At 46.0% G+C, this 288,358-nt stretch overlaps 1 protein-coding gene across 2 annotated transcripts; it reads left to right on the top strand.

The window, feature by feature from the left end:
• Positions 1–93,988: 93,988 nt before the first annotated feature.
• Positions 93,989–227,193, top strand: SEPTIN3 (septin 3). Of its 2 annotated transcripts, none has more exons than XM_069654393.1 (10): positions 93,989–94,461; positions 112,690–112,884; positions 120,249–120,377; positions 121,428–121,509; positions 159,254–159,391; positions 159,998–160,115; positions 203,091–203,186; positions 221,059–221,155; positions 223,362–223,413; positions 226,086–227,193. In XM_069654393.1, the coding sequence occupies exons 1-10, from the start codon at positions 94,452–94,454 to the stop codon at positions 226,210–226,212; spliced, it is 1,044 nt and encodes a 347-aa protein (XP_069510494.1). In that variant the 5' UTR covers positions 93,989–94,451; the 3' UTR covers positions 226,213–227,193. The 2 variants fall into 2 exon arrangements, with proteins under 2 accessions (XP_069510494.1, XP_069510493.1); XM_069654392.1 differs by having other exon boundaries at positions 93,990–94,461; positions 221,056–221,155.
• The last annotated feature ends 61,165 nt before the right edge of the window (positions 227,194–288,358 follow it).

Raw genomic sequence — 288,358 nt, 5'->3', positions numbered from 1 at the left:
GCGAGGCCCCGCCTGCTCACCTCGCTCGTATTTCGGAGCTAGGCCACCTACGTTCCAAAGCAGCCCTCTGACGGTCCAGACACCAACTGCACCGACCACACAGTGCTTCTCCTTGTATCCCGGCCTCCAGCTCCACAAGCAGGGACGTGGGGCCGCAGCTGCCCGCTGGGAGGTCCCGCCAGCCCACTTCACTCGTGTTCCAATGGCAAGTCACCAGCATCCCGGATCTTCCCTCAGCAGCCCAGATGCCGACTGCCCGACCGCTCGGTGCTACTTCTCGCAGCCCGGCCACCGACAGCACAAGCAAGACTCCTTCTGCAGGGAGCACCCCAGCCGGGAATGGCTGGTCTCCCGGTACCACCACACTCTGCTTCCTAAAGGGCCGTCTCTCCTACCACACCATGCCGACTCTGCTCTGACTGCAATCCGCAGGGAGCTGCTGCTGCAGGGGACCTCCGTATGCTGCCAAGACTCAAATTTAACGTAGAAGTCAGTCGGATAACGGACCAAATATTTTCAGGTGCTGGAGAGCTTCACAGACCCATGGCCATCTCGGTCGGGCTCTCTAGCACCCTCAACGGCACCGGCATCCTTACCGGTGCCGTTAACCCCCTACCGCCGTACTCGTAATGAAGCCCTCTCTCTATTGGAGAGAAGTGTCAAACTATGTAGCCAATCATCCAAAGTAGGATGCACGTCACACTTCCACAACCTCAGAATGTGTTTTTTAGCCAACAAGAGAGCTCTGTACACCCAAAGGAACATACTAGCAGACAAATCAATAGTGGGAGGGAACAGACCCAGCACGCAGATTAGCAGTGTACGGGGGAGACACCAGGTCCATGCGCTGATGTATTGCCAAAATATGTGGACGGTAGTTCCCATAGCCCCCTGCAGTTCCAGCAAGTGTGGCCTTGGGACAACAGAAATCTAAAACATTAGAGGCATAAGCTAATGTTTTGTTCTCTTAGGGGGTACAATTCCAGCAGCCCCAGGTTGTAAGGCATCAAAAAAAGAATGGGCTTTTAAGTCATCTGTGAATGATTGGGTATCCCCATCCACACCACTAAAAGTAGCCAACCACACCATATAATAGGAAATGTGCCTTTCCCTCGCCAATCACTTTGAGTCCATATGCAGCTTCCTCTGACAACAATTTATTTATTGTAGCCGTTGAAGAGCACAATCTTGCAGTTATCACCCTATTTTAGATCACCCAGTTCTCTGGCTTTCCTGATCAGTAACTCTTTCATTGGAAATCTCAAAAACGTCATGAGGAAAGCACAGGAAGGCACACCAATTGCAGGTTTTGGGGCCAGGGTACGGTGAGCTCTCTCAATCTCCAATGGCTTCCCTGGGGGAGGCCCAGTATTTTTGGAAGAACCTTCTGCAGAATTTTCATAGGCCAACCGTTTTCTACTCCTTCAGGAAAACCTGTTATTCTGATGTTAGATCTCCTGGAGTAATGCGCCTGTTCTGAGATCCTTTTGTGGGCAGCATCTAAGAGATCTGTAAGGTCTGACACTTTCTTTTCCAGAGTTTGAAACTGGTCTTCTGAACTGGAAACCCTAGCTTCCAAATCCTCTGTGCGTTTCCTCACTAGGACTTGGCCCTTTTTAATCTCCAAAACAGTCTTCTTAATCTTAACAATGGAGAATACGACTCCGTCTATGATTTCAGTCAAACTGTCCTCAGCAGACTGTCCTTCAGCACAGGAGATAACCAGACCATCTTCTCTAATTCTTTAAGATGGTTGGGGTTCTCTCTTTCTGGCTTCAGTAACCCCTTCTTCATCATCATACCAAAGTATGGATCTTCTTGAAGTTGGAGGGTCCACCATATCAACAGATTCTGCCATATTATGTAGTCTCAAAAGGATTTCAGGGTAGGGAGCTGAGCCCACAAGCTGCCATCACTTCAACCACCAGTTCTAGAATCTCCGCCACACACAATCTTAAATGATCTGATTGTCTTGTGAAAACAAGAGGGGAAATCCACACCAAAGCAGAGATTCTTTCTATACCATCCTGTTCATTTAATCTTGCTGCATGTGCTCTGGTGTGTGCTTCAGCAAAACACATGCCGAACGCATGGGCTATCAAAATGGCTGCACATTTCCCCCTAATGCTAATGCTGTCTGCCCCCTGCATCGGCTACAACAGGCGTTCCCGCCTGTCGGAACTGACCTATTCTGCCTCCTCCCTGGGCAGCCACAATGACAGCATCAAAGCTCAAATGTCTGCAGCACTGCCGCAAAAAACTACGTTTCGCAGCCACAACCAGATGACATCGTGCCCATTGCACCCCAAACCCGTCCCACGGTTCTCTTAGAAACTCACAACCTTCCACCTTGCATTCACGACCACCCAGCCAATTGCTCTCAGCCCTACTCCACTGAACCCGGCCCCCACCACTGAACTTGATTTAACCAAGCCTACCACTAGGCTTGCCGCTCTGACCGCCAGCCCCATGCCACCACAATCCCACACCAGTGGCCACCTCTGCCCACCATAGGAAAGTGACCCATTTGCCCTCCTCACAAGGAGCTCAAATGGCACCTGCACCTCCAGTGCTAACTACCTCTCCCGACCCACCACACAATGGCAGGACATCATTAGCTCAAGCAAAGCTCACTAGTACCACTCCCACTACCGCAGACCCTGACAGGGACTCGCATTCCATCAAGGGAGTCCTAATTAATGCTAGATCGGTGGCTGCCCATGCACTGGACATTGCTGACCTAATTACTGCCAACAATCTAGACTTACTTGACATTTTGGAAACTTGGCTCCATGCAGCCTCAGGCCCTGCTCTCTCTCACTCTTCCCCAAAACTATGCCATCTTCCACAAAGATAGATCAGAGGGAAGAGGAGGTGGTGTAGCCATTATAGCTAAGGACCCACTAACCATCAGAGACACCAAAACCCAGATACTCGGAGAATTACTATCTGTCAAACTTACCTTCTCACATACAGCCACAGTAACCATTCACATCATATACTGACCTCCTGGCCCTCTACTTTCATTTGAAGATGACATATCGCTATCCTCTCTGCCAATTCCAAACCCACCTCTAAAAGTTTAATCCTCGGATACCTAAACATAGGCCTCTACGACACCACCGACTCTAACGCCCCCTCTTTGACTAACACCCTGGGCACCCCTGGATTCATACAGTGCATCACACATCCTACTCACCACAAAGGCTGAATCTTAGACTGGCTTGCTGGCTTAAAATGCAGCATCACCATCCTCTCTAATGTATCCTGCCTCTGATCCGATCACAACATCATCACCTTCCAAATACCCATGCAGATATAGCATTCTAAACCTCCCCCACTGCTCGACATACAAAACAGAAATTCTAGGAACATCACACATGCAAGCATTCTACCCTTCCTAAATCCTCTGCTAGAGCAAGTCACACACATTAGTGATCCCACAATCCTGGTTGATAGATTCAATCAAACCCTGACCACCGCCATCAACGCAGTCACCCCACTGACCAATCGGAAAGCCAAACCCTGTGCCCATGTCAACACATGGTTCACCCCAGACCTGAAAACTCTCCATACAGCAAAACGCAAAGCTGAAACATCATGGAGAAACAACCCTAATCAACCAAACAAAACCCAATTTGCATCGAAACCTAAAGCCTACATGATTGCCATACTCGAAGCAAAAAACTCCACATACAACACCAGAATTGAAAAAGGTAACTCCAGCACTAGAGAGATCTGCAGCATACTCTGTGATCTTGAATCCCCAACCCCACCTAATGCCAACTGCACAAAAGACACAGGGGGTCATTACGAGTATGGAGGTAGCCATGGTGCTAATAGCACCATGGCTGCCTCCAAACCCGTGTCCGGGTCTGTGGTGTCGGAATGGGGATTTACCGGGACATTCTGACCCTTGCGGACCCGGTAAGTCCCCATTTAGAAAACCATTCCCCATTCCCATTCGAGCCCCCATTGGGCTCAATGAGAATGGGGAAGGATTCGCTTGGTTTCCACGACCGTGCTTAATGTGGTGATTGCATAAGCAGCTGTGGATGTACCATCCGGAAGTTTGAAGCAGGAGCCATCACAGAACAGCTCTCCTTGCGGATTATCCGAAGGAGTGTCTTTCAAATCAATTTGACTCTTTGTTTCTTGTTCGGTAGTGTACAGTCATGTGACTCTTCATCGCCGCAAGTAGTATCTTGCGGGAAAGGTAGGAGTTCAGCCGGATTAAGAACACAACACCTCTTAATTTTAATGTGAGGAGCAAACAAGATCAATTCATATCTTGTCAACCGTGCAGAAGTGAGGCATTGCGTTTGGGTTTGGTTCAGTAGAACATCTACAGAGTGACGCACCATCAGGGTTAGATCATGGCCTAGGACCATTCCCTCACTCTGTTTTACAGACGCAGCAGCAGCAGCGACAGCTCGCAAACATCTTGGCAAAGCACATGCTACAGGATCAAGGGCGGCAGAAAAGTAACCGCACGGCCAATTCTTCCCTGCATGTTCCTGCGTTAATACAGCCAAATCACATCCATCACATTCATGCACAAACAACACAAAGGCCTTTTCATAGTTTGGTGTTCCCAAAACTGGTGCAGAGCATAATGCAGTCTTAAGCAAGTCAAACGATTGCTGGTGTTCCGCGTTCCACGGCAATGGCGAAGAAATGCCCTTCTTTGTCAAAGCCAACTTCGCTTTGATCACTAGTGAAAAATGTGAGATCCACAACCAACAGTAGGAAGCCATACCTATCAAAGCTCTAACTTTCTTCTGTGTATTTGGGACAGACATGCCAGAAATGTGTTTTATTCTTTCAGGTGTCAATCGTCTTCCCTCCTTTGACAGGAGATTGCCTAAATAGGTGACCTCCTGGCAACAATATTGAAACTTTTTAAGCGAAGCTTTGTGACCATGCTTACCTAGATGGATAAGCAATAACACAGCGCCCTCTTTACAGCCGCTCTCAGAGTCAGCAGCTAAAAGCAAGTCATCAACATACTGAAGCAATGTACAAGTAGAGGGCAATTCAAGGGTATCAAGCTGTTCTTTCAAAGCCCTACTATAGATGCTAGGGCTCTCTGTGTACCCTTGAGGTGCACAAGTAAATGTAAACGAGCGTCCACCTAAGGTGAACGCGAACAAGTATCTACTATCCTTGTGTATAGGAATACTAAAGAAAGCATTCTTTAGATCCACAACACTAAAGTAAGTAGCTGTAGCTGGAATCATGGTTAGGATTGTTGTCACATCAGGCACAATTGGAAATTACGGAGCGACAACCTTATTAATGGCACGTAAATCAATTATGAAACGGAATGGAATTGCATTATCGCCTTTCTTTTACACGGGTAAAATCGGACTATTACACAAACTTCCTGAAATTTCTTCAATCACCCTGCGATGCACAAAATCGGAAACAATGCATTTCAGAGCTTGCTCGCCCTCAACTGAAATCTTATACTGGGGAATGCGTGGCAGCTCAATTCCGTGTTTCAAAACTATTTTAACAGGCTCAATCTGTAAAACATCAACATCATTGTCGTCAACAGCCCATAAGCTCTCTGGTACATCAATGAATTCTGGCGGCAAAGGTCTAGTCAAGAATTGCGAGACAGAGTATTGCTGTGGTGAAATCGTCAGGCGCACTCCATCAGAAGAACAATAAATCACTGCATTTAATTCTTTTAACAAATTCAACCCCAGCAAGTTCTCTCCACAATTCGAAGTCAACAGAAATGGACAGTGGTCCGTAAAGGGACCCAAAGAAATGGGTACCGGCGAAGAAACCGGACAAACAACTGGTGTGCCAGAAAACCCTACAGAAACATTGGTTTGCCCTGACAGTGGAATGTTTGGAACCCATGAATGATCAATGGAACACTTCTGTGCTCCAGTGTCTATCAAAAACTGATGTTTCCTATTTCCCACCAATATTTCAACGTAGGGACCTTTCTGATTGACGGGAATAGGTGTAGGTTCCAAACCCTGCTTCGGGCAATCCTAATGAAACAAAATGTCATCAAAAGGAAGCTCTTCAGATAAATATGCAGCAGAAGGATGATCAAATATGTTCCTGGTATCCACACTCGGCGTCTGATTATCCTGTGAAAAAGGTTTCTGAGGATCCTGTGTAAACTGACCTCTACCAGGGCACCCTACACCCGGGTGACCTCTGGATTGTCTACCCATATTTCCAAATGTGTTATTCGACCTTTGTTGAAGGACGGGGCATTGTGCACGCCAATGACCCTCTTGACGACAATAGGCGCACTGGTTAATGTTTACAGGACCCAAGGGTACATTCCCTTGCGGGACATACTGACCTCTAATCTGAGAACTACCCCCTCTGAGGCCTCTAACAATTTGCTGTAATAGCACTTTAGTCTTCAAATCACCTTTTTGTTTTTCAACTCTATCTTTTTCATTATTGACACGGTTCTCGTAGTACTGAGCCATGTGCAGTACTTCTGATTGGGACTTCGCCTGCCAAGCGCTCTCAGAAGACACAATTTGTGACTGGATGTCAGGCAGCAATCCACACACAAATTTGTCCACAAATAACCTTTTCCCAGACTCTGTGCCTAGGTCTTGTCCGCTGAAATCCGAGAATACCTGTTCGAACCAATTAAAAAACTCGGTAGCACCCTCAGACTTCCCTTGGACACAAGCCGTAGGTTTGTCCCAAATAATTATTTTCTCTGGAATTATAGTTATCAATTTTGCAATGATTCTATCAGGCAAAGTTAGTATCACCTGAGGCGGTCTTTCACCAGCTGGCCTTTCTCCATCAAGTCTAGTTATATTCACCCATGTATCTCCCAACCCTGGCATCTCGTCTATAGTTCTAACTTGTTTCCATAAATCTACGGGCAGGAGTACAGGAAATAACAAATCAATATCGCCTAAGGTGAACACTGAGGACTGCAAGACAGACTCTATTTCTTTATAGAATCCTGTCGGATTTTTCCTAATATCAGGAATGGATTGCCTAATAGTATTCACTTCCTGTCTTGAGAACGGGACGTGAACAAACTGCGATACATAATGTGCAGGAATGTCCACAGCGACTATACCTCGTGCAGCATCGGCCGCAATCTCAAGTTTAGGGACAAATGTCGGAGGAACCTCTCTCATAGGAAACTGAGAAGTAGGTGACTCCGAACGCTTACCTAGCAACAGAGCTAAATTGAGTGCTAAAGCAGTCGAAGAAGTGTCAAGTGAAAAAGCTCTCTTATAAATACTCAATAACTCTGTGGGACAACTAATATTTCTTTTTACACAATCTTCCTGTAGGTACTCTATCATTACCTGTATCACTTTCCTCTGCATTTCTGGGGTATACTGACTATATGTGTTATATACCTCAACTGGAGTTATCGACATATCTGAAATCCATCTAAGTGCGTCCTTCGTACAAATTTGTGCTTCCTCAGATATCGATTTACAACAAGGAAGGAACCGTTTCTGCACATACATACTTCCCCCCCTCGTCATCCTCATTCTGCAACTTTTCTAACTCTTTTCTATACCCAAATAACCTCTCGACATGCTCATTTACTTTCTCCACAGTGTCTCTAGAAAACGCGAAAGTATTTAGATCCCTTAACCCTTGCGGGAGATCTGTATTATTTAATTTTCCCCACATTACACATAAATGAATCCCTAAACCTTCAATAAAAACATTTTTCTCAGGAAATTATCCATATTACAAAGTGTGGCAAAAACATTAGCTTGATCATCCCTCTCCATACAATGCTTAGCCTATGCAATCAAATCTCGTTTCTTCTCTGGTGGTACAGTATTGCGAGTGACAACCTTTGACCCTGTACCTCGATCAAGCAGCTCAACCATTTGGAAGAGAGGGAGCAGGCAAATTCAATGGAGGTAATGTAACTGGTGCGATAAGAAGAGGTGGAGGAGCTGGAGGAAGGGCAACATTAGGAGGAGCAGGAACAACTGGAACAACAGGAGGTAGAGCAGGAATAGCAGGAGGAAGAGGCGAAGCAGCATGAAGAGGAACATACGGAGGTGACGCAGAGGCACCACGCCTTCGTTCATTTAACAATTTGTCTATGAATTCATCGGAAGCATGGAGGTCTTTGGAACGATAGATTTTCTGAATTCCAAGTGAGAAAGCCCTGTACATATTCCTAGTCGATTCAGAATGTTTATCTTGGTCATACAATAATGCTTTTTTGGCGTTCGTCTTATGACGGCGTGCATGTTTTTCTCTACTTTTAAGTTGCTGCAACGCTTCTTTTTTCCAATTCTGCAAAACATCAAATGCTGCAGGTCTAGCCTTTTTATTTAATAGAATTGACTCTAAATACTCAATACGAGGGATTTCAAAACTACCATTGATTGGCCACTGAAGTCCAGAGGCATGTCTGGTTTGTCTGTGCCAAATATCATTAAATACTATACTTCCAATGCTATGCTTACGGTACATAGTACATGCCGGTGACCCCTCCTGTGGTGCGGGATGGCTAAATTCCAAAGATTGTCTATCGCTGCGGAACAACGTCCTGAAGCAGGTAGACAATTTCCCAAGCATATAAAATGATTGGTGTTACCTGGTCAATAATTGTGTCTGCAGATACAATGCGCCATATTCAAATGATCAGGGTTGAATTAAGAGTCGGTCACGACTCACCTGAACAAACCTAAGGACGTCCGATGGGATTTCAAAGAATCTTACCTAACTAATCTTACCTCGTGTATGGTGATTTCAGCAAATCTGCCCGCCTCGATAAGTGGACCCTCGTCAAGATGCTGTCTCGGACCACAAGCTAATCGTCCAGAGATCGGGTCGTGCAGCGCTGCTGAGGTGTCGCGTCTCGTTCAGTGGGGCCCCTTTTTGTCACACCGCCCGATCCCGGTCCGATAGCCTGCGTCAACCTTCAACAATCCGGCATCAATCTTGAGGGTCCCTATTCGGGCGCCAACTGTGAAAACAAAATCAAAATATCGAGGCTGAGTACCCCAAAAGCAAATACACCGAACACGGGTTACAAAGGAACATACAAAGTACTTTATTTTATACTGAATCCAGTTACAAAGAACAGAGCAAAATCAGATAGCTATCGGCCCTCAGTGCAACACAACGAACTCCAGCATGGTTCAGTGTGTTCAGTGAGAGACGCTGTACATTAGAATGCATTGGTCTTTTATACACTTTGTAAGCACGATGTCCAGCCCTACTTTGGGTTAATATTCCACTAATGCATCATCGATCTAGGGTTCATGCCAAGTCTCGCACATCCGAATATAACTGGTTTGATTTTAATACATATATCAACAAGCCTATACGGCAACTGTGTATTCTGGGATTTCCCATGCAGGTCTTCTCAAACATTAATACAATGTAGTTAAACAAGTGTTCTATGTTCAGTATTTGAATACATTGTTCTCAACATATGCTCGTGGATTAGTTACATTGCACGAGTAATCCTTTACACACAGGTCAACGAAGGACAAGGTCTCAGTTCACGACCTCAACACCTGGCCTGCAGGCAAGTTACATATTAGCTACATACAGAGGTCAAGACAGCCATGTTGTATTTCGGAATGACATCGTCCACCATTTTAACTCACAGGGTGACTTTACAAAGCGAACCTAAAATGGCGGATTGACCTAAAATGGCGGCTTACATTGATTTTAAGGTCAGGACCTTGCAACGCGGATTTCTTCATAAGCGACTTATAAGCAGCTTGGCGTAGGCCAAGATACATATGTTTATTGAGATAGGAGGCACAATATAATTTCTCATTTAACAAATGGGTAAAACCAGCCGGCCCTAATGAGGCCCACTAAGGGACCTCAGAATGTGGCGGTAGGGGGTTAACGTCACCGGCATCCTTACCGGTGCCGTTAACCCCCTACCGCCGTACTCGTAATGACCCCCACAGTCTGGTGCACAAACATCCAACTTGCCTTAACAGGTAAGATTTTTATGCTGCAATGTAAAATCCTGTAAAAGAAAAATACACTGCCTGCCCCCAAAAACCCTTCTGACCTGGAACCTAAAGTCACCAAACCTAACACCCCTCTATTTCAGTTCAAACATGCCTCAGACTATGATGTCAGAACAATAATAAAGGGACTCAAGCCCTCCAGATGTCAAGGCGACATCTGTCCTGACCCAGTCATTAAACACTGTGCAGAAGCTCTAGCACCATTAATTTCCTCCCTCATCAATGCATCCTTCTCCACAGACAATGTGCCAGCCAACTGAAAAAACGCTGGAGTATTGACGATCTTGAAAAATCCCACACTAGACCCTGACATCCCAACAAACTACTGCCCCATTACCACGGTACCATTCCTTCTGAAAATTCAGGATAGAGCAGCATATCTACAGATCCAACAACACCTGGAATCCAACAACCTTCTAGGCCTGTGACAATCTGGTTTCAGACCAGGCCATGGGATGGAAACAGCCCTACTGGACCTAAAAATCAGCTGGACAAATCTAGAGATGGAGGCAAACTTGCCCTCCTCCTACTGTTTGATCTCTCACCTGCCTTTGATTTAGTGGATCATCAAATACTATGCCAGTACGTGCGCGTTTTGGCAAGTGTGTTTTTCAAGTGTGCCGCTGTCTCCGCTGGGCCTGCTGCTTGTTTCGCTAATCTACGTGGATTCCAACATTGGACTATATTGGAACTTATTAATGGGGGTATGAATGCTCCTAAAGAGGACTTTAGATAATTATACACTCATATAATACTCAATTAGTGATTGTAATCCACTTTTCAATTTGTTTTAGCTATTGCACCAGTTAACCACGCCCACCTTCCCAGCAACCTTTAAAACGACGGATGCGCGCGCATTTTGCACGTGCGCATTTTGCGCTCGTGCGTTTTGGCAAGTGCTTTTTTCAAGTGTGCCACTGTCTGGCTGTCTTGATGGAAGCTGAGGCTGGGGCTGGCGATTATGCTAATTTTTAACAATTCTTGATAATTTGGCTCTCGGGTGTAATATAAGCTACACCCTAATAGTAGGAGATCTAAATCTTCATATACTGGCAGATAATGATAATCATAGAAACACTGATGAAATCAGATGGAGTAACCTAATGGCAGAGAGGCAATATGTGATGCTTAATGGCACAATTCAGGGCGATATACCAGCGCAATATTCATGGTGTAGGGGGCCTCAACAGGTGACGATCGATTTTATATATATATATATATTGATCGTAGATTTATGGATTTAGTTAAAACCATGGTCATAACGTCAAGCGAGCTAAGCGATGATAGTCCACTATGTCTCACATGGTCATGGGCTTTAAATCAGGGCAAAAAAATAACTGCAAACTACAAAGGCCTCCTCACCATTAATAATGGGAGGAATCGTCTAAAATGGACAGATAGATCCTTAGCAGTATTTGAAAGATCCTTAGCAGGCCAAATTTATAGCCCAATCCATTATAAAGAAGGATGTTATGTGACGTCCATGCAAAAAAACATGCAGGTGAAAACAAGTGACCGACAATATGGCTATAAACATACCCATGTATTTGATCAGATCCTAAAAGAAAGGAAAGGACTTTTGAGACGGAGCATACGTAACCTGAAATATCTCCCCCTTCCAGCAAGAATAGACCAGTCGAAACATCTTAAGACGGTTTATAAAAATTGGACTAGAGGAAGAAAGTCTTTACAGTATCAAAGGGATGGTGAAGAAATGATCAAACAAATCACAGCAAAAATGACTGCAGAAATATGGCAAATAAATGAGGCAACACATAAATCCCAAGCGCCAATGCAACTAAACACCAGTACTGAATGCTCTTGGAGTGAATATTACCAACAGGTTTATCACACACCTTTGCCAGAATGTAACACAAACATACATGTGATTAACTGGGATTATACAATACCTTTCGACCGAGCCGACATACTATTTTATATCTCAAGACAGAGTTCCTCTAGAGCCCCTGGGCGGGATGGACTCAATAATAGTATGATGAAGAAAAATCCCCAGGCCTGGGATCAATCCATGTATATGGGGTCGGTCCCACCCTCATGGAGAAGATCGATTATAATTCTGATCTTCAAAAAGGGGGATAGAACCGATCCGATCTCGTATAGACCCATAGCATTACTTGATTGCCCTGGTAAAATCTTGGCCCACTTGGTATTAAAAGAATTCAATGTATGGTTCACGAAAGAAATGTACGAGATTCATTCCAGATGGGTTTTATTCTCAGGCTGGGTACAGGTATAACTCTACTTACACTTAATGCGATTATAGCCCATGAACGCCAAAGGGAGCAGCCAATGTACATGGCCTTCATGGATTTTCATACAGCATTTGACTCAGTCTCGGGAGAACATCTGTTTAGAAAATTAATGGAATGCAGGTGCCTTTGACCCATCCTCAAGTGGCTGTACGAATTCCACGAGGGAACAACTATACAAATACGATTGAATTTGTATGGCTATTTGTCAGTGCCAATAAGAACTAAATGAGAGCTGAAGCATGGCTGTATACTTGCGTCAGCTCTCTTCAATGTTTTCATTCTAGACCTGGGCAAATGCTTTGTAGGTCTAGTGACTGATTCACCCAGATTGGATGGACATACAATTAAATGGTTGTTCTACGCAGCCAACCTTCTCCTCATCTCTAAAACGCTGAAAGGCTTGAGATGCATGCGAGAGGCATTAGACAAGTTTGCAAAGAGCAATTACATCTCCACAAATACCAAAAAAACACAAATAGTGCAATTTGGGAATCGGAAAGAACGTAATGGAAATAGTTGTTGGCGACTTGAAAGTGTAAAATTACAGGTGGTCTCTACATACACCTATTTAGGAGTAAATGTTAATAATCATCCTTCAGACCTACCCCACCATGCAAATCTAAAAGCAAAACTAGCTACGGCTAGATCACAGGCGTGCATTATCAATAATCGATATTGTAAATTTTGAATCAGTCAACTCCTGACATATTACAAACAAAAAGTAATTCTCATCTTACTGTACGGAGCAGATATGAAACAATGGCAACCCTACACCGTCTGAATAAAAATGGAAGGGAAGTACTGGAAAACTGCATTGAAATTACCTTCCTCTGTACCCATTGCCCTAGTCAGATATGAATTGGGACTAATATCGTTCAATTCTGCTTACCAATGGAAATTGTGTTTGCTATTTCGTAAATGTGTACTTGCAGGCAGCAGCAATGGGCTCCTATCAATATTATCTGATTATGTTGCAAATTCTAATGATGCCTTCATTAAGATGTGGAGATCAAAAGTGCAAGAGATATTATACGATTCAGACATTATGCATGACCTTCGCTTAACTAATCCCAATAAAGCAAAAGCAAAGTTACGGCAACATGAATGGATTAAGACAAGGGAACAATGTATGCTATATAAAGACTTCAGCCAAAATCCTTTCTTACTAAAACAATGTGGAGTCACAGCGACATATTTGATTAAATTTGATAATCCGCAGTATCGTGTGAAACTCATGCGCTTTAGATTCAAATTGTGGCATACCTAGTAAATTATAGCAAGATGGCAGTTAACTGCAGATGAATTCAGAGTGCTGTTTCTGTAACTGAGTGAGTGAAACCTTAAAACACCTTATGGTTGAATGTACTGAACTAACATTTTTGAGAAGTCTGTATTTTAAAAATTATTTTGTAAACTATACTAATCTGAATGTACATAGCCTATGCTAAGCTATTTTTCATACAGAGTCCAAAGCAGTGAGATATGAAACTTTACATTTCTTGCAAGCATTGGATTTGGATCAACATATACCATAAAATGGTAATAGGTCTGATACTAACAAGTTGTGATAAATGCAAGCTTGAATAGCGAAGAATTTTATTGTTTTATTACTTATTCTAATTGACCACTTTTTTGTTAATATCTATTTTATTGAAAGGATTGATATTATTTGAGATGAATAGAAAGTAATTTGTTTTATTTGTTATAATATATAATTGTTTTCATCTGTTGGAAAGAGAAACATGTTGAAAGGTTGATATCAATTCTCAGCCAAATAAATAAAATAAATAAAATTTAAAAAAACAAACAAAATACTATGCCAGCACCTTCTCACCTCAGCCCATTTCTCTACCAAAGCCACCTCTTGGATCACCTCATTTTTTATCAAACAGAACAATGAGAATCTTCTCCACCACTGCCGCATCCCCCCCGTCACCTGTCACATGTGCTGTCCCACAAGGCTCCTGCGTGTCACCAACACTATACAATATCTTCACAAAGCCACTTTTCTACCTTCTTGATGCCCAGGGAATCTCATATAACTACGCTGATGACACCCAGCTACTCCTACTCATGACCAGCGACTATGCCACCGACTCTGTCTCATTGCAACAAGTGTACCAAACCATCCAAGCAGCCTGCATGGCATCACACAAGCTCTGTCTCAATAATGACAAAACGGAGCTGCTCATATTCGGCTCTCGAACCTTACTAAATAAACTTGACCCACCATACAAATCCTTTGATATCGACAGCATCACTATCCAAGTTGCCAATCATGTCAAAACCCTTGGCTTTTACCTAGACTCTACATTATCATTATCCGGGCAAGTCAACGCCATCGCCTAGTCTGCAGCATGCATCACTAAACTCATCTGTGCCTGTCGTCCATTGCTCTCCTCAGAAAGTTTCCTCACCATTGCAAGGGTGCTGATAGGGTCGAGGTTGGATTAGTGTCATGATGCCCGCTCCCGGGGAGCCGGTTCAAGCCCTGCGTCCCCGAAAGCGGACATCCAGTCCCCAAGGAAGGATCCAGCAACCACATATAGGGGCCCTTTGGACAGTGTCCTGGCACCTATGGCGCCAGGCTCATAAAAGACATCAGTCCTGGCGCCATAGGCGCCAGGCTCATTATGGAAGTGCTTGGGTGCACTTACCTGATGCAGACCATGCTGCAGGATCCCGGCCTCCTTGAGGCCTGAAAGGAACTACTTTACCTGTGGGACTAATTTACCATGCGGGCGTGGTCGGGGAAGGATACATACCTGATTGGAGGAAGGATACATACCTGGAACTTCTTCCAAGGCTATTTAAACCCCACCCGAACAGCCACACGTGCTTCGCGTTGTTCTGCATCTAGCAGCTGGACGCTCACCGTGTCTGCTCCTGCATCCTGACTTCTGCCACGCTTGCCAGCATCCTGGATCACCTGCAAAGGAAGAGAAGAAGAGAACAGAAGAAGGAAAAGTCCTTACCTGCTAAATCCGCATCCCGGAGACATCTCGCCGACAATCCTGAAAAGGAAGACTTTTATTTAAAAGCTCATCGCGTCGATCGCTGCAGCGCCGCATTCCACTCACATTTACTGGGCGCCTGCATGTTCAGCAGCGATCATGCGGATTCGCAGTCACGCCCCAGCGCCTAGGGAGAAAAAGACCAGAACAAAAGGTGAGAGAGAGAAGGGAATAAGGAAAGCTAAATCTCCATGTTAAGACTTACCTGTTGATTCATTCCCTCTTCATTTCGGGTCCGCGCCGCATCCTGGCATTTCCGGACCCCGGCCCCTAAGGGGAAAAAGAGACATCAGCGTTAATGAACGAATGAAAAGACATAACCAAAAAAAAGACTTACCTGATTTCTACAAGGATTTCACCTCTCATCTCGGGTCGGTGCCTGTTCCCCAGCATTCCGTACCCTGGCCCCTATGGGGAAAAAGACATTAGTACATTAATGCATGGACACAAGGGGAACCTCTTATCAAAAAACGTACCTGGAAGCCAAGCAAGTTTGGTTCTCACCAATCCGAAAATCCAGTGAAGTAACTGGATACCAACGCGCCCCTGCATCAGAAGCAGGATGGAGAGCTTGTCCTTCCAGACCCTAAGGTGAGACGCTACGAGGAATCACAGAAGGGTTTCGAGGAGGGTGAGAGGGGAAAGTGGGAGGCTGATTGCATTACCCCGCAGACAGTTAATCCCCTATTTTCGCCTACAGAAGGATACTTCTGCGAGCCAGACAAGCCAGATTTGGGGGCCCGGTCCAGTCCATCTTCTGAACCCTGCGCATCACCTTAGAAGAGATCACAGCAGCGCGAACCAGGCCAGCGCCTCCGTGGGAGTCAGGTGAGCGTCACAGAACGCGAAGCCTTCCTACAAATTCCCACCCAGGCGCTATGGAAAGTTCTGAGACTGATCAGTTGGCCCAATTACTGGGGGAATTACGGGCCGAAGTACATGCCGCTCGTCAAGAGACTAATCCCCTCAGGAGGGAATTAATAATATCAAAGGAAAGAACTGATGACCTGGCCAGACAGCTTTTGCAAGGTCAAGCTGGGCAAACTCCTCTACCTGGTTCCGGAGGGAACCCCGCTCCTGTGGTTTCCAGTAACCCTGTGCAGATGAATATACCTGGAAACATGCCGCTGCCCCACCCGAATGCTTTGCTCGGGACCCCAAACGATTCTCCGTATTCATGAATCAGTGTCGTTTGCACTTCCTATGCAGACAAGGGGCCTTCCCTAATGATCAGACCAAGGTAGCCTTTGTATTGTCATATCTCAGCGGCTGCGCTGCCGATTGGTCAGTTCCACTGGTTACTCAAGATGACCCGATTCTCTGTGATTTTCAAAGGTTTCAAGCAAGCATGGAAAGGTTATTTGCTCGACACTCTCAGGGGCAGGCTCTGGATGACGAACTTCTATCCCTGCGACAGGGCAATCAGGACCTCCTATCCTATATTGCAACCTTTAATAGACTAATTGTGCAAACGGGATGGCCAGAGGATAAAAGAGTCACGTTGTTTTATCGAGGCCTACGCAGAGAACTTAAAGATGTCTTGGCCCAAGTTGTAAATCCGCCCCAAGAATGCACAGAATATATAGACTTAGTGGTCCAATTGGATCACAGACTTCAAAACAGAAAAGCAGATCGGTCCAGGTTTGAGACCCGGGTGTTGGTCAAGGCCCATGCTAATCCCAAGGGAATTGATGTCTCTGAGCCTATGCAAATTGGAGGGGTTAAAGGACCCTTAACTCAAAAGGAACGTGAAAGGAGGCGGCAGTTAAAATTATGTCTTTATTGTGGGAATTCTGGACACTTTCTACGAGATTGCCCGGCAAAACCGCCCCGAAAGGCGGTAGGAGCCGCTGATAAAAACCATGAAGACTCTGTTTCGGGAAATGACTCCGCCCGACAAGTGTAGGGGTCCGCTTGCCGAGCTTGAAAACTAACTCTCAGACCTCGCATTTCATTGTGCCAATGGTTCTCGTAGATCCAGAACAGCCTAAGCGGTTGCATGCAATAAAGGCATACATCGATAGTGGGGCTATTGGAAACTATGTGGATCGTGAATTGGTCTCTAGGATTTACCTCCCTCTCCGTCCTAAAACCAGCAAAGATGTCATCACCACAGTCGATGGAACTGAAATTGCCTCTGGGCCGGTAACACATTCCACTACTGAGGTGACTCTTATTGGTCCCGACGGCCATCGGGAGGGTGTTGTGTTTGATGTAATCAAGGCTCCACAGTTTCAGGTTATTCTTGGAATCCCTTGGTTAGAGACACATAATCCTGGAATTGATTGGCGAGCTAAGAGAATAACCTTCCCGGATTGTACACAAACCTGCTACCCAGAAAACCTGAAGATTAATCTAGCATCTGTAACCTCTGCCTCCATGCAACTACCTCCGGAATACCAAGACTTTCAGGACGTCTTCCAAAAGGAACAGGCCAACACGTTACCTCCTCACAGATCGTACGATTGCCAAATCGATCTGGTGCCCGGTGCACAACCCCCTTGTAGCAGGATTTATGCCCTTACCGAACCTGAGAATCTGCATTTGAGACAATATTTGGATCAATACCTAGCTAATGGTTTTATTCGCCTGTCAATGGCCCCGGCATCCTCGGCTTTGTTCTTCGTGCCCAAAAAAGAAGGCGACCTTAGAACTTGTATCGATTACCGCGCATTGATCCAGATAACGGTTAAAAACCGTTATCCTCTGCCTCTGATCCCTGAACTCCTTGACCAAGTGAAGGACGCTTGCATATACACCAAGTTAGATCTCCGGGGGGCTTATCATCTGGTACGAGTTAAAGAAGGCGACGAATGGAAAACTGCCTTCCGTACTAAATACGGATTATTCGAGTACCAGGTGATGCCTTTCGGATTGTGTAACGTGCCGGCTGCCTTCCAATACTTCATGAATGATGTCCTTCGGGAACTCATCGATGTTTGTGTTGTCGTATATATCGAAGACATTCTGGTGTACTCCTCTTCGGAATCTGATCACAGAAAACACGTCAGGGCAGTACTTGAAAAACTGCGCCAACACAAAATATTTGCTAAATTGGAGAAATGTGTTTTCCATACCACAGAAGTCGAGTTTCTAGGTTTCATCCTGACACCCAAAGGAGTCCGAATGGACTCAAGAAAAGTGGATGCCATCCTCAAATGGCCATCACCTAGCTCTGTAAAAGGGGTTCAAAGCATGCTCGGCTTTGCCAATTTCTATCGCAGGTTTATCCCGGAATTTTCACGCGTGGTACAACCCATTACTGCACTCTTGAGGAAAAATAAACGTTTTGAATGTTCTGAAGAAGCCGAGCAGGCCTTTCAGGATTTAAAAGCTAAGTTTACCTCTGCACCTATATTGAAACACCCGCGTCCAGATCTCCCTTATGTCGTCGAGACTGACGCATCCAGCCTAGCCATGGGAGCTGTCCTGTCCCAAAGAGATCCCAAAACCAACCAACTGCATCCCGTAGCATTTTGGTCCAGAAAATTCTCGGCACCCGAGGTTAATTATGCAATCACGGACAAAGAACTGTTAGCCATTAAGTCCGCTTTTAAAGCCTGGCGGCATTATCTGCTTGGCGCTCGACATACCATCACAGTGATCACTGATCACCGGAATTTGCAGTATTTGAAAACCGCCAAGGCTCAGTCATCACGGCAGCTCCGATGGGCTTTGTTTTTCGCTGAATTTGATTTTGTGATTACCTATCGACCTGGCTGCAAGAATGGCAAAGCAGACGCCTTATCCCGAATTGGAATGGGAGAATCTGATACAAACTCAGAACCAGTACCAATAATTCCCGAACAGAGGATTCTAGGCATGACTTCGTTACAGACGCTTGAAGACATTCAAGCCAGAGTGAAACAACTCCTGGACCCTACAACCTTTCAGGATTGGATACAAAAGGGATCAGACTTTACCATAGATAATGGTTTACCTTATTTCCAAGGATGCTTATTCCTGCCACATAAGGAATTACATGAAGTAGTTATTTCCGGTTATCATGATGCATTAATAGAGGGACACCCCGGTATTGCCAACACAGAGGAAAAGGTGAAACGACAATTTTGGTGGCCCTCTTGGCAAAAAGATGTTAAATCTTTTGTGATGTCCTGTGGTGTTTGCACCCAAAATAAAAGTCAAAAGAAAAAACCAGCCGGTCTCCTTCAACCTCTAGACATACCGCCAGCACCCTGGCACACCCTATCAATGGATTTTATTACGGACCTGCCTCCTTGTTCGGGGTACAATACTATTCTGGTAATTGTGGATTTGTTTTCCAAAATGGCCCACTTTATTCCTTTGAAAGGTTTACCTTCAGCTTCTGTCCTAGCCAAAGAATTCCTCGAAAATATTGTTCGGCTACATGGATTCCCATCTATACTAATCTCTGACCGGGGAAGCCAAATCATTTCCCACTTCTGGCGCAAATGTTGTCAAATGGCGCAGATTGACGTAAGATTATCGACCAGTCACCACCCTCAGACCGATGGTCAGACCGAGAGGACAAATCAGACCCTTGAGCAATACTTATGGTGTATGTTACAGCAATCTGAAAGCAACTGGAAAGACATTCTTTGGATAGCCGAATACGCATAGAATAATTCGGTACACTCTGGAACTGGCCACAGTCCTTTTTATACTTTGTTTGGGCATCACCCTCGAACCTCAAACCTTGACTCACCTCAGAACCTCGGAATGCCTGCAGTAGAACATCTGCATTCTACAATTACCCAAGCCTTCAAAGAGGCAACTACGCATTTACAACAAGCCAAGAGAAAATACAAGGAGAATGCTGATCTACATCGGAGTGAAGCACCTCCGTATCAGATTGGGGATCAAGTGTGGTTAGCTACCAGACATTCACCACTCAAAGGGCCTCGAACTTTTAACCCAAAATATCTGGGACCTTATTCTATTACGGCAATAATTAACCCAGTGGCTGTTAAACTTGATTTACCAGGTAGTATGCGAATTCACCCTGTTTTTCATGTGTCACTTCTGAAACCAGTGGTACCCAGAACCCGACTACTCAAACCTCCAGAACCTATTCTAATAGATGGGGAGCCCGAATTCGAAGTGAAGAACATTTTAGACTCAAAAATGTTTAGGTCAAAACTGTTCTACCTAATTGATTGGAAGGGGTAGGGACCTCAGGAGAGGTCGTGGGAACCCAGCGACCATGTGCATGCACCTCGATTAGTCAGGAAATTCCACCGACTCTTCCCAGACAAACCAAAACCCCCGGAGGGTACAACCTTGGGAGGGGCCTTGGGGGGGAGTGCTATCATGATGCCCGCTCCCGGGGAGCCAGTTCAAGCCCTGCGTCCCCGAAAGCGGACATCCAGTCCCCAAGGAAGGAATCAGGAACCCCATATAGGGGCCTTTTGGACAGTGTCCTGGCGCCTATGGTGCCAGGCTCATAAAAGACATCAGTCCTGGCGGTGCTTGGGTGCACTTATATGATGCAGACCATGCTGCAGGATCCCAGCCTCCTTGAGGGGCCTGAAAGGAACTACTTTACCTGTGGGACTAATTTACCATCCGGGCGTGGTCGGGGAAGGATACATACCTGATTGGAGGAAGGATACATACCTGGAACTTCTTCCAAGGCTATTTAAACCCCACCCGAACAGCCACACGTACTTCGCGTTGTTCTGCATCTAGCAGCTGGACGCTCACCGTGTCTGCTCCTGCATCCTGACTTCTGCCACGCCTGCCAGCATCCTGGATCACCTGCAAAGGAAGAGAAGAAGAGAACAGAAGAAGGAAAAGTCCTTACCTGCTAAATCTGCATCCCGGAGACATCTCGCCGACAATCCTGAAAAGGAAGACTTTTATTTAAAAGCTCATCGCGTCAATCACTGCAGCGCCGCATTCCACTCACCTTTACTGGGCGCCTCCATGTTCAGCAGAGATCATCCGGATTCGCAGTCACACCACAGCGCCTAGGGAGAAAAAGACCAGAACAAAAGGTGAGAGAGAGAAGGGAATAAGGAAAGCTAAATCTCCATGTTAAGACTTACCTGTTGATTCATTCCCTCTTCATTTCGGGTCCGCGCCGCATCCTGGCCTTTCCGGACCCCGGACCCTAAGGGGAAAAAGAGACATCAGCGTTAATGAGCGAATGAAAAGACATTACCAAAAAAACGCTCATTAAAGACTTACCTGATTTCTACAAGGATTTCACCTCTCATCTCGGGTCGGTGCCTGTTCCCGGGCATTCCGTACCCCGGCCCCTATGGGGAAAAAGACACTAGCATTAGTACATTAATGCATGGACACAAGGGGAACCTCTTATCAAAAAACTTACCTGGAAGCCAAGCAAGTTTGGTTCTCACCAATCCGAAAATACAGTGAAGTAACTGGATACCAACGCGCCCCTGCATCAGAAGCAGGATGGAGAGCTCGTCCTTCCAGACCCTAAGGTGAGACGCTACGAGGAATCAGAAGGGTTTCAAGGAGGGTGAGAGGGGAAAGTGGGAGGCTGATTGCATTACCCCGCAGACAGTTAATCCCCTATTTTTGCCTACAGAAGGATACTTCTGCGAGCCGGACAAGCCAGATTTGGGGGCCCGGTCCAGTCCGTCTTCCGAACCCTGCGCATCACCTTAGAAGAGGTCACAGCAGCGCGAACCAGGCCAGCGCCTCCGTGGGAGTCAGGTGAGCGTCACAATTAGTGCAACGCCTTTTTGCAAGTACTTCATCTGTGAACATAACCAAGTTACAAGTCATACAATACAATGCCCTAAGGGCTGCCTTGAACATTGCAAAAAAAGAGCACATCTCGCCGGCTAGAAGAAATGCTCATTGGCTCCCCATCAAAGAGCAAATCCGTTTTAAACCTCTAGCCATAAGCCACAAATGTATGTCAAATTCTGCTCCAAGATATCTCAATTCCAGATTCTCAAAAGCCTCAAACTCCTGACTTACTTGCTCAACTTACACAAATCGACTCAACACTCCCAGATTCCATTTCCGAAGAACTGGAGGAGTGAGCTTCGCGGTCATCCCCACCAAGACCTGGAATGATCGCCTGTCATCGTTGAGACTTGAACACTCCGACTGGTAACACTCCGACTGGTCTCTCCGCAAGCAGCTTAAAACCCTGTTCTTCTCCCAAGATACATAGGGACGACTCTCCTCTTGCAGACCAGACCAATCTCCTCAATCCTGCATGTTACACCACCTAAGACTGTTTATGATTTTGTTTTGTATGAGAAACTGTCTTATTGCTTGTCTCAATGCTCCTTGATGCCCTCGGCCTAGTGCGCTTTATCAATGCTAAAATAAATAAATAATACCCTCTTGGCACAACTCAGCCAACATTCTCCTTAAAATGTATGGGAGCTTTCCTAATTTTAAATGCAACAGGTATGCATCCTTATTCAGTTTAATGGCATGCTGATAACCGCTCAAACAGCCATGTTCACTCTTAACACACTCACATGCCTCGCTAACAAGTCAGTCATCTAGTATTAGCCACAGCCCATACCGGATCTGTTTCCCCTGGAAGCAACCTCTTGCCTAAATCACTCTGTTAAACCCACCCCACAATAATTACACCCTGTTCATGGCAGTACAGCTTTGTCTACCTTGGTACTCACACCTGCTGTAGACATATCCTTTAATAGTCATTCTTTCACCACCATAACTCCCAAGTGCAATATTTGGTGGATGCATCCAGGCTAAAGGTCAAAGCTTCAGAAATAATGAAACTAGTAAAATTGGATGTTCAGATCCAGTATCAGCTTTGACTCGTACCTCTTGCTCATCAAAACGCGTAGCACACCATGGGGGTGCAATTTAACTCTCTGCACAGTCAACACTCACCACCAGTAGCACATCATGCACCACCACACCATCTACATTATCATCTTCAGATTTAATTCACACCCCTTCCTTTTCTAACACGACATACTTTAGCAAATTGAAGTTAGCTAAGTGCCCATTGTTCCCACATTGGAAACACTCCATTTAGTCCTCAGAATAACTAAAAGATGTATCTTTACCTTAGGTCTTGGCTATTTGCCCACCATTCACATTTCTCTTTTCTTTGCTCACAGCAGTGCATGCATTCTCAACAGATTCTTCTCTTAGTTCTTTCAAATCACTCTTAGACATTTCAATACTTCTTGCAAATTCCAAAGTTTCTGCTAGAGCAGGATTGCTCCCCGACAATCCTCTCTTTAATTTGCTTGTTGAAGGTAAGCATTAAAATGTGGTCCCACAACACTTGGACTGCGTTCATGTCTTTGAATTCACAGTTAGCTGATAAACACGGCAAGTCTGCATACTTGTCGATACTTTACGCACTGCTTTGTTTGTGGTAGTTGAATTAAAATGTCTGCATGAACACATTGGCCTTCTCTTTAGGCCCTTATTCTACTCTTGCAGTGGAGATCTCATAGTTATCTAAACCTGCCTCTGCATTACCTGGTGGAAGATATTTCATAGGTCTGACACCTTCTGGCCCCAAACAATTTTTTTACACTGCCAATTTCTGTATGCCCTGCATTCCCCCCTCATCTTGGACAACTTGTTCCATAGCCAAGGAAGAGTGGGGTTCCATGTTCTCGAGTGACACCCGAGATCAGGCTCAAGTTAACATCAGTTAAGTGACGAGGCATGCACAGAGTAGACACCGTACCGCAAACATGATGTGCCGGCGGTGCTAACAGAACACTTGGTTCCTATCCACTGGAAAACCCAGCACATATAATGGTGACATGCTTTGCACATAAAATGCTTGCAGCACACAAAAGGATTAGGCCTATAACGGTCACCCCAGATGGCCAGTTAAACGTCCCCAGCCTTTACAGGGTGATGTGGGATCGCACACACATGTAACACAGCAACTCACAGCACAGCTCGGTAGAAGCGTAACACCATCCATGTCTGTAGTACTTCAGGAAAACTCCCCATGACAAACACGGACAGGTACCACCGGGTACAGTGGCAAGAGGTAGCCGCTGGTTGGTAGAAGTCAACAGACACTGGTAAGACTGATCCTGATCCACATCACCAGAAAATTGTAGTATTCTGGAGGAAATAAAAAGCAATAAGCTGCAAAGGGAAACTATGGTGCTTATTCTGTGAAGTGGGCAACAACCGCACGGTAAGGATCCCAGGATAAGAATGTCTTAGGAATTGTTAACCATTTAGAACACTCATTACAGAGTTAACTCAGAGAACATCAGAAGACTTCAAACCCAGAAACCATGAGTCTGGAGCAGAGTGTGTGTTTTGGTGTATTGTTAGAAACCTGAAGGAGTCTGACCCGCTAGTCCCCGGGGATCTGTCATCCAGGTGGCCAGGACACAGCCATTGCTTTTGGATCCAGCTCCTGGGGTTGGACCAGTGCGGGAGGATCACCTGGGTGAGGGGTCCTTAGGGAGTGGAAGTGGGACACCGGATGGCGAGACACGGTATTCCCTTCCCTGTATCACCTGTACCCCGTATCACCTGTACCTTGTTCCTACCAGGTAGGATACTTAGGAATTCAACCCCCTGAGCACTTTCTCACAGACAGCTCACTTTGAGAGAAAACAGACTAACACCGAGCTGTATGCATGACATGTCCCAATACAATGGTCAGGCAAGGTCAGGCAATTACTGATCATTACACGCACCTGACTGCCATCACACTTTCCCTTGAACACTTTCTCACAGACAGCTCACTGTGAGAGAAAACGGACTAACACCCGAGCCGTATGCCTGACATGTCCCAATACAATGGTCAGGCAGGGTAAGGCAATTACTGATCATTACACGCACCTGACTGCCATCACACTTCCCCACACGGATAAAAGGAGGAGCACAAAAGCACACTCTGAGCACGGCAAAGCACACAAGGAAGCGACAGTTCCAAGATGGCAGTTTAACACGTGGCTAAAGACGGCAAAACATAAGAGGATTGCAAGGACGGAAGTGCCGTTGACCTTTTCAATGAAAGGCTGTTACTTTCAGGAAACCTCTGTACTAGGAAACGTAAGAACAGGAATTGGGGTTGAAGAAAGCTGCATTGTATGTCAGAGGTACCCAGGCTCTCCTGCATCGATAGTCAAGGCGGGGAGAATCGCTTGCCGCTGTGGTACTGTCCTTGGCTCTTACAATAAAACATTGCCAGTGAAATCAGCACAGTCGGTGAGTTGGGGAGACTGATACCAGACCGGTCTGTGTTAAAGCCAATGTGGCAAGCAGCAACATTGTATAATCCCAAACTGAAGAGAACAGTGCATGAAGTGTATGTGGCAAGCAGCGCAAACACAATTAATCAGCGGATGAGTGATTGAACGTTGAAGCCAAGATACAATACCATAGACAGACTGGTCCGGCAACATGTGGATGCTCATTCGAAAGTCTCTGTTTGGTATCCAGCTGAAAGGTGGCAAATGGGAAGAGTGATGGAGAATTGTGAAATCGAAGTGGTCCTGCAACGGGTCAAGCGAAACCCTGTGCACATTTGAAAGTCTTTGATAGTTGATGAAATCGTAAAGGAAGTTGGTCTGAGCCCAGCAGAGGGAGATCAGCTAAAAGCTTTTTGGGTAAAGCAAGTTTGTTTAAAGTTATGAATAATGTGTTAAAAGGAACCTGAGCCCGACCGAGGGGGATATGAGATCTGAGCCTGACTATAGTAGATCCGGGGTGAACCGTGAGTCACCTGAGAAAGAGTAACCTACAAGGAATTAAATGCTTAAACAATGTGGTCACATTTCATGAAAGGCTCTGAGTCCGGCTGATGGGGATCCGAGGTTAGTGAATCACTTAAGAACTTGAGTATTTGTGATAATCTGAAAGAGAAAAGAACATACTGTTTTTTTTGTCACATCAGGCCCTCTGAATGAAGAGACTTTTAAAGGCAAGGAGACTTGGGCACGGAAGGCCCTGATGCTAATGATTGAACTGTATCACCATGCTAGAGAAGCCAGAGGCTGTTCTAACCTCTAGTGTACCACCTTGTCCCATGCTGAAAACGTGCCTGATCATCCTGACATATCATTTTGTGAACACTTCTTTCGTTTTTGTATTTAGAGGTAGGGATTGGCAATAGGTTTATTAGTATAGGCCCTTTTATTTTGACAAGACACTATGAGGACTGCGTTATTATTATTTGATGGTCGTAGCTTTCTCTGTGAGACACCTGAAGGTGTCTCCCTAGATATGCCCTGGGGAACTGTCATCCAGGTGGCCAGGACACAGCCATCGCTGTTGGATCCAGTTCCTGGGGGGTGGACCAGTGACGGGAGATCACCTGGATGGGGGCTCCTCGGGGAGTGGGAGTGGGACACTGACGGGTGAGATGCGGTATTCCCCTTCCTTCAACACCTTTTCCCCATCCTACCACATAGGACATTCAAAACCACTGCCCCCCTTTCCTGACACAAACACTTTCACACGGCACACCAGAGAACGGACCTGTAATAAAACTGTTTACTTGACATGTCCCAAACCCAGCTTCAGGCAAAGTCAGGCAATTAACCTGAACCACACACACCTGACGGCCCTTTCCTTTCCCCACAGGGATAAAAGGTTGAGTAAATGAGCACAGGACGAGTGAGGTGAGCACGGCAGACAGCACTACATGATGGCTAACCCGATGCGGCAGTTCAAGCGAAGGAGAAAGGCGCCAGGAATCGAGAGGGTGGCAAGGAGAGAAGTGACCTTGCTCTTTTCATCCCAGGCTTGCGGAAACTTTGAGGAAGAAAGCCTAAGACGGCAAACAATAGCACAAGTGTCTTGCAGCAGATGTCAACGGTACCTTAAAGAGGTGTTGTCCTCTCAGTTACATATTCCCTCTAGTCAACAGGATCTGTTCTTTAAGACTCAAGTCCTACTAAATAGTCCCCCACCCTCTCATTATAACATCCAACCATGGGACCAAATAATTCTACAAATCAGGCCGGTCTTTTCTTTCATCAGATCCAGTGCTTTAAATCCTCCTCCACCCGAGCCTTTTTCTTCCCATGGTATTCAGTCTCAATCGGTAGCAGGACCATCAAGGTTTAGACCTAGTACCTCCCAGTCCACTCCTTCAACAGACTCAGAATCAGACGACTCCAAGGATTTTGAAACTTCATTTGACGGGGCTGAGAGTTGTTCTCTTTCTGATTCAGACAACACAGGGGGAACCATTACACCTCTGGAAGAAATGGCCGACCTAGCCAACACGATTGCCCAATTGGCAGCTCATCAAATACAAGTCAATAACAAGGCTCCAGGAAAATCTAACTAGGCTAACTGAGTTGCAAGCAAGGCCGTTACTACCACAAGGCATTCTTCAACCATATTTGGAAGGTGAAGATCTGAGAAATGTTTTCCTCAACTTCGAACGCCTGGCCAAAAAACATGGGTGGGGAGAGAACCTTAAGAAATGCTATTTGGGACCCTTGTTAAAAGGGGAACTCTAAACTTCTTATCAACTACTCAATCTTGCACAGGAAGCCTCCTTCCTATCCATCAAGGAAGGCTTGCTGAAAAGAGTAGGGCAAACCTGCAATTTTTATCGACAGAAATTACGAACCATTAGGTTGAACCGGGGAGAAACTCCCTTAGAAAATAGGGAACGGATTAAAAACACAGTGACCGTATGTATTTATAATAAAACCCTAGAAGAACTGATCGAAATGATTACCCTAGAGCAATTTATAAATTCCTTACCCCCTTTTTTGCAGAAATCCGTCCTTGAATTAAATCAACCCATCCTGGCCATGGCCATTGAGACAGCACAAAACCACTTAGATGCGGCTAAGTACTTCCATCCAGCCCATAAATGGGAAGATCGAAGAGATAATAAACCCATCCATCGCCCTCCATGCCAACGAATAGATAAATCGGGGGGGTCATACAGGGCCAAGGAAGGGATGCCTTGAGAAAGACTAGAGATCAAGAAGCCTGATGCAAGACCTAAAGATGAGGTCAGAAGGGAGGAAGTAAAAGGAGGCAAACCCCCTCCCCTGATCTGTTTTTCCCTTAGAGAAATAGGTCATCTAGCTAGACATTGTCCAAAGAGCATAAAAGATGAGCCTATGGAAATAGGTTGTAAGAAGGGTAAAGAGTGGGAGGAAGCCGAAGAAGACTTAGAAACCGTTAGCATCTGTTTATGTCAAACCCCTACCAAATTCATATATGAAAAGGCTTTGGTAAAAGCAAAATAGGTAAAGACTTGGGTTGTAAGCAAACCACTATATGGCCCGATTTAGTTACCACAAAAGATCTAGAACACACTGCCCTGGTCTGAGTAACTTGTGTACATAGAGACAACGAAATATACCCAAATATTCCAGTACACATTGAAATCCGGGGTGAATACTGTTAAGTACCATCAGCCATGGGGGCGTGGCTACAGAGCCATGTGAAGGGACGTGTCTTCGAGAGAGCTCCTGATGATCCTGAATGCCACGTACACCTACGGGCAAGAAATGCTGCAAACGGTGCTTGAAAAGTAGGAGCAGCTGTGTAAAGACCCACCGCACACACACGGAACGAATCGTACGGAATGAAGCTGGCACGCAGGAGTTAAAGGCGGAAAACGTCAGCCCGTGTCTCGCCGAATTGGGAATCAACATGGCGGTCCGCCCAGAACAAAGGAACGGGTAGGCGTCGCGGAGGTCTGCTGCCCGCTCGCCACTGATGCAGATGCCGGCGCCGTCAGCTGAGTAGGACCTGACAAGCTGAGGGATAGATGCGCGGATGGACGAGAGGACCGGCACGTAAGGTATGCTGAGCGGACCCAGGATCAAACAAAGGGGCCTGCAACGGAGCGCCACGCGCAAACGAAAAGTGCCCCCTGGGTGAAGACGGCTTGCAGCGGATGCGGGCTATGTAAATGAGGAAGATCGCGTACGCTGAAATAGGTACACTGTTGCAAGCGCCGGCGGGCCTCAGCCGGAGGACACATTACGCATCCAGATCTACGGGGAGCAGCAACATTGTGGCCACGAACTAACGAAGAAGTGCGGAGTGAGGCCGTGCCCCAGGAGTTCTGAAGGGTTTTCAGTGGGGCACACACGACTTTCGTGTGCACCCGCACTACGGTGGAAAACACTGTTGTGGCAGAGGCGGGGGGGGCCGTGTGAACAGAGAACTGAGAGAGGTGACAGCAGAGGGATGCCCTGTGCCCCTTCTGAGCCATCTGCCTGAAGCCAGAAAAGCGGGGGGCCCTCACCGGAGCCTATCTGAAACATCGGGCCCTGGCCTGCTGACAATCCTATGTTCCCCCAACAGGAATAGCCGCATTTGGACAGGCAAAGGGGCCCAGAGGATAGGCCATGCAGATGCCACAACATAGTGGGCCATGCCACCCCCTGAGACACATCTCCTAAAGCAGCTGCAGCAGGGCAATAACTCATTATAATAGCACCCATCAAGAGAGGTAACTTGTACTGTTGGCACTGGAAGACACTCGCCCCAGAAGGGTTGAAAGAAGGCAGTGGAAGCCACGGCCCGAGAAGACCACAGAAGTGGACTGCAGTGTGGTCAGTTAAGAGCCAAGCTCCACGGAAGATAACAGGCCACGGTGAGCGGGGACACGCTTGGGCACATCACTGGGAAACAGCGCTGTCGGGGGTGTGGTGCACAGTCCGATTGGGTCGCATAAGGCAGACCGCCCCTGGAGTTACAAGTGTGGATGACAAGCTTTTCCTAACCAAAGGAATGTCCAGCAAGCCCCTGAGAGCGAAGGCTAAGCAGCCTACGCTGGACGAATATACCAGAACGCCGACTGGCCTCGAGGGAGCCAGGAGCAAGGATAAGACCTCAGGGGGAATGGCCGCTGTGAGTACTAACCAGGAAGTCCTGGAGGCAATCACAGATTTGAAGGCGGCCTGGGAGTCCAAGCTTCAATTGGCTGTGACGGAATTGAAAACGGCGGTGGAGCTTCAAGTGAGGGCGGTACAGGAAGATGTGAACCTTCTCAGGCAGGATGTTAGGACTTTGGCGGAGCACACAGAGACCCTGGAGAAGGAGATGAGCCCAACTGATGCGGACTGTGCTGCACACAAACGGGAGCTACATGCCCTTGTGCAACAAGTGGGCAATCGGGAGAGTAGGGTGGAGGAGGCAGAAGGGTGCGCTCGAAGGAATAACATTCGTATCGTCGGACTGCCGGAAGGGGCTGAGGGCCACAACCCGACGGAGTATGTGGAAAACATGCTGCTGCAGGAAATCACCGGGGGAACCTCTCTCAGGGATTTGCTGTGGAAAGGGCGCACAGGGCCTTGACAAGGAAGCCACCGCCAGGTAACCCGCCCAGGCCAATGATTGCCAAGATTCTCAGTTATCGGGATCGCGAGCGAATTCTTGAACACTTCCGTAAGGGAGGAACTATATAACGTGGCGCGGCGAATATAACTGCCTACCCGGACTATACCCTGCAGGTACAGCGAAGCCGCATGAACTTTGGATCGGTCAAGAGGAGATTGCGGGAAGCTGGCCACAAATATATGCTGCTCTATCCGGCCAAGCTAAAGGTGTTTTATAAAAACAAGACGCTGTTCTTCGAAACTCCAGAAGACGCCATGGGGTGGCTAGACATGCAGAGCTGCCCCCAAGAGCCAGATGTTCAGAAGGAAGATGGAGCTGGACGAGACAAGTAAAGTGGTGAACTGGTGGGATTGAGGAATGTGGGACTTGATCATAGTCATTGATGCAGCTAGACGGCTGGAACGCCCTGGCTGGTGGGAAACATGAGCTGTGTGCACGGAGATTGTTGCGTGAGGTAGGAGCCTCCCGGGGCCGAGCTTTATACCCTCATTTAGAGTTTAGTTAGGTCACTGTTAGTGCGGTCACATCCTGTCGGGTTCTCAATTGGGGTCGCCAAGAGAGAGCCAAACGCGGGGATGCCTGAGATCCAGGGATGGAGCTGGGCTGTTAGTTGGGTTGGAGTGTTGGGGTGTTTAAGTTTATATATGAGCCTTTGTGGAAGTTCTATTATTGAGAGTCTGTTTGGTGTGGTGGGGAGGGATGCGTGGGGAGGGGAAGGGGAACCATCGATAGACCATGGGGGACCTTAAGATATTAACATGGAATGTTAGAGGGCTCAACAGTTACCTGAAGCGTAATAAGGTTATGTTGTACTTGAAGCGACAGAAGATAGACATCACCTTGTTGCAGGAGACACATCTGACGAGGGAGAGGATGGAGATGGTGGGGAGGAAATGGAAAGGGATAGCGGTGGGTTCGTCGTAATGCTTATCTGGGTGGCGCCGCATGTCCCATTTAAGTTAACAGAAGAAATTGTGGATGCAGAGGGGAGGTTGGCGATAATTAGGGGGCTGTTAGAGAACAAAGAAGTATGCATAGTAAATACCTACGCTCCTAACCAAAACACGGCGGCATACTTTAGGACACTGTGTACCAAGCTGAGTGTGGGTGTGGCGGCTGGGGTGATTTGGGGAGGGGACTTTAATTGTGTCTTGAATCCAGGAGTAGACAGGTTGGATGGGGGGGCGGCCAGGCCCAGCCCAGCAGCCAAGGTGTTGCAGAGGTTGCTAGCAGACTTTGGCTTGGCAGATGTGTGGAGAGTGAAACACCCTGAGGGGAGGCAGTACTCACACTACTCGGCCCCGCATAAGCTACACGAGGCTTGATTATATCTTTGCCACCCCGGACGTGGTTGCTGAGAGTACTCATATAGAATACAAAGCAAGGGTTCTCTCGGATCACTCGCCCCTGGTCCTGGGGTGGCAGTATTGCCCCCCCAGGGCGCGAATACCGAGGTGGCGCCTCCGGGCAGAGGCGCTCAAAGACCCCGTTTTCAGGGAGGATCTAAGAGATGAGATCAATGCTTACTTCGAAGTGAATACTGGCAGTGTGCAGTCGGCAGGCATTTTATGGGAGGCCTTTAAGGTGGTGATGCGGGGGGTTGCCATTGCGAAGTCAAAGGGGTTGCTGGGTGGGGTTCTGGCTGAACTACAGGCGGCTGAGATTGAACTGGAGAAAGAGCTGGAGGGAGGTGGGGCAGATACGGAGGAGACATTCAGATTACAGCGGAAGTGCGCGGAACACTGGGACAGGCTCTGTAACTTAAACTACAAAAAATACATACAAAGGCAACATGCGGGAGGAGATAAAACGGGCCGGCTCCTAGCGTGACTATATAAGAGTGAAGCCCCTAGGTCCCCGATTCGGACTGTAACCAGTGAGGAGGGCGAGACGGTGGACACTCAAGAAGGAGTAAACAGGGCATTTGCAGAATATCATACTGCTTTATATGAGGATGATGGGGGGAGCAGCCAAGAGGAGATTGATGAGGTACTGGAGGACATAGGCCTGCCCAAGGTGAGTGACGAGGAGAGGGAGGAGCTTGATGCACCGATCACGCTCGAGGAACTGAAAGAGACGGTGCGGCAGTTGCCCACCAGCAAGGCTCCGGGGGCGGATGGGTTCCCTAGCGAATTCTATAAAATGTATGAGGAGGAGGTGCTCCCACCCATGCTATAAAATGCTCAACGAGGTGTTTGAAGTAGGACGGTTGCCGGAGTTGCTTAGGGAGGCGATTATTATACCGCTCCCCAAACCCAATGAACCGGGACATAGCTGTGGCTCCTACAGGCCCCTGTCAATGTTGAATCAGGACAATAAGATCCTGACAGCTGTTTTGGCCAACAGAATGCGGAGAGTGATCGGTAAGCTGATTCACCCAGACCAGACGGGCTATGTCCCGAATAGGAACATCACTCACAACCATAGACGACTCCAGCGAATGGTTGAATGGGGGTGTAGTCAGGACAGTGAAATGGCGATTGTGGCATTGGACGCAGTCAAAGTGTTTGATTCTGTTAAATGGCTGTGGTTGCTAGCGGCCATGCGTGGGTATGGCATGGGGCCAGGCTATGTTAAATGGGCTGGAATGCTATATAGCGAACCGCTAGCCAGGGTCCTTACGGGTGCAGTGGTGTCGGAGAGATGGCAGCTGGGCAGAGGCACTAGACAGGGGTGCCCATGGTCCCCGATGTTATACATTTTGGCCCTGGAGCCCCTAGCAATATACCTCAGGCAACAATATGAGCCGATCGGCATCGAAGTAGGAGGGGAGAGGCATCTCATATCCTTGTACGCAGATGATCTGTTATTGTATCTAATGTACCTGGAAGAGAATCTTCAGTAATGTGTTGGAGGTGATGGAGTGGTATGCCAGGCTGTCCGGTATAGCGGTGAACCCTCAAAAATCTTGTCTATTCCCGCTGGGGAGGTACGTGGGAAAGCCTGCAGAGAGGTTACCTGTGTTGCAGATTCTGTGGGCGACGGGTTCCTTCCGCTACTTGGGGATAGACGTGTATCACTCTATTGAAGAAGAACACAAGCACAACACTGAAATCGCTATAGGAAAAATTGGGAAATGCATGAGGTTTTGGGAAAGGTTGCCCCTAGCGATGATGGGTCGAGGGGCTATGCTTAAAATGGTGGTCCTGCCCCGACATTTGCATTATTTCAACAATATCCCTTATATGATCCCTAGGAAGTTTTTTGTTAAGCTGCACAGTATGTGCAGAGACTTTTTGTGGCATGGTACCCGACACAGAGTTGCATTGTGGAAGCTGCAGAACTTCTATGAGAAAGGCGGTATTAAACTGCCTAATTTCGCGGCGTATTATGTATCGGCACAACTGCAGTATGTGGCTAGGTGGCTCTCTGATGAGGAGACCCCTGAACACAGATTGTTCGGGAGGGACTGTGCTCCTTTTTACTTGCGGGAAATGATCTGGGTGGCTAGCTCGGATATGAGGGAGCGCCCTAAAATGCTGTTGTTGGGATGGAACATGTGGCGCCGAGCCTGCCGCATGATGGGGGGCCCTTTCCTGTGTGTCCCGCAGATACCGCTGGTCGCGCTGACGAAGGGGGACAGGCAACTGAGGGTAATCATTAGGACTTATTGGGAGTCGGTGGGTCTAGTCACCTTGGGAGACATCTGGCAGGAATGGGCTATTGTGGAGTTTGGGGAACTTGGGACAACGTCAGGACTGCACGGTGGCCAATATGTCACTTATCACAGGGTAGTACAGGAGATTCGGAGTAGGTGGCCTGAAGCCATTTTGGCGGAGGAGCCGGACACCGCCGTCGAGGTGATATACCATACATCAGAGGGTGGGCATGAGGTGTCCAGGTTGTATGAGATGTTGATGACTAAGATCGGGAGGGATCTGGTGCATTTGAGATCAGAATGGGAAACAGAGATGGGAGCCCCGATGGAGGATGGGATGTGGGAACAGGCTTTGGGATATCACAAGAAGGTGTCGAGAAATGCCAGGTTTAAACAACTGCAGCTGTACATAACGCACAGGGCGTACATGACCCCTTGGAGAATATCAAGGTTCAGAAATGTTGGGCGCCAGGCTTGCCCCAAGTGTGACGAAGAGAACGCAGACATGATACACATGTTCTGGGCGTGCCCGGTAATTGAAGTCTATTGGGGGGAGGTTGCACAGAAGCTAGCGGAGAAGGGGGTCACGCTCATAATAGACTCGGCCTGGGCCTGCCTGCTGGGGGGGTATCCCAGAGCGCGGAAACGCAAACATGTTGGGAAATTGAAAGATCTGGCATACGTGCTCGCGAAACGTAGGCTCGCCATGGGATGGAAGGAGTGTCACAGGCCGCGGGTGGAGGTGTGGTGGAAGGGCCTAAAAAAATGGGCGGAGGCTGAAACAGTTGTGTGGCAAGAGGCTAGTAGCACGGGGGGGATGAGGAAATGGGCTCCCTCACGGCATGGAAACTGCTGATAGCTGAAATGTTTGGAGTAGTATTGGCCCCAGCAGAATCCGGAAGCAGCGAAGCCGTGACACACGGAACAGATACAGAGGGAGAGGAACAAATAGGCTCATAAGGGGAGGGGCAGTGCAGTGGTTATGTTGTTAAAAGTTTTTATTTATGTTTTGTTGTATTGTTGTTTTGTTTGAATAAAAAATAAAAAATTAAAAAAATAAAATTAAAAAAAAGTACCATCAGCCATTATTCCAGGGCTCCTGGAAGAAGTTATTCTGGGACGGAACTTCCCCATCTTCTCTACTCTCTTACAGGAATCTCCACCTCTATTTGGAGATTTTCTACCTCAGAGATCCTGGCAAGAGACATACCACTCACAAAACTTGCCCGTATGGAACTGGGAAAACCTAGAACCAACACAATCCAAAACAACCCTGGAAACCCAGTTCATGGGTTATTGTAGAGAGAGCGATGAAACTACTCTACCTCTAACTCCTAAAACCGATCAACGGAACATGCGAGAGTTCATGGACATCTCTCATCCCTGTCCTCTTCTCAGCCTTGAACACAAAAGACCTGACCAAAGAACAGGCATATCTACTTCGCATAGCGGAATGGTATGTGAGAAACCTGAAGGTGTCTCCCTAGCTAATCCTCGGGGCTCTGTCATCCAGGTGGCCAGGACACGGCCATTGCTATTGGATCCAAGTCCTGGGGGGTGGACCAGTGAGGGAGGATCACCTGGATGGGTAGTCACCAGGGAGTGGGAGTGGGACACTGACAGATGAGACACGGTATCCCCCTTCCTTTAACACCTTTTCCCCATTCTACATCGTAGGACATTCAAAACCACTGCCCCCGCCTTTCCCAACACGAAAACTTTCACACTTCACACCAGAGAACTGGCTTGTAATAAAACCGTTTACTTTTGGATATCCCAAACCCAGCGTCAGTCGAAGTCAGGCAATTAGCCTGAACCACCCACACCTGACGGTCCTTTCCTTCCCCCACAGGGATAAAAGGTGGAGTAAAAAGAGCACAGGAAGAGCGAGGCGAGCACAGCAGACAGCACAACATGATGGCTAACCCGACGCAGCAATTCAAGCGAAGGAGAAAGGCGGCAGGAATCGAGAGGGTGGCGAGGAGAGAAGTGACCTTGCCCTTTTCATCCCAGCCCTATGGAACCTTTGAGGAAGAAAGGCTAAAACCGCAAACAATAGCTCAAGTGTCTTGTAGCAGATGTCAACGATACATGGGGCAAGCCTATGCAGATAAGGAGGAGCGAGGGATGCTCCCGCGCCGTGGTACCAGCCTTGACTCCAGAAAAGCCAAAAGAGCAAGCGGTTCATCACAACCGGTGAGTCGAGGGGAGAATCAATAAGAACAGGGCTGTGTTGAGTGATAGAATTGCAAAGTGGTAAGTTTGAACCAAGTTCAAGGAACTGTGAATGAACTGTAAAAGTGTTAAGGGGAGACCAGCTGCACAGGGAAGCTGGCACCACATGGGTGCTAACTCAAGAGACACTGGTCGATCCCCATCTGAAGTGTAACTACAATTACCAGAAGGCCGTAGAAGGGCCAGAAAAATAAGTCAAAGTGGTCATACAGAGGGTCGAGCAAAGTCCCTGTACAATCCAAATACATTGATCTAGAAGAGCACTGTGAAAGAAAGAAAAGTGAATCCTACAAACATTTGAACTGTGTAAAAAGGGAACATTGAAAGTAAGGTGGGGCCAGTGCCTAGAATAGGGGCACCCAGGTGTGAGCCACTATCACCCTGATCGTGATCCACAGTAAACCCGCTGAAGGGAGACTGAGAATCAAGAGGGGTCGGAGCCCAGCAGAGGGGGATCCAAGGGTGAAATGTTGTCACCCCAAGATTGAGAAAAGTGAAAGCAAAGTTAAGAGACGGCAAGAGTGAACACAAAGGAGTGATGCCAAAGAATAAGGGTCTGAGCCCGGCAGAGGGAGATCCAGAGATGAAGCTATCACTCAAGGACTAGTTGTCAATAGAGATTCAAGCCCAACGGAGGCAGATCCAGGGGTGAAGCCATCACCCGAGTACTGACAGTCAAGAGGGGTCCGAGCCCGATGGAGGGAGTTCCAGCAGTGAATCTATTATCCAAACTTCAAGTCAGAAGAGAATTGACTTGTAAATTGAGGAATACGATACGTGAAGGGTCAGCGCCCAGAAGAGGGGCACCCAGGGGTGAAATCCTCACCCTATCTGAACTGTCGATACGTGAACAGTGGTTGAAAATTGAGAAGGGCCAGCACCCAGAAGAGGGGGATCCAGTTGTGAACCCATCACCCAGCGAACATTGGAAATATTGGAAACAAAGGCAAGAGACTTTCAAAGGAAATAAGACTTGGCCATCAACGGTCCTGAGAACTGCCATTGGAACTGTTGTCTCGTGCTGGAGAAGCCCGAGACTGTACTGTGCTCTAAGCTCCCATTCTACCGCGTGTGCAAAACGTGTGGAAGGGTGACCCAGACCACAGCATCCTGACATATCATTTGAGAATGCTTCTTTCTTTTCTTGAAAACTATCCCACACCCCTTCTTGTATTAGTCGTAAGGTTTGGCAATAGGTTTCTTAGTATAGGCCTTTTTATTTGACACAACGCAACTAGGACTGCCTTATTTTTCATTTGATGGTCGACGCTTGCTCCCATCTTAGATTTAGGTTTAGAGTAGGCATTTTTCCAACCTGCATACAGAGTTAATTGTTCAATAAACACCCCTGAACTGTGGTCACTTGTGTCTGTCTTACTGTTGATACCATGCCTTCTTTACAGTGTGTGCACATTTATGTGCATGTGTGTGCTTGTTTCTGTGTGTGTGACACGCTATCTTTAAAGTGCTATTTCTGCTGGGATGCATCATTTTTTGTTTGGGATGCCTAGAAATGTTATGTTTTGCTATGTGCCTGCATTGTGCTATATTAGTACCCGGTCGAGGGTCAATCAGAATGTAACAAACAATCTGATTGGAGCTCACCGGGATTCCTTTTCTTTGTTCCCGGCGGGTGGCGTTGCAGCCCCTCAGCCAATGAGGAAGCTCGAAATGGGACAATCCCCGCTTCGAGCCTCCACGCGGCTGGAGGCTTCCATCCTCCCCCGCTGGGGATTCAGGTAAGTGTTTTTTTTCTTCCTCCCCCTTCCCCTTCAAACAATCCCCCCCTCCCTCTCAACCCCACTTACCTTTTTTTTCTGCTTTTCGGGAGTGAATGCACTGGGAACACTTCTGTCCCAGCGCGTCTGCTCCCGATGGCAGCCATGGAAAGGGAAAGTGGATTTGGAACAGAAAAAGAATGCTATTAGTACCCCGGTTTTGCAGGCTGGGGTACTAATAGCAATAAGCCCCTCGCTGCAGGGGCATTACTGAGTCAGGTAATGCCCCGGGGCCTTCGTTAAGTATAACTATGGGCCCCGGGGTATTACCTGACTCGGTAATGCCCCCGCGGCTCGGGGCTTATTGCTTAATTATCTATACCATGCTCGGTTTTAAAGTGCTACACTCAGTTAGATGTGGAATGCTACACTGTGTTATGCTATACTATGCCATGTCATTTTTAAGCTAGCTGTAGAAACATGTTGCGTAAAATGTCTTCTTCTGCTGGGATCAAAGTGTTCTTTTCATTTTCACAAACGAAATGCATGTTAACTAGAATATACCTGAGTGCTACTCTGTGCACTCATTCACTCCTTAGGGAGAGGGAGGGGGATATGATGTTTTTTAATTAAAAAAAAAATATATTATTATTTTTTTAACAACACACCAAACTTAACCGACATGTCAAACATTTCCGTTTGCTGATTTCTTAGCTTCCGTTTACGTTACACATTACAATCCTCCCTTCTCCCTCCCCATTAACTCAAGCTCCTACTTCAATGCCTCGGGTTCAATTTCTCTTGGGTTAATCCCCTTCACTGTTCTCAGACATATAATATTCAGTGGGTTCGACATGGGAGAGTCCCGACACCATTTGTCTCCATGCTATCAGGGGTCCCGCTTCCTCCTCCCCTCCCTTACTTACTGCTTCGTACCATGCCGCCGTCTCAGCATCTGCCCATTTCAGAAGATCATTCGACCACATCTCTAATCTAGGTGTTTGGGCTGCTTTCCAGCCCATAGCAATTCTCCGTTTGGCCAAGATATAGGCCAGGTCCTTCAGTTTACTGTTATTCTTCAGGTTGCGTGGTCTGGTGAATCCCCCCAACATGCATGCCCATATTGCCATATTGATTCCACCTCTAGCTTAATCCCCTTTTGGGACAGGCGTTGTTTGACTTCCTCCCAGAATCTTCCCACCTCCGGGCACGCCCAGAACATGTGAATCATCCCGGCGCCCAGCCCCCCTGCACTTGGGGCATTTCTGTACTTCTGTGCTTCCGAACTTGGTGATTTTACCGGGGGTCATGTATGCCCTGTGGGTAACATATAACTGAATTTGCTGCAGCCTCGCATTCCTGGACACCTTCCTCTGGTATCTCTGGGCTCTTTCCCAGTGCCCATCCTGCATAGGTTCTCCTGCCTCCTCCTCCTCCCAATCCCGCCTCAGTCGGAGCAACTCCCTACCCACTCTAGACATCAATAGTTCGTAAATTCAGGATATTTTGTGCGCACTCGCTGAGATATCATACATCGTTTCAATGACGGTATCGGGTTGTTCTTCTAATACTGCTTTGGGCATCGAGTCTCCCCCTCGTTTAATGATTCTAGTATACGTAATGTATTGTCCCTTGTGTACTCCCGTTTCTTCCCTTATCTTTTGGAAGTCCAGTGCCTTCCCCTCTTGCCATATATCTCCTAGGGTCGCGAGGCCCACTGGTTCCCAGAATTTACGGATCCCTTTCATCAATTGCTCATCTATTCCGCATAGCGCCACGAGTGGCACCTGCGGGGAGGATGGGGTCGGGTTTCCCACTACTTAACACGCTTTGCGCCATGTTTTCCAGCCTAGTTCCAGCAATCTCGCTCGCCCTTGCAGCTCTACATTAGGTAACCATGTCAGTTCTTTTAAGAAGAATGGGTCACAGTCCCTCCTCAGCAATCTAGCTTCTGCCGTCTCGTCTTCGGACAACCATCTGGCCACATACTGTAGCTGCCCCACCAGGTGGTATATCTCAAAATTTGGCAGGTTTATCCCTCCTCTATCATACGTGTTCTGCAATTTCCAAAGAGCCACCCTGTTTCTAGTATTATGCCATATGAAGCCCCTGCATAAACTCTGGAGTTTTGTGAAGAAGCGTTTGGGGAGCATGTATGGGATATTCGTGAAGAAGTGTAGTAGCCTTGGCAGGACCACCATCTTCAGCAAGGCCACCCTGCCCACCATGGTCAGGGGGAGTTTCGTCCAGAACCCCATGCTGTTCTTGATGCCTTCCACAGCTCTGTCCGTATTATATTTATATTCGTCTTCAATCGTGTGGTATATATTGATCCCCAAGTATCTGAATATACTGGTCTACCAGGGTATCTCCAGGATAGGTAGGTTCCCCTGTTGGACTCCCCTATATCTCCCCAGGGGGAACATGCATGACTTCTTAGGATTTAAGAAGAATGGGTCACAGTCCCTCATCAGCAATCTAGCTTCTGCCGTCCCGTCTTCGGACAACCATCTGGCCACATACTGTAGCTGCCCCACCAGGTGGTATATCTCAAAATTCGGCAGGTTTATGCCTCCTCTGTCATACGTGTTCTACAATTTCCAAAGAGCCACCCTGTTTCTAGTATTATGCCCTATGAAGCCCCTGCATAAGCTCTGGAGTTTCGTGAAGAAGCGTTTGGGAAGCATGTATGGGATATTCGTGAAGAAGTGTAGTAGCCTAGGCAGGACCACCATCTCGAGCAAGGCCACCCTGCCCACCATGGCCAGGGGGAGTTTCGCCCAGAACCCCATGCTGTTCTTGATGCCTTCCACTGCTCTTTCCGTATTATATTTATATTCGTCTTCAATCGTGCGATATATATTGATCCCCAAGTATCTGAATATACTGGTCTGACAGGGTATCTGCAGGATAGGTAGGTTCCCCTGTGGGACTCCTCTATATCTCCCCAGGGGGAACATGCATGACTTCTTAGGATTTACTGCTATGCATGAAAGGGTCGTATAATGCTCCATCACTTCCAGGACATACTGCATGTGGACCCCTATCTCTCCGTATTGCTGTGTCAGACATATCACTAGTGGTTCTAATGTAAGGATATACAGCATGGGGGACCAGAGGCAGCCCTGTCTCGTGCCCCTGCTAAGTTGCCATTTATCTGAGATTATCGCTCCCGTTTTGACCCTAGGTGTTGGAGAGCTATACACCATCTTCACCCACCTCAGGTACCCTGGTCCCATCCCGTATTCTTTTAAGGCCACCATCATCCAAGGCCACCTCACAGAGTCAAAGGCTTTTACTGCATCCAGTGAGACTATTGCCATTTTGCTAGGATCGCCCTCTGTCTGTTCCATGATATGGTGGAGTCTCCTGTGGTTATCGGATATGTTCCTGCCTGGGACATAACCAGTTTGGTCAGGGTGTATGAGTTTGTTTATTACCCTTTTGAGTCGGTTCGCCAACACTGCAGTGAGAATTTTGCTGTCCTGGTTTAACATGGATAGGGGTCTGTACGACCCGCATTCCGTGCTTGGTTTATCAGGTTTACAAAGCAGAATAATTACTGCCTCCCTAAGGGATGGGGATATGATGGTTTCCTTTTATACTTGCTGGATAGATTATGTTATACCATGATGAGGTTTCATTATAATGTTTTTGCTTTAAATGTCTAATTTTCAAGCACCTTTAAAGCTGCCATAAAACAGCAGTTAGCAACCCCCTAAACACACACAAAAAACCCACAAGGGTAGACTAGGAAATCTAATCTGCTAACTAGACCATACACCCTTGTTTTGACATAACGTTTGTATGATGCCATCTATTAACTTGAACAGTAAATGCAGGCCAGGGTGAGAAGGCCAGTCAAAGTTGGGATTATGTGAATTAACTCCCATAAGTGCCCAGCATCAGCCTAAAAGGATTTCCACCTCGCACACCAATATAACCTCTGCCTTAAAGGCCCTAGCAGGACTAAGGAACCTCCAGGAAGGCCTCCCTGGGGCTTCTGCTCCTAAGGAAGCTGTGGTTAAATTACCAATCTCAGTTAAATGTGCCTATGTTTCCTTCCAGTTTTCCTATCTATAGAACCTGCCTGTTTGTGGCTTCTCGGGGCTCAGGGGAGTGAATAGATGGGCTTTCTCTGCTGTGGTTTCTACATGCCTTGGCTTACCTTGACACTGTGGAAGGCTCAGAAGTTTGACCATAGCTAGTCACTTTGCACACACCCACAAGCCTAGGGTTTTAGTAAGCATGTCATAAATAACTGAGGAAATGTGAGTTTGCTTGCTTGCTTTCCAGTGAGCTGTTGCAAAATTGGCAAATTCGGATTTCTGACATACAACCCCTCCCAAATGTTGTTGGGCACCGTAGAGAAGTAAGTAGAAGGGCATTGCCACCTGTGCTTTCCTGTGCATGGCTTCAACATGTGCCAGCTCACCATTCAGTGAGTTCATTCCAAACATACCCCCTGGTGCAGCAAATGTCTCCTCTCCAGTTATCTTTCCTTCCGGCACAGCGCCCCATAGAATACAGTTGAGTCCCACAATAAGTTTGGTCCAATTGTACACATACCTCTTCCACCTTTTCCTTCTCATGCCTTTGTGAGCACCTTATCAATTCCGTGCCCTCATCGCAACTATCTACCCGACTTCTTTCCTCCCTACCACTACTGAATGCTCTATCATGCTCCTCCTTTGCCTCTCTGGCATACAAAAGTGCTTCAACGCCATAAACTATGGCAGTAGGCTCTATACAAATGCAAGATAACATAACACGGCACTGTGGATCATACATTGCATGAACTACACAGTGATAACATAAACATAGAAAGGGGTTGCAATAATTAGTCATTATTATATCAGCACTGTTTGGTGTTGTTTCGGTATCATACTGTTTCATCCCCAGGTGTTTTTTTGATGTAATGGCATTGAAAAAATGAATTGAAATATATAGTGGGGTTAAGGGGCTAAAAGGGGCGGGGGAGAGTTGGGATAGGGTTACTAATATAGGGAAAGAGGGTGTTGGGGGACCCCAAACGAAAACAAATGTCAATGAGTTTTTTAAAAATAACTTCTTCTACGACCGGAACTACCCGGCCCTAACTTTCAAACCACGTTTGATCGCCCGGGCCCTCTCCCCGTCAGAGGGGGGCTCCCAGCTTGCTCAGGCCGAATGAGATATCCTCTGCCACTGATGCGGGAACTTTGGGGGGAGGGGACTCGAGTATATATATTTTCTTTTTTTTTTCTTTGCTTGACCTACCTGTGAGACTCAATTACTGTTCATTTCTTGTTTCCTCTGTGCTGTGTTATAAATAAACAAATTAAAAATAAATAAATAAATAACTTCTTCGACAACAATTATTTCAAAAAAACTCATGTTGGTAAAACGACATAGAACCATTGTTTCATACATTTCAGGTAACTTTAGGGTCACATGTTTAATTCCAGGAAGACTTTGTGTCATTTATATTAATATGAGAAAGACTTCTTGGGACATTTGTCCTAAGAGAGTGGGGCCTAGGATCGTGACGTCTGGTTAGGGTGTCACTCCATGCGAAACTGAAACATCAGTTGCATAACCAGACATCAGAGCGTCTTCCATGTGTATCCATGCACAAAGAGGAAAACATGGCCACTTGCAGCTACATTAACACACTAATGCAACTACTCAGGAAACAGTATAAAGAGAACAGAGCAACAGACACAGCTGCTGCTTCAACAAACACATACATTGAAGGACATTTGCTTTCTGTTGAGAACATTTTTGAAAACAATAAGTGACATGCATGTACATAAGTAAACATAACAGCCACAAAAATATGTTGGCAACATTATAAAACAAATCTATATAGCAAATTCAGCAGCGTTTAATCCAGCCTATACTTAAAGTTGTGGATACATATATTATATAAAAATCTGTTGCCTAGGCTCCCAGTTGCTTCATTGAACATTTGATCCAAAAAAGTCTATTCATGCATTATGGAGCCTCCACTGATTGCTTTCCAGGCAACCAGTGGAGGCCCTGCAATGGTAATTTGTTCCATTTTAGGGCTGCCTGGCAGGCGAACGCTCTACCACCAGTTCTAGATTTGAGAATTCTGGGTACATTAAGGAGGTGCAGAAACTAAGACCTTAGAAGTCTCCCCATTTCATACCACTATAGTCTGGTGCACAGAATGGAACTTTCTTTGACCAAATATTGTGAGGGTCAAGTCTTCTTCAGGACCAGCCTCGTTAGTAATCCCGGTGATCCAGAGACTTTACTGCCAAACTCCTTTACCGTTACACAGATTACAAGTGGGTAACAGTGGAACTAGTCCCCATGTTTGAGGCCAATAGGGCTCCCTGGGGAATGTGGAGGATTTAACACTTGCAATAATTCTGGTGTGATAAATCCTCCATTAGTTGGAGATTAAGTGGAAGATTTCCCTTCAGGTACATGCCGGTGGAAAATCCTACACTTGACCTCTAAAGGTGGAATTCTCTAGTGTGGGAAACTGTCAGTCAAGTGGTGGTGAATCTTTTACTGCTAGTTTATCACCAATTTATCCACCACTGCCGAATTCATTATAAGGCCAACATCACAAGGTGAATTGGATTTGTTATTCTGCGTGGTCAATAAATAAACCCAACTCGATATACATCCTGCTTTGGTAAACACACACCTGCCAGTGTGAGCGGAGAATGAATAACGCATTAAGAGGACAGTGTTTTAAAACAAAGTTTTCAAACTATTTCAAGAACACAGTTGGTCTGACAGGAAGACCCCAAAGAACACAGTAAGCATACCTGATCGAGGTGTGGAGGGGCTATACGCTGAAAGCCACCAGAGACAAATCTCCAAAAGTCTAGGAGAAGTCCGCCATATTCCTTGCTCCTCAATTTGGGGACAGCAGCAGCCAGTATGTTCTGTGTACTGTCAATGGGAGCATTTTCCTGGCAGTGTGAAAGCTGCACAATGCATACAACAAATGCATGAATTGATTTACACAGGGGTTTTTACTCACCTTGCGAGTTGGAGGGATTTGTGAGACAGAGCAGGGGCACTGATCATAATTGCCGTATGCGCCTTCCCCATCCACTCTGTCTCCCAAATCTGACAGCATCTCCGCCTTCATTGGTAATCCAAAGTTAGTAGGGCAACGCCTTCAGTACCGATTCCTGAAACAGAGGAGCCATGGTCGAAGGTGGCCATGGATATGCTGGGGCCAGTACAAGCTATAGGATTGGGAATTCACTTTATTTTTATCATGGTGGTTTGGAGTGGCAGAAAATGCGCGAGGCATCCGCAGGTGAGATGATCTCATTTCTGGAGGAGGTATTTTCTATAGCAGGTTTACCCCGAGAAATTGCAATAGATAATGCTGTGCAGTTCACCTCAGCAGCAGTGCGGACATTTTTGGAATCAATGCTATTAGGCACTTTAAGGCAACCTTATAACATCAACGCAACGGGTAGGTTGAGAGGGTAAATCACGCCACTAAGGGGGTGGGGGGCTGCAGTTGAATTTCAAGTAAGGTTTGTAGAGGAAGGAGGTTATCAGGCAGATAGTTTGGGCCTATTGCACCACACCTCATTCTGTTACTTGGGTATCCCATGCATATCACTTAAAGGAAGGGAGCCGGAGTCTGTTCTTTCTCCCAGTTGGATGGGGCTGGTTAAATCAGAAGTGGTGGATCGTGACATCATTACCCGAGCAATAGAGGAGGCAAAACAATTGTACAAGGAGCAGTTTGATGAGACGAATAAGGTCACGGATCGCAGTTGGTCAGTGTGAGAATCAGTGTTAGTGAAGATCCCCTGCATTAATGCCAGGTGTCAGGGAGAAAGGTTCTTGAGACCCCAATAAATAAATGCTGTAAGAGAATCAGTGGTCATTATGGAAGGGAGGGAAGTGTGGTCCAAGGGGCAACTACTCACGTGCGACCAAAGGAGTACAGGACCAGAGATTGTGGTGGTCTGACAAGGGAGAAGGTGTATTGTAATTGTGTTGTACGAAGGAACAATGAGAAGGTTGGAGAATAAGGGGACGGATCACTCAGGGGGAATGCCTGGAGAAGGACTTTTCCGCAGTTGACAAAAGATTTTGTGTGTGAATATGTTTGAGTAAGGTATTGTATCTATCCCATAGTCACATGTGCATAGTTCAGTGCTACATGATTTCTCTGGGTGATAATGTGTGTAGTTTACATATGAAATGTTTTGCCTTGTTTTTTGGTTTTTGTTTTATATAAGGAAGGGGGGGTGTTTTGTCTTATTTCTCGTAGGTCAATGTGGTGGAATGAGGAATGGAACAGGGGGATTGAATGGGGAGGATGGTGTGTGTGTGTAAAGTGGTACTTTAAATGAATAAAGGAATTCTTACCTGAAGATGCTTAGATTCACAATGCGATCCTTTGGGTTGGTTCCAGAACGAATGAGCTTTCTTTAGCACCACTTCCAGGGATACCGTCCTCTATGTGGAGTGGTGGGGGGAGGGCAACATGCACTGTATAGATGCATTTTCCGATTTTGATGGTTTACAGTTGTTCTGATCTACCTCTCAAGAGGTAGATTGGTTGGTGCTTTTCCATGCATAGCCCATGACCATTCCTGGGACAAGGAAACTGTGATTAAGACAGAACAGATTTACTGAGTCAATAACAGTGCAATTTAGCAACATGTCAGGTAGGTGGTAAGGGTCTCTTGACAACTTTGTATGGCCAGTTTTAGGGAAAGGTTAGGAACTTTCACAGAGGGTGTTGGTTTTGGCTGACCCTTTTTGCATCCCATAGTGAATGCAACTTCTCAGAGGGTGAGAGTGTCAGCAGACACTCGAAGCATTCCCTAGATTATGCATCTTCTCATTGGGTGTGAGATTCAGCAGACCCCCCTAAGCATCCACTAGATTATGCAGCTTCTCAATGTGTGTGAGTTTCAGTAGACCCCATAAGATTATGCATCTGCTCATTGGGTGTGAGATTCAGCACACCAAATAAGCACCCACTAGATTATGCAGCTTCTGAGACTCCAAGCATCCTGAAGATTATGCATCTTCTCAGTGGGTGTGAGTTTCAATGGATCCCACTAAGTACCCCCAACATTATGCAGCTTCTCAGAGTGTGTGATTTCCAGCATACCCCATAAACATCAACTCGATTATGCATCTTCTCAGTGGGTATGAGTTTCGCCGGCCATCTAAGCATCCCCTAGATTATGCATCTTCTCATTGGGTGTGAGTTTCAGTAGACCCTCTAAGCATCCCCTAGATTATGCAGCTTCTGAGACTCCAAGCATCCTGAAGATTATGCATCTTCTCAGTGGGTGTGAGTTTCAATGGACCCCACTAAGTACCCCCAACATTATGCAGCTTCTCAGAGTGTGTGCTTTCCAGCATACCCCATAAACATCAACTCGATTATGCATCTTCTCAGTGGGTATGAGTTTCGCCGGCCATCTAAGCATCCCCTAGATTATGCATCGTCTCATTGGGTGTGAGTTTCAGTAGACCCTCTAAGCATCCCCTAGATTATGCATCTTCTCTTTGGGTGTGAGATTCAGCAGACCCTCTAACCCCCCATAAACCCTCACTATATTTACAAATAGGACAGCAGGAAATAGTTTGTGGCTAGATAATAAGCAGTGGGTAAAATATTGTTAGTAAAGAAATTGTTTTCCGCTCCCTGCCTCCCCCGCCCCCATTAACAATGTAGCAAAGCCACTGCATACATTTCACCCCTGGCTCTACAGACGTCTCCCGTCTCATCAGTAGAAGTTAGACCTGTGTTCATGATATGTGTTAAACCCCCACCTCAAATTAAAGTCTACAAAGGACAAAGATGAGTTAAACCTTTATAGACCCCATAATATACTAAAACAGAATGCATTCAAACGTCTCAGTAAGTGTACAGATACACACTCTATTTTTCACTATGATTACTTGCATCTCAAGACCCTCAGAGACATTGGGGCTCATTACGACCCTGGTGGTAACCATGGTGCTATTAGCGCCATGGTTGCCTCCAAAACCTTACCGATTCCGCCATGGTGAATGGAGCAATTACCGCCCCATTCCAAGGTTGGCAGGGCGGTAATTCCCCATTCACCATGCCCCTTCCCCATTCCCATTTTATCCCCCATAGGGCTCAATGGGAATGGGGAAGGCGGTAATAACGGTACCACAAATTGCGGTACCGTTATTACCTCTAAAGTCCCTTTGCGGGTCCCATCCTAAACGGCTGGTTCTACCAGCCGTTAAGGGAGGACCCGCAAAGGGACCTCGTAGTAGGGTTGTAGGGGATTACGGCACCGGTGCCCTTACCGGTACTGGTAATCCCTTACAGCCCGGGTCGTAATGAGGACCATTGTTCGTTATCGGAAGTTCCTAAGACTGCGTAGAAAGAGTAATTTAATTATTTTTATTTTTTTTATTTACTTGTATTTAGCCAAACTTAGGCTTTTACAAGATCGAGAATTGCAGCTTCGAGAGTAAGTTTTGAATTGGGCGTTGTTCGCTTCACCTGCGCTCCAACTTCACAGAGAGTTTATTTTCTCGAAAGCGGCATTTACATTTTTTACTCTTGCAATTGTCTATCTAGTATTTTCTCCGGAGATGAGGCGGGCCCATCAAACTTCTTCACGTAGGTCGCTGGCGGAAAACAAAGGTAGAAAGTAGACACTCCTCACTCCTCGTGTTGCTGGGCATGATAACATCAAGAGTCTTATGGATTCCAGCCGATGAGCCTCCGGGCAAAGTCTACATTTGTTAGAATTGGACTGGCATCTTCTTTCCAAAATTTCCCGGGTCGGCAGCAGATTGAGCCGGGCTCTCATAAATGTTCCTCTTCGCTTTTTATCAGGACATTTTTTGATATACTCCAGTACGGCTTTTCCTTTTCTTATTGTAGGTGGGAGGTGGGCCAAAGATTTGCTGCTTGCTGTTTTGTCGTGAGCCATTAATCAATCCTGGTCTTCTAGCTTCTGTTTTAATCTCATCGGATTTGATATCAAAACTTCCTCTGAACATGTAATCGTCTCAGGGAGAGATTTTTTCCCCTTCACCCGGGTGTTTAACATGCAGCAGGAACCTTTTGAAATTTCTTTGGCAATGAATCTGTAGACTTGGGGACTTTCCGGCACCAGCGTCTTCCTATAAAGCTGCATTCCAATGTGGTCTACCATTGCCGATAATGAGAGCAGCCCTAACTCATTTCGGATTGCTTCGATGTGAGTAGATTTAGGTACATTGAATACAGATCACAAGAGAAAACCTTCTATCTTGTTCCATATTGTCTGAGGAATGGCCAGGGTTGCATCCATTACATATATCATTGCCGGAATCACTTTGGATTTATAGTATTGGATTGCGGGCACCAGTGAAAATCTGCCAAATTTTCTGTCAATTAGTCGAGTTTGTGCTGTTAAATTACGAACTTTGTCTCAGAGAGCTTGCTGCATTTGTGCGCCGACTTTTGAGCAATCAATTGTAGCACCAAGATATTTGAAGAGGGAGACTTCCTCGATTTTAGATCCTTCCAAGAACCAGCACGGCTTCAAGATTTTCTTTGACGCTTTCTCCAAGATCAAGATTTTGGTTGTGTCTGTTTATTTGTAAGATGTTCTGTTCAATGTACTGGACCAAATTATTTCGCTGTCTCTGAAGACTCACTGGTGTCTGGTCCAACAGAATAAGATCATCAGCGTAGAGTAGGTGTGAGACTTCGGTGTTCCCAAGATTAGGAGGGAAAGCTCATCCCGTTAAGGTGGTCTCTTGATAGTTGCCCAGGAATGTGATAAACAGTGCTGGAGCCAGCGGGCAGCCCTGCTTCACTCCTCGGTACGAGGGGATTTACACTGAAAGAATACCTTGCTAAATTAAGCCGAACTCTCATACTTGTGCCTGAGTGAAGGGCGATGAGAGGGCCCAATATTGATGCTGGACAGTTCCACGCTCGAAGTTTTTTCCATAGCTGCACTCAGTCAACACGGTCAAAGGCCTGGGTGAAGTCATCGAAAGCCAGGTACACTCTTGGGGCACCAATCATGATCTTACTCTTGATGATGTTCAGTACCATTATGTTGACCGAGGTGCTCATGTTTTTTTTAAATGCTGTTTGGAAGGGGTCTATGCACGGCGCAGACCTGGCCCAGTCTTGGAATCTTCCGAGGAGTAGGGTCGCGCAGATCTTGCCAATAATATCCAAGAGGGCTATCGGGCGATAGTTGGTCGGATTGTCTTGGACGCCTTTCTTGAAAAGAGTAATTATACAGCAGGCTACGAGGGACAAGCTCTAAGTCTGACCAATCGTGTAAGCTACGTATTCAGTCGGGCTCCATGGAGGATTGAATGTCCTGGACCTCCTGGGGAGCAGCATGAAGATCACCCGCATACTTGGAGGATTAATTTCCCTTTCGGGTGCCTAGAGCCGTGTAGTGGCCAGAGGAGTTGGTGACTCTACGGATTTATTTATGGAAAATATCAAGTAATAAATGAAGTGCAACACCAGTGAATAGCGCCCGAAGGCGGAGAAGCACAATTTCGGCTCCTCTACAGCTAGTCTAAAGGCAGAAGACAAAATGGTAGCTAGCCTGTGAGATCATCCTCCTGACCCTGTGTCCAAGCTTTGGGAAGTGGGGCTCTTTCCTGGGTGCACAGTACAACCTCCAACATGCCTGCTCTGTCCCTGTCTTCCTTGGGAGACCTCCCTTAAACATCTGCTCATCCATTCTAAGCTCTGCTGGAGTCATGTCTGATTCCGGTGCACGGCATTGCTCCTCAGGTTTGACAGCTTTGTCACACCAGGGACCTTCACTCTTCCACATCGGGTGTGGGTGGTGCCTCTTCAGACCTATATTACAGCGGCCATGGGCAAGACCTGTGTGGGTCTCTTCTGTGGCAGCACCCCTGCATTTTTAGTGTGGTTTCCTGTCGCTTGCGCTTTGAGGCTGTTTTGGCGACCCCCGCAACCCTGTGAGTCTGTTGCTGTAGATTATGCCTGATGTGGCATTGCACGGGAAGGCTTACGAGGTTTCAACCGACTATACTGCTGGCCGGAGGCACACCACTATGCCAGCTCTTTACCCTCCTTCAGTAAAGCACGGTTTCACTACATATTTGGAGTGTCCCACAATCTATAAGAAGATACCTTCCCCTTGATTTCTGCACAAGTTGAAGTGTCCGAAGCTTTGCAGTACTATCTTTGATGTATTTTCTCTGATCCAAAAAATACTATATTTACACCTCCTCATTAAGGGAGTTCAGCTACAATCTGAATTACACGTGGCTCCACCAACGACATGTGCTTACTGGTGTGCACCAATCACACAAAACTACAGTTGATTGGGACCACATTTAACCTGCACATACGACTGCATTATTTTTGGTGAGCCACTTATCTTTCCTGTGATGCTTTACAATCAACATGAAACCTACGAAAGGGAAAGGCACAAAATCCATGTCCATCAAAGATGTATTTCAGCCCTCTGGTGCAGACAAATGACTATTGACTTCCAGCTCCTAATCAAATGAAGGAGGCGATGAAGCGCCAATGACTAAAGGTGATCTTGCTACGTGCTTCAGGAATTCAAACAAGATACACAACAAGGCAAAAGTGAACTAGACACTGTGATATCCTTGCTGAACAAAACGTTCCTCAGATTGAAAAAAGGATGCAAGAAGTTGAAAATGTTCCCTTTGAACAATCATGTGAGCAATCAGAATTGGCTCAAAGAGCCCTTGCTTTAGAAACATGACTGCAAGTTCTGGCATTTAAGGGTGAGGTTTTAGAAAACCAGAGCAGAGACATCATCTGGTGCGATACCGTTTCCACGAGAAAAAGGGGAGAAGCATGGACTTGGATCTGACCTACTCCCCCACCCCCCTTTGGTACTTCTGATTTCTTTTATTTCATACACTATACATAATAATGCAATCTTTTCTGCTTCCTTCGGTTCTTGTGTGTCTCTGGTTTCAGACACCCTATTTGGGGTACAGTTTCATTTGCTCAGCCATGGTTGGTCTTCTTGCAACCCTGGGTTTCTTGTCTCTGAGCATCATCTCTGTGGCCTTTATGGTTCCTGTGCTTATTCTGTGGTGGGGCAGGCTTTATATCTAGGTCAATCTTAGAGTCATGATTTCAGCAATTGAATACGTTAAGATCTTGTGAGCGTGTTCTTAGGTCGGAGCGACTTGAAGGTTTTATGGAACTTTGTTGCTTTATTCTTTTGTTTTAATTAATTGTTTTTTTTATGGTTCTACCTCCTTTTAAAGTGGTTTCACTATTGACCAAGGTCTTAACTTCCAGAGTAAGCAGAACACTGTCGTAAATAAACATAGGTATCTGAATGCTAAGGTTTCTCTCCTGCAAGAGGCCCATTTAAAACATGTAGTCCAGAACCGCATGATAACTAAATGATTCCCAAAGCAGATTTTCAATTCTTCTGGAGAAAAGAAGCAGGATGTGCCAATTTTCAAGGGCAACAAACTAGACATATCTGTGGAAGGGATACTAAGAGACAGTCAAAGCTGCATGTTGAGCCTTAAGCCATGATAAGGCATGGAAATGTTTACAGAGGTTTCCCTACATGGTCCCAATGAGGATCATAATATATTTTCTAAGTACATTTTCGAAAATGGCTAAATTTTATTCTGTCAAATGGCTAATTGAGGGTATAGTTCTAACCCACACTGGAATACGACCAAACAGAATTGTCACATTGAACTCGTAACGAGATAGCAGATTTCGATATGACATTTGTTTGGTGCTAGCTTCAACATTAACTATATTTATTTACAAGTTCATAAAGACTATCCCAGAATTGATTTTTTTCTTGCTTCCAGATCTTTATTTCAGCATTTTGAATTTGCAGACATGGCATCGATTTTGGTTTCTGATCATGGCCCGATGACATCCAGTCTTTTTACCAAATTTCTTTTTTATCATCGTATTTTTTTGCTGCAAATTCTTCATTCCTAAATTTCTACAGTGAAACTGCAGGAGAGGTGTGTTTGGGTGAGACAATATGGTATAGGCAGAAGGTGTGGGGTAGTTAGGGTATGCCGGAGTGAGGGTGAGGTGAGGGGGAGGTGCAGGGGGGTTCCCCTGAATTTTCGTGGCAAAAGAAAATCAGCAAAAAAATAGATGGAAGACAATATTGTGGTGAAAAATCGTCAGTTAAAAAACAGAACTGTCCCAATTATTTTGTTTGAGGCCACTTTCAAAAGTAGAATTTGGAATGGCATTCTAATTTAAGTCCCAGCCATAACACATCATTAGTAGATAGTATCAATATACTTTTTGCTGAAAATGAGGGAAGCATATTTAGGTATGAAATGATTTGGGAAGACGTCAATCCCTCTAAGAGAGGGGTCATTACTAGCCTGAGCTGTGTAGGAGTCAAAGCGTGCAAAGTATTTGTGCTTCGGCTCGAGCAACAAATCAGAGAACTGGGGGGGAAACATCAATGTACAGTTTCCTCCAAAATGTACAGGCAGTTGTGAGCAATACGAGGCAAATTCAAAACACTGCAAGAAGAAGAAACTGCAAATGACATCCATTTTACCAAACAGCATTAATGTTCTCATTCTAACAAATCTAACAGACCTTCGACCTATTATTAGTTGAGGACTTTGCAGGCCTCAGGGGTGGTGCATCTTCAGACAAAAAACAAATCTGTCCCCTTTTTACAATTTTATTTTGCTTTATTTAAAGATTTGACACTTGATAAAGATAAAAAGAAGGAATATTTAGCTAATATCACCGTGCCAATTTGTTCTGAAGAAGAACACCAACCTCTTGTCAGTCCAATCAAATTGGAAGAAATACTTGCAATTATTAAAACGCGCCCGCAAACCAGGCTGTGGTGCCTCATGGCTTCTGAGCCTTGTTGTGGGGGAAATGTGCAAATTATCTCATTCCACATTTGATGGAGGTATTTAGCGCTTTCTTGCAACAGAAACAGGCGCTACTCTCCTTGCGTGAAGTAGCCACGTTAGAATCCTAATAAGGACCTTTTATTTGGTGCACCATAAGGTCCTATCACCATTTTCAACTGTCATGCAAACATCGATAGCAATGTTTTGGCTGGCCAGTTGGCCCCCATTTTATCATTAAGGCTAATTCATCTAGGCCAAACTGGCTGTATTCTGGGACAACGAAACCCATGACAATGTTTGCAAGGCACTTGATGTGGTAGATAACAGCAGGCACTCTAACATTCCTTATGCTGTACTTGCATCGGATGCCGACAAGGCTTTTGATTCAATGAACTGGGTCTATTTAAACACATTTTTGACAAAATGTAATTTGAGCTCAATCATTAAAACCTGGCTAATGATCAATTTCTCCACTATGATATGATATGATATGGCATTTGTAACGCGCCTATACACAAGTGTTTCAAGGCGCGACGAGGCAGGGGGGGGGCAAGGTGAGAATAGACAACGATCCTACTAGGCCAGGTGTCATTCAGATCGTGCAAGTGCAAGGGTAGGGGGACTGGGAAAAGTGCAAGGGGAAGGGGAGAGGGGAAGTGCAGTACATGGTTAGTAGAATACAAGATAAGTAATAGGGCCAGCTGGTGGCAAGTGCAAGGAGAGTGCACTACATGGTTAGTAGAATACAAGATAAATAATAGGGCCAGCTGGTGGCAAGTGCAAGGTAAGTGGCGGGAGAAGGGGCTGTGGGATAAAGAGACAGTCCCGTAGTGCAGTTAGGCAGTGCAGGGAAGAGTGGCAGGGCCAAGGACCGAGATCGGTGAGTGGCCAGATGCAGATTCAGTGCAGGTTCAGTGATTTTAGCAGGGGAGAGAGGGAGAGAAAGCGGAGGCAAAGAGGAAGGTTTTGAGGTGCTTCCGGAACCGGAGATGGTTCTCCTCAAGTTTCAGGGAGGCAGAAAGGCTATTCCAGAGAGAGGCCCCTGCTGCGGAGAGAGATCTACCCCCAGCTTGTTGCTTGGAGAAGCGGCTGACCCTGAGGTAGTTGGAGGTGGATGAGCGAAGAGCTCGAGAAGGAAGATATTTAGGAAGAGAGAGTTGAAGGTATTTTGGCCCAAAGCCCCAGAAGGCCTTGTGGACAATGCAGAGGGTTTTGAACTTAATCCTCGCGGCCACTGGGAGCCAGTGTAGCGATTTCAGTCCTGGAGAGATACGGTCCCTGGGCTTGAGGCCAAGGACAAGTCTCGCAGTCCTGTTCTGGATGAGTTGCAAAGGGCGGAGAGTAGAGGCAGGAAGATTTAGATAGAGGCTGTTACAGTAGTCCAGCTTCGAGAGAACCAGGGCTCTGGAGACAGTGAGCTTCTGGGGGAAGGAGATGAAAGGAAGGCGATGTAGCTGGCAGTGTGACTTCTTAGAGACGTCAGATATGTGAGGAGAGAAAGAGAGTGTGGAGTCGAAGATGACCCCGAGGTTATTTGCCTTGCAGGTAGGAGCAGGAAGAGGGCCAAGGGAGGCCGGCCAGAGAGCTGCAGGGAAGGAGGGAGTGGGTGTGCCGATAAGTAGAATCCCAGTCTTACTAGCATTAAGGCAGAGGTCGTTGGCGGCACACCATTCCTGGATAGCAGAAAGACAGTCGGAGATGAGGGAAGGGGAAGAGGAGGCCGAGGGTAGCCTGAAAATGAGCTGGGTATCATCCGCATAGCACTGAAAGTTGGGACAGAGAGCGGCGATGCGGTGAGCAAGAAGTGCCAGGTACTGGTTGAACAGCCAGGGGGAGAGGTTAGATCCCTGGGGGACACCACAGGTAGAGAAAAAGATGTCAGAGAGGAAGGAACCCAGTTGGACCTGGGAGGGTCGATTGGAGAGGAAGGAGGTCAGCCACGCCAGAGCCTGACCAGTGATACCCAGGTTATCACGGAGACGGTTGAGCAGGATGGTGTGGTTGACAGTGTCAAAGGCAGAAGAGATGTCGAGCAAAATGAGAACACAAGGGGTGTTAGAGTCAAGGTTTGAGAGCAGGTCCTCACGGATGTTCAGGAGAGCAGTTTCCGTGCTTCTGGCAGCTCTGAAGCCAGACTGATGGTCATGAAGACTACCAACAGATTCAGCATGGAGATTAAGCTGGGAGATGGCCAGTTTCTCCAGGAGCTTGCCCAGGAAGGGAGTGATAGAGATTGGGCGATAGTTAGCTGGGCAGGAGGGGTCGGAAGAGGGTTTCTTAAGAAGGGGGTGCACAAGGGAGTGCTTGAGGGGGGATGGGAAGACTCCAGAGGTGAAGGAGTGATTGCAGAAGTCAGCCAGGGCAGGCGCCAGGGAGTCGATGTGGTCCTTGATAGTTTTGGAGGAACAGGGGTGGACCTGTTTTGACGAGACTTTCATAGATCGGACTTGTCTCGAAACCTCGTCAGCAGAAAAAAGGGGAAAGGCAGAGAAGGAGGGAGGAGGGGTGGCTGCAGAAGGGCCAGAGGGAGAGCAGAGAATAGAGGAGGGGAGGTGATAGGAGGAGAGTGAGGACAGGATGTCCTGAGTTTTTGAAATGAAGTGAGAGGCCAGTGCCGTGCAGAGGGCCTGGGAGGGGACAGGAGAGGTGGAGACTGCAGCAGGGTTGGCCAGCTCCTTTCAGATTTTAAAGAGTTCGGCCGAATTGTTAGATGCCGCAGAGATGCGGGCCTGGATAAGGGCTCTCTTCTTAGTGAGAACGGAGAGCCGGTATTGCCTTTGGAGCAGGCGGCAGGCCAGTTTGTCAGAGGATGAACATGAAGCACGCCATTTCCTCTCTGCCACCCTGCACTTGCGTTTAAGGGTGACAAGATCCGAGTCGTACCAGGAGTTACATTTGGCTTTGGGCTTCAGGCAGATTCTCATGACAGGGGCAAGGATATCAAGGGTATCAGATATAGCAGAGTGGAGAGTGGAGAGGGCTGTGTCAGGGTGGGAGTCAGCCGAAGGGGGGAGGAGGGGAGAGAAGGTGGAAGCGAAAGCTTCAACTGACACGCGCTTCATGGGTCGGATGACCGCGAAGGTGGGTGGCAGTGATGAGGGTGGCTTTGCCAGTGGGGTAGGGAATGTGAGGTGGGAGGATAGGAGAAAGTGATCACTCCAGGAGAGAGGAGTGGAGAGAGGGACAGAGAGGGGAAGGTCAGAAGAGATCAGAGCATCAAGAGTGTGCCCTGCAGAATGGGCCGGCCCAGACGGGAGAATAGAGAGTGAGAGAGAGTCGCAGAGGTCGCGAAAGAGTCCAGAGGGAGGACAGGAGGCATCAAGGTGGATATTGAAGTCTCCAAGAAAGATGAGTTGAGTGGTTGAGGACAGGAGTGAGGAGGAGAGGTCAGCCCACTCAGAGAGGAAGGAGGAAATTTGACCAGGTGGCCGATAGATAGTAGCCACGGTAAGGGAATGGCTAGGAGAGAGAGAGAGTCGGCAGACAAGGCATTCAAAGGAGGAGTAGGTCTGCGTAGGGGTGACAGTGGCAGGAATCCACTCAGGGAAGATAAGGGCCACACCCCCCCAGCACGGTTGGGCCTGGGCAAGGAGAGGATCTTGTAACCGTCAGGTAGGAGTGTGTCAAAGCTGGTGACAGAGCTGGCCGTGAACCATGTCTCAGTGAGACCGAGGATACCAATGTCCAGTTCCTCAAGAAGGCGACAGATATCAGAGGAATGTTTGACGGCAGAGTGAGAGTTGAGAGTGGCAATGAGGAGAAGGTTGCCATCCTTAAAGGGGAACAGATCAGAGGTACGCCCTGAGGAGGTGAAGAGGAAGGAGCAAGAGAGAGGGTAGGGTGAGAGGGTGGAGGCAAGGTAGCCGAGGACAGAGAAGAGGGGACAGCAGGGGAGGAAAGGAAGTTGATGAGGCGCGGGAAGCGTCTATCAAAGAGGTGGAGGTTGGCCTGAGGGCCTTGGACCAAGACGGTCCACTATTCATGCAAAGATAAAGATTAACTCACCCTTATCCCCGAACATTGAAATTCACAGATGTACCAAACAAGGCTGCCCTTTTTGCCCCTTAATATTTGCATTATTCATAGAACCTTTTGCTCAATGTATTAGAGTTAATTCACAAATTGAAAGTATTATATATGGCCAAGAAAATCACAAACTAGTGCTTTATGTAGGCAATGGGCCTCATTACGATTATGGAGGTAGCCATGTCGCTTTTAGCGGTATGGCTACCCCCATACTGGGTACAGGGTACCGGGTACCGGTTCCGGGTTCCTGGATTGGGGAAATACTGGGCCATTCCGACCTTGGAGGGCCCGGTAATTCCCTTTCCTGGAACCCGGACCCAGTACATTGCCATTCCCATTTGAGCCCCCATAGGGCTCAATGGGAAGGGGGAGGATGCTAACAACGGGCCCGTTAATGACAGGGACAGGCCCATTGTTAGCATCCTGGTGTGCTTGTGGGTCCCGCTAAGGACGCTTGGTTTTACGAGACGTCCTTTGCGGGACCCGCGAGCAGATCTCGTAATGAGGTGGTAGAGGGATAACGGGGCCGGCAGCTCTACCAGCGCCGTTCTCCCTCTATCGCCTTCCTCGTAATGAGGCCCAATGTCATTTTATTAATGACACAACTTCCAAATACAATAGTCGCATCAGAGGAATTTCATATGATCACTGGCTACACAATTAACTATGATAAGTCATTAGTATCACGTTTCTGGGGATAATGGCTCTATTCCTCAGAAACAATCAGAGTTGGCCCTTCAAATGGTCCTCCACTAAGAATAAATATTTAGGGGTTACCTTCACTAAATCTTACCACTCACTTTAACACCATAGTGTCTGGGTTTTTCTTCTTGTTAATATCCAATTTTCAGACGTGAGGTAAACAAGTGACCCCTTTGAGAGGACGAGTGCTATCGTAATGTCACTTCTTCACGAACTTGTATACCCCTTTGAAGCCCTTTCTGTGAGGTTTCATAAGGAGGATGTGATGAAATGTCAACACAAGATCTCTAATTTTATTAGTGCCAATAACCCCTCGACCCCACTTGACCCCCCCCCCAGAAGTACCAAAACTAGATTGACTGCAGCTTTAACAAGAGGGACTTTTCACTTCTAGATGTTATGAATTATCTTGATATGGCTCAATTGAGCCTTGGCTTTGACTGGCCACATTCATCCCACTCACACTTATGGGTGTGATGGGACTAGACATTTGTTGGTCTCTTGTTACATAAACTACTTTGGCTGTTGCGTGCTATAACAGAATTTTTAAGAGCCCTAGAAACTACTAAAACTAGATTCTGGTACTGGGATAAAGTGGGTAACCAATTGGAAATTAAATAGTTCCACTCTGTACCTGCACCGTCGTTAAATAATCCAGATTTTTCTCCCAGTTTGCATTCATTGCAATTCTCAACTTGGAGTGCTGGAGTTCTTGAGAGGTTGGTGAAATTGTTTTCCAAAAGTTCTATCTTGCACTTCGTGGCTTGTAAATGAACCTTTGCAATGCCTGAAATGGAGAGCTTTTGTTATAGCCAACTTATGCATTGGATATGCCAACAAGAGATGAAGAAGGAAGGTGGAAGAGATACACTGAAATTTGAGGTTTTATGTTTGTGGTAAAGTCCATTTCATAGGATTTCTGTTCTTTATAAACACTTAGAGATGAACACTAGCTTGCCTAAACAGTCATACACATCCCAGTAGAAAGCTGACATTCAGATACAGATCCCAGAATTGTCATGGTTCAAAATCTGGACCAGAGCAACAAAATCTTCCATTGAACCCAAAAAAGAGAGGACGCATTCCACTGAGTTGCCATTTTGCTGGAGTTACATTTTAGCCAGTTAGACTCTGATTCGTATATGGTGGCTGTGCTGCATGTTTGATCCCTTCAGGAAAGAGGTACTCTCACACATGAAAATGATTAGCAATATTGACCTCTGATATGACCTATTGATTGTTATTCTGGGGGCTGTATATCAGGAGGAGACATACCAATTACATAGTGTAATTTCTAAACTAGTAACACGCTGCCTTGTAAGCACAAGACTCGCCATAGCTAAAAACTCAAGTTCCCCAAGATCTCTTCCTATAGTAGAATGGCGGAATGTCAGCTTTTTAAATTATGTTTTTACACAAATTATAGGAAAGGCTGGTCCTCCTTTATTGAATTTGTGGCTTCACATTTTTCTAAATGTAGATTTTAGATCATCAGAAATTCAACACTTCACTTTGTGTTCATTATGTGCTGTAGATTGTGAGCCATTGATTTTGCTCCTCTGAAATGTTTTATATTGTATGCTTCATGATCGAATTTTGGTTCCTGGTCTAACGCTACACAAGGCTCGAGTGATGGTTTCCTTTAATCAACTTTATTCTTATGATTATGCATATCCCCCTTCATATTACGCCTTACATATAATGTCTGCTTATATTTTCATTGACTACCAACACTGTTCATTTTCAAAACATACAATAAAATATATCTATAAAAAGCTATCAGAAAATTAAAGCAGAGATGCTACCCAATTATGATGATCAGAAGGGCTAAAAAGAGAGCCAGAATTAATCATAGAGGTGCAATTTTGGAAAATTAAAAGGCACTGAAAATAAGGATAGTCTAGTGTTTGCGAGTACTTTGATGGCGTAGCTATGGGGATATTTGGTGGGGTGGACCAAAGGACCAGAGGCCTCTCAAAGCTAGTGGATGATGGGCACCGGGGTAGTATGGGAAGCAGTCCCTTATCACTCCCACTTAGTCCAAGTCTGAGGGCAGGGGATTGTTTTAAGGAGGCTGTCCTATTAAGGGTAATGTCCCCTCACTCTGAGGATCTGAGGTTTTATACACACTGCTCTTTTATGAAACTATAACACTGCAAGCAAGGGAAACCATGTAGCGCAGGAAGTAAATCCCTTTGTGCGTAGTAAACACCTACTCAGACATCAGAGGCACATTTCATATTTCAATGGCGCTCACTCAGCAAGCACCCTTTGGCATGAGGGGCACACCAGATGTTCTCATGGAGCTCGCACAGCAAGTCTGTTGCAATGTCAGGAGTCTACCATGCTCACCTGTAATACTCACAACCAGAGGTGTAGACCCTTGCAGGAAGCCCAATCCTGGATGAGGGTATAATAGGGCTATATGGGCATTGGGAGTAAGAGCTGGTGGCAAGAGTTTGGAGGAGAGAGCAGGAGGTTGGTGAGCAAAGAAGAAGATTGGAGGAGGTTGGAGGGGGAGAGGAAAGTTTGGAAAAGGTTGAAGGCAGAGAAGGGGGTTGGAGACAAGTGGGGGAGAAAGGGCAGGTGGAGGTAGACTAGAGAGATCAGGATGGGGATTTTGGGAAATATCTGGAGATGGTTTGCTTGAGAGAGCCGGATGGGGGGGGATGTACCACCAGGAGAAGGTTTTTTAAGACATCTGGAGGAGGAGGGAAAACATCAGGTGGAAGGACAGGATGCTATCGAGACCCTAGCTAGCAATACCATGAAGGCACAAGAGACCACATTTGGTTTAATGGAGGGGATAGGGGTGAGACCCTGATCTGAAGGGTTCAGGCCCACAGTGGGAAGAGCAATGAGCATGTGGTGTGGTGCATGTAAGAATGGAGCAAGATTAGTGAGGTGCTGAAGATGGATGTAAGAAACCTCAGGGAGGGAGGTGATGGAACCCTCTTAAACTCATCTGTTCAAATTGGGAAGGGTTAACCCAGTTAGCTCTTTCTCAACATTGAAGAGAAACTCTTTTTGAGGTACGGGTCATGACATAGACCCAGAGACACCAACTGAAACTAACGGTGAAAAAGAAGGGGATTGTATCCCATCGGCAAACCCAGGACAAGAAGGAAGATCTCTAGAAGGAACATCCTTGTGATTGTGAGTGACAGGGAAGTTTCCCCAAAGATGTTCAACTTTATAAAGAGCCTCTGACCTTGCTGGAACCATCGAGAAGAGAATACTCTGCCCCTTTTGAGTTTGCCAAAGAGAGAAACTTTTTTGTGTGCTGAATATAAATCCAGTATTAATCCTAGATTTGTGTTGGACCCCTTTGCAGACTTCACTCAGCCATATTACAATATCTATTATGCTTTATCCAGGAAGATGAAAACAATTATCAACAAACATTGTAAAGCACTCATTTCTGGAAGTTCTAAACGAGTACCTCTGCCATTTGTGTTTAGGCATAGCACTTCTATCCATGATAAAATCATCAGAAGTGATATCAGACAGACTGACTGTGGAAAGAATACCACTTACACAAATGTGGCGCTTTCCGGCAATTACTGGACACCATCTATGCAGTACATGCATAGTTGGAAAATACACGCGAAAAACACAAAAGATAGACATAGGCCAACCACAGGCTTGGATACAATAGGCATTTACCAATTGTAACACATGAATGCCCATTTATGGAATGTGGTGCCTATGTAACAGCTATATATTGGCAGTTTCCCATTGGTTTGCCGACAGGCATTCCTTCAAAGTAATTTACATCAAAGGAATTATGCTGAAAAAACATATCGAATTATACTCTTGTGCTGCTGTCAAACACTCCTCTGACATTTGTCACCTCCTCGAAGAACTCGACCTAGATGTCCTTGCTCTCACCGAGACATGGTTTACGGCCAGTTCTGTCACAGGTTTTGACACTCTCCTCCCTGTGGGCTACAAGATCCTCTCTGAACCCAGAACCAACCGACCTGGAGGTGGAGTAGCCCTGATCTTACCAGAGTGGTTCCGGACCTCTGTCATCTCTACGCAGTCCTACTCCTCCTTCGAATGCCCGGTCTGCATGCTCTCTATCTCTACTGGCCTCTCTCTAACTGTGGCCACCCTCTACAGACCACCTGGCCTGGTCGTCCTCTTCCTCTCTGAATGCGCCGATCTCTCCTCTGCTCGCCTTGCCTCTAGTTCTGAACTTCTCCTCCTCCTTAGAGATCTCAACATCCAACTGCTTCTAATCCCTCCTTTGGGCTTTTCCGCAACGTCTGTGGCACTATCTCTCTTTCAATTCTGCCCTCTGGCCTTAAACACTCTACCGGGCATACTTTTCTCATCACCTCAGACATCCCCCTCTCTAACCCTATCACCATTCCTCTCTCTTGGAGTGACCACTTTCTACTCTCCTCTCATCTGAAACTCTGAATCCCTTGTGCAAAGCCCCCCAGCACTGCCACCTACCGTCTTGGTCATCCAACCCATGAAGCGCGGGTCATTGGATGCTGTTACCTCTACTTTTTCTACTCCTACTCCTGCTGCTGACTCACACCCTGACACAGCCCTTTCTAATCTGCAACTTTCTATTTCCAACACCCTGGACATCCTTGCCCCTCTCATGAGTATCCGGCTGAAGCCTACCTTCAAGTGCAACTCTTGGTATGATTCCAACCTCGCTGTCGTGAAAGGCAAGTGCAGGGTGGCTGGGAGGAAGTTGAGGGCTTCGGGCTTATCCTCTGACAAACTGGCCTGCTGCCTGCTCCAAAGGCAATACAGATGCTCTGTCCTGTCCAAGAAGAGAGCAAACATTCAAGCTTGCATCTCTGCAGCCTCTAACAACACAGCCAAACTCTTTAAAATCTGCAAGGAACTGGTCAATCCTGTTGCATTCTCTACCTCTCCTGTTCCCTCCCAAGCCCTCTGTACAGCTCTGGCCTCTCACTTCTCTGCTAAAACTCAGGACATCCTGTCCTCTATCTCCTCTTTCCCTCCCGCTTTCTCTCTTGGCCTCTCTCTCCTCCTCCTTGCTCCTCTTTCTCTATGACAACACCTTTTCTCTGCTTTCAACACGGTCAACCAGGCCATCCAGATCAATTTACTCTGTGAGAACCTGGGCATCATGGATCAGGCCCTGGAGTGACTGACTTCCTTCCTCTGGGACCACCCCTCACACGTCCAACTTGGCCCCTTTCTCTCTGCCACCTCTCTCTCTACCTGTGGCATTCCCTAGGGGTCTATCCCCTCACCCTGGTTTTTCAACCTCTACTTGGCCCCTTTTGCACACCTGATCTCTACCTTCTCCTCTAAGTTTCAGTGTTATGCGGTTGACACTCAGCTTTCCTTCAGGCTTCCTTTAGGCTCCCCTCATCCTCCTCTCTTCTCTTGCTCATTCCTGATGATTCAGGATTGGTGTGCCTCCAACAATCTCTGCCTTAATGCCAGTAAGATGGAGATCCTTCTCATTGGGACCCCTGCCACTGCTTTCCCTCTCTCACTCTGGCCACCCGCCTTGGGCCCTCTTCCTTCACCTTCCTGCGAGGCGAAAAACCTTGGTGTCATCCTCAACTCCACTCTCTCCTTCTCTCCTCACATTTCAGACGTCGCCAAGAAGTCCCACTACCAGCTGCACCTCCTCAAAGGCACTCTTCCCTTTCTCACTTTCTCCCAGAAGATCAATGTCTCCAGAGCCCTGGTTCTCTCTAGGCTGAACTACTGCAACATCCTCTTTCTCAATCTGCCTGCCTATGCTCCTCGCCCTCTGCAACTAATCCAGAACAGGACTGTGAGACTTGTCCTTGGCCTTAAGTCCAGGGATCGGATCGCTCCAGCCCTGAAATCTCTCCACAGGCTCCCAGTGGCTCCAAGGATCAAGTTCAAGACCCTCTGCGTTGTCCACAAGCCTTTCTGGGGTCGGGCCTGTTAGGGAGAATTCTCATTCTATGGCTAATTTCCCTTACCTATAGAGTCCCCCAGCAGCTTTGCTGGATTTGAAGGGTTATTTCCTGCTAAGAGAGTGACTCTTTTTCCCACTCTTAGGCATATTTGCTATGTGTGTTCTAGGCTATTTTTGTGTGTTTAATGTCTATGGTGTTTTTCTCACCTCCATAGGAACCATCTTTATCCACATGTGTTACACAGCACCCTCCGTGCAGTGACACAGGGGTGTTGTAGCGACCCCCAAATATAGACTCCATACCCTGGGACTGACTACTGTCTCCCAGGGCATGTAAAGTGCTCATTGACTTTACTAGTCAATCTCTGTGAACAAAACCAGTACAACCCATCTTACTATGGAGGTATTGGTAAGGGTTAATAGTTTTTCCCTTATGTTCATTTTCGAGAGGGTACCGTACAGTCCCTCTCTCAAAAGTTTCTGGCTGGTGGCAGTGGTTACTACCAAAAATATTCGACCGCAAATATTTCCCTATTGGATTTTCCCATTGTTCGAGGCTACCACATTTACTGACAGCCTCTAACATACCGCTGGTTTATTTTTATATTAACTTTACTCCGGTAGGTTTTGTTTGCCAGAACTTTTATATAAATTCTTTCTCGTGTCTTTCTGTAAACTCCTAACCCAGGTCGGGATCCTTTGTTCGTCCTTTTGGCGGGCTTCTGCCAAGAAGCCCTCCTTTCGGCGCCACTGAGTCTGGGATGGATCCATTTTGTGGGAGGAGGAGTAGGACCCCTGGACAGGGTTGCCTCAGCAACCCATGTTGCACTCTGTCCTGATAGGCTGGAGGGTCTCCCGCCAGGATGACCACTCCAATGTGTAAGTGACACCTGGGCTGTATGAATGGGGATCTTTTTGCATAAAAGCAGGGTCCTGAGGACTGGAAGAGCAAGACGTCGCCACTGGAACTAAGAAGCCATAGAGGAGAGAAGCCAAAGACATCTGCAACGACTGAACCACCGGGGAAGCCCTGCTGCAGCGTCTCACCACTTTTCTCCACACGACGAGGGAAGATCTTCATCTGCAAGAGCCTTCTTCTCTTGAGCTGGTGGGGCCAACCAGTTTGCCAATCGCCTTCCTGGACCTGCCTTGGTCGAATCGCCAGTGCCCTGCACTCAGAGACTGGATAGCCAGGCACCCGTCCACCCGGACCGCGATTTAAAGGAGCATCCCTTTTATTTTGTTTGGCAGCACCGTGGCTGGTTTCATCCCTGGGTATGTAAGTGGTTTCAACCCAGCACTCCAACTAGTCAATGCCTAGCGTGAGATGCCCATCTGGAGCCCTTAATTATATATTTTTAAAGTTCTTTTATTTCTGAACGATGTACCCTTATATCACGCCCCTCTCTTTGAATCCCCCCCGGTCTCACTGAACCAAGAAGTAGGTTGTTTTGCAAAGTCAAAAGATTTATTTGATGGATTTGAACAATATATATATATCACACTTTTATGAATTATGAACAATATCTGGATATCACACTATTAATATTTATACATTGATCAGCGTTGGGTAATATTACAATAATGAACGAACTCTTTAATCAATAGGAGTGTGGATGAAAAGAATAATGTAGCATAGAATAAACTTTGCGTGTGGGTTCAGTCAAATGCAATGATATGAGATTAATGCAGCACAGAAATAAAACGGTTATGTGTTCAATCAAATGCAATGCAATCACTCTTTCCCCTTGATACTACTCAATCCCCCCTAATATGCAGTATGAAGAGATGGAATGAGGGAACACAGGTTGCAGGAATATGCAATCAACAAATGCAGTTTCAATCCCAGTTCCCCCGAGCAAGCTTAGAGAAAACAGGAATGTTTTTAAAACAGGTCAATTGCTTTTGAATGTGGTTTTGTAATGAATGGAAAAATACTGAAAAATGACTTTAATTCTCTAAATAGGACTCAGAACTAGTGGTAGCTGCTTTGAATGGTTTCAGGAAAACACTAGCAATGATGGTTGAATGGCTGGTAGATGGGAAATTGAATTCAGAGGTTAAATGCAAGAAATAGCTATTTTATATTGGATGAAATTGAGCCAAATGCAGATTTGCGGCAACTTGTCAGCGTTCCTAGCATGTACGGTTCAAAAGTTACAGAGGTTTTAGTAAAGGTCAATTTTTTTTAAAAGAGTCAAGATTTCAAATGAAAAATGCGCTGTTGAAGATGACCAACAATGATTTCTTAAGACTAAAGGAGGCTATGAAGATGCAAGAGACCAACGGTACAGCCACTAGTCCAGAGGCGCCTCTGTCTGATCTTTGTCCGCTGCAACACTTGCCTTTCTTCAGCAACTACATTAGCGCAAAGATGATTTATCACAATTATCACAGAACTATATGGATTAGAGAAGGATTCAGGACAGACAAAAGAGATTCCACAATGCAGTCTGGATATGTTGGAATGAGTTGGATAGGATTACTTAAAGATAAGAGATTGACTATGGACAATTCTATGCTAGATACTCACAACTATGGTTTTGGAATATGAATAGGCCCGTCAGGATCTGGTCAAGGGTTTTGGACTGGAATCTGCTCGCCACCGGACAGGATTCAGGCGCTTGGTTCTGCTCTCAGCAAGGCACCCCAGTCTCTGCACGGCCGCTTGGACTGGATCTGACGGGTTGGTTCTGGGTTACAGCTCTGCTCTACCGGTTTGGCTCTCGGGGTTCTAGCAAGGGTTCTTGGCAAGAAGCAGAAAAACAGCACAGCCAGGCTGTTGAATTTTGATGTGCCCCTTGGAAGTCTGGGGTTAAAATCAGGTTGCAAGATTTTAAAGGCCAGCTGAGAAGGGTTCAGCTTTTTTGGATTGGGCCTTCTGCTTTCAGAGTTCTGGAGTCTGGATCTGGATTCTTCCGTCAGAGCGCTTCGCCAGTACATCAGTTAATGGGTGAATGTGTGTGTGTCTGTGCCCTCAACAGTCCCTATTTATGTATTTCGCAAAGGGGTTGATAGGCTGATTATACTATGCCCACCCTCTAGGAAACTGATTGGTCCAAGTATTCCCTCTCTCCTGATTTGAGAAGGAACAGTGTGTCATTATGTGTCATGATGTGTCATGTTTATGGTCCAGGGAGAAAACCCTCCCCTTTGTTTCTGTACAGTATATCTTATTTTTTCACAAAAAGCATATTCATAATATCACCAACTTACTAATACTACATATTTACATCCCAAATTACATAAAGCATGTATTTGTTAAAGTCCCATCCTCTTAAGAGTTTCGGTTCACAAATGACAGTTTTTCGTGCTTTTAGTCGGTTACCCAGTGTCAGATCTGTACACATTTTTTCACATATATGTACATAACATCTGGGTATATTCCTGTAAATATTCAAATTCCTAACATTATCACAATTGCTACAATCTTAACATTTTCGTGGTTCAGTCTCTGAACATCGCACCATTTCCAGAGTAGTTTCTACTTGTGAGCAACATTTTCATTTTAACAATCTATAAATTCCAGCACAGTTTTCTATAAGTCTTTTTCTTAAACATATATTTTCTTCAGTCCAGATACACATTTCAATCTAGCTCTGCCTCCCAGGCTTGGCTGAGCCAGAGATGCAACCTGTGCTTGTTCCTGCCAGCAGCTGGTTTCTATTGACGCCTGAATTAACATTTTCTTTCAGTCAAGGGAGTCCTTTGTTTCATGTCAGAGCAACAGGCCAAAGTCCCCCTCCCACTTCCTTTCACACCTCCCTGCCAGTTTCTCAGCAGAGAGCAGGGGGGGAAGATTCCTTTGTTTGGGGGGCAACTGTGGAATGTCTTGGAAGCTCAGTGTGGCTGGCTTTAACTTACTTTAGACACAATGTTTAAAATAGTCTTTCACTAAAATACAATTTACATTTTTACAAATATAGCCACAAATCTCTTACTTCCAGCCTTTTTAAAAAAAAAAACATAGAGATTGAATTGTCACCCTATATTGCTTTTGATGGGAAATCTCTTCTTTTACATACTTTGGTGGTTTTATTGTAGGAGTTTAAAATGACAGGTTAAATAAAAGCCAGCTTCTGACACAGGCGAGCGGTGGTATTATGCCCATTTCTGACATATTTTTCCCATGCAAGCACCTTTGAATGTAGATTTTTCTTATGATGAAATGTACTTCTGCTACATTGTGCTTAGGCGGATTCTTTCAACACAGTGATGTTTAACACCCAGCAAGGATGTTGGATCTTTTGTGATGTTTGAGAACCATGATTTTTGCACTTTTAACAGCTAAGGAAAAACAGATTTTTAAAACAGTTTGTGTTTCCCTTGCAAGGCAGCATTGCTTTTTCAAGTAGTTTCATGTTACTCTGTGGGTAGCCCAATGATAGGTTTTGGCAGTCGTCTTCTGTGTTACCAATGACATAGGCGAAAGTGGATTGGTGGCCTATTTTTCCAGGTTTTCCTGCGCACTTTCAGCGATCTCTGGCGCATATATCTTTTTGGTGGCCATTCTTATGTTTCTGATGCAAGCAGCGCACAGTAATGTTGCAGGGCATAGACTAGTGGGTTAAAACATCCCACGGGTAGTGCAGTGACTCGAACCTTCCTCCACGACAAGAGCCTCTCTTCCTCTGCTGGATCTCCCGAACTGCAGGAACTACCAGGAACAACTGCCACCGCAGGGGCCTCTTCTTCATTTTAAGGTACTTTGTTCCACCAGGCTGCCCTTTTTCGTTGGTAGCACTAAAGGTGTTTTAAATCCTTTACCTACCTGTTGGGTTGGCCGCCCCTATCTTCTAACATTGTCTTTCACCTTCTGCATCCACCTTTTCGAATTGTTTATCAAAGACTTGACTGCAGCTACAAGAACATTTTACTCTTAGGCCCTTTACCCTCTACCACTGACAGTGGCACAGGCCTATTAACTCTGCCTGAATTTGTTAGAACTGCCTTCTCTAGATTGCTTCTCAACTAGAACTGTGTTGGTGCACCTAATTCTTATAACCACCTTTTCCTTCCCACTTTTAAAACTTGTGAAGTGCCATTTTGCTCGGTTTTCATTTAAGTAATATACATGCTAAAGTACTGCCTTGCCTAAATGTGTTCACAAACTAATGGGAAGTGTTGCTAGGGTGTTTAAGAATATATTACTGTATAACTTGTGCTTTCCCTCCCTTGTGAGAAAATGCTAGAGTGCCATTTGGGTTTGGTTTTCACTGTGCCGTTTTGCTCAGTTTTCACTCTTGCTCAAACTTGTCTCCAATTTAACTAGGGAGTTGTGTATACTTTTCTTGACTGATTTCAACTTGCTTTTATAACTATGAATAATGTGTTAACTTAGAAGTTTGTAAAATATATATATTCTTTTTAATACAAAGCTTTGTTCAGTGTTTCCTTGTGCCATAGTATTATAGCCCTATTGTGTAAACCCTGAATACTGCTCATCTCCCTCTTGAGATAAGTTTGACTGCTTAGCCACAGCTACCAACTAAATATTTGTGGTACAGACTGATACCAAAGGGGATTTATTGCTCATACCTGTAGTCTTAATCTTCTGTAGTGCTCCCTAGGGGAACTGCATAGGATTCTGCCTAACAGGGACCACATTAGATTCCAACTCTCTCTTCCTAAGCACTTTCCTTCTCGAGCCTTTCGCTCATCCACCTCCAACTCTCTGAGGGTCAGGCGCTTCTCCAGGCAGAGAGTGGGGCGTGGATCTCTCTTCTCGGCAGTTGCCTCCCTCTGGAACAGCCTCCCTGGCTCTCTCAAACTTGAGCAGGGCCACCTAATGTTCTGGAAGCAACTCAAGACCTTCCTTTTTGCTTCTGCCTTCTCTCCCTCTCTCTCTCTCTCCCCTGCTGATGCACTTCTCTGCGGCGCTCACTGGTTACCTGGCCACCCTCGGAACCTTAATGAGCACCAGGCTACTACTCAACCAGTAACCCCTTGCACTGCTTCTGCACTTACTGCACACTTAGGGACTGTATCTGCAACCCTACAGTCCCCTGCCTCCTTGCACTTACTCAGAGCCTACCCTCCATGCGGCACTTACTTGAGCTTTGCTTATTGCACTTCCACCCTTCCTCCACCTGGCACTTCTCCTCTCCCTTCCTGCTTGCACTTGCACGATCTGAATGACACAAGGGCTAGTAAGATCGTTTGTTTTGCCCTCTCAAACAGTTGTATATGAGCGCGATACAAATAAAATATGAATTCAATTCCCTCCGTGGAGTGGTAAAGGAGGGTGGCGTTACTTAAAGAGCAGGGACATCATTTGGGTGTCACCAGGGGTTGTAACTGCGACCCCTGCGGTCTCCCTTGCTACCCCTAAACAAAATGAAAAAAGACAACAATTTTTTCTTTTTTTTAATTGGAAGCTCCTGGGCTGTGACCAGCACCATGTGGCTCTTTGTTTCTGGAGTGGCTGGCCTTCTTGTTCAGGCCTCTTAAAAAAACATAGGGGTCCACAAGTGTAACACTTTGAGCAGTGACCCTAAATAAGAAAGAATAGGAATAACAAATAGTCTTTCTGGAATCCTATACAATAATTGCTAGACTCATTAAAGGTTGTTTATTTTAGGCACACTTCAGAGGGTGAGTCACTGATTTTGTCTGATTTTGTCTGTTCTTAAACACCTCAAATTCACAATGCAGATTAAAAAAATATATATGTATTTAGCTTTCGCAAGTTGCAGTTATAGCATGTTTATTTCTGCAGTTGTCACTGTTACGATCATCACAAGACATTCCATCTCGGTATCCTCGGTCACTTGACAAAATCCTTGTGCCTAAAAGCTTGTGTACAATGGACAAATAAAAAAGAAAAGGTCAGGCGCACACTCTTCCAGTCATTTAATCATTAAACCAGTAATAACGGGGTTTTATCCCAGCAATGTTAAAAAATAACAGGGTTAAATCCCAAATGTGAATGGTAGCAGGGTTAAATCCCACAAAATGTTCAAAAAATATACCAGGGTTAAATCCCAACTTCCAGTTCAAATGCACAGTAGTTCTGCTCCTCCAAATACTTTCGAGTCTCCAACTCTCTTCAGGGAGGCTGTGTTTCTTTTCAGCTGTTGCCAATTACCTTTTTAATTACAGTCTCAAGGAATTCTGGTCAATGTAGTGATGGCACAATATTTTGTTCAGGAGACCAGGAACTAACTCCCCTCCAAACACACACATCTTACCCAAAATTGGGGGAGGGGGGAAAAACCATGATTATGACTCTCCAAAGTGAGGGCATGACAACCCCCGGTGCTGCTGCCTCCAGGACCCGGGCTTCCTGCAACATTAAGTAAAAAAGAAAAGGTCAGGCGCACACTCTAGTTCCCAGTCATTTAATCCTTAAACTAGTAATAACAGGATTTTATCCCCGCAATGTTAAACAATAACAGGTTTAAATCCCAAATGTGAATGGTAACAGGCTTAAATCCCACAAAATGTTCAAAAAATATACCAGGGTTAAATCCCAACTGCCAGAAGAGAGTTTGAGACTTGAAAGTAGGAGTAGAACTATTGTGCATTTGAACTGCAGCAGTTGGGATTTAACCCTGGTAATTTTTTACCATTGTTGGAACTTAACCCTGGTAATTTTTTAACATTGTTGGAACTTAACCCTGGTAATTTTTTAACATTGTTGGAACTTAACCCTATTATTATTTGCATCTGGGATTGAACCCTGTTATTTTTTTAACTTGTTGGGATTTAACCCTGTTATTATTCACATCAGGATTAAATGACTGGGAACTAGAGTGCGCGCCTGACCTTCTTTTTCTACTTAATGTTGCAGGAGACCCAGGCTCCAGAGGCAGCAGCACCGGGGCTATTATGCCCCCACTTTGGAGAGCCATAGTCATGGTTTTCCCTCCTCCCCCAATTTTGAGTATGATTTGTGTGTTTGGGGGGGAGTTGGTTCCTGGTCTCCTAAATGAAACACTTGTGCCATCACTACAATAACCAGAATCCCTTGAGACTGAAATTGAACAAGTAATTAGCAACACCTGAAAAGGAACACAGCCAACACAGCCTCCCTGAAGAGAGTTTGAGACTTGAAAGTACTTGGAGGAGTAGAACTATTGTGCATTTGAAATGCAGCAGTTGGGATTTAACCTTGGTAATTTTTGAACATTATTGGGACTTAACCCTGTTATTATTTTCATCTGGGATTCAACCCTGTTATTTTTTTTTGTACTTTGTTGGGATTTAACCCTGTTATTACTCACATCAGGATTAAATGACTGGGAACTAGAGTGCGCGCCTGACATTCTTTTTCTACAGTGACAAATGTTTGACCATAGCACATCAAGTGGCCTTTGATATCATTGTGCCACAATTAATGCTTTGTTGTAATGTGTCTCTTTCCTGTCTCCCTGGCATGCTGTTCAAGTAGTTTTTCTGCATGTATGAGGTAACAAGTGCCTAGAGTATAGGATGCTGTGTGAGTGCTCTGCTTTGCCTGTGCTACTCTAAATTCTTTAATACATAGTTATGAACCCTCCCAATGGTATGTATTTTGCCAACCTATGAGGCCTGAAAAGTAGATCCACGCAGGCTTCACGTGTGACCAACTTTGTACCAGACCTGCAGATGAACTGACCGGCTGTACAATCTCAGTTACCAGTTTATTGGTATCCACTACAGAGTGTAATTTGCTTTCTGACTTTGAGAACATTCAGACATGTAATTGCTCATTTTACTATAACAAGTAAAATGGCTATAGCTGGTAAGATAGCTCAGTGGGTTGAGTGCTCGCTGTTGTGATGTGTGTGATCTGCAGGTTGTAGGTTCGAATCCCGGCAAGGCCAACTCAGCCTTTCATCCTTCTGAGGTCTATAAATGAGTACCAACACAGGTTGGGTGATATTGAATGTATGTTTGTTCTATATAAAGCGTGTAAGTGCTATATAATAACCCATAATTATCATTTGGCCTTGCATGTCTGCTTGCATTCACAGTAGTTTGGATATATAGGCCTACACACACTGATATTAATGATACATATGGTGATTCATTCTTGTATGAAATGTATATCACATTACAGTGATATCGTAACCAAATTTATCATTGTGCACTTAGGAACAATGCTATGTGATGCCACTTCCTGTTTTGTCAAGGGGTGAAAGGCTGCGTTCATCACTTCCCATGTTGTCACTTTGGGGTGGGGCCAAATGACATCACTTCCTGTAATGCCATCAGAGGTCAAGGGTTGTGTGATGTCATTTCCGCTGCCCTTGCATTTTGGTGAAATTACGTCCCTGCTAAAGAGTGGAGCGAGAGCCGCATGTCACATGGGGTTCATTTTTGTGGAGGAGTGCCTCGGGCGCCAGGGCCCATTTGTTGGGAAGGTGTCAGGAATGTACCTGGAGATTACCAGCCCAACCAGGGGTCAGACGGCGCGGGCGCTGGAGCAGCAGTGCCCCTGCTCACCCGGCACAGTGGGTGGTCTTCCTCATCTAGCACCGCATAGATGTGCTGCGTGGGGATAGCGGGCCCCACTGTAGTATAATAGTCAGGTCACTGATTGTTTGAAGTAACACACTTTATTGCCTTAACATATGCAATGGCAAGCAACTCTGGATAAGGTCCAACAAGTGTTCATGAGCTGTTTGGAAGCAGGATACAGTCCCTGGAGCACCAGGTCTGCTCTCGTAGTTCTGTGACAGTCTTTACGTCCTTGATTAGGAGGAGCGCCAGGAGCACAACTGCTCTGTGCTACTGGAGCCATGCTGTGCCAGTTTGCTGCTTGGCACGAGTCTGCGCACTTCCGTACAGGATCACGCAAGACTATGGCAGTGCTGCGTCTCGCGCACTTCCTATACTCCTCCCTTTGGTAAAATAAAAATGTCTATTTCATAATAAAGCCATCATACTTCACTGGTCTTCTGTGCTCTCTTTTTGTATGGCCCTCCTTCTTACCCCCTGTGTCCTGCGCTTGCATCGCTTTCTGGGACACATCCGGGTTCTCGCTTTCTATCTTGCTTTCTATGACATCCCTCACCGATGCCTCTAGTCCTTGTTCTCTCATTGCATCATGGTCTTGGCGGTTGCAGGGATTGAACTCATCTTGCTTTCTTTCGGTTGTCTGATGCCTCTCAAACATTGCCACACGTTCCATGTTCCACGTATGGCCATCTTCTGTGCAGACGTGATGGGCCCTTCTCTGTATGACTTTTCTGGGCTTGCTGAACTTTGACCCTGTAATTTGATCTTTACAGGGTAGATGAATTTTGATCCAGTATCCTTCTCTGACTTCACGACCTTGGGTCACTCTTCTCTGGTCGTTCCATTTCTTCATTCGTGCTTTGCTATTTTCCAACCTCCACTCAAACTCTTCCATGTTCACTTCATCATCCTCCTTTAGTTTGGTCAACCATGGTGGTACCAGTGTGGACGCCGCACTTCTCCCCCTCAGCACGGAATGGCGACACTTGGGTGACACCATTGGGGGTTAATCTGTAAGCTGTTGCTAACTGAATCGCCCCTTTGTTAAACCTGTTCACCTTCTCAACTAGTCCATTCACCTGTGAGTGGTACAACGCAGCCTTCCTCTGCCTTACGTTATTTCTCTGCATGAATGATTCCATCTCCCGGGACACTAGTTGAACCCTGTTGTCTGTGACAATGTCTTTGGGGAGGCCTTCGCTCTGAAAAATTGATGTGAGGACTTATATAACTGTTGCAGTGGTAATGTTGGGGACTAATTCCGCTTCCACCCATTTTGACATATAGTCTACCATTACTATGCGGTACCGATTCTCGGGAGCCATCACTTCTAACGGACCAATGAAATCTAGTCCCACTTTATGCCAGACTGCTTCAGTGATCTCTGAGGAAATCATCAGGGCTTGTCTGATCTTCAAGCGTTTATCACTGTTCATGCACTCATGGCATCTCTCAATCATGGAGCGGATGTCCTGATCCATAGCTGGCCACCAGTACGCCTCTCTCACTCATCGGCACATCATGGCGTTCCTTAAAGGCCCTGAGTGGGCTCTGCGCAGGTTGACTCTTCTCATTCCCACTGGTGGTATTATCTGGTCACCCTTGATGATCAGTTCTTCCACCTCTGATATTTCTTCTGCCACCTTCCAGTAAGGCCTCATGCCTTCTGGGATGGCTTTTTCTGCTGGCCACCCACTCCTGACTCACTTTCTGAGACTCTCCATGGTGGGGTCTTTCTTGTCCTCCTCATTCCAGTGCCCTTTACTCATCGCTAAGAACTCCGGACCCCTCAGGTCTTGGATGGATGCGACAATGCATTCGTCCTGCAGAAATGTGGTGGCTCTTTCTTTGTTTCTTGGAAGCCTGGACATACAGTCCGCTTGTGCATTCCTCCACCCAGCTATGTGGGTTATCTCAAACGTGTATTCCTGAAGATTTGCAGCGATGCGCACCAGGCAGGGTGTTGACGACTTTGTCCCTCCTGGACTAAGCATGTGGATGAGGGGCTTCTGGTCCGTGACCAATTTAAATTTTGTGCCCCATACGTAGGACCTGAAATGCTCTACTGCCCATGTACAGACTAACATCTCCTTCTCCACAGTGGAGTAGTTCCTCTTGGCTTTGGATAGGGCTTTGAAGGCAAATGCCACCACATGTTCTGTATCCCCTTTCTTCTGGGTGAGCACGGCACCTAACATGCACATCATGGCATCCGTGGGGATGACTGTATCCCATGCGGGATTGAACGGCTGTAGGCACAGTGCTTCCACTATCCGTCCTTTAATGCTTTCCACAGCCTCCTTCTGGGCTTCGGACCAGGTGAAGTCTGCTCCCTTTTTTAGAAGGTCTCAGTGGTGCAGTGACTTCTGAAAAGTTTGGGATGAACTTGTCATAGTATTCGGCAAGTCTCTGAAATTATCTTACTTCATCTTTGTTGGCAGGCTCTGGAGCTTTGACTATGACCTGCATGAGGTTTTGTTTGAGGCTGATTCCTTGGGCGGGTATCTTGTACCTCAGTATTTGACTTCTTGTGCTTTCAAGACACACTTCTCATATCTCAGCTTTACCCCAGCATCCTGTAACTTGGTGAGCACTTTTCTCAATGTGACGTCATGCATGTGCTTTTCATCCTATATCTCGCAGTAATGAGTCCATCATCCGCTGGAATGCCAAGGCTGCTGATGAAAGGCCGAAAGGCATCTTGGTAAACTGGTACGTACCAACCGGGTGGTAAACGCTGTGAGGGGCCTGGAGTCTTTGTGAAGGTGAATTTGATGATACGCATCCTTTATGTCCAGCTTGGAAAACACCTTGGCTTCCTTCATCATGAGAATTAGTTTGTTTATGCTGGGGAGGTGATAGCTATCTGAAATGACCTCCAGGTTGAGGCTGCAAAGGTCTATGCATACTCTCAAGTCCTCTGAGTTTTGCTTTTTGCTGAGCACAACCGGGCTCAGCCACTCCCAGGCTTCCACTTCTTCGATGGTGCCCTCTTTCACCATTTTGTTGAGTTGGGTTTTGAGTACATCTCTGGCGGTCGCTGGTACCGGCCCTACTTTATGCTTGACAGGGACGTGTTGACCTTGAGCATTATTCTGTGTACAAAGTTCTTGATTGTCCCCAGCCCTTCTGAAAACAATTTGGGGAAGTCTTCTTTCACCAGGGGCACTCCTCTTGTATTCACTTCCAATACCTGATCTTCCGTGCTGGGATCTAAGAGTTTGGCTTGGTTATCCCATCCTAGCACCACCGGGCCTTCTTTGGACAAGTATACTCTTGTAGTGGTCTCTCTTCCTTTGAACTCCACAACACCCTTAATGTACCCTAACAGGTTCACTGACGCACCTCCAAATACGGTGGGTTTGAGGTGCGTGCTGAGTACTTCAACTCTGTCGGTTCCCATAATTTCCTTGTATGTGTGTAAGGGTGATATGGTCAAATTGGAGCCTGAGCCAGCCATCACTCTTGTCTCCATATCGTTCACTCTGATCATGCAATGGGGCTTCTCCCTTCTGGCTTTTGAGCCATTCACCATCAACACAGTAGTTTTCCCTTCTTCTTCCAAAGAGCATTCTGCTTCCACGTTGTGTTCTGCATTGACAGTCGTCAATTTTTTGTTTTGCGCCACTAGGACACCAGGTAAAATGTCTGATTTTCTTGCACACGAAGCACTCAGTGTTTTGTGCTGGTGCATCTGTTACACTTTAGTGGTTCCTTTCTTCCCCACTTCCCTTCTCTTGTGTCAGTCACTTGCTTCTCTTTTCTATTTCTAAATGTGATCGCTTGGACTTCTGCTGGGACGGATCTGCCGGCAAACTCTTTCCATCACCCCACAGTCTCTTCTACTGCCCTTGTGATCACCACAGCCTTATCAAGCTGGAGTTCTTTCTCCAAAATGAACTTATCCTGCACATTTCTGCTGTTGGTGTGGACCGTCAACATGTCGCAGATCATTCCTTCTGCATTATTTATGGACTAAAACCAGCCTCACTATACCAATGACTGGATGTAGCATGCAGTGGTATGCCATACGTAGCTGCCCCTTGACCAATTCTAAATAACGTGAATTCTATATAACGTGAATGCTCATTCTCTTCATATGCAAGAGAAAGCTCTCAGCAGCCTTTCCTAAATCCACACCACTGATGCACAATGATATCGAGAAAACTCAACTACCAGAAAAATGTGCGCAGATCACACATTATGTTTTCAATAATAGAAAACTCTGGATACACTCTAATCTGCTCAGACTAAATTACACTAAAAGGAGATCACAATGATAGCCACCAACAACCGACTTCCCAAAATGAACACCAAATACTAATTGCAGATTTATGTTAGGGGTTTCCTTATAATGGCAACTGTAGCTATAATTTGTATTGCATCTTCAATATTATACTAAAATGGAGACATTAATGGTGAAGCCACCAAGGTGTTGTAATGATCTGCAGTAGCTTGGCTTGTTTTACCATAAGAACTCCAGCATGGGGCGCATGCATGAAACTGGTTGCTTCTGCACAGTATAAATCAAACTAGCAAAACAGGTTTCTTCTTCAGATGTTCAAAAAATGAAGCAAAGGAATTTAGGCACTGTAGGCAAAAGTTGGGCATGTTGGGGTTTCCTGAAGAAAAGGAAGGAAGAACCTAGCTAGCGTGTCCAAATCCTTTGGAATTTACAAAGATCAAAGGCCCTGTCCAAACACATTCAATGTTGATTGTAACATGTATTTCTGATTAATTGTTTTTATTTTTTACAGGTACAGGACATGGAGGGGAATGAAAGTTCAGTACGGATGAGAAAAGCAGCAACTCTTCCTAGGACATTTTTCAGACCCACTCGCTTACCAAGTGCCTTCACGATTTCAGGGCGTGGGGGCACACTCCTTCCCACGCCACTGCTGAAAAGTAAAATTCATGTGGACTCCTTCCTCTCCACTCAGCTTGGGCTTACCAGCCAGATCTCTGTTGGCAGAGTCCGGGGTACAGTCCAGGGGCTGAACAGACGTGTACCGACTGGTGACATTGGCAAAAGCCGCCTGCCAACACCCTCCTGTACACCAGCAAAGGTTATTGGACTATCACAAACTCAGCTGTCTGATGCAGCACCAGGCACACAATTGGGCACAGAAGGAAGTAAGGTGAGTTCCATCACTGTGAACCTGAAGGTTTATTCTGGAATGGTGGGAAAGACACAGGGAAAGGAGAACTCTTCAGGCTGTGAATTAGATAGCCAAAAAGAAAGACAAGATGTGGGATGTGTGGCCCAAACTACCAACTTGAAACTTGGACAAAGGTCTTCAGCATTGGCAAAGTGTTTACCATTGCCATCTTCTTCAGCTTTGCCAAGGTCATCAAACACCAAAAGTCAACCGGGAAAAATGGAAACGGACGTGCCCACACCTCACCGTCGACCGTTTTATCCTGGACCCCAGAGTAGCTCAAATCCCAGAGTCACCCACCGCCGCTCTCCACTTCCTCCATGGTCCTCAGTAATGAACAACAACACAAGACAGGATGGGACTACTGTGCAGGGAGAGTGTAGCCCTGAGACATCCACGAGCCACAGGGGAAGTATCAAGACATCACCCCCAGCCAGTGAAGTGGGGGTAGGACTAGGGCTCTGCAGGACTCCTGCAGCAGCCAGCGAGGAGCTAATTGTGGGTTTTCCCAGGTCCAGCATCAGAGGATTGTATCAGGAAACTGTTGCTGAACATATTGCACCGCCAGTGGAAGTGGAAGTTCAGGGAAACGTCAAGAGCCTGATGGGTAAGTGCAAGAGATTGGTACACTGTTTGAATTATCCAATTGAAGCACCTAGGTGATCAGTTAGAAGGTAAACACTCCATATTAAACAACATAACCCAGACATGTGCAGGGCACATTCTCAGATTATTCAGCAGCTCAGAGGAACAAGCTCTACCCCTCGCTCATTATGTAGAGTACCACAGAGCATCAACAATATTCACCCATTCATCCTCCCAGAAAGGGAGTTGGGCTCTCCGATATTAGCACTATTGAGGAGGGCTAAGCTTAAATGTACCCATGCTCCAACATAAACTCAACCTCACAGTTTGCAGCAGAGGTCCCCATCAGGTTCTTCACACCTTCAACAAACTCCTTCCCTCCTCTCTCACGTCATACCTCAGCATAAAGCATGCATGATCCATGCCCATCCAAAACAAAACCACCTCTTCCTCTAACATTCATACAAATAACCCTTTCTGTGCCTATCTCGCATTGGAAACCAGCATTGATGACTATCGCTATACCACAAGAAACTCTTCTCTGCCTCTCTCACGGTGCAGACCAACTTTGATCCATCACCATTTCACAATCAACCCTTCACTGCCTACCTTGCAATTTAAGACCAGCATAATTTACCATCACCATTTCACAATAGCACCTTGTTGGTGTCCTACATTGTAGAGCAGCATCGATGACCAACACCATTCCACAATAGTGCTTTGTAGACCAGCATTGAGGACTATCACCATTCCATAAAAGCACCTTCCGTGCAAATGTAATGTTGTGGACGAAGCATCAATGACCATGGCCAATACATGATAACCCCTTCTAAGCCCGGTTCACATAGTAGACCAGCTTCAATAACAATCACGGTTCCACAATAACCCCTTCTCTTCCCATCTCGTATAGCAGACCAGCATTGATGACAATCAACATTCCACAATTGCGCCTTCTCTACCTACCTCACATTGCAGACCAGCATTGATGACCATCAACATTCGACAATAACCCCTTCTCTACCTATCTTGCATTGCAGACTACCATCAATGACTATATTCACGACTTGAAACATTTGTGCATAGGTGCGTTATAAATACCATATCATATGATAGCACCATTCCGAAATAACGCCTTCTCTGTCTGGATTGGAATTTTGGACTCACATTAAGGGGAAAGCCAACCTGATGAGTGTTCCTGCATGGGCAGGGCATGTTTTCTTACTGTAGCATGGTATTGTTTTATTGGGGTTAAGGTCAAAGGCAACATGACAAGTGTTCTTACATGGGGCAGGGAGCATTTGTGCAGCCAGCAAGGCATGGTTTTCTTACTGTGGTATGACTTTTTTTTACCGGCGCTATGCGGCAAATACAACATGAGGGTTCGTATATGGGGATTTGTGTAATGATAATGATTTTTTATAGTACTTTTGCCAAAGCACTGTTCAGAGAACATATTTATTTAAAATTATCAGTGGTTGGAACCCATTTATCTACCAGAGAAGGAGAAAAGGCTGAGCTGGCCTTGCATGGATTTGAACCTGCACACTGCAAATCACACTCAGAATGTAACAGCAAGTGTTCAACCCGCTGAGCTATGTTAATTGTTATCCAACATGGACACGTTTTCTTACTGTAGCATGTTTTTTTTTACTGGCAGTAAGGCAAGCTCAACAGGAATATATTCCTATGTGGGGATGCAGCATATATTGGCAGAGCCAGCATGAATATGTTTTGTTATATTATCAATACTGGCATTATGGAAGCACAAACATGAGTATGTTCTTAAGTGGGAATAGTGCTATATATAGGAGCACCAGAATGGACATGTTTGGGCACAATCAGTATGAGCATGTTTTTAGACTTGCATAGTACTGGCATTCAGTGGGCAAAGGCATCATGAAAATGTGTTTGAAAATACTCCTGTGCATTATTGGTGATGAGGCTTCCAATAGACTTTTTTATGTCTTACACTACAAAACCGATTGTAAACTTTGTGGCTCTTTACCTAATGTATGACAGCCAGTGTACTGTAAAATGTGCCATTTTAACCCCTTATTAATGTATTGTTCATAGGGGGCCTCCAACCCCCCTTCAGTTTTGCTTGCCCTTGCTACGTTCTGTGGCTCCTGCGTATTCAGCCGGGGGCAGAACAAGTCCAGTTGCCTCTTCAGTATCCTCTTAGGGTCAGCCCCAGTGGTGCCACCAAAGGGTGGCCAGGGGGCCACAGCCACCCTTATAAAAATGCTAGCCCCCCCACCAGCCCCCACCTACCTCTTGGAGTCAATGAATGTGCCATCGCAGGAACCTCATCAGGCCACCCCTATGAAACATGTCTGGGGGCGCCACTGGTCAGCCCTATTACATTAGCTCAAGGACATACTTGTTACACATTCCTGGCTGCACCCTTGGTGAGTTGGGGTTAAAGATGCATTTAATGGGCCAAAGGAAGGCTTAACATCTATTCATCCTCCTGGGCTCGGGGTGGGGATCAACAGCGAAATAGGTGTAATGGCCCCACCAGTGCTCAATTTGTGGGGGTGTTTGCCAGGCTCAGCCCTGGCACCTATTTCTGAGCCCCGGCACTTATTATCTCAGACTCATTTTGATTATGATGTGCTGTTTTGATAACTTTATTATTTTAACTGCTAGTCACATAATAAACACCTACAGAATCAGAGCAAAATGTAAATGATGATTGTGTTTAAAGACAGATTTAAACATTTGTCTCATGTCAAAACATAATGGGTCTCATTAGGGCTGTGCCAGTCTGGTAACAACAGTGCCGGTATGCCTACCCGCACCGTTGTTACCGGACTGGCACAGTACAACTCTGTGGGCGGGTGCCGTCCCGCCCGCCAGGGTCTGAACTCCCGGGCGGGACGGCACCCGCTTGCAGAGTTCTCACGCGAGCACCGGCACCATTGTTAATGGTGCCGGTGATCCCGTGTCCCCATTCCCATGGAGTCCTACTGGACTCCATGGGAATGGGGACTAACAAAATGACTGGCGCCTGACTTCCCGGCCACCGAACTTGGAATAGCCCGGTGGCACTGGGAAGTCAGGTGCCAGTAATTAATTACGGGTCTGGCGGCTACCTGCCGGTATTACTGCCATGGTTACTGCTGGACCCGTAATGAGACACAATGAGTATGTTATTTTATGTGTATGTTGATTGGTATTTGTAAATCACACATCTGCAGTAGTGAGTACATCCGTCATTCACAGTAAGGCAGTGAAAGTTGCAGATGTAACCCGATATATGTTGACAGCTTGGGGAGCAGACGTGGCTGGTGGCAACAGCAGGTGGGGAGCTGCCCATCCTGATGGGCAATGGGTGTTATAGGCAATTATTGAGCCCTGGCACTTCTTCTTTTTCTTTTTACAATTTAAGCACTGGATGCCACTCACTACCAGCTTTCAAAACTGCCATCCAGCCCCTCCAAAATTCTGTGCCTTTCTCCATCCCTGCTCACCTCTCTGCCTAACAAAAATCAAATACACACCTCAGCCCCCTCCCCATGGATGCGAGCGAACATATAACAACGTTATAGGTTCTTTTTCACATCCAAGGGGAAGGGGCTGATGAGCACACGCTTTTTCTTAGGCAGAGAGGCGAGGGAAGCCTTTACTGAAACTAGCAGTGTTAAAGGGTGTTGCATGTTATCTCATTATGTATGTGTGCATGTGTGCAAGGAGTGTGTATGTATGTGTGAATGAGTGAGTGTGTATGAATGAGTGTATGATGTATGGGGCTGGGTGCACATGTAAATGAGCGAGTGTATGGTGAATGGGATGTTTAAATGAATGAGTGGATGTGTAATTGTGTGCGTGTGTGTGTGGCGGGGGGTAGGGCTGTACTGAATAGCATATTTAGTATTCGGCCGAATACCGAATAGTTATTCGGCCGAAGCCGAATATGAAGCCGAATAGTTGCTTTATTTAATAAATCATTTTCAAACTTCAAAAACACACTTATTACAAAAACAAATAAAGCACCATTTTAAATGCATTCTATACTTTTATTTCTCTTCATTGTAATTAAAGTAGCATCTTTATTTAAAGTATAAAAGCCAGAAATAAAGCAGATTTAACCAAAATGAAGGGACCAAATGTACAGAAGATTGTTGCATATTCAGTGCCAGTTAAAGTAGGAGGTTTCACAAATGCAAAAAGACTGCCTTTGTGAATCAGATGCATTGCTTTCTCTATCCAGTTGCAAAGTCGATGTGGTCGAGTTTCGAAACTTCTTTGCCGCTCACATTGAAATGTATAAAATAGTTCATGTCGGCTCATGCAGGACACAAGTCAAGAGGAAATCTGAAATGCGTGAACTTCATCTCACAACTATTCACCCCACCCAAACAAATAATGCTCACGTTTCACTTATCCTAGCCACTCTTTCTCGCCAATACACAAACATATGCAACTTATAATTTCCTGATAAAATATCAGATAATGTTAAACTCAGCACTCAAGTCCTTAAAAAAAGAAAAGGGGGGACTATGACGTACGCAATGGGAAGTGACATGACGGGAACTGAAAGTATGCACATTTCTTTCAGTTTGTTTTTTCCAACTGGAAAAAGTGCAAATTGCATATAAACATTCACCAAAAGAAAAGCTGTTCCTGTATTGTTTCCGGCTAAGTATAAAAGATGAGCACCTTTTTTGTCTAAGAATCTGTAACAAAACATGCCCTAAAGAGCAGATTACAATATAAGATATTTTTCAGCTGTATGATAGGCATTTGTCTGGTCTAATTCTATTCAGTTTTGCAAACTGAAATCTATATTTGTCTTTCTGAGTTATGTTGCATTGTATGCAAATGAGAATGTCAAAGTATTCGGCAAGAGCCGAATAGCAAGAAACTATTCGGCCGGAGCCGAATAGCTTTTTTTCAGCCAGAATTCAGCTGAATACTTACTCGAAGCCGAAGTTTGTTACACCCCTAGTGGGGGTGGGGGGGCACGTGTGTGTGCTTACGTGTAATGCTAGGCTGCTACATGAAACTTGAGATGTGTTGGGAGGATAGCTGAGGGGCAACGCGCTCCTGTTAGGCAGAATCCTGTGCAGTTCCCTTAGGGAGCACTACAGAAGATTAGGACTACAAGTGAGAGCAATAAATCCTCTTTGGTATCAGTCTGTACCACAAAGATTTAGTTGGTAGCTGTGGCCAAGCAGTCAGACTTATCTCAAGAGGGAGATGAGCAGTATTCAGGGTTTACACAATAGGCCTTCAGTACTATGGAACAAGGAAACACTGAACAAAGCTTTGTAGTAAGAATATATATATATATTTTATACACTTCTAGTTAAACACATCTATCACAGTTCTTAAAGCAAGTTAAATTTGGTCAAAGAAAGTATACACAACTCCCTAGTTAAATTGTAGACAAGTTTGAGCAAGAGTGAAAACTGAGCAAAATGGCACAGTGTAAACCAAACACAAATGGCACTCTAGCAATTTCTCACAAGGGGGGGAAAGCACAAGTTATACAGAAATATCTTCTTATACACCCTAGCAACACTTTCCATAAGTTTGTGAACCAGTTTAAGCAAGGCAGTGCATCAGTATAGAAAATACTTAAATGAAAACTGAGCAAAATGGCATTTCACAAGGTTTAAAAGTGGGAAGGAAAGGGTGGTTATAAGAAGTAGGTGCACCAACACATTTCTAGTTGCGAAGCAATCTAGAGAATGCAGTTCTAACAAATTTAGCCAGAGTCAGTAGGCCCTTGCCCTGTGCCAGAGTCAGTGGTACAGGGCAAGGGCCCAGGAGCAAAATGTTCTTGTAGCTGCAGTCAAGTGTTTGGTTAACGAGTTTGAAAAGGTGGATGCAGAAGTTGAAAGGCAATGTTAAGAGATAGGGCGGCCAACCCAACAGGTAGGTAAAGGATCTAAAACACCTTTAGCACTACCACGCGAAAAGGGCGGACTGGCGGAACAATGTACCTTATAAATTAAGAAGTGGCTCCTGCGGTGGCGGTTGTTCCTGGTAGTTCCTGCAGTTTGGGGGATCCAGCAGAGGAAGAGAGGCTCTCGTCGTGGAGCAAGGTTCGAGTTACTGCACTAACCAGGGATGAAACCAGCCACGGTGCTGCCCGACAAATGCAAGGGACGCTCCTTTAAATCGGGGTCCGGGTGGACTGGTGCCTGGCTATCCGGTCTCCGAGTACAGGGTACTGGTGATTCGACCAAGGCAGGTCCGGGAAGGCGATAGGCAAACTGGTTGGCCCCACCAGCGCAAGGGAAGAAGGCTCTTGCAGATGAAGATCTTCTCTCGTTGTGTGGAGAAAAGTGGTGAGACGCTGCAGCAGGGCTTCACCGGGGGTTCGGTCGTTGCAGATGTCTTTGGCTTCTCTCCTCTTCGGCTTCTTAGTTCCAGTGGCAACGTCTTGCTCTTCCAGTCCTCAGGACCCTGCTTTTATGCAAAAATATCCCCATTCATACAGCCTAGTTATCACTCACAGAGTGGAGTGGTCATTTTGGCGGGGGAGTGCGACATGAGTTGCTGAGGCAACCCTGTCCAGGGGTCCTACTCACCCTGCCACACAATGGACCTACCCCAGACTCAGTGGCACCGAAAGGAGGGCTTCTCGGCAGAAGCCCGCCAAAAGGACGAACAAAGGATCCCCGACCTGGGTTAGGAGTTTAGAGAAAGAATACACCGGCGGTATGTTAGAGGCTGTCAGAAAATGTGGTAGCCTCGAACAATGGGAAAATCCCCTAGGAAAATATTTGCAGTCGAATATTTATGGTAGTATCCACTGCCACCAGCCAGAAACTTTTGAGAGAGGGACTGTACGACACTCTCTCGAAAATGGACATAAGGGAAAAAGTATTAACCCTTCCCAGTACCTCCATAGTAACATGGTTTGTACTGGTTTAGTTCACAAAAATTGACTAGTAAAGTCAATGGGGACTTTTTTTATATTCATTTATTTATAATATATACATGAATACAGAAACAACAAACAAGTCAGCAAACTACAATACAGAAATGCGTGAAAAAATAAAAACTGAAAAAAAAAACGAAATGAAATCGTTAAACACGTTCCAGATCTTCTCATATGCAGACAATTTACCTTTCAGTTTATATATCAATTTTTCTGTCCTCGACAGATAGTGCATTTCTTGGATCCATTCCTCGTAGGACGGAGGGACTCTACCTTTCCATCCACGGAGAATCAATCTCTTGGCCACAATGAATGCCCTATAGATCCACTTTTTCAGGGCAGAGCAGACATCATCCAAACCTGAATCATCACATCGGACAACCGTCCTAAAATCAAGAACTGACCCTCCACCAGTAATCCTTCCATACACCTCACAGACCTTATTCCAAAAATCTCTGACCCTCACACAGCTCCACAACATGTGTTCCAGTGGTCCTACTTCCTGAACACAACCCCAACAATCAGCACTGTCTGACATACCTCTTTTATGAAGTCTTTCAGGGCACCAGTACACTCGATTCAGAATCTTGACCTGGCGAGATCTCTCACTCAAGTTCAGTGAACACAGAGAGACATTACTACACATATTCTGCCAAGCATCAATATCTATTTCAGACCCAATTCTTTCACTCCATACTCTCTGCAGATTGTCATTCTTCTGATAATGTGACACGATTAACTTGTACAATCTACTGGACAGACCACCTCCCTTCCCATCTGATTCAGTCATAAAAACCTTCACATCCCAAGAGTCAGACCAGTCTACCTCACCTACCGCCCTCTTCAGGCGTCTGAATGCTGAGTCCGATAGTCCAACAAAATTCCATCTCTCTCTCATCTCAGCAGCAGTCAACCACCTATCCCCCATTCCCAAATCAGAAACCAGTTTAATACCCATCGAAAACCAATCAGGCCAAAAAACTGTCCTCGAATTATCTCTAATCCTAGGATTCAGCCAGATCGAGGCACTTCTGCACTTGCATGTGCGTCACGACCCAGCAATGACAAGACCTCAATCCACGAATTGTGCAAAAATGACATAGTCAAAAGACTACCACCAAGAATCTTCGTATTAGTGGTCAACAAGGCCCCCGGGCCCAGCGGCCCATATGCACCTGACTCTGTAACCGCCCAGCTATCCAGCTCACTTGTCAAAAATGGAATAAAAGAACGAGCAGAAAAGGCCAAATGATAGGCCCTAAAATTTGGAACACCTAAACCACCTAAATGAACTGGAAGCTGTAATTTCCAAAGACTGAGTCTCTGAGGTTTCTTGTCCCATAAAAATTCTTGAACCAGACGATCCAAATCTTTCCAATGACCACTCCTAATTTTCAACAGGAGCATGATAGATACAAAGTTAATTCTAGGCGTCAAATTCATTTTCAGGGCATTAACTTTACCCCACAGAGAATGATTAAGCAGTGACCATCTTTCCAAATCCATCTTGCAATCCTGAATTACGACACTCATGTTTTCATCAACCATAAGGGAGACCGGATATGTAAGCCATACCCCCAAGTAGCACAATCGCACATCACACCAGGTAAACCCTAGCCCCGTAACCAGAGTCTTATCGCACCTGTTAGACAGGGGTAGCACTTCTGATTTCAAGCGGTTAATCTTGTATCCAGAACAATCGTGATAATCAGACAAAATCCTCACCAGACAGGGCAGGGACACTTCCAAATTCTGTAGCACCAACAAGAGATCATCCGCATAAAGCCAAGCTTTTTGCATAACACCCCAACAATTAACACCTTGTAAATCCGGTTCATTTTTGATGCAAACTGCTAGAGGCTCAATCGCCAATATGAATAACAAAGGAGAAAAAGGACAACCCTGACGTGTGCCTCGATGCAAACAAAAAGGTTCCGACATCACCCCATTAGTCTTAACGGTGACCGTTGGATTGGCATAAAGAAGTGCAACCCAAGAAACAAAATCCTCACCCAGATTCATCCTCCTCAATACTGAAAACAAGTAATCCCAACTGACCCTGTCGAAAGCTTTCTCCGCATTGAGGGAAAAGACAGCGGCATCATAGTCCATTCTGTCCGCCATTTCCATGGTAATTAACAATTTCCTGATATTACTGGACGTACTCATATTTTTCATGAACCCCGATTGTTCCTCATCAATCAAAGCTGGTAGGAACTGTACCAGTCGCATAGCAAGAACTTTGGCTAGAATCTTATTATCCCTATTAATGAGGCTGATCGGATGGATGATAATTAGCAGGAAGATTACTGTCTTTACCTTTTTTCAAAAAGACTGAAATAGACGTGTGATTTGTACTTTTAGGCAATGTCCCTTCTAGTTTACTCGAAACAAACATGTCTCTCAAAAGCTCCAAGGCCGAGTTCGGGAGTATCCTATAAAACTCACACGGGAGGCCATCCGGGCCCGGGGATTTACCCACATTCAGCCCAGAAATCGCACTCTTAATCTCATCCACTGTAATCGTATCTCCAAGAAGATCACGTTCAGCATCCTGAACCTTAGGCAGGTTCAAATTGCCAAAAAAGTCCTCACCCCTACCAGTAACACCAGCCTCATTACTATACAGATTCTCGTAGAAATCACGAAAAATTGAGTTAATTTGTTTGGGATCAAATGTAATTCTAACCTCCCGGTCCACTATAGAAGCAATTGCAGACTCCGAAATCCTTTTCCTCAACCGGTATGCCAGCCATCGATCACAACGTTCTCCCTTCTCAAAATAAGTACATTTAGAATAGAACAGGCCGCGCTCTGCCCTTAGTGACAAAAAGTCTTCCATTTCTCTTTTAAGTTTTTTCAAAGTAGCCAATTTAAGAGAGTCAGTTGGATCAAGCATCAAATCCCGAGAGATCTCACCAATACGTAAATCAAGATCAATCCTGGTCCTCTGCTCCCTCTTCTGCTTATCACTAGATAACCCCAAGCATACTCCACGCATACAGCATTTAAAGGCTTCCCACGTGTTCGCCACACTGACTTCTTCTGAGCGGTTCTCCATGACAAAATAGTTTGCTTCTGAAACAATCTGCTCTAATATATCATCATCTAATAAGATAGAGGTGTTCAGTTTCCATGAGAAAGGTCCGTACACACCGAAATTTAAGGCTCAAATGCATCACTACAGGGGCATGATCACTCAATAAAATATTACCAATTTCACTTGAGACAACATTTTCTGACACCTGTCCACCTGAAAACAACATGTCCAGCCTTGAAAACACACCATGAGCACTAGAAAAGAAATTGTATTGACGTTTGTCTAAGTTCTTCAGACGCCATGTATCTTTTAAATCATGTTCATCCAAGAGCGATCTAAGTGCCCTGTGATGATGATCACAACGCAGCACACGCCTGACCTGACTTCTATCCAGTATAGGATCAACCACAGTATTAAAATCCCCTCCAAGAAGAACATTTGGATTATTCAAATCTAAAAGGGTCTGTGATACCATTCTAAAAAAGGAGCCGTCGTCCACCGTTGGAACATGCACATTGCAGAGCGTCAACAATTCCCCCTGAATCTCCACCAACAAGGCAATCATCCTACCATCCTTATCCGCACATTCTCTTAAAACTTTAACAGGCAATTTCTTCCGAAACAAAATGGCCACACCTCTCGACCTAGACAAAAAAGAAGATCCATAAGCAGAACCAACCCACTCGTTTTCCAATTTAGAGATTTCATCCGCCAAAATATGAGTCTCCTGTAAGAAACAGATGTCAGCATGCATGTCCTGTAACATGTGAAACACCTTCTTTTTCTTAAGCAAATTATTGACCCCATTCACACTCCAAAAGACCACACAGAGATCATTGTCCGCCCCACCTTTGTGTGAGGCCATCATTACAACATGGAGGTCTAAAACCTCAAAAGTAAAATTAGCGTAGAAAAAAACATAAAAAATGATGCACATATACATATGACCCAAAAACAAAAAGTAAAAAACAAAAAGAACAGATAAATCTACGAAGTCTGTTCAACCCAAAAAACAATTTAACAAACAACATTCCAAACCATCCCCAGGAACTTCCCAAGGAACCTTAAAACCGACAATAATACATCAAGAAATTATTTCCAAAAAAGCAGAATCAAAACCAAGTAAGAATATTTGCATATATACCCAACACCTCCAGCCCCCCGTCCCCCCAAAAAAACCTTATAAACAGTTTGAGAAATAAACAGGCACCAAACTGAACCATATAAGCAGTCAAATTACATAAATATACTGTATCATAACATGTCAAAAGAACATAAAGGCAAACCTAGCTCCATATACATAAATGCACAAAGAAGAACATGCAATTTATGAAACCCCATAGCCATCTTTGACATTGTACCAGACTACCCAAATCCCACAAAACCGCAACCACATCCTTTTTTTCATTGTTCCAATAAAAATATGGGTGTCGTAAAGACCATGCTGAGTGGTGGCCATGTATGCAGTTCCAGAAGTACCAGAAGCACATCCCCCATGAATTCTAAATTCATAAAACGTCATAAAAATGGTACTGTAAAGTTATCTCTCCATCTGTGCCCAATGCTCCACTTGAGCGTAGGCTATCCTGCTCCACCTTGTCCGTTATTGACGCAATGTCAGGCTACCAAAAATCTTTCACCATAGTTTGGGATCTGATGCTCGGGGGCCTTATGTAGGGCAGCAATGAATTGGTGCTTCCAACCCCTGTATGATAATATCCCATTGCTCATACCTTATCATACTGTGATGGGGCCAGAAATGCCAGAAACATCCATACGGGAGCGCCACAAGGCGCTGAAACCCTGCCGTGTAGAAATCCTGCCAAAAGATGTTGCCAAACAAATGCTCATCCCCCACGCAGCATACTCCACAGACAGATCCCCGGGCCTGGATCCATGGATCCTGTGCATTGGTGCATTGTCCCTGCGCAACCTTGCTGACGTTAGCAAAGTCACACGGAACCCGGCTGAGGCAGCATGACATCAGCCTTGTAAACGCCGGCATCAATATCTTCCATGTCCCTCGAGGGGCACCAGTCATTTCTACGGAGACAGTCACATACCTCTCTGTGTCCGGTGACACGCTCCACGACACCAACCACTCGCGGATCCTCCGTGAATCAGGCAGCCTTGCTCATCCACCATCTTTACAGCCAATGAATGCTCCACGGCAAGTTCCCATTGACGTGTGGTCCGCCCAGGAATGATACGCCGAACAGCTGACTGGGTACGCACGTACACGGCAGCATCATGTGACACGGAAGGTCCTTTACTCAATAAGGCCCAAGCAGCAAGAAGCACATACAGAGGCCGCGAGATGAAAACACGAGCTGGCAGCAATCCACATGGCGAATGAAGGCAAGCTAAAGTTCCATATCCTAATTTAAACGTTAACTGTCATCTAAACACGGCGACATTTTAAAATTGACAAACTCATAACAAACTTGTAAAAATTAACAAAACATAGAACAAAGTTCCCAAATACATGAGGGGAATGTGGAGGGGGGCGTGTGCCAACCTAAATTACTCCATGTTTAGGGCAGATGCAAGAAGGCCCCTCTTATATGTCTCCAGCCACTCAAGACATTATTTTTACTTAGAAAAGCATTCAGTGTAATCTGTCTGGCCAGTTCCTTAGCCCCCCGAAAGGATCTCCTCAGAATCAGGATTTCTTTAGGGAAGTCAGGATAAACAAAGACAGCTTTACCTTTGTATGTCGCATTCCCCACTTGCCTGGCAGCTTTCATCAAGCACTCCTTAGACCTGAGATTCAGAAAGGATACCAAGATATGCCTTGCTTTGTCACTCAGGTGTTTACCAATCCGAAAGATGTTATCAATGTCCTCCAACCTGACAGTAGAGCAATGAAAAGTGTCCCTAAAAACTTGAATAACCAAGGAAGGCAAGTCGTCATCATCCCCAGCAGAGTCCTCCACACCAACCAATCTGATGTTTCTTGCCCTGATCCTTAATTCCAAATCCAAGCGCTGTTCTTTTTCTTTCTTCAAGTCAGACTTCAATTTATTGTAAGCCTGGAAGCTGCCTGCAATCTCAAAGCTCATAGTCAGAGAGGTCTTTTCCAAATCAGTGACCCTGCCATCCAGCTGTCCAGTTTTCAAATTAAGCTCAGCCATAGTCAGCTTAATATCACTAACATCTTGCGCCACCTGAAGAATAGTCTTGTAGACATCTGAGAGGCTTGGGGTATCCTCCATCTCAGGAACCTGCTTGGGTTTCTTTGAGGCAGGGTTTTCCGCTTCACCAATCTTTTTCTTGGAACTCATTATAATTTCATTTATAAATATCTTCAGGGAGAGGTCCAGAGCAGTTGAGTTAAGCTGCTACTCCGCTGCCAGCCATTCTAGAATCTCCAAGCCAATGGGGACTTTACATGCCCTGGGAGACAGTAGTCAGTCCCAGGGTATGGAGTCTATGTTTGGGGTCGCTACGACACCCCTGTGTCACTGCACAGAGGGTGCTGTGTAACACATGTGAATAAAGATGGTTCCTATGGAGGTGAGAATGCTATATAAAACTCCATAGACATTAAACACAAAAATAGCCCAGAACACACATAGCAAAAAATCCCTAAGAGTGGGAAAAAGAGTCTCAATCTTAGCAGGAGAAAAAAACAAACCCTTCAGATCCAGCAAAGCTGCTGGCGGACTCTATAGGTAAAGGAAATTTGCCATAAGATGAGAATTCTCCCTAACAGCTCGCCTTGGAAGCAAGTCGACGCGGAGCAACACAGGTTCGATCCCGTGTCCGCGCTTAGAAACCTCTTGGAATTAAGCGCATTATAAATAACCTATCATGCCAGACAACCCCTGGGGTAGAAGCGCGTGTGCACTTACATGTAATGCTGGGCTGCTGAGTGATACTTGGGCACGCCAGATAGCCCGAGAGGTATAATAGAGGGGGTGGCGCCTCCATGTTTGCCCCGCCCACTTTTTGTAGTGCCCCCTCCCATCACCAGTTAGTCCCCTCTCCAGCCCCCCTACCCAAGTGTAGGTTTCGTTGTTTCCTGATGACCAACGATCATCCACAATAGCTGGTTTCCCAGCAGCACTCATCATGACACGCTCTCGAATCTCTCGCATTATGTGCCAGCGCAGCGCTGACTCTCCCAAAGAAAATTTAAAAAAAAACTCTCATTGCACTCGTGCTCATGATATAGTTGCTCTGAGCATCCATGAGTCACGCCCTCCGAAGCCCCGCCCTCCCACAATTACCGGCCCCTCCTCTTTCCCGTTATACAGCAGCGCTCTTCCTCTTTCACAGTATCCACCCAGCACTCTAGCACTCTGAGCGTAGCAAAAAATGACGATCCACCCTCCTCTCTCGCTTTGTTCACTTATGCCCCCTGCGGCATATACGGCCCCCCTCCCATAAAAGCAACTCCTCCACCCTCATCTCATAGAGCAGCTCACGGCGTCGAACGCTCCCTCTCTCTCTCTCACCCCTCTCTGAAAGATAACAGAAGGTGGAGACGTGGATGGTTATTGCTCGTGTCACATGACCTGCGGTCCTACCATCCGCAGCATCTCCATCCCTCGAGTCTCCTAGCAACCAAGGAGGAGGTGGAGAGGGAGAAGGTGGAGAGGAGCGGGCAGGGCAAGAGAAAGGAGGGACCAGAGTGGCTGCACAATAAACCCATCACCTGCGAGAGATACCGAATAGATGGATGCTAGGCGGATGGATAGATAGATTGACAGACACATATAGACCATCCGCTTGATCGAGTGACGGAAAGACGAGGGATCCATGATCAAAGGTAAGGAGGGCGCCGCTATGGCGGGCTTGTCTGTGGGGAGGGTACATTGGCCGATACAAACAATCGCAGCTGCTCACGTGGAAGGTGTCACTGTGTGCGGATGGGCATTGTGTGTTCCCTAGCTCACATGGGGGCGGACTCCAACTGCGCACAGCTCGGACATGGAGGGGTGTGCAATCAAGCAAACGGCCGAGGGTGGGGCGCGGTCTTTGTTCCATATTGCCGGATCCCCTCGGGCGCGCACCTAGTGTCAGGGAGTAATTGCCGGCCAGGCCCATACAGGCTTGCAGCACAGCCATTCACCTGGGCCTGGCGCATACTGAGGCGGCCTGGCTGCCTGACAGGCTGGCGTGAATTATGAGCAGATGGATACTGACACGAGGAAGAGCATAGAGGCTGCCTGGCAGTCAAGCTCGCGTCTCACACACAGAGCAAGGGTGCCTTCCGATGACGGACACCGATAGGACAGCTTCTGCCTATCCAGCATCCGGCGCCTGCACACACGCACGCATCCCGATGTCAGATAGAGAGCTGATGGATATACCGCGAGCCTGCGCCTTCCTGCCAGCAAGACTCAGGTCACCTGGGAGCGGATAGAAGCACACAGAGACAGAGGGTGTCTGTTAGCAAGGCCCAGGTCACGTGGGGAGGGTAGTTGAGCACAGAGACAGATCCTGCCTGTCAGCAAGACTCAGGTCACCTGAGGGCAGGAAGATCCACATACAGTCCTTGACTGTCAGCAGGCATCAGGTAATCTGGGGGCAGGTAGATCCAGACAGGAACAGGGCCTGCCTGTCAGCAAGACTCGGGTCGCCCTGTGGCAGGCTCCACACAGAGGCAAAGGGTGTCTGCCAGCAGGTCTCAGGTCACCTAGGAGTGGGTAGATCCACACACAGACAGATCCTGCCTGCCAGGGGCAGGCAGATCCACAGAGAGACAGATGGTATCTGTCAGCAGGTCTCAGGTCACCTGGGAGTGGGTAGATCCACACAGAGACAGAGCCTGCCTGTCAGCAAGACCCACGTCAGCTGTAGGAAGGTAGATGCACACACAGACAGATCTTGCCTGCCAGCACGACTCAGGTCACCTGAGGGCGGGTAGATCCACACAGAGACAGACAACAAGACTCAGGTCACCTAGGGCCAAGTAGATGCACATAGAGACAAAGCCTGCCTGTCAGCAAGAATCAGGTTATCTGGGGGCGGATAGATCCACACAGAAACAGAGCCTGCCTCTCAGAAAGACTCAGGTCGCCCTGTGGCAGGCCCCACACAGAGACAAAGGGTGTCTGTCAGCAGGTCCCAGGTCACCTAGCAGTGGGTAGATCCACACAGAGACAGAACCTGCCTATCGGCAAGACTGAGGTCACCTGGGGGTGGACAGATGCACACAGAGACATACCCTGCCTGTCAGCAAGACTAAGGTCACTCAGGGGCAGGCAAATCCACAGATAGACAGATGGTGTCTGTCAGCAGGTCTCAGGTCACCTAGGGGTGGGTAGATCCACACAGAGACAGAGCCTGCCTGCCAGCAAGACTCAAGTCAGCTGGAGGCAGGTAGATGCACACACACAGACAGATCTTGCCTGTCAGCAAGACTCATGTCAAGACTTCAGACCCTGACTGTCAGCAAGTCACAGGCCACATTGAAGGTAGGTAGATTCACACAGAGACAGAACCTGCCTGTCAGCAAGACTCAGGTCACCTGGTGGAAGGCAGATCCACACAGAGACAAATGGTGTTTGTCAGCAAGTCTCAGATCAGCTAGGAGCGGGTAGATCCACATAGAGACAGAGCCTGCTTGTCAATAAGACTCAGGTCACCTCGGGTGGACAGATGCACACACAAACATATCCTGCCTATCAGCAAGACAAAGTTCACCTGGGGGTGAGTACAGAAATACAGCGACAGAGGGTGTCTGTCAGCAAGTCTCAGGTCACCCGGAGGTGGGTAAATACACACACAGACACATTCTGCCTGTCAGCAAGGCTCAGTTCACGCATGGGGGAAGGTAGATCCACAGAGAGACAGAGGGTGTATGTCAGCAAGACTCGGGTCCCTGACCGGGGAGGAAGTGGGTAGATCCACACAGTGGTAGACCATGATTTCAGCAAGACTCAGTTCACCTGGGGCCAAGTAGATGCGCACACAGACAGGTCCTGCCTGTCAGCAAGAATCAGGTTATCTGGGGGCGGATAGATCCACACAGAAACAGAGCCTGCCTCTCAGAAAGACTCAGGTCGCCCTGTGGCAGGCCCCACACAGAGACAAAGGGTGTCTATCAGCAGGTCTCAGGTCACCTAGCAGTGGGTAGATCCACACAGAGACAGAACCTGCCTATCGGCAAGACTGAGGTCACCTGGGGGTGGACAGATGCACACAGAGACAGACCCTGCCTGTCAGCAAGACTAAGGTCACCCAGGGGCAGACAGATCCACAGAAAGACAGATGGTGTCTGCCAGCAGGTCTCAGGTCACCTAGGGGGGGGGGTAGATCCACACAGAGACAGAGCCGCCTGTCAGCAAGACTCAAGTCAGCTGGAGGCAGGTAGATGCACACACACAGACATATCTTGGCTGTCAGCAAGACTCAGGTCAAGACTTCAGACTCTGACTGTCAGCAAGTCACAGGCCACATTGGAGGCAGGTAGATTCACACAGAGACAGAACCTGCCTGTCAGCGAGACTTGGGTCGCCCTGTGGCAGGCTCCACACAGAGGCAAAGGGTGCCTGCCAGCAGGTCTCAGGTCACCTAGGAGTGGGTAGATCCACACACAGACAGATCCTGCCTGTCAGCAAGAATCAGGTCACCTAGGGGTGGACTGATGCACACAGAGACAGTTCCTGCCTGCCAGCAAGACTCCGGGCACTCAGGGGCAGGCAAATCCACAGAGAGACAGATGGTATCTGTCAGCAGGTCTCAGGTCACCTGGGAGTGGGTAGATCCACACAGAGACAGAGCCTGCCTGTCAGCAAGACCCACGTCAGCTGTAGGAAGGTAGATGCACACACAGACAGATCTTGCCTGCCAGCACAACTCAGGTCACCTGAGGGCGGGTAGATCCACACAGAGACAGACAACAAGACTCCGGTCACCTAGGGCCAAGTAGATGCACATAGAGAAAAAGTCTGCCTGTCAGCAAGAATCAGGTTATGTGGGGGCGGGTAGATCCACACAGAAACAGAGCCTGCCTCTCAGAAAGACTCAGGTCGCCCTGTGGCAGGCCCCACACAGAGACAAAGGGTGTCTGTCAGCAGGTCCCAGGTCACCTAGCAGTGGGTAGATCCACACAGAGACAGAACCTGCCTATCGGCAAGACTGAGGTCACCTGGGGGTGGACAGATGCACACAGAGACATACCCTGCCTGTCAGCAAGACTGAGGTCACTCAGGGGCAGGCAAATCCACAGATAGACAGATGGTGTCTATCAGCAGGTCTCAGGTCACCTAGGGGTGGGTAGATCCACACAGAGACAGAGCCTGCCTGCCAGCAAGACTCAAGTCAGCTGGAGGCAGGTAGATGCACACACACAGACAGATCTTGCCTGTCAGCAAGACTCAGGTCAAGACTTCAGACCCTGACTGTCAGCAAGTCACAGGCCACATTGGAGGTAGGTAGATTCACACAGAGACAGAACCTGCCTGTCAGCAAGACTCAGGACACCTGATGGAAGGCAGATCCACACAGAGACAAATGGTGTTTGTCAGCAAGTCTCAGATCACCTAGGAGCGGGTAGATCCACATAGAGACAGAGCCTGCTTGTCAATAAGACTCAGGTCACCTGGGGTGGACAGATGCACACACAAACATATCCTGCCTATCAGCAAGACAAAGTTCACCTGGGGGTGTGTACATCAATACAGCGACAGAGGGTGTCTGTCAGCAAGTCTCAGGTCACCCGGAGGTGGGTAGATACACACACAGACACATTCTGCCTGTCAGCAAGGCTCAGTTCACGCATGGGGGAAGGTAGATCCACAGAGAGACAGAGGGTGTATGTCAGCAAGACTCGGGTCCCTGACCGGGGAGGAAGTGGGTAGATCCACACAGTGGTAGACCATGCTTTCAGCAAGACTCAGTTCACCTGGAGCCAAGTAGATGCGCACACAGACAGGTCCTGCCTGTCAGCAAGACTCTGGTCATCTGGGGGTGGATAGATCCACACAGATACAGAGCCTGCCTGTCAGCAAGACTCGGGTCACCTTGGTGCAGGCAGAGCCACACAGAGACAGAAGGTGTATGTCAGCAAGACTCAGTTCACCTGAGGGCAGGTAGATTCACATAAAGACTGACCCTGTCCATCAGCAAGACTCAAGTTACCTGAGGGAGGGTAAATCCACACAAAGAAAGAGCCTGCCTGTCAGTAAGGCTCAGGACACCTAGGGGAGGGCAGATCCACATAGAGACAGAGCCTGTCTGTCAGCAAGACTCAGGTCATCTGGGGGTTGGCAGATCCACACAGAGACAGATCCTGCCTATGAGCATGACTCAGGTGACCTGGGAGTGGGTAGATCCACATAGAGACATAATCTGCCTGTCAGCAGAGGCATTGCTAGGGGGTGTCTTAGGGGGCTATAGCCCCGGGTCTTTTGATTGTAGCCCCGGATAGAATCTCAGGGGCTTCAACCAAAAGGCTACTTAGCCTTGAGTCCCAACAATCCCAACATTAGCGTAGCCCCAGATCTTTTCCAGACCTAGCAACACCCCTGCCTGTCAGCAAGGCTCAGACCACCTTGGGCGGGTAAATCCACATAGAGACAAAGGGTGGCTATCAGCAAGTCTCAGGTGACCTGGGAGATGGTAGATCCACACAGAGACAACACCTACCTGTCAGCAAGACTCAGGCTACCCAGGGGCAGGCAGCTCAACACAGAGAAAGAGGGCATATGTCTGAAATTCTCAGATCACATGATGGTGGGTAGATACATACACAGATAGATCCTGCATGTCAGCAAGAATCAGGTCACCTGAGGGTGGGTAGATCCACATAAAGACCTACCCTGCCTGTCAGCAAGACTCGGGTAATCTGGGGGGTGGTAGATGCACACACAGACAGATCCTGCCTATCAGCAATACTCAGGGCACCTAGGGATGGGTAGATGCACATAGAATGAAATCCTGCCTGTCAGCAAGACTCAGGTCACCTGGGGGGCGGGTAGATCCAAACAGGGACACATCATCCTTGTCAGAAAGACTCAGGCGACCTGGGGGCAGGCAAATCCACAAAGAGAGAGATCCTGCATGACACTAAGGCTCAGGTCACCTGGGGATGGATGGGCAGGCCCACACACAGACAATGTCTGTCAGCAAGTCTCATGTGACCTGGATTGGCTAGATACACACACTTACATATCCTGCCTGTCAGCAAGACTCAGGTCACCTGAGGGCGTGTAGATTCACATAGAGACAGACACTGTGTATCAGCAAGACTCAGGACACCAGGGTGTGGGTAGATACACACACATACAGATCCTACCTGTTAGCAAGACTCAAGTCACCTGGGGGAGGGTAGATCCACACAGATAGAGCCTGCCTGTGAGTAAGGCTCAGGTCACCTAAGGGAGGGCAGATCCACGCTGAGACAGAGCCTGCCTGTCAGCAAGACTCAGGTCACCCGTAGGGCAGGCAGATCCACACAGAGACTGTGGGTGTCTGTCAGCAAGTCTCAGGTCACCTGGGAGCGGGTAGATACACATAACCTGCCTATCAGAAAGACGCAGGTCACCTGGGGGCAGGTAGATGCACACAGAAATAGAGCCTGCCTGTCAGCAAGACTCAAGTCAGCTGGAGGCAGGTAGATGCACACACAGACAGATACTGCCTGTCAACAAGAGCAGGTCACCTGAGTGAGGGTAGATCCACTTAGAGACAGATCCTGCCTTCTAACAAGACTCAGGTCACCTTGGGCCGGGCAGATGCACATAGAGACAAATCCTGCCCGACAGCAAAACTCAGGTCACCTGGGGGCGGGTAGATCCAAACAGAGACACATCATCCTTGTCAGCAAGACTCAGGCGACCTGGAGGCAGGCATATCCACAGAGAGAGAGACCCTGCCTCACCCTAAGACTCAGGTCACTTGGGGATGGATGGGCAGGCCCGTACAGAGACAGGGTCTGTCAGGAAGAATCAGGTCACCTGGGGGAGGTTAGATTCACACAGAGATAGTGTCCGCCTGTCATCAAGACCCAGGTCACCTGGGGAAGGTAGTTCCACACAGAGACAGAGCCTATTTGTCAACAAGCCACAGGTCGCCTTGTTCGGGTAGATCAACAAAGAGACACATCCTGCCTGTAAGCAAGACTTAGGTCACCTGAGGGCAGGTAGATCAACATAGACACAGACCCTGACTGTCACAGGTCACATGGAGGTGGGTAGATTCACACAGGGACAAAGGGTGTCTATCAGCAAGACTCAGATCACCCAGGGGCAGACAGATCTACAGAGAGGCAGAGGATGTCTGTCAGCAAATTACAGGTCACCTGGGGGTGGGTAGATCCAAACAGAGAGACATCATGCTTATCAGCAAGACTCAGGAGACCGGGGGCAGGCACATCCACACACAGACAGATCCTACATGCCAGTAAGACTCAGGTCACCCTGGGGCAGGCAAACCCACACAGAGACAGAAGGTGTATGTCAGCAAGTCTTAGGTCACCAGGGGGCGGGTAGAGACACACACATACAGATCCTGCCTTTCAGCAGGACTCAGGTCACCCGGGGGCAGACACATCCACACAAAGACTGTGGGTGTCTATTGGCAAGTCTCAGGTCACTTGGGAGTGGGTAGATACACACAGATATCCGGCCTATCGGCAGGGCTTAGGTCACCTGGGGGCAAGTAGATCGACACAGAGCCTGCCTGTCAGCAAGACTCAGGTCAGCTCGAGGCAGATAGATGGACACACAGACATATCCTGCCTGTCAACAAGATCAGGTCACTCAAGGGTGGGTAGATATACATAGAGACAGGCCCTGTCTGTTAATAAGACTCAGGTCACCTTGTGGTGGGTAGATGCACAGAGAGACAAATCCTGCCTATCAGCAAGACTCAGGTCACCTGGGGGCGCGTAGATCCAAACAGAGACACATCATGCCTGTCAGCAATACTCAGGGGACCTGGGGGCAAGCAAATGCTCACACAGACAGATCCTGCCTGACAGCAAATCTCAGGTCACCTGGAGGCGGGTAGATTTACAGAGAAACAGAGCCTGCCTGTCACCAAGACTCAAAACATTTGGGGTGGGTAGATGCACATACAGACAGATCCTGTCTCTCAGGAAGATTCAGGTCACCTGAGGGCTGGTAGATCCACATAGAGACAGCCTGTGCCTGTTTACCACGCTCATGTCACCTAGGGGCAGGTAGATGAACATAGAGACAAAGCCTGCCTGTCAGCAAGTCTCAGGTCACCTTCTGGCGAGTAGATACACACACAAATCCTGCCTCTCTGCAAGGCTCAGCTCACCTTGGGGCAGGTAGATCCACACAGAGCCTGCCTGTCAGCAAGACTCAGGTCAGCCGGAGACAGTTAGATCCACACAGAGACAGATCCTGCTTGTCAACAAGACTCAGGTCACATGGGGGTGGGTAGATTCACACAGAGACAAAGGGTGTCTGTCAGCAAGTCTCAGATCACCTGGGGGCAGGGAGATCCACAAAGAGATAGAGAAAGCCTGCCTCTCAGCAAGACTAATATCACTGAGGAGCAGACAGATGCACAGAGAAACAGAGGGTGTCTGTGAGCAAGTTGCAGGTAACCTGGGTGCGGGTAGATACACAAAGAGGCAGATCCTGCCTATCAGCAAGACCATTTGCTGTGTCCGCCTGCACGCCCCTCCCCTCCTGCTTTAAATGGAGGGGGAGAGGGCCGAGAGGCGAAGCCGACGAGAGAAGGCCAGGAGAAAAGGCCTCCTGTGCTCTTTGCAGCTCTTCGCTGCTCGTTTGCCGTTTGCCCGAAACCTACGCCGCACCCAGAAGGTAAGAAGTTCTACCCTTGCAAGCTTCTCTCCAACCCCTGCACCACCTAAAGGCGCTTCAGGTTGCGCGCCCGTACTTTGAAAGCCGCCTTCAGCTCACAGCCCATTCCCACGAGCAGCCGTAATACGCGGCTATGCTCACGCACTGTACAACCCTCCTCACTCGCTGATAAGGCCAGGCACCCCCGCAAAACCTCAAAGCCTGCATCCACCTCAAGTACTACCAACACAGCCACCAACAAAGTACTTAACTTTTCGTATAATTATACCGCCTCCATAACCAATGTGATTACAAATGTGTCCACCACCGCTGAAAATGTGACCCCAGTTTAAAATCTGTGATTAGCAATTCTTCTACCACCATTTTGAATGCTAGTGTGCCAAATGCTATACCACATGTCCACCACCTCTGAAAATGTGACCCCCAGTGTAAAATCTGTGATTAGCAATTCTTCTACCACCATTTTGAATGCTAGTGTGCCAAATGCTATACCACATGTGTCCACCACTTCTGAAAATGTGACCCCCAGTATAAAATCTGGGTTGTGCATCTCCCCTACACCCAGAGCTCAACCCCCCCCCACCAAACCCTATCTCATCATGAACCCCCTCTCAGGCACTACTGAACCCCACATGAAATGCGCCATGATTAACGCTAGGTCCATCAATGCCCACGCCCTAGACATACACGACCTACTAACCTCCCACAACCTAGATCTACTCATGATCTCAGAAACATGGCTACATGAGGCCTCCGGCCCGGCACTATCCCTCGCCCTACCCCCTGGCTATTCCATAACTAGACAAGACCGCCTCTCCAAAGGTGGAGGTGTAGCAATTATTGCCAGAGACTCGCTCTCTATCAGAAAGATAGAGAAATCCCTGACCAACAACAACAGTGACTACCTCCAAGTTAAAATAACCCTCTCTCCCCATTGCACCATTACTGTGCACATCATCTACCGCCCTCCAGGTCCAACAGGAGACTTCCAAGCCTCTCTCATCCACCTCCTCTCTGACAACCTCAAAAAACAGTCTAAAGCCATTCTCCTCGGGGACGTCAACCTAGGGCTCCGGGATAGTAAGGACGTAGCAGCCAAATCCCTTGACTCTGCCCTCAATGCTCTAGGCTACAAGAACACCATCCTTAGCCCTACTCACACTCAGGGCAGAACGCTCGACTGGATAGCACAGCATAACTGCCCACTCATCATCACAGGTAACAATCCCACCCCGTGGTCTGACCACCACATCATCACCTTTAGCATCCTCACCACTAGCTCCCCTGCTGCCCCCTTGCCTCAACCGCTCCCACCTTGCCTCGCCAGAAGCTCCCGCCAGCTCACTAAGGAAGGGCTACTGCCCTTCCTCCAAGGCCCAGCCTTCAGACCACCTTTTTCATCAGACCCAGAAACACTCGCAACAACCTATGATACTGTCATCAAAGCAGCTATCAACTCCATTGCCCCTCTCAAACCCCGCAAATCCAAACCCACTACCCATTCCAACTCTTGGTTCACCCCTGAGCTCCTCACACTCCGCAACGAGAAAAAAGCCGCACTCACACAGTGGCAAACGTCCCACTCTGAAAAAGACAAGATGATCTTTAAAGCCCTATCCACCAAATACAAAAAGGCAATCACCCAAGCAAAGGCCAAATCCTTTGAATCCAGAATCTCGGAAGCCCAATCTAGCACAAAAGAAATCTTCGCCATTTTCAGAGAGCTCGAGACACCCACTCCCGCCCCCCAAAATTTCACCAAAGACAAAGACTGGTGTGACAAAATACAAACGGCCATGCAAACCAAATTAAGCCTCCTCAAAAGCAAAATACTAGCCACTAAACAAGCCCTACCCAGTATGCATATCCCTATCCCATCACCTGCCCCGGATCCCCCCCTACCCTTCTCCTTCAAACCCATCCAAGAAAAAGACATCATCAACATTATGAGGAACATCAAGCCCTCTAACTGCAAAGGTGATGCATGCCCAGCCTCCATTATCAAAGACTGCACGGAAGCGCTAGCGCCCTTCCTAACAGCCTTTGTGAATGCCTCCTTTACCACAGGGAAAGTCCCCGCCTCCCTCAAGGAAGCTTGGGTCCGCCCTCTTTTGAAAAAACCAACTCTCGATCCCACCTCCCCCAACAACTACAGACCTATCACCACTGTCCCATTCCTCCTCAAAATATTGGACAAAGCAGCCTACTTGCAGGTCCAGCACTTCATTGAAGAGAACAAACTCCTTGGACTCCGCCAATCTGGCTTCCGCCCCAGACACGGGACCGAAACCGCCCTACTTGACTTGAAAAACCAAATGGACGATGCTAGAGACATGGGTAAACCAGCACTTCTCCTACTCCTTGACCTATCCGCAGCATTCGACCTCGTGGATCATGGCGTCCTATGCCACCACCTTTCCTCCACCGCCACAGCTTGGATCACCTCCTTCTTACAAGACAGAACCATGCAAGTATTCTCTGACCTAGCCGCCGCATCACCAACTATTATACTTTGTGGTGTACCCCAAGGCTCCTGTCTCCCCCCCACCCTGTACAACATCTTCACACGACCCCTCTTCCTCATCCTCGACGCTATGGGCATCTCATACACCAACTACGCCGATGACACTCAGATCCTCCTCACTCTCACAGGTAACTATGACACCGACTCCCTGACCCTCAACAACCTCTACAACACCATCCAAGCCTGGATGGCTGACAACGGACTATGCCTCAACTCTGACAAGACGGAACTCCTCCTGGTAGGTTCCCCCGACACGCTAAAAAACCTAGATGCCCAATTCAGCCACTTCATCATTGACTCCATTAAAATCCCGGTCTCCGATTCTGTCAAAACTCTGGGAGTCTACCTGGACTCCAGCCTATCCATGGATAGACAAGTCAACGCAATAGCATCCGCAGCTGCATATCATGCTAAACTTATCAACGCAATCAGGTCCTTTCTATCCAAAGAGAACTGCACCAACATAGCCAGAGCCATCACCGGCTCCAGGCTAGACTACTGCAATGTACTCTTTCTAGGAACCTCCAACAAAAACTTAGAGAGACTACAAGTAATACAGAACAATGCTCTCCGGGCAGTCCAAGGCATTGCTAAAAGAGAACACATCTCTGAAGCCAGAAAACTAGCCCACTGACTCCCAATAAAGGAAAGGATCGTATTCAAAGCCCTGACACTGACCCACAAGTGCATTAACTTCACTGCTTCTGCATACCTTTCTCAAAGGATCCACCCTGTCTCCACTACCAGGCCAACCAGATCCCCCTACACCAACATGCTCTCTGTGCCACTAGTAAAAAGAGTAAAAGCGGGTGGATCCAGCTTCCCCTATCTCGCGCCCACCCACTGGAATGCCCTACCTCTCACTATCCGTGGCGAGGACTCCCTCACCACTTTCCGCAAAACACTGAAAACTACCCTCTTCACATAAGGACCGACACATCAGCACGAATACTTATCATATATGTTGTAATATACGACCAAATGCAATATTTGTAACAACAGTATGATTTCTTGTACTATTCATAATGTGTCAACAATCGCTATCATATGTACCATGTAACTAAGTTATTGCAAGTAACAGCGCCTCAATGCCCCTGGGCTGCTGGCGCGCTATATAAATATAAATAAATAAAATAAATAAAGGTTACCTGCAGGAGTGTAGGCCCATGTAGAGACAGGGCCTGCCTGTCAGCAAGACTCAGGTCACCTGGGGGTGGGTAGATCCACACAGACAGATCCTGCCTGTCAGAAAGACTCACGTCACCTGACAGTGGGTAGATCCACATTGAGACAGACCGTGCCTGTCAGCAAGACTCAGGTCACATGGGAGCGGGTAGATCCAAACAGAGACACATCACGCTTGTCAGCAAAACTCAGCAGACCGCAGGACAGGCACATCCACATACAGAAAGATCCTGCTTGCCAGTAAGACTCAGGTCACCTTAAGGCAGGCAGACCCACACAGAGGCATAAGGTGTATGTCAACAAGTCTCAGGTCACCTGGAGGCAGATAGATACACACACATATAGATCCTGCCTGTCAGCAAGACTCAGATCACCTGAGGGTGGGCGTATTCACACCGAGACAGACGCTGTCTATTAGCCAGACTCAAGTTACCTGCGCGCGGGTAGATCCACACAAACACAGACCCTGCCTGTCAGCAAGACACATGTTACCTGGGGTGGGTAGATCCAAACAGAGACACATCATGCTTGTCAGCAAGACTCAGGAGACTGGGGGACAGGCACATCCACACACAGAAAGATCCTACTTGCCAGTAAGACTCAGGTCACCTTAGCGCAGGCAGACCCACACACGAGGCATAAGGTGTATGTCAACAAGTCTCAGGTCACCTGGAGGCGGATAGATACACACACATACAGATCCTGCCTGTCAGCAAGACTCAGATCACCTGAGGGTGGGCGTATTCACACTGAGACAGAAGCTGTCTATTAGCCAGACTCAAGTTACCTGCGGAAGGGTAGATCCACACAAACACAGACCCTGCCTGTCAGCAAGACCCAGGACACCTGGGGGAGGGTAGATCCATGCAGAGACAGATCCTGCCTGTCAGCAAGTCAAAGGTTACCTGCAGGAGTGTAGGTCCACACAGAGACAGAGCCTGCCTGTCAGCAAGACTCAGGTCATCTGGGGTCGGGTAGATTCACATAGAGATAGCCCATGCCGGATATCAAGACTCATGCCACCTAGAGGTGGGTAGATGCACATAGAGACAAAGTCTGAGTGTCAGCAAGACTCGGGTCACATGGGGGTGGGTAGATCTACACAGAGACAGAGCTTGCATGACAGCAAGACTCAGGTCAACCGGGGGCAGGCAGATCCACACATAGACAGATCCTGCTTGTCAACAAGATCAGGTCACCCGAGGGTGGGTAGATCCACATAGAGACAGACTGTGTCTGTTACCAAGACTCAGGTCACCTTGGGGCGGGTAAATGCACATAGAGATAAATCCTGCCTATCAGAAAGACTCAGGTCACCTGGGGGCACGCAGATCCAAACAGAGACACATCATGCTTACCAGCAAGAGTCAGGAGACCTGGGGGTAAGCACATCCTCACACAGACAGATCCTGCCTGATAGTAAGTCTCAGGTCACCTGGGGGCGGGTAGATTTACAGAGAAATAGAGCCTTCCTGTCACCAAGACTCAAGACATCTGGGGGTGGGTAGATGCACACACATACAGATCCTGCCTGTCAGCAAGACTCAGATCACCTGAGGGCGGGCGTATTCACACTGAGACAGAAGCTGTCTATTAGCCAGACTCAAGTTACCTGCGGAAGGCTAGATCCACACAAACACAGACCCTGCCTGTCAACAAGACCCAGGGCACCTGGGGGAGGGTAGATCCATGCAGAGACAGATCCTGCCTGTGAGCAAGTCAAAGGTTACCTGCAGGAGTGTAGGTCCACACAGAGACAGAGCCTGCCTGTCAGCAAGACTCAGGTCATCTGGGGTTGGGTAGATTCACATAGAGATAGCCCCTGCCGGATATCAAGACTCATGCCACCTAGAGGTGGGTAGATGCACATAGATACAAAGTCTGAGTGTCAGCAAGACTTGGGTCACATGGGGATGGGTATATCTACACAGAGACAGAGCTTGCTTGACAGCAAGACTCAGGTCAACCGGGGGCAGGCAGATCCACACACAGACAGATCCTGCCTGTCAACAAGATCAGGTCACCCGAGGGTGGGTAGATCCACATAGAGACAGACTGTGTCTGTTAACAAGACTCGGGTCACCTTGGGGCGGGTAGATGCACATAGAGACAAATCATGCCTATCAGAAAGACTCAGGTCACCTGGGGGCACGCAGATCCAAACAGAGACACATCATGCTTACCAGCAAGAGTCAGGAGACCTGGGGCTAAGCACATCCTCACACAGACAGATCCTGTCTGATAGTAAGTGTCAGGTCACCTGGGGGCGGGTAGATTTACAGAGAAATAGAGCCTTCCTGTCACCAAGACTCAAGACATCTGGGGGTGGGTAGATGCACACACAGACAGATCCTGTCTGTCAGGAATATTCAGGTCACCTGAGGGCAGGTAGCTCAACATAGAGACAGCCAGTGCCTATTAACAAGGCTCATGTCACCTAGGGGCAGGTAGATGCACATAGAGACAAAGCTTGCCTGTCAGCAAGTCTCAGGTCACCTTGGGGCAGGTAGATCCACACAGAGCCTGCCTGTCAGCAAGACTCAGGTCAGCTGGAGGCAGGTAGATCCACACAGAGACATAACCCCAATGCAGCACATAAGAAATGCAATATTTTGAGCTTTGAGAGTTGCCCATTTTGTGCTCTCAGTACAACTTTCTGAAACATTTTGCTTAGTTTTCCTTTAATCATTCATTTTCCTGCTACGTTCGCCCAGGTCGTGCCATCCTTTTCTTCCCTAATCCAAACGATTCTTATGTTTATTAGTGTATTACAATGTTACTTCACCATCACTATTAGTGTGGCCAAATGTCATTTCTATACTATCAATAAGCATAGGTAACAGCCTTTCATTACGAAAATGCAAAGAGTTCTCAAGGCCTTTTGGGCAGAAGCACCACCAAAAGAGTACCACACTACTATTATTTTTTCCACTTGGGCCAGTTGCTAATTTCCTCAGTAGTTACCTCCTGCATGCCTTATTTCTTGCATTGAAGTATCAGGTTCTTTGAACCAGAATTCTGAGTAATGTATCTCTCACCCCAGTCTCAGTTCAATAGAAATCAAGCACCCCACTGAACAGAATCAGAAACAGGATTTGCAGACATTGCGTCAACCAGCAGCATTGCTGGCCGACAGCAGCTGGCGTGGTGGGTCTCTGCCGCGGACTGTGCCATCAGTAACCATCAGAACCTTGTAACTTATTGCAAGTATAATTCTGCTTGGCCTACCTACGTGATGCAGGCCATCCCTTCATGTTTTTCACAACAAAGTGCAATAAGGTGTTAAGCCGATTTCCACTTTTAACTTTTTTTTGCGCGTTGTAGTGCAAATGACGAAACTTGCATTGAGGGTAACTTATTGCAAGAAAGTGATAACGTAGGCGGCACCATACATGACATTTTTACCTTTCGGAAAATGAGTCCCAAAGAGAAAGATGCTGCTTATCCAAAAGGCTCAGTTCAGAGACAGATGCCAGCGATCTGACAGAGCCAATCAGAGAAGAAGCATATCAGCATAGTCTGTGAGGTCCCCACAGAATAAAATAGAGAACCACTGACATACCCGGTAAGATCAGAGATGGAAAATAGGATCTGACATACACAGGTAGGTACAGAAACATGTTCCCTGACACCCAGTCTCAAATGTGCAATGGACTCCTAGGACGAGATGGACACAGTTAAAGAGGATCCATGTCACAAATGTTCACATATGATATTTTTCTCTGATGAAATGGATATAGAATGAGTAGATTCCTTAATATTTTATTTTAAGAGGGATTCCTCAGTTTCCCTTTCATCAAAAGGTTTTCCAATGTTCCCTTCTACGGAGTGCTTTCCAAATGTATTCATCTTCAAGATGATTTGCCCATACCAATTCTTCATAGAGGATACACATTTTCTGCTACGTGGACACTGAAAATGTGCCCTTCAGGTTTTCTAATCCTCCCCTTCTTTAAAAGAATGTCCAGTTCTACAAAGAAATTTCCCCATTTCTGCCTTTCAAAAGAAGTTACCCAATCTTACCTTCTTCAAAAGCAAATGCTACATTTTCTTCATTTTATGCAGCTATCCAAGATCACATTTTAAGCAGTTTGCCAAATCCCTCTTTTTCAGAGTGGTTTCCAAATGTGCCCTCTTTTATAGAATTTTCAACTACCCTCTTCTTCTCAAGTCTTTCCCAATGTCAATGTCTTCAAATAGTTTTCTCAATTTCCTGTATTCAAAGTGGTTTCACAATTTCTCCTTAAATATTGGTTCAGAAATCCCTTTTTTATAAAGGGGATTTCATAAATGCTACAATCAACGGGATCTTCAATCTCTCACCTTCAAAAGATTTTTCCAATATTTCCTCAAAAGTTGCTTTCAATTTGACCTTCTTTAAAAGAATTTCAAACACCCTTCCTTCAAAGGATTTTCCCAGTATTTCATTATTTAAGCGCAGTTTGCCATTTCCTTTCCTTAATGTAGTTTCCTGGCTGCACATCTTCAAAGGAAGTTTCTTAAAATGTTTTATTTATAGGGGTTTACCAACTTGCCATTTTTGAAACAGGGCTTCTTAATTTCTGCCTTTTCAAAAAGGTTTCTCAGTTTCCTTCCTTCGAAGGGATTTCTCAATTCCCAGTTTTTCAAAGAGATTTCTCTCCCTTCCAAGAGGGTACATAATCGTCTCTCTAATTTTCTCTTCAGATAAGGCAACTTTTATCCTGACCTTTCCAAGCAGAACTCAAACGTTGACTGATTTCCCGATGCTAAGAAACATCTGCTTTGCAAATCAAATGTTGTCTTCCAAATAGCCACAAGAGTGCATGATACATTTTCAAAACATACTCCAGGGTGTATAACCTACCTCTCAAATCATGACAAACATTCATTAACTAATAATGCATGGGCTAGTTGAAACACTGCTTGCCCTACAAAGTGGAACATTGGAATGCTGTGTCATTCCAACACTTATTCTGCCTCCAAGTGGGACATTTCAGGGGTGTTTCCAGATCATGATCGGGTGATGTATTTGGTCATTTAGATTGGCTGAAACATCTGGGAACGGCCTGATGCCAGTAGAGTTCAAAATGAGTAAGCATTCTGCTGGTTTGCAGCATACAGACAAATGGAGCTCATAAGTCGACTCTAGAAGTGGCATAGAACTTTCATGGAAATATGCCTATTACTGCTATCGTTGAAATATTTCACCCACTCCTAATCATATTTAAGTGAATATCCCCTTGAATCTGCCTGCGGCCACATTTGGTAATTTCTGCTGCTATGTTGGAAAACTTGTTATGTTTTCTGGCCATGTACATGCTCAGATGCTTATCCAGGGACTGCTTAGTACCCCACCCATTGACAAATCTATTCTTTCTTGGATTAAATGAAGTACAGAATTGAAATATAACTATTGATTCTGCCACCTAATGAATGGCTGAGGAGATTGGTGCAGGCTTAGCAGACCTGTCCTGTCTATGGACCTCATTACGAGGTTGGAGGCAGCCATGGAGCTATTGGCTCCATGGCTGCCTCCAAAACCCTTCCGACTCCGCCCTGGTGAATGGAGCAATTACCGGTCCATTCCGAGGTCGGAGGGACGGGTAATTCCCCATTCACCAGGGCCATTCCCCATTCCCATTTGCGCCCCTATAGGGCTCAATGGGAATGGGGAAGGCGCTAATAACGGTACCGCAAATTGTGGTACTGTTATTAGCTCCAGAGTCCCTTTGCGGGTCCCGTCCTTAACGCCTGCAAAAACCAGGCGTTAAGGAAGGACCCACAAAGGGAACTCGTAGTAGGGAGGTAAGGGATTACCGGCACCGGTGCCCTTACCGGTGCCGGTAATCCCTTACCTCCCACCTCGTAATGAGGCCCTATGTCTGCATGAACTCAGGCAATTGGCACAGGGATATTAAGTCTGTCACTTCTAGGACCTTATGTATTCAGGCGACTGGTAAGGGGCTCCAGAACCAGTAACCTCTATGCATGGATGTACTCAGGTGATTCACACAGGGATACAGAAAATGTTCACCTCTAGGACAGGATGCGCTTATAGAATTGTGAATGAGATACCCAGCCTTTTAAGGATTAATGGGCTCTGTTTAAGAGAGGCATACTAAGCTTGTCACCTCTAAGGTCAGAGAGGCTTTTCAAACCTGAGGCTGGTATTCTGAAATACCTTCACAACATAATGCATTGCATTCACACTCTCCCTAATGTCCCTGTGGTAACATTTAGGTTAAAATCCTATTTATTGTTTTTTTACAAATAAACCCACATCAAAACCCCCACCTGAATAATCACAGAATTAGTAAAAATCCAGAAACCTGCCCCAGATATTCTCAAAGAGCTTGTTTTTCTTCTGACGTCGATAAATCACTCCCTACAACCCCACAAGTTGACTTTCAATGTCTCAAGATACATTTCTTAGCCATTAAGGAGCCCCTGAACAGCTATTTATTTATTGTAAGGAGAAACCTAAGGGGTTGGCATTATAGGCCCTCCATGAAGGGTATTTTTCTGCACCTTAATGACAGGCACTGTCTGCCCCTTGCAGGGTTTACGGATTCCAGGTCTGAGACGGTCATGTCAGAACAAGTGCCGGAGACCCGTCCAAAGCCGGCTGTCGCCATGAAGCCTGCTGCGGGCCTGAACCCGAATCTGCTGGGCTACATTGGCATCGACACAATCATTGAGCAGATGCGCAAGAAGACCATGAGGACCGGCTTTGACTTCAACATCATGGTCGTAGGTAGGTGTGTCAACTCAAAGGGATGTGTATGAGGAATAGAGTGGGAGGGACATAATGGGAATAATGAGAGGGATAGGACACAATTTGAGGTATAGAGCATAAGAGGCTGGATGTGCTGCCAAGGAGTGTGATTTAGCGTGACGTTTGGTGAAAAAATGTGCGGAAACAATTCTGCAGTGAGTTTTGAACAGTAAAAAGACTGGATACCCACAGATACAGCTGAGCTCTACAACTGATATAAGGTATACAAGATACAATGCACCTACTGGCCCCTTTCCTATGTCTTCAGAGAGTTCCAAACTACTCCACTTCTGCTTCTGCTGTTTAGTACAAACACTTAAAGCACATATGTCTCACTTCTGAAACTAATGTAGCACATTTAAGGCATCACGCCTCCATCCTATCACAGTATGCTACTCGCAGTACATTGAACTACTTCACAAATGTACTTCTAAAATGTGAATGGAAATGGACACATTACCTTGCTCCACCACTCATATTGTATAGTGCACCAAATATACATCCATCACTGTAGCACTCTCTAAGCATTCAATTACTCAATTTCTACCCTTCTACGCATTGCTCACACCTTTGGCCATTCTCCTCATCCTGCTTCTTGACTTCCTACTGCTATCTGCGTCTTTGCTTTATTTCCTCCTCTCCCTCCACCGAGGACTTCATCTTTGCTTTTCCTCCAAAATTTTAAGATCACAGACACTCTAACTGCCCTTGTCTCCTTCCCACTCCTTCCCCTTTCTCACCACCACCTCTCACCCCTCTCCTCCCTTGGATTCTTTTCTCCAACCTCTCTGCTAAACTGGCAGCCAACCTTGGGGTGGGTAAGCCGTCCTATGATCCTGTTTTTTTCTTTTACAACACAACAGCAAGAACTTCACAAACCCTTGCACACCCGTACATCTCCATCCTCTTTAACCACTCTCTGACCACTGGGATTGTCCCTGCCTTCTTTATTTAAAAAATAATTTCTACTGACCCCACTATCCCAGACAACTATCGGGCTGGGCTGTACCTCTTCAGCTTCACTACTCTAATGTTCTGGAATGTGTGGGGTGCAACCAGCCCACCAACTACCTGGAGATAAATAGACTCTGCAACTCCATATAGTCAGGGAAACCGAGCTGACATGCCAAAGAAACAACACTGGCACACTTCGCCAACTTTCTCATGAATGCTCATCACTCAAAACCTTTCTCATTTCCCATACTGCTCAATCTCTTGGTAGCCTTTGACACTGTCAAACATACCTCTCTCTTTCATGCTCTTTTTACCTTGGCATCCAGCACTCTTTCCAGGCCTGAATCACTTCTTAATTTTCAGAACAATCCTTCTCTGTAATATGGAACATGGATACCTCTAGTTCTACCCCTCTTTGACTGGGCGTCCACCAGCGCTCTATGCATGGCCCATTTTTCTTTTTCTTCTCTATAGCTTCAGCTAGGAAGTTTATATCCCCCTTGTTTTTCTCCTGCCACCTTAATGATTCTAAGATAAGATGTTATTCACTTTTCCATACTTTATCCATGAACAGGCCTTGTGTGTTTTTAATTTCCTCCCTGCTGCCCCCACTGGATGGCACTTTGATGTCTCATTGTAAACCAACTCCTTAAAGACACATTCCCCAAATGTGTGATCGTGGATACATCTCGCTTCCCTCTGTGCCTCGGTTCTTTTATCTGGCTGAAATGAGAGATCCTGCAAACACAGGTGTTAGACACATCAGAAAGTCGTGTGCCATCACTTCCAAATCATTTACTTTCTTACAACTAATGTCCCTCTGCTAATCCCCTGCCCTATATCCTTTCCCCCTAGCCACCCTACAACAGCCCCAAGACTTGCACCCATGGAGTCCCCTTTATTGGTGGGCACAGCTCCACCAATTTCTTACATTCACCCCTACTACTGAAGCGATTGAACCTAATGGACATCAGGAAAATCTACTACTATCTGACCTACCACTCCACTAAAACACGTAACTACACTGTTGTGTTCTGCTTAGTAAATAACTCTTTCTGCCCCCCTCCTGCACTTTCCACTCTACTCCTTTGATACACCTAAATAAAATGTGTAATATTGCAACATACATTCTGAATTCCCCCTCCTCCCACTCTGACCCAACCTCTGCCCATCACCTCCACGCTAGTTGGCGTTCCTTGCATCACCAAGCCCGTTTCAAACTCTTTTTTCAAACTCATTTTTTTGTAGTATTTAAATCTATCCTGGGGCTCATCCCTGTCTTACCTGGCTATCTCCACTTGCTGACATGCCCTATCTTCCACCTTTCACTCGTACTAGTTAATTCCTCTGTCCTTTCCCACGATACGCTCCCTCTTGCCTCTTCTCCTTCACTCGCCTTTATCATTACCACTGAGACTCTGTGTATTCCCGTCATCAAGAGCATCACCACAATCATTCACATTGGCCCTCAAACAACATCTCATTTCCCTTGCAGGTTCCCCTTGCAGGTTCCCCTGCACTAACCTGTTTCATCAGAGCTGCCCCCAACACCCAACCCTCCCCATCACTAATAAATACTAATTGCTTAAGATTCGTTCTCCTATTTATATATTGCTTATAATGTTACTAAGCATATCCGTAATATGCACCATCATTAACTGGGACATGATCTACTAAGAATACTTTCAAGTAAAGCACACATCACAGGCCTGCTCTCAGGGACGTCATTTCACCAAAATGCCATGGGTAGCGGAAGTGACATCACATGGCCTATGACCTCCGATGACATCACAGGCAGTGGTGTAATTTGACCCCGCCCCAAGTGACATCACAGGAAGTGATGGCACACGACCTTCTGATGTGTCTAACACCTGTGTTTCCAGGCTCTCTCATTTCAGCCAGATAAAAGTACCGAGGCACAGAGGGAAGCGGGATTTATCCACGATCACACATTTGGGGAATGTCATTTTCCAGATTTGACGTGGAGCCTATGTGTAAAACATAGATAATGCAGTACTTGTAGCAGGGTAACCAAAATCTCTAACGCAGGCTTCTTCTAGTGTCTGAAACATCTATAGATCAATGGACACAGACATACTCGTTATCTATGGCTTTTATGTGTTAAACCCGCCAAAAAAGCACTGACCTGGGAAGGTGTGCGCTGTCTGTTTACCCAGGAGCAAAATGCTCACGCGCCAGGCCTGTATTGAAATCATTGACCAGGGTTTAATATCAACAAAATTCCCTGGTTATAAATGTATCTATGAGTCAGCTACCACTATGATAGAAGAAAACTATTGTGTGGGTGTAAACTGAGGCCATTTGTCTCTGTGTGCATGTATCTATACGTTATGTGACAAGCAAGAACATGTTGTCCCCCCCAACCCAGAGCCCAACATACCACCTTAATGTCCTAGGCTTTGATACATGACTCTTCAATCTTTTTTAACTGGCTGAGGTGTGGGGGGGATGCACTTCCCTCATGTGTGGGACTCAATGCATCTACGATATTCAGAGCTTTATGTGGGAGGTGTGCTATTCAATGGCCGGTCTATGAATGAAGCTTCCACAAAGCCCTTTCCAAGAAGGAGTCTGAGTGGGCAGGGGTAGGTCACTCCATGACTCTTTCACTTCTTAGACTCTGTGTCCAATGCTTATTTTCGTAGACAGTGTTGCACCAGAGCAGGGTCCTCGTCAGTGTCAGTGGTGGCTGGTGAGTTGTTTTATTGGAGGGTGTCAATATTTGCCACAAATATGCGATTGCGACCGAGCATAGCGAGGGGGCCCGAACTAAGGAAAACGGGTTGGGGAGATGGGGGTTCAGTGGGATTCCTTCCCCTTCCATGAGAAAATGTTTTGAGTAATGGGTTAAAAGGGTGCAATACACAGCACACTTTCTGTGAAAATTTGGGTAGAAGCCCAGCCAATTTGCAATCGGTTTTGCAGGGTGTAGAGTAACTCATGGAAAAAAAGTACAATAGATGCAAGCCACCAAACGTGCACAAGCGTGTTTCCGAATGCATTGTCATGCCGGTCCCTTCAATATATGCCAGTATGAAAAACATTTTCATGCTGGCTTTGTCTATACATTTCCATGCTGGCTCCACCAACATATGCTAGTATTCCCATATAAGAACATACTCATGTTTGCTTTGAGATGTTTTTTATAGTATCATTCCTGGCACTAGGCACAAAGCTGGCTCTGCCAATATATGCCAGTACTCTTATATAAGAAAATACTCCTGTTGATTGGGCCTTTAAAAGTGACATGTTACAATAAAAAAACATGTCCAAACTGGTTCCAATGTAAACCAGTTTAGACCCATAAGAACACTTACCATCTTTGCTTCATCATAGATGCTCTGTTAATAAAAGTCATGCTACAGTAACAAATATAAAGGCTGCTACACCAAATCGTCAGTCTAGCAAGATAATACTATTTATCATGCTTGCTTTATCAAAGATGCTGAGTAATACACAGTAAGCAATGGTTTGATTGGCTGTACCAAAATGCCAGTCTAGCCAGGTAATGACACACATGAACTTAGCTTTTCCCGAAAATACCAGAAAAACGTGGGCAGTCAATAAAGGATGTGTCAAAATGCTCTAGCGATCCCCAATCTCCCAAGGCCTTACACACGCAGGCACCCCCTTTCATCCACCCATACATCTCCTCTCACATTCCTAAACACTGCAGTCACCACACAGGCATGCACCAACCCAGAACATTCACACACACAATCCCACCCATAACCATTCACCCTCCAATCACTCACCCATATACCTTCCCTCACATACACTTACACTGGCACCCACCCAGAACAATTACACAAACACAGTCACATTCCTACTCACCCACCATTGACTCACCCACAAACCTCTCACGCCCACTTGTACTGCATTCTCCACACAGGAACGCATACACCAACCCAGAACATTCAAACACACACTTTCACATTCCTACTCATTCACCCACCACACACTGACCCATACACCTTCTCTCACGTCCACTCACTGCATTCTCGACACAGACACATACCGATCCAGACATTGAAACACACTATCACATTTCATCTCATTCACCCACCAGTCACTGACCCAATGCACTTGCATACATCTGACATGCACTTTACACATGCAAAATACACATCACATTTATTGTTAAAAATCCTTCTTACCTGTTTTTCCAGCTTCGGTCGGTCACTCCAGGCCACCCTCTGCTCCTATGTCCTGCTCAGAAACAGGAACCAGGAAGCTTGCAGAGCTTCCTGGTTCCTGTATATGAGCCACGAAGAAGCTGGAGGAGAAGGGGTTGGAGCTGAACCTGGAATGTGACACATGCCACATGTCACAGTCAGCTCCAAACCCTACTGAGCGCTTCCTTCTCGCGCTGCAAGCCCTAGTCCGGCCTTAACCCTGATGGGTGAAGACTGCGCCAGGACACCCCCAAACCTGGTGTGGCGAGGCCCCCTCTACTCCATGAGCTTCATTAAAAAATCTATTTTGTTTTTGTATGTGTAGCGAGGGTGATTGCAGGGGTAGCAAGGGAGGACACAGTAAATAAAAATGACAAAAAATACTGTTTACAACAATTTGGAAATTGTAAAAAACACCACACCCCTGGCACCTTGTATAAAATAGTGTGCATCCATAGCACCATTAATACTCCTTAGCCCACTCATTGAAAATTGCAGAAGCCCGTCATAGCTGTTCATGTGAATGTACACACCTCTCATAGCTCCGCAGTCACCACTGTGTCATAAAAGACACCATAACTCATAACCAGGACCTCCTTGTGCTCCAATCTGGCCACATCCCATACTTAGCATTATAAAACGTGAATGCTGTACACCTGTCTGAACTCTGCATAACTACCCACCCTAACCTGACTCTAATGTAGAAACAAGAAAAATAATTGTGCATTACACCTGTCGAAATTTATAAGTGTGAAAGGAGCATCCTAACACCGGAAATAAGTCTTTACTTGTCAAAAGAACTGGCAACACTGTTATTTTATAGAATTAGTTAGTTCTCCTCTGCAAATCCCTCTGCAAAAGTATAGTCCTAAATAATAGCTTTTTATTCACTTTAAATCATATTGCCCAGACCCATCTCATGGCTCCAGCATCTCAAGGCCTTTGCAGATGCACTATGTAAGATCTGCCAATAAAATATCAAAAGGTCTAAATAACAGCACTATTTTTACCCAACTCAAGGGTTCTCAAATGATTAGTCTTGGATGAAAGAAGGGTTGTGGAGTAAGGAATAGGTGGGTCCTGATGTAGGGTAGGAAAGTGATAACGTGTGGGGCTAATGTAAGAACAGTGAGGAAGCGGTGAGGCTGCTGGAGTGCAATGATGAAGCTGAGGTTATTGTGGGGGTGCTGGGGCCGGATACAGCATAGTTTAGCAGGATTTATGAAGTGATGACCCTACTGTAGAGGTAGTGGGAAATAGTGGCACTGCTATAGGGGGTGAGGTAGTGATTGGGTTAACGCACAAGTTTAGGAAGTGGGAAGATATCGTAATAGGAGTGGAAATAGTGGGAATGGACTTGTAGAGTGAAAGAAAAGTGGAAGAACCAACTATGGGGAGGCTAAGCAACTGTGGAAACTCTGTATGATATTGGTAGGACGTGCAACATCCATACGGAGTGTTATAAACTCAGTATGCTAAAGTGAAGAAAGTGAGGGGACTACTATTGGGGGAGTGAGGACGAGTGGGTAGGGAGAGAGAGAGAAGCCCACTGTAGGTATGTGCTGAACTGTGGAGAATATTGCAGGATGCAAGTGTGGGTCCTTTTGTAAAGCAACTGGGGTAATAGGAGAAAACTGTGGAGGAGCATACTGTAAAAGGAGAGAGGTAGTAAGGGCTAATATAGAGGGAGAGGGTAAGAGGGGGAGTTTACTGTGGGAAGGTTAAGTGTGTATTATACAGAGTGTGAGTAAGTGGGTCTATATGATAGGGCATGTGAGATATTAGGGTGTGTTTAAGGGGATGAGATAGTGGGGATACGAAGTGTGAACATTTGGGGAGATAACGCAGGGAGTACAAAGAAGACATATGTCCTTTACGGAGTGTGTTGCAAGGGGCTACTGCAAAATGGTGAGGATGTGGGGGGGGTGTAGTGTTCGGCGTGTGAGTAGGTGTGCAGATGACTCGTGTCTGGGAGTGAGTTGAGACTACTCCAGTAGAGGGAGCAAGTGGAGGGAGTATGGTTTGGGGGATGTAAGTGGGGGGCAAATGTCAAGGAATTGAAGGGGAGGCAATGTGAGAAGCAAGGCACTACTCTCACTTTCCATTCTCTAAGCTATCCATCCCTCTCTCGCCCACTCTCATCCCCAACCCTGCCCCCCATCTCCATTTCTGTCTCTCTCTCAATCCTACCAGGACAGAGTGGGCTGGGTAAATCCACCCTCGTGAACACCCTTTTCAAGTCTCAGGTGAGCCGGAAGTCTTCAGGCTGGAGCCGGGAGGATAAGATCCCCAAAACCGTGGAAATCAAGGCCATCAGCCACGGTGAGTGTGAGCAGGGTCATGAAGTAGGGGCCAGGGGGGTTTCAAGAGGACCTATGCATCACCTTAACTCAGACAGGGGGGGGTTGAATGAGGAATAGAGTTAAGCCACGCTATAGATATGCAGTGGAGTAGGGGGATTAATAGGGCTGCGAGGGGAATGTCAGCTGACCTAAGTCAAGAGTTTCCTTTTATTGGATTGGTTGCTATCAGGCAAGCATTCTAGAGTGTGAAGATCAAGTAGAGGATCCTAGAGGATAGTTCCGGCTGGGAGGATAGCTCAGGGGCAACCCATTTGTCTTGGAAGCAAGGCAGCACAGAGCAACACAGGTACGAATCCTGGTCATGCGCTTAGAGACTGGTCTCCTGTATTAAGCATGTTATAAAAGATTAATCAATTAAGTAAATTAGCTAGTGGGTGTCACTTCAGTACACTACCGTGTACTCACTACATTTTGTGCACCATAAGCCTATTTAATCATCGCTGCTGTGGTTGTGAACCACCTTATTTTGAGATGAAATCCTATGAGATATTTATGACATTGGGGAACTGAAGAGGTATATATATACCTTTAATGTATCACTATTATAAGTACCATCATGTTATTGTATGGGATGCCTACGGCATGGGGGAAAAAGAAAGTACTACGTACGCTGAAAAATATTTACCCAGTGAAATATTTTCTGCGTCCCCATATCACAGATGTCTCATGCGATATCAACTCATAGCAAGGTGGTTTTTATAATAGTGATAACATTTTCGGTGCTTTCTATGTCTTCTATTTCATAAATATCCCATGGCATACCACCTCAAATTAAGGTGCTATTTTAAATATGAGTGATATTTAAAATACCACTTGTTTTTACCATTGCCACCACACCCACAGTAACATCCATAGACCTAGCATAGATCATAATATTGCTTACTGCAAGAAAATGTTTTAAGATTGAAAGTAATTTACTTCTGCAGCCATTGATTTTCACTATCCTGGGGCTAGTAAAGGGCCATTTTAGTAGATCAGTCCGTGTCAGTCTCCTGCTTCTCTCTTGCAGTCATCGAGGAGGGTGGTGTAAAGATGAAACTTACCGTCATCGACACTCCTGGTTTCGGGGATCAAATCAACAATGAAAACTGGTGCGTCTTTTTTTAACATCTGATTTTGGAAACTGATCATATCTACTAACACCTGATCTTGGGTCTTACCCTGCAAATCAGAAAGACCTGTACACATCTTCTCAGATGGATTTTCCTCGATGGCCAAATAAGACACTTTCATGCTATCACTATTATCCAAACACTGGCATATGTGTATGCTGTATATAGCAATCATCATTGTATATTACATTTCTTCTCTGGATGCAGAGTATAAAGCTGCTCACCTGCAGGTGGAGTGGGGCTTTGAGATACATATATAGCTGAAGTTTTATATGAGATAAACAGGTGACAAATATAACCAGTTTCCCCGCTGCTAGAGTTGTGGTAACCATTATCACTGCAGCTCCACTTATCACCTCTAGTGGTCAGAGTATAACACCCATCCACTGCACAAAAACTCTCGAAACACCGTTTCATGCCTCACCCCTAGCGGGCAGAGCATAATATAGCTCCTGCTGCAAAGAAGATGTAGCATCCTATATAGCTGCAAGTCCTCTTCAGGATAGAGAGAGCCATCTCTCCCACTGCATGGGTACCTTGAAGAGTTTGATTTAAATTGGTTTACTAGTTTGAAGAGCACTCCTTCGACTCCTAAGAGGCACCTTGTGCTAGAAAGAATATGTGCAGAGTGAGTAAAATAAGTACAGAACAATTATAATTTAAGCAGAGGTGACGTGATGTCCTATTCTTGGATAGGAGAGAACAAGAGTAACATGTATCAATCCCAGAAATAGCGCTGTGATTTATGGCTCTTGATCATCAGTCTTTGTTCATAACTAATTCAAAAGACACCACAACTCACAGTTTGCCCTTTAACAAATAATTATATGAAATACGACCTGGTGTGGATGGTGCACATTTTTAATCATGCAAAAATCAGAACATGTATCACATGTATTGCCACAACACAGAATGAATATGTCATACAAAAAACCCCATCATCACTGTCATTCAAAGGTTGAGGACATCTATGTGCCTGAAACTGGCATTGGACACCTGATAGTTTAAAGGCATCAGTTGTACATGCATTCCCATTGGTCATGCATATATAATGCACCTTAAATAACCTTAATGGTGTCCATGTAGTGGATGCCACTGTTGTTATTTGTCACCTAAAGAGCTGCTGACACGTGTTCCAAAAATATCAGCAGTGAATGAATCCCAAATGGTAATTTAGACAGTGTTAACGCAATGTTGATGTACAGTGGTGATCAGTGGGTCACATCCTCATATGTCTTCATCAGAGCGTGGATTCAAATGTATAGGCTTGCATGTTGTGGAAAATGGTGAACCAACACTGTGCCCATCTTCTGGTATCAATGACTATCGAAAACCATGTCCGTGTTCCAGTTATTGTTTACATGTGTTTAAATCACGGTGAAAATGTTTTCTCGGAAATCCATCTACGGTTCCTAAGTATCCAAATGAAGCAGCCTTCACAACACATAATGAACGGGGAGCTCTGAACCGCTGCTCCGCCAAATCAGTTGTCGTGCATTCATAACTAAAGCAAACCATGCACCTCTGGTAGCACTTTACATATCTGCTCAAGTGTGGTCGCTAAGTGTGGGAGCTGTCTCGCTCTACCTGCTGGTTTTGTTGCTCGAGTTGTGCGAGGCGAGGCTTTTCCCGTGCTGTGATCAGCTGACAACTGCTGTTTGTGGACTTGGCTGCGGATTGGCTGATGCCGGCAGGTGGTGACTTTTGAAATCCACAACAGTATTTTGAACTCATTCAAGGGACACGGCATTGATCCGTTATTTGTTTTTTTTTCTTAACCTAGAGTTTCCTGCCCCGCCTCCTCTGCAGGAAATAGTTATAGTCACTGGACTCGTGCGAATGCACGTGCGCGACTGCTCAAGTGTGGTCACTAAGTGTGGGAGCTGTCTCGCTGTCTAGCGATATAGCGTGGAGTGGGGAGCTGGATTTTGTGTTTCTTGTTTTTTACAAACAGGATTTTAATTTGTGCAGTAGAGGCCCACGTGACAAGGCAAGTAGTATTTCCATTTAATCTGACCCCTGGCTCTAGATACAGTGTACATTTAATATCTATAGCCGGTACTCGCGATCATAACATCTGCAAAGCATTGAGCTAAAAAAAAAATCATTTATTTCACCGTATTTGATTTAAGTTTAACAACTAATCTATTCATCTTTTTGTGTCTGACATAAGCAACCAGTTGTAATGTTTAAACTAACGACGGGCATGCCGAAATTATACCCCGATATAAATAATGCAAACGATATGTATAGCAAAAGAAAGTCTATGTTGACTATGTTAACTAGGGAAAAAAACAGTCTAAATTACAGCGTAGCCTCTCTTTATCTACGGATATCCGAGCATTTTATCCCAATGAGGAAAAGCAAACAATTGATGCCTCAATGATTGAAAAAGGCTCAAACCATGTACTGGAGTCAAATGCCAAGACAGATGCATGTCAAATCAATAACGATGTTAATATAATGCCCGATAAATCATTGTTTACTAATAATGAAATAACACAGTGTCAGGGCGGAGTCACAGATATGACGTTAGAATCAGTCTGTATATCCGGAGATTTATGTCCATCCCATCTGGGCATAACAAAGAATGTCACTGCTTCTAGTCTGGTTTTGAAATCACCAGCCATATGTTCTGTACAGGCACAGCACGTACTTAGAGAAGCATATGACAAAATGACAATAACTGGCAAAGTTGATGAGGAAGCGATATGCTTCATGAACACAAGCAACCCTCAGATAAGTGAATCGCAAGAAGTACAATATATATGTTCAAACACAGGTGACCTCATACAATTTGAATTTGATCCAAATTCAAATGCTTCGCCCATTAAGTCACTCACACATGAGGGAAGTAAAGTTGTAAAAGCTGGAGAGCCTGATTTATCTTGCTCTCCAGCCCTATTTGATAAATCTTTCTGAGGGGAATCCAACACATCTCTATATTTTGTAGCCCCTACCCCAAGAAGAATCTCATTTAATGAAACAAATACAGAATATCCTCCTCCTAATCAGGTTCACATGGACCATACCACATTGACCAATCGAAGTTCATTTTCAGAGGCGCCACACTTAAATAACACACTGGGTGTTATGAATACAGCTTTATTCTCACTAGCAAAATTGTATGAAACCTTGAGCGAAAAAGTTAACAAGCAAAATGATTTATTGAGCACCCTATCAACGGAATTGACAAATCAATCCGATATGGGACAAGTACAGAAGCTCATCAATGCATTGTTGAATACACAAAGTACAAAGAGTGGTGTCAAACAATCCAGCGCAGATGGCGGTCATGTAGGTATCCAAATTGAGATACACTAGGAAGGCCCCATAAATCTGGATATATCAAAACTTATAGATACAAAGAACAAAAAGAATTTGGCTGTACCTGAGTGGGGGGAAAAATGTGAATAGCCACGAGGTGGATACACTGCAAATTGAGAGTGGGGAAAAGCAGAAGGGTGACACAGGTTTTCCTCCTATTAGGCATAACACCGATGGGGCAATGAATGAGGACACAGCTATAAAATCACAAAACATATTTGTGAGTGCCCATAATACACAGAAAGATACATTACAAGGCCCTGTTACGAGAAAAACCATAACACTGCAAGCTAAAAGCATAAAAGGCAAAAAGAGAAAGTTTAATCTACCAAGGAAATTTATAAGAATAGCCCCACAAGTGCATGCAGCAAAAACATCTACAAATAACACTAGGGAAGTGATCATTCCTATCCAACCAGCCCCCTATAAACCATTGGACGAATTGGCTGCCTTATCCAAACCTTGGGCCAGCGTCCCAGATAGTGGCTTATTTCCACAACCTAGGATCTTACTGGAGGCGAACAAGGTACAAGCAATAGATGCAAGGCAATCTGGCCAAACAGGTATCACAGATCCCATGCATATCTCAATACAATATTGAATTGAGGGATGAAATCAGAACATCTATAGAGCAGTACAAAACAATGAATCTAGATGTATGCAACTCCAAAATAAATACATCTAACAATGTCGAAATAGGGACCCAACCTCGGATGCATCATATACCTCCTAATATAGACCCATTGTTGAATGGTCCGGGCATAGGGAGCAGAGATCTGCCAAATAGCCTCTCGCAGGGTCATCATAACAACCTTGAATCAGAAGAGAATAGTCCAGAGGCAACTCAAATCTCTTCTGCTATATCTAATCACGACCAAGCTAAAGGTCCAGTCATGACCGTCAAAAGGGATTGGTATTGAAATAAGCATTGCCTGATAATGAAATGCAGACCATATCCGCATCAGAGTTTCGATTTAAATTGAACAAGTATTCTAAATATATGTGCTGAAATTCCAGCTGTTCAGATTTATCTTCGGCTAACATTGGCCTGGTGGAGTTTTTGCATGAGAAAAAACTAGACATGGCAAGGATGTGCATTCAATCGGGAATTGTGCTAAATACATTATGGCAAACGAGAACTACATTGTATAACTTAGGTTTTGTTCTAAGTCAAGACATAACAACAAGCCAAGATTCAAAGATAGCACAAAATACACCTAGAGCGTGCATATATGGACAACCCCCAGACAAGCAGATTGGAAATAGCCACCCTATGCATTGCCATGCACAAAGTGGCCGGGGAAACTCGTAACAGGGGAAGCCTCATGAATTATTAAGCCTAATATCCTGGAAAACGTGAGGGCATCGTCATTTCATTAATACAAAAAATAACATGTTACATGAATATGACATAATAGTGTTCCAGGAGACCTGGCTTAAAGCTTCACCTATATGGGATCTATACAACATTTTTACAGTCCCCGCCATACAAACTAAACAGGGGCGTCCGATGGCCGGTCTGTTCACAGCTTTTAAAAAAGATAAGCACTTTCAAGTCACAGCTCATCAGACTCATTCTCCCTATTTTCAAGTGACAAAAGCTCACAGAAATCATGATGTTATAGCAATTGTAAATATTTACTGGAGCAGAAAACAGTTATCTGTTGATGAATTTTTCAAAGAACTAAACCACATCTTAGATGAGCTGTTATTAGATCATAGTGTGTGCCAAACCCTGATTATGGGTGATCTAAATTTGCACATACTACCAAGCACTAATGAAAATAGACCCATGGAAGAATACAGATGGATTAAAATTATGTCAGAGAGAGGATTTATCATGATAAATGATGCATTTCAGGTCCAAAGCACCCCTCACACAACATGGCAAAGGGGTGATCAACATGCAATACTAGATTATATGTATGCTGATGCTGCGCTTGTGAATAAAATTGTTACATGGAATACCAAACCATCTATCTTGAGTGACCACTACCAAATACGTATGAGTTGGAGGTGGTCCAGTCCCAAAGACGAGCATGAAATAAATGACAACATGGCCGGTTTATTAGTGAACAGTGCAAACAATCACATGAGATGGTCAAAAAACAAACTTTATGAATATAATGCAACACTACGACAACAAATAGAAATTTCTAATGACGAAAGGGCCATGAATTATGTCCAGGCTATGCAGGTTTATAAAATAAATGGGCATAAGGGAAAGCAAATCATAAGTTATCATCAACATGCATTTGACAAAGCGGTCAAAGAAAGAAAGGCTAGCCTGCGCAAAAATATTTGTGTTACCCTCACCTGATCTCCACGGGGGCGCCGAACGGAGCTGGACGTTCTGGTGATTAGTGGTTCCTTGTGCCCCCCTCTGACTTCGTCACGAAAGCAGGTTTGCCTAAAAATGTTAAATCAAATGTTACCCAACCATAAGGACGAGGGGAACTCCCGCTTGCCGTGACCCCCTCTTGCACCCCTCTGCTATGTCTCACCTTTGTATTGTGAATGGCCGGCTCTCCGTACTGCGTCTCTATGCAGGGGTGCGTAGTAGTTCTAGGATCTAGTTACTTCACTCACTGCAGAATTCCAAACAACTGCGACTCAATATGTAAGTCTTTTTCCAATGGTATGGATTGCTTAAGAGTTCAATTTGTAAGTCCACTCCTGTGCCCCTTCCTACAGGTTTCCCCTCGTTCTTAATATGGAGCGAGGTTCTTTTCAGGAATGGTAGCTGGCTTCCAAAGGTACGTTTTTTTTGCGCCAGCGCTATGCAAAAGTCTTTCCCCACGGTTTTGTTCTCTGCACAACTAACCTGCTGTTCTTTGCCTTCTGCAGGTGTGGAATCTCCAGAACAGAGTTTGCGTGAAGTTGTATTGCGGGTCCGCGAAGAATTGCTGTCTCCGAGTGAGTCGCAGTGTTGCGCGAGATTTTAAGTCTAAATGAGGCTTTCCCCACTGTGCGGCTAACTTGATGTCTTCTTTTATGTTTCTACAGATGTGGCAGCTCCGGAGCGGCGATTGGATGATGGGCGGCGATCGCGTGACGGTGCTCCGATGGACCGCTGGACTGAGCAGGCTTCTGGTAAGTATTAGCGTTGCGCTGAATAGCGATGTAGCTTGCGTGGTTTGCACAACTAACCTGGTGCCTCTCCCTTTCAGGTCGGCAGTAACAGAGACTCCAGGAATACAGAGATGGAAAATCAGGTAAGTGTCTTGTTCTGCTCTCTTTTCTCTCTTTCTTCATTGCAGGTAGCTCGAGACAACTGGACGAGCATAGCTGAAGACTGGCTTGGAGTTTGCAGACACGGTGAGCGTTACGCTGCAGGAGTGCAGAATAACGCGAAGCGTGTTCTGTACAAAGGGCATGACTTATATAGTCTTCAGAAAGTAGTCCTTAGGTAAAGTAGTCCCAGCAACCACACCCAAGCAAATAGTTCCTTAGGCAAGTAGTCCCTTCAACCTGCTTCAGATTGGTTTACATGTGCTTCACTGGGTTTGAAACTTGTCATGTTGGTGATGGCAGTATGAGCCTGGTGCCAACGGCGCCAGGACCGGGTACAGGAGGCCCCTGTGAGACCCTTTGGGGCCTTTAAGGCCCCCGTGCAACCCAAAGCCCTGGGCATGTTGGTCTGCACCTGAAGTTTGGGGGTATGGACCGTGACAATATGTGAATAGAAACATATACCCTTGCATATTAAACAGCCAATAGTTAGACAATTAATGCAAGGATATAAAAATGGGCACAAATCACGACGCTGCCTCCAATGCCAGAATGATGGTGAAGCCATGTTGAGGCAAATCCTGACAAAATCATCAGGAGGAATATGGGCCCTTCTTAACACTCACCTTCGACAGAACCAATTGTTACATCAAATAAATCCTATTGCCGAGTCTGCATGGCAGTCCCACTATAATAATATTTCTGAGGCTTGTGGAATCTGCTTAGATCACATGCTGTGCATAGGCCGACATCTAGTGGAAGCTGCGGAGTATTACAGTTTGTTTTTCGAAACTCGAAAATGGGCGTCGACACAGGGCGTGCCAGTAATACTATCCCTAGTGTGACGTCCACTGTACCCAAGATCCCTCACGCGTTTAGGATCCTCAGATTGTTTTTTTCCGCCATACTGGTCGGAAGCATTTTGCGGAGTCCCCTGGCCTTAGCCATACTTTTGCTAAAATATTAATTTATTTACATCCTTCCCCATCCCAACGTCGAACTTCGACACTCGACGCCGGCTGGAGAAGAAATCGTCCGTCGGCTGCTGCACGACGGATTTGGGCCTCGCAAGGCCTCTGGCCTCGGCCCAGGCCTTGGAAGGCCTCTGGCCTCGGCCCTGCAAGTAGGGAGAGTGGGGGGGTTGTACATACTCTACACTCTTGGTATATAGGTACACCTTATACATTTCCTACACTTAACAGCCCGCTGCCTCAAGGTGCGTATGGAGGGTACCCCGTTTCAATTCTGCCCCAAGTGCAATCGCAAATACCCTTGGGTCGACAGGCACGCTACGTGCAATCTCTGCTTGCCGAGGGACCACCCCGAAGCGAACTGCAGAGCATGTAGTAGGTTTAAACCTAAGACACTTAAGGACCGTTCGACGAAGCGGTGGGCCCACCACGCCAGGCAGGCGGCCATGGCAGCAGAGGGCGCCTTCAGCGACGGCAGCGACGCCGTACTTTCGGACGGCGAGGGCATTACGGCGTCGAAAGACAGCCGAGCGCAAGTCCCCGACCTCGGAAGGTCGTCTGGCAGGGTGGCTATGCGGAAGACCCCTGGCGACATAAGCACTTCACACACCTCACACACTAAACACACAAAGTACAACCAAGACTCGACGACGTCGAGTTCTCGGAAAGAGGCACAAACAGAAAGGTCCGATTCGGTGTCCTCTGGGCGCTCTCGATCGAGATCGCCAAATGACTCCAGGCAATCATCCACTCTTGCCAAGAGTGCCTCGCTCCCTAGGCTAACAGAAGTTCGATCGTCGGAAGACGAAGACGACTTCCACCCCCAGGCCGCGCTCCAGGAGTCGGAGCCCGCAGTCAAAATCAGCGAGGCCCCACGCTCGAAGGACAGGGACCCTACCCCCGATCCTCAACGGCAGGCGTCAAAAACCTCCGGAGCCACAAAAGGACAGGGAAAACACTTTTCCACTCACGGGGAGGGGGGAAAACATCAGAAAAAGCAGCCTTTGCACTCTTCCACACCTGTGAAACACACAACTCCCCCTAAACAGACAGACAAAACCAGGTCTGCTGATATGTCTAAAACCAGCAAATCTACTCACGATAAATCCCAGAGACTTGCTGAGAGAGTCATTCCCAGTTCCAAAAAATGGTCGAGTGAAGACATAGATAGGGTCATGTCAAGGATGTCTTCTTTGGCTGATTTTTACGATAAAAATCCAGAACATTTCCTTTCGTATGATCCACAAGGGGCGACACCCTCAGGCTCTAATGATCCTATCCCCCGAGTAAGAAGCCCCGGTTTGAAACACCGATGAGGTCTACAGACCCCTTTGAGGTACAACCATACTCAAGACCATACTCACTGTATCAAGGAGAGGCTTCCTTTGGTGAGGACCAAGAATTTGTCATGGTAGAAGAGCAAACCGGGACGGGCTACTATGGGGATGATGAGGACCAAGAAGAGGAAGAGGAAGACCCGGAAACATACAGAGTAGATTCCTCGGTAGAAAACGAAGCCCCGGTTACTGACTCCCCTGTCGATAACCAACCCCTCCTAAACGAGGTTCTCGCACGTGCAGCAGAACATTTCCATATTGACACCCACGGTGTCCAGGAGGAGAGGGACTTCGCAGAGGAGTTAGTGGGAGAAAGGAGGCCTGTTGCCCAGACCATCCCTATCCTTAAGTCCATTCAGCGAAGAATAGACACGTCCCTGGTGAACCCGAACCTCACCAGAGCAGCCAATCCCAGGGTTGAAAGACTTTTCAGGGCAGCCCAGTCTGACCCTCTCTATATAAGAGGACATCTGAAGCGAGACTCCTTAGTTGTCACTAACACTCGTAAGAGGGCTGGAACACCCTTGTCATCGTCCGAAGCTCCTCCCGACAAGGAGAGCAAAAACTATATGTTTTCGGCAGGAAAGTAGCTTCAACGTCCGCCTATCAAGCAAGGATTGCAAACTCCACCACCCTGTTGGCCAGCTACAACTGCCATCATTGGGAAGAAGTCGCGGCACTCATAGCCTCTGCTCCTGAACCTTTAAAGGGCCAGTTAGCTCGGATTTCTGCAGAGGGTAGAGCTGTGTCTGGTTGCATTTTGAAAGCAACCTTTGACGCCGCGGACAACGCAGGCAGATTGATAGCAGAAAGCACTGTTATCAAGAGACATGCGTGGTAACGGCAGTCTGGTTTTAAGGCAGAAACCCAGGCATCATTGTTGGACAAACCGGTGGAAGCCGATCTGTTGTTTGGTAAGGCGGTCGAAGACGCACTGAAGAATGCCAAGGACGAATACGAGACACTCAAGTCCCTTGGCCAGTTAACCAATAAACCCCCTAACCAGAGAGGGAATAGTAATTTTCGTCGCCCACGCGGCCAAAAATTCCCAGAGAGGATCTAACTATTCCCAGGGGTAGGGTACACAGTGGAACAACAGCCAACAGTCTACCCAAGGCTACGGCAGGGGTAATAGGAGAGGTTGTGGTAAAGGCAGAGGGTGCCCCAGCAAGGGAGGCGGCACACCTCCACCAAAGCAGTGACACTCGGTTTAGGGTCCCTTCTCACGCAACCCCAGTAGGGGGACGCACTTCCAACTTCACCCAGGCTTGGGAAGGGATCACATCAGACAGATGGGTGCTGTCAACAGTATCCACAGGGTACTGTATAGAACTACTGCAGCGTCCCCGGAACCATCCTCCACGACAAAGAGTACACTCGTTAGAACATCAGAAGATTCTCCTCGAGGAGATCGCCATTCTGCTAGAAAAGGACGCAATAGAACTCGTCCCGGGACACCAGGTAAACAAGGGTATTTATTCAACTTACTTCCTTGTGCCAAAGAAAGATTTGAAAATGCGCCCAGTATTGGATTTACGGCCTGCCAACAAGTATGTCAAGCCCCAAAAGTTTCGTATGACTACGCTACAAGAGGTAATCCTCCTCCTAAAAAAGGGGGATTACATGGCAACCTTGGATATGAAAGATGCTTATTTTCATATTTCCATGTTCCCAGCGCACAGAAAGTACTTGCGCTTCAAGGTGGACAGTCGACACTACCAATTCAAGGTACTGCCCTTCGGGATAGCTTCAGCACCAAGGGTATTCACCAAGGTACTGGCGGTGGCGGCTGCACACCTACGCAGGGGGGCAATCCCAGTGTACCCTTATCTGGACGACTGGCTCCTAACGGGGGAAACCCCAGGAATTTGCAAGACAAACATTCAAAGGACTATCGACCTCCTCCACGAGTTAGGCTTCTCAATCAACGAGAAAAAGTCAAGCCTAGTGCCAAGCACCTCCAAACAGTTCCTAGGAGCAATCCTAGATGCTCAAGAGGGGTTGACCTTTCCTTCAGAAGAAAGAATTCGGAATATACTACTGTAAATTCCGCATTATCAGTCTGGTCAACAAATAACGGTACGCAAAGCAATGCCTTTACTGGGCATGATGGCGTCATGTATTTACATGGTCCCCCACGCGCGCCTGCACATGCGTCCCATGCAGGAATGGTTGGCGAAACAGTGGTCTCAGGCAAGTGGTCAGTGGGACGATCTAGTGGTCGTTTCGCCAACACTAGTACAAAGCCTTCACTGGTGGACAAGAGAGAATCTCGTACAGGGGAAACCCTTTTACGATCCCGAAGTACAGGCAGTAGTCACTACCGATGCATGTCTGACGGGGTGGGGAGCTCACCATCTCCACCACACAGCTCAGGGTCTCTGGTCTCCCTCAGTGGCCAAGAACCACATCAACCTGCTAGAGCATCTGGCAGTATTCAGAGCGCTTCAAGCGTTCGAGCCCCACCTACTAAACCTGTCAGTGCAAATCCGGACATCATGCTCAAGTTCAACCCCGAAGCCTGGGGACAAATCTTGTACACGATATTTATGAACATCATGACAGCGGGACAAATTCCATTGTCTTGGAAAAAGTCAATTATATTGCCTATATTCAAGAAGGGTGATCGGTTTGGTCCAAAAGCTTACAGGCCGATTGCCCTTCTTGATTGTCCTGGCAAGGTGTTTGCAAGGTTGATACTGGCTGAATTTAATAAATGGTTGGATGATAGACAACTCAGAGACCCCCATCAGACGGGCTTTATACAAGGTTTAGGTACATCTATAAACCTTTTCACAATAAATGCAATTATACAACAAAAGAGCGAACGCAAAGAACCACTTTACGTGGCTTTTGTTGACTTTAGGTCAGCATTTGATCTGGTCCCTCATAAAATACTGTTAAAAAAATTGATGTATCAAGGATGTCCGTGGCATATATTAAAGTGGATAGTGCAATTACATTCAGATACCACCATCCAAATAAGACTACGCAATGGTGGTTTACTATCTACTCCCATTCGAACGGCTCGTGGGCTTTTGTACGCTGATGATATGTTACTCATATCAAAAACACCAAGTGGCCTAAGGAAATCTTTAGAGCGTAAAATGCATATGCAGAAACAAACTTCATAAGCATAAATGTAAAGGGTAAATATCACAATGGCAGATACAAGAAACAGATATACTTACTGTTAATTCCTATATCTATTTAGGAATCTGCATAAATAATCACATAGGTGATTCATCCTATGAGGATTGCCTCAAGACCAAACACATTACAGCTTTATCGCAAATGTGAATAATAAGGTCAACATTTTTCAAATTTTCAATCACACCATTAATTCTGTACTATAGGCAGAAATATGTGGCCACAATTTTGTATGGTTCTGAGACAAAGCAATTCAAAATATATGCCTATTGGACTAAAATAGAAAGTATGTACTGGAAAAAGCCCTGGGACTACCAATGTCAGAATCGATATGCATGTTCAGGCATGAATTAGGTCTTACATCTTTGTATGCATTATATAAATGGCAAATGTGCATGCTATATAGAAAATGCAAGGTTATTGAAAATTCCAATAGTCTATTAAAAACAATTGCAAATCATCTTGATAAAGCACAAGATCGGTTCATGTCCTCATGGCGTACTATCGTTCAAAAAACTCTGCACGATGCGGGTATAACGTCAAAATTGCTAACAGATAACCCGACACATGCTAAAAAAAAATTATGGGCCTTTGATTGGATACAAACCCGGGCATGTTGTATGAAGTTACAAAAATGTATACAAAATTCATATAATTTAAAACTACAAGGTACAACTGAGCCTTACCTGCTACTAGCACCTTCTCCGAGACATTGTGCCGACTTTTTACGATCTAGACTCAATATATGGCCAACGAAGGAAATATTATGTAAACGGAAAATGATACGGCAAGAGGAAACCAATTGTAGATTCTGCAAGAAAATGCCTGAAATAATCAAACATCTAGTAGTTGTATGTGATGTTCTTCTGCAACAAAGAGTAAAGTATTTTCATCACTACTTTAAAGAACACAAACATCTAACCGAAGATCAGTTATGGTTTGAACTACTTCATACACACAGGCTCTCCCTCAGATATGCAGTGACTAACTATCTGAACTGCCTACAACGGAGAGATCAAAAATAACATACCAAACACTAATGATTGATCATGGCCAAACTGTCTGAATCTATTGGGATAAATATTGATGACACTGAATTGGTGATATATTCTAATTATGACAAATGCATATCTAAATCAAAATATCTAATATCTCTTTACTTGTATAAAGATAAATCTATTGTTTTAATGTATAGATAGATGTAATAATAATATGCATGAATGTTTGTGCAAAGAGAAAGCTGATGTTATCATCATGACAAAGGAAATGTTTTTATTTTAATTTTTGTATTGTATGTTGAAAGGTTGAAATTAATTTTTTGACTATAACAACATTATATATAAAAAAATATATATATATCTGTATACAGCCTAATGTGCTCTAGCATGAGTCAACTTGAGCCCCCTTTGTTTAAGATGACAGTTCTAAATTGTTGCATACATAAATAACACTTGATAAGAGAATACTTAATGTAGTTTAATGCAATCATGATCTTCTCAAAGCATGTGTGTGTATCATGCAAGCTGCTACTATGCCCATCAGGTCATAACAAGCCGTCAGTCTGAGCAGCAGAAAGATTACATAATATATAGTCATTTTGGGTGAAAACAATGAAAAAGTATTTTGGGTTAGCTGCAAACTATTTTAAAAGCACATATTTCCTGCTCTCAGCCATAGCGTCACACCCAGTCTAAATGCATCAAAGCAAGCACCACTGTTACATTAAAAGGAAAAACAGGCCAAGGATAACAACTTCCTTTCTATTGGCTCAGACCTTCCTGTCTTTATATTTCTGCCCAGGCCTCTCCTAGTACCCAGTTCTCAGCACACTGGCAGGCTCCCGAAATCCGAAAAACTGCAGGGTGACCCTTCTCCCTAGATAAGGCCTATATATATATATGTCTATATAATGTTGCTGACAAAATGGCAGCAGTAAGAAGGACAATTTTAATCTTTGTTTCAGAAGCTGGTTGGGCACAGTGTGACCTCTGTTCCTAGTGAGCATCGTTGGAGCTTGGATTTGGGTAACTTCACCTTTTCAACTCTTAGCTCATGCGGTTTAAGAAAGGCAGTTAAAGCAGAACTGTCATAATGCAGCTTTCTGTTGAGCTCCAGGAAAAAGCTTTTCTGTCACATCATCTATTTGTCTAGCAAATGAAACTAACGGCAAGGGAGATAATAAATCTCCTTGCTGAAGTCTGTCTGCATCCAGTTTGTTTAATCTCTCATTGCATTTTCTTCACTTTAGAGTACCTCAATATTGATCATGTACATTATAATGATAGCAGTTTATTATGCAACATGCAACATACATTTGCATTATGCACAGTTGTAGTTTGTCACAGCAGTCTCAACCCACAGATTCGAGTTGGCTCCTGACGTCATTGTGTGTGAGGTCATGAAGGCAGGCATCATGTCACCCTCCTCGAAGCAGGTGAGTCAAACCATGAAGTGTGCATGTAGCGGAGCAAATACACAAAAATTACTTTGCCAAGTTTCCTACCACAGCGTCTAGAAACCCTTATTCACACTGTAGGTGCTATATATTGCATGGAAGCTACATATATTGCCGGAAAAAGAAAGTATATTTCCTCATCATTTGTTACATAAGCAATAGCTGCATGTACAATCTCTTAAACATCTAGCAGACTGCGTATTATGTACATAAAAGTATATAAGTGTTAAGAAAGACATATAAACAAATACATTTTATGTGAACCATTCAGATTAATTCCTGCCACTGGTCATTGCTTCAATATATGAAGTTGGATATTTGGAATACATTTTTTTATTTTATCATCAATAACCAGCACAACATAGAACTGGATATTAGCGCATTTGTGTAAATTGTCCATTGTTTAAATTGGTGCTCTTTGCGGTACACCAAAATGTGACTTCATTTTTCCCCGCCCTTGATGAGTAGTGTAAGGTCTTCCAGTGTCTAAGTGTGAGGAGTGCTCACAATTTACGATTATCGGAGGAAGATGATGGTTCAAATATATGCGGATTCACCAATATTTCAGGCTCTGTGAACTTTGTATTAGCTGTTAATCACTGTTTGAGATGTGCCAAAAAACAAAGTGGTGAGCAAACAGAATTTGAGTTCCAGATTTCCTGCAAGCTAATGGGATAGCCATGTCCGCCTCTTCTGCGTTTGATAGGCTAACGTCGTGGGTCATCCCATGCATTCCTGGAACCAGGCAAAGCCATCGTCCCATGTGGCAGAGGGGTTAGGGAGGAAGCAGGGGTCATCCTGTAACTCTGAGCATCCGTTCCATATTGGTTTGGTACAAATTCTTCATTTTCATCCTGAGAACGGATTGTCCCCAGGCACACTCCCATGGCTGGCTTTGGTGGCTGTTGGTCTGTCAATTAATTCCAGCTAAAACACACGTGGGAGCAGCCTCTGGATCACACAGATGGTCTGTGCCCGGACAAGGTTTTAGAGAGTCCATCTTGCCAAGACGCAAGTATTTTGGTGAGAACCTGACCCCTACATTTCTAGCTAGCTCTAATTCCTTGGGACAACCCACACAAATTAGCTGTGGCTTTGGGTGCAGATTTGTTCCAAATCAAGGACAAGATTAAATGTTGTTCAAATGGAGAGCCCTGCGCATAGCCAAGGAATCTGCAAAATTAAGCTCTGAAAGGAAATAGGTTAACTTCAAAGTGCTGGCTGCAGCTATCACTCATGATTCTGCAATTAGCACACCACAGGAGTGAAGTTCCTAGTATAGCAATTTTCACAAGCAGCCAACTGGTCAGTGAGAATGTCAATGTTCTAATAAATCTGTTGAATGCTTCCAGGCCCTTTTTGTGAGCTCTATTTGCGACCTAATTGTTCTGCAAACAGCCCAAATATAGGCTCAGCTTTGGAAATTGTAAAGGCTTTAAACCGATGCTTGGCCAGGGCAGGATTTGCATTATTGCTTGTGATCAAGTGTAAGTTTTACCTGTCATGGATACCTGTCCCTCCTCGCAAGGTAACCTAGGGTCAGCGTTGGTGCAGGTAGCTGTCCTCCTGACACACCCACTCCATGCATGCTTCAGAACAGCAGCTATCTGTATGATGGCTGCTCAATTCTTATCTTTTAGGACCATATCTAGGGATTGAATCACCTCATTCAGGTGATATTATGAAAGCATTCTTTGACATAGTCTACGTACGGATATGGCTAGAATCAGTGAAATGTTGTGGAACTTCCAAGCACAATATGGCCCGTAACTGGTCCCATCTTTTCTTTTATTGCATTAGTTTGCTTGAACAGTCCACAAAACAGGTCGGCCTGATGCATAGTTGGTTGCCATTGCATTTCTTTTTCTTTCCTATATGATACACTCGAGAACTCACCTTCTTCATTCTTTCAATCAGGATAGAAACGTAGGTTAGCATTATTGTATGCACTCTGCAACTGTGTCTAATTTAAGAAATCCATTAAATGTGGGAATCAGCCATGTCCAACCTATGAACACCCTTGATTTGTTATATTTGTTGACCCCGCAGTCTCCCACCATGTTTGTTCAGTCATGTTTGAAAATAATTCAGTCAAATATAACTGATTTAGCAAAATACATGTGCCGTGCACTATCTGCCTCTGGAAGGAACTTGTACGAATTATCAAATTTGTAATCCCCTTCTTGATTTGCCTTTATTGAAATATATGGGAACTGTAATTGGAATTCAGGACTATCATTTTGGAATGGTCCAGATGTCAGTGTAATGAAAAATATAATGAGACTCAACCATATGAGATTAAAGTACACTGCCAACATTATATACATTAGTTTAAAAAAGTCTGTCCTAATAAAAATCCTTCATGGCTTTAGAGACTAAGGAGACTTTCTGCTTCCAAATGGGCAGGGCCCCAGTACTTTTCTTAATTGATGTGTTGTAGCGAAGTGTGTCATATTCTGCATCATCTTGGAAGTCAATCATTATCTGTTCTTCAGGCTCCTCAATTGGAAGAGGACTGTTGCTTGAAAACATTGCAGTAACTATTCTGAGCAGCTGTCAGATGATACACAGAATCATGTTTCATGTCTCTCTTAGGTGGTATCACAGGCAGAATGGCGATTCTGCTTCAGTTTGTTTCTTGCACTGCCGGTCTGTAGGAATAGCCAAATGGAGTCTTGTCATGGATTTTATCCAAGGCCCATTTTCCGCCTTGAGGGTGGTCTCAGAAGTGGTCATGGCAGCTTCCACCTGGAGGGTGCCCCTCAGCAGCGTTGCTGCCAGCAGTTGTTCTTGTCAGGAGAGGGGACTGGGAAGAGTGTGCCAATTAGGCATGCATATTTATCTCCTAAGCAAGAGGTGTCTTAGAGACTGCCGTGGTAAATTATTTAAGCTTCTTATTACTAGCGACACATGGTCAACCCAGATACCCCCTGTGAAAGGATGCATTTTCTCAGGCACAACTTTACGGAGTGATTCGCCCTTTCTATTACACCATTGATCTCTCGACCAAACAGATTTGAAAAATGCATCTCTAAAGCCTTTCTCAGAGCCGCCCTGTGAAAACTGGACCATTATCAGCATGGAATGCCTGGAATGCCTGAGTTGCCTTTATGGCTACTACACCCCACAGTGCCTGTATGACTGATTGTTTTCTGAGGAATCATCCAGGTGAACCATGTGCAAGAATCTGCTATTAATAAAATATAATTGTACTTATTTCCTTCTGGTAGTGGGAATATGTGATCTAAATATTGAATCTAAAAAGGAGAATTTGTCTTTCTTAAAGGAGCCTCCTTTGGCTTTCTATTGTGATCCACGAGCGTCTTCAGACCTCTGTCGCTGTTTGCTATGTATATCTAAACCTGTTTTCTCAAACCTGACCACCATTATCTATCAAGAAGCAGCTGCATGGTTGCAATAATCCCAAAATGGATAGAGGTCCATCATGAGTGGTAGCTATTAGCTATTCCGTATCTGCTTCATTGGGGGTTAACCACTGAATGGGATCTCTCTTTTTCATAGGAAGTGTGACTACTGCTTTTCTATTCTCTATTTCGTAAATATAAGTGCATGGAAAACATATTGGCGTGAGTAAAATACCCAAACATGCTTATTTAATTGCCTCATCAATTAAAGTACCTGAGTGAGCTATGACTGACACTGTCTTTTTCACTGTGTGCTGCTTGGCATATTTTTCTGCCAATGCATTGCCAGTGCTATGAATGAGCCCTTGTGTATGTGCTCTTGTGCGCATCAGCCATAATAGAGGGTGAGTTTGTTTAATGTCTCAAACTTGCTTCCAGATCTCTCTGAAAGAGATAGTTTTATGCTTATTTTCTCTGAAATCCTTCTGAATCTACCAATGTAAATTTGTGTTATAAGCCCTGACAATGTAATCTGAATCTGAGAATAGTAATGAGAGCTTCTGTGAGTCTGCTTGGCGTAGAGCCCCCAACAATCAATGTAATTCAGCACTCTGAGCAGAGTATATAACGTTTTTGTCATGTGTGTAATGCTCTGTGATGGCTGCACATGTATCTGCATTCTTTGAACGGGTTCCAACAGTTGGAATTGCTGACCCATCACAATATATAACTTGATAAAAATCAAATAATGTGATTTCAGGTAATGTAGTACCTGGTTCTGCTGCCATGGTCCACGTCAGGTCACACATTCTTTTTTATTCTGCTTTATAGTGATAGTTTACATCTGGGGCATGCTGGGTCACTGCTCACTGCACCATCTGGTGTGTAATGCTTTTGTGTTAGCCACACTAGCTTGTGTGGCAGCCTCAAGGTGAACTAGAGGTGTGTTGTTCTCCTCTGGTGTAAACCTCAATTCAAGAGAGGAATATACATGTGATTTAGATGCAATTGGTTTTGTCTCCCTTAAATTACAAAAAGTATATGTGAAGCATTGTCACCTGCCATCAAATTTATATCCAAATCCTTATCAGTATTTCTGTGTTGCAAAGGACCAGTTTGTGTCAATGAGTACAAAATGTGAGTGTGCTCTTGAGCTGCTTTGAAATTTGGTTTTATCAAAGCATACAATGGTTTCACTAGCTCTGCAAAAATAGACAAGTATTATCTGCCATATATTAGAAGACCTAAAATAGCCTGCAATTGTCTGAGTGTTATGCAGTTGTATTTTTGCACATTTGTCGAGGAAATCCACTGGAAGCCTCTGCCCTATTTGGGAGTGTAAAATCTCACTGTGTGCTATTTTAGATTTATTGAAGTTAAACAAATACTCTTTGGCAGCCAAGGTCAAATGATTAAATCTCTTGCTGCAAGTGTTCATGTAAGCCCTCATGAGTGGCATAGATATCATCTACATATTGCCAGCTGTTAGGAATATCTGTGAACACAAAATGACTTCTCTAAACGACAAAGCTATGTATTTCTGGTTTTCCTCACTTAGAGGTTGTATGAAATATCCATGACCTAGATCAAGGTTTTTTTGTTGCATCTTGACTAAAACAACTGAGCCATGCTGATTTTTGACTGCCTCTGTCCTAGAATGTGCATTTAAAGTTCTATGATGTGATTCTAAACAACAGGTACCATCATGCTTAAAAACAGGTAACAAAGGAGTTTTATATGGACTTATAATTACCCATTGGTTCATTAATTGATCCAATATTTTTTTTAATGTTTTATTTTATTTACAGTGGGGTCTAGTCAATTTAAATGACTTTTAACACTATCCATTTCCATCAAACATACACTATTTTACACAAGGGTCATTATAATCAAGGAGCAGAATTCTTTTAATGTTCATTTACAACCTCCATAAATTAAGGAAACAAAGAAAAAAGGAAGAGCTAAGAAAAATACAAGAAAAAAATAAAACCTTTTCAGTCTCAGTAAAATAGATTGTAGTTAGTACTTTCCTCATGTTACAACCCTTTAAAATCCACAGGTATTTATGAACCTAGGTTAGTTTTCATCCCATTTAACGATGATTTTATCTGTAGCCAACATTTGGTGAAGGTGTAGATGAGAATGCAATCTTTTCCCTCCATTAGCTTTGACCATAGCAATTCCGAGGATCTAAATGTAAGTTCATTTGGCCCATAAGTAAGCCAATAATCAGCACTCAGGGGGAATAGATCATTACAGCTGGTAATTAGAGGTTTGTAAGTTTCAATATATGGTAGGAAACCCATTGTACAGGTGCACAATTTTTCCAGATCATGCTCATATGACTTCCCTAGTTTCTGCTATTGTAAATTTATATTTTAAATTTAATCGCCTCAGAAAATGGCTAGGGAAAGAATTTATTGACGAGTATAATTCTAAGATATGAGGAATGAGCTCTCTACTATGTGTTCTAGTGGCAATGTCTATCATATTCTGTTCTCTGTCCACACTCTAAAGTATGTTATTACCCTAGTTTTGTAAAGAGAGAAAGTCACAAAGAGCGGCTCAATAGCTTTATACTATCATCATTCATGTCCCTCTTTAACTATCTTATCTTTGGTGTGCGAGAGGGTGTATCTCTGCAGTGTCTCGTGATCTCTATATATCAGATCCAATGGTGAGTTATATTCTGCATTAATCATTTTTCAATGCATAGTAATGTGTTTGTTTTTTATGAGCGACTGTATGGAGCAGATGCCAAATACAATTCGTAAATAGCTCACTGAAAGATATTTGGGGTTTAAGGTTTCGAGTTTAGTCAATAATTAAATGCAGTTAAGCCCCCGGATTTCTGCTCCATATAACATCAATGGGATGATTGTAACCTTGTAGTAGGGATTAGTGCTGCAAGAGTACATCCACAATTGCTAAAAAAGAAGGGTTTTATATCCCCCATATGACCTAAAATATGGTTTGTATGTGTGCCATTGTTTGTGGCATAATGGGATATTGTCTTTGCGGTGGGAGAGGTGTAAAAACAGGGATTACATGTGCTGGGCATTCCAGATCATGTCCTACATGGATTTAAACAGATGCACAGATCCCAGTGCTGCCCATTCTTTTGCATATTTTTGCAGACTTCACTTGGAAAAACAGGTGTCACAACTTCTTCACCTCCAGGTGCTTGTCTCATATATAGTGGTGGCCAATACTGGAGTGCCAAAAGCCCTTTGTATTGGGTTTGTAAATTGGGCCAAAACAGTGCTTGCATTTCTTTGGAATTTTCACCTTCAAGCTCAATAGTTACAAAATACACTTCATTATCTGCCAACGTTTGTCCTGTGGGTGTAGGTATTTCTGCATTTTTGCGCACATCAGGGTGCTCCAATAATGCCTTGTGACTGGACTCAAATATGGAAATGTCAGACCCAGAATCTAATAGGACTTCTATACAGTCAGTGTGATGCTTTGTCTTGGTAATGATTTCATGAGTGCGCAGGCTCTGCATGGTGAACTTGACTTCCTGTCAACTTTCACAGCGTTCCCCTCGTTAAGCTACAGGGATCCGTCAGTGCACTGTTCACTTCTACCCTTGCAGTTGGTCCTCTATCCATGGCCACCACCCAACTTAAGACGTTAGCTCCAAACACCATTTTGTCCAAACCCTTCATCATGAATGGCCACACTCTATCAAGGTTTCCTCTGTGTCTATCGCTATCAGGCATGCATCTAAATCTGATAAAATGATTAAGCATATGGGGGACTGTTCCTGAGTCAAGTTAAGCATTGATGAGTGAGGTGATGAGAAGAGTCAACATGGGCAAGCCTAGGTTGGTAACCTTGGCACTGCAACTGTCTGTGGGGGAGGAGGTTTGTTTATCTGCTGTCTGGATATTAGTGACATCGGGCTTCAGGTCGGGACAAATGGTGGGGGACTCTGTGACACTTTAGGGGATGCTCCCCTTATGATGCAAGGCTCTTGGGTTTCTTTGTCAATGTCACACCTTATTAAGAGCCAATGATTGCTATGTTGGAGACAGAGTGTCCATTTTAACCTTGAAGTAGATTTAATACCGCCAAACAGCCAAGGTGTAGAAGCAACACCAATTCCTCGTAGATCCTGTAGTGCATCTTGATGGGGTTTTCAGATTTGCCCATTTTAGCCTTCTATGGCAGCTTATTTGTCATGAACAAGGCTGCTTATATAGCCGGTAGTAGATGCAATATTTGGTTTAATTCTTGGGGAGTTATGACATGTGCTAATGTATTTCCTAGTTGCTTTTCTGTTTGAGGTGTCTCACAGCCCCAGTGTACCACGAACTGCAATTGCTTTGGCATATATCCTCATCTACATTTTAAATATACCATCTGGTCAAGGATGGCAGCCATTTCTCTTTCAATAAATTCCTGCAAGTTGTAACCTGTATGAAAAGAGTAAATGGGGGCAATGTTTCCAAGGAGATGCTGGATATAAGGTTCAGAGCAGAGGGTCATGCCCAAGTCTTTGCTTTGGATCTATACCCCATTCTCTTTCATTTGGAATTTTCTGATGGGTCAATCGGGTCTGTGAAATGAGGTTGCCTATGAGCACAGGCGGCAAGAAGAAGTTGTATTCCCGTGTGTGGAAACGTGGACCAAGTTTACATTAAAGAGACTACATCTCCCTTGAGTCTCTGCAAGCCTTGACCTGCCCCTCTGCTCTCTTCAGCCTTACTTTACGGCTGGTGCTCGCGCACCCATGCGCGCACCAAGTGGGACAAGTGGCTTGGCTGTTTGGCTGGAAGTGCTGCCTACGAGCGCCGTCGGCAAGAAGAAGTTGTATTGCCGTGTGTGGAAACGTGGACCAAGTTGACATTAAAGAGACTACATCTCCTTTGAGTCTCTGCGAGCCCTGACCCGCCCCTCCGCTCTCTGCAGCCTTACTTTACGGCTGGTGCTCGCGCACCTGCCCGCACACCAAGTGGGACAAGTGGCTTGGCTGTTTGGCTGGGAGTGCTGTATTGCCGTGTGTGGAAACGTGGACCAAGTTTTCATTAAAGAGACTACATGTAAATATACTGATACGGGTTCTTCGTGACTTTGGACTCTCAAACATTGGACGCTTAGACTTAGGACTGTCCTTTTCCTCACTCACCTCCATCTGTTTTTCAGCTCCCTTTAGTCTCTCTGAGCCCTGACCCACCCCTCCGCTCTCTGCAGCCTTACTTTACGACAGGTGCTCGCGCACCCACGCGCACACCAAGTGGGACAAGTGGCTTGGCTGTTTGGGTGTTCGGATGGGTGGGTGAGGTGCGTGTGCTCATAACAGTGTTTAGGATGTGGTCATTTCTTGATACTTGAGGTTTATCAAATCACTTTGGATTGTGCTTTATATTTGCCGAAAAGGTGTGTGTGTATATCGCTGTGTGTGTGCCTTTACGCTTTGAACTTAGCGGGTCTCGGCACACTGCTCAGTTGAGCAACTGGGAACTTAATTGTTTACATTTCTTGTGCTGTTGAGGATTTTTCTTCTCTGTTGCCATTCAGGAGGTAATTATAACGCAATTGATAGGTTGTAGCCTCTGATTAATATGGTGTCACAACGGTTTGCCAAATAAAACGCTAACTGACGCTCCATCTGACGCCACTCCAGGCGAGGAAGCATTGAGCCAGCCTCAAGGGGCTCAGTGCCCCACCGTAGGTGTGGTGGAAGTGGAGTCGAGTGGAACACCTGATATCGCTGAAGACATATACCCTTGCAAAACACCTGTAAAAGGTAAAATGATGTCCATGGCTGATGAGGATGTAATTCTTGGTGCACCTCGAGGTGTTTCGTCCAGTGACAAGTCGGCGCATAATGTCCCAATTAACGATAATTCGTTACTTGGTTTTGCAGGGGATGTGTCTGGTATTCCTCCAACTGACACATCGCTTGTAGCGCCAGTGGTTCTGGCCGAATTAAGCCGTCATGCTCGATTGTCAGTTGGTCCTTCAACTCCTGCAGCGTGCTCGAATGGTGTTCGAGAGCAAGTGCATTTTCATGCTGCAGTGGCTGCTAATTTAAAACAATTGTTGTCTAAAAGAGACGCTGATTTGGGACCCCTACTGAATAATAATAAAATCAAGGTGAGTTCCCCATCTTTTGAACCAACCATGAACCCCAGGGAGATAATTGACTCTCAGTCACCAGTTCTAACATTTGATCCGTACAAGTTTAAAACGTCTGGTGATCAAAGACGCTCTCCAAATTCCTCTTTACCACTTTACCCACTAGAAGACACCCTCATTGATCTTAATCATCAAGAACTTCAAAATGTTCCTGTTCTGACAAAGATCTTAAATTTACTTGATGAAGGGCATGAATATACACATACTGATATTAATAAGATGAGCTTATTAACAACCGACATCTCAAACAGATTAAGCAGAATAGAAGGTTTTATGCTTGCCCAGGAGAAATGCCATACCTTTTGGGCCCCCAAGTTGGTGAAGGACCATATTAGCCCACAAAAGACCCAATATGCCCCGTCTGTTTCTACTCTTGAACAGTGCACACAAATTTGTCCATTAATAAGGGGCCTCGAACCCCTAGTAAAATATTTTGCTGAAACTGTCCATCAGCAAAACCCTATCACTGACACAAGAAATCTGGCCACGTTACCTGATTATATGGAAGTTGCCAAGCTTCAGCATGATCGCATTTTGGTGTTAGAAAATATTCTTCTCAGAGCAAATCTAGTAACAATGGATGCAGTGATGGGGGTACAGGATATATCCATTCCTCCAAACACGGAAGTGGAGAAAGTTTCTCCTGATAGCCCCTCAGCATTAACTGACCTAATTGATCTCAATACGGCTGTGGTTAACGCCTCTGAAAATCAGATAGACAAACAGGATGTTCAGCAGAGTGAGCCGCAGAATACCTTTTTTATGTCACGTAAAGCTAGAAAAATGCATGCAAGGGCCCAAGAACGACGCTATCAGGCTAGCCTGCTCACCACAAATTCCACTAACCTTACCTCATCAAAGCCTAAATCTAAGAAATTACCTAACATAAAAATCAAAGACCATAACACTGCAATCAAAAAGATTGCTAACATTTCCTCTGATGACTTGATCATTGCCTTGAACCAGCTAAATGCTGAAAGTCAAGTACATCTGACTTTAAACAAGGGAAATCAAATCAGTAATGCCTTAATGTCATCTCAGGACCATGCAAATGTTAAATCAAAAAATTTGCCGGTGAAATTAGAGGGGGTAGAGAACGAGGGCATAGTAGTGGGGCCTTTATCTCACAAGACCACCACTCCCCTGCTAATACAGTCTCCACTACAAAGATCTTTTGAAAAAATAGATAAGAAAATGACTACAATGTCGTCTCAAACTATGCTTCTATCCAATAGTATTGAAAATGTGGTCCATCCAAGTGCACCGGTCAGTAATCCTAGTGCCACTGGCAACGCTTGCATGCCGAGTGGTGCGTCTAAGACATCAGGTCCTGAAGTTAGACAGGGTAATGAGATTTTGACAGAGTCGGAGCATGTGGCTATATGTGAACAGACTTTGGCGAGCTCACTTCCTTCAATTCCTAAGCTGTGTGGCAAGGACCCAACTTTGGACGCGAAACTGCTTCAGAAGATCCCACCTGAGAAAGCTGAGGAGATCTCCTCGGAAATGAAACTGGTGATGGGTTGGGAGATTAATACTGTAATGACTGAAAAAACAAATCTAAATCGCTCAGCCCCGAGCCCTGATGAAAGTGTTTCACTTAATCACTGCTTTGTGTAATTTGATTTCTGATGATCTGCAAATTACACACTCCCATTATTGGCACTCTAATATGGGATTACCAAAATGAACTTGAAATGTTGGGTTATCATTTATTTGCTTTTCACTCAATGGAAGCAGCTACAACCTTTATTGATTTCCAGCTTCCCATGATAACACCAGTGAAAAATGCTATGGGAATAGATCACCAAATAGTCGCACTTAACGAAAAAATAAGGATACAATCTGATTCGGTTGCTCAGATTTTATCGGGGCTTGCATGGTTGGAACCACTAATGAAATCTCTTGCTAAGGATACTCCTCAGACTGAAAAGTCATAAAACAGTTTGCTTTTAAATTCTTGGAATTGTTGTGGTTTCAAGAATCTGTATTCTTGGTTCTCTACATTGCCCTATGATGACCATCCTGCTATACTGCTATTGCAATAAACTATGGCAATGAGATATATCCAACTTGATGGATATACTGCTTTTTGTATGCGTGCTGAAAGATTAATGGCCGGATATACTGCTTTTTGTATGCGTGCTGAAAGATTAATGGCCGGGAGGCCACGAGGTAGCTTGGCAATACTTGTAAAAAAGGAATTTCAAATGAACTTGCAATTGGTTTATGCCTCGCCTGAGATTCTGGCAATCATGGTCTCATTTATTTCCGAGGCAATTGACTCTTTTTTGGTGGTATCTCTGTATTGGAACCCAGGTGCTTTGTGCTTGGATGTTCTAATTCAGAATCTAAATCCATTACTGATCGAGGTTTTCATCAAGAACCCGAATGCTGAAATCATTATTGGTGGAGATTTTAACTCAACCCTAGTTGTGAACACCGCCCCCCATGATGTTATCAGACAGGTTCATACTCTCTGTTATCTCACGAGAGAGGTCTGCTCTGGTTGAAGTTTTTGAAAGCATGGGATATTCAAATAATTCCTTTTTCACCAGAGGTAACACCCATGACGTGGTCTCGTGGGGACATTACTTCGTGCATTGATTATATTGCTTTATCAGGTGCATTGGCAGGGCATTCTACCGCATGTGTTATAAATCACTTGAATAGTAGTGACCATGGGATTCTAAAATGTTTCTTTGTTCTCCGAACTCGGAGTTATGAATCTGTTTGATCATTGGTCCTACCAGAATTAGATAGACATATGCTATCATTAAGATGGTCTCCTGCCTTGTGTAGGAAATTAACATACTTGGTGAATCGTGATGTTTTGATCTCTAATGAGAATCTAGAGTCAGATATCGAATGCAGTGCTTTTGATGCATGGAATGAGGTTATGATTTGCAAACACTTGTTTTCGCTAGCTATCCAGCAAAAGCAGGGCCAACCTACGTATAACTCTCGTACCTTTAGCAGCGCTATTGCAAGAGCCAAACAACAAAAAAAGCAGCAATTCGTAAAGTGCAGTCAACGCGACTAACTTTGCTGATTGTCAAAAGGCAAAAGATCGAAACGTAGCAAGGTATAAAAATGACCTTAAATATTTTAAGACAGTTACCAAAAAAAATAAATATATGATTACCCTTTTAAACACAAAAAACCTGTGAGATCTGGGCCCTTTTGAGAGATCCATCTGGGAAAAGCCCTGTTACATTTCAGTCAATGGCCAGATCTGGATGGACTTCTTTAAATCAAAATATGCATTGCCCCTAAGATTCAATTCTATTGTGACACAATATTTGCTTACATCTATGCCTGTGTCCTGCCTGTGGGTGATCGAGGACATAGTTGCAGTTGTCAAGAAATTGACATTTTTAAAGGCGACCGGGTTTGATGGCATTCCGCCATGTGTTCTTAAGGATGACTCGAAATTTTGGGCTGGCTTTTTGAAGGGTCGATTTGATTACATCTTTCGTTCAAAGATGATTCCCACCTCATGGGCTACAGCCATCATCATCCCTCTCCATAAAAAAGGTCTGATTGACAACCCGGCCAATTTTAGACCTATCACCTTACTGGATGTGGCCGCGAAAGTTTTTACGTCCTTGGTTCTTAAGGATCTGAATCAATTTATGTCATCTAGACAAACTCTTTCGCGATTCCAAACTGGCTTTAGGAAGTCAATGGGAACCCAGTTAAATACCACTATCTTATCACATATTTTCCATATTTTCCAGGCAATCTGAAAACTGACCCATTTTTATGGCTTTACTTGATCTATCATCCACCTTTGAAAGTGTCATTAAGGAAATACTTTGGAAAAAAATGCAACGGTTTCAGATTCCCATCCATATCATAGCCATGATTGCACTCCTACATAACAAGACACACTATAGAGTGCGAATTGATTTTACTGGATTACTAACTGATCTGATCCAAACATATATAGGTGTTAAACAGGGGCGCAATCTAGCTGCTATTCTATTTAATTTGTACCTAGCGGATATCGATACTCTTTGGACATACACTCAGAATTCTCCAGTCAAACTAGGTGGCTTGCGAATAAATTGGCTTGCTTTTGCCGACTACGTGATTTTACTAGATCGTACTCCGTTTGGCTTACAAAAAAAATGGTTTCACTTTGCTGGATTTTGCGAACAACACAATCTTATCCCTAATCCTGAAAAGTCTAACATTGTGGTATTTACGAACAAAAGAAAACTTGGTTCATATAAATAGACCTTGAACAGTGTCGCTATTCCACGCTCCTTGGGTATGACATATCTTGCATACTCCTTGACCAACACTAACTCTATAATGAAATGGCAAATGTCTATCTCCATCAAAATTCTTCCTCTGACAGGTCAGATGAAGATCATACTACATAAGCTTTGTAGGTTCTCCTTGCTACTGTTAATAGAATTCTACCCTTTGAAGGTTGAAGCGGTCATTTTATATGGCCTTGATCTTTGTCTATTACCGATTGGCGGTCCTTAATATTATTCAAGGTAGGATTTGGAAGGAAGTTTTGCAGCTGCCAAAATCACTTCCTAATGCAATCCTCATACAAAAACTTGGCCTAACCTCATTGGCCTCAAGGCTGGTATGGAGGAGAATGGCTAACTTGCCAATAATGTTGAAGCCTCCACAGAATTCTTTATTTGAAGATCTTGCAGCGATGATATCCAGTGGCAAACCGAAATATTTGACACTATTTTTCAACCAATTGAAAGAGTCCCTGGATGCAATTGCAATGTTTCTTGGTGATCTGGTAACTTGTCCCCAGATTGTGAAAAAAAATCTACCAAAGGTATTGGGCAATAACCTGTGATTTGATAGGTATTTATAAGTCTTATGTCGAATATGCCAAATTTAGACATAAGCAAAAGCCATATATTACATATATTATACAGGTACCATGCTATAAGGTTCGCATAATGCTAATGCGATTTAGATTGAACCTTTTTCCAACTAAAGAACGCATGATGAATTGGTGTAACAAAAATGGTGATATAAATGACTTGAAATGTAGATTCTGCAATGTTGACAGTGAACATGAAACACTAAAGCATCTGCTAATTCATTGTGCTTTTTTTGAAAAATCAAGATCCAATTGTCTTGGCTCATATGATAAACACAATTCTGTTTTTTTGATTGACACCTTGTGGTATCAATGTATGCGTGGACATAAAACATCTATTACTTTGGCGCTATTGAACCTTTTGAAAATCATTGAAAACCATCTGGAGTCATGAGATGAATTGATTAATACAGACATTTTTTGCATCTTAATGTAATGATGTAATTTTGTTGCTTATGTTGAACAGATGTCGTGAGAGTAACATTGACATCAAATATGTGAATATCTTGGACGCTTTCGTGGAAAACCTTGTGTTATTGTGTTATACTAGTGCAAATCTTCACATAGGATTGTATTTTAGGTTTGAGAGACCTTAAGTGAATCAGGTGTAAATGATAATGTCGTTCATGTGTCATTGTACTGTTTTGCTTTTTATTCCTTGTTATTTGTAAATTTTCCATTTTTTTATTTTTAATTACTGTAGTGTATAGTTTCAATCTTAACTGTATTGTATGTTGTCCTGTTTATTAACTATGTTGCAAAGGTGCGTGCATCAAAAACAAAAATAAAAAACAATTAAAAAAAGGAGGTTGATACCATGAAGTGAGAAGGGCGGGGGTTAGAGAGAAAATGTTGTGGCCTGCTCATTAATTGTGTAAATTCTAGATCGTATATATCATCAACTACTCATTGGATGTTTATCTTTGAAGGGGCAATCCCCCAATGCATTTAAGTCATTCAGAAGAAACACTAATTTCGATAAGAATAGTAGATGTTGAGCATGGTTTGTGAGGTAACTCAGAAAGGACAAGGGGCCTCATTACAACTCAGGCGGTAAGGGTTTTACGGCGGCGTAAACAGCGCCGACCCTTACCGCCTGAGTACGAGGTCCCTTAGCGCCATGGAGGTTTTAACACCTGCTTTTAGCAGGTGTTAAAATCCATGGCGCTAAGGGACCATGGAGTTAATTACGCCACCGTAATTTACGGTGGCGTAATTAACGCCTTCCCCACTCCCATTATGCCCTATGGGGCAAAATGGGAATGGGGAAGGGTAAATGGGAAAATGGGGATTTACCGCCCGCCAAGGTTGGAATGGGGCGGTAAATCCGCCAACCACCATGGCGTAAACGTAGTTTACGCCATGGTGGTAAAGTCACGGCCCAGGCGGTAACTTACCGCCTGGGTCGTAATGAGGCCCAAGCACTTTTTTAGGGAACAAAGGCAGCAATGGATGTAGATGGTACACAAACAAACAGACGAGGGAGGAGTTAGGCCTGATCTATCTTTCTTCATCAAGGCATCATCTATTAGAAGGGATATTAGGTAAGAGACCTGCTTAGATTCAAGGGAACTGAGTTATTACAATTTGTCGAGAATGTTATGTTCATTGGTAGAGTCAGAGTGCTCTGCACTGCTAGTTGTGTACTATTAAGGGTGTTTCTTAGGACATAGAGTCACCTAGACGAGTGCCAAGGTGGATTCCCTCTCTTTAAAGAGGTGCTGTTAGCCCACCACATCTGTGGGGGCAGACTTAAATGCTAAAAGGGGTACCTTGAATTAGGTATGTTGATTCTTTCACAATAGTGATTTATTATAAAAATGGACTTCCTCCAGGAGGGAAATTTGTTCATTTTGGGTTTTCCATCCCAAAGACGGAATGTTTGGGGATAATTTCAGAAACATAATTCTGCATCTTTTGAGGTATGGCATACATCAAACATTGATCTTTAGTGGCTTCCTTCCAGAATGGGAAGATACTTGCATACCTCCCTCTCACTTGGGAGCTAGCTCAGTTATTGTGATTTTGTTTGCCTTGGTGTAGATTCACTCTGCCCACTTAATGGGCAGCAGCCTCTGCACATCTTCCTCTGCCTATCTGATCCATTAGGTAGGTAAAGGATGGATCCATTCTGGAGTTTGACCCCATGAAAGTCTCAGCTCCTGACCGGCCAACACCAGTGAGTCTCCATGCCATACTTTCCTTTTTTGAACCATGTGTGGGATGGGTACAAATTACACAACTGGTCTTCCCATCAACAACTAGGATCCCATGCATACTCAATAACATAAGACAACCAATGATTAGGCAGTTGAGGCAATCATTTACATTTCCCTCTGCATTGTTTCCCCATATCCTCTGGCTGCTGTTGGTTTGTGAAAGTACCTCAGCTCTATACTGGCTGCCTACCTGAAAGCGTCTAGCTCCTTCTTCATGTCCCTCCTCACTTCCTGTGAGGGGTCTTGAGCATATCATTGTTGTTAGGCATGAAAGGTGGATTTGTGGTGCCCCAATTCCCTCCATATGCTTTTCAGGACTCCACATTCAGTTGAGATAGCTATCCCGCTCATGACCACGTTTGTGTCGCAATACAGTGCCACATGCTCTTGCAAATTTACCCTAAAGGTGAGATCTTGCATCGCAGCAGGTTTAAACCGCCAGTTTGGGTGCGCCCTGTTGCGCTCCGACAACTGCAAGTTCAGCATAATGGGGGAATGGTCCCAATAGTTGCATGGAAGGATAGAACATCCCACAACCCTAGTGAGAAGTGTCCCAGTGATCAGCCATATATCTATACGCAAATGTATATCGTGCACTGAAGATTAATAGGTGTACTCCCTGCAGATGTCATTCAATGTGCGCCATACATTATGTAGCCCCAGATCTGCATTATGCAGAAGTATGGTTCGAACAGCATTCGAAAGGGCCCTGGATGACGTTGATGTGTGGTCTAACTCCAGGTTAGGTGTGGTATTAAAATCCCCCCCACAACTCACTGAGGCCAGCGGGTATTGTGTGCAAAATATGTCTCCGTAGAACGAGAGGTGAGGTTGTCCTGTTCCAGGACTTCAAGTTTAAAGCCCCTCAGCGGTTGCCACCCATAGTTTTATTGTTTTAGTCTGTGCATTGCTTTTACTTTTTACTGCATTACATGTGTATGGTTGTTGACTACAATTGACAGTTTAATTGCTATTGTTGGCCTTGAAGCGAGGCTGACATAAAGTGTCTCTTGCTAATTGTACATCTTTGATCCTTGAGGATCTTAACGTGGCTACTAGTTGTACTCTGGCAGCCTTCTCCCAGATGTCTACATCTGTGGCTGAGAGTTTGGCCCCATGTAAACCTTGTCTGATAAGGATCTTTCGGTCGGAGCCATGGTTTACCGCTCAGCTCAAAACCCTAAAACTTCACCAGAGACAGGCTGAAAGGACATGGAGGTATGCCCATTTATCAGAGCATTGTCTTCTCTATCGGCGTGCCACGCTTGATTACCAAAAAGCTATTAGGGTGGGAAAACAAAGCTACTTTAGTAGTATAATTGAACAGGCTATCAGCCAGCCAAGAGCTCTTTTTGCAGTTATTCAACCTCTCGCCGTACAGGCTATGCCCCAGCCTGGTATCCCCAACTCGCAGGAAATGTGTGACTCTGTCACTCTGTTTTTCAATGAGAAGATAGCATTGAAGAAGGTATTGTTACATCTTGCCCTTCTTCGTTGCATAATCACTCTTCTTCGTCTGGTGCTATCCCTGCTGCGTAATTGGCACTGCATTGGTCTTCATTTCCAGTGTTTTCAGAGGAGGAAGTACTGGTTGCGCTCAATAGCCTCAAATCTGCTTCCCCTCAGGATTTGGTTCCACTATCTGTACTTAAAGATATCTCCGGTGATATTGTGGTATGACTTACTAAGGCTGTCAATGACTCCTTTACTTCCGGGATCATTCCTGACAACTTGAAACACGCTCTTATCATTCCTCTGTTGAAAAAGCCTAGCCTTGATCTGGCAGTGCTGTCTAATTTCCGTCCTATCTCCGTAATCCCTTGTTTGATGAAGTTGTTGGAATCTCTGGTGTCCCCCCCCTTCTCAGTACATTTTTGGAATTGTCTAATTTCTTGGATCCATTTCAATCTCGGTTCGCCCTGGTAGGGGTATGGAGTCGGTCCTGGTCTCTGTTGTAGACAACTTAACTCATCTGGTTGACAAGGGTGGGGTGGGAGCTCTGACTTTGTTAGACTTATCAGCTGCTTTTGATACCATGGACCATCCCACCCTGATCTCTCGCCATGCCACCACTGGTATCTCTGGCCAAGTACTGCTATGGTTCTCCTCTTTCCTGACAGGTCATTCTCAGTCTGTTCCTCTTCCACCATTTTATTCTCGGGTGTTCTCTCTCTTGTGTGGTGTTCACCAGGGTCCTTCTCTGTCTCCCGCTTTGTTTAATTTATATAGCCAACATCTTCTGGCTATAATCCATGCTTTCGGTCTGTTATGTTATTCCTAAGCCGATGACACCCAAATCATTGTGCGGCTGGATCTTACTAAATCTGAATCCGCAGACCAATTGAAAAAATGTCTGTTAGCCATTGGTGAGTGGCTGGCGAGAAATTGGCTTAAGCTCAATGGTGGGAAAACAGAGGTGTTGGTAGTGGGTACGACCACTCCCTCCTTGTTTTGGACCCCAGAGTTCTGGCTGGAGAGTCTTTGCTCTTTTCCTCAGCTGGTCTCCTCGGTGAAAGACTTAGGCGTGAAAATTTCAATCTCTCTTTCTATGGCTGACCAGGTCTCTCTTGTATGCCAAAAAGCTCATTTTAAGTTACAGACTCTTCGGAAGGTCCTGCCATGTATTCCTGCTAAGTTACATGTCCTTGTTGTTTCTTCCTTAGTCATCAGCAACATTGACTATTGTAATGCCCTCTACCTGGATCTCCCTAAGCATCTGATGCAGCGTCTCTAGCTGCTGCAAAATTCGACTGCTAGAGCCGTTCTTCGCCTCCCCTGGGGCATTCACATGACTCTGCTATTGAGGCATCTTCATTGGCTCCCAGTGGAGAAACGTATTAGGTTCAAGACATTGTGCATAGTACACAAGGCCTTCTATGGTTTAGGAGCCGAATTCCTTCAGAAGAAGTTTGGGCTGTACATACCTGCCAGGTCATTGTGCTCACAGGATCTGAAGATCATACAGCCCCCGAGGGTCAGGCTTGCCCGCATGGGTGGGCACGCTGTCTCGGTGGCAGCTGCTAAGGCCTGGAACCAGCTTCCTCTCCCTCTGCGCAGCATTGAATCGCATCTATTGTTCAGTTGAGCGCTTAAGATTTTTATGTTTTAGCTTCCTGTGGACTTGACAGATCTCCCTCTAGCTTTAGCGCCAAGATGCCTTTGGGCTTATGTTGCACTCTACACGTTTCCTTAAAATAAGATAAGATAAGGTAATAATCCAGGTCATCTAAATTAGGGCCATACACATTGAGCAAAAGTGCCTCCCAACCACGCAATATACTGTGCACCGCCACAAATCGTCCATTCTCGTCCACCTTAGAATGTAAACATACAAACGGAATGGAGTGGTGTATCAGTATCATGGCCCCTCTGACATGAGACAAATAATTTGTGTAAACTCTAATAGCATCACACCCTCCAGCGGCTCTGCCCACGTACCAAACATGTGAGTTTCTTGTAAAAAGAGAACATTCGCCTTCAGCCTGTCAGCATAAGCTATTATCTTGTGCGCCTTGACTCGGCACCCCAACCCTCTGACATTCCAGCTAAGTAAATTAATTACTTCCATCTTTGCCATCTAACTTTCATTGTTTCGTTATGAGCTGTGGACCAGACACACCGTCCACCCATGTCTAACCAATCTGTTACCAAGTGCATTTTGCTACCCCATCCCCCAACACCTAAACCGCAACTCCCCTTCCTCACCCTTATAGCTCCCCAAACTCTGGCCATGCAATCCCCACCCCCAATACCAACTGTGAACAACACCAATGCATTTGCATGGTGGTGCAACTGTTACCTTGCAATGTGGGGTTATCGATGTGCACTTGGTAATCCAAGCGCAAGGATACATATAAACTTATCTAGGCACTCCAAAACCATAGATGCTATCAACACATCTCCACAGGATCTACTGCTCTCAACTAGTCCCTGATCATCCCCTTATGTAGAGTCCACTGCCCGTTTGGATGGCCACGGGATCTGTGCCTCATCAAACGCCACAGCTTCGTCAGGCACCGTAAAAAAGACGTATTGTTGTGGTGAATTCTTAGTTGGGTCAGGTACAGCATAACATAGGCCACATTATGTTGTCTGAGCAACTTCTTTACACCCATAAAAGTCAGCCTTTCTTGTAGTACCGCCACCGTATAATCCGGGTATATCTGCACTGTGTTAGAACCTAGTTTTAACTCTTTCTTTTCACATGCTGCCCGAAGTATCAAGCCTCTGTCTCAGTAATTCATGATGCGAGCAATTATCGGTCGAGGATAATCCGCTGGTTTTGGCTTTGTAGTCACCGCCCTGTGAGCTCTTTTAACCATAAAATGTGGGGACCATCCAGGGTTATCCAACAATTCCCGCAGCAGGTTCTCCACCACAACCTCCACGTTGCCTCTGAGGGTGTCCTCAGGCACCCCGATGATACAGATATTGTTCCTGCGATGATACAGATATCGTTCCTGCGAGATCTCGATTCTATGTCCCTGTACTTTGCTTTTACTTGTCGCATGTCGTGGGTCAGTGTCGAAACTGGCGCCTGCAGTCTTGCTACGGTGTCCTCTGTGTGGCTTATGCATTGTTCGGCATCGGCTATGCGCTGCGTTTCCTTCTCCATTTGTGCACGGATAGTAATGACATCTAACTTTTTATTCATTGAGGCAAATCCCTGCTGCATCGTTTCCAACATCTGGTGCAGGTCAACCGGGGTCGTTGGCTGGGGGTCCTCAGAACGGTCCGCCACGATTGGAGAGTCACCAGCGGCTGTGGGAGCTTTCACAGTGGGTTTATCAAAGCGGTCCATGGCACAGTCCTTCTTGGCACCTGAGCCTTTCGGCCCCCCACTGCCAATATCAGCCAGCACCCTCACTCCATTCTGCTGGTGTCAATCACATTGTCCTGTAGCAAGGGTAGCACAGTAGGGTCTCACTCCTACCTTTTGTTAAGTACACTGCCCCGCCAAAGCACTCCAGACACTCCCCACCTAAGGACCCCACAGTGAACCCATATATACAGTCAGGCTTGCAAATATGGGAGACTGTGTTAGTGGGGCCAATGACTGCTCCTGCAAGTGGTGCGCACTCTGTCCAAAATGGCAGCTGAAGGCTATAGCCCCAGGGCCTGCCCACACTTTCCCAGTAGGCTGTGTCTCCTCACCATCTCTCCCAGCACCGTAATACTAGGGCTGAGCAGGCCTCACCTGGTGTCCTTGATCCAGTGGGCCCATCGCCGGAGCCCCACCAGCTTGCCTCTTCACAGTTACTGAAGTGGCGTGCTCGACCGCCGGCACACCGCTCCTTGTGTCCGCCTTCTGTCTCCCTCCCTTGCAGGCATCACAAGCTCCAATCTCTGTGGCACAGGGCTGCCGTCGTCCTCCACCGACACCTCAAAAGCTGCACTGTCTGCTGGCCAGTCGACCCTCATGGATTTGGCAAACCGTATTTAGTGATGGCCAGGGATATTTATAAAACTAAGTCCACTCTGCGCTGAGTTTATATGTGGTTTTCCATCTTGGGTTGCCGCACAACAGCGCCCCTTTTCATAGAATTTCAAAGGTTTTTATTGGGACAACTTAACCATAAAGTCCCTTTAACAATGTTTTTTCACATGTATATATATATATATATATATATATATGCATATATATATATATATATATATATATATATATATATACATATATATATGTGGGCTAGTTGCTCCATGCAGTACTTTTTATTTTCTCTAACATCCCATGCGATCCTAATCCATGAAAAAAGTTATTTTAAATACCACATGTTTTTACTTACTGTTACTGCCATACTCATAAGCAGGATATAATGTTAAAAAGAGGTTTTAAATGTAATTTCATTTATGGGGCTACATATTTGCTAAAACATAAAATCTATGCCAGCTGGAGCAATTTACCTAGCTGCCACTTCTAATTCTACTATCTACACACAGATGTATAAACAGTGGTAGTTAGGGTACCAGAAACCAAACTTTAAAGTGTTACAGGAGGCTTTGAAAGACCGTCTATAGCTGTAGTTCCATTTCTCGCCACAAGAGACCATAGTCTGACACACTTCCGCTGGGGGTGGCGCAGTGAGATGCTCTGTAGAAGCACTGCTTCTTCATAGCCTTATAGTGCATGCCATACTTAATGCTGTGCCCATACCTAGCTCCCATTGTCCACCCTCGATCAGGGCTACTGGTGCAAGTCGTGATGCCACCTCAGGTGAACGGCCATTTTGGCACACCCCTTCCTTAGGGTCAGACTGGATACTCTGCTGGTGGTGTCAGAGGCAGGGAGCGATATTGGCAAGGGCCATGCTTCCACTATTGTTTCTAAGTCGTTTGACATAGTTTGGTAGTTTACTGATTGCATGCCCCTTTCCTTCTCCCCCCCTCTTCTCTCATTCCCTCCTGTCATGCCCTTGCACTAGTAGAAATTCCTCAGGTGTAGTATGCTAGTTATTTTTTGTTAGATCATTCATTAACTTCAAGGCCTAAGAATGACAACTGTATTCCTGTGTTCCCTTCCTGCCTTGAAGCTCTTTGAAGCACTTCACTTGTGTATACACGCTTTACAAATAAACAATTACAATGTGCATTATTCTATCCTTCACTGTCTCTTGCATGCTCCTTAGTACTGACTTTTTTCCTTTTACCTCCCCCTAGCTGGGAACCCATTGAAAAATTCATCAATGAGCAATATGAAAAATTTCTCAAAGAAGAAGTGAACATTGCCCGAAAGAAACGGATTCCGGACACTCGAGTGCACTGCTGCCTGTACTTCATATCACCCACCGGACACTCGTATGTATGGCCCATTGCTGCCAACACATGTCACCCGACACCTATCACACCACTGCCCCTGCTACTATGGCCACACAGGGCATCGTTGACCTGTGCCACTCTTGCCACCACTACATATATAACTCCAGACACCATACACCTATCCCACTGCTATCACCACTATCCATATCACACTGTAGCACCAAACACTTACAGCTCTCCTCTCCCGATAAGTCTTATCAGGCAGAACACCAAATGCCTATCCAACCATTGTCATTATAATCCCATCACACAGGGCACTATATACCTTCCCCCCACTGCCACCTTGCCCATATCGGCATAACAAATGACCTACCCTGCCAGAGCCACCATTATAAATATCCCTATCATATAGGACTCCCACCCTACCACTATAACCACGAGACATATGGCAAAAAGTACTATATATAAAAGCCAACACAACCCCTGGCATTTTCCCTACAATTATTAAATGTATCCCACTAAATAAAGCTCTCATATTTGGTGACTGAAAACAAACCATCTTGAAAAAGAGTGACAAAGTAGGAAGAATGGAGTGTTTGCAAGACGTGAGGGTTTCTTCAAAACTTTTCTTGTCTACACGTGCAGGCTGCGGCCCCTGGACATGGAGTTCATGAAGCACCTGAGCAAGGTGGTCAACATTATCCCGGTCATCGCCAAGGCGGACACCATGACCATGGAGGAGAAGATCGAATTCAAGCAGCGGGTACGGAATGCACTTGGGTTATTATGGGGGAACATCTCAATCCAAAACGATGTAAAGATCTTACATTAAAGAAATGTTCCAAGTTTAGATTGCTTTTTCCCCCCAATTATATATGTATTTATTTATTTTGTACATTTTTGTAGGAGCGCACAAAACCCATGGGCATCTAGGCGCTGCTTACAACGGATGGTGGGGAGGGAGGTACCAGGTACAGGTGGAAACAAGCTACGTGAAGGTCATCTATTAGTAAAACAGCAAAGTTTTGAGGTGTTTCCTGACGACAGGGTACAGAGGGTTGTTTCATAGCTAAGGAGGTACTTTGTTCCAGAGCACTGGGACATGGGCAAGGAAGCTGGCGCCCCCTGCTCTTTTCCTGTTGTAGCGAGGAGTGAGGAGGCAGTATTTGTAGGCGGACCTGGTTGGTTTGGAAGACAAGTGTTTTTTGATGGTGTCCGTGAGGTATTGGGGGGGTCTCATTGGCAATGCATTTGAAGGCGATAGAGAGTGTCTTCAATTTAATTCTGTCCATAACTGGGAGCCAATGGACTGATTTTCTGGCTTCTCAGATATGGGAATGCCTTTCAATGTCTAGTGCTGCCTGTAGATCATTGTTTTGGGTGGTTTGGAGTTTGTGTAGATTTGTTTCTGAAGTTCTACATAATAAGGAATTGCAATAGTCCAATTTGGATCCCATGAGGGCTTCTGCAATTTCTAGACAATTATGTTTTAAAAGGAATGGCTTGCTAGAGTTGATTAGTTTGATTGCGTATCCTGAGGAGGCGGAAACGTGGTTGACCTGGCGGGTCATGGTTAGAGAGGAGTCGAGGAAGCCGCCAAGGATTTTGACAGACGTCGCTACTGGGATTTTGTGGCCATCAATGGTGAGGGTATTATAATTCTGGTGTAATTTGGCCCATCAAAATGCTGGGACAACGATGAGGAGCTCAGTTTTATCAACATTGTGACAAAGGCTATGAGCTGCCATTCAGGCATGGATGGTTTCGTAGATGGCACTGATGCGAAGTGTGTTTGTGGGGTAGTCTCCAGAGAGGGGTATGAGGATTTGTGTATCATCTGCGTAGTTGGTATATGAGATACCAAGGGCATATAGGTGGTCAAAGAGGGGTTTGGTATACACGTTGTACAGTGTGGGCGATACACAAGGGCCTTGGGGGATGCCACAGATGTAGGAGTGGGGAGGGCAGTGGCCTCACCTGCGAAGACACAGGTTGATCTGTTGGCTAGGAAGGATGCAATCCATTTGGTGGCATCTGGTGAGAAGTGTGCAGAGGTAGACAGAGCATTGTATAGGATGTTGTGATCGACAAGGTCAAAGGCCGCAGTAGTAAGTAGTAAGAGAAGTGAGAGGGAGCCCTGGTCAATGACTACATCAAGTTGGTTTTTGAGGTCTAAGAGGGCCGTTTCAGTGCCATGTTTGGGGCGGAAGCCTGATTGTCTGGAGCCTAGGACATAATGTGTTTCTAAGAAGGATTGGATTTGCAAATAGGCAACTCTGCTCATAATTTTGAGCAAAAACAGGACTGTGGTAATTGGACAGTAGTTAGTAGGGGTAGCTGGGTCAAGGGATGTTTTTATTAGAAGTGGAGAGAGACCCAGGATTCTGTAAGTGAGCTTAGGACAGTACAGGAGGCAAAGGAGGTGTTAATGATTGTGGTAATAAGGGGGAGTAGGGGTTCTGTGCACTCTTTGACTAAGCGGACTGGGCAGGTGTCACCCTTGCAGCGGGAAGGCTTGAGGCCTTTGATGATGTTGGCAAGGGTGGTTGTATCCACTGGTTGGAAGTGAAAGGTTGGGATGCTAGGCGCAGCACTGGGTATGTGGAGGCTGTGCGTGGGTTGACGGGCCTGTGGAAGGATGGCTTGTTGTTTGAGTTTTATTTTATCTTGGAGTTTGACGAATTTGGTCATGAGTGTGTTTTAGATACAGTTGAACCAGGTGTCATCCTTGAGGATGGAGGTGGGCGAGGACATGGGGGTTTTTAGTTATTTGAGGATGGAGAAGAGCTCACAGGAGCTGCAGGAGGCCTTGGAGATTCTGTAATTGTAGGATGCAGCTGTGGAGGCTATAATGACTTGTTTGTATTGAAGTGATGTGGTGGAGAGGCGGGTTTTGTTGCGTGTGGTTGGTTCTTTGCGCCACTAAGCTTCCACTGCTCTTTTAGAGGGTCTAGCGGAGCGGATGTCAGGGGTGAACCAAGTTAAGGTGTGCTGTGTTCTTGGCTTTTGTAGCTTTGAGGGGAGCTAGGAGGCTGATGTTAAGATGGATTTCTGAACTCTGTCCTGGTGGGCAGAGGTTCAGAAGGCCAGCCTAGTTTCTTGGAACAGGGTAACCTTCTGGACAAGCCAGACCAATCAAAGTAGTATTGGCGGCGGTCAAGGCTAGGTCTCTGGAGGGGTGAGGGTGATCGAAAGCCCACAATGAGCACAGACAGTAAACAGCACTACAATATACTTTCAGTCAGGTGTATATATCAAAAATACATATACATTTATTAATGGCCTTTTAAGTAAAACACACAATAGAATCGAAACAGTAGTAACCAAACTAACACAATCCTAACCAGCAAACATATATACAATAACAGTTGACCTAAAGGAATATTACACAGCAGAGCACCACAACCTGCAAAGAAAGGGGCCACACATGCGAATATCATTTAGGTAGACCTTCACAGTTTAATCCCTAACAAAGAGGCAGTCCAGTCCCTAAAATGAGTGGAGCATTGAGCTCAAAAGTACTTTCGGTGCTGATGCAAGCGATTGGGTGGTAGAATTAAAACAGGATTTCTTCAAGGGGCTGTAGCAACTCAGGAAGGGGTTAAGGCAGTGAAGAATAAGTTCCCACTATTCGAGAAGGGTCTCCCCAAGAGGGCAGGACAGGATCCAAGCATTGGGAATATCCTCATAGTGCAGGCTACCTCGTCAAAGAAGAGTGGCCCTCAGGGGACACTTGTGCGTAAAAATGGATGGATGCGCCAGGGGCCACCGGTAAGGGTTGCAAGTACTCAATGACCCTCGGGGCACTACGGACCTAGCTTCGGCAGTCAAGTCCACTTCGGTCGCAGGTCCAAATCCTATAGTTGCACTGCTCTGTGGCTTTCAGGGGCATTTTCTCTGCTCCTGGTGAAGGGATCAGGCCAGTTCCACTGCAGCGAGTCTGAGGGCAAAGGGGGGCACAGCAGCAAGGCACCCACGAAGTTCATCACCACAGCTGGGTGACACGGTGACCGCGTATGCTCAGGTTCAGGCATACTCTCCTATTTCAAGTCCTAGGAATGCTAGGTGTATGAAACTCGGCGGGAGAGTGCCTTATACCCAGAGTTTACAGTCTTCAAAGTGTCAAATCAAGACGGCGGCAGTTTCAGGGCAAAGTTCCTGGATGAGCTGGTCAGTTCACTTCTGAGCAGGCTCGTTTGTAGGCTAAGTTGGAGGTGCCGAGAATAGTTGGTCCTACTATTCCAATGTGTCAAAGCGCCCTTGCAGGCCTTCTAGGTTCGATCCGAAACAGGTGGTCCGATGGGACAACAGCAGGCTCAGGGTACCTTCCAGCAGGTCACCAGCGGTTCCACGGCTCTGCTTCTTCGGTTCAGGATACTTGGCTCCATTACTAAGTTTGGTGAGAACTCAGAGGATCGACCTGGAATGGGTGTAAAATGCCTTCTCTTATTCAAAATCTCCTACGTGCCAAAACAAAGAGAAACCAATGAGAGATCTGCTCACATACAGCCATCCCAGACGTGGACCAATCACGGACCACAGTGGTCCCAGTCATCCCAGCACACCAGACATCCTGGCACCTAGGATGTGTATTTGAACTAGACAGTTCCAGCCCACATCTTGGAGGCACACACACAGGGCATGCAGAAGCCTGCGAAAGCTTTGGTTTGCGCGGGGGACTGTATGACCAAATAAAGAATTTCCTGAGTCTGGAAAAAGAAAAGGGACAAGATGACCAAAGGCCAGAACAAAGGACCTCATGGCATGGCCATTTTAGGCGCTGGCCACTGTCCTGGGCCAAACACGGTAAACTCAGTATGGACCATTGAAAAGAGTTAAAAATACACAAAAAGTAACAGCTGCCACCAGCTCTGTCCAAGGCACACTTGTACATTCACAAAAAATCCTTTGAGGATGTCTAGGGCCTTAATAATGAAAAAAAGACCCCAGCGCACTGTACTGGAAGGTACATTGTGCACTGATAAAATGCTGCTAAGAACTAGCAACAAAGTGAAAGACTAAGGGAAACAAAGTCTCCCAGTACTGACTGTCTTAAGGGTATGTCAGTTTCCCATAAAAAAATGAGCAAAAGCCCAGCGGATTACAGCAGAAGGCTGGGCTCCACTGGCAAAAGTCGGGCTAGGGTGGTCAGACAACAGCAAAAAGTTGTGGGGTACACAACTGGAGGGAAAGTTACACATAAATGGAAATCTTTCCTATTAGTTGATCGTTGTGCCTAACAGAGCATTGTAGTGCTCCACTAGGGTAGAGGTATCCGACGTGGGTTGGACATGCTGGTCGAGGAGGGGGGGTGAGGCGGTCACAAGTGAGGTTTCAAGAACAGTTGGACAGAATATTGGCAAGGTTTGGGCGGTGGTGGAAGGGTGGAGATAGAGAAGGTGATAGTGTGGTAATCGGACCAGGGGTGGGGGCAAGGGCCGGAGTATTGATATTGCTGTTGTGGTCCACAACCCAGTCAAGGGTGCAGCCATGGGTATGGGTGGGCTGAGAGATGTGTTGGATGCAGCCTAATTGAATCCCAGATTGAAGTCCCCTAGGAGTAGGAGTTTAGAGGAGATGAGCTGGGTGAGGTCATCCTCGAATGGACAAGATTGGGCCCAGAGGCCGGTAGAGGAGGTGGATGGTGGTTGAGGCAGAATGTGAGCAGGTGAGTTTGGCAGAGAGGAGTTCACATTTGGAGGGGGCGATTGAGTTACTGGCACGCCGAGGGAGAGAGTTCTTAAAGATAAGAGCAACTCCTCCCCCTTTTTTGAGTGGTCTGTCGCTTTGCAGCATAGCGTAGCCTGTGGGGATAGCTATAGACAGGATGGGGCCGGAAGATGGGGTATGCCATGTTTCGGTGAGTACTAGGATGTCCAGGTTATGGTCCGCAATGAGGCCAAAGATTTTGTGCGCATGAGCTGGTAGGGATCTAGTGTTGAGGAGGGCACATCAGATGTGGGTGGGTGATGGGGTTGGAGGGGTGGTCTGAGATAAATTGAGAGGGAGGTATCTAGGGCTGGTGCGTAGGTTGCGAAAGTGGTTACGCCTGTCGGTGTTGGGAAGGCTGTTGATGTGGGAAGGGTGGTAGGAGTGGGATGCTAGGAGGGCCATCCTCTCACTCTGGGTTTGTGGGCGAGTTGTCATGTGGGGTGTACTCGTGGGCTGGTGCTGGGGGCATGTAGTGGCACGTGTGGCATATTCCATTGAGGATGTTAGCTCATCGGTGACTGAAATGGTGAGGGCAAGAGGTGGGGCCATGGGCTGCATGGAGGGGAGAGGGCGTGAATGGGTCGAGAGACTTGCAGGGGATGGACTGTGTGGGTGGTAGGGCGGTGGAGAATGCATGCCTCTCCAGATATGATAGGGTGGTATGCCGTGGGGCATGGTAATGGATATTGACTGTTGCAGAAACCTTCATGGGGTAGGCAGTGGGCATGGCGTGGGTGTTACGATTTCCTGGTGGGTTAAGGGGTGACTTCTGTCCTATGTTGAGATGGTCTTGCAGTGTGGGTAGGGAGGGAGTGACTGGTGGCAGTGGTTTTCTGGGCCGGTTAGAGGTACTGTTATTAGCGGATAGTAATGATGTGCGTCGATCGTTGAGATGATCACGCAGTGCAGGGAGGAACGGAGTGACTGGTGGCTGTGGTAAGCTGGTTGGATGCGGTATATGTGGCTTTGTAGAACATTGAGGGAGCCAGGCGGCAATGACGCTAGGCTGCTGCGGTCGGAGAACCACAATGGGTACAGGAACTGGTGCTGCTGTGCACAATGGTCTGATGGCGGGGTGGAGGCTATGGGTTAGGGTGGATGTTCTTGCGATAGGTGCATGCGCTTGGGCTCAATACATTATGCGTTGTAAGGGTGGGAGTAAGGGGGTGGGTATGGCCAAGGAAGTAATGGCATGAGACAGGTGCGGACAGTGTGCAAACAAATAATTAGCCGTTACGTACAAAAGCTGTAGTACGAATGGCTCACCTGTGAGGATTGGGCGTGCTTTGGAGGTGGCAGCGATTCCCCTCCTCCAGCTGAGAACGGCAGAGAAACCATCAGCTGGCCTTCAATTAGTGCCTTCAATGTATGTACATATGTTAAAAAAGATGAAGGAGTCCATTTGAAATTAAATGGAAATTGCATGCAGGGAAACGCTACTTACTGTTGGTCCCACTGCATGCATTTGTCATCATCATTTGCAAGGTGGTGTGTAACTGCGAAGAGTAAAACCAGGCAAAATTGCTCTTTCTCATCACTTTTACACCCAATTTTCAAAAGGAACAAACACTGCCCGCAAACTTTGCATTGCAGGTGGCGTTTATTAATAGATTCCTATGGAATCCACCTGCTCTTTAACAGGTGCAAATGTGAGGCTGATTCCCTAAGAATCCATTGGTTTCACACCTGCATTAATATCGTATGCAGGTGTAAAACCTGGTGCCCTTCCAAGACGATAGGGGAAAGCAAAGCGGAGATGCAGGCTCTGCTTTGTGCCCCTTCTACACCTTAGAGGGGGACATAAATGGGACAGAGGATTACATAGAGGTGTAAAAGCATTACATTTTACCATTTACGCCTCCATTTAATGCAACGCCTCATAGAAACTGACCCCATAAGCATTTTCTCCCAGTGTAGACTGTTAGAACAGTAGTGCAGTCTGTAGTGATTACTCGTGCAAATGGAGGGAATGACTTGTGGATGGGCATTCCATAAAGTAGTTGGCTTCTGCTAAAGACAGTTTTTACGGAGCAGCTAAATGATTAGCTGGTAAAACGAAGCTTCACTGTGTCAACGATATTGGTAGCCTTACATTGGTTACCTCCGGAAGATCATTGTGGATAATATTTCCCGTAATATAACGGCGTGTAGACATACACGTAGGCAGCTCCCCGCTACCAAAATCGGATAATTTGCATGGCGGAATGCAAAATGTGTAGTGCAAAAAGCGGCATACAAACATGTGCGCCACTTTTGCCCAGCACTTTTGCACTCCCCCGTGCAAAATGAGTAAACGTTGCCTGCTATACACACATGGCAGGCAGCATTTGCAATGGATCCCTATGGAGTCTGCCTGTTTTACCCTGGTGCATAAAGCCGGCGTGCTCCTTAGGGTCCCCACATTGAACCCCTTCTTTCCACCATACAAATGGATGAAAATGAGCTGTGACGTTAATACATGGCATAAAAGCCTTACAAAATGCTTTTACCCCATACATTTAAGCTACAGCTCATTAGAAAATGAGCCTCAATGGGCCTCATTCCGAGGTTGGCGGTAAGGGGTTAACGGCGCCAGTAATGGTGCCGGAGCCGTCAAGCCCTTACCGCCCATTACGAGTCTGCTTGCGGGACCCGCCAAGGGCGCCTGGTAAAACCAGGCGCCCTTGGCGGGTCCCGTTAGCAGACCAGGGAGCTAACAACGGGCCTGTTATTAACAGGCCCGTTGTTAGCTCCCTCCCCATTCCCATTGAGCCCTAGGGGGTTCGAATGGGAATGGGGATGTACCGTGTCCGGGTTCCTCGAATGAGGAATTACTGGGTCCTCCAAAGTTGGAATGGCCCGGTAATTCCTCATTCAAGGAACGCGGACCCGGTACCCGGTAAGGGGGTAACCATGCCGCAAAATAGCCGGGAAGATTGATTTATCTGGCTGAAACCGTAGACATTTTGTTTGTTCTGTACACTACCCTTCGTAATATAGTTTTAAGGCTGAAAATCCCATGCGTAAGCAGTGTTTCTCTCATTATGCTCCAGTGCTTTTAGCATTATATATCCCTCCTCTTCACGCGTGAATCCCTCTTTATTAAATTATCGGAAAGAACTGATGACATTATTATTTACACAATATCACAATATCTGGGAACGTAAATGTCTTCATTCTCAGCTTAGAGAATAAGTAGGAGAAAGGTCTGTTGCTGTGTTGTTTGTTGGTGGTGCTTACATTGCTTATGTTAATCATGGATGGTCTGCATTTCTTCTCATTTTACAATGATGCATTGCTTTAATGACTAGTGTGAAAGCCAGTGGACACGGGCCAAAGTGCGTGTAGAAAGACATTTTCCCCCTCTTCCAACTCCGGTCGTAGCTCCAATAGATCCTCCATTCCTATTAATTCCCTGTCAGCACTTTAGCCATGAATGTCCAGCAACTTTAATTTTAATCTTTGGGGGCACCATTGCTCCCTAAACTCCCCTTTCAGGTAGTCCAGCGTCTCACCCAAATCAGCTGCAAAGCTCCCCAATTTTCCATCAGCTGCGTATGTGGCCCACTCCAAGGAGACAATGTCCCACATTTTCCTTAGTCCTGCTCCGTGGGGATCGTTGAGCTCTTCCATTTTTCTACGATTAATCCCATCGCTGCCAGGGTGAAGACCACTTTCACCTAAAAACTTCCTCTTCTTTCCCCTTCCCCCCCTGCTGCTCTCTTCCCCAGCAAGATCTCCCAGGGGTCCTGACTGCCCCCCAGCCCCAGGGCCTGAGACTGGGCATCTGCAATTTCACTCCAGAAGGGTCTTATTTGCGGGCAGTCCTACCATATATGAGTAGCCGCACCCACCTCCCCACAGCCCCTCCAGCAGTTCCCTGAAGTTGTCGGGTACATTGCATGCAACCGGGCCGGAGTATAGTGCCAGCCATAGATATACTTATACCATGCTTCCTGAGTTGGACCGCCTTAGCCACCTTTGGAATTGCCCTCCATAGCCTCTCCCAGTCTTCTCTTTCGATTCCTGCCCCCGTTTGTCGCTCCCATTCCCTCATGTACAGCCAGGTGACCTTCGGGCTCATGCTCTCTAAAAGTTTATATAGATCTGAGATTAGACCTCTAGAACCATCATGGGTCAGAAAGAACCGTTCATATTGTGTTAGGTCGCGTGTAGCAGCCTTCCTGACCTCAGCTGACATGACCCAATGTCTAATTTGGAAGTATCTGTGTCTTTCCCCCTGGCCAAATTCCGAATTCGTGCTTACATTCCTCGAAAGTTTTCACTTTCTGGTTGTGGAACATATCTCTCAGCATCCTACAAACCCCACCCCACACTCGGAAAGCTCCCCTCTCCAGCCCCGGCGTAAAATCCCTGTTGTTGAAAATAGGCGTAAACGGGGACGGAAAGGATGAAATCCATTAGGTGGTATATTTGATTGGAATTGATTGTGATTCATGTTAATAGAAAAAAATATTTTTTTAGGTTTTCATTAACACAGTAGGACCACTATATATCCTAAGGCACCAGCTTCCTCTAGCGATGATAACAGCTGAAGCGGGCAGTCTCTACCGTGCCACTCGAAGTCTTATTGTTGTATGCGTAAGGCGACAGCTCCCTCTAGCGGTGGTAACCAGTGAAGCAAGCGCATGACAGCTTCGGACAAACATACTTTTGGGCTTTTATTATATAGTATGATTTGTTCTTAATTGATGTATTTTGCAGAACATGTTGTTCGGTGTGCCAGTGTTCCTTTGTGGCAAGGTTTGCACTTTGAAAAAACATCAGATTAATTAAAAAAAAGAATGCACCTAAAGACTAAGCAGAAGATAGTAGCCACATGTCCTTAGGGGACATGCTGTTCAGTGAGACATGGCATTACTATAACATCCAACGAGCTCAGGAATAGTTACATTCCAGTTGCATCAGGCATTAGCCACTATGCCTTGAGAGTGAAGGTGAGGCATGCAGAGCTGGTGATGTGATGTCTACCATGAGAGCTGGCTTTAGTGGTCTTTAAGGGCCATTTTGAAGGTGAAGTGGCCCTCTTGTGTTGAGGTTTAGGACCACTCGAAGTGAGAAGGACCGTAATCTAAAGCAGGGTTGGAAGTGGTCAGGTGGAGATGGGTTTGTAATTGCGACCGGGAGCGTGGAGGGTGATGGTTCTGGCGAAACAGGGAAATAGGCAACAATAAAAACAGATGAGTCTACTAGAGGCTGGTGGCTATGTAGGGATGTGTGCTACTTTCTTAAACAGCCTGCCTGATGTCAGTGCGGTGTGCTGCATCTAGAGCGAGTGGATAAAGCACTGTTAGGAATTATGTGGCGCTAACAGAAGGTTATGTCCTTGCCTTCAGTGAAAGCTTTTTTTTCCATACAGATAGTAACCCAGGAGAATTCATACTCTAATGATATGAAAAGCAATGAGATGCAAATTTATTTTCATTTAAAGATATGCTTACTACAATTGGCGGTCTTTCCGGCCTCCTAGAAGGTCTATGAGGGGGATAAAAACAGCGATACATCTACATCATTAGGTGTGCCAAATGCCTCAACATTGTGGATAGAGAATAACTGGGCACCAGTAACCCAGGATCAGTAGACTGACAACTGCTAAATGTATAACCAGCAACATAGAAGCATGCAAGAGTGACACAGCAGCAGAGATACATTAACATTGTTATGCTAGCAGGGAACAATCCAATCACATACAGTGTTTGGATTTTGCAGAATGCAGATCTAGATCTAAGCACAATTGTCGGAGGGGATGGGGGGAAGAGCATCTGGGTAAGCTGGCCTTTGGAGGAACAAATTACAAGTTAAATAAGTGCCAAGACTGATAGAGGGTTCATTACGAGGCGAAGCCCATAAACCTAGGCTGAGGTAGCCTGGCATTAGTTACTCTTCATTTGGCTGTTCAGTGCAATAGAGCAAATGCAGGACCTTAATGATGAGGAATCAAACTTCGGTGGTAATGTTACATCCTTCCTGGCATGTGGCGGCAGTAAGGGATATATGGAGGGGAGAGGATGTAAGAGTTAATTTTCCTTGAGGACGGCCTGGTGAAATGATAGTGGCCAAAAGACTTAGATGGGACAAACCTGAATTCAAAGGATTGGGAAAGGGTTTGGCATTGGTGGTAGCAGTGAGGGGTGGGGTACAGAGGAGGAGGGTAGTGTCCTGTTTAGAAGAGGGTTGGCAGGATGGGCCAGATGAGGATGATGTGAGGTGCAGGGAGTGGAGAAGGGAAGGGATAGTAGGGTTGGGAATGAAGATTGATAGGAGAGGTTTGTGGAAGGGTGTGGTGAAGTTGTAGCAGTAGGGAGTGGGAGGAGGATGGATTCTGGAAGAGGTGAGAGGAATAAGAGTGACTGGGTAAGCAGTGGGGGTGAGGTAGAGCTGTCTGATGGATAGCAGAGATGTAAAGAATGTGAGGATAGGAATGGATGCACAGGTGGAGGGTGAGAGGGGGGATGTTCAGGGTAGGCAGTGGAACCGTAGGGTTATCCCTACAAAATATCCCCACCAAAAATATCGCCGTACATATGGCCGTTTGTCTAGCCATAGGCAATATTTTTGGGGGGGATAATTTGTGGGAGCTGGGGTGGGGGGGGTGTCTCCCGCAAATTTTAAAATAACCACAGGGTCCATGGGTCAATATGGCAGCAAAAATATGGCAATATTTTTGTATCGCGATATTTTTGCGGGGATATAAACACATGGAACCTGGGTAGGGGAGAGCGTTGATGCAGTCCCGGAAGGAAGAGGCTGGTTGGGAGTTGTTGTGGTGAAGTGGCAGTAAGGCTGGGGAAGCAGTGTAAGTGGGACTTGAGCGAGTGGGTGAGGGAGTGTTACAAAGAGAGGTGAGAAGGGTGGGTGTGGCAGGAGGATGAAAGGCATTAGGTAGGTGGGGGAGATTGGTTGGGGTCATGGATAACGTAGGGCGGCAATGTGCTGTAAGGGTATTGTTGTAGTCTTGGGAGGCTGGGAGGTAGTGAGGGAAGCAAGAATAGGTCCAGGGTAGACGGTGAGTTGGTCAGGGGAAAGGAGAGATTAATTGGGAGGTAAGTGAGGTGGGTAGTGGAGGAGGGCTTTCCAGGAATAGCCCATGGATAGGCTAGACGGAAAAGGAGTGGATATCAGGATAAGAAGCATGCTAGAATAGTGAAAAGTGTCAGAAAGGTTGGGGGTGGGGATTGGATGGCAAATTATTATAGGGAAGAGGGGAGGTAAGTGTGGGATAGAGTGACAGTAGATTGTAAAAATGGTGGGGTGTGATGGTAGTGGTGGACGGAGGGGAATAGTAAAGTGAGATAGTTGTGAGGAGAATAAGTGAAAGCAGAGAGGAAGGGGAGGTCAGCTGATTCTGAAGTGAGAAGTTGAAAGGAGGGTGTGGAGTGAAAAAGTATTTGATTTTTTTCTAAAACACAAAATATCGCCTTAGAAAGACTGCTCTGAGGCTGCTCAGAGCGGTCTTTCTAAAGCGGCCAATGACGTCCCTTGCCGCACACGAATGGCGCAGGGGCTGACAGGTCTGACCAGGCCGGAAAATGAAAGCCATGGGTGTATCAGGTAAGTTTGTGTGTCTGAGGGGGAATGTTTGTAGTGTGGAGGGAAAGGGGCAGGGGAGAAGGTGGGTGCAAGTGTGTTTCTGCAGAGTTCTAGGGAGAGTGTTTGTTGCGTGGAAGGGAGGGGGTGGTTGGGCGAGTACGTCTAAGTATGGGTTTCTGTTAGTGTTTGTGAGGGAGGAGGGCTGGGTAGGAATGTTTATGGTCAGGGACATGGAGCAACAAGGTTTGGGGGCGTGAAACCCCCCAATTTAAAGAGTGATGGTGGGCAGAGATCGGTTATCAGAGGGGTTCAGGTCCTGTGAAACAACCCCCAAAATAGTGCGATTTTGCTAAAATTGAAGGCTGCATCAAAACGGGCAAAAAAAACAGTATTTCTGCAGGCAGCCTTCAATATTCAGAAATATCAGATGGAGCCAAATTGAGACATCAGGGGAGAGTAATGGGATTGGCACCACTTAAGAGTAGTGGATGTGAGCTTTTGCATCAAACATAACTACTGGGATGGGGGATGGCTGAGAGTGTGGATGAAGGATGCGATCAGTGAAAGGATGCTGAAGGTAGGGAAAATGGAGGTAGGAATGGTAAGTAGTGTTGACCTCTGAGCAGAGTGCAAAAGGATTAAAGAGGAGTAGCTGAAGGGAGGTAGGTAAGGGAGTTTTGTCGGGAGGCACGTGGAAGGTTTAGCAGGCAAGAGAGGCAATGACAGGCTGGGTGTTGGTTTGAACGTAGACGGATGCTTGCAAGAATGATGGGTTTACTGGCATAATCTTTTTGTTGAAAGCGAGTACAAGCGCAGGTTTTCAGTGCTTTCCTGAATGCCAGGAGGCTATGCTGGGATCTGAGAGAGAGTTCAAGAGTTGTGCTGCGTGGAGAGATTAGAGGGGTAACCTCAACTGTTTTGCATACCCAGACATCAGTGTACAATGAACTGTCATCTAAAAAAAAACTGGAGAAAAAAAGAATACAAAAAATAAAATAAACTATCTGAAAAGCAATACAAAAAGTATTACTCAAGCAAAAGTACAACAAGCACACAATGGGGGAAAAATCAACGTCCATCCTGCTTCTAAGGAATTTCAGCTGAGATATGCTCAGTTTAGGCTGGTCAGATAATGATTACAACCTGATTGCTTACGTTCCGTGGAGGGCGCAGTAACTGCTCAAACCAATATATGCTACTTTGTAATGTATACATTTGTTCACGTGCAGCCCTTGCCTGACTAAATAAGTTCTCCAAAGATGTAGTATGTATCTATGTATGTATGTTCGCTTATTTAGTGCCGGTAGCCCGCTGGCATCAAGGCGCTTTAACAAACAGCAACATAAACTATCCTAAAAGGGCGACTAGGCTAAAACTTTAAACTCTCCTGATTCAATATTCTTTGTCTCAGATAGTTACTACATGTACTGTCAGGAATCACCTAAACAGGCAAGTCTTCAAGATTTTTCTAAAATTTAGATGATTTTGTTCCAATCTGAGTTCCATTGGGAGTCTATTCCACTGCTGTGCTGCCAGTACTACAAATGATCTGCCCGTACCAGTCTTGAGCTTGTGTTTAGGTACTATAAGTAAACTTTTACCTTCAGACCGTAACTGTCTGTGTGGGATATATATTTCTAGGCTTTTTTTAAGATAGCCGGGAGATTTTCCAAAAAGGCACTTGTGAACAAGTGTCATGGCCTTAAACGTAATCCTCTCTTCTACCCTAAGCCAGTGCAATGATCTTCTGGCCGAGGTAGTATGCTCACCTCTTCTTAAATTCTTCACTATCCTCACTTCATAATTTGCTATGACTTGGCATCGGGCTAGTTCCTTTACAGTAGCACCAATAAGCAGGGCATTGCCATAGTCCAACCTAGATAAACCTATAGCCGTTGCAATAGTGGCCATGTTGCATTCATTTAAATACAGACTAATAGCCTTCACAAGTAGCAAGTAATAGGCTGTATTTTTGTGCAGATAGTTCACCTGTGCTTCCAAATTGACAGCGGAGTTGACCATCATTCCCAAAGTTTTGACCTGGTTGGTTACTTGGATTTTGGCTTCATTTATCATAAAGGTCTCGTACTCATTCCCCAACTTAGCTATTGTGCGACTAGACCCGAACAGCATAAATTCAGATTTAGAGTCGTTTAGACACATCCAATTAAGCTGCATCCATTCGTTGATTTTACTGTACACTTTTGCAATCTTCTCACTATCCTTAGTATGAGGTCCCTCTAGTTCGATGATAAGCTGGTTATCGTCCGCATAGTTGGTAAAGAACACTCTTACTTCCAACAGAATGTCACACAGACTTTGCATGTAAATGTTAAAAAGCATTGGCGAGAGGCTAGCTCCCTGAGGGACTCCGAATAGGAATGAAATTGGGTCCGAGAAATTATTCCCCCAATGCACTATGGCTTGGCGGTCTGTGAGGAAAGATATTAACCACTCCAAAGCTACCTCTGAACAACCCACATTGTCTCTCAGTGCCTCTACTAATAAATGATGATCTACGAAATCAAAGGCCGCACTGAGATCCAACAACATCAATATCCCTATTTTTCCTTTATCAATCAATCCCAGCATATGATTTTGAAGGTCCAGCATAGCTGTTTCGGTACTATGAGAAGCCCTGAAGCCGGATTGTTGTTGATGTAAAGACGTCTGTTTTTCTACATGTTCTTGCAGTTGCAATGTAGCAATTCTATCCAAACCTTTGAGTATAAAGTTTGAGTTAGTGATGGGGCGAAGATTGCCTGGGTCCTTTGGATCCAAACCCACCTTTTTTACCAAAGGCGTAATAGTAACCTTTTGTATTTCCTTCGGTACTATTCCCTCCTTAAAGGAGGCATTGACTATTCTTAACAGAATAGGTGCAAACCGTTCCTTATTTTGGAGTATAATCTTGGAGGGCATCGCATTTTCAGAGCATGACGTGGGTTTCATTTGACCAAAACTTCCAGTAATTCAGCTTCTGTGATGGTAGCAAAGTTAAAGTTCTCCTGTCCACCATATTTGGTGCCGTTCTTAGCCAGAGTTTCCTGGCTCAATATTTTCCTAGCCTTAATTATATTTTGTCTTGCTTTCGTTATTTTACCTGCAAAGGCATTTTGCACAGAGTCACAATCTTCCTTGGATGGTGAAAAAGGTGGAGTGAAATTTTTTGGTTTTTCACCACTTTTCAAAATTTCAAAGAGGTCGCTAGTAGTGTTAGCAGCTGCTTCAATTTCTTTATTAAAGAAATTCGACTTGGCTAACCTTATATTATCTCTGTACTTCTTGTTTACTAACTTCCATTTATCTTTATTTTCCTAGGATTTGTCTTGAAGCCACTTTCTTTCAAGAGCCATTTTTTCTATTTTAATTAAATCTAACTCCGTATTGTACCATTTCTGGTTTTTATTATCTTTCCTAGTTATCTTGGTTTTTAACGGCACCACCTGAGGAGTAGTAGGAAGGATCCTTCAATCCTGGCACAAGTGTTTACTGTTTGGCTATATTGTGACACAGATAAAAGTGCTAGTGGAATGATAAATGATTTTCCAAAAGGTGTCCGATGTTGAGCATTACCCGAAATGGGACGCAAATCTGCACCCAGCTCACCACACAACGGGACATTCTGGATTCTCTCACTTACGTCACTTAAACGAGTTCCCTCAGAATTTGAAAAAAGATTGAGTAGTTGTACAATAGTGTAGCTTTAACTTACCATGATACATGCATTGGTTTTGCCAGTCCATGATTGTCTCTTAATGTTTTGTCCAGTAACTGTATTTACCAATATTTAGCTTTTCTAACCACATTATCTTTTTCAAAGATCTATAGCTGGTTGTTAAGAGATATGGTGATACTGGCCACGACTCGGGAAAGGGCACTTGTATCTCCCCATTGACAGAGATTCTTTCCTCTGGGTTGGTGTCTAAGGACAATATAAATGACCTAAACTTTGATCAAGAGTCAAATTTTAGCAAACAAAGTCCATAGAAATTACCAGGAAATCCTGTTAAATGCTTTTTCCGCGTCAAGCAAATATTGATCAGGTGTCTTGTCTAGGTCTAGAAGACTTATGATAGTATTAGTATGTTTTACGATGCCCTTTTGGGGATAAGCCACGTGGTAGAGACTATCTGACAGATGAATCGCGAAGGTCTATTTGCTATGTATTTAGTTTATATATTTGTATCTTTATGTAAAAGCTATACAACCTGATTACTCCTCCTTTGTTTTTGTCTTTAAATATAGAGATGTTGGCTCATTCCAAGATGGAGGCACCAGAGCATTGTAATATAAAGTGGTTTTGTTGTTTTGGTAGCCAATTGGTGCATGGCTTTGGCATAAATGGTGCAGGGAAGGGAGGGTTAGTGGGAACAAGGGAGAGCCAGGTGTGAAACCTAAGGTGTTGAAAGGCACAGGTCTGCAGTACTCGAACCATGTGTGCCAGTATCATTCTTTGTAATTCGTGCTGGTGACACTTGGGTATATGTTTTATCAAGGATGGGAGAGCCCTACATCTAATAGCTGGTAACGCTAGCCATCATTTGGCCATAGTAACCTTATAAAGAGCCTAAAATAATGGAGCAATATCAGGAAAGAATTATCAAATCCTTGGAGAGTCCATCGAGACCTAAAGCTATGTTATTTGCCATAACTTGTATCATTTTGTTAGGTTCTTTCAAATAGTCTTCCCTGAATGCATGGTTCTCTTAACCGTCCTGTTGGTATAGTGTTGAATACACATGTCTGAAAGAGGAGGTGTAAGTAATTGATCCTTCACCATGGTTCTGTCGTTAACTTTAATTGCAAAAATGCGGTTGCTAAGTGCCTTGTCTTTGATCTGTATGGACATCCAGTTTAGATATAAAAAGGGAACAGCCAGGCAAGTGTGTGGGAGTTAGGAGACTGATCGTGTTTATGGAAAGAGGAGAGCAGAACAGTGGAGGAGAGTGAAAGGAGAGGTTGAAGCAAAGACAGTTCAGAGGAGTTGGGGAAGAGATGAAACAGAGTGGCAGAAAGAGAGAGAGTGGGGAATAGAGAGAGGGAGAAAGACAGAGTGAAAGAGAAAAGAAGGAGGAGGAGGAACAGCAAACAAGGGGAGAAATGATGGCAGAGGGGAGTCACTACCCAAAAGGAGAGGAAGGTGAGAGAAAGGCATGAGTGAGGGAAAATGGGGAAACAGAGAGGAGAGGTATAGTGAAAAGGGCCTTTAGAACCTGGTTCAGGAGGGTCTCCTTAAGTGATGTAGAGAGGCCAGAGAGAAGGCCAAAGCTGGGCATCAAACAAAGGCCTGAGAGGATATAGAGTTGGAACCAAATAGGAGGGGAAATGTTGGGTACCTTGTCTACATAGTGACAGCCAAGCGAAAAGTCAGGAGTTCATTTACTCATTCTTCCTGCCCTCCATACACCAACAGTACTGTGCCATTGTATAAAATGCCAAACCCATTGCTGGCACCATCACATTGTAAAGTGTTCCACTGCTCTTGAGCTAGACTTGCACTGTAAACAGTGAAATAAAATAATACAAAATCAGAGTATAAAACGACAGGCTGCCACAGCTACACATTGTCATATGTGACCAGTTTTGATTGTGTTTAATGTAATTTGAACATGGTTTGTCCATTATCCATAGACCGAGATCTTAGATTGTGCTCATCTCTTTTTTCATGGGTAATTATTATGTGGAATTATGTTAATGTTTGGGGGGAAAGTTTGTATTTCTGTTAACAATTCTAGTTACCATCATCCAGCACCACCCCAAAGGAACTCCAACTGTCTAAAATTAATTGCAATGTCAGCTCAACCCGAGTAATTCCCCTTTCCCTCCACCCCCTACAAATCTAGTTAATCTAAATTATTACTCTTTTCAGGCTTGCATCATTACCTCTGCAGACCATTTACTTCTATCTCTTTCAATTTCCTTTCCTCTTTCTCCTTCTACTTCTCTGCCATCGTCTGCATCCTTTCTTTTGTTGCGACTTCCAGAATCCTGATCATTCTGTTTTCATTAATTCCATTTCCTCTCACTTTCCTAGCCCTTCTCTTCTGGCACTGATTGCGCTCTTAGTTATTTGCATTGTGCCATTGCCACATCCATTGATATTCTCTGCCCCACGTCCAAATTTAAATCCAAAGGGAATCCCCCCAGCCCTGTTTTTCTAACTCCCTTAAATGATTGTGGACCCAGCTTCACAGGCTGAAAGCAGTTGGCTAAAATCTAGGACCACTGACAATGTTTCTTTCTTCTCGAGCTCCTGCAATCCTTTTCTCACCTTCTCAATGAAGCTAAAGCCGACTACTATCAGTCAGTGATACAAGCTCAAAGTTCCTCGCCAAAACTCTTGCACTCTACAATGAACATACATCTTGCTACTCCTTCTTCTGACTCTTCATGCTTTTCATCTCTCACTGCCTCGGATCTTGCTACCTTCTTTTGCTCAAAAATTCAGAAAATCAGATACTCTCTTTCTGCTTTGTCATATGTTGGTCCATCTTTGCCTTCTTCTGCTTCCTCCACTGTAATAGCCCCTAACTATTGTTCTTTTTGTTTCTCCTCAATTTCTGAGCTCAAACCCGCTACAGTCATCTCATGCTCTCATCCTACCTCTGCTCCTTCTGGTCCTCTCTCTGTTTCTCTTGTTAAATCAATTTTTCCTTCATTCCTTCTTTGACTGCTTTCTTTTATCCTGTCTCTCTCCTCTGGTAGCTATCCCTATAGTTTCAAAGCTGCTACTAGTGTTCCTCTTCTCAACAAACCGTCCCTTTAGGCTGATGATCCTACTAATTTCCACCATATTTCTCTCTTGCCCTATCTCTTGAACATTTGTGAGCAATTTAACTTGTATCTTACTACTTATAATCTTCTTCCCCCTTTTCCTGGCTTTTGCCTCAGTTTTTCTACAAAAACGGTGCTTCCGTCGGTATCAAGATCTATTCCCCATACTCGCCATCTGAAACGCTCTTCTATTCTTCTATTCTTGTTCTCGTTGAATTTAGAGCCACATTTGACACTGCAGATCACTGTATTGTTCTTGCTATACTTACATCTCTCTGTTTTTCTAACTCTTCCCCTTGTTGGTTTTATTCTTACTTATTTGTGCATTTGTTTACTGTCTTTTGTAAAGGTTCCTTTTCTCAGTCTCTTCCTCTCTCCTATGGGATTCCCCAATGCTCTGTTATTGGTTCTCTTCTTTTTCTTTTCTGCCTATACACCTCTCCCCTTGCTTCTTTGATCCTTGACTTTGGTTTTCAAGTACATCTATATGACGACGGCATGCAGATCTTTTTCTTTACCTTAATTCCCGCCTTTCTTCTTGGCTTTCTGCTATTCAATCTTGGATGGCCTCTAGGTTTCTCTGCCTCAATTCAAAAAAGAAAAAAATCGTATATTTCCTGGTGTAACGATGGAGGGGGGGTATCAGTACTTCTGCCCACTATATGGTTGGGGTCGAGGCACAGAGCCCCCTAGCCAAGGTTTTCTCATGGTAAAATGGATGAGCAACTAAAGGCTGAGACTCAAGAGAGGTGATGCAGGCTGGTTCTTAGGTACAGTACATCCCCAAGCCACCACAAAGGAATGCCCACACACTATGTAAGGTGTTACCCTAGAACAGGTCAGAGTCAGGCTCAGGTGAATATGTACAATGTTAATGGGAAACTAACTCTGGACTATAGGTCTAAACAGTATGCACCAATGAGTGGGGCAGTGAACTACTGCCCCTTACTAGTTGCCTATCACCGCGACAAACAATCTCCCCAGATCCGAAGACAACATTCATTTGAGACATTGTTAGTTGATAAAAGGCGTAAAATGAGGAGGGCTATACGATGGGCGAAAAAGTATAAAACACAATATCATAATGAAAAAGCAACCGAGAAAAAAAGAGTATAAAATTTGGCTGACGAGCCACCGTCATAAAATGTACCAAGCAGACACAGAGCAGATGCTTCGAGTGTTATGTACAAGGAAAGCGAGAGAATTTTTGACTTTAGTGAGAACATCTAATCCAATAAATAACTCGCTGCAAAACAACGTAGGTGAGAAAAAATGGATAGATCACTTCTCAGCTCTTTTTCAACAACCAATACAAGTGGCAAGGACAACCAAAGATGCTCCCTCAGCTCTGTGGGCAATTCCCCACGACAAAGAACAAATACTGAACAAAATCAATACATTGAATACTTCAAGGATGCCGTGACCTGATGGCATCTCCAATGCCGACCTGAAAAAACATCCTAAGGAATGGGCAGAGTTTATTCACAAGACCTTGAAGAAATGCATCAGTTCGAGGTCAATTCCGGACTTGTGGAAGCAATAAACGGTCGTCCCTATATTTAAAAAAAGAACGAAAGACAACCCAAGGAACTATAGGCCAATTGCTCGACTAAATGCCATTGGTAAAATCTTCGGGTCCCTGGTACTAGACCTCTTCCAGGCTTGGGTCAAACAAACAGGAAGTGCCAACCCTTTTCAAACAGGGTTCGTGAAAGAGGTGGGGACCACAGCAAACATCTTACTTTTAAGTCCCCTAAAGGGGAGGGTCCTGGAAGGCAAACCAAAGATCTACCTGGGCTTTGTTGACCTGGTCCAGGCGTTTGGCCAGGCCAACCGAGAAACCTTATGGCACAAGTTGAAAACCCTAAGATGCCCACCTGAAATCCTGGAACCAATCCAAGCCTTACATACGGGAACGACAATGAGAGTCTGCCTAAATGACGTAGGCTTATTATCTACAGATATCAAAACATCTAGAGGAGTGAAGCAGGGGTGCCCTCTTGCCCCCACCCTCTATAATGCCTAACTGGTGGACCTCCAACATCACGAGAAGAGTCTTCGGTCGTTCCCGCCATCAATGGGAGGGGAAAAAATAAAAATCCTTCTATACGCCAACAACCTGATTCTGGTGGACCAGACCGCCATCGATTTGCAACGTCAACTAAACAGCCTGACAAAATACACCGAAAGTAACAGCCTAGAAATGAACAACAAAAAAACTAAAATCATGTCCATGGAAAAATCTAGAACAAAATCTGAGAAGAATGGAAACTCGAAAGTGTGCCCATCCAACACGTGGAACATATCAAATACCTTGGAGTCATTCTAAACAATAGCATAGTTGAAGTACCTATGCAACTGGTCCTTTGGCAAAAGACAAAAAAACTGGCAACACAAACCAGGGCAATAGACAGAAAATGTGGCCGATTTTCGATCATTCCAGTAGCACATTTTTACAAGGCCAACGTTATTTCCTCGTTAACCTATGGTATGGAAGCCTTGCCACTTATGCCAGACAAAATCTGGCCAAAAATAGAGGGGTATTTTTGGTGAAGAGTCCTGGGCCTGCCCCCCTCAACTCCAATGGTGTTGATTCGAAGAGAATTGAGCCTGCATTCATTGCAATCTGTGATTGAAAGCAACAAATTGATGCTTCGAAGAAAGATCTGGCAAACACCTCGACCAGAGATTTTTAACATCACTAATGCAGAGCTCAAAGGAGGAAACAACTCATTGTTGACGACATGGTCAAATAAAAACAAGACAACACTTGAACAGATTGGTTGTACTGAAAAGGACCTCGTCTTGAACCCAACTAAGGTCAGAAAAAAGTTGGATGAGTGTGACTTGATGTCAACAAATGACAAATCATCCACATACAAATCAATAAGTGGCTGCCTGATAAACCACAAAAAATTAAACCAATTACCGAAGTACATGCAGCGATTTCCAAGTAGAACTCGCAGAACTACTTTTTTAAGCGCACGTCTTATATTACTTCCCACCAATGAATTGATGGAGAAGGAAACAATCAGCCACAAACAGATGTCGACATTGTGGGAACCCAGAACAAGTGGAAACTTTGCGGCACCTTTTACTATCATGCCCTGGTCTTAGTGCGGAAAGAACTGTCTACCTGGGCCACTGGGGGGCATACAGCCATTCAATTTGCAAAAAAGCCTCGAAAACTTACAGACATTCGCATGTGGCTTGTCCTCTGCAGTTTTCTTCCTTGCCCCCTTTTTCATCTTTATCCTGCCTTTTCATCTTTACCCTGCCTTTTCTTTGAAGGATTGAGAGGAAGGCTCCTATTTGATGTGATGTGCTTTATCTTGTAAAATAGTAACTCAATTCAATCAAGAATAAAATAAAAATATAAAAAACACATTGGACTTTTTGGCCACAGAGTCTAGTCTTTTCCTAATCGAATCCACAAGTCTGGTTTGATATCAGGGACAGTGGGACGCATGTAGCGATTCACACCTCCGGGACCTGCACCTCCCAGATATCTCTGTGCACAATCCCATTTATAGCTTGCCAAATGTTCTGGAATCAGCTGATACGTTGGAGACTACGTTCATCTGACAGGCCCATAAGTGTTGAATGAGCATCCTGCTGCTTCAACGTCCCAGTGTCAGCTTGTAAACATCTATGCATGTCTCTAAGGCCACAGAGTAACTGGGAGTACTGGATCTTCCTTCAGTGTTCTCGGCCAGGACTGGTGGTTGACATCATCGTGGATCGAATTCAATTGGTCATTTAGGTAATGTATACTCATTACATCTGGTCTTAATCTGTGATCCTAGAAAAAAGGCTTATCACATTTTGCATTATGCTTCTTTTGTGTTCAATAACATGGCCTTCCCAAAGACTTGCATCTACATTGGTCATTTGTGACCCTATTACGAGTCCCATTATTTCTTGGCTTTCCACATTTTTGATCATGTATGCTTCCTTATTAAATGTTCCAGGCTGAGGCCAATGAGTTGATCCCGTCCACGATTCCTCCCTCCAGGTTTCTGTGACTTTGGTTCCTTTCAGACAACATGCCTTTCTGCTGGGCTAATCCAATTTCTGCTCCTCAATTTGGAAAATGAGACGTTTCTTGAAAGTTCGATATTGGTAGAACAAAATGCACCAAACTGAGTGTGGTGTTTAGCACCGTCCACTTCTCTGAATCAGTCATATTATGCTCATTTTTGTACCACAGCATTTGCAGCTGTATTATGCTTAACACTTTCTGGATGTTTGGATTGGTAGTGCTGTAAAGTACATGCTGAATAACAGTAAATATATTTGTGCTTTGAAATGGCAACCTGTATCGGCAGTGGATGTCAGCATCTCCCATAAAATTGCACTTTTCTGGCTGTTCAGTGTGGGGTTTGAAAATATAATTAAAGCATCGACGTTCTGGCACTTCATCATCATTGAAAGGCATACTGATACCTAGTGTCGCCATTGTTTATAACTTATTCTACTATTACACTTCAGATGGAAGGTTTTTTAAGCCTTTTTAAACCTACCATAACTTTTCTGGTGTTTGCTACACAGGCCCCAATGTTCCACCCACAAAGCTGTCAGCCTATACTGCACTAATGATTCCTAACAAGGGTAAAAGAAGGTATGCAGTTATCTGAAGCCTTTAGAACTGTTTCTCTTGGGTTCAACAAGCTATGTATAAAATAGCACTGCCCTATAAGACAAAGACGATTTTCTGGACCTAAATGCTTGCATTTGGCGCTGATTTACATACCCACAATGCTTTGCTCATATGGCCCTGAACTGGACGTGACTCTCCAGTGATGGCTTATGGCTAGTAGTGTGACATGTGGAATTTGGCTCAAATGGCTCATGTTACTTTCACATTTCAAGTGCAAGGGTTTTCTTCAAGCATTTAAAATCCCATCATAACTTTTCCTGGTGATTGCTACACATGGCCAATGCTCTGATCACAAGGTTATTGCATTATACTGCACTGCACTGATGATCCCCAAAACAGGTGAAACTGGTACGCAGTTTTCTGCAGCTTTAAGAACTGTCTGTCTTGGGTTGAAGAAGCTATCTATAAAATAGCACTGCTCTGTAAGACAAATAGAGTTTTATGGACCTAAGGCTTTGAGTGTTGGCTAATTTGCATACCCCTAATACTTGCTCGTGTGGTTCTGAACCGCAGGTGAACCTTAAGTGATGGCTACTAGGTAGTGCTGTGGCATGTGCTATTTGTCTCAAATTGATTATTCTACTGTCCCAATTCAGCTGGAAGGGATTTTTCAATCCTTTTTAAACCCACCATCATTTTACTGGTGTTTGATACACATGCTCCAAACACAAGGTTGTTAGTCTATACTGCATTGATGATCACTTATAAGGACTAAACTGGTATCCAGTTACCTGCAGCTTTGAAACCTGTCAGTCTTGTGTTGTATAGGCTATGTATAAAATAGCACTGCCCCGGTCACCCTCAAACCCCCAAAACATCCTCATGGGAGCTGAGATAAGGACAACAGTGAGAGCCGCAAAGGGGGTTAGCTGGAGGGTGTAGTGTTGTCAAAGCCAGGGAATATATATCGGCTCCTCAGTGCTGAGGAGCAAGTAGTAGCTGGCCAACGGGAGCCTAGTTGGAGTGAAAAGGACTGTTGTGCTTTGGAAAGTCTAAGTACCCAGGATGCAGAATGGGTGGCAACATGTCAGGCACTGAGTGATCCATTGCCACTGTCATAGAGAAGAACCTACCCAGTCCAGAGAAAGCTTGTCAGCTGAAAAACTGGGCAGCTGTCAAAAGACCTACTGGATTTAACAATGGGTAGAGGGCCTTCATGAGGAACATAATAATCCCTCCTCTGTCTGACTCGACTCAGATATCGAAACACTCAAAGAGAGAATTGGTAGTACCACAGGGGGTAGCCACAGAGAAGAAATCAGCATCAATAAATAGAGAACCTGGGCGTGAGATAGAGAATGATGACATAGAATCCATTTCGGAATTGTGCCTTAGTTATTTGATCAAAACAATGGCAAGAGAGGAGGAGAATGACGAATGGAACAATCTAAGTCACTCTGAATGAGTGGAAATTGAGCGACAGGTAAATTGAATAACGAAACGCCCTGCCCCCCAACTGCCAAGCTCGTTTTCCTCCAAGAAAAAACCAGGGGCTAAGGTGGCAACTCAAGCACCTTTTAGAACACTGGAAGAAAAAAGAATCGTCCTGAGAGAGGCCTGACAGGGGATCACCGATTAATGGACGACAGCAAAATAAAATCTGCAAAAATTACTCAGAGCAATCAAACTGTTGATGCCCAAGAACGAAGATGGGGCCTCCAATGTAGGAACACCGATATTAGAGTCTGCCTAGAAAGACTGCTCCCTTGAGAAGACAGCTTCATTCTGAATCATTGGAACATGGTGAGGCTTTTGCAGCATATCCCAAAGATGCGATATATAACAACAGAGAACATTCGGTTAGTCCAATTTGTGAATGAAAGTCGAATGGATTAGGTAATTCTCCACCTAGAATCACCATTGATAAAAGCAGCCCTACTGGAATTCAGCGACCAGCTTTGGGATATGAGTTAAGTGAAATTGGAAAATTAACGACAAAGGAATGTGATGTTAAAGAATGTACCCTTCCCAACGAGACTCAGCAGTGATTAGGAGGGTAGCCTCTCCTGGCATTGAATTTACTATTGACAAATCAACTCAAAACAAGAGGAGCATAATAAAACATCAGGAGCCCCAACAGCAGGAGGGAAAGTCTCAGAGTTGGGCATGGCTGGCAGAAGCATTGGTGGAGCCCCATCAACAATAGAGCTATAAGGAGAGCAAGGAGGAAGTTCTTCATGTAGGCTCCTGGAACACAAGGGCCCTCATTACGACCCCGGCGTTAAGTAATGGACATTACCGGCATGGCGCAACTAACGTGTCCGTGCTGGCCTGGAACCGTTAAAAGCGGTAAATTACGACCTCTCGGGCACAAGCATTGAGCCATGGCAGTAATGTAATCTGCGCCATGCCGTTAACGTCCCAAAAACGTCACCTACCGGCATCGTATGCCGTGCAAGCTGCACCACCGCCACCCTACCCACCGATATTAGCGATCACCGCAAATAGCGGTGACCGCTATTAGCGGTGACCGTAAAGAAGCGGATCCGGAAGTTACGCCATCGCACCGGAACAGGAAAGAGCACGGCGGCCATCTTTAAAAACACAATCCCTTGCAATCCTCCACAACCAGTGCACATCTGACCCCGAGACCCACCACAAACCTTCACCCACATCCACCCATCGTCAGAATGCCGAAAGTTGTCAAAGAATCTTGCGATCGGCTGCGGCAGGAGCGCTTCAGTAGGGAAGAGCTCACCATGTTGGCGGAAACCCTACAGGAAAACGTGGACATCGTATTCTCCACTGAAATGACCAGACCGGCAATAGCACGGAAGAAGGCCATATGGGACCTAGTCGCACAGCGGGTCAGTGCAGTAGGAACAACACCCCGCACCACAAAGGTGGGACGACCTCCGGCTCCATGTAAGGAGCATACTGTCTGCCAACAGAAACCTGGGCATGGCAACTGGTGGAGGAGCAGACTCACCAATTAAAATGGAGCTGTGGGAGGAGATATGTGCCACAACCATTGGCATCGAGAGTATTGAGGGGGTCGGTGAAATGGAGAGAGGAGCCCCGACATCAGGTGACGCAGGTAGGTGCCTCAAATTAAGCCATGCTAAACTTCCTGAGGTCCAGTTTCATGGGAAGCACAATGTTGCCTAATATGGTTAACGCAACACATCAGCAGAAGACTGCCAACAGGCATCATTGACCTACACCCTGTACACATGCAGTATGCACACTCTCACTGTAGGCACCCACATTCCTGCATGCTTCTCCTACCCAAAAGGGAGACAACCTGTATGTCACTCCCTCCAAAGTGCACCATCTAGTCATCAAAATCATGGCAGTCATCACAATGCCTGCTCAATGTCCGCAGACCCATCAATAACACTTTCCCTCCTTTGCTCCACCACAGGCTCCCATTCGGACCCAGGCGAGGACGAGACTGGCACCACACCTGCCAAGAAGGCCAGGCCCGAAGCAACACCACACCAACCCTCCACCTCTGCTGGACCAAAAAAAAACCACAGCAGCCAAAATCGACTGCCACAACACAGGCCAGGGCAACGATAAGCACCAAGGCAAGCAGCATGGTACCACCAGCAACAGACATCCAACAACTGGTGGCCACTGAAGGGACTGTGTCTGCAGGAAGCAGTATGATTGGGGAGACTGCTGCCATTGCAGCTTGCTCTGAAAATGATGTGGGGAATGATGATGATGTCATAGAATGTCCCCCATTGCCCACCCTCATTCCCCCTACCTGTCCCCATGTAGCCTGCATGCTGATAACACACAGGGGCTATCCCCTGATGACTCCTGGCCAGCCACTCCATGCTCAGTGGAAGGTGTGGAGGAGGGGAGTAGCCCAATGAACGTGCCAATGGCATCATCCAATGCCCAAAAATACCAACAGTCGCTGGACCAAATATTAACAAGGCAACACCAACTGTCCTCACTCCTCACTCAGCATGTGGCTGAATGTGGAGGTGCAAGTGCTGACATGCAAAAATGTGCCGAGACTGTGAAGGCAGCCATACAATCCTCCACCAAGGACATCTGTGCCGAACTTGCCATGGTGCGGCACGTGCTCTCGGAGCTTGTACAGACAATGAGGGACATGTGTCCTAGTGAGCAGCCGAGTACCTCCTCCGCTGCCAGTTCTGCCCCAAGCAGCCCCGTCCGCAGGTCGGCCAGGAACCTGCGGAGTACAGGCAGGGGTGCCCCGGGGGCCGGCAGAGGGGGCTGCCAATAGAGGCCGCCCAGTGGAACAATTCCACATTAGGCACTTCAACACAGGCATCCACACACTTTTGTGGGGAGTTGAGGGGGGAGGGGGGAGTGGGTGTGTTGGGGAGTTGAGGGGGGAGGGGGGAGTGGGTGTGTTGGGGAGTTGAGGGGGGAGGGGGAGTGGGTGTGTTGGGGAGTTGAGGGGAGAGGGGGGAGTGGGTGTGTTGGGGAGTTGAGGGGGAGGGGAGAGTGGGTGTGTTGGGGAGTTGAGGGGGGAGGGGGGAGGGTGGGTGTTAATTGAATTCACATTTACAATACAATTTTTGCTTGATCACAAATCACATGTGTGGACATTGCTCATTGCGTATGTGTGCTTTATTGGTGAACAGTCCACAGTGTGCATATCCCAGACACACACAGTGCCCCAATTGCCATCTCCATGTGACACCCCCCATCCGTGTGTGCTAGAAACATTGGTTGATCAGAGTCCGACGCATGTCACGTCCCTCCTGTGCATCGCTGCCTCCCTGAGGTGCTGCCCCATCCCCACCCCTCCTCATCCTCATAATCAGGTGGTTGCAGTTCAGCGTCAGGGGTCAGGGGCACATTCCGTCTGATGCACATATTGTGTAGCATGACACATGCCATGACAATCTTTGCTACCTTCTCATGGCGGTACAGGAGTGCCCCACCAGACCTGCTGAGGCAGCGAAACCGTGCCTTCAATAGGCCAAATGCCTGCTCAATCACCACACGGGTTCGTGTATGTGCACGATTGAAGTCCTCCTCGTGCTGGTTCTGTGGGTTCTGGACTGGTGTAAGGAGCCACCTCTTCAGGGGATAGCCTGCATCACCTGTATGTGGGCAACAATGTATGTGTCAGTCATGACATCAAATCTCAAATCATGACGTGCCACCATGGCATGCATTCAACTGTTACTTTGTACCACTTTTACATGCACAAATGGATTCACACTATGTGACCGGTATATGTGTATTCCTCTCATGGACTGTTTTGCATGCCATCAACCAATGTATGCAGGGGGGTCCAGTGCCTTGTGAGTGCCCATCCACTGTGTTCGTTCATGGCGTTTGTTTTGGTGACCTGGCAGGTGTCCTGTGATATCAATGCTCTCATCATGGCAACATTGCTGTCAGCCTCATGATGACCCCACTGAGCACTACTAATGTTGATAGGCACATTTTTTGGGCCTAGGTGTCTGTGTAGTGGTGTATTAATGTTTTTGTCCGTCATGTGCCTCCTTTGTGCGCAGTTATGGGGGACTGGCCTTTCAGTTGATGGTGTTTGGTGCCGTGTATTGGCTGAAGTCATTGCATGTAGGTGCATTTCGTTGAGGTCAGTGTGGTCTGAATAGGTACAATGCACTTGCAGATGGTTGTGTCATGGTTGGGACACACCTTCATTCACAGGGTAGGGCTGCTTACATCGGGCATTATGTGTACAGGTGTCAGTTGACGTTTGGGCTGTTTTAGGGTATGTGCTGGCTCCATTGCCTCTGGTACTCGCAGCCAGGTAAAGTATGCATCATTCCCCTCCTCCCCCCTTTCAGCCAGGTAAAGTATACATCATTCCCCCCCGCTTTCAGCCAGATAAAGTATGCATCATTCCCCCCCCTTTCAACCAGGTAAAGTATGCATCATTCCCCCACCCCTTTCAGCCAGGTAAAGTATGCATTGGTACGTCAATCACCATGACATGAGACTCACGGAGTAGCCAGGATCTTGGCCCTGTATGTCGCTCCATGTAGCGTGGTATTGTGGAGTTACGCAGGACCATTGAATCATGGGTTGATCCGGGGAATCGGGCACAACAATGTGTGATGATCCTGTTGGAGTCACATACCATTTGCACGTTGATTGAGTGAAATAGTTTACGATTGCGGTACGCTACCTCCATGGCATGTGGGAACACCAATTCCACATGGGTGCAGTCGATGGCACCAATGCAACCAGGTATGCCGGCTAGTGAGGTGAGGTTGAATGGATTGTCTCGGATGCGTGGGATTGGGGGCTGTCTGCGTGGTGGCACTGGCTGTGCTGGTGGGACTTGCTGGCCCTGCCTTGCCCTCCTTCTCCTCCTGCGTCTCCTCTGTGCTGCCTGTTGTTGTTGTTGTTGTTGTTGTTGCAGTTGTAGCACTTGCATTGCAATCAGGTCCTCCAGCCCCAACATTGCTAGTCGTATTGGAATCATTGTGGAGTGTGACTGGGTGTGGGAAGGGGTGGGGTGTGCTATTTTTGTACTTGGTGAATCTGTATTGCCTCCACCTGTGCTGATTCTGTGCACCTGTGGCACCTGGGAACACTGCACATGGCCATTTACGGTTGGTTTGCGATGGCGGAATTAGCACCATGGTGGTAAGGTACTTTACGGCCTTCGCGATGGCGTTAAGAGCATGTCCGCTTGGCTCGTGATTTGCCTACCTTTGCGCGATGCCGGTACTTACGGCGTGGAAGGTCGCATGCGCGCGAGCTTGGTGCTGTTAGCGGCACCGTTAACTACGATGCCACTAATTGCACTTTCACGGGTCATGATCGGACCTAGCGGTAAGCTATGCCGGTAATCATTTACCGGCATCGTTTTTCACTTACCGCCGGGCTCGTAATGAAGGGGTTTTATGACCCTTTTTTCAAAGGGATCCCTGGATTCAAATCAGTTTGATATAATATGTCTGCAAGAGACTTGGCTGCGGTCTAAACTCTTATGCAAAGGATATAAGGTACACTTGAACCTGGCATGTAAAGGACTTGTGGGGAGACCATATTCAGGGCTGCTAACTTTGATTAGAGTTGACAAAGGTCTGATGGTAGAAAGGGATCTACGTGATCCGACCGTGGCTGATTTTCCCGCGTGCGGAAGGTTTGCATAAGAAGTCTTAGTTACTTACCTGTAACTGTATTTCTCCAGCATTGGTATCTTTCATAGATTCACATGCTTGAATATTCCCCGTCGTCAGACTGGGAATCCTCGGTGATAAATTTAATAATAATTTTTTTTTTTAAATATACACACATTGCTACCTAGCAGTGCATGTACATAGCCCATTATGGCCTATGAGCCATTTCATTGTGTAGTCCCTCCACCTCACTTTGGTCCTTTATGGCCCCAGCCAATGAGGTGGCAGGGCTTAAGCTCCGCCCCCGGCAGCCATCTTTAGATTTTGAACCGTAGAGATTACAGTATGATGGATGCCGAGCATAGAAGCAGCCTCTCAGGGGAGGCGGGCGGGCGCATGTGAATCTATGAAAGATACCAATGCTGGAGAAATACAGTTACAGGTAAGTAACTAAGACTTCTCCAGCATTGGATCTTTCATAGATTCAGATGCTTGAATAGAATACCAAGCAGTTAAAACATGCCACCATTATATATATATATATATGCATAAATACAGAAAAAACATATTTCTGATCAAACCTTTACCATGCAGCAACACAACGGTTACATACTTCGGGAAAGGTGGGAAAGGAGGCTGGTCCTACCTTATACAAAGAGATGGCGGAGCACTGCCTGTCCAACTGCAGCTTCTTTGTTGGTATCTTCAGTCAGGCAGTAGTGTTTGGCAAAAGTATGCAGAGTGCTCCACGTGGCGGCTCTGCATATGTCCTTCAATGCCACCCCTGCGTGGAATGCTATTGACGCCGCCCTTCCTCTGGTGGAGTGCGCAGACGGCGGTCTAGTTAAAGGGTCGCCTTTCAACTGATGGCAGTGGGTGATGCAGGACGATACCCAGCGTGCCAGACTTTGTTTAGATATATGCTGACCCTTGGTACGGCCAGAGAAAGAAATGAATAGCTGGTTTGAGGAGCGGAACTCCTTGGTTCTTTGCAAGTAAAACTTCTACACTCTAGTAAGGTCTAGGGAATGTAATGTTCTTTCCGCTTCAGAGGCGTGATTCTGGAAAAAGGTTGGTAAAACAATGCGCTGAGTGAACGACATCTCCGAAAGTACCTTGGGGAGGAACTTCGGGTGAGGCCTTAAGATGACGCGGTCCTTCTGGAACAAAGTAAACGGGGGTTCAGAAGACAAAGCTTGTAACTCACTGATCCTTCTGGCTGATGTGATGGCTATCAGGAAAGATGTCTTCCAGGACAAGAATTTCATTTCGCATCTGTGTATGGGTTCGAAGGGAGGTTGCATGAGGGCTGTTAAGACGGTGTTGAGGCTCCAGTCCGGAACTGGTGTAGGTGTAGGCGGATAAGTACGCATCAGTCCTTTCAGGAAGATTTTAACCGCTGGTAAGGAAAGTAAGGCTTGCGTCTCCGCGGTTACTGTGTAAGCCACTATGGCTGACAGATGGACCTTGATAGAGGACAGTGAGAGCCCTGACTTAGCCAGGTGCAACAAGTAGGGCAGAATCTGATTAACCGAGGCCGTGAGGGGATCGATTGCAGAGGTCTCGCACCATTTGGAAAACCTGGTCCATTTCCTGGTGTAGGTGACTTGCGTGGACGGGGCTCTAGCGGCCCTGAAGATATCCCAGCATTCTGATGGTAACTTTAGGTGCATCAGTTTGCGCTGCTCAGGAACCATGCTTTGAGAGACAGGCTCCTCGGGTCGTGGTGGAGGACCTTGCGGTTCTGTTGTGTCAGTAGATATTGATGTGTCTTGAGACGAATCGGGGGTTGACAGGATAGATGCCTCAGCGTCGGGTACCAGACTTACCGTGCCCAATCCGGTGCAATTAGAATCAAAGAACAATCCTGTTCTTTTACCCTGCGAATACCCTCGACATGAGGGGAATGGGTGGGAAGGCATAGAGGAACTTCCCCGACCAATTCACTGAGAACGCGTCTCCCAGTGATTGGTGCTCCGGGTATCTTGAAGCAAATCTCTTGCATTTTTTGTTGTTCCTGGTGGCAAAAAGGTCGATCTGCGGATGGCCCCATAAGGCAAATATCCGTTGGGTTTCTTTTTCGTCCAGCTCCCACTCGTGGGACGCTGTGTATTCTCTGCTTAGCCTGTCCGCTAGGACATTGTCCACTCCTGGAAGATGCTCTGCCCTGATCTGCACCCCGTAGTGCAAGGCCCATGCCCAAAGCTGTTGGGCTTCTTGCGACAGGATCTGTGACCTTGTGCCTCCCTGCTTGTTTGTATAGTGCGTGGAGGTTGTGTTGTCTGTCTGGACTGTAAGAACTTGACCAGCTATCACCGGTAGGAAGGCTTTCAGCGCCAACCTTACGGCCCTGAGCTCTAACACGTTGATGTGGAGCTGGGACTCTTGTGTCGACCAAGAGCCCTTGGTTTGGAGGTCCGCAAGATGAGCGCCCCAACCTGATAAGGAAGCGTCCGTCCTCAGCAGAAGTGTCGATGTCGGTGCTTGAGACGGCATCCCCTGCAGAAGATTCCTCGGAACATTCCACCATCGAAGGGCCTTGTGCAACGTCGATGGAATCTGGACAATGTCTTCCCAGCCTCCGAAAGCTTGTTTCCATTGGTGGTCCAGAGCTTCCTGCACAGGTCTCATGCGAAGCCTGCAGTTCGGTATGAGGAATATGCATGATGACATCATGCCCAATAGGGATTTGTAAGAGCGTACGGATGTTGTCTCTTTCTGTAGGAAGTTCGAAGTTGAGCGTAGAATCGCTGCTATTCTTTCTGCGGATGGCCTCACTCTGGGAATGCTGGTATCGAGTTCGGCTCCCAGGAAGAGAGCTACCTTGCTGGGAACGGGGCAGGACTTTGTCTGGTTTATGGAGAAACCTAACTCTTTTAGGAGGTTGACAGTCCTCGACACTGCCGAGCGAGCCTTTGCAGCGGAACTTGCCTTTATCAGCCAATCGTCCAGGTATGGAAAAACGTCCGTTCCTGCCCTCCTGAGACTTGCCGCTACCGGCGCCAAGCATTTTGTGAAAACTCTCGGAGCCGATTTTAGCCCGAACGGGAGCACTTGAAACTGAAAGTGAAGCTCTCCCACCGTGAACCTGAGGAACTGCCTGTGCGCTGGATGGATCGGTATATGGAAGTATGCGTCCTCCAAGTCTAAAGTGGCTAAGAAGTCGTGCTTGTTTAACCAAGGTAGCACCCCTTGTAAAGCTACTATCTTGAATGTTATGCGCTTGATAAATTTGTTGAGTGCCCTCAGGTCCAAGATGGGTCTCCATTGACCGTTTTTCTTTCTGACGAGGAAGAATCGGGAGTAGAAACCTTTTCCCCTCTGAGAATAAGGAACTGGTTCTACTGCTGCCTTCTGGAGCAGTTTTTGCACTTCGGACATGACCTGTCTTAGCATATGCACTCTGCGAGATGTTGGAGGCAGGGAAGGAGGTTGGTCCAGAAATTCTAAGGTGTGACCCTTTCTGATCACCTGCAACACCCATTTGTCCGATGTAATTGATTGCCAGCGCTGGAATAACTGGCTCACCCTTCCCCCCACCGGGGTGTGGGGAAGAGGGGAAAAAAAAATTGGTCGTCAGTTTTGCTTGCCTTGTGACTTCCCTTGGGCGGAGCCACGTCTGCCTCTATAGGCGTATCTGTTGGATGACTGATATTTATTGTCTTGGTACGTGCCGCCTTGCGCTTTTTGACCATACGAGGAACGACCGTATCCTCTGAACTTGGCAGATGAGCCTCTAAAGGGACGAAAAGACCGATGGTCCTTACTTTTGTCCTTTAAAGAACTGATGGCTCTGGCTGTGTCCGTGTCTGTCTTGATTCCCTTCAAATGATCGTCTATCTTCTTTCCAAAGAGATCTTGTCCATCAAACGGCATGTCTAATATCTGCGCCTGGACTTCAGGTCTAAAGTTAGTAGCCTTCATCCAGGCCTGCCTTCTGAGCACTGTGCCGTGCGCCATCTGCCTGAAGCCTGATTCGGCCACATCAACCGCTGCGTCGATCATGTGATCCGATGTTGCTTCACCAACCGCGATTATCGATTTTGCCTCCTCCTGGAGCTCTGGTGGTAATTGTTTCGCCAATTTAGACATGCGGAGCCAAAGCTCGCGATCGAACCTTGCGGTCATGGCCAGCGCATTGCCCGCTCTGATTGTAAGCGATGCAGAAGATGATACTTTCCTGCCCATGGCTTCCAGTTTACGTCCGTCCTTATCCGGTGGTGCCGACAACGGTGAGGAGGGGTTGGCGAGTTTCTTTCTGGCCGCCACTGTGATAACCGAGTCTGGTTTCGTATGACCTCTCAAACAAAGAGGTGCCGAATCCGGAGCTTTATATTTCTTTTCTGGCCTGGACACCAGCGCCGGAGTCGATAAGGGTGTGGATAGGATCTTGGATCCGGAATCCCAGATGGTATCGAGGAGAGGAATTGTGGTCACTGTCCTCCTTCGTTTGTCCCTGTGCTCATAGAGCACTGATTTCCTTTCCTCAGAAGAAACCTGAATTTTAAACAATTCTGCGGCTTTACCTATAATGGTGTGGAAAGAGACGAGATCATCCGGCGGTGAGGCCTTGCCCGGCGAGTCTCTCCTCCTGGGCTTCTCGACTACGTAGTCATCCCACTCACTGGATGCGTCTGGCTCCTGTGTTATTTCTCCTTTTTCTGGTTCCGAGAATTCTCTAAAAGGATCCTCCTGCCAGTCTGATACCGAGATGGTGGACGGTACCATAGTAGGGTCCACATCCGGAGATCGCGGTCTGTGCGATGACTGTGGCGACGGGACTCTTGTAGGTGAAGCACTGTGGGTGCTGCTCCTTGGTCTTCGAGCAGGTTCCGGTGATCTCATCCGTTTTTGCGGTCTACTCCTGTGAGGAGAACAACCAGATGTGCCTGGAATCGGAGATGACTCTCTAGGAATTATTCCTGATTCTATGGGATCAATCGGGATTTGCTTCTCCTTTTGCCGCCTGTAAAATTCTTCTACAATCCTCTGCACGGATAACATGAGTATCGGGTCATGAGGGTATTCGGATTCTCCCGTGGACGGTTGCCAAGGAGGGCTGTATTGTTTCGTTAAGGGACCGGTGGACTCTTCCATCACTTCCGCATCAGAGAATTCTTCCTGAAGAATTACATCCGGAAGTTCTGCCATGTGACCCAAAGGTGAAAATTGCTGTACCTGTGGTTCAGTCTCAGTATTCTTCTCAATGACATTGCTTTCAATGACAGGAGTTTCAAATGTGGAAGGCAGCAATTCCTCCGTAACTGCCGAAATTTGTGGTGCCGCTGAAGGTGTTATGGAAGATGCTATCTTCGTCGACAAGCATCCCGTATGAGATTTCGTCGACGACTGAGATTTTCCCGTCGACGAGGGCTTCGCCGTCGACGACTGAGGTTTTCCCGTCGACGAGGACTTCGCCGTCGACGAGAGCTTCGTTGACGAATGTGGAATGCGTTCCGTGGACGACTGTGTCATGGATGAATGCTTCGTGGACGAGTGGTGTTTCTTGCTCGTCGACGATTGCTTGGCGGTCGACGTGTCCGATGACGATGATCTTATTGTCGACGATGTCTTAAGCGTGGTCGTCGTCGTTGTTGGTTTCGTCGACGGTATGGCCGATGACGGGCCTTTACCTTTCCCTTCATTCTTGGGCGGTTTCCCCGCCGACGACTGCCCCCCCCCCCTGTTTTTTGCAAACTCCTCCTTACCTCTGGAGGCAGATTTTGCTGACTTTTTCTGGCTTGGTAAGTCAACTGGAGGCAGAAAGGGTATCAATTCCAGCTTCCTCTTTTTGGACTTGGGAGAGGAACTCCTTTCCACTGAAGAGGCCCTTCTCTTTGAAGTTTGTCTCTCAGATGGAGTGCTGGATTGGACAGGAGCTGTTCTGACAGACTCTTCGTCCGAAGATTGATCCCTGGATTCCAGGTAAGAAAGGAGTCTTCTATGCCTGTCATGAAGGGTCTTGGTGGAAAAGGTTCTACAAATCTCGCATTTTTTAATGTCATGTGGGTACAGACAATAAATGCAATGCTCATGGGGGTCTTTGTTGTAAGCCAATTTCTTTTTGCACCTCGTGCAGTCCCTGAACAGGGAAGGCTTCCTGACAGCCTGAGGTGCCTCCATTTCTGAAGAGAAGTTCAATCGACGATTTTGAGAGGAAAACAACAAGTTTTGTCTCCCAAGTTAATTGGAAACAAAGCCCCTGAGAAGGGGAACAAAATGGAATATATTTACCAAATATATTCCACACAAAAGTAGAAAAAATTTGAAAAAGCTCAGAGAGCTTAAGGATTCCCTGTGTCTGTTAGACTGCGGTGAAAAATCTAAAGATGGCTGCCGGGGGCGGAGCTTAAGCCCTGCCACCTCATTGGCTGGGGCCATAAATGACCAAAGTGAGGTGGAGGGACTACACAATGAAATGACTCATAGGCCATAATGGGCTATGTACATGCACTGCTAGGTAGCAATGTGTGTATATTTAAAAAAAAAAAAAAAATTTATTATTAAATTTATCACCGAGGATTCCCAGTCTGACGACGGGGAATATTCAAGCATCTGAATCTATGAAAGATCCAATGCTGGAGAAATGTGCAAACCACCAAAGGTTCACACATTTCCCATGCGAACACACGTACACAACCCCTACATACCCATACCCCCACCCATACCCACAAAACACCCACGAAACCCCCCACCCACCCACACCCCCACCCACACCCCCAACATAAACATACCCTACTTACCTTTTTCTTCATGCTGAGTCCTTGCGGTGCCAGTTCCCTTTCACTTCCGTGATCGGGAACTGGCGCTGCAGGGTCCTTTTCTTTTTTCTTTTTTTTTTACGGGGGCTGCAGGGGTTTCCCCCGCAATCCCGGCTCACTATACTGTGCAGTGTTGCGGGGGAAACCCCAGCAGCCCCTGTTTTTTTTTTTTTTTTCGGGTGTGCTGCGAGGGTATCCCCCGCAACACCCCGCTCACTGTACCACACAGTATAGTGAGCAGGGTGTTGCAGGGGACCGCCCTGCAGCCCCCGCAGTCTTTTTTTTTTATACTAGCCTACAATGCTACCACCAAAGGTTCGAACCTTTGGTGTTCGAACCTTTGGTGGTAGCATTTTTAGGTCTTTTTGTCCATGCAAACTTTTGGATACGGTAAAAACGTACAATACCGGTAATAAGTGTATCCAACCCTAACCTCTTTGTTCAGATGCTGAAGTTGGGCCTGCAGAATCTTAACCAGAGAATGACAACCTTTCTCATGAACCTATACTGGAGCATGAACATGTGCACATAAGAGACTTTCATTAAGGCAATAATCATGCTATTGGACGAGGCCCTGATTGCTGTGGAAAATCCCCACATTATCATATGTGGTGATTTGGACTATTACTTTGTCTCAGAAAATATTGCAGTGGCAGTGGAGAGGTTTGAGGTATTAGAAATGACCTCAAGTGACCAAAATTTATTAGCAATCAGCTGGGCAGTCAGATATCATGAAAGGAAAATGACGGCCACAAACCCAGTTGCACTAACATGGGGGGAAAATAGGCTCAGAATTAAAATAGATGATGTCCCTAAAATGACAACCCAATGTGAGTGCTTCATAGTTGAGAATCCAGGCAAGACTGATTATGCTTGGATCCTCAAAGCATTTATGGAAGAGAGGGATCGGAATGGTAAGGTGACTTTGGCACCTATGCATGTCTACAACCACGATTTAGTATTGGCGAGAAGAGTGCTTAGATCTGACATTAGGAAATTGAAAAGGAGTAGAACAGACTGTGTTGACGCTAAAATAAGAAAACAGGAAGCAGATGTACCGCAATTGGCTCTGTGCGTCCAAAGCTGCAAGACTGCAACAGGATGCAGAGCTAATGCTGAGGGCAGTGTGCAAGAATAATACAAGGAATCTGTGGGAACTCATAAACAATGGGGGTAATTTCCAGTTAGCGCACATGATGGGCCAAGTTACAGAAGAACAATGGGTGGACCACTACACAAACTTGTTCACATTGAAAGGAGTGATAGGGGGTGGATGTAGTCGAATGGTGGGAGATAGGTGTTCTTTTAGGTTTGACAAGGAAGATGCAAGTGCAATGATTGTAAAATTGAGTCCATTGAGGGCTACAGGTCCAGACGGTTTGGCTACACATGTGCTAAAGGGAAATATGGATGTCTGCTGGTACTTGTGGTGAAGCTGTTTACACAGGTTATGGAGACAAAGCAAATTCCGGCCACATGGCGGGAAGCCGTCGTGGTAACGATCTTTAAGAAGGGCGACCCAAAAAACGATCATCCGATCGCTCTACTGGACACCCTGGGCAAGCTATTTGCATCACTTCTGCTGAGAGACTTGAGTGCATGGGTGATGAGGTTGGGCCGCCTCAATCCGAGAAAGACGAGTTTTGTGAAGGGAATAGGCACCTCCTTAAATCTTTTTGTGCAGAACCTTTTGAAGCTGAGGTCCATGGAAGCCGAGACTAACATCTACTTCACCTTCATGGACCTTGCACAGGCCTTTGATAGGGTTAGTAGGGAACGACTGTGGTCCAAGCTGATGGATTGGGACTGCCCCCTCCCGACATGATCGAACCCTATATACTAATACATCGATCCAGGTGAGATTGTCAACCAGCGGGGCTCCGTCAAGGAAAATGTATACTTATCAAGGGTTGAAGCAGGGGTGCGCCTTGTTTCCCCTATTATTCAGCTTCTACATGTCAGATCTGATGGAGTCTCAAATAATGATTTGGGCCTTCCCACCTAAAATTAACTCTGTTGATATTCCCTGGATCCTGTATGCCGATGACTTGGTCTTTATTGACCAGACACCTATCGGACTGCAGTGCAGGCTTGGCACTTTTATGCTCTACTTGAAGGAGAATGGCCTGTGAGTGAATGTGAAAAAATCTAAAGTCCTCATTATGTCATCGGCGTGAGGAAACAGAGGGGAGCATATTCGAAGAGGGTGGAGGATGAAAAACTGGAGACGGTGGACTTTATAACCTGTTTGGGCATAGTAGTCAATAAAAACCTGGATGAAAAAGACCACTATGCTATGCTAAGAGTTAAGTTGGGAAGACTAGTGGCTCAGGGAGCTGCCTTGCATAGAAGATATGGGATTTATTCAGTCCTCCCACTTCTCACATTCTATAAACAGAAGGTGGTGCAGATCCTGACATATGGAGCTGAGTCTTTGCTGAATCCGTCATGGAAAGTGTGGGGTTTATTGGAGGGGCTATTTTGGAGTAAGGCCCTGAGGCTCCCCAACTCGCTGCCAGTATCTTCTATTCGATTCGAGTTGAGGTTGCAATCCCTTGAATCAATGGGATGTGGAAATCCATATCTCTGTATAGAAAATGTATTACCCCTGATAGCTCGCCCCCCGTTTGACATCATGAGGTGGAATTAAAAAATCGTTCCAGATAAGGGGTTGAAACTCTGGATGGATAAATGTGAGAATTATCTTGGAGGGTGTAACATCACAACGGAGCTGCTTATCGCCAATCCAACAAAGGTTAAAAAAAGCTGCAATACCTGGATTCGATTGTCACCATGGAGACAAGAAGTAGGGATAGGCTGAGGCCTACATTGAGCCGTGAGCTAAAAGGTTAAAACCAAACTCCGGCATATCTCCAAAAGTTCCCTTAAGACCATTATATAGATCTTCTCATGCGTTGTCACTTGAATATTCTCCTGACACGAGATGTGCAATTGGCAAGGAACCCGAAATGTAGATACTGTGGACGTTAAGAACGCAGTCACTTTTCCATCTAATAACCTCCTGTAAGGCCTTGACAGAAGTAAGAACCAGATAACTTGAGGGGCACGTGAAGCAAATATATCTGTTAACAGCAGAGGAATGATGGTAGTGATTATTGATTGGTGAAAACATAAGCCTGGTTCTAGCGGCAATGAAATGTGTGGAGGATGTTTTAAAGGAGGGAGATGAACCTGTTTGGAAAGAAATGAAACAGACCGAGTAGGAATGTGTTTTATCATGAATTGGTGCATTGTTTATTTGTATGGAAGGTGAGTGACGTAAGTAGGAGTGAATATGTAAAAGGTTTTACTGATAAACCAAAAAACATTATTAAAAAATAATAAGTTCAGAAAGAGAGGGGTGAAGGCAGGAAGGGCAGGGTGTAGCAATTGGTTCAGGCAGGGATTTGTGGGCTGGACACAGGCTTGGGTTGGCCGGTTGCAGGCAGGGAGCCTCCATCCCATCTACTCCATTTCTGCTGTATAGCTCATAATGCACATATGGGAGAGAGTAAAATAACATTTGTGGTAGGTTGTAACCTTCCCTCCTTTCACCTGTCCTTTCTCCAAGCAAGCCATTACCGTTGCTTATTTTCTGCCCCAGCACTCTCAAAATGCAATGCAACCCTGTGGGGGCAATTTCCAGTGTGTTTCCGTTACTATTCCTGTCCTAAAACATCCCCCACTCACAGGATGGCATGTACACACCTCTCCTGCGCAGTGGCTTTTTGATGCATTTCACACCTTCATAAATTGGCTCCCAACAAAGAAATGAGTGTGTGTCTTGCAAACTGTTGCAACTCATAACAGCCCGGAATGTTCCAGTGTAGTGCAATGGAGCTCATTGGCGTACTTCCCTGCTGCGTATGTAGTCTGGCCTACTGGTACGTAAAGATTAAAGCTAATGCAACATGCCTTCCATGTATTGCAGGCTGTTAGGGGAAGCCAGTTCAGATCTCTCTAGATCGGATGAATGTGGTTGAAGTTTATGTGACCAAAGATTAGGTATGCATTGACAGTCCGCTGTTTGGCCTGTCACATGGATGCTGGCAGGCCCAGTGGCATTTGGGAGATGACAATGCAGTCTTGCAATTTATTTTGATGGTGCAAAGCACAACCATAACACCGAAATCATTGCTACTGAGAAAATAGAAAGAGATGGGGTGTTGGATCAGTCTCTGGTTCGCATGGCAACTGGCAGCGCTCTACAGATGCATTGCCCAATGTAGAATTTGTTATTTTTAAGTGGTCTTCCGCCATGCAAACCAATGAATGTGGGTCTTAAATGAATGTGTTCAATGGGGAGTAAGATGTTGCATCAGGTGCTTGCTTCTTCAGCAGTGCGCAGTGATCTGTGTTTATGTGCCCATCCTCCCCTGGGTGCCTCCAGTTACTCTGTTCATGGCAGGTAGAGGCAGGGCAATGGGGTTCATCAAGGCACAAAGAAGAGGCTGAGCAAATAAGAGTCTAAAATAATGAGAAGCGTCAAGGGGTCCGAAGTCTGGCTCTGCCGCCTCTCATTATTGTGCTGGGAGCGTAGACCCTCTTACTGACAGAAGAGGGGGGCGAGGGATCAGCGTTCCTCTGTCGCGACGCGTGGTGAACGTGCAAGCGTGTCATTGTTTTTATTTTATCCATGCAGACACATTATATAAAAATGTAAAAAACACTCACCTGCTCGCACCCTGACCAAGTGCCTCCACAGAGGACCCGATGGCCCTCCCCTCCCATGCAGCCTGGCCACGCTGTCAGCAAGACTTCCATGCAGGCATTACACCTATGGAATCGGCCTGCTTCTTTGCAGAGGCTAAAAACAGTAAGATTTCATAGGGACCCATTAAATGCTGGCTACAAAGCGTAAATTGCACTCTGTACAAAACAGAGAGTAAAATGAAAGAGTAAAAGGTGATTTCTCCTGTTTAAACTTTTTCATTTCCCATTCTGTTTTGTAAATGCGGAAATTTGCATTCAAAGGAGCCACCAGCATGTGAGATCTAAGGTTGGAATGCAATTTGCAATTTTTACAAAATGACCAGCTATTTCTCTGCAAAAAAACGACAATAATATAAAAATGCACTTAGGCTTGGCCTATTACACCTGCAGTGTGTTGCTTTGGTTCTCAGCCCTTTATTCGTGCCCCTTGTTTCATCAGGCGGGCCTCCCACCCTTGCATTCAGACTAACATTCTATCACGTGGTTTGGCCTCTAGCGCCTGCGTCCTGCTAGATGGTCTCTCATCCTTCTCTTTCGTTTTCCCTCCTCAGGTGCGGAAGGAACTAGAGGTGAATGGGATCGAGTTTTACCCCCAGAAGGAGTTTGATGAGGACCAAGAGGACAAGTCGGAGAATGACAAGATCAGAGTGGGTCAAGAACCGATTATTACATTTCTACCCCCAAATCTCTTGTGAGGCAATTCAGGCGGGCTCACTGGTGGTGTCTTCTGAGGAGAATGAATTACTTGGAGGAGACAATTGCTCCAAGGAGAGGGATGCAACACCAATGCGAAATGTACCACCCCAGTCTATCCGGGTGCGCACAGTTGGCAACCCATTACGAACATCCACATGTATTCTGCCTCTAAGGCCTCATTCTATGTTGGGCAGGGCAGTAAAATTCAGTGGTAATACCGCATAACGCTGCATTAAAGCACCGCCCATCTATGAGTTTGGTGGCAAGTTGGAGTATTCAACTCCAAAGATGTGCACTGGAGGTAAATCTGCCACCTTTCTGCCAAATTTTGGCGAATTATCACAGTCAGAATTCCTGCTCCAGTAATTCCACCGAAAGCCCCCATGAAGTCATATGAACTCCAATTAAATTGGACACCGCCACCACCACTTACAATCCGGGAGTAATACTGCTGGACCAAGTGGCGGTAACAGTATTATAATCGGGCGGTAATACTGCTGGACCAAGTGGCAGTAACAGTATTACAGTTCTGTGGTATCTCGACAGATCAACTGCAGAGATAGCACAACACTCATAATGAGCCCCTTCTGGTACAAATGCCCTGAAAAACGACCCTATCTTTCAGAGAGTTGATCCCATGTTCCTGGAAAAAGAAATGAGGGAGTCCACATGGGTGCAATTTTACAGATTTCACTGGTGGGGAAATGTCTAGATTTTACCACACAAATGTGGTCATTGCCTGCATTACACCACATGCATTGAGCAGTTACCTGATGGAGCACTTGTGGACCCTCCACCTTGTCACTCTGTTGTAGGGTCGCAAAAGAACTGGACAGGCAGCAAAACTCCTTTGACGTGCCTCATTCCCTGCACTCTTCATGAAGGAGCTCCAGTAGGCAAGGTCCCTGCTCCACACTGGCCCGAGCTAAGCAGCTGCATAGAGAGTATGTTCTCAGAACCTGATGAAAAAAATCTCCATGAGAAGTTGATTCTGAAGATAATGAACTCTGAATAAACAACCTAATTTATGGCAACAGGAGATTGGGTCCTGCTAATCTGTGGAACCAAGTTCTTAATAAAAATCAAATAGGTGGCAACTATGTTTCCTATGTACAGCAGCCATCATACACAGGAATTGACTGCCAGTCCATTGTCAGATGTAACATAACTTGAATTTCAGCATTCCAAATCAAAAATGATGAAGCTGCTCTTCAGAGTTTGGTGCCATGATCACCGTATTCATTTGGCAAACACTCTCAATTAACGTTTAGCCAGCGTAACATGGTTGCTGGGCACACCTACAACCTGCCTAAGTTGGCAGGTCCTACTACTCCTCCATCTCGGTCTCCCCACTGCTCAGATACAGGCTAACCCCCCTAGTCCAGAAAGAGAACAACCCATGGCCCATAGCCCCAATACCAGTGTCACAGAACGCACAGGAACAAGCCTGGACTAGGTCTGCTGGAATCCGTACATTGATATCAAGCCCACACAGGACTTGCTGAAAAAAACACGTGTTGAGCCGCATAAACCACGCAACATGTGCCAATGGTCTGTCAAGACTTAGCACCCTGGGTCCATTCTCCTCTGATTTACCTCTCTCTCTCTCTCTCGCTCTCTCTCTTGCTTCATAAAACAATGTATTATACCAGTATTGAATACCGGGAGGTGATCCATTATTGATTTATTCAAAAACGTACAAACACATAGAATGGCACACCCACTCCCTCCTTCCCTGCAGCTCTCTGGCCGGCCTCCCTTGGCCCCCTTCCTGCCCCTACCTGCAAGGCTAAAAACCTCGGGGTCATCTTCGACTCCACACTCTCCTTCTCTCCTCATATATCTGACGTCTCTAAGAAGTCACACTACCAGCTGCACCTCCTCAGAGGTATTCTTCCCTTCCTCTCCTTCCCCCAGAAGCTCACTGTCTCCCGAGCCCTGGTTCTCTCAAGGCTGGACTACTGTAACAGCCTCTATCTTAATCTGCCTGCCTCCACTCTCCGCCCTCTGCAACTTATCCAGAACAGAACTGCGAGACTTGTCCTTGGCCTCAAGCCCAGGGACCGTATCTCTCCAGGACTGAAATCTCTTCACTGGCTCCCAGTGGCTGCGAGGATTAAGTTCAAAACCCTCTGCATTGTCCACAAGGCCTTCTGGGGCCTGGGGCCTAAATACCTTCAACTCTCTCTTCCTAAATATCTTCCTTCACGAGCCCTTCGCTCATCCGTCTCCAACTCCCTCATGGTCAGCCGCTTCTTGAAGCAACGAGCTGGGGGTAGATCTCTCTCCGCAGCAGGGGCCTCCCTCTGGAACAGCCTTCCTGCCTCCCTGAAACTTGAGGAGAACCATCTCCGGTTCCGGAAGCACCTCAAAACCTTCCTCTTCGCTTCTGCCTTCTCTCTCCCTCTCCCCTGCTAAACCTGCTTAACTCCCCACTGAATTTCTGCACTAAACCTGCATCTGGGCCACTCTCAGCGACCTCGGTCAGGGCCCAGCCACTCTCCACTTGCACTGCCTCCCTGGCTCCCCCTGCACTGTGGGACTGTCACTGTATCCCTACAGCCCCCCTCCCAGCACTTGCTCTGCACTTACCTCGCACCTGCCACCAGCTGGCCCTTTTATTTATTATTTATTATTTATTATTTTTTTACGCTACTTACCTTGTACTGCACTTTCCCCCCCCACGTCCCCCCCCCAGCACTTTCTCCTTTTCCCCTTACCTCTGCACTTGCGCGATCTGAATGACACTTGGCCTAGTAGGATCGTTTGTCTGTCTTCCCCTTGTTTCCCTCCCTCCCTGCCTCGTCGCGCCTTGAAACACTTGTGTATAGGCGCGTTACAAATACCATATCATATCATATCATATCATTTCTGAAATGTTCTCATTACTATGAAGAAAATATTACATTTGATTTCTGCAAGGCTTTTAAAACAGCCTTTGAAGTGAATGGGCCCAGTGTTAGTATTTTCAAGTAATTTCAATGGAAGAGAAGAAGAAAGGAAGGCTGGGCGAGGACTAGCTGCATTTCTCTGTCTTTGGTGGCGAGCAAAATAACGTCACAGAGGATGTTGCTCCTTCGGCAAAAGGCAATTTGAAGTGGGAGGAGGTGAGGGCTCAGGGGAAGGAGTAAGGGGTTAGTAAGTGTCTAGGACAATGAGCTTTGACCCCCTAGAACGAGAGCACGTCTGGGCACCACTGGATTCAGTTGGATCACCTTACTTTAATTTGGAATTTGGCCTGGATAAAGGAACATAGGAGTGTTATTTGTACAGCGCACTATCACCACCAGAGTGGTCCCCTGGCGCTCTGGCGGATCTGAAAGGAGGATGTGAAGGGGGTGGTGGGTGTGGGGGTTAGTAGGTTGTAGCAGGAATAGAGTGAGAGTTGTGATGTTCTGTTGGATGCTTCAGTTCGGTTTTCACCGTTCGCTGAGCTTAGGTGCGATTTTCGGGTCTGTGCAATTCCCACGTGCTGTGTTGTATAGTTATGTGTTGTTGCATTGTGGTGAAGTGCTTGCGGGTTGCTGTGCAGAGATGTTGTTTGTGTGTTTTTGCGTTGGATACGTGTATGCGGAAAATTGAAGTTTTAGAGTTGGGTTAGTGGGTCTTTCTTACCTTCTTGCTTTGGACTTCTGTGCTCATCATCTCTAACCATCCCGTGTGTTGGAAATTACTTAGCAGGGAGTTGTCTTTCCTCTGTGGATTTCTAGCGGTGTGTGGGCATGAGCGGTTGAGTCAGTTTCCCCCTGCCCTGCGGCTAGGGATGGTTCGGTGATGGGTTTTGGTTCCCCTCCCTGGGTTTCTTGTGGGGGGGTCACTACCTATCGGGGTTGTGTGCCCTGGGGCCCCTTGGTTGCCTCTATTGGCTAGTGTCCCCCATCTGTTTCCTAGCCGGTCTTTGTTTTCTTAGTCATTCCCTTCTGATTCTGATGTGAAGAGCCAAGTTTTAGGTAGTTTTCTGAATTTCAGGTGGTCTCTTTTTTGGGAGGCAATTCAAGGTTTTTGCTGTCAGGTGAGAGAAAGACAACCCTCCGAATTTTCTTTTGTTTTATGGTTTTGGTTCTAGTCGAATGTCGTCAGCTGATCTGAGTGGTCTGGCTGGAAGGTAGATGGTTATTTTCTTTTTTATAAACTCTGCTGCTTGGCCGTGGATTGCTCTGTGCGTTATGCACATTGTTTTGAACCTTATTCGTTGTTTTATCGGTAGCCAGTGTTGCATTTTCAGCACTGGGGTGATGCGTTCTCTTCGTGGTAGTCTGAGCAGGAGTTTGGCCGCTGTGTTTTGGATACGTTGAAGTTTCTTTAGTAGGCATTCTGACATTCCTAGGTATAGGCTGTTGGAGTAGTCTATTCTGGACATGATGAGGGAGATGACATTGAGTGTTTTATCGTTGAAGGCGATGAACGGTAGAATCCTTTTTACAGGAGGAAGAGACATTTCTTGATTATTGCATTTACTTGTGGTTCTAGTGTTAATTCGTTGTCCATCAGGATTCCAAGGTTTTTTACTGTGTTTGACGGTGTCAGTGCTGTTCCTAGTTCTGACAGCCATGGGATGTTGTGGTTGTTTTCCCTGTTTTTGGATACAATCATTATCTCTGTTTTGCCTCGTTTGAGTTTGAGGCTGGTTCTGTTCATCCAACTGTAGAGCTCTTGTAGAGAGTCTTCCAGTGTTGTGTTTTCTTCATGTCTGTCTTGTATTTTGTAGGTGATCTGTGTGTCATCCGTGTAGTTGTAGCATGTGAAGCCGTGTCTTTTAGTGAGCTTGATTAGTGTAGTCAGGTAGATGTTGGAGAGCATTGGAGATAAGGGGGATCATTGTGGTACTCCACAGGTGGTTTCCCTTGGCATGGATTTAAAAGGTTTAATCTAGACGGTTTCTGTTCTGTCGGTTAGGAATGATTTAATGCAGAGTAGAGCTAGGTCAGTGATTCCTATTTCTTCCAATCTCTTGATGAGGATGTCATGGTTGACTGTGTCGAATGATGCGGTGAGATCCAGAACTATCAGAGCTTGCACTTGTGTCTGAGTCTGCATTAGTCTTTAGATCATCCTCGATTTGGAGGAGTGCCGTTTCTGTTCCTCTCATAGGTCTGAAGCCGACTTGTGCCTGGTCCAGTAGTCTGTATTTTTCTATGTGTTCTTGTAGTATTCTATAGATGTGGGTTTCAAGTAGTTTCGCTGGGTAGGGGTTGTTTGAGATGGGTCTGTAGTTGGAGAGGGCTTCCACGTTGCCTGCTGTGACCTTGAGGAGTGGTTTGATGTATGCCGATTTGAATGATCGTGGTAGTTTCCCTGTTTAAAGTGATATGTTGAGGAGGTTTCTGTAGTGTTTAATAGGTGTGCCTTGTGTGGGGATTGACTTGTATATGTCTGAAGGGCAGGGGTCCACAGGGAGCCTGCTTTGTTGCTATTTCTTACTAGCTTGACAAATGTCTCTGCTTATATTTGGGAGAAATCTTTGAGTTTGTTTTGACGATCCTCAGTTGGTAGGGTGGGTTGTGTGTTTTGATTGGTCGGTCTGTTTGTATGATTTGGTGGATGGTGCTGATTTTGTTTTTGAAGTGGTCTGCAAGGTCGTTCCATAGTTTCAGTGTGGGTACTGGTGTGTTGTTGCAGGCAGAGGGGTTTCTCATTTCGTTTATTATATTAAACAGTTCTTTTTGGGTGTCTGTGGTTTTGGTGATTAGGTTGTCGTAGTATTCATTTTTGGCCTTATGGATTTCCTTTTTGTATGAATGGATGTGTCATTGGTATTGTGTTTTTTTTTTGCCTGGTGGTATTTTTTCTTCCACTCTAGTTTAAGTTTATTGTTTTTCTTTTAATGGCGCTGAGTAGCGGGGTAAACCATTTTACCGTTGCTCTCTTGCGCGATGGGGTGAAAGGTTTTTCCTTGGAGAGATTGTTGAATGTTCCGGTGATCCATTTACGAAGTAGTTCTGTTTTACTGTCAAGGTCATCTTAGTTTAGGTCCGTGGTTGGTGGTTTGTTGAATTTTAGTTTTTCTACTAGGTTGCTAGCTTTGATGGTCCTCCAGTTTCTTTTCATGATAGTCAGCAGTTTGTCAGGTTGTTTGGCTGCTTTCGTGGGCAGCATGATCACAAATAGAATGATGAGGTGGTCGGTCCAGAGGATCTGTATTGGTGGCGTTGTGGTGATGAGGCATTTGTTGATGAAGATTGCGTCCAGTGTATGTCCTGCCATGTGCGTAGCTCCTTTGACTAACTGATGTAGTTTCATGGTCTTCAGTTGTTTGGCAAGTGATTTTTGAGAGTTAGCGGTTTCTTCTACAAACCAGATGTTGACGACCCCGAGGATTATCAGGTGGTCGTGCTCGATGGCTGGGTTGGTAATGGGTTCTGCGAAGGTGTCCACGAAGATTGCATTGTATGTTGGTGGTCTGTAAACCAGGACGTATATGAGGTTTGTTTTGGGGTTTGGAGTCGGGTTAAGGATTAGGAATTTGCAGATTTTGATGCTTAGTGGTTCATCTGTTTTAATTTCCAGGTGCTCCTTGTATGCTATTGGAAGTCCTCCTCCAGTCTTGTTTTTCCTGTTTGCTTGTGAGCACTTGAAGTTTTCAGGGAGGCAGTTATGGAGTGTGATTTTGTAATTGTTGTCTAGCCATGTTTCTGTTATGAATAGGATGTTGATACCTCTGTCGCACAGGAGGTCGTAAATCTCGGTGGCATGTTTAGACGTTGATCTTGTATTGATCAGGTTGCAGTGGATCCTTTCTATGTGGTTTGGTTTATTTATTTTTTAATATTTGTTTTGTCTTGCGGTTGTTCTATTGGGGTGCTTCTGTGTTACTGTCACAGATTGATAGGTACTCTGTGGGGTCCACTTAATCATTGAAACAGTCTGTTAAATTGGTTGTTGGGTTGCTGATTTATTCAGCTTCTTCATGTTATATGTTTAGTTTTTTTTTTAAACTTTGGTTTTATTGGCAATTTTTCAGAGAAAGAAACAATGACAACACCGGGAGCAATATGAATATCACATTTAGCATCATCATCAAACCCCCGGGGTCTCCCTCCCCTCCTGCCCCCTTCTCGCCCCTCCCCAACTCCGCCCCTCCCCCAGATCAGTATCCCATCGAAAATCCAAACGCAGGAATTGTCATCAGTACTCATAGTTCAGTGCCTTGGAGCTATGCTATGCGTTCACGTAAATGCTGGCTTAGACGGATCTGCTGTCTCCCGGGCCGTGGATTACACCATTGTCCTTGAGTGGTACTCTCTGGGCTCCATCGCCCTCGCGCCCAAGGTTGTCTACATAATGTCAGTGAGCATCCCACCCCCATGCCTGGTAAACCCCATACCAATTTGCCTGGAAGGCGCTCGATTCGTTATTTACCATGGCCGTCAGTTTGTCCATGAGAAACATGTTCTTACGTTTTTTTAGCCAGTCTTCCTTAGAGGGGGTCTCCGGGCTCTTCCACCTTTGCGCTAGGGCCACTCTTCCTGCTCGCAACATAGTCTCCCACATTCTTGGGTACCTATATATTTTACGCCTCATCCGGTGGGAGGCCCAACAACATTGTCAACGGATTGTGTGGGAGTAGTTCCTCGGTGACCTCCGCCATCCACCCCCGTACCTTTTCCCAGAACCCCTGTACCTTAGGGCAGAACCACCACATGTGACCCCTCGTCCCCACTTGGCCACATCCTCTTGGGCATCTGGGGGACACCCCCGAGAACATCTTGGATAATTTCAATGGGTCTCTATGCCATCCCTGTAAGATCTTAAAGTTGTGCTCCATGTCCGACGTAAATAGGTTCCAATGGAATGCTATTTTAAATACCCTGGACCATGCGTCCTCTGATAGAGCCTCTCCTGCCAAGTCATTCCAGAACCCACGAAACCCTCTCCTCCCTTCCAAGTTAACAGTGTTCAATATTTGGTACATTTTGGATACTACCCCCTTCCTTGTTGTGGCCGTGTCCAGTAACTTTTCAAAGGGGGTCCACTGTCTCCACAGGTTCAGGCCACATGTCTGGTCACAAAGGATGCCCTTCAGGCGCAAATATTCAAAAATTGAAAGAGAACCCCGCCCAAGAGCATCTCTCAGCTCCTCGTATTCGAGGAACTCGGCCTCCTTGAACAGTTGCCCCGCACATTCCAACCCCCCATCCGACCAGGACTGGGCATTCCTGAATCCCCTGCTGCCTAGTTTGAGCGGGTGGCCCCAGAGCGAGGACATCGGGGAGGGCCATGAAGTAAGGTGTGCGGTTGTGGGTCCTTCCTTCCAGATCGACCAAAGTATTCCCAGGGTTGGGTGGGTCTGTAGTCTGTTTGGGATGTGTTTACGCGGCAACCACAGAAGGTCGCGTACTTTCAGGGAGTGTGCATCCATGTACTCTAGATAAGACCAATAGGTGCCCATCCCCTCCTTCATATGCTCCAACAGGACCCGTAGCTGGGCGGCCCGGTGGTAGAGAAGGAAGTCCGGCAGCCCGAAACCACCCTCCTCCCTAGGTAACGTTAGAATGGCCTTCCCTATCCTCGGGTTCCGCCCTTGCCATAGAAACCCTCGGACTGCCTTCTGTAGGTCTCGAAACATCTGGTCGGGGACCCCCGTTGGGAGTGCCGTAAAAAGATACAGCAGTCTCGGCAGGATGTTCATCTTCATCGCCGTCATGCGCCCATACAAGGATAGGATCACACCACCCCACCTCCTCAAATCCGATGTAATCTCCGCCATAATGGGCCCATAATTCGCCGAGGCCAATTTTGAGAGATCTCTAATGGAGTCCCTCCCCACCACAATCCCCGCACACCTATCCCGGTGGTCCAGCCCCGGGTGCTGGACCCTCATAGGGAGTAACACTGATTTAGATGCATTTATTTTTAGCCCCGAGAATTGCCCAAAGGTCGTCATCAGGGACAGGGGGGGGGAGCGAGGAGCTGGGCTCCACCAGGTATGCTAGAATATTGTCAGCAAACAGGGAGAGCTTGAACTCCACCTCTCCTCTTTTAATCCCTTTAATGTTGGGGTGGGCTCGGACCGCTATGGCCAGGGGCTCCATCACCAGGACATATATTAAAGGGGAGAGTGGGCATCCCTGTCGCGTCCCCCGCGTGAGAGGGAATGAATCGGAAAGTTGTCCATTCACCTGTACTCTCGCCGTTGGGGCTCCGTATAGGGCGGAAACCCAGTTCCTGATGTGAGCCCCGAAGCCCATTCGACGGAGGAGGAGTTGCATGTACCTCCACTCTACCCTGTCAAAAGCTTTCCCGGAGTCCAGAGAGAGCAGGCTTGCTTCGAGGTCTGATTCTTGGGCATGGTGGATTAGGTCTATCGTCTTCCTGATGTTATCAGAGCCTTGCCTGCCCACTATGAACCCCACTTGATCCCCGTGAACCAGCTTGGGCATTATCCCCTCCATCCGTTTACCTATCACCTTGGCCAGAATCTTAACATCTATATTGAGAAGGGAAATCGGGCGATATGAGGAACATTCGGTGGGGTCTTTGCCCTCTTTGGACAGTACCACTATTCTGGCCCTCATCATGGTATCCGGCAGAGAGCCCCCCTCTAACACCTCGTTAAACACCCTCACCAGATGTGGGGCTAGGATAGCCCGAAACCTCTTATAGAAGTATACTGAGAAGCCGTCTTCCCCCGGGGACGTTCCCACCTTCATCCCACTGATCGCATGCTCTACCTCCTCTTCCGTCAACCGGCCCTCTAGACCCTCCGCCATTTCGCCTGTCAAGGACGGGATCTGGATGGAATCCAGGAAATCCTCAATCTGAGTGTCATCCCCGTCGTATTCAGACGAGTATAACTTTTCATAGTAACGGCAAAAGGCCGCTCCAATGTTCGGGTGTCGTGATCTAATGATCCCTGTTCATTCTTCACTGCCTTCACCGTTCTGTTCCTCTGAATCTCTCTAAGTTTCCAGGCCAGGATTTTGTCAGCTCTGTCTCCCTTCTCATAATACTTTTGTTTCACTAGTTGGAGGCTCCGCTGAGTCTTATGTAGCTGGAGGTCTTTCAACTGGAGTTTATAGTTTTCTAGGGAGGCCATCTGTTCCCTTTCCAGGGGTACCTCCGGGAGGCCACCTGGCTGAAGATGGGTTATCTTTTCCCTCAGGGACTTTTCCTGGGCCTCCCTTTCCCTCTTTTTCTGGGCTCCCATTCTAATGAGAACACCACGTAAGGTCGCCTTAAAGGCGTCCCACAGCACGTGTGTGCCCACCTCGCCATTGTCGTTCAGCTCAAAATACTCTCAGATGGCGTCCTGCACTTCCTGTGCCAGAACTTCGTCCTTCAACAGGGAGTCATTACATTTCCATCGCCCTCTACTGCCACTCCGCCATCCCCCCACTATGGTGGTACGGACCAAGTCGTGGTCAGACCAAGGGACCGGGTCAACCCTGTGGCCAGAAACATGTGGAAGAAGGGGTTCATCTACCAGGATGTAGTCTATACGGGAGTATGATGTGTGGATTGCTAAGTAGTAAGTGAAGGAGGGGAGCCCCGTCCTGGGAGTCGGAATGGTGTCCACCAGGCCCAGCTCCGCGTTGACCCTCTGGAAGGTACGGGCCATGGTTTCATCTGCAGCCCTAGTGGGCTGGGGCCCCAAGCGTTTTCTATCCGCGATTGGGTCTAGGACCATATTAAAATCCCCCCCCCCCCACCACCAACATCCCGTGAACAAGCAATTTCAATCTGTCCTTCACTCCCTCCCAGAATTGCGCCTGGCTTCATTTGGGGCCGTACACAACTGCCAGAGTCAGAGGGGAGCCCTGCAAAGAGCCCCTTGCCAACAGATATCAGCCTTCTGGGTCCTTCACCGTGGTTTCCACTTCAAAGCCAACATACCTTGCTAGCAATATGGCTACCCCCCTTTTCTTGGTTCTGTGGGATGCGCTGAGGACCTCCCCGATCCCGCCTCCTCGCAGTTTTGGTTCCTACCCCCGAGCCCAGTGTGTTTCCTGAAGAAAGAGCAGGTCAAGCTTTGCCCTCCTGAATTCCCTGCATACTAAGGATCTCCTGGTTGGGGTGTTCAACCCCCGCACATTAAGGGAAGCCACGCCCAGGGCAGGCAGATCCTCAGCCATTGTCTCGGATCAACATCTTACTGGATAGCTGACTCATGGCTCTTTTCCTTTTCAGCTCCTTCTGTGTTATGTCCTGATCACCTTTGCCCCCTCCCCCCGCCCCCCAGGTGGGCCTCAAACCTGTCCCCAACTGCCCCCTGGTCCCCCCTCCGAACTGAACAACCCTAACTATTCCTTCAACCCCCACCCCCGACCCCGGCGTCCAGCCAAATAGTTCCACCATTGCTGGTAATCGGCCGGACCACCAGCCTACCGCCTCCGGCTGGGCTAATGTCGGAAATCACTCTTCCTTGAGCCCCCCCCTTAATCCCCCCACCCCCCCCAAGCCGCTCTCCCCCAGGTAGCCGACATACTTGCTGTTTTGGAAGGCCCCTTACGTCCTTGGACCCCATGGTCCTGGAAGTCAACTCGTCTTTGAGCCAGACCGGACGTTGTGTTCGTGAACTGAGTTCTTTGCCCGGTCCCCCCGTACCTTATTTCACTTCCAGATTGGTGTTTCAGCTACCAGACTACCCCAGGCCTGACCGGCCCGCTCCTCCGTGTCCGGGGTCGGCGTCCTCCCTGTCCGTCGTCGGGAACGGCGGGTTCAGTTTCTTAAATTCCGTGGACCCGTCTTCTTTCTCCTCTCTCCTTGTGGCCTGTGTTCTCTGGCTCCTTCCGCTGCGAACCCTGTGGGTTCTCTCCGCGGGGTCGGGTCCGACACATACTCTTGGATGGCTCCCCTTATGTCCTCCTCTGTAATCAGGGTCGACCGTTGACCCTCGTATTCGAACGTGAGGGAGAAGGGCTGCCCCCATCTATAGTGCAACCCCTTCCCTTTTAGCATTTGTGTTAGAGGGCGGCACATCCTACGTTTGGCCAGGGTGTATGAAGAGAGGTCCTGGAAAATGGACACTTGTGCATTGTTATAAGTTATCTCCCGTGTCTTCCTAGCCTCCTCCAGAACCTTCGCTTTCTCGGTGTAGTAATGAAAGCGGACCAGAATTGACGGGGGCCCCCAGCTCTGCCCCCCACTCTGTGGACCCGATGAAACGTTGGTTTGGTCGTCATCTCGTTCGAGAAAAGGAGGGTGATGATATCCCTCACCACCCGGTTCAATTCTCTTTCCGTTTCTCCCTCCGACTCCGGCACCCCAAAGATCCTGAGGTTGTTCCTCCGTTCCCTATTTTCGAAATCGTCCATTTGCCTGGCCCTCTCCTCGTCTCTCTTTTCTAGAGCAGCTAATCTCAGGTACATGTCCATCTCTTGGGTCGTTGCTGAGGACTGATTGGTCTCCAGCTGCAACAGTCTGTCTACGACCTTGTCCACCCTACGGTCCATGTTCTCCATTTTCTGGGCAATGTCTGCCCAAATGTCTCTGATCTCCTGCAGGACCGAGGCAAAGCCCTTTTCCATTGTAATGGTGGGTGGGGGCGAGGTCTCGGGCTGGGTCATTCTGGTCGTCCGTTCCGGGCCGCTATTCGCTATTCTCCCTTCTGGCGTCCTGGTAACGTTATTACTGGAGGGTGTGGCGCCAACTCATCCGATTCCCCTTCCCCTCCCACCAGCCGGCGGTCCTCGGGGGCCAAGAGCGATGACCCAGCTGGGAGACTGCCCTCTCTCCTTCAGGCAAAACTGTTCCGTGGGGGGCTATCTTTGAGCGGGCACATGCCCCACTGGCCTCTGGTGGGGGCCTCACACTCTTTACACACCCTTTTCCCACTGCTTGTGGTGTCTGTTCCTGTGATGGGGGGTGGCGACGATGTGTGTCAAATTGTGATCGGATGAAGGTCCAGGCTAGGCCTCCGGGGAAGGGGGGCACAGCGCCCACGGCATGCTGATTAAATTGTATCGGCCATGTTTTCTTCAGAGTTCGTCTCCAGGCGGGCACTCGCCCTGGGAAGGAGCCCAGGGGCCACCACCTGTGTGAAATCTGTGTTCGGGGTCCCCCCCCTTAGAGGTCCTATTGCTCGGGGGTCTGGGGTTGTCTCACCCGTCAATTGGCTCCAGGCGACCCTTTGTAGGCCCCCCATAGTTGAGGGGGTCGTGCGGGCTCAAGTCTCCTCCCGCCTGGGCCACCTCGATCTCTGGGGCGGGCGCGGGTCCCTCTCACCTTCCTCACCAGCCTTGTCCCGCTGTTGTCCGCTGTCCACCGCTCTGATGGCCCTCGCCAGGGTCCGTTGGTGTTCGGGAGCTCGGGTCAGGCAGGCTGCCTCTCCTTTGGCGGGTCCGGATCCGTGGCTCGAGTCGCCGCCGCCTGGGGCTTCCGCGCCGGTTCCGTCCTCCTGTGCCGCGGGGCCCGATAGTGGAGTCCCCGCTGGTGCGCCGGCGTGCTCTGTAACTGGGGCGGGGTGGAGAGGTCAGGCGCGCCTGCAGGCCTCAACGGCTAACGCGCACCACGACTCCCCACGCAGCTCCGGAGGCGGGCGGGGCCTCTCGTGGATCCTCTCGTTGGGCCACGAGGCCTCGTTCTTGGGCACCCGAGGGTCTTTCGGCGTCGCTCTTTCGCCCGGGGGGTCCCCCGGGGTTCACCGCCACTGAGAACCACAGATGTCCCTTGGGAGGTTCACAGGGGGGCTCAATCCCTCAACACGGCCCAGTTTCGGCGGGAGCAGCGTCTTCAAGCAGCCATCGACTGTGCGCCCCCTGGTGGCCCCTCCATTTTATATGTTTTGATGGGATTACTGGCGGTGTCCTTGTGGTTTTGTGATATACGGGGTGAGGGCGTTGGTTTCGTTCCTTTCTCTTCAGAAAGTTTCTCTTCTTTTTCTGAGTGGGTCCAGTATGTTCTCACGTGCATAGCCCTGTCGGTGATGTTGTGGTGCATGGTAAGTTGCGAGGTACATTGTTAGGTACATGAACCTTTCTCTTCTCGTGATGTTTGTTCTGTTGGTTAAAATGTTTGAAGGGGTGTGTTCTGTATTTGTGGCAGTTTCTACTGGATGAGGGTGTGTTTCCGTTCTGTTTGTTCCTTGTTCCGTTTTTGTTTGGCATCGTCCTGGCCCAGGAGTGGTAGGGTGGCGGACGGTAAAAGGTGGAGGACATTTACCGGGGTGTCGCCCACGTATAAGGAAAAAAACCTTGAGAAATAATTCAGCATAGTATTACAAATGTGTTGCCTTCCGCGATGTGTGCATTTGTTTTAAGTAAAGATGGTCTTGTATGTAAAAATGTGACAGACAGCCTACCCTGCATCTCTGATGGCTGTACACTTCCTCTGTTACATTTGGACTTTTTTTGCACTTCCAGTGAACGGCCCATGTTTCACCACATATTCCAATTACCATACTGTAGACAGTGTAGTAGCACATGGATAATACCATGTGGGTTGGGTTCGGTGATACCATATTTTATCACTCTGTCAAGTCAACTCTAAATACAGGGGTGCAGAATGTATACAGAATTTGCCCTACACTCAGATCTAGCAGGGCTGCCTCTCCCCCTGGAAAAGCAACCACAACAATTTGGCTTGGGAGGATAGCTCAGGGGCAACGTGCTCGCCTTGGAAGCAAGACGACACGGAGCAACACAGGTTCAATCCCTAGGTCCGCGCTTAGAAACCTCTAGGTATTAAGCGCGTTATAAATAACCTATCATATCATCGTATCATATTTCAGCATGTAGTTGAGGAGAATGCCACAGCCCTCCTACTATTTGTCTCCTCACAAGGCATTGTAAAATCCACTGACCTACAACTGAGTTAGTTCATGGTCACCGCCCACCCCAGCATGCAGTGGCATCCACTGACCCACCTCTGCCCTGAAGGTAGTGGCAGCCTATACACTGACCACACCAGAGCTAGTTCCACTCCTGCGTTGCCGCTGCATGTGGTGGCAGTCTATCCACTGGCCAGGACTGACCTAGTTCATGGCGTCATTATTTCCCCTTGGGTTAATCATTAGAATTATAATCGCTCTTTTATAAGGCGCTTGACGCCGGAGACCACTTTCTAAGTGTGAGGCCGGAATTCGAACCAGTGTTATTATGCGTTGTATTGCTTCCAAGACAAACGTTGCCCCTGAGCTATCCTCCCGGCCTACGCACAGTTCAACATAAATCGACAGACGATGACCTGGTGAGATCTAAGCAAACTATGACTATATTATTGGGGTTTTACATAACGAAATGATGCAGCCCAACCAAACCCTAAGCATGATGAGGATGTCCAACAGGGTCAAGTAATGGGATGCTGACGCTGATCAGCTTAAAAGAATGGAGAGCTGCCGCTTCCTGTGCCAGCTCAAACGATGGGGACAGCAGAACACCTGGCGCCTGCTGGTTCCTCGTTATGCAGCAACGCCTGCTGCAATGCATGTGGGGGTGCAGAATGCCTGCTTTCAGTGGGGTAGCAGTAGCTCTGTCCATCAGGGCAGGATTGCTCCTGCTTCCTAACTGTACGTCCCTGCCTTCTTGCCCTGCTTGGGGTGCGGGGGGAGGGGATTTATACCTATTGGGGACCCTTTGCCTGCTAATCTTGGTGGTAAGAAGCCTCGCCCCAATACATCCACACCGACATACTTTTAATAACGTTATTTTGAATGACATGCAAACACTTCGTTTTGAGAAATTAAGTAAGCCATACGTATTCTGCATATCCCTTTATTTTTTTTAGGAATTAATTACCATCTTTTATTATACAAAATAAGATATCTTTAGGGTAATCATTTTTTAACCATTTCCAATAATGCTTTTTATCCTACTGAATTGTGATTCCTTCCGCTAGAAAGGCATTACTTTCAGGAGAAAGGACTTTTGGGTACTGAAGGATTTCTTTCCAGGGCCGAGTTCATTTCCAGGGGGCGGGCTTATTTCTTTATTGGGTTTTTATGAGGTGCATTTCATAGCACCCCCAGAGAAGGTGGGGGAAAGGGGAATCCGGTCTTTCGCACAGCCTTCCGGGCACATTCCCCTCGGTGACGTGCAAAGCGTGTGAAGAAAAGCTTAGCATGCATAGTGCAGCATCTAATGGGTGCTCATTGGGGCACAGCAGGGTGAGTTTTATGAGGAAGCGAAAGATTGCGTTTTATTTTGCTTTCACGAATAGTCATCTTGAAAAACTAGAAACAAAATGTCGACTTTCCCACAGAACGAACTCGGGAGTATTTTCCAGCAGAGGAAAATCGGCAAATAGCAAATCCCTTCGAATTGGTTTATTTTTAAGAAATCCCATATTTAATGGGTTTCTTTTTTGTAAAATGTGTGTTATTTCTAAGAGTGAATTCCATGTTCAGAACCATAAAGAGGCATTCAGAAAAGCACTGCAGGCGAACGTTTGCTGGGCAGCCATGCTTCTCGCAGTCATTTTATGCAATGCACCCAGGGAGGGGAGTTAGCAACAAGCCCTTGGTGAACTGCAGAATCTGGCCCTTCAGAGTTCTCGCTTCCTGGAGCCACCATGCACTTTGCCTTCCTCCGCTTCTGCTAATTAGCCAGGGGAGGACCTTTCCATTACTTCTGTAGCAGCATCTCAGACATATGGGAAATTCCCCAACTATGGATGGAAGCAGAACTTCCTCCAGCAAACACACGAGCCGCCCCATGCGACCACGGGTCATTTGGTGAGGGAGCAGAGCTGATGCTCATCGCACAGACAACTACTCTTAAAACTCCCAAGAAAATAGAAAGCAAATCTCCTGCAGGAAAACATAAGACACCCCCTTGAAACAGTCTGAAGATAAAGTAGTCAGAAACAGATTCAGAAGGAAAGCACACAGTCTAAAGAATTGACACTCATTGCTGTCTGCAGCTCTTCCTGCACCAAGCCAGGAAGGCCCTTCAAAAACAGAATGACACCAGACATGCCAGGTCATAAACAGATGGCGAGCAGCAACTCATCACTTTTGTAGTGGTCAGTAGGACCTGCATTTGACATGCTCTGTGGTCTTTACTCAATGATTGTGCCAAGAAAAAGGCCTTTGTTTAAGACTGGACTCTGCAGGTTGGTGGGGATTCTGGGATAATCTTGTTTTGTCACTGCATCCTTAAGTTAATTGCAGGGGTGTACCGAGGCCTGAGAGGAACCTCTAGAAGTCATGGTCAAAGTGTAGAAAAGAAAAGTAGAACTATGCCCCCCTGACCTCCGCATGCCCCTGAGTTCTGTCCGCCTCCACGCTTCCATCTTCACACTTCCCCACGGACCCTCGATATGAAACGATCACAGCACTTTGTTAAATACACATACTGTTGCTTCGATGACTGCTGGCTAGACGGATGAAATTGATTTTTTTCAGTTTCTGCAGGGTTCCGGTGCTACTACGCTGAAGTACATTAGTGAAGAAGAGTACCGTTCTTGAACGGTGTCCAAAGTGAATCTTGGTTTTGTTGCGAGAGCATGCATCTGGCGTTGGACCCACCGCCTTGCGGTAGTCAAGGAAGGCAGATTCTGGCACAAAGAAAAGCCACACAACAAAGCGGATCTTCACCCACCATCCAGGGCTAGTACACCAGAGGAAAACATATACCATGCCTTATTGCTGGTAAAAGTCGCGGAATGTTGCACCCAGTAGTTCCCACCCACTTCAACCACTGTCTAGGAGATGTAAACACAGAGTCATGTTTGCAAGGCTGTCGCATTCAATGTAACCTTGGGCAAGGCTTTTTGATCTCACATCTGCCTGCGCAATGCGCTCAGGGGAGAACATTTCGCATATTCAGGCCTATGTTGTGTAACTACTGGGTGAATGGAGATAGGGACGCCACAGGGTGGCGACAGTAGGGGTGAAACGAGGCACACACTTGTTACTGATATGAATCCTGCTTCTTTCTCCAGCAGGACAGCATGCCCTTCGCCGTGGTGGGGAGTGACAAGGAGTTCCAGGTGAACGGGAAGAGAGTGCTTGGCCGAAGGACCCCATGGGGTGTAATAGAAGGTAAGGGGCCTGCAGCCACCCACAGACCCTCTTTCCCTCGCTATCCCAAAAATGGGGCCCACATATGATTCTTCTGCCAATGCACCTCAAACCTAACCGGCAGCACCCTCTACCACTCTAGCCTGAGATGCAAACACACAGCTCTACTGGTGCAGCTTAATCATGACCTATAACATCTGTACTATTCCAGTGTAGTCGGCCACAGAGCTCTAATATTACCTCTCCCTCCACACCTGCAGCTTTCCCCGCTGTGGCTGCACTGAGAAGCGCAATGCACCGCTATGACAATGGCCCTCAATCCAGACCTGCAGCACACCCTGCTACTGCGCAAATGCTCACACAGCTCTGCCGATGTACCTACATTGTAAGTTATAGCCAGGGTCGGACTGGGACAAGAAATAGGCCTGAACACCCAAGAAAAAGTGGCCCACCGCTCGCCTCAAAAAAGTTGCCCACCCCTCGCCTCATAATCCTTGACCTCTGATTACATCACTGGAAGTGCTGTCATTTGACCCCACCCGAAAATGACATCCCGGGAAGCGATGAAACACAACATTTCACACCTTGACAAAACAGGAAGTGGCATCAAATAGCATTGTTCCTAAGTACACGACGAAAAATATGGTTATGATTTCACTAATCTGATATACATTTCATACAAGAATGGATCACCATATGTATCATTAATATCTGTGTGTATAGCTCCATATTGTGAAATTACTGTGAATGCAAACCGATGTCTAAGGCCAAATGATAATATGTTATTGTATAGCACTTAAGCTTAAGCTCTCACTTAAGCTCGTTTTTATAGAACAAATATACACCCAATATCACCCAACCTGTGTTGGTACTTATTTATCGACCTCAGAAGGATGAAAGGCTGAGATGGCCTTGCTGGGATTTGAACCTGCAGATCACACACAAATCGCAGCAGCAGGCGCTCAACCCACTGAGCTATTATATCGGCTATAGTCAAATGAGCAATTATTGTGTAGTGGATACCATTAAACTGGTAACTGAGATTTAACAGCAGACCAATTAAGTTCATCTGCAGGCCTGGTGCAAAGTTGGCCACATGCTGCAGCAGCATGTGAATGATGCATGCATCATAATTTATGATGCACACATCATGCATGCAAATCAGTCATCAAAGCAAGGTGACGTGTTACCTTGCTTTGATGAATTATGCCGTTGCAGGTGTTTTTTTTCAAACTTTTTTTTTCTTCAAACCGGCCCAGGCGTGGGCAGAAACCCGCCCCCAGGAACTGCACATGATTTCCGCCCGCCACGGGCCGCGTGGCAGATGGGCCAATACAACCCTGCCTATCGCACATGCTGCTATTCCAATACTCAAGCTACATACAGCTATGCAAATTCCCCTCAAATCTGACCTGCTCACCCCTATCTAATTCCAATACTGGGGCCACATCCTAGAGCTGGGCTAGTCGACACACCAAATAGTAAAATGTACTCAAGCAGGACCGGATTGGCTGCTCGGCCGTTCGACCCGTGGCCGGGCCGAAATCGTCCCTTGGGAGTGGGGGCCGGTTTGGAAGAAAAAAAAATTGAAATTTCTTTTTTTATTTATTTCTTTTTTTTTTACTCCAAAAAGGCTTTCATCCTTCTTAGGTCGATAAATGATTACCAACACACGTTGACTGATATTGTTTGCATATTTGTTCTATAAAACGAGCTTAAGCGTAAGTGCTATACAATAACATATCATTTGGCCTTGGACGTCTGCTTGGATTCACAGTAATTTAGTGTACTTAGGAGCAATGCTATTTGATGCCACTTCCTGTTTTGTCAAGGGGTGAAAGGTTGTGTTTCATCGCTTCCCAGGATGTCGCTTTGGGGTGGGGTCAAATAACATCAGTTCCGGTGATGTCATCAGAGGTCAAGCGTCGTGAGGCGAGGGGTGGGCCACTTTTTTGAGGCGAGGGGCGGACCACCTTTTTTTGAGTGACCGGGCCTATTTCTCGTCCCAGTCCGACTCTGTACTCAAGTGTTCAGGTTATTCATAATGAGTATACGCGAGAAGAACTTAAATCGAATTAATTTCAGCAGAGGCTGTTTGCACATTTTTCATACTGAAAACTGATTGTGTTTTACAATTCTATCCTGATGCAATCTCTTGCTCTGATGATGTCCGAGGGTCCCTGCATTCCACTTAACCTCTCACGCATGCCCCTGTTTCTTCTTTCAGTGGAAAACCTGGCACACTGTGAATTTGCTCTGCTTCGGGACTTCGTAATCAGGTAAGCTCTGGGGACGTGAGGGCACCAAATACACATGGGCTCCCCCCAAACCCTACCTATGCCTCCTAGGAGAGGAGATACTCTCCTCATAGATGGACAGTTATACAATAAGACCTGTGGTGGCGAGCTGTACTGGTCAGTAATGCCCCCCTCTCCAGCCTTAGTTACCAGGCATGAGCAGTTGGAATCCTCAGAACATGGCTGTGTAGTGGCAGCTACAGCCTGCAGTCTGATTGGCTGGGGCACGCAGAGTGGGCGCTTATGACTGATAGCTGTGGCCGTGTAAGGGTGAGAAGGATGCTAGACTCCTTCATCATCAGAATATCTCTTTCAGTCCCAAATAAGAGCCTTGGTCCAGATAGTATATATGTCCATCGCAACATGCATGCCAGGACCTGTGGTGCCCTAAATTGGTAAATATATTCAATTCAGTTTTCAGGACTGGGCAGTGGACTATGATGTTGGTCTAGAGTTTCAAGCAAGGGGCTAGAGTGGATCTAGCATGCAATCGCCCTTTCTCCCTTCTCTGTCAGGTTTCTCTGGCAAATCTGTCAGAATTTGCTCCAGCTTTAGGCAAATGAGAACCACCACTATACACTGCGTGCATTTACAATAGTGTGCAGCACGACCTAGCAGTGTGCAAACATATCTCATGTCATCAAAGTGTGTCAGATGCAGGAAAGGCCCAGTCTGTCTGTTCTTTACGCATCTTAGATCGGCATTCACTGCATTAATTTACAGAAACTCTGGAAAACACAGGGGTATATGTGGACAGTGAAATCTCCAAGTGCATGCTGTAGGCTTGTTGGAGAGACCGCAATGCCATTCTATTGTACAAGATGGGGGCAGATAGCGATGTGTTAGGTTCCCCCATTTTATTCAATATCTATGGTCATTTTGTGGATCAAATCCTCAGGACAGCCAGTGGTGACACCCCGAGAATAGGTTGGGATATCATTCCTCCTATCATAGACGTCCTTATGGCGCTGTAATAAGGCTGGTCTGCGTTGTACCTGCTTTCTACGTCACCTCCTCCTCCTTCTAACGCATAGATGATATTGCGACCCTCACATTACATGCCAGAACTCTATGTTCCCAGTGTGGCCAATTGATTTACTCATGCATTTGTATGTTGACTGCTCATCGCTCCCACTATGAAAGTGGCCCACTATCCCAGAGAAGTACATTCCAGCACTACACTCCTTCCAGAACACTAAGGTCCAGCAACACTTCACCAGTTCTAGTCCTTAACGTCACTTAGAAAGGTTATGTGTGTTTTCAAAGACTTTCATTTGAAAGTCTGCAGTTTGGTCGACCACTTTTGGTAGAACTGGATTCAACGAGTTTGTATTGTTTTGGTTATGGCAGGCGTCCCACCCCATGCCTCACTTGCCTACCACATGCCTACTCCCACCCCCTACCTACCTTACCCAAGCATACTCATATACATATACAAGTATGCGTATTTGGTCGAATTAACCAAAAGTGGTTGGCCAAATTGTACACTATTAAAAGAAAGTCTATGTAACAATGGGTTGCCCAATAAAAAACGAAAAGGTGGTCCATCATTCTTCTGTACTGGCAATGACACTCTGGAACATCCGACCAAATCATCTTTACCTGGAAATGAACCACCTGACATGCAGGAAACAGCTCAAGAAATGGCCCTTCAATTAACCTACTTTGAAGAAACAGCAACTAACCAAGAGCTAGGCAGTATATAGCCACTGATCACGGGGCCACACAGAGGAAACACACAAAGTGTCCAGGATGCTTTATTCCAGGACCATGCTTCTTTATCCCAGAAGATATTTCATACCCAACTCCTCAATCCTTACTATAAATAGGTGATATTGTGGCATAAAACAATACCTAAAAACATTGACTTTAACATTCAAATTTAAATTCTGTTTGGAATCTTTATTACTATGCCTCAAGCAATGCAACCCCTGGACCATTCCTGGGATGCTCTGTCAGTTTGTGGACCCCTTGCTGCACAACACTGAATCACACCACAACATCCCAAAGACACACACAATCAAACCCAGGAAACCCACCAGACCCTCCCAACCTTCTCAACCTCCTACAAACTCTTCACCGATAAAATCCTGCAACCTTGCCCTTTAATCACACCCAACGGCTAGTGTAATTATCAGACTGCTACTCTTTCCATCTTCTTTCAACGAACATTTCAACCATTGCTTCGCAACCAGGAGGGTGCCCTTATGGCTGACTTGCACCCACATATGCCCCTCACCAAAGAATACAGAGTTTTCTTATCGGCACACACATAATGGGTTCTTCCAACCTGCAGCTATCAACAGCACAGATTTTCTGCATCGGACTTTTCACTATCCGGCACATACTGCCATACCCCCTTTGTCTTTCAGAGCCATGTGCAGCAAGCCCAACAATATTGTTCGTAGGGTGTTATATAAGACCACTTACCTTACCAAAAGTCCTTTTTTTCTCAATTTTTTCGCATTTTGATGGTCGGACTTTTCAACTCGGTAATTTCACGCAGATCCGTGTTTCTTATAATTTGATTTGATGCAATGTTGCAAATTGAATGTTTTTTGAATGCTTTTATGGAATATATTGACATTTTCTGGAAAAAAACATTTTTTTGGCTTTGACGCTGTCTCTTTCACGTGTGTCCCTTTCCCAACCAGGACTCACCTGCAGGACCTAAAGGAAGTCACTCACAATATTCACTACGAGACTTACCGCGCCAAGCGCTTGAACGACAACGGCGGTCTCCCCCCTGTCAGCGACGACTCGCACGAGAGCAACATCTAAAGCCCCCGACAGATTCCTATCCCACCACTTTGCCCCCTTCAGCCTGGACCCCAAGCCATCGGCCAGTCACCAGCTGTCTCCCTACTGACTCTGCACACCAGGACTCGCACAGTTTTTGCACGAATTCCATATCACTCGTGTCTTTGTGTTGGTCGCTTTTGAGGGTAGGGCGGAAGGGGGAGCTAGGGTGGTGGCCGCAACACAGAGACTGGGAAACCATCCATCACCAGCGGCATGGACTGGCACCAGCAGCAGTGCCTGGCATTTAGAGTGAGTGAGCATGTGAGCTCAGTGCGGGCAGAGGGCTTGCTCTCATGCATACAGCTTGGCTTATCCTTATCAAGTGTGTAAACTGGGGGCTAGCACTGCTGCCTGAGGCTGTGCGTTCTTACGTAGGAAATGTATAACTGAACAGATAGCTGTGGTGATTGAGGTCTGAGCTGATAGCGACAGTGTAACTTGAGGGATAGCTCTGATGTTTGAGGTTAAAAGATCTAAAGCTCTTTGTAAGCTGAGGGATAGTTCCTGGTCCTGCACGATTGGTGAAACCTGATTCCGAGCACTTAAAATCTGACTGTGACACCAGTGGGGCAACTCTGCCACCCGAGACGTTTACATCCATGCCGCCCACCTAAGAGATGGGTCTGCCTGCTCCCCGAGCTTGTGACCATTGTGCAACGTGAGGTGGCGACCTGCTGTCTCAGGCCTGTGCTTGTTCCACCCCAGTGCTCTCGCCTCTCTCAGGATGTTGTCTCACTGTTGTACTCTCCAGTCTCTCTCCTCCTGGCAGCCTCAGCCCTGCCTGCGCCGTCTCTTGTAAGCAGTTCTCTGTCTTTTTTTACCTCGTTTTTGTGATGTTTCTGAATGTGCCAAACAGTCTCTCACCCAGTGCATAGGGGAACGTTATCTGAGCAGACCCCCCCTGCAGCACAATTGAGAACAAGATTGAACGTGCATTAAAAAGTTATCATTTCCACACAAGGCTCTGTGGGGATCTGTTCTGCCAAGGAGAAAGGGGGACTTGAGCAAAAAAGGATCTAAAGCTGGTGCTTCAATCGAAGGATGTACACACCCTATAGCATTAGTACAATGATATAATCTGACCACCAACTGAAGGGTTCATGCAATGCAGGGCACTAGTGCAAAGATTTACACACCAGAAACGGGGCCTTCAGTCGAGGGGTTCACCTACCTCAGGCACGAGTGCAATGTTATAAAGACCAGCAACTAGTGCACCAATCAAAACACACAGCAAAGCTCTAGTGTGATTGTATACAGAGCAGTAACTAGCACAACAATCTTGGGTCCACGCACAACAAAGCACTAATGCAATGCAATGTGATACAGACCTGCAACTGGTGCACCAATGAAAGGGGTCACACACAACGTAGCACTAATGCAATCACAAACAGTCTCGCAACTGGCACACCAATCGAAGGGTTTGCACAGAGCAGTAGTACAGTGAGATAGAGCACAGCGCACCAGGACCAGAGTACACACACTAAGCTCACTCATAAAATGATGCATACACTCCACCTGACTCCCCCTATTATTATTATTTCATTATTATAGTATTTATTGAGCACAAACCTAACTTCGGGAAGCAATTGAGAGCTTTACAAGTCATAGGGGGAAGTACACAACAAGGCGCGCAGATTGCAAGGGATCAATAGAAGGGAGCGGTGCACTAAGTACGAGGGAGGGTGAGGGCGGACTATACAAGCATCAAGAGGAGGGTCTTGTGCTCCTTCCTGAAATGTAGAAGCAAGGGGCGGACTAGGTTCTGACAGGGGGAGGTTCCAGAGTCTGAGGGTGTAGACAGAGAAGGACTGTCTTCTTGTTCTTTCATTTCTGGACCGGCAGAGTTCAAGTCTGCACATGTTCTTGCTTCTGGTGGTTGTCCTCCAGAGATGCTGAGCTTCTCAGTGAAATAGCTTGGGGATTTGAGGGCGATGGCATTGTAGATGATACTGCAGTATTTGAAGGTGATACTTGCTTGCAGTGGGAGTCAGTACAGTTTAATGAAGGTTGCAGTGATGAGGTTGAATTGGCGGTGTCCTTTGATGAGCTGTACTGCAGCATGTAGGACACATCACAGGTGTGCCGCAGTGGTCACTGGAAGGCCTTCCAGGAAGGCATTGCCACCATCCAGGAGGGAGAGGACCAAGTCTTGGACAGTAGATCTGATGTTGTTTGCTGGGATAAAGGGCTTGATTTTCTGCAGGAGGGAAATTGGTACCAAGCCATTTGTGTCTTCTTTGCTATATGCTCCTTGAAGGTGAGGAGTCTGTTAATGTAGAACCCAAGGGACGTGGCTCATGTTCATAGCAAAGAGTCAACTCTAGATATCAGGGTGTTCAGTGTTGTTGGTCTGCAGTAGGCATTTTGTCTTGGAGAGGTTGAGCTCCAGGTAAGCACTGGACATTCAGGTCTTGATCAATGTGAGGTAGGCCTTGAACCTGTGAATGTCTTTGATGGAGGATATATTGAGATAGGGCTGTGTCTCAGCTGTGTTTTGTTCGTTGCCGATGTAATCTGGAGCTAGGATGTTTCTGAGCACTTCAATTTAAAGGTTAAATATCAAGGGGGAGAAGATGGATCCTTGCAAGTCTCCACAGGTGAGGTGCAGAGATGGTACAGGTGAGGTGCAGAGATGGTGATCTGGAGGAATCCTTTTGGATGAATTGGTAGCAGTTAGCAAAGTAGGACTTTAGCCAGCTGAGGACGGTCTTGCTGATCCTCATGCAGCAATGAAGAATGTCAGTGATAGTCTGGACGGCGGCTGAACGCTCAAGGAGAGGAAGCAAGGATGGCCATCCTAAAGGATGTCAAGGGCATCATTAATCACCTTGATGGTTTCCATTTCCATGCTGCATCTTAGTCTGAATCCAGATTAGTATGGCTGAAGTAGATTGATTGCGTTGATGTATTGAAGGAGTTCTGTGGCTTCTGCTTTCTTAAGAATCTTACCTAGGAAGAAAAGATGGGTGATGGGGCAGTAGTTTCTGAAAAAAGGAAGATGTTCCCAATGTAGGGAACTCCCATCCCCTGCACACTATCTAATATCTGAAATGTCAGATCAATAATTTATAGAGATGGTGTGTATTGGCAAGGTAATATACCTATTACATACCACCACTTCTGTTAGGTAGTTCTATAAATTATTGATCTGACATTTCAGATATGAGATGTAGGGGACGGGAGTTCCCTACATTGGGAACATCTTTCTTTTTCCATATTATTTCCAACCTAGATGCCAAGGTTGAGACTATCTCCCCCACACCATGAAATGTTCATAATTTACATTACAGAAGAATATTCTAACACATACTAACGTTCATGAACATACAACAAGCAATAGGTGTGCACAGTGTTTTTCACTTGTTCTAGCAGTAGTTTCTGAAGGCATCGGGGTCCAGTGTTGGTTTCTTGAGAAGTGGAAGGATTTGCTGGTCTTGAGGGTTCAGGGGACATAGCATTGAGTGAGGGAGCTGTTGATGAATACCAGTTAAGGCAGGAGTTCTTCAGTCGGAAGAGTATTGAGTATGGTGGGAGGGAGGATGTCATCTAGGCACAATGTGGCCTAGAGGGATGCTACAGTGGCAATCAGCTATTCCATGGTGAGTGTCTTGAAAGTTGTCCAGGCAGTGATGGTTTTGTGGGATGGAATGTGTTGTGTGCTGTCAGGTGTGGCATTGGTGTCTATGTGCTGATGGATCATGCTGATCTTGTTGATGAAGAAGGAATTGATAGTAGATTTTTCAAAGTTGTGCAGTACTAGTGGGTCAGCGAGAGGGCTGATGCAATGCTTGATGGCTCCTATTTCATTGGTGGCCTTGGCTATGGTGTTCTGTGCAAGAATGCTCTCTCATCTCTTCCTCTGTCTTGTCAGTTACCACCTGATACTCTCCCCTATTCTTGTTTAGCTAGACACCTCAGCATTTATTTATTTATTTATTTATTTGTCCGCATTTGTTGAGCGCACAGCTGCCCAGAGGCATCGTGGCGCTGGTTACAGAACATTTTTCTTAGTTTCAGATCACTTTTTCTTATTTACAATACATTTTACTTTACATTTGACTTATTTACAGTTGCGTTGACATATGCATTATTTACAATACAGAGCAATACAGGGGAGAGCGATAGGGATTAGGTGAAGAGGGTGGTTTTTAGTTTTTTCCAGAAAGCGAGGAGGGAGTTTTCAGCTCTGATATCAGCAGGTAAGGAGTTGCATAGCTTGGAGGCTATGTGGGGGAATCCTAACCCTCCAGCTCTAGCTTTGTTTATGTAGGGGGTGTGTATTTTGCTGGCATAGCGAGCCCTGACTGGTCGTGTGGAGGTGGATTTGGTTATAGCCTCGCATAAGTATGAAGGTGCTGTGCGGGAGAGGCATTTGTGAGTGAGAGTGAGGATTTTGAATGTGATGCTTTCTTTAACTTGGAGCAAGTGTGCTTCCTGTCTGGAAGGGGTGATGTGGTCTCTTTTTGCGATGCTGAGTGCTGCTCTTAGTGCGTTGTTCTGCGTGATTTGCAGTCGGTTGATGTTCTTCGCAGACGTTTTTGCTAGGAGGGCGTTACAGTAGTCCAGTTTGGCACCAATGGTTGCTCTGGCTATAGATAGACAGTTGGGTTTGGAGAGGTATGGCTTTATTGCATTTATGAGTTTGGTCGTGTAAGCCGAGGCGGATGAGATGGCGCTGATCTGCTTTGTCATGGATAAGGTAGAGTCTAAGTTAACTCCTAAGGCCTTCACAGAGGTAGACACGTTGATGATGGTTTTATCAATGGTGAAGTTGGAGTATAATTTGTCGAGTTTGGCTAGAGTGGCTTGTTGACCTCATATGAGGATTTCGGTCTTGTCCCCATTGAGGCAGAGGCCGTTGGCTGCCATCCAGGCCTGGATGGTGGAGTAGATTGTGTTGAGTGCTTCGGCGTCTTTGTGGTATACTCCAGAGAGTGGAAGGAGTACCTGGGTATTGTCAGCATAGTTGGTGTATGTGATACCCAGGGCGTCAAGTTTGTCGAAGAGGGGCTTCGTAAACAGGTTGTATAGAGTGGGCACTGTGCAGGAGCCCTGTGGGACTCCATAGTGGATGGTGGTGGGGGCTGCGTTAGCAGTGTCGGAGAAGACCTTCATGGCCCTACCCTCCAGGTAGGAGGTGGCCCAGAGCGCTGCTTCTTTGGAGAAGTTTGCTGATTGGGTGAGGTGAGATGTGAGAGTCTTGTGGTCCACCAAATCGAACGCAGCCGAGAGGTCTAGGAGTAGCAGGAGGGCTGGTTTTCCTTTGTCCATGATTTGTGTGATCTGTTTTTTTTAATCAACTAGGGCAGTTTCCGTACCGTGTCCTTTGCAGAAGCCGGATTGTCTAGTACCTAGGATGGAGTGGTCTTCAAGGAATTGTTGGATTTGGCAGTGGGAAGCTTTATCCAGGATCTTGAGGAGGAAGGGCACAGTGGTTATTGGGCAGTAGTTGTTAGGTTGGGTGGGGTCCATTGTGGGCTTTTTGAGAAGGGGGCAGACCCATGCCTCTTTGAGGCTGGCGAGAATGATGCTGGTTCTGAAGGAGGCATTGACGAAGGCTGTCAGTAGGGGAGCAAGGCTATCTGCGCAGTCCTTGATGAGCTTTGGAGGACATATGTCCCCTTTACATGTTGCGGGTTTTATGTTTTTAAGGATGTTATTAAGTTCAAGTTCCGAGATGTCTCTAAAGGAGAAGAGAGGCTTGTTGGAGGCAGGAGTGGGTTGTGGCTGATTGCTCTCTATATTACTGGGTAGAGCATTGTAGTGGTCCTGAATTTTATTTTGCAGAAGATTAATTTTTATTAAGCATGGCCGCTTCAATACTAGCGCATCATGCTTCATCTTTGATGATCTCGTCGGGGGTCTTAGGGGGAGAAGTAAGTTCCTTAAATATTGTAAAGATTTCCTTGGATTGTGAATTTGCATTAGTGATTCGGGTGTTAAAGGCGTTAGCTTTAGCTTTGGTGATGGCATCTTTATATTGGTGGGAGATAAGGTTGAATCAGTTCTTGGTGATATCGCATGGGTTGGTTTGCCAATTTTTTAATGCTTCTCTTTTGCAAGAGCATATGGATTGTAGTTCTGCTGTGAACCAAGAGTTTGAGTGAAGAGTTCTTTTTCCTTTTTTGTTTTCTAGCCGCGCTATGGCATTGATCGCATTGGAGAGAGTATGTTTGTAGATATCCACTAGGGTGTTGGGGTAATCAGAGAAGGGGTGGGCAAGTACAGGGATGTTAAGGTACAGTTGTAGATTGTCTGCAGTGAGTTTTTTGGAGCTTCTAGCTTGTGAGGGAGGAGCGGGTGAGAGTTTTTTGGTGCGCCTTTGTTGTGTGTTGGGGTGGTGATTCTTTGAGCGAATCCTAGGTCATTGAGTTCTTTGGCAAGGGTGGCCGCAGCTTTGTTCTTGGGGTCGTTGAGACCTAGGTTCAGGTCTCCAAGAAGGAGGGTCTTAGTAGATCCTTTGATGTAATTGCTAAGTAGGTGGGTGAGGTGTCCCTGGAAGTCCGATGCGAGGCCTGTGGGGGTGATATAGCGTGTGTATATTGATGGTGCTATTTGGGGATAGTGAGAGCTTTACAGAGAGCATATCAGAGCTCCTCTGCCATGGGTGGCTGATGGATCTGAGGGAGAGAGTTTCTTTGAATATGAGGGCTACTCCTCCTTCTAAACGAGTTGGTCTGTCTTGTCTGAGAATGGTGTAGCCTTCTGGGAGGGCAAGGGCGATGGCAGGGCCGGATGCCTCATGCTGCCAAGTTTCAGTGGTGGCTAGTAGGTCAATGCTGTTATTGGTTAAGAGATCATTTATTTCTAGGGCGTGCGCAGTGAATGATCTAACGTTGAGAAGGGCACATTTGAGGTGGAGAGGCGATGTGGATGTGATTTTGGTGGTAGTGTGGAGGCTCAATGTGTGGGAGGTATTGGGAGTGTTGGAGTGGTGGGGTGTTTGGGTGGGCCTAGATGTGAGAGTGGGAGTGAGATGGTGTTTGAGGTGCGGAGTGTATTTGTGTGTGAATCGGTTTCCTAGGTGGAGATTTCAAAAGGTGGATGATGGAGGATGGCATTCGGGTTCTGATGTTAGAGTACGTGCTCTAAGTCTGGTGCATCTGCTGGAGGTGGAGTTCTGCATGGGAGATGCACTGGTTGTGAGTGTGCAACGGGGCTCTTGGGTGGTGATGTACAAGGGGGGTGTGGTGTGTATGTGGGGAATATGGGTGGTGTATTGCTGTGAGGCTGGGCAGGTGTGGATAGGGTGGCTAGCAGTAGGATACAGTGAGTTTTGAGAGAGTGCGAGGGCCAAGGCTATAGTGTGCTGCATGGTGTGTGTAGAGAGCACAGTGGGCTAGTCCAAAGTACAATTTAAACGGCACAGAACGGCAGAAGGCTAGTTCAAATGGGCTCCGGAGGAGCAGTGGGCTAGTCTAAGGTACAATTCAAACAGCATGAAAAGGCAATTTCAAATGGGCTCAGGAGGAGCAGTGGGCTAGTCTAAGGTACAATTTAAACAGCACAAAACGGCAGAAGGCTAGTTCAAATGGGCTCAGGAGGAGCAGTGGGCTAGTCTAAGGTACAATCCAAACAGCATGACATTTTTTCAAATGTCTGCATCATCTATGACCCTTCTCACACCTTCTCTACTTTCATCTCCAATACTGGTACAACAGCTCGCCTCAGCCTCCTGAATATTAGGAAAATCAGGTACCTGTTAGGATGCTGCCCCGCTTTTTCTTTTGGTCCTGTTACAAGCGGGCTGTGACCTTCTCAGTATGGTGGCTGCGATGTACTAAATGACCTTCCCAAAATGGCTGCCGGTTGTTTCCGGTTCTGGTTGTGACACCCGGAGACCACAGCATGAAACAACATCCATAGTACAAGAGGCTGCAGATCTGGTAAGGCTGTGCATTGCAACTTTACTCCCCTGTTGCCTTAACGCATGTTTCTTTCTCACATTCTGTGTTCCTGGCTCCTGCTAATTTCCTTTTGTCCTACATCCTTGGTCATTCCCCGCTATGCTCCTGTGCTGTATTCTGCTCTTACCCTGACTTGATTCCTGTTTTCTTGTGCTTTCCAAACACTGCCTTTCTCTAGCCTTCATCAATCATCAGCATTCACTTGGATTCATTACCATACTGCTAATTTCTGGAGGACTGCCTACTTGCCAGCAAGCAGGTATTTTCTCCCTGCAAGGATTTTTCCCCTTTTCAGGGCTGCCCTAAGGTCAGGCCCCCCTTGCCTTTCTGTGTCTCCAACAGGACAGGCCCTTCCTCTTCCCTGAGACGCGACCCCAGAAACCTCAAATAAGGCGTAAACCTGAAAGTTTTTGCAGCTACAAGAGCTGGTAGCTGCTGTGCAGAACTTATCTATGGAAGTTCAATCCCTGAAAGAAGAGAACGCAGTCATTAGAGAAACTATGGCTAATCGGGATGCCCTTCCAGTTGGATCCTAAACAGACATTACTTTGGTGGAAAAATGTAACAGAGACCCTAAAAGACTCAGTGAGCACTTGGGTGCGTGCACTGAGGTGTTTATCTTTCAACAAGCCCTGTTTCAGACTGATATGGCTAAAATAGGGTTCATGGTTTCTCACATGGCTTCAAGTGCCTTAACTTGGGCTACCCCTTTGGTTGTTCGGAATGACCCTTTACGGAACAACTACGATGGGTTCATAACAGCCTTTAAGGCCTAATTCGACAGGCCCGATTTGACCTATTCAAAGCACGAATAATTGTTGGATTTCCAACAAAGCAAATATGGACATACTGATGTATACAACCCGATTTAAGCGACTAGCCATGGAAGCTGCTTGGTAAGAAGCCTGTTTTACACTCTATCGCCGGGGGTTGAGTAACGAATTGAAAGATGAAATAGCTAGGATCCCTCGACCTGCTTCTTTGGAACAATTGGTAGCCTTGGTTCTACAGATAAACTTTCGTCTCCGAGAAAGAAAGGCTGAGCGAAAGAAAAATATAGCCTTCTCAACCCGCTCTCCTTCTATCACCAGTTCGATATGCCAGTTGCATCAACTACTGATTCTTCTGAACCTATGCAAATAGCAGCCACCAGAGTTACCTTGTCTTCTGAAGAAAGGTTATGCAGATGTTCCAAAGGTCTTTGCATTTATTGCAGATCTTCATCACATTTACTTTGATTTTGCCCTTTGGCTCCGCCCAGAAAACAGGGAAATGCCAGCTCCCGCATCTAATAGGGACGGCGGTTCGGGAGACCGAAAAAAGTCCCTTGTTGGAAGTGTCCTCTAGTATACCACCAACACGTCATATATGGGTTTCCATGTTATTGATAAGGGTGTCTGTTTGGCGAACTGAAGACCAGGTTTGGGAGGTGTCGGCTATGATACACTCCGGAGTCTCTGGGTTCTTAATGGATCGATCCAGGGCAGCCAGTACAGGCATACCATGTGTCACCAAAGAACATGCTTTACCCGTGGAAGGTGTAGGTGGTTGTCCACTGGAAAGCGGCCCTGTGAGTAAAAGCACTTTGGAATTAACAATGCATATCGCACAACATAAAGAAACCATTTCTTTCGACCTCATAAAGCTGTGCATCATCCCATGATTCTTGGAATACCATGACTAAGCCTTATATTAACTGGACTGCTCATACCCTCTTTTTGCGGTTGGAATACTGCATGGAATCTTGCTTAACAGCAGGTCAAAGTCCAGTGCATGAGAACAAAAATCCATTACAGAAACCACCTACTGAGGTGTTACAAGTGTGCCCTGTACCAGCAAAATACTCATCACACCTAAAATTGTTGCAAAAAGAAACCACAAAGGCATTGCTACCTCATCGCCCGGAGGATTGTGCTATCAATCTCCTCCCAGATACCTTGCCGCCCTTCAGTAGAATGTTTATTCTCTCCCCATCATAAAACGATGCTTGTAAGGCCTACGTGGATGAAAACCTAGCGCCAATGCATTGGTTAGGGAGTCCACCTCTCCATGGGGGGCCTCTTTGTTTTTTGTAGCAAAACAAGATACCGCTGAACTTCGCCCCTTCATCGATTATCATGGATTGAATAAAATCACCCAGAAAAATAAGTACCCACAACCCTTGATACTTGACTTAGAGGACATCCGTGGTGTATGGGTCTTTACCAAGCTAGACCTTAGAGGGCCCTACCATGTAATCTGTGTCAAAGGCGGGGACAAATGGAAATCCGACTTTAGGGCACCATTTGTTGGACACTTTGAGTACTGTGTTATGCCGTTTGGACTCTCCAATGCCCCAGCTGTTTTACAATGATTCATCAACCATTTATTTTCTGATCTGTTAAAACATTCTGTCATAGCCTATCTGGACGACATTTTGATTTACTCCAAAAATCCCACATAACATCAAAAACATGCAATAGAAGTTCGACATCGATTGGAAAAGAACCATCTAAAAGTCAAGCCTGAGAAATGCTTGTTTCATGCAACCTCAGTCCCTTTTTTAAGATATATTTTGTCCGCTGCTGGCATTGCTATGAACCCTCGGAAAGTACATGCAATACTATGCTGGAAAGGTCCTACATCAGTCAAAGGCATACAAACATTTCTTGGATAGGCAAATTTCTCCCAAAAATGTGTTCCTGCCTTTTCTGAGAAAGTCCTACCGCTAACTTCTCTGCTATACCCCTGGGATACAGAAGCAGAGGAAACCTTTCGATACATCAAACAGGCCTTTACCAAAGCACTGATTCTTGCCCAGCCCGACACCCAGAAGCAATTTCTGACGGAGACTGATGCCTCTGACTGGGCAGATGGAGCCGTCCTTAATCAATGGCAAGACGACCAAGAAGCGCATCCAGTCTGCTATTTTTCCAAAACATCCGATTCTGAAAGGAACTATTCGGTTCTGGAAAAAGAACTCCTCGCAATCAAATTGGCCTGTGTCAAATGGTGTCATCCTTTACTTGGAACTCCAGAAATCATCGAAATACATACTGACCACAGGAACCTCAAGTTGTTACAGAATGTGGACTGTAGGAAGAGTCTGCAGGCACGTTGTTCCCATTTCTTTTCCCAGTATCGTTTTTTGTTGACTTATCTTTGGAACAAGAAATTTGGTAGCAGATACCTTGTCTCGCTGGGGTCAGGTACGCAGCCCTTCCTTACAGACTGAAAAGATGTTACCAACTACCACCTTTATGTTGAGTATCGAAATGGCCTTGCATAGAATACAACAAGAACTTGTAAACAAAAACCTATGAATGTTTTCTGTGACAAATGGTGACGGGTCCATAAAGACAGACTGCTCCTTAAAGAAAACCACCTGTTTTTCCCTTACAGGATTTACGTTTGATGTTGCTTTCTTTTCACCATAACACCCCTGTTGCAGGTCATAGAGGAATTAATACCACTCTCGAAAATATGACTCGATGATTCTGGTGGCCCGGAATACGAACAATCATGTACCAATATATGTCAACCTGTCCGGTATGTGCTCAAGTCAAGATACATAGATAAAAAACAGAAGGATCTTTAGCAGAAGCCCCTACAAGGCTATGGCAAATAATGTCAACAGATTTTATAGTGGATCTTCCGCCCTCTGACGGATGTACTGTGATTATGGTGACAGTAAATATGTTCACCAAGATGGCCCACTTTACTCCATCGAAAAAACTGCCCTCAACAGCTCAAATGGCAAAAACCTTTGTGAAAGAGATTTTTAGGCTACATGCCGTACCCAAACAAATCATATCTGACAGAGGGCCTCAATATACCTCTAAATATTGGTCCTCTCTCTGTGAACAAATAGGAATACTATGATGTCTCTCTTCAGGTTACCATCCTGAGTCCAATGGACAGACGGAACATGTTAATCAAACCCTTGAGCAGTACCTACAGTGTTTTGTTTCAGCCACACAGGACGACTGGGTACAGTTACTGCGGACCGCAGAATTCTCTTATAATAACTCCTACCACACTTCTATCGGTATGAGCCCTTTCCAGTGTGCTTATGGGTTCCATTCTAATTGGATACCTGGAATCTTGCCACCAGACACGTCTCACCTTCCTTCGAGGCATTTTTACATCATCTGCAGAGAACTCAAAGGTCGACAATGGAACATATTGCCCAGGCCATGCTTGCGATGAAAAAGTATGCAGTTCGGCAACCGTCAACTAAAAACCTGGGGATAAAGTCTGACTATCATCCCGTACCTTACCTTCCCATCTTACATCTGGTAAATTTGCTCTGAGTCATTTTGGGCCATTTGTCATCCAAAAAGTAATCAATCCTGTTGCCTTCCATCACTTGCTACCCCCTTCTTGGAAGCGTATACATCCTGTGTTCCCCTATTCTCAGCTCAAGTGTTACATCGATGATGATGCCATGCATCCTGCGCCCAGTAAACCCCCTCAAGTACTGATGGACCAACAGGAGGAATACAAAGTTCAACGTAATTGTGATTCTAGGAAACACCACTGAAAACTGCAATATTTCATTGATTGGAAGGGCTATGCTCCCTGTGACCGCACTTGGGAATTAGCTTCTGATGTGCATGCACTTTTTCTGGTTTGCCATTTTATGTTTATTATTAGGTTTATATAGCTCTTTAATCCAAAGCGCTTTACAATATAACAACAAGGTACAGTAATGGAAGAAGCATATTTACAATCATGAGACAAACCAGTGAAACAATATGTAGAACAGTTTCTTTAGATGGAGGAGGTGTGGGAAAGGTGAGAAGGAAGGGAGAGGAGGTAGTCAAGGGAAGAGGAACAATAATTCAGTTATCTGATTTAAATTCAAGTGGGTGTAAGAAGGAAGGGGAAGGTATGATGGGAGAAGGGAGATGGGGAGGAGAGATGGTAGAAAGTCAAGGGGGGGAGTGAAGAAGAAGGGCTTTCAAGGAGGTGCGGAAGGAGGTGTAGGTGGGGATGGAGCGGATAGAGAGAGGTAAGGAGTTCCAGTATAGGGGGGCCAAGAGCTGAAAGGAACGGAAGCGTGAAGAGGCACATGGTGACGGGGGTACAGTGAGTAAGAAGAGGTCAGCAGAGCGCAGAGAACGGGAGGGAGCTTAACATGAGAGGAGCAAAGAGAGATGGGGGGAGCAAGGTCATGGAGAGATTTGAAAACCAGACAGAGGAATTGAAATTTAAGTTTTGAGAGTAAGGGAAGCCAGCCAAGTTGAGAGAGCGAGGAGGAAATAGAGTCGCAAGGACCGAGGAGACAGAGATTATGGATAGAGGAGTGGTAGATGGATTTGAGGGGGGTCAGATAAGAGGCACGGAGTCCAAAGAGGAGAGAAGAGCAGTACAAGAGACGAGAGAAGATGAGGGAGGAGATTAAGAGTTTAGAAGCGTGGAAGGTGAGGGAGGATCGGATCTAACAAATGTTGTAGAGATGGTGACGACAGGTACGAGAGGCGAGGGAAATGTGGTGGGAGAAGGAAAGGGAGGAGTCGAAATGGAGACCAAGATTGCAAGCATGGTAGAGATGGAGAGATTTGAAGGGGGAAAGTGGATGGAAGGAGGAGGGGTAGGAGAAAGTGTGTTAGAAGGAAAGAAAAGGACTTCCATCTTGTCAGTGTTGAGGGAGAGAAAATGGGATGACATCCAGTTTTTAATAGCCGTAAAGCAGGAAGATAAGGAGTGATGGAGATCGGGAGTGAAAGAGGAGAAGGAGAGAAAGAGTTGGGTGTCATCAGCGTAGAAGTGGTGAGAAATGCAGAAAGAAGAGATAACGGGGCGAGAAGGGAGGTGTAAAGAGAGAAAAGATAAGGGCCGAGTACAGAGCCTTGGGGGACACCGTAGTCCAAGGGGATGTTGGAAGAGGTGCGGTCACCCCAGGAAACAGCATAGGAACGATTGGAGAGGTAAGAGGAGAGCCAGGTGAGGACAGAGCCTTTGAAGCCAAAGTAGGAAAGAGTACTAAGGAGTAAGGTTTTCATCTTACCAATCCCGAGAAGTCCGGTCCCTTCAGGCATGGATGGGGGCATGATGTCAGGATGCTGCCCCGCTTTTCCTTTTGGCCCTGTTACAAACGACCACGCCCTTTTCAGTATGGTGGCTGCAATGTACCAAACGACCTTCCCAAGATGGTCACCAGTTGTTTCCGGTTGTGGCACCCGGAGACCCGAGCACAAAACAACATCCACAGTACAAGAGGCTGCAGATCCAGTAAAGCTGTGCGTTGCAACATTTCTCCCTTTTCCTTCTCACCTTCCCTGTTCCTGGCTCCTGCTAATTTCCTTTTGTCTTATGTCCTTGGTCATTCCCCATTCCGCTCCTGTGCTGGATCTGGCTCTTTCCCTTCCTTGCTTCCTGTTTTCTTGTGCTTTCCAACCCTGACTTGCTCAAGCTTTCATCATCAGTATTCACTCTGATTCCTTAGCATACTGTCAATGCCTGGAGGACTGCTTGCTTGCCAGCAAGCAGAGAAGTTTTTCCCAGAAGGGGTTTCCCCCTTTTCAGGGCTGCCCTGAGTTGAGGCCCAACTTGCCTTCCTTTGTCTCCAGGAGGCAGGGTGGCTTCCCGACAGGACAGGCCCTACCTCTTCCCAGTGGAGCGACCCCAGAAACCTCAGGTAAGGCGATAACCTGACTGTACCTCCTTCCTTTGAACACTGCCAAGCATCTCTCAACCACTCTTGTCTTCTCTAAACTGCACTACTGTGCCAGCATCCTCTTTGGTCTCCCCAACTATGCTTTCTGTCCTCTTAACAACATAATTAACTTCACTACCAGGTCTCTCTTTGAACTCCCTCACATCATACCTACTTCCTTGTATCGTCATCAGGCTGGATGGCTGACAATGCAAAACAAGACCAGATTTAAATTTCTTCTCTTGGTTCACTCATCTATCCATAGTAAGGCACCACTGTATCCTCCTCTATCCAACTCTTCAAGCCTTTTCATAATCTCACCTCTGCCTCCTCGACTACCCTTGTGGCTCCTTGCTCTCCTTGTGTTTCATCTCGCTTCCGCTCTGTAGAGGAGGAGCTAAGTGCCTCTACCGGAAGTCCCGCCCCATTTTGCCTATATGTTAGAAACAGGAAATTGCGACATGCATGACGCCAGTAATGGTCCCTATACCGCGAAGAGTCCTCGAAATAAGGTATCCATTGAGAAAGCCCTATATGATGTACCCACAGAGAAATGACAGCCTGTTAAAGGAGGTCCTTGAAGAAGTGTCAAGATGAATGAAAGAGAAGACTGGTGATATCATATGAGGCAGAAATGACGCACCCAGAAGAGAGGCCCATGGAGAAAGTATATAGACCTTATAGAATTGGTTGGTGAATTTAAGAATCGAACAACATTTCGTGATTAAAATGAAGATTGCACGTGCGGAGAGCACTGAAGAAAATGCAAGGCGTTTTATAACTGTACTGATGCTGAAACGCAAGTAGACAAAGTAATCATGGAGGCTGGCTATACGTAGTGAATAGACTGCAGGGGGTGCCGCCATTATATATATGTATATAGAATCTGGATGTTCCACAACGTATTTTAGCAAACTAGGACCCCATGAACATAAGGGCTGAAAGTGTGGTGCAGTAGAAGAAAACAGCTGACTCTGAAGGAAGATTCGAGAAAGGTTGTCTGGCCCAGTGTCAAGGGTTGGGGCAACCAAGAAACTGGTTATCTATTCGAGAAGATACAATGAACGTGAGAAGCAAGACAAGCTTCTGTTGAGGTGTAATGGAAAAACACTAGAAATGCCAGGTTTGATTCATCTAATAGTGTTAAATGCGAAGAAAGGAGTTCAAACACGGTCTCCTGTCACATGATCAAGATTAAAATAGACTTTGGGCGAGCTACACCGAGACCAGAAGATAAGACCATGCTCACACTCCCTTCTATTCTTAGGCGCAGTGATACTTGCAAGGCCGAGTTCAAAGACTAATTCGACTGGCAGAAAGTAGGAGTGATGATGGATGTTGGGCTAATTGGGTGGGGAGGCATGATCAAGTCCAACCCTCCAGCACCTGGGGTACAAGCTTGCGTGCTGCTAGCGAGTAGAATATTCCAGAGGGTACAAGCATGACAACCAATCACAGAGGGCCACATAGTGAAGAGCCCTATAGTTTGAAAGCCAATGAAATGTTGTGTATTTCATGACAGCGAAGATGACTTGCACTGGGTGTGGGCATAGCTGTCCACCTGACCTTAGAGATTCAATTACAATCCCGTCCCCCGTAGAAAGTATACTTAGATGTTCCCCTTAAGCCTATGACATCTCCAAGTAGGATTTCTTATTTTGCCACGTAGTATGACGTCACGTATGACAAGCTTTTGCTATAAAAGTAATGTTTTTTTGAAATTAGTTGAGAGAATGCATATGCAACATCTGTTGATGCCCGTTGTACTCCCTGTTTTAAATACTTGTTAATAAAACAGCTAAAGATTTGCCAACTTTCTGAGTTGGTCTGATTATTGATGTTAGAGTAAGATATGCATCCCCATCCATCCAATAAATCGTTAGCTCGCTTAAAGGGCCTACGGGTTCACGTGGTGGCAGAAGGAGGATGGTTCAGATCTGTTGATTAGTAGGTCTCTAATGTTTTTGGATAGTCAGACACCCTCCGCCATCTAGTTGGAGGATCACAAAGTTTCCTGTGGAGAGTGACAGATATAGAATTCTTGCAAGAAAATTGATACAGGTGGGACGTGTCCCTCTTTCAAGAAATTCCTCCTGGTTTCCACAGGCGTTGAGTGGACTCAAGGCAACAGTGGTCGATTAGAGGAGGGGTCGATACCGCGGACCTTGAGCTTAAGAACAAATGGTGAGTAGATTGAGGGGACTGGCAAAATAAGGGAATGGGATTGTGTAACAGGGTTTTTTTTAGTATAAATGAGAAGTGTTTAGCAAGGAGCGTTCTGTGGAGCCCGGTTTCCTACCTCAAGGCAGGTCTAGAAGAGTCATTTCAAAACCCCAAGGGGGTAATTAGGCAGCACATAAACAGATTTATGATAGGGAATGACTCAAACTCTGTTACGGGTAGTTTAGGGGCTAGAAGAAAAGGAGTATCATGGTGAATATATGTAAAGTCGACTAGTTTGTCTGTTTGTGTATTTTGTCATTGAAAAGAGGTGTTGTAGAGCGACGAAGGTAAAATTGTGAGGTTAAAGAAGAGATAAAGAGTTGTTATCTATCTTTTGGTCATTGTCGGCGCCGACTGAACAGATAGATTGAGATAATTGAGAAGCAGAGGCTTTGAGCGGCGAGGTTGGAACGCGCTCATATTTGTTTTTCTGAAACGTATCTGTGTAACTAACGGTAAGTAATGACAGTCAATTGAGACTTGTCACAATGGGGGATGTTACTCCACTTTTGCAGCTGTGCAAGACACTGCCAAAACACGCACCTAAGCTCAGACATTATAGTGCAGAGTGGGTAAAGGGCACAGCAGACAAAATGTTCATGCCATGGCCACAAGGGGGATTGCTGTCAAAAGCAGTTTTGCAACACATGACGACATACGTGCACGCTGCGTACACGGGGAAGAAATTGGAAAAGAGGTTAACTATTTCAGAGCTCTGGAAAATGTACCAGGAGGACCGGGAGGTTCCGCATCCTGAGGATTGGATGCTTAATCAGTGTAGGGAGGAAGGTGGTGAGCCTTCTTCTCCCAGTACCTCGCCCGCAGTAAATGGCGATAGTACAAAAGATGAAGGATTGTATCCATTAAGGGAACTAAAAGCGGCGACAGGATATAGTAATCCGATATATGAACCGCTTGCTTATGACAATGACGATAGTCCCGAAGAGACTAAAAGAAAGGAGGAGATCTTTAAGGTCTTACAGGACAAGTAGGGGAAAAGTGAACAACCAAATATACCAGCAGACATAGAACGAGAGATTAAGAGATAGAAAGGAGAAAGGGATAAAGCTGGCGAGGTAATGGCCATACAGAACTAATGGATGGGTGGACAGATATTGCTCAAGTTCGATGGGAAAATTATAGATGAAGTTAGGCAAGGGGAAGATCAAGACTAACAGGTAAGGGAAGACAGAGAACGAGAGAAAAGATTGAAAGAAGATGAGCACAAAAGAAAATGCAGGCAGAAACTAGAACAGATATATCAGGAAGAACAGCAGAGAGGGAGAAAGGGCAGAAGAGCAAAGGAAGCATGACAACAGGCATAGAGCAAATGAAGAACGAGATAGGCAAGAAAGGAAGAGAGAAGAGGAGGAAGCATAGACATTGTGGGATAAAAGAATACAGTCAGTCAGTTAAACAACTTTATTCGGCCAAAAAGGCCATCAAAGTGCATCCTAAAAAACAATACTAATACAAAATGATATTAAACTTGGCAAAAGGAAAAGAAGAAAGACAGCAATGCAAAGTCCCGAAGAATGCTGCACCATCCGAAAGTACCCCCGGGCAAACATATAGACCCAAGATCATGTACCACCGACCCCTTGCCTATGGAGTCTTGAAGAGCACCTTGGACCCAAGGCAGTCAAATTTGCCCCTGAAAGGGGATTATTCTTGGGGAGAACTCCTGTGGGACACAAGAGGGCAGGAATAAGGAGTAAGCTAGCCCTAATATCACTTTTCTTTGACCACCCGGGCCCATTACATTTTTCCGCAAAGACCCTTGCCGTATGGGCGTCCCCAAAGACCACTTTGACAACATCTGTGATGGCTGAAAAGTTGGACAGTCTGGTACAATTCAGCATGGAGCCCCGGATACAGCCCCACATTCCCCAATAGCCTGCAACCAATGAAGGCATTTGTTCGGTAGTGCATCCCTTGGTTCTCTAGAGGCAGTAGATAGTTTTGTGACTCCATGAAGAAACACAGTTGAACGGCCACAGCCCTCCGAGGAGTAACGCCCCAACAAGAGCCTCCCCTGACCCGAGTTTGGAGCAATTTCCTCCCTTCCCACTGAACACATATTGCTCTGGGCCCTCCCCGAGGGTAAGCAACGAAGGTAAAAGATTGGCCCTCGGGGCTAGGGTCTCCCTTCGTAAAGGTGGCACTGGGGGAAGAGCCACCTCTGGTTGTCTCCTCAAGGAAGGTGGGGAAGGAGGGGATGGACAGGAATGTGAGGGATATAGCCCTTTGTCAGAGTCAGAATTCGGCCCCCCTGGCCCAACCTCTACTGAGATCATTCGACCCCTCCCCACAACTACCCTCCCCCTGGCTTCCTGCAGCCCATTAATCAGAACAAGTAGGAGGTTTTTTACCTCGGCCATCTCAGAACGGAGGTAGTGACAGGAGCAGATTGGTGGGATGGCTGATGCTGTGGATACTGGGGCTTCCATGGGAGCATCAAGCGTAGGCTCACTCCCAATACTAGATGGGAGACTGGACTTCACTCCCGTACCCAAACCCGCTGGACCCTCATCCCTGGAGGCCGAAGGCAAAGGCATATGAGAAAGGGGGGAGCGATCCTCAGAGAGAACCAGTGACGTATGCAGGGCTGATAAATCAGAGTTTGGGTAAAATGAGGGATGGAAAGGGGCTGAAATCGGTAGAGGGGCCAAAGGTTGAGCCAACGGGACAAGCCCTCCAGACAGTTTCGAGATTCCCTTGGAGATCTTCTTGCAACCATTGGCCAGGGTGTCCAGAAGGACGGCTGTGGCGACTGAGTCGAGACCCGCTCCAGGTGTTAACAGATTTGCGGGAATCCTCGATTCGTCGATTTGTCCGAAAAGGTGCTTGCCAAATCCGAGATTGCAGAGGGAGCTATGGGAGCATTGCCACAGGTAGACCCAGAGAGCCGTGTTGAGGCCCCCACCTGCGGTCCAGTTTTACAGGATAACAAGGGTAACTTGGGTGTGGGTGCCCCGGGATCTCCCTCTCTGACGCGTGCCAAGGCCGGAGGCAGTGCTCCATCCGCGCCAAGGCATGTGGTGCCTTCTGCCTGCATAGCCACCGGAGCTTTGCTCAACAAGCCCCCCCCCTCCGTCTTCTGCCCATGACAGGCTTCCGAGCTGCCGATGGAGCCATGGGTCCCTGTAATGTAGATAGGAGTGAGGATTTGGAGAGATAGAGGGGGGAAAAGGGAGATGAAATATCTCCTCCCTCCATGGCTCTTGAGTCAGTACCTCGGGGAGGGCCAACCATTGTGCGGGACATATAGGAAGAAACCTTCCAGATTGGGTTACCGACTAAAGAGGTCACACCTTGCCACCCTGAAGAGTATCTTGTTGTGGGCTTGGCTGTTGCAAAGGGCCTCATGCACTCTAAGAAAAGGTTGGAGAATGGTTTAACCCCCCTTCCCCTTCCCAGGAATGGCAGGAATGGTAGTGGCTGGCTTGGAGACTCACGGTGCAGTCCAAGTCGTTGTAGGCCAGTCTATCAGGCCCCCCACGGATCCGCTAACACCCTGCGGGACGCAAACACCCGCGCCCTTTCTCCCGCGGGCTTCACCCTGGTGGGTGCTGGAGGCAAGTAAAGTAGTGGAGGGGGCGTGGCTTCAGTATGGAGGCCCTCCTGGGTCAAGCAGATCCTCCCACGGGACGCAAACACCCGCGCCCTTTCTCTCGTGGGTTTCACCCTGGCAGGTGCTGGAGGCGAGCAAAGTAGTGGAGGGGCGTGGCTTCAGTATGGAGGCCCTCCTGGGCCAAGCAGATCCTCCCGCGGGACGCAAAAACACCCACGCCCTTTCTCCCGCGGGCTTCTAAGAATATATAGACAAAGAGCGTAGAGCGAATGAAAGAAGGGAAGAGGAAAGGCTTAGATGAGAAAGAAAGCGAAGAGAATTAGATGAAGAAATAGAGCGAAAAAGAAGACAGAGGGAACGTGATATTAGATAGGGAGCATCGGAGATAGAATTGATAAAACCTATTGGGATATGAGAGCAAGAGGTGAATTGGGAAGCAGAGGAAAGGAAGATCGATCTATAATCACCCAGTCACAAGGCAAAGAAGGAAGCTTGTTCAGTCTCAAGCACAGAGCCTTGTCTTTGGACAGGCTGACCTTAAATAAGGATTAAAGGGAAGAGAGCCATACTAGTTGGGACTAGATATGTCAGACGAAGAAAGAGAAACCTTCCGTGGGGAGGAGGGAGGAAGTGTATGCAGTCACGAGGGATGTCTGCAGACAGACAAGGAAGCACGATAGTCTGATCTAGAGCAGCCTAAGGATAGGACGCCAGATCCCATGGCATATCCAGAGCGACCTAAAGGACGATCGCATAGGGAGAAGGGAGAGTCACCACTGTATGTGAACAGATTGAGGTCATTGCCAGGTAGAAGGCAATCAGGAACCATTGTCCCCACTATAGATAGGCAGACGATGGGAGCCAATTGCAGATTTGGGTTCACGCAGTTCCCATTATTGGAGAAAGGAGGGTCCAGACCACAGTATATTCCCTGGCCACAGATGGATAAGGATAATTTAAGATGCAAACTTCCCCGCTTAACGGCGTGTACAGGAAAATGGATTTATGAGCTAGAAAAGATGACAGGAGGAAATACTCTAGCCATAGGGGACATTAAGGATCTCCTAGCAGCCATCTTTGGGAAAGGGTTGATAACATTTGGACGAGAGAAGGATACTCAAGTGTCACAGCACAGAACACAGCACACAATGGAGCGCCATTTAACAATTGTAGAGCAGATGTCTGGAGAGCACTCAGGGTAAAGTATCCTGATACGTCAGATATGGGTGCAATTATGGCACGTAAGATGAAAGATGACGAAGATCTGCTTGCTTATATTCAAAGCAATCAGGAACGGTGGACTCTAAAAACGAGGGAGATGTGAGGGGGAAATCAGTGGCAGTATTTTACCACATTCTGTGCCAGGGATTACCAGAGCCAGTACAGAGACAGCTCAAGAAATGAGTGGGAATGGAAGCGAAGCCATGGGCAGAGATACAGTTGACTATAGCGCATCACTGGCGGCTCTTACAAGAAAAAAATAAGAAGGAAGATGCTAGAAAACTTGAGGGAGCCCAGTTAGTTCCGAACAAATTGTCAAAGTATGTTATGTTATGTTACTTTGCATTTATATAGCACCTTATGTACCATTGGTATGATCTCAAGACTATGGTAGGTTGAACGCCTTCGGGAACCGAAGTTCAAGTCAGTAGAGAGAGAGGGATAGAGTCATAAGGTGCATGTGAACACCGGATATGTGTGCAGCAGGTGTGGCGTTTGTGTGATAGCTGCTTCGTAGCCGTAGGTGTGGTGGTTGGGAGATCAGGAGTATGTGTTTGTTCTGGCAGGTTGTTATCCAGACCGATTCTGGCTGCGTTAGGCCTGAGGAGAACGCTTGGCTGGAGGGTGAGTAGCCAGCTGTGTGTGGTTAGGATGATGTGGAGTATGAGGCAAGTGAGGGTATGAGAACAGCTATACCGAATGGTGTCATAGTATCGCTGTGTTCTAGTTGAGTGGTGGTGAAAGGAGAGAGTAAGCGTGGGGATGTGATATGGTAGTTTAGCATAGATGCTTGTGATCGATCACACTCAAATAGTTCCTTGTACTTCAACCGTTCCATGCACTCTGACCGTTCCATGTATTCTAATCATTTCAGGCACTCCAAAACCGTTCCATTCACTCCTAACCGTTCCATTCACTCCTAACCGTTCCATTCACTCTACAATGTTCTATTCACTCTACAACATTCCATTCGCTCTACAACGTTTCATTCACTTTATGACGTTCCATTCACTCCGTTTTGTGTGCTCCAACGATTTTATGCACTCCAACCATTCTATGCACTCCAACCATTCTATGCACTCCAATCATTCTGGTATGCCATAGAAGGGGTAGGACTGACAAGCGGAGAAGGATTGGGAATGCAGCAAGCAGTGGGTACATTGCAGGTGAATACTCAATGCCCGATGGATCGGGGAGGGAATGGGTTTATGCCGCGAGGCAGAGGAATGGGCAAGAGAGGAAGTGGTCGTTTTCAGAATAATCAAGGCAGTTTTCAGAACATGCAGGATGATAATCAGAACGTGCAGGGAGGATTTAACCAAGGGGGGCTAGTCAGAGGAGCTCCTCCTGTATGTTGGACATGTGGAATGACAGGGCACATCGCGCGAACATGTGGAAGCCAACGGTATGTACAGAATGGACAATTCTCAAGAGGTGGGACAGCTTATCCTTCAGCTTGTAGCTCACAAGCTAGGGATGGGTTCGCCCAAGATCAGACACTGTATCAAGCACAAGCACCGCAAATGCAACAGGCATTGCAACCACAACAAGCACCATTGAATCCGCTGTAAGGGCAGTCAAAGCACGCACCCATGCAGATACAGCAGAATGCAAACACGGGACAGCTATTGACACCTAGAGTACGGGGTGCCACAGTGGTAGGAGGTAGTCCTTTTATAGGTACAGGGATAAGCATGTACCCACAATAGGACAGCTCAACGGGTGACTTGATGTGTTCAGTACTATTGGTAACACCAGACCCCAAAGGGAAACCAAGGGTTGATGTGACCATAAGAGGCAAATCTTTTTCTTTTTTAGTAGACACTGGGGCTACTCGTTCATGTATACAAGAGGGCAAATATCCAATGTGGGGAAATGCCATGAATGCGCAAGGTTTCTCTAGAGCTACAAGTAGAGTTCCTTTTACTGATGAATTAGAAGTCTCTATAGGAGAGTGTGACATGTCTGTACCATTATTGTATTCAATGCAGACACTGGTTAATATTCTGTGCCGATATTTAATGAGAAGGCTTAATATGACGATTTATTTTACTGATGATGGCATAGTGTTTTCTACTCCAGGGATACATTACATGGGTGAATTTATATTGGCGTTTACAGGGCAAATGGCTCTGTGAGGAGTGCCATTAGAGCCAGAAGTCTTTCTTTATGGGGTACGCATTTTGTTGACATGACTACCCGGTTTAGTGGGAAAGATTTTGGGAGTACCTGATGAGTTTTTATTCAGGCCACAGATACCTATGGACGAAGAGAGGGGGACAGACTATTCCCCTAGAGTTAGATGCAGCCATAGTGCAAGGGGAATTGGCCATGCTCGAAGGAACAGATGACGAGGGCAGGCCATGGAGAATAGTGATCGCCATTGGGGAAGGGTATAGATTGAATGATGTCACAGACAAAGACATGTTCAGAGATGATCCATCAGATGATGAAGTAGTATTCGAGATGAGTATTACATATTGGATCAGAATAGAGAAAAGAGAGATCCCACAGCAAATGGTGATATTGCGGCAACACCTTGCATTTTTTGGTGAAGTCTTGGAAAAAGTGCCAAGCTCCCTATGGACTATGGGGCCCTATGACGTAGGCCTATTGAAGGGTACAGGGGAGGTTAAGATTATGCTGAAGCCAGGAGCAATTTTACCACGAGCAAGACAGAACCCAATGTCTCGAGAGGCGGATTCGTTTTTTTTTTAGACCATATCAGCCCTGATGGAACAAGACATTTTAGTGACGTCAAAGTCACTGTGTAATACCGCTGTGTATCCTGTGAAGAAATCGAAGGGGGAGGTCATGCAGATTTATACAGGACATAAGACCAAATAATCAGATTGTAGAGGCAGAGTTTTCTTTAGTTCCGAATCCAGTGACAATACTATGTAGTATCCCAGCAGAGGCACGATATTTCACGGTGATTGACTTGCAAAACTTGTTTTTCTCAATCCCATTGCATAAGGACTCCCAAGACCTCCTACCGTCACTTAAGTTTCGTCAAACTAAGATGAAGAGCACTTGTTTTCCCCAAGGGTACTATGAGTCTCCATCGATCTTTAATAGGGGCCTGCAGATGGACCTAAGCAACATTGATTTGCAAAGTGGTGTGCTGCAGTACGTAGATGATATTTTGGTTTGTAGCACGACAGAAGATGAGTGCAGACAAGATTTGATTCAGTTAATAACTATTCTAGCAGACAAGGGATATAAAGTGGACAGGAAGAAGCAATATTGTCAAGAAGAAGTGTTGTACATAGGTCAGTTAATCTTACATGAGGGGAAGAAAGTCACACCTGAAAGAGCTGAGGCGATTATGAAAACAGCAAAACCGCACACGATAAAACAAATTCAGCAGTTTCCGGGATTATGCAACTATGTTAGAGCATGGGTATTTGATTATAGTTCATACACAAAACCCCTTTTGCAGGTGCTAAAGAAAGCACAATTGAACAAAGAAAAAATAGAATGGACTGCGGAAATGGAGGGAGGGTTTGAACAATTGAAGAAAGCAATTTGTACAGCTCCAGTTTTAGGAATTTCCAACTATGATGAGGAGTTTTTCTTATTTTCACACACGAATGGGACAGTTATGACAGCAGTGCTTACACAGAGGACTACATTGGGGTACAAACCTCTGGCATATTACAGTAGGATTCTAGATCCAGTTATGAGAGGGCACTTTCCTTGCGAACAATCGCTGGAGGCAGCCGTGTTCACAATAGAAAATCTACTAGAATTGTGATGGGGGTGTTCAATGATGTTGTTTGTTGAGCATACTTTTTTTGCTGTTTTGGAGAAACCTAAGGGTGCCTTGACATCTCAGTGAGCTTCCGCATATGAGATAGTTATATAGAATCCAGCCATCAAAATAATCAGGTGTAAAATAGTGAACCATGGCACGTTTGTAGGTGAGCCTGCGGCAAAGGGTGAGCATGTGCATGATTGTGCTAATTACGAGAAGCTCTACGATTAGATCCCATGCGTAAAGGAAAATGCGCTAGCAGGGGGGAGATTCTCTTTATTGATGGGTCTTTGAAAATTGATCAAACTGATGGTGGAAAGGCATTCAATTTGAAACAACAGAAGTTTCTGGTCACCTTGTAGCGCACCTGCAGTTAAAATTAGCTACAGATTGAAAGATATTCCAGAAGTCATTTTTGTTTTATCATGAGGTGTTTTTTAATTCAAAGGGATCCTCCAAACGTTATTAACATGTATTAGTGTCCTCTTAGTACCCTCAACACGTGTTTCACCAAATCCATTGGCCCATCAGGAGGGATTTGTAACAAAAAATGTAATTCAAATTCATTGATCAAAATACAAAGATGCCTATAAAAAAATCGGGAAAATAATAATTAATTCATGTGCATGTCTAACACAGTAAAGCAAAGAAACTGATATCGTGTTCCAAAAATGTTCTTTAGCACGAAGCTAGATTACCAGACTTAAAAGAACCAGGCAGTAAACTCATTTGAAAATAAAGCAATTTTTTAAAGGTTAATCTATTGTTGGCATGATTATTAGTTGTAAATATCATATGGAGTCTTACCTACTAGTCAAATGTTCACATTCATTACAAATAGTTGACACTTGGATTGTTGGCTTCCAATTTGCTTTGAAAATACATTAGGATCGGTAACATATGTTGATTGGGTTTCCCCTGTGTTGTGTTACCCCAATTGGCGTTTCTAAGAAGAGAGAAAAGGCTAAGGTGCTATTAGGGTGGATGTCAAGTATGTTTAGATATTCTAAATGTCCAAGTCAATGTTGGAATGCGTCCGCATTTGGATTAATGAGAAGTGGACGATAAAAATAAGTTTGTAGCGTTCTTCTTACCTGTTTAAAGTCTTACGATTGAGACTTGAATGCATCTGTTTGTCGTCCTCTTTACTTGTTTTTAAAGTCGATTGGGCATGTTTTGCATTCTATTCCCAGTGCGACGTAATCACGTCTGTTCCAGCGTTATCAATGGCTTTTGTGAGATCGCCATTGTGAAATGGGTTAAAGAGGTAGATTTGTGATCATCCTCTTGATTTGTTCTACAGTCAATTGGGCATAGTCTGCTTGTATATCATCTATGATGAAATATCGTGTGCGGATTGATGAAAGAATGTCATTCATCAAAAGGTCAAAAAGAGACAAAGTGGAAGAGAGAAGAAAGAAAAAATATTTTTGTGAAAAAAGAAAAAAGTCGTAAACATCAAATTGTTTGATAGAAGATAATATAATGCATGTGCGGAGCAGCACCCCAATATATCTATCAAAATTAAATAAGATCAACTAAAGACCAATTCGCTATCAACTGTTTTTGGAGACTGCAAGGGAAAGGCATACAAGTTCACCTGTGGTAAGGCACAGAGCTAATGGTGAATTTGAGGTTGTAGCAAGTGCCAGACTACTGTCTCACTTTTCAGTGCAAGCGGCAGAATTGTTGGTGCTTTTTGCTGCGCTCGAGAAACATGCAGGGCAGGAAGTGATGGTGTACAGTGACTCTGTCTATGTGACTTCAACTGTGCACGCAGGGCTAGCACTTTGGAAAAGGAGGGGCTACCTCCGAGCAGACAGCACTCCAGTGCAACACGCAGCATTATTGGACAGACTTATTAAGGCACTACAACTTCCAGTAGCCATTGCAATAGTTAAATGCGCAGCACATACTAGCAAAGCTGATTTGATCTCTCGCAGGAACATAGCCGCCGACGAAGAGGCCTTAAGGGTTGCATATTCACCAGATATTTCAAGCTTTGATACTCCAGATGTAAAGAAAAAAGTAGTCACAATTGTAAATGTAGGGTTTCATCATTTTTCAACAACACAGTTGATGGAGGTTCAAGGTTGTGCACCGCAGGAAGAATTATGGAAACGGAGGGTGTTCTTTATCCCCCTTTGAAGCATTGTGGCGATAGGAAAGGACAGCACTGGAAAGCCGGTGATGCATGTAGCCTTGTTAAGGGTAGCGCTTGAACAGCCACACTATCATGAGCATGTAACTAGGGAAAGCCTCGCAGCAGCTATTGCAGAGGGCTGGTTCGTACCGAACCTGCTAGAACACGTTTCATTTTATGTAGTAAATTGCATCATATGTCAAAAGTTTACCGCTGGGCACACACTGCGAACAAGCAAAGAAGTGATTCCTCGACCGATCAGTCCTTTTCAGCATTTACATATTGACTCTGTTGATATGCTGCAGGTATGTAGTGGACATAGGTATATGATAGTGGTGGTGTGTCCCTTTTCGAGATGGATCAACGCAGGTCCATGTACATACCATGATGTACATTTTTCGCGCCTTGAAACACCTGTGTATAGGCGCGTTACAAATGCCATATCATATCATATCATATCATGATGCCACTTGCGCAGCAAAGTCTTTAGTCTGAGAAGTCTTTCCTAGATGGGGAGTATGTGAGGTGCTGAAATCCGACAATGGCCACATTTTCTAATGAAGTATTCAAACAGATTAGCCTATTGATTAGTATAAAACACAGGTTTTCTTCTGCTTATCACCCGCAAACGAACAGAATATGTGAGAGACTCAATGGCCTCCTTAAAGAGAGAATTGCCAAGTTTAAATTGGCATTGAAAAAGGGATGGCTGTATTGCATGCCCCATGCATTATATGCATTAAGCAATCAGCCTGGGTCGGGCCACCACCTCACACCCCACAAGCCAATAACAGTGAGGCAATTGAGAACGCCCTTGTCTCCTCCATCGAGGAGCAGAAGTGATGCCCAGTTGACTGCAGAAATGTTAGGAAATGAGTTACGTGCTTATTTAACATGTATGACCGCTAGTATCTCTTTCATTTCAGTTCAACTCAAGCGTAAGGGGTGTCGGTCTCAGGACACAGATGAAGGCCATTCAGCAACCCGACTGCAAGAACTATTTTCTGTACCTAAATTATTTATTGGAGATCCAGTCCTAGTGCGCAACTTCACAAGGAAGTAGCACAAGCCCCGTTTTAGTGGACCCTACATTGTTGAAAATGTCACTCCCTCAGCAGTAAAAGTCCAAGAAAGATGCGCATGGATACACTTGGGTGACGTGAAACCTTATCCTGGTGAGACCGATGCACCCACACCTGTTGATTCGGAAGCAAGACAAGAAGAAGAAGTTCAGCACATGCAGACTCGATCGATGACGAGGAAGACACTAAGATTGCTGATTAAATAAATGCAACTGTGCATTTGGACTGTGGCTCACCACAGACACTCTTAATAGATATTATAGCAGGAGTGCAAGGCAAAGTTCTCGAGCTGCAGGAATCTTTGAATTGGACTTTAGAAAGTGTTGATGTACCAAATATAGTGAATCTAGAGTTCGAGTTTGATGACTGGAAACGCAAACAGTTTCCAGATTCCTTCCTCAACAAGTTTCTCTTTGGTTAACCCCATGGTCCTGTCAGATGGTGATGCCCATAGACTACTTCTTGCTATCTTTGTATACATACTTCGAGCCTATCCTGCTCTTGTTGGGCGTAGTACTAATATACGTGTGTTTCTACAAGATCCTAAAAATGGCCCTGCGATTAGAAGAATACTTGTGGCAATAGTTGAACACATCCTGCAGCTTCCTGTGCATTTAACAAGGTTGCATGATTAAAAAGTTGTTTTCCTTCCTTAAAAGTAGCACACAGGCACAATGTGGACTGTTGAGAATAAAGCAGTTCTGGAAAGCGAGCAAACGCAACGACTTGGGGAGAAATGCAAATGGTGGGGTCTCATGTATTGGTGCATAATATATGCGTGCTCATCATTTATTATTGTTTTTCTGATTTTGCTAATCCATACTCTCTACTTCATTGGCCCAAGTAAAGCAGAAGTCCCTTTTATTCTTCCCACTCCAGTGACTTACGCAGAATTGTCTGTTACTGAAAGACCAAGGCCATATGTGATTATCCCAACACCAGTGACACGTGTAAGGTCACCTATTTCTCTGACAAGTGTTCCTATGATTCCCCCTGTAGGAAGAACCCTTATTGATGTACTTCATGAACATTATGCACACAACCTGCTTGCAAGAGGGAGACACAAGAGACGCACAAAGGAAGATGATAATGAGTTAAATAATTATCTAGACAGTAAAGCCCATTTGGGGAATAACATGGGGTATCAGCACATGAAAAAGGTAGGAGAGAGAACCTTTAAGGAGAGTTGCTATGTTTGTGCTCTCCTACCTTATGCTATGGGGAGTTCCAAGATATTCATAGCAATAGAAGTAGCAGTCCAAAAAGCCCACTGCCTGTTGCACCTTGCACTCTGCCATGCGAGAGGTCAATTCCAGGGTCCAACAGCATCCTTGGTATGGGTGAACGCGAAGACAGCTCCAGAAGAAGATGATTATGTGCAAGATTTAAAGACGAGAGAGACCACACACCAGAGATCAAGTGATAAAATCTGAACAGCCTGGAATGAATGTAGCAGGAATCTGATGAGAAATAAACAAAAAGCTCCTTTGTCAAGGAAAGAATTATGAAGAAATACGAAGATGCAAGGAAAGAGGCCAGCTGCAAATAAGGGAACAGTACGTTCTCCAGATGGTTGGGAGGAAGGCATAGTTGTATGCAGAGCAGTGGCAGTAACAGGACATTACGAGCCAGTTATAGATTGTGTGGAGAAGGGATGCAAACCTCTCTGGCCAAAGCTTGCAAAGTTGCTGACATGAGTTGATGACATAGGAGGTCCGTTGCAGATAGTGCCTCTGGCTAGTGCAGAGCTATTCTTCAGAAATAATGGGACAAGAAAAGTTGGAATGAATCAGCGTGCAGTTGAATTTTCGATGTACAGGAATGAAGGATGGAACAGTAGTGATAATGGACCACTACTGGGCCTGTGGATCCAGAGTTTACATGAAGCTGCCCAAGGACTGGGAGGGTTGTTTTCTATAGTGATTTCCCATGTTCCAGTGTTGGTGATTCCAAAGAGTGACCTAAACATTGGAGAGAGGAGATCAATTGAATTTCTCAATCGAACAAAGAGGGAGAACTACTTTTTGGCTAAATCGATAGAAGCTTTCGATGCTATTCCATACGAACACAGATTGTTCAGCCAGACTTCAGCAGTATTTGGGACAATCATCATGCCAGGAATTCAGACGATGGCAAATGCCAAATGGTTGCGGTCAGAGTAGAACCGAGAGCCATAAGACTAATGACTCTTCAGAATAGATATGTCCTGGACATGAATACAGCTATGGATTGGGGTGTTTGTGCCAACATCAGAGAATCATGTTGCACATTCATACCTTCTGATGATGACGAGAATGGGACCTTGACAGATGCCGTAACAATGCTGACGAACTTGCACGTCAAGATGGAAGATGAAGAAGAAAATATTGCAGGTGACAGTTGGTTTGCCTCGATCTTCTCACGGGTTCCACAATGAATGGCAAACATCTTCAAGTTTTTCAGAGCATTGTTGGTGATGATCATGTTTGGATTCTGTGTGATCAGAATAATAATCACACAGTGCAAGAAGACAGCAAGGAAAGCAGTAGGAGTGAAGATCATGATCAATGTCGAGTCAGGGTTTGGACCCAAAGAGCTGACAGATGAAGAAATCTATCTATGTTAGCACCTGAGGGAACTAAGTTCCTGTATCCAAGGAACCACAAGAAGTATGTTGGAAGATGGATCTACTTCAGCCCGAATGGACAATGTAGTCTTATGACCTGGAGTATTGATGAACATGTGAAATCTGCAGGATCTCTGAAAGGAGTAATGAAGATATGGACTCCAAAGAAGCACTTGTTCAGATGAGGATGTCTAGATGTGAACACCGATGGGAGAGTGGTCGATGAATCAACCAGAGGGGGGAGTGTAGAGGAGGAGCCAAGTGCCTCTACCGGACGTTCTGCCCCCATTTTGCCTATATGTTGGAAACCAGAAATTGTGACATGCATGGCACCAGTAATGGTCCCTATACTGCGAAGAGTCCTCGAAACAAGGTATCCATTGAGAAAGCCCTATATGATGTACCCGCGGAGAAATGACAGCCTCTTAAAGGAGGTCCGTGAGGAAGCCTGAAGATGAATGAAAGAGAAGACTGGTGATGTCACATGAAGCAGAAATAACGCACCCAGAAGAGATGCCCATGGAGAAAGTATATAGGCCTTATAGAATCTGATGGCGAAGTGAATAATAGAGCAACATTTCGGGAGCAAAATGAAGATGGCATGTGCGGAGAGCACTGAAGAAAATGCAAGCCATTTCATAACTGTACAGATGCTGAGTAGACTAAGTAGTGAATAGACGGCAGGCGGTGCCGCCATTATATATATATATATATAATCTGGATGTTCTACAACGTATTTTAGCAAACTAGGACCCCATGAACAGAAGGGCTGAAAATGTGGTGCAGTAGAAGAAAACAGCTGACGCTGAAGGAAGATTCGAGATACAATGAACATGAGAAGCGAGGCAAGCGTCTGTTGAGGTGTAATGGAAAAACACTAGAAATGCCAGGTTTTATTCATTTAATAGTTTTAAATGCGAAGAAAGGAGCTCAAACACAGTCTCCTGTCACATGGTCAAGATGAAAATAGACTTTGGCCGAGCTACACCGAGACCAGAAGATAAGACCATGCTCACACTCCCTTCTATTCTCAGGTGCAGTGATACCTGCAAGGCCGAGTTCAAAGACTAATTTGACTGGCTTACCGTAGGAGTGATGATGGATGTTGGGCTAATTGGGTGGGGAGGCATGATCAAGTCCAACCCTCCAGCACCTAGGGTACCAGCTTGCGTGCTGCTAGCGAGTGGAATATTCCAGACACAAGCGTGCCAACCAATCATAGAGGGCCACATAGTGAAGAGCCCTATAGTTTGGAAGCCAATGAAACATTGTATATTTCATGACAGCGAAGAGGACTTGCACTAGGGGTGGGCATAGCTGTCCACCTGACCTTAGAGATCCAACCACAATCCCGTCCCCCATAGAAAGTATACTTAGATGTTCCCCTTAAGCCTATCACATCCCCAAGTAGGTTTTCTTATTTTGCCATGTAGTATAACGTCAAGTATGATGAGTTTTTGCTATAAAAATAATGTTTTTTAATGAAATTCATTGATAGAATGCTTGTGCGGCGTCCGTTGATGCCCGTTGTACTCCCTGTTTTAGAAACTTGTTAATAAAACAGCTAAAGATTTGACAATTTCCTGAGTCGGTCTGGTTATTGATATTAGAGTAAGATTTGCATCCCCATTCATACAATAAATCATTATCTCGCTTAAAGGGCCTACGGGTTCAGCTCTTTCTCTCTTCTTGCTCTACTTGCATGGAATTCTCTTCCCCTGGACATCCGAGAAACAGTCCACACAGATTTGTTCAAAACCAAAAAAAAGCCTACCTCCTCGCCTCAGAGTTACCCTCCTAACCTGCCTCTCATCTGCCTGCTAGCTAACATGTTTCCCTCGTCTCTAACCTGTCTCTGTCCCTCACTTCCTCTGGCTCCACTCTAGCACTTCACCCATCATAGTCACATCCTGAGCACAGCTGGCCGTACCGCGTACCTGCACCCTGCACTTAAACATTTGCAAAGTTAGTGGTCTTAATCTATGTATGTCCACTTATGTATTGTCCCCGGTGACTGTGCATTTACTCCCCTCCAAAACCTGGTCAGAATGTCACTCAAACTCACCCCCATAGTAAGAAGCTCACTGCTTCCCGTCAAATCTGATTTCTTATCTATTATACGTTCTGTTATGACCAAAAGAACATTGTTCCTACTGTATTTAAATAGATAAGTAAATAAATAAATAAATACTACTTTGCTAGAAGGAGCTGGCACTATGGTAGTTCACACTACCCACAATGCTCTATGCTGTTTTTTAACGGGATATGCAGAGAGATGGAATAAATACTATGATAATCTGGAAAACGTTCTTCAAGCTGTGCATCATTGCTGCTTGACTCTCAAGTTGGAGTAAATAAAATGAGCAATCCTCATGTAACATGTATTTCAATTGAAGACATGTAAATCAAGCATCTATGTAAAATTGCTGATTTTTTTTAGTCCAACACTCTTTCCTTTGCTAAAGCGTCCTGCCAAAGTTGCTAGGCATTTTCACTACCTCCAAAACCAGAACTGCTTTTTGAAATAGGAAGTATAATGAAGTGTGTAGCTTTGGAGCCTCTGGACCATTATGAACAGACGTGCATCTTCTCAGCCAATGGAAATCGTAATGTGTGTGGACTACAATTCCTACCCTGAAACTGCAGCCACAACGCTCGCTGCGTATAAAATAAATACAAAACATACAAAAGTAACCCTAATGCTTTGTCTGTGCTCTTGGGCTTCGAGGGCCACATAAAATGGCTGGCCCTCGGGCCGCATGTTGGACAACCCTGATCTAAGCGATTCCCATATTTGAGCGATTGTTTGATTCTCGACTAGCAGGCGGAAGGGAGATCCATAGCCCACACTTGAAAGATGTTGGCATTGCATAATATATTTGCACACTTGAAAGATGTTGGGATGAGGGTATATGGCCAAACTTGAAAGATGTTTGGATGGCATGACATATTCAATGCATGGAGTGCATAGAAAGCGGCGCATGGGGCAAATGATCCATATCGACCCCATGCAGTACTTTCTATGTACTCTACATCCTAGCTTCATCATGCCTTTTCAACTCCTAAGCAGGGGGCTGCTCTGCTGAGATTACTGCTGCACTGGGCAATACCGTTGAGGGTATTACACTTACACATTATCCCCAACTGTATTATACTTCTAGCTCTAAATACAACCTGGGTAAATACGTCTGATGGTAAAAATGCTGTCAGTGGAACACATACTGTTCTGCATTTCCAGCAGCTACACAAATAGTGCCTGGGGGAAGGATGTTGAGGTAATTAATGTTGGTGGTAAAAATAAAGTCTGCCATCACACAATTTTCACCAGCCAGCAGCTGGCTATGGGTGCTACCATTTTTCAGACCAGTTCAGAGCAGTTTTTATTTTGGAAAGTAAATATAGCCATGTTCCAGCTATATTTTGTTCCATAATGGGCATTACCTCCACATCCACTCTTCCTCGTCACAGTACTTAACTCATGAGCCCCCTGCCTCCGACACAGGACTTTCTTCTATTTCTTTTATTTCCTATAACTCCTCCCCTTAACCCACGTCATCCAGTTTAATTGTTCCTGCCTCCAGCAGGTTAGAATATGGGGAGCTACTGTTGCTGCCCCCCCTGCGGGGCCTCGTTTTCCTCCAGGTGTGGCGTCTCGAGGCCGGCATGGAGGCATCTCCACCCGGGGTCCTGCAGGGCCCGGGGCTACGGTAAGGAGGAGGGAACCATGTATGCCCCAGGGGGGCTGAGAGGGGATTATATTGCACGCCTCTTCATTTCCGATGTTTCCTGCTCTGCGTTCTGTTTATCTTCAGCACGGCGCACAGGGTGATGACAAAACAGCTGACACACTGTTTGATGTACCTTCTGGGGCAGGTTGGCTCTGCCTTCAGACGGGGGGGGGAGTTTTCTTGTTCGTGTTTCTGCGATGAAATTGAGGGAAATGCTGATTTAAAGGGCTCCCTCATTGGTGGGTTTTTCTCCTGGCCTACAGTTTAAATATATGCTCAGCAAGTGGCGTTCCTGTTTCGCTGCTAATGCACCCATGGGAAAACGTTCTGCAAAACTCAGGCACCTTGCCCTGTCCTCTTCCTCGTCTTCCTCTTCACCTGAACTTTCCAGATGGAAAAATAAGAAATAAAGGCGCTTTTCCTTATCCAGGAAAGACTTAAAGAAGTTATTACCGCATCATAGACATAGACATGGGCACAAGCGCCGGCGTTGGTCTTTCTCATCATCCTCATTTTCTGGCGCAGAGTCCTCCTCTGCCACTTCCTGTTCATCGTCTGCAGTTTTTGGTTTGTTGTTTTTCCGCACCTCGTGCCTCACAGCACAAATCACGTGACCTAAGGGTGAAAACAGCCTGTCTCTGCTTTCTGATCTTTTCTGATGAAATGGGTGGTTTGGCAGCTTTACGGTCAGTGATCGGGTATTGGCTGGTTCCTTGGAATGCTAGGGTCTTGGTGTGGGGTCATTAGGGCACTATTAGACAGGGCTGGGACTGCAGAAGGTCGGCAGCTCGTGCCCTCCTGCTCGTGGGATAGCTTTTTGCATGGAGCTCTCTACCCCCTCATGGCCTTGCAGGGCGCATTCCTCCTGGGATATGAATACTGGCAACATGAGACAATGAAAGGTCTATGAATCTCTGCTGCTCTGGCCTTTCTCACTGGTGCCCATGGTACAACCTTTTCCCGCATGAATAAACTTATATCTACATTCATGGCCCGGGCCTACTGTCTTGGCTGCAGCACAAAGTTAGGCCTCAATTTCAATATGGCTGCTACTTCCTAATAATGGCGTTTACCTCCAAGTGTACTCTATACCGAAAGCATGCACCAACCTCCTGACCTGTGGCCCCTATGAACTACCCCTCACCCCTGTACCCTCCCCAATCCCCTACATCATACTTCCAAGCCCCAGTCTCATTCGAAAAAAATGCTTGGGGGTTTGGGACGATCGTCCTTCCTCCCCAACATTCCCCCATTTGTTAATTCTACATTAACGAACTCCCAGGCGATTCTTTCCCTCTCCTCTTTAACTATCCTATACCTTTCCAATCTCTCAGCTTCCAAATATGGTGGTGACCCCTCCTTTGGGACTCATTCTCTACACACAGACTGTAAACTTTCCCCTGCTTGTGCATATTGCTCGGGGGTGCATGTCATATATATATACACCCTCCATCCCCTGCCAGGTATACCCAGTGTTCTATGTAATTCTCAGACTCTGGTGGGGGAATTGCAGTGGTGCCTGGGGGGTGAAGGGGTTGCTCCAATCTGATCATACGTGGTTTGTCAGGGTCATCTATTTGCACAGCACTATCTTTTGTACCATGAGGTGTCCCCTGTACCACAATTGAGACCATCATCATTGCGCTACTAGGCACTGCTTTGGCACAACATCAAAGCCCCAGCTGGAAGGTGCAGAATATCACTAGCATGAACACTATCACAGGAACCAGAAATTTTACGATCGCCCCATTCATGATGGTGCCCACGGAAAAGGTTGTTGAACCAGTCACTCTTCTGTATGCCAGCTTCTGTTTGCATATGGGTGCCAAGAGTGTGCAGGGCCCCTATTATTTGCATAAGGGAACCGTCCTCAGCATCGTTAGGGGGTGTAAATGGGCAGCAGGAATGGCCAATCTTGTGGCAAATGCCTCCCTCCATTGCAGTTAGTATGTCTAATAAATAACGGTTCTGCAACATCATTATTCTTACTGTACACATTTCCGCTTTGATAGTATTGAGGCCCTGCTCAGTATCATTCGCCAACTGTATCACCTCCCAGGGGACAATCTGGAGCCATTTGGCATTCACAGCTGATTGTATTCCAGGCACTAAGAGTGATGCAAAGAATGTCTCCTCCTTGCTATATGGTCTAAATTGATCTGGTATTTCTTTGAGCAGCTGTGATGAGTCTTGAGATAGATAGACTTTCGCTTTCTGCACAACTTTTCTTTCTTCTTCTGCTCTCGGAGGACACAGAATACGGGGGCAGCACTGGAATCATTGTGGAGGCATTTGTCACTGGTGCTGTTGTGGTGAGTGAGCCCTGAGATCCCACTATTAGATGCTCTTCAGGTATCACACATGGTCAGCGAACAGTTGCCCCTCCATGATGGCGGGAGGTGCAAAAACGCTTGCTGACCACAGACCCAGTAACTGTCCATCACTGCTGCTGTGCCTTTCTTGAGATCTGGAATGTACAGCATCTTGTTGCACTTGCTGTTGGCCCCCACAAAAATGCCTCCTTCATTGTAAAAGCATAGTTCATATTCTTCCTGCTTCTGTTCTTTCACTGAGTTTCGCCACATGCTTATTCCAGTATTGCCCGAACACTTTGTTTATCCTTGAAAGGACTTCTTCTCTAAATCCCACAAGTATTCCTGCCATGCAGCTCATTGTAGTCTCCTGCCACCTGTTTGCCACAAACTTCACTTCTTCCAGCTTCAGGTAAGGCCTTTGCAAACACTCCATACTTTTGGGGTTCTGGGCACATTGCAGTTCATTATCTCAAGTCGCACGCTTCGTGCCTGGAAAGTGCTTCGCTACCTGCACATGGTCAGATGAACCAAACATTGAGCATCCAAAATTGGAGTTTTTTGCAGTATTAATACCTTGGGCACCCCCACTAGTGTGGTATCAAGAAACAGCAGCTCTCATTAACCCTCTTTTTCCCCACTGAGCTCATGTCTGTGTACCAGCTATAACTTAACTCTGGGTGGTGCACATCTTCTATTATATCTAAACCGAGCCCTTGGTACTGATCGTACTTAGCATTTTTCAGCTGTCTTTTAAAACATTTTGATGCATTAACATACAAACCATTAGGAGAAAAAATAAAACGTGTAATTATGTCAGAAAGCACATTAGGAAACAATGACAACCGAAGTAAACAAAGCAGGTTTTTCCATAGGTTGTTAGGTACCAGATGTATCATTAATAGTTACACTAGTAGTTACATTAGTTTTTGTTCCAAGGATCGCAGCCGCGGTTTTGTTGCTTTCAGTTACTTTCATTACTAGAGATACATTTGCAGTATTGGCATGTGCGAAAAAGTCATTAGTAATATTTGCATTTCCATTCCCGTCATTACTAATATTTGCATTTCTAGTCCCCTTTTTTTTATATTTCTACCCCATTCAAAACTACATCCTAAATATATACCCAATAAAAGCATTACAAAAGTGAATAGCCCAGCTACACAGTGCATAACACAAGTATATGTGGAGGAAAATACTGTAATAAGAGAGTACTCTCTGAAACGAGAAGGTTGCTTTTTGTAAATTGAATGGTTAGAACCATGTGCGTCCATCACAAAGTGAAATAGACAGAGAGACAAAAAGAGAGAGCCCTCTTGTGCAAATAATGGGTAGCAGCATTTGTAGATTATGGAGGTAGATTAGTTGCAGGGTCACAAACCAAAAAGAAAACACAAAACACAAAAACCAAATAATAACACACAGAAAAGAATCACTATTCAATGTTCTACTGCACGTTTTACTTTAGAAATGTGCACCTTCACCATTTACTGAACCTGGGCGGGAAGTGCGGCCTGTGGTACTTTGTGAACATCAGACAGATGCACCCAATACTGTAACTCCCAAATCTTTAACGCAAGGGGGGTGGCAAAGACGACCTCAAAGGGGCCTTTATATCTAGGCTCACTCCACCAGCAGACAATGGGGTCATTACGAGGTAGGAGGTAACCATGCCGCTAGTAGCGGCATGGCTACCCCATTACCGGGTACTGGGTCCAGGTTCCTTGAATGAGGAATTACCGGGCCATTCCGACCTTGGAGGTCCCGGTAATTCCTCATTCAAGGAACACAGACCCGGTACATTCCCATTCCCATTCGAGCCCCCATAGGGCCCAATGGGAATGGGGAGCATGCTAACAACGGGCCCGTTGTTAGCATGATGGATTGCTCACGGGACCCGCATGCAGGACTCGTAGTGAGGCGGTAAGTGGATGACGGCTCCGACACCTTTACCAGCGCTGTTAACCCCTTACCGCCAGGGTCGGAATGACCCCCAATGATTTTTATATAGACAAAATCGCCAGGGAAGAGCTGGAGAAGGGGTGACGTTGCTGCTGTATCAGATGCAGCGCTGGTAATTTATTTTCAGTTCTGGCACTACCTGTTGAGAGATACATTGTATTGCTCTTGTTAAGGCAGACAAATAGCTTTTAAATTCCTCTCCAAAAACTGACGCAGCCCTGTCAGCATCCGATGCTCTCTGGATGGGAGTTAGGGGCATGTGAATTTGCTGCTCTGTTACCACATAATGAGCGATAGATGCTGATCCTTACAGGGTTGTGTGTGTATGCTAGCCAGTGCAAGGGGCAAGCAGTGCGCCCAATCTTTCTTTAAAGTCGTACAGAGCTTGGACAATTTACTTTTCAATAGATTGTTGATCCTCTCCACAATTCTGTTGGCCTGGGGGTGGTAAATTGTGCACATTTGATGCTTGATGCCCAGTAATTCTGTCATTTCCTTAAACAGCTCATTGAAGAAGTGAGTGCCGTTATCAGACCTTATTACATTGCACATTCCCCAGCGAGGAAAAACTTTTGAGACCAAATATTTAGCGGCACACAGCATCTGGATGTGCACAAGGACCTGCCTCCACCCATCGGGAAAAGGGACATATGACCACGATCAGGTAACCCAATACATTAGACCTCTCTCCCATATCCACATAATCGACATGCAATTCGCAGAAAATTGGAACCGTGTAGCGGGGAAGGATACCTCAAATTGGTCTTAATGTAAGGCCAGTGCTGTAGATCTGGCATGTAGTACAATTAATAACCATTTTAGTCAATGTCTCCAGCAGATTGGGGGCAAACTAGTCCTTCTGTATATCTGCGGCAATATGTTGTTTCGACATGTGGGATGGGTGATGTAGCTGGCCTACCTCCTCCTCTTCAAATGTCACGTAGTCATGCCTTTCAAGGTATTCATCAGTGCACCTTTCTGTCAAGAAAGTAGCCAGATTTACTGTTTTACATCACACTATGTGAATGTTTGGGCTGGACAGAATTATCTTATATGCAGATGCCCTTTGTATAGTTAGGGTTGATTTGGACCGCCGAGGATGGAAAATATAGCATGCTCCACTTACAGTGTGACAGAGCACCCATGACCATCGTGGAGCTTTTGTCAATTGCAAATACAGCAGCAGCAAGTGCCTGTTCACATGGGAACTGGCCCTGCATCTCTGAATCGGGCACTCTGCTGTAGTAGGCCAGTGGCTTGTGGCTCATTGTGCGCTTCTGCGTGAGCACCACTGTCATCAGTTGGACATTGGAGTGGGAAAACAGGTACAACTCTTGCGTGTAGTCAGGGGGGCTAGCACTAGGGCAGTGGAAATACCCTTTTTTAAGTCATTAAAGCTTGTAAACATATTCTGTGTCCATACAATCTTGCAGTAATTCTTTGAGCCTCTTTAAGGCCCTGCAACAGGAGCCTGGCGTAAACTGCATAATCTAAGATCCATGCTCTGCAGTAGTTACATAACCCTAGGAATTTCTATATTTCTTTGGCAGTCTGGGGTTGGGGGGCACTGTGCACTGATGCAGTTTGGTTGGGTTTAATTTTCGTCCCATGGACAGAGATACATTGCCCCAAATAGAGTACTTCTTGGAGGCAGTATTGCAGCTTTGCCTTGTCTACCTTGTATGCTAGTAGCTGCAAAAGTAGCTACCTTGTATGCTAGTAGCTGCACTGTTGTTCGCTGTCACTGCACACTAGCAAATCGTCTACATACTGAATGATGGTACTGGGCATCTGGTTGCTCCCAAAATCAGCATGCAATATTCGGTTGAAGATACTGGGGGACTAACAGAACCCTAAGGCAATCTTGTGCGCTCGAAGTACATTCCTCCATGCGTAAATGCAGTGAGGTACTGCAAGTCAGGATGCAAGGGTATTGAATAGAAAGCTTTCTTAATATGTACCACAGTGAAGTGGGTTGCCTCTTTAAGGATGCTGCAGAGAATTGTCACAGGGTTCGTAACTCAAGGAAACTCAGCCTGTACAATATCATTTAGAGTGCAGAGATCCTGTATCATTCTCCAGCTCCCCCCTTTTGCCTTTTTTAAATTGGATAGATAGCCGTGTTACATGAGGAGGTCAAAGGCACAATTATCCCTTGATTTTGGAGTGCAACAATGGTGTCTCATATTCCCTCCTCTGCCTCTTTGGACAGTGGATACTGTCTCACTCGGGGTAACACTGCGCCTGGCTTGAGTGTGATCCGAACTGGGGCCACTCCTTGTAAGAGCCCTACATTGTGGGCATTGGTTGTCCATAATCGCTCTAGGACCTGCTCTAAATTGACCTCAGTGAAGGGGTGTGGGGCAACAAGGACCATCAAAGAGCAGTGCACCTTGTGATACTGCACCATAATGTTGCAGGGGATACAGATTGCTAACACAATTTCTCCATCATCAACTCGATCCTCAAACATTTCAGCATCTGTTACTTCTTTAAGGAGCACTGTTGGGTCAATACACAACACAGTATGCCATTTGCACACATCAGAGTCTGTCCCAACCACAACAATCCTTTTAGCTGACGCCACCAGGCCCTGTAAATCCAAGGAAAGTATTGTTCCGGTAATAAGCTTTGGGGCCATCACAGGTAAAAAAATGAATCAGTGTACCAATCTGGAGCACTGCATCCAACAGAACTGTGATCCCATACACAAACATATCTGGGCCCATGGGAATGCCACCTCCCCACCTCTGGCCTCTACTATGACCATCGGCCTCAAGGGGCGCATGCGTGGGTTGGCACATTTGTATTTGTATTTATTTTATTTGTATAGCACGCCAGGCCCAGGGGCATCTGGGCGCATATCTTCCAAAGTTACATGAAACAAACTTCCAAGTAGAAAGCTTGGGGTACAACATATCTTACAAGGTTACATGAAACATTCACCAAGTAGAAAGCTTGTAGTACAATATACACATGAATGTGGAACATTAGGAAAGAAGTAGGCAAGATAGACACATAGAAGGAAGGTCTAATAAGTAAGGTCTAGATAGGGCCAATCTTGCTTTCGTGTATCTATTTGTGAAAGACTAGGAAGTAATAGCTCAGTCTTGCTCCGTGAGCCAAAGTTTGACTGTTTTCTCAAAGGTGTTGACGTTTCAACCTGAGGACCTGAGTGAATTGGGGAGTGTATTCCAAAGTTTGGAAGCGAGTACTGGGAAGCTAGAGCCCCCGGCTTTTGAGCTTTGAATCTGGGTATGGTGAGGGAGTGTGCTTGGGCAGATCTGAGAGGGCGTAAGGCTATGTGGGCAGTAAATCAGTTAGACATGTATTCGGGGGTTTGCTGGGCTCTGCACTTGTGTCTGAGTGCAAGGGCTTTGAGCGATATTCTGCTAGCCACAGGTAGCCAGTGGAGATTCCGTCTGGTGTCAGAGATGTGCATAGACCTAGGGATATTGAGGGCTGCTCTAATAGCATTATTTTGTGTTACTTGTAGCTTATTTAAGTTCTTTTGGCTAGTTCCGAGATAGAGTACATTGCAATAGTAAATGTTGGCCATTACAAGGCTTCTAACCAGAATGATGCAGTTGGGAATGGAGATGAAGGGTCTGCAAGCTGTTACAAGTTTGCAAGTGTATGCAGAGGCAGCGACCACTGAATTGATTTGTTTAGTAAGAGAGAGGGTGGAATCTAAATGAAAACCTAAGGTTTTAATATTGTTGGAGACCTTGATAACATTGCTATCGATGATGAAGGTTTTGAATGCAGGATCCAATTTGGTAAGATGTGACTGGGAGCCTAGGATGAGTAACTCGGTCTTATCATCATTTAAACACAATCCATGACATGCCACCCAGGCCTGGATGATTGCATAGACATCGTTAAGAGCCTTGAGGTCAGTGAGGTAGTCCCCTGTGATAGGAATGAGTATCTGGGTGTCATCCGCATAGTTGGTGTAAGTAACACCCAGATAGTCAAGGATATCAAATAATGGTTTGGTAAACACATTGGCCCTCATTAGGACCCTGGCGGAGGTCCATGGTGCAATTTGCACCATGGACCATGGCGCAGAGCTGCCAACACCGCCATGGGGGTTGGCGGACTTACCGCCCCATTCCGAGGTTGGCGGGGCGGTAAGTCCCCAATCTCCATTTACCCTTCCCCATTCCCATTTTTGCCCCATAGGGTATAATGGGAGTGGGGAAGGCGTTAATTACGCCACCGTAAATTACGGTGGCGTAATTAACAACAAGTCCCGTAGCGCCATGGATTTTTCCGCCTGCAAAAAGCAGGCGTAGAAATCTCCATGGCGCTACGGAATGTCGTAGTCTGGCGGAGAGGTACGCCATGCATTACGCTGGCGTAAACCCCTCTCCGCCAGGGTCCTAATGAGGGCCATTATATAATGTGGGGGACACACAGGACCCTTCTAGGACCCCACAGGTGACAGGTGAAGGATCAGCTGATGCAGTAGGGGAGAAAACACGCATGGATCTGTTAGCAAGGAGTGATTTGATCCAAGATGAAGCCTCATCTGAGAAGTGGGCCGCAGTTTTAAAGTGATGTCAAAGAATTTGGTGATCGACCAGGTCGAACGGTGTGGATAGGTCGAGTAATAGTAGGAGAGCTAACTTGCCTTTGTCTTTGATGTCCTGAATTTGTGTTTTAAGATCTAAGAGGGCTGTCTCAGTGCCATGTTTCGGGAGGAAGCCTGATTGTCGAAGGCCAAGCAGTTTATTGATCTCAAGGTAGTCCTGATTTTGTAAATAGGCTGCTCGGTCTAGAATTTCCAGGAGGAAAGGCACTGTGGTGATAGGTCTATTGTTGGAAGGATTATTAGGGTCTAGTGTAGTTTTTTTTAAGAGAGGGATGACCCACGCATCCTTGAGGTTGTCAGGTACAGTACCGGTTTTAAAGGCAGCATTGATGAAGGAGGTGATGAAGGGGGATAAGTTATGGGCAGCTTCCTTGATGATAGGTGCTGGACAAGAGTCTCCTTGACAGTTGGAGGGTTTTAATTGTTTCATGATATTTTTCCCAAGTATTTAAAGGTGAGAAGCTGAAAGCTTTACAGGCATGCATAGGTGCTGGCGGGCTGAAGGTGGATATGGGCGAGAGGGGGTCAGTCATCAGACTACATTTTTTGTTGTTGATTTTAATTTTTAAGGTAGCAATTTTATCCAAAAGTGCTTTTAATATGCTAGAGCACCAGGTGACATTAATGTCACATTTATCTGTAGGGGTGAGAGGGGATTCGTGTTCTTTGAGGATCTTAAAGAGCTCTTTGGTATTGGATTCTGCCTGCAGAATCCGTTTGTTATAGGCGTCTTTTTTTGCTGCAATGATAGCTTCCTTATAGTTGACAGATGCCAGGATTAGTGAGTTTTTATTTAAGTCTGTAGGATGGCTTTTCCATAGCGATTCTGCCCTTCTTTTGGCCTTGCGCAATTCTCTCTGCTCAGGTGTGAACCAAGAGTTAAGATGGGCGCGCTGTTTAGATTTGCGTAGGTTTAGTGGAGCGATATGATTTAACGCTTTTAAGATGGTTTGGTTATAGGTGTCAACCAGGACTGTAGGATCTGAACAGTGGGTGGCCTCTTTATTAAGAAGAGGGAGGAGAAGAGGTAATAGTTTCTCCCTGGTAATGTCCTTCTTATTACTGGATGGCAGGTGCAGACTAGGTTTGGTATTAGGTGAGCTGGCGATGATTGAGAAGGTTATCTTGTAATGGTCTGACCAAATACAGGGGGTAACCGCTGTCAAGTTGATACTGCAGTTAGAGTCAGCGAGCCAGTCAAGGGTTCTCCCTTTGGAATGTGTTGGTTCATGTATATGATGGATGAATCCTAAGTCAGATAGTGAATTAGCCAGTTCAAAGTCTTTGCTGTCATTGGGGTCTCTGAATCCAAGGTTGAGGTCCCCTAGCAGTATTAGTTTAGAGTTGGGCTTGGTATTGACTGTGAGGAGGGTAGTTAAATCCTCAATGAAGGATGAAGTGGGGCCAGGCGGTCGCTAAGTTAGATGCACTATGGCAGTTTGGTTAGGCGTTAATGCTAGTTCATACCACCCCATGATCTGTGAAGGAGATGGTCATGTTCAGTTTGTTCAACAAATCTGCCCTAACAAATTTATCGGGGAAGTTTATTTTGATTGCTTCCTCTTCTGTTTAGGGAACTGTTCTGACAGCCCCAGAGAACTCTTGTGTGTCGAGAGTTTCACCTGATAATGGAATGCTTCCCTCACTGATGCATGATTTAGTGGCACCCGGGTGGACCATAAAGATGAAATGCTTATTACCTATCTCAGTGCCCACTGAGGGTTCCTCGTCAGGGTGGGTAGTCATGGACAGGACTGGGCATGCAAGAGCTTTCTGTGGGTTGTCCTAATCAGAGTACGTATTGGTACCTGAGAAAGTGAAAGGGTTGTCCCCATGACGCTGACCCCCCTGTAAGACGCTACTGTTCCCTTTGGTACTGTATTAGTTGTGGACATTTGACCTCCGTACGAGGGGTTCTGTTGAGCCACTTGCAGTTGGGTATTAGGCGGGGCCTGTGCCTGCACTTGTGAGGGCCTCTATGGTAACTGGGTATAAGCCTTGTGTATTTCATAGGGGATGGTGGTGGCCATTGGGGTTGGAAAGGAATATGACTGTGGCAGTGCAGGGATTGAGTGATTGTATGGGTTGTATCCCACCCCCTGCCTGCTTCTACATTCTCTTGTGAAATGCCCCCACTTCCCACAGCTCCAGGACCACCACCTCTGGGTCCCATCCCACCATATCCACCATGGCTCCCTCTGCCCCCTTGAAACGCTCCTCTTCCCTGCTGCTGACCTCCTTGATGCCATCCAGAATACTGAGGCTGAGGTCCACTGTTCCATTGCACCTGCCCTCCTCCCTGCCGCAGCACTGGTATTCTCGCCTCTGCTCGTGCTGCTACCTGCTCCGCTGGCTCTGTCTGAGTAACTGTATCTATCGCCCCCTCAACTGCTATTTTTGCTGACTGTTTCTGTACCAGTTTTGCTTTCTCTGCCTGTAGCCTTTGTACCGTTTCCTTCTCTCTCTCTTTTATCCGCTTGCAGTGATGTATAATTATAGTCTGTATCTCGGCCCACCCCCTGGCTTCCATACCGACAATCTTCTCGAGCACCTTCTGTACTTCTTTGAGTAATCCTCTTTTAATAACGAAATAGAAAAGAGGAACTGATCAGTCCCACTGGTCTCCTTTCTCCGCTCGCCACATCTCCTGAACCTTTAAAATGTACTGAACAGTGTCTTCATCGTCCCCCATGGTGTGCTGCATTGTAGACTGCAAGTCCGGTCTGTCAGGATACGCCCGTCGCAGCGTGTCCCACATTTGTGCTCGGATATTGTTAAAGGATGCCCCATCATGCACATCATAATCTCACTGCACTGCGGGATATCCTGTTTTTACCCACACGTCCCCAGCCTGGTCTCCCACAATCGCAACAAACAAACTTTTCATGTACCCACTGCTAAAGGAATCCCTGCTGTCTGCTTTTCAAATGTGTATATCCACTTCCCAGCCCCCACAGTGAGGGGTGGGAGCACTTTAATCACATTATTCTTGTCCATTTGGGCCCAGGGCATATAATGTGCCCTTCCCAGGGCCTTTGTGCAATAAGGGCAGCTGCGTGCCCACACCTCTCCTCGCTTTCCATCCATCACTTCCCTTTTTCCTTGCCACTGCTACCCGCCCTAATCTACTCCTTAATCACAGCCCCCACAGGCTCTCAACCCTTGCAGCCACTTCTGCAGCCTCCTGTGCTTCGCCCTGCTGAACCTTGAATGCATCCACAGTGTCCCATACTCCTTCCCGCAGGTCTCTGTTTTTGCCCCTGTCCAACCTCACTGTCCCATAACCTACACTCTCTGCACCTTGGTCGACATTCCCTTTTTCAACATGCTCATCCTTGATTGCAGTGCTATCCAGGCTAAACAAAATGTCTCTAGCCCTCCACTCGTCTAAACCACACCCCAGTTTGCTCTCCCCCTCCCTTACTGCCCACATTTGTGCCAACTCTGCTTGTGTTGCCTCTAATGCCTCCTCTAAATCCTTCTGCGATTTGTTATTCCACGGTGTTGTAGCATTAGGTGTCGGTCAATATGAGGGTGATGCAGTGGCGGGTGCGGGCACATAGATTGGGTTTGTGTATCCCATAGTTGGGTGGGTGGTGAGTGGGTAAAGCCCCCCTGAAGGTGAAGGCTGCAGTATTTCCTCTGGCGCTGTTGCCTTTACTGTGCTGGGGGCAACACTGTCATTGCACTGGAGCTTACACCCATCACTGTCCTCTATATGCTCTACCATTTTTCACAAGTCTAAAATCACTTTCCCCTTCTGAAGTTGTTTACCCTTGTACTTGGCAGCCAGAAACATGGACATATGTTGCAATATCCCCTTGTCATTCGTACCCTGTTCTGGCCATGGGCGGGACATCCCTCCCTGTGTTTCCACTACCCACTGCCTATGATACTTTTCTATCATATCCTTTTACAGCGGCAATGCACTGCAGATGTATTCCAATGCTGAGATTACTCCCATATTGATAATTATTATGCTCAAGAAACTTTTAAGTTATCCACCCCACACAGTTTGGTCACAAATGCCACTACTAGTCCTTTGTCGCTCCTCCCCATCACCCCCTGTTCACACTCCCAACTCAACACACTCTCGCACTCCTCACAACCAACACCCAGAGCACTTCCACAGGCTCTCTCTTGGCCTCCACCTAGTTCACAATAATAACTCTGATACAATAAAACAATAAGCCAAAATAATAAGTTAAAATAACAACCGCTAATCTGTTTCCTTCCCCCACACGAAATATATTGGGCACAGGAATCCAAGCTCTCTAATTATATGGAGCTTCTACGTCTGTATCCCCTTATCTTTTTATTTTTTATTTTTATTTTTTTATTTATTTATAGTGTAATTGGTTAGTTAAAACCGTAAACACTTATACAAATATAATTTATACAAATGTGATATCATTTAGACAGATACATATTAAAAACATTTAAACATATATAAATTGTGGTCTAGGTCAATCAATCAATTATGCGACGATGTAATACAAATGCTCAATTTAATTTTACATAGTCCACACATAAATATAATATAATCCTAGGATATCTAAAATCCTGAAATAATGGAGACATTAAAAACACATTATGAAAACATCCCCTTATCATAATAAATAATGGTGCCACCTTCTCCCCTGACTCAGAAAGGATCCCACACTCCTGTTTCTCTTCCTGGTTATCCTTGCCCTGGTGTCTCACTTCACCACTAAAACTCAGGACATCCTCCTCTCTTCCCTCTTCCTCTCCCTCTGCCGTCTCCCTTCGGGTGACCTCTCCCTCTCCTCCTCCTTTTTTCTCTTTCTCTGTGATCACCCCTGATGATGTTTTGAGACAAGTCCTATCTATTAAAATGGTCATCCATGCAGGGTCTCCCCTGCTCATCCAGAACCATCAAGGACAACATTGACACCCTTGCTCCAGCCTTGGCTGATTTCTGAAATCACTCTTTTGCCACTGGAACTTTCCCCTCCCCTCTAAAGTACTCACTTGTGCACCCCCTCCTGAAGAAACCTTCCGCTGACCCTTCTTGTTTGGCAACCTACTGCCCAATTTCTCTCCTGGGCAAACTCTTGGAAAAGCTGGCCATCTCACAGCTTACTCTCACGCTGAATCTGTTGGTTGTCTCCATGACGTTCAGTCTGACTTCAGAGCAGCCAGAGGCACGGAAACTGCTCTCCTGAACACCTGTGATGGTTTGCTCACTAATCCCAACTCTAGTCTTCCTTCTGTCCTTATTCTCTTTGATATTTTTCCTCTGCTTTCGACACAGTCAATCATACCATCCTGATCAATTGTATCTGTGAGAACCTGTTCATCATGGAACAGTCCCTTGCATGGTTGACCTCCTTCCTCCTCCTGGACTGGCCCTCTCAGTTCCAACTAGGGTCCTTTCTCGCCACCACTTCTCTCTCCACACATGGTGTTCCCCAGGGCTCCAACCTCTCACCCTGGCTTTTCAACATCTACTTGGCCCCTTTGGGCAATCTTTGTCCCACCTCATCTCTGCCTTCTCCTCTAACTTTCAGTGTTATACGGATGACTCTCAGCTCTCCTTCAGGCTACCCTCTGCCTCCTCTCCTCTCTCACTCATTCCTGACTGTCTATCCGCGATTCAGGAGTGGTACGCTATAATCGATCTCTGACAGTAAGAAAAGTCAGTGTGATAGAAGATGACACGCTGAAGGTTTATGTTGTTGCACTAGATTTTCGTAGACCTAAGAGAGGGGTAACCAGTTCGCTCTTTTGTTATTTCTGATCTTAGGATCTTCCAATCTTTAATCTGGTCCCCCGAAAATAAAAAAAAACAGGGAAGTACCCAATTTTCATATTTGAATGACAGTAAGACTGAGATCCTTCTCATTGGGGCCCCTGCTCCTTCTTTTCCTCTTTCAAACTGGTCGCCCTCCTTAGGTCCTCTTCCTGTGCCTTCCTGTGAGGCAAAAAACCTTCGGGTCATCTTCAACTCCACCTTCTCCTTCTCTCCTCACATCACGGACCTCTCTAAAAAGTCCCACTACCAGCTGCACCTCCTCCGAGGTATTCTTCCTTTTCTCACTTTCCCCAGAAGCTCATTGTCTCCAGAGCCCTGGTTCTCTCTAGGTTAGGCTACTGCAACAGCCTCTTTCTCAATCTACCTTCCTCTACTCTCCGCCCTCCACAACTAATCCTGAATAGGACATCAAGACTTGTCCTTAGCCTCAAGCCCAGGGATTCCATCTCTCCAGCCCTGAAATCTCTCCACTGGCCGGAGTGACTGCAAGGATCAAGTTCAAGACCCTTTGCATTGTCCACAAGGCCTTCTGGGGCCGGGGCAGGACCTGCACTACATCCAACTCTCTCTTCCAAAACACCTTCCTAGTCGAACCCTTCGCTCAGCTACCTCCAACTCTCTGATGGTCAGAAGCCTCTCCAGCAGGGACGTCATTTAGGGGGTCACCAGGGGTCGCACTTGCGACCCCTTAGGTCTCTCTTTCTACCCCTGTGGTCTCCCTTGCTACCCCTAAAATAATTTAAAAAAGAATATAAGAACTTTTTTTAATTTTTACAAATTGTAGCTCATGGGCTGTGGCCAATGCCATGTAGCTCTTCGTTTCAAGAGTGGCTGGCTTTCTTGTTCATGCTTCTTAAAAAAACAGGGGGTTCCACAAGTGTAACACATTGAGCAGTGACCCTAAATAACAAATAATAGGAATAACAAGTTGCAGTTATAGCATGTTTTTTTTCTGCCGCTACATATGGTGATCCATTCTTGTATGAAATGTTTATCACGTTGCAGTGATGCCTATGTTTCACAGGAACAATGCTATGTGATGCTACTTCCTGTTTTGTCAATGGGTAAAAGGTTGTGTTCCATCACTTCCAGTGATGTCACTTCAGGTGGGGTCAAATGACATCACTTCCTGTGATGTCATCAATGGCCATGTGATTTCACTTCCGCTACCCCTGGCATTCTGGTGAAATGACGTCCCTGTTCTCCAGGCAGAGAATGGGTGGTAGATCTTTTTCTTATGCAGGGGCCTCCCTCTGGAATGGCCTCCCTTGCTCTCTCTAACTCAAGCACGATCACCTCAGGTTCCGAAAGCAGCACAAGACCTTTCTTTTCGCTTCTGCTTTCTCTCCTTCTCTCCTTGCTAACCCTCCTGTCTGCTGCACTGACTGGTCACGTGGCGACCCCCTGAACTCAATGGGCACCGGGCTCTTCCACGGCTTGTTAGCATCTGCACTGCCTCCGGACCCACCGCGCACTTGGGGGCTGTATCTGTAACCTTACAGTCCCATGCCTCCAAAACCGGCTCCCCTTGCTGCACTTAATCAGAGCTCTGCTGCCCTGACAGCACTTCCCCTTTCCCCTCCCCCTGTCACTTCTCCTCTTCTTCTACCCCTGCACTTGCACAATCTGAATGACACAAGGCGTAGTAAGATTGTTTGTTTCATCCTCCCTCTGTCTCCTACCTGGTCTTGTCGCGCCTAGAAACACTTCTGTACAGGTGCGTTATAAATGACTCATCATATCATATCATATCATATCATATCATATCATATCAATAATAATATGGAAAAAATATAAAAAACCGGCATGTGGTCTTTTGCACTCTCTTTTCACTCAATCATACCACATCTGCCCATTCACTCTTACCCTTGTTGTTGTCACTCACAAGTTGCATACTTATATCTATGTGTCCACCCGAGCTCCTCTGTCACAGGGTCTCAGTAACAGCCTGCATCCTCCTAGGAGACATGCCCCGCACCAAAGAGCAGACAGGAATTCTGTAAAAATGGCTCCTGTACACCACTGCGGGTTGCGTGCTTAGAACTGGTCACTGCAGTGGGCCCGACTCTCCAGAGATGCGGCCTGAAAGACTCCGTCTTTGCTGGGGTCACTGGGAAAAAGGCCCATCACACCTCTTCTAAGGAGAATGAGGTTTGGGTTTTATTTCCAATCCAACAAACAAGGAGGAAAAGGTTAAAAAAATATTTATTCTCCTTGACCAAACTGGCCCCCTAACTTAACTAAACCTAAACACAATAAACTACGGGTTTGGTAAGCAGTGTGTAGTCACAGGTGAGACGTCAACCTCCCACTGAAGAAAGCCAGAATGGGGAGATATCACAACCCTAAGAGCTATTGGCTAAATATACTGAGAGATTAAACAGCAAACTCAGCACTAAGCCATACACAGTGGATAAAACATTAAAACATTAACATATACATTTTATTTTTACAGTTAACAATGATTAAAAGTCACTGGTAAACAGGACAAAGCACCTTCAATTACAATTACAATTCTTCGACACAATACAGTAAAAATTGCAAAAACAAAAACACCACAAAGAAAAGCATACAGGGATAGGAAGTGTAAATGAACCTAAAAAAACACAGACAGAGAAAATCTCGGATCGTCTACTTGTATTACCCACCTAAGGGGAAAAAAAGAACAATGGGCCTCATTACAACCCTGGCGTTAAGGGCTTAACGGCGCCGTAAAAGGCTGCGGCGCCGTTAAACCCTTAACGCCAGATTCACACTTTAACGCCTGCTTTTTGCAGGCCTTAAAGTCCAACCCGCTAAGGGACCTTGGTGCTAATTACGGCACCGTAATTTACGGTGCCGTAATTAGCGCCTTCCCCATTCCCATTGAGCCCTAAGGGCCAAAAATGGGAATGGGGAAGGGGCCATGGTGAATGGGGATTTACCGCCCTGCCAACCTTGGAATGGGGCGGTAAATCCGCCATCCACCATGGCGGAATCCGGCATGGACCATGGTGCTAAAAGCACCATGGTCCAACGCCAGGGTTGTAATGAGGCCCATTCAGACGGGTTGGACTCTCTCAAATGGCTTATATTCACTTAGCACCTCTGGTGGTGGTACATAAGGAAAGGGGAAACCCCCTAATATCATCGTAATGCTCGGTATTCTTACCAAGTGGATTAATTGCACCACCTGGGCACGCAAGGATAAGGGGCTTCAGGCGGCGTGTCACTCGCGGCAGAAAACAACATCGAGACCATGAATCACTGTACAAATCCTTCCTCGTGGGTCAGTTGTACGGCCTGTAATGGATACAAAGTATACGCTGTTAATTGCGCTTAGAGCTTCAGGGGGCTACAGGGCAGGCTTAGAATAATACAGCTGCCCTGCCGACACCCGCCAATGGGACTACTTCATTCGTACCTCGTTCTGTATTTCAGACAGGTGATCCTTATGAAACCTCGAAAAAGGCGGTCGCATTCAGTTGTTGATCACTAAGTTTACACTGGAGCGGCGTTAACATTGGCTGGAGGAATGATAGGGGTACACATTAGTTCGACCTTAACAGGGCTCGGTACGTTGGAGAACATCCAAAAATGAATGTAAATACAGAGCTGGAGTCGATAAATACCTGTATCCGCGGTTAAGTCTAGCCTTCTTCTGACTATACCGCTGGTTAGCGATGTCCGTTAAATGGACTCTGCCTTCACCTGTTGGTTCCCCAATGTGACGGCTGGCCCACAAATAATCGAACCGCAGTACCTGTCCAATTGTAAGGGTATAAGCTGTAATTACACCTCTTAATTACACTGTATCAACAATGGTGCCAGCAAAAGCTGGTTGCGCATTACATTGCTAGTGCACTTGGAAGGTTTGGGCGGAGAAATGTTCCCAGTCCCGTGGGCTGAAGGAGCGCTGCTTACCGGCTGTATCAGGTGGACCTCCCGTGGAGCTGAATAGTTCTGACTCCTCCTCTTGTCAAGTTCAACTGGACGTGGTTACCGACGTACTCACAGTGTAGGGCAGATGGAGTAAGATTCACTTCCTGGTTCCACAATAATAAAGTCTGGCCCACTCGATTACGGCGCCGCACGGGGGCGGTACCTCGAGACTGAAGAAGTTGGAAACAGGTGTTTGCCATACCGCGAGGCTTCATTGTAATCGAAGTCCACAAAAGCCACGCGGTAAAGCGGAATATGCATGGCATATTCCGACAGTACACAGCACTCAAAACATCTAGTGCAATAGTTACCTCCACAAGCAAGGGGTGTGCATTCTCAAAATTGGTAGTCTGATAATTAGATCGCGCATGGTGCCAACAATTAGCGACCACGTCGCAATGAGTGGGCATTCCACCACTGAGGATGAAATGGTGAAACCAAAAATGCTCTCGATTCAATCGGCAACAAAGCCACGGAAGGAGATGGATATTCTATACTAAGTTTTTATTGAGCACTACAGGAGTGTCAAAGTGGCACCAGTAAGTGCAGTGATTCAACAACGTGTCATTTGCTAGTGTATTTAAATAGCAAAGGCTGTATTAAAACTAAGGCAAGGGATACAGGTGGATTTACGAGCTAGTGAGGTCGTAATTGTCAATATATGACATAGTTAAACCCCCCACTCTAGTTTGTCATTGAGTCCAATCTCTGAACTTTTGGTTAAGAATATTAGACGTTGTTCCTTCTGTACAAGCTTTATCTTATCATGGTTACTGTCGCCAGATGGGCAGATTTTCCAAATTACGCTCCAATGCAAGTCCTTAATTTTGTGCAGGAATTCAACTCAATGGTCAACCAGGGGAGCATTCTGTGTCCTGTTGCGAATGCAGCTCTTATGTTCGCCAATCCGTATTTTCACCCTGCGTTTCCGTTTTACCAATGTATAACCGGTCGCGCAGGCACCAGATTCCATAGACCAACATGCTGGAATACAATGACTGAATTGGTGTTGTCGCCACATCATATTTAAGTCCAAATTCAGTTCAGTGCTTCTTGATGTAAAGCTGCAGCACGAACAGCGTCCACACGCAGAATGGCCTATAAGTTTCAGGAAACCCCATTTTTAAGAAATGGTACTCTGCTTCATCGGTCTCAAGCTCACATCATTACATGTAATAAGCTCTTTCAGATTACGACTTCTTTTAAATGCCACAACCGGTTTAGCAAGCGGTTTGTGGCTTTGTTGTAGAATATTCCAATTCTTGAGCATAATATTTTTGATTTTATTAGAGATGTGGCTGAAGGTATTGACAAACACCAGTTTTTCATCATCGTTAGTCTTGGGATAGGTTTTATACTCCAAAAGAGCCTGCCTGTTATTATTATGGGCAGGTTTCTTAGCCAGGGATGTTAACTTCTCGGGATAAGCTCTCTCGAGCAATCTTTTGCTCAAACCATCTGCTTATTTTTTTAAATCTTCTGTAAGGGTACTATTTCTTTTCAAATGCAAAAATTGACCCAATGGCAAATTATCTCTCACGTGCCTAGGATGAAAACTCTCATAGTGTAAAAGAGAGTTTTTATCTGTATTTTTGTGGAAGGGTTTCACACTCAGCACTTTACTGATCGGGTTAGACAGAATTGTAATATCTAAAAAGTTTAATTCTTGCTTGCTCCGGATATACATAAACTTCAGATAGCGATCTTGCAGATTAAGCCAGCTGAAGAACTCATTCAATTCTTGTAAATTGCCTGACGAAAATATCATCTATATATCTTTTCCAGGTTCTGATGTTATGTTTATACGGGTTCGACTCCAATAGAATTTTGTTGACTTCGAACTGCTCCATATATAAATTGGGCACAATAGGTGTTAGAGTAGCACCCATCGCTGTGCCCTGTATCTGTTTAAAGTACTCACCGTTGAAGTGAAAATAACTCTCGGTGAGGGCCATTTCCGCACACCAGAGTACAAACTTCATTGGAGTCGTGGAGCAAGGATATTCAAGCAGTAATCGCTCTTCTAGCATATCTAGGGATGCTAGTGTATAAGGCGACCACATCTAGGCCCACTAACAATTCAAAGCCTGGGTCGAACTCCAGGCCCTCCACCTCATTGATCATCTGGACCGTATCTTGCACATACGATTTCATTGTACGTACCAGAGGTTGGAGGAAAAAATCAGTAAATCTGGAAAGGGGTTCCAAGATTGAATTAACACCTGATTCCCGGAGGTTGTACTGTACTCTTATGTATCTTGGGTTTTATTTCCACCAAATAAAGATGCACCAGCAAAGAGCTCTGCTGCCACGGAATGTTCTCGTGAAATCAGCACAAGCAACATGTTAAAAAGGCACACAGCGTCATTAGTGACATAAGATGTTACAAATCCAAATGGCTGGTTGGCGTGACCCTATACATAGGTTACCTGCTCCATCAGGGATGCCAGGCCATTGGTCCCAGCCTCTCCTGTCCATCTTATTCCATGTGGGTTCCGTCTTGCACATCATCGGCCGTGGAAATACATCTAATTGCCAGTTAGAAAAAAAAAAACAATACACTGTCTATCTCTAACCTAATGTGCACCTGGTACTGCAGGCAAGAACTAAGCGGATAGTTCGAGGTCACTGTAACTCACAAACCCCAGCTCGATTCCAGACACGTCGGCGCCCTTCCAAAGCTCTCCACACTCCCTTTAGGTTTGTTGTTTCGCCCCACCCGGCACCTCGCAGTACAAATCAAGTGACCTAAGGGTGAAGGCAGCCAGTCTCTGCTCGATGGGGCATCTAGCAGCTTCATGATCGGTGGTCGGGGACTGGTTGGTGCCTTGGAATGCTAGGGTCTTGGAGCAGAGGCATTACGGCACTATTACTCAGGGCTGGTACTGGGGAAGGTCGGAGGCTCGTGCCCTCCTTCTCGTGGGATAGCTTTTCACAGGTAGCTCTCGCCCCCCTCATTGCCTTGCAGGGCACATTCATCCTGGGATACGAATACTGGTCTTTCTCACTGGTGCCCATGGTACAACCTTTTCCTGCATGCATATGCTTACATCTACGTTCATGGCCTGGGCCTACTGTCCTGGCTGCAGCACAAAGTTAGGCCTCAATTTCAATATGGCTGCTACCTCCTAAGATGGTGCTTACCTCCCAGTGTAATCTATACCCAGAGCATGCACCAACCTCCCTGACTTGTGGCCCCTATGAACACCCCCTCCCACATGTACCCTCCCCAAGCCCCTACATCACACTTCCAAGCCTGGGTCTCATTCGAAAACATTTGGGGGCTTGGGACGATCATCCCTACTTCCCAACAGGAGCCTCTCAGCCGCTGCGCTATTTGACCAGATCAGGACGTCCACTTCTGGAGCTCTCAGGTCATCTCTCAAGCTCCCACTTCTTAAATTACATATGTTAGACATTGAAGACTCCGCCAGATACCAAACTGAAAAAGTTTTTTTTACTTTGTGTTAACTCTCACTTTTTCAAGGTGGGAGGTAAAATGATAGAAACAGCAATCCTGGGAACAAGATATTTTAAATTAAACGTCAGCAGAGCAAAAGTCGCTAGTAGCCAAAAGCGACACTCTCGTTTGATTTCTTAGAGCTCATCTTCTAGAAGGCTAGAGTGGCCAGCAGCCCCGGTTCCACCCAGGTCTGAGTTTTTAAAACCTGAAGCTGCCGAACGAGGCCACTAATCGCCGGGGCTTGCCACAAAAGCCTGCACTGTAATACAGCCGGGAAAGCCCTAGATGCGAGTCTGCGAGGGAGCGGTTGATTGAAAAATGACAGGAGTGGCCACCCAGCTAACCAGAAAGGTCCAGATCATAGATCAGAAAACACGAGATGGAGGGAAGGCGGACTTACTCAGCTTTCCGTGGGGCTGAGGATTGAATCCACCCTCAGCCCTTTACCTTCTGGGCCAGAATATAAGTTTCAGATTTAAGTTTGAGTTCTGGCCAACGGAGCAAAGAGACCACTTACCGCTGTGTGCCTCTGCACCACTGAACCACTGAAGCCACAAAAACACAGCAACACACTCCATCTCGTTCTGCTCGGGGAACGAGTATTAGTAATTGTGAGCCCTCCTCCAAAAATAGAAAACAAAGAAAGACTGCACCAATCCTGGGCTTGATGATGGCACGTTGTAGCAGTGTCAGTAAAGTGGGATCCACACAGCAACACACTCCATCTCACTTGCAATCACATTTTCAACTACATTTGTCTGACAATCATTTACATACAACTGAATACACAGGAATCCCCCCTTTGTGACCAATGATCACTACATAATACTTTAGATTACCAACCTAAAGAGATCAGTATTTTCCTTAAAGATCTCCTCTGAGGTTTTCATCAACAGAAGTATTTCTTTAACTTTCAGGGTATTAACAGGCTTGTTTTCCAATCATTTTAAAAGACATTTGAATAGCGAATATATGCAAATCCTCGAAAGGAAAGGAAAATTCATCAATGTGCCATGAGACTTTTAACAAGCCAACCAAGCTGGTCAGCCAGGGCCAAAGGAACCATCCAGTGTATGTACACTCCATGTGTAATATAGACACAGTTTTCCTAATGTGATTAATAATATCAGTAACGTTGCCCTAATTTGGGATAAATATAGCATTCTAATCCCATAAGAGCACAAACACCTCCTTTTGAGGCCAGGATACTGTCTAAGGCCATTTGAGTGGCCAATGAAAGGGAAATTGAAGTTTCATTTGTCACTCTCTCCAGTCGCAGTGATAATTTCAGGATCTTATCACGGTTTAGCTTGATGCCTATTCCAGCCATTAAATATCCCAGGCCCTCAATAAAAGATTTCCAATCAGATTCTCTTTTGTTTCTTGGAGGTTCTTGGCAGTTTGGTACAGTGTCTGAAAGTAGGCATGACATACCCCCTATAACAAGATACACCCCATCCCAACTAACTATAGGGTGAAATCCCACATATAAAATAGATCCTGTGATAAATAGCATAACCAGATTTAGTAAAAGCAAACCCTTTATCAATAGAGAAAATAACATTGTTTATAATAACAATAGTGCCGGGGATATGCTTCCCATAAACAATGATTAGTGTAACTGAGAATTGCCCTTTAGTGGGACAAAACAAACGTTTTGCAGCACATTTCTTCTGACGCTGGTCAAGAGGAGGACATTTCTGAGGGAATGAGAAATCTATCTGTGAATAATGCCCAGAACAGAGGTTACAGCCACTAGTTCTGGAAATCAATCACACATCGTTGCAGATGTCTCCACAGTTAAAAGAAACTGGTGCCACAGAAAACCCTGAGAGTAGGTTATGTGGAAATGAGCACACACATAGCAGTTGCGACACTTTGGATGCAAGAATATTGCCAAGTAGCATGAAGTAAAGTGTTCTTACTAAGGCTGAGCATTGGGGTCTTGTTATTCATGACAAGTTCAGTTAAAACATGTCATATCCATTTTGACAAATCAGATAAGGTTCACTTCACTTAGAACTGTTCCTAGTACAGGATACAAGATGCAGTTCAATAGTCTGTTCTGCCTTCCAGACTCTCAAAAAAGTGGTATGGGGTCTACTAACCAAGGACCAAAAAGAATAACAATACAAGGAAAAAACAGTTGTCATCGCGGTCTTTCAATCGATGAGCAGGATAGCAGGCAGGGTTATGCATAGTCAGAGATACCCATACATGTATATGAGAGCTAAGGTACCAATTACAAACAGGCATAATCCAGTCGCAAAACTGTGTAATGGGATCATGAAAGAGTCTTGAACAAATTGTTTCTTTGCAGATTCTCCGGTTGTTCCTTTCAATTTGGTCAAAAGCCAGCATAGTAATTTAACAATGCATCACTCAATAGTGTAATATGATTTACAAAGAATTGTGTGTCTAATTCCTTTCAACACAATCACTAAATAATTGCTCCATCCTCTGTGTGGATGGAAACTGTACCTCCCCTGAATGCTACAATCAGGACCTTGGAGAGCAGAAGCAGATTTGCCTGCTCGTCTTCTCACGGACGATGAGACAGCACCACTGACAGAAGCTGTCTCCATAGACTGCACTAAAGCAGTAGCACTGCTCTGAAAGGCATTGAAGATGTGGCACCCGATTCAGAAATACTGAATATATAGGCAGATTCGGTTGCAGATGATGTTGATGATGCAGTCCCTCAGGGAGTGACTGATGTTAAGGGCAGTCGACTCTGATGCTTCAGGTGAAGGCTGTACCTTGCAGCAAACGGAAGCATGGACCCATGTTGGATAGCCCTGCTTTTACTTGCTGTCTGAGTGGTGATTAGGATCTGGAATGGTCCCCACCAATGAAGCTGCAGCACAACCTTCTCTGATGAAGTCACACATAGACCCCGTCATAGATCTAAGGGAAAGGAAGGGTCCTGCAGGAGGTTTGCAGCAGTTCTTTCTTGACCTGTGACCAGAGAGATCTGACAGACCTCACAAGTGATTTACAGTATTTCAAAACAAAGTCATTATCCAGATACAAATCCAAATATCATTCTGTCAAACGAGGGGATGTGGCCTTGAACACATGGTATACAAGATAAGGTTCAAGGTTACCCCTTAACCAACCAAGTGCTCTCATTGCTCCCTATTAGAACGTTGAATCAAAGTTCATAGCCTAGTTTCAGTCCTTACAGTGCAATTATTCAAGTCCTTAATTCATATTCTCCATATCCATATTTAGTTACTCAGTTCTTTTATTTCTTCATAAAAGGCAGTGATATTCCAAAAGTGTCCTAAAGCGCATCTGGAAGTGCGTGGGAAGTGCTGTGGCTGTTTGTCTGGGACCGCTGTGGAACGCTGCCTCCCTCGAATGTTTTCTCTTCCTTGCTTTGGGCCGTGTAGTGAAGCCGTCGGCAAGAGGAAGCGTGAGCTGCGCCCACTGACCCGCCCATCTGCAGCTCGCCTTTCCTACATTTACTCCGGTGCCCGCGCATCTCACGCGCGCATCCAGAAGTGCGTGGGAAGTGCTGTGGCTGTTTGGCTGTTCGGTGGAGCGGGGGAAAGGGAGTGCTCTCACGGTATATCGGAAATTCTAGGGAGGTATTGGTGTTGCACGACTAGCACGACGCACAGATTGTGTGCGTGTACTTTTTTTTCCTAGTTTCACAATCGACTGTAGGGAGTGTTTGTACAAATGCAAAATAGTGTTTACAATTGATGGTAGAGTGTGTGTATGCTGATACAAATCCGGATACCTGGCATAGATAAATTCCATCAATAATTGAAAACTAACCAGCAGAATCCAGATCCTTCTCCATTATGGCAACGGGTCTGAGGAGTTTGAAGAAACTCCAGGACCCACAATGCCTCATGGAGATAAGCCATACGAATGGGGCGTGCATGTCCTCTACCATGGATGACGATATGCTGCCACCATATTTGCATAATGAGGTGGTTGATGAAGTTGATAAAAATTACTCAGACATATCAGCTGAGCACAAAGAGAGGATCTTAAATGAAATGGGAATAATACCAAAAAACCTGGCAACGGCACAGGTACACAACTCCTCTACTAGCCATGTTAAATATGACTCCACACTCAAATTTGCCGTGAAAGATCTTAATAACATCTTACACTCGGATGAGTCATATGATGATCCAGATGCTGAACGTAAGATACAGATGAATAATGAAGCTTCTAATGTATCAATGAAAGGACCAAAGGACAATGTAATTGATTGTTCTATGATGGGTCCAACCATTGAAGCTGAACTGGGGAAAAGGGTACGGCTTTCGCTTGGCCCTTCGACCCCAGTGAATTCCAGAATTATGGGTCGTGAAGACGTTTTTATGCTTAGCAACCCACCAACAAAAAAAGCCAAGATAATACTCCCTTATCTGAAATCACAGGATGTTGTTAATACAATGGTACAATGGGAACCTGATCTGGCTTCAGACTAACTTCCAGAAAAACCCGAAATGAGTTCCTCAAAAAAGAATAGTCCTAAATCTGTCATTGATGCTCGAATGAACCTTGATTTACAGGAGTTCCAATCGACATTAAATGATAAAGATAAGGAGTTCTGTGGTGCAATCCGATATATTGGAAGAGCGATCACTAATCTCTGATTTTCCTGTAATAGCAAGAATCTTAGACCTACTCGATAAAGGACATGAACGGGCACACTGTGAGATAGGCCTTTTGAGAAGTACGATTGAAGAACTTGTGAATAAAACTAACCGAATTGAGGGACTATTATTCACATGTGATGCAGTCGCCACCCTAACAGGGAAATCTCGCTCGGGGACAACCTGGGCGGATAAAACAACTCAATTCGTTTATGAGCCTGACTTATCGGGTAGAGACAAGAGATCCTTTGCGGAGGTTACCACCGCGAAAGTGATGCAAACTATATATTGCCAGACGGACTCTTTGCCCCAGAATGAGGTGGGAGTCATAAATATGGCTACCTCAATGCAAAAAATGGAATATGATCTGAATGAATTAAAAGATCTGCTTGGGTCCATAAAACATATGGGGGCTAAAGTCTGTCTTGTTCAGGTACCACCTAATAATGAGAGTCCTGATAGTCCCTCTCCTTTGACGGACTTAATTGATCTTACTGATGATTGTGCTGAGAGAGAAGGCTCTCAAGCACAGGATGTAAGAGTGGTCGACAACCAAGAGAAATCCATAGTTGTATTTACAAGAAGAGAAAAA

This window comes from Ambystoma mexicanum, chromosome 3q (genome assembly GCF_040938575.1).
Source record: "Ambystoma mexicanum isolate Mex_15411 chromosome 3q, UKY_AmexF1_1, whole genome shotgun sequence".
In the NCBI taxonomy this organism is placed as follows: domain Eukaryota; kingdom Metazoa; phylum Chordata; class Amphibia; order Caudata; family Ambystomatidae; genus Ambystoma; species Ambystoma mexicanum.
Note: the sequence above shows the minus strand (reverse complement) of the source record. Positions and strands in the feature narration are given on the sequence as shown.

Coding starts and splice junctions, on each gene's coding strand:
- SEPTIN3 (XM_069654392.1), top strand. Junction 120,378..121,427: donor AATCAAGGCCATCAGCCACG/GTGAGTGTGAGC, acceptor TCTCTCTTGCAG/TCATCGAGGAGGGTGGTGTA. Junction 160,116..203,090: donor AGATCGAATTCAAGCAGCGG/GTACGGAATGCA, acceptor TTCCCTCCTCAG/GTGCGGAAGGAACTAGAGGT.